Source organism: Esox lucius, chromosome 12 (assembly GCF_011004845.1).
Source record: "Esox lucius isolate fEsoLuc1 chromosome 12, fEsoLuc1.pri, whole genome shotgun sequence".
Taxonomy (NCBI): Eukaryota; Metazoa; Chordata; class Actinopteri; order Esociformes; family Esocidae; genus Esox; species Esox lucius.
The window spans coordinates 9,128,024-9,377,310 of record NC_047580.1 but is presented as its reverse complement, the minus strand read 5'-3'; the positions used below and the strand labels follow the sequence as shown (position 1 = coordinate 9,377,310).

The following is a 249,287-nucleotide window of genomic DNA, read 5'->3' as shown; positions in this document are numbered from 1 at the left end:
CTTGTAGTTAGAAGGAAATAGGAATAGGAAAACAGCACTGTGTCATTGCTACATGCAGAATGACACTCATTTGCAGTGTTTGCGTATGGAGTCAGATTTAATTTCCTAGAATAGGTTTCAAGTTACAATGCAAACAATTTAAGAGAGATACACAATAAAGGGAGATCTGCGTTCCAGGAAATAGCCATTTTAATTTCCTAAAACAGTTGCCTGGGATTAAGAAATCTTATCTTAATTGTTTAATCAACAAATATTTTGGACTGAGCTTTCTCTGCTTGTTTGCTTAAGCCAACTTCATTGAGTTGTTTTGATATTTAATGAGCTGCATTATTGAGGGTCGTGTCGCCATGGCTGCTTGTTCTGGAAACTACTGTCATGGTGTCGTCACAATATTTACTCTATGCCATTGTGTGTGTAAGTCGCTCACCCACTTGAACGTTACCAAAGCGTGACATGACTCAAACGGGAACTAACAATTTTGTGATTCATGTATATATTGTATAAACACATTTTTAATATGAAAATAATTCAGTTCAGGCATTGTAATACAGTTGTGTTCAAAGGTTTGCATACCCTTGGAGAATTGATAATATGTGTACCATTTGTAAAGAAAACATGAGTTTGCAGGCAAAACACATGTATTTTATTTCTAATGAGATTCACATTCAACTGCAGGTCAAACAGAGTGGCACAATCATAAAACAAAACATGGCAACAAAGACAACAATGAACTGACCCCTGTTCAAAAGTCTGCATACCCTTAGTTCTTAATACTGTGTATTGCCCCCTTTAGCATCAATTACAGCGTGCAGTCTTTTGTTATAGTTGTCTATGAGGCCCCGAATTCTTGCAGGTGGTATAGCTGCCCAATTGTCTTGGCAAAATGACTCCAGGTCATGCAAAGTCTTTGGTCGTCTTGCATGGACCGCACGTTTGAGATCTCCCCACAGTGGCTCGATGATATTAAGGTCATGAGACAGTGATGGCTCCAGGAGACAGTGCAGGAGACACTCCAGAACCTTCACTTTTTTCTGCTGTAACCACTGGAGGGTCAACTTGGGTCATTGTTGTCCTGGAAAGTCATGCAGAAGAATGCAAATTGTCTGCCAGTATTTTCTGATAACATTCATCTTGACATACATTTTTACAAGATTCCCCAGGCCTTTAGAGCTCACACACCCCAAAACATCCGTGAGCCACCACCATGATTAACAGTGGGGATAGTATTCTGTTCACTATAGGTCTTGTTGACCCCTCTCCAAACATCTTGTTTATGGTTGTGACCATAAAGCTCTATTTTGGTCTCGTCACTCCAAATTACAGTGTGCCAGAAGCTGTGAGGTGTGTCAAGGTGTTGGGCATATTGTAACTAGGATTTTTTGTGGCATTGGCAAAGTAAAGGCTTCTTTCTGGTAACTTGACCATGCAGCTGATTTTTGTTCAAGTGTCATTGTATTGTGCTCCTTGAAACAACCACACTGTCTTTATCCAGAGCAGCCTGTATTTCTCCTGAGGTTACCTGTGGGTTTTTCTTTCTATCCCAAACAATTCATCTGGCAGTTTTGACTGTAATCTTTCTTGGTCTATCTGACCTTGGCTTGGTATCAAGAGACCCCCTGAATTTTTCACTTCTTAATAAGTGATTGAACAGTACTGACAGGCATTTGCAAGGCTTTGGATATCTTTTTATATCCTTTTTCATCTTCATAAAGTTCCATTACCTTGTTACGCAGGTCTTTTGACAGTATCTCTGTATCTAGCCTGCTCAGTGCATCCACATGAGAAGTAATTGACTATACACTAATTGCAATTTAAAAAGCCACAGGTGTCGGAAATGTACCTTTAATTGCCATTTTCACTTGTGTGTGTCACCTTGTGTGTCAGTAACAAGGCCAAAAATTAGAGGGTATGATAACTTGTGATTAGGGCCATTTGGGTGATTTCTGTTATCATTATGATTTAAAACGGAGCCAAACAACTATGTGATAATAAATGGCTTCATATGATCACTATCCTTAAATAATAGACAGTTATTTTGCATGATCAGTCATATTTTCGAAATCAATGCCAAAAATTCACAATTTCTGGAAGGCTAATTTAAAGACTTGGGGTCGCATTGTTTTAACAGGTGAGGAAGGACCCAAAAGCGAAATGTAATAATGCAATGTCTTTAATAATGAAAGAGTAACAGTCCAGGTGAACAGAAATCCTCTTCTATAAATAACAAACAGAAATTGCCGTAGATACGGGCGTTATTCCAGATACAGAGGTTTTCCAGAGACAGGAGCAGGGTACAGCAAAAGGTCCAGGTGTAGCGACGTATAGTCTCGGGTCTCACAGGATACAGCAGAACCAAACAGGACTAAGGCAGGAAGGGAAACAAACAGGTGAAAGGGAGCGCCTCTTGTATAGAAAACTCACGGAATAATCTGGCAAAGAGGCAGGGAAAAGGAGAGCTAGAAGTAGCAAACACAATCAGGGGGGGAGAGAGAACAGGTGTGGGAGAATTAGCGCGATCGCTGGTTGCAAACAAGAAACAGCTGAGGGTGAATGAAGGTGCATGTGGTGTGTGTGCGTCATGGGGAGTGTGCATGTGTGCGCGTGTGTAAGAGCGAGTGTGGCCAGAAGAGGGAGAAAGGATGCCAGAACCATGACACGCATAGAAATTTTCTTATTTTTGAAAGAAAAGCACATTTTCTTTGCTTTTCACAGCCCCATACGCAATAAACTGCGATGCACAGTGTGTTCTGACTCCTTTCTATCAGTACCAGCATTAACTTTTTCAGCAATTTGAGCTATAGTACCTAGTCTGTTGGATCAGAACCACACGGCCCAGCCTTCACTACCCAAGTGCATCAATGAGCCTTGGCCGACCATGTCCCTGTTGCCGTTTCATCACTTTTCCTTCCTTGGACCACTTTTGATAGGTACTGACCAATGCAGACTGGGAACACCCCACAAGGGATGCAGTTTCAGAGATACTCTGACTCTCAGATCCTTACGCTTGCCCATTTTTCATGCTTCTAACACTTCAACTTTGAGGACAGAATTTTCACTTGCTGCCTAATATATCCCACCCACTGACAGGTGCCATGATAACGAGAGTTAAGTGTTATTCACTTTTCACCTGTCAGTGGTTATTTGTTATGTTATGGCTGATCAGTGTATATATTTCTTATTATTTTTCATCTGGTAAGGTTGTGTAATAACCAACAAATTAGTACCAAATATAGCTTTTAATGAAACTTCAGTAGTAATTCCATTAAAAACTATATGGTGGTAGTAGATTTTGGTCCAACAAATCATCCCTCATCACTGTACTATCCCAGTTTTGACATCTTGAAAACATGTATATGCATCACGCTTACTTCTCAGCTACGGATGTATTGGCCTAATAATGGTAACAAACCAGTACTACTACCAGGTCAGCATGTCAGAGATAAGTAATAGCATTTCATGTGTCACTAACAAAGTGTCTGTGTATTAATGTACAACACTCCCCAATGAGGTTTGAGGCATTCATCTGAGCATGTATTCAAAACAGATGTCTCATGCAAGAGGCAGGTACACAGATTTAGGCACAGGCATTGTTTTCCCAGAGTGATTGGTTGAGGGGGCCTTGACAGACTGTAATTATAATAATGATACAATATAATTTGTACATGCCAAAATAACCACAGATTAGCTCAAAAATAGATAGTTTTAATTTTGATTACACTGAGACACAACCACTTTTGTTATTTTACCTGTGGCAATACTCAGGAACATTTTAATTTTAAAACAAAATATTCTAGATAATTTATTTGATCCAATCATAATTCAACTAATGTTTCATTACTTTAAATATTATTATTTATTTTTTTACAATGATAACAATGTGCCATCAGTATTATCTGTAACACAATTAATAAAAACACAAATTATTGAGTAATGTTTAGGTACTGTATATTAGGATTTTCTGAAATGGAGCCTACAAATGCTCAAATTGAAATCAATCAATCCTTTAAAAAGATTTTGACTTGTTTCCTGAATGAACATATTTAGAGCTATAGCACGTTGGTCATTATGAAAACATTTGACCGCCTTGTCATTTGACCGCCAATCTTAAAACCTAATACACTTTGCCAGCAGTCAAAATAACTTGGAACCAAACTGTTGAGTTGGTGGAACACAGTTTAGATGAATCATAAACATTTCCTGGGAACCGCATCTCCACGGTCTCAGGTGGGAAGACAACCCAGTGACCCACTGTTCCAAAACCTCTCCTCACGCAGGCGGAGGGCAGGTACAGGTCAACCATGACAAAAATATCCCACTCCCTGAACAGTTCCTGTGGTCCATGCTCCGGCCGTCTGTACGACAGACTAACAAGTCTATGCTTGTCACTCCGAACTGTCAACAGTTTAATGAACAGCTGCACCATACTGCACCCAAACACTGTTGTCCCAATAGTGCTAAACACAGGTCCGGTAAATAACTGGGTGATGTAAAAGTACTTACATGCAAATACGGGGGATTCTGAATCTGACTCGTCATATTGTTTACGATAATTACTCTTCATTGAAGTCGTCAAACTGATCAATGGAATCATAAGATTAAAAACACACTAAATATACTTAAGTATTCAGATGCGTATTTCAATACTTCGTAGAAGGCTTTGGTAGCGTTCACAGCTTTGAGTGTTCTTGGATATGCCTCTACCAGTTTGGCACACATGGATTTTAGCAGTTTCTTCCTATCTTCCGCTCAAGCTCTGTCAGATTTGATGGGGAGTGTCGGTGCACTGCAATCCTCAGGTCTCCCAACAGATGTTCAATAGGGTTCAAGACCAGGCCTTGACAGGGCCAGCACCCTGACTAAGAACTTAGCATGTAGTGTGGGCCCATACATGAACAGGTGTGTGCCTTTCTAAATCATGTTCAATCTGTTAAATCTGACACAGGTGAACTCCAATGAATTTATAGTGACATCACAAGGATGATTAAAGCACTCATCTGTTTGTAGTGACAAAGCAAAGGGTCTAAATACTTACGGCTTTAATGGGTGCAGTCGGTGCGTTGGATTGAAAGCTAATGAGCTTCTAATGAGCATGAGTTAGCTTTTCATTTATAAATAATTGGCACACATTTCAAAAAACATGTTTTCGCTTTGTTATTATGGTTTATCGTGTGAATACTTTCTGAAGGCACTGTAATATAAAATATAAATAAAAACAACGTTCTACCCAATTCATCTATTGGTACAATAAGGCTTGAAATAACAAACACCTTACTAAAAGAGTTTCCAGTAAATATGATTACACTTCTGTGACCAAGAATGAGTTTTTGTTCAAATTCTATAAATCAGGGAGAAAGATGACTCATCAGACCATATTACTTCAGTTCATTGCTCAGGGCTCCAGGTTTTGTGCTCCTTATATAAAGTTGTGTGTCAAGTGACCTTGTCTGACCCTATCTCAATAAAACTAGAAATGATGGCAGAGCTGCCATTCAGTAACTGTATCCTATACCAATGCACAAACACATATTACAAATCCTGGAGCCCTGAGCTACTGAAAAAGTAATATGGTCTGACGAGCCATTTTCCCTTATTAAGCATACCCAGATGGGTTTGTTTAGAGAAAATAGTTTGGATGGCCATGTTGTGGGAGTCACTGGTTCTGATGGTTACACTGCATGGTTTTGTAACAGCCAAGGAATGAGGCCATTTTACAGGTCCAGGTGCACTGTATGGTATAAACCCTGTTACCTCATGATGCTCTAATATTCCAGGATGATAGCCCCCATGCACACTGCCCCCATACCAACTGCTAAACAAAAAAACAAACATCTCAGGCTAGCAAAGTACAATTAATCACACAACCAATTTAGCAAATCTATGATTACACTGTTGATTGTCATAATAAAACCCAGTCTCAGACACTCATGTGGATTTGCAAGTTACAAAGCCTTTATTGTAAAGGTAATAATTTTAAAATAAAACACCAACGCGACAGACACGTAAGTTAGTCTTTTGGGGCATTTTTAAATAGCTATGCGTACTTGAGAAATTGTGAAGTTCCACTATTTCTTCTTTCCAGGCTTCTGAACTTTGTTGTCTAGCCCCTGAATGTACTTACGGGGAATTTGGTACATATCTGCAAAGTAAAGTGGAAAAAAGCATTAGTAATGATGCACAAAACACCAGTGCCTGCATAGTGAACATCCGTGACAGCCTCCTAACAAGGTCTCCAGTTGATTTGTTTGCCGACCTAGCAGCAGCTTGCCGACTTGCTGGACCTGATTCCCCTGTATCTGGACCGAGACCCGGTCCTTAGAGCCAGGCACGGGGTTCAGGGCTGAGCTGGCCTGGACTCTGTGTTGGAGGGCCACCGACACTGCCACGGGGTCCAAACCATACACCTCAAGGTTCTTTATGATGGTCACCTATGGGGGACAAGGGGGTGGAAAGACACGTTATTCAAACATTAAGACAGGGACGTCTTAATTTTTATTTTTATTTTAACGTTTTAATGACTGGACCTTCTTGTTGGAGCCTCTGGATGCCACTGTGATGTCGATGGGCTCGAGGGGGCCCTTCCTTACTACGGGGGGCAGGCCAGGGAACACTAGCTGGTGGCAGTGTTGCATTTTGTCCAGCGTCCTGTGGACACAAGATGGCGCTGTTTAGTCATTGTGTCCAAGGCTAGTGAGGCAGGGGGACTTTAGTCAAGTGTTGCATTACCCTGAGCCATTTACCTGCTGAAGAGGTCGTCCCACTTGAGTGCTTCCACATCCTGGTATTCAGACTTTTCCAGAAGGCAGTCGCATAGGATTGGGTTAATGATAACATAACTGGGGAGATTGAAACAGGCTGTGTTATATAGGATTGCCAGGATCCACGCTGACGCTGAATATTAATAATGTCTCCAATCATGAATGAAAGTAAAAGGTTCTGAAGCAATCACTGTACTTTTTATTTGTGTCATCCACCAGCTCGTTCCGCTTCACATAGTCTGTGATGATTGTTCTCACCTCCGCTGGTTGAAGAACCGTTCCTTTCCTATGAGAGAACCGTTTTGACAGTTCAACTCAACAATGCATTAGGACCACAACACAAAATGACACACACGTACAAAGACTGACCTAATATTGGCATCTTGAAACAGTGGCTCCAGACGAGAGGACACGCTGTAGAGGGAGGTGATCTCCGGGGGGCGGTAGGGCCTCTCTCCACCCCCCCCCACCTCGACAGGGGCCTCCTCTATCCCAGGGTCCTCAGGGGAGCAGAAGGAGCGCAGTCTAGACGCAGCAGAATAGGCAGAAGTAATACTCATCACTGTTGCGGGTCTTACGACCCCAGATAAATGCTGCTGCTAGAAGATGTTTTTACCCACTCTCGGTTCTTCCAGTCCACCTCCACGATGCTCTCAACCCCTTTACTCAGCTCCTTGACCTTCACCAGCCGGTGCTCTTGCTGCATGCTCTGGAGGAATTTGGATAACTGCGGCCAGACGAAAGACTAGATTACAATTTTCCATTCTAAATGATGAATGGGCAAGTTGCAATTTGTGGGTTCTGTCATCCACTTTCCAAGATTACATTTATTTTAAAGAAACATCCTAGCATAACATTGTCATTATGTTATATAGAGCTGATTCTATTAAAAACTAACAAACGAGTTACCTTTTTATAGCTGGATTTCTTGATATCAAGCTGCTTTCCATTTGGACTGTAAAACAACAGTTCTTATGAAGGTTCAGTCAATGGCTACACATCAACAACATTTTAACTTCAGGTTATCTACAAACAAATCAACATGTTGCATTTCTGCACCAATGCTTGCAGAAAAACATGATAATTGTTTTTATATGCAACACTAATAGTAGTTTTACCAGCAGGAGAACATGTGGATGCGCAGGAAGGTGCTGGTCAGCAGAGGGAGCTCAGACTTCTTCACTTTGCTTTTGAGAGCATGAAGGAAACACTGCAGCAAAAGGGCATCCATCTGCTCTGTAAAGACAGGACAGAGAGACAGGACAGAGAGAGATGGGACAGAGACAGGACAGAGAGAGACAGGACAGAGAGAGAGACGGGACAGAGAGAGAGACGGGACAGAGAGACAGGACAGTCAGTTCTGTTGTGTATTTGAAATGTGCATGAAATAAAATTCTTCATTTTGCTTGTCAATTCGTTACTTGAATTGTAATATTATATTGTTATAGCTGTATCTTGAAACTGTCTCAGTCTCTTACATGAACTGAGGAAATGTTGCCCAAATTTTGTTCTTTACAGTACTGCTTTAACTGTGCCCAGTTTGAGGGCTTTCTTCCATGCACGGCCTGCTTCAGGTCCCCCCACCAGAATTCAGGATTGAGATCTGGGCTTTATCTCAGCCATTCCATAACCCTTTATTTGTTTATTATTTTTGAGCCATTCATGTGTAGCTCTGCTTATGTTTTTTGGAGAATAGATTGTCCTGTTGCAAGATCCATGTCCAGTACAACTTGGCCTCACATTCTCCTTGTGAATTCTCTTGTATAAAATGGAATTTATGGTTGACTCAATGACGGCAACAAAGCAGCCCCAAGCAAAAATGCCATCACCACTTTGCTTTACGATATTAGGTTCTTCTGTTCAAAGACAGTGTTTTGTTTTCACCAAATTCTTAGAGAATTCTATAACCATCTTTCGATCAGCTCATGGACTTAATTTGGTGGACGACCTGTCCTAAATAGGTTGCTAGTTGTCTGGAATTGTATCGATTTGTAAATGTTCAGTCGGACAATTGAACGATGCACTTCGAACAGCTTGGAAATGGCTTTGGAACCCCTCCCTGATTCATGGAAATCAATAATCATTTTTCTCAGGGCCTCTGATAGGCCATATGATCTTGGCATAATATGTTATCAGACACCCAGATTAATACCACACCAGAACAACTTTCGAATCCTTATGTAAGGATGGACCTTTCCGAGTCACTTCCTAATGATTCTATAATAATATGCACCGGTTTTGGCACACCAGATTTGATGGGATGGTAAAGGTAGGGGTGAAATATTTTTTTCTGCATTGAAATTCTGAATATTTTAATTGATATAGGTTTAAAAAAAATATATATATATATATATTTGCGTGAGTTTAATATTGTAAACTTTACCAATGAATGTGCTCGGAAATTTGCTCCAATATCCATATATCTCTGTACGCCACCACAATGGATTTGAAATGAAACAACCGAGATCCAACTGAAGCGCAGACTTTCAGCTTCAATTCAAAAGGTTAAACAAAAATATTGTATGAAATGTTTAGGAATTGCAACCATTTTCATACACAGTCCTCTTATTTCAGGGGCTCATATGTAATTGGACAAATTAACACAATCATAAATAAAATGTTAATTTTTAATACTTTGTCGAGAATCCTTTGCAGACAAAGTCTGCATGAAGTCTGGAATTCTTTGTGATGCTTTGCCAGGCCTTTACTGCATCAGTCTTTAGTTGTTGTTTGTTCATGGGCCTTTCTGCCTTAATTTTTGTCTTCAACAAATGAAATACTTGCTTGATCGGGTTGAGATCAGATGATTGACTCAGCCATTGCAGAATATTCCACTTCTTTGCCTTAAAAAACTCCTGGGTTGCTTATGCAGGATGTTTTGGGTCATTGTCCATCTGTAAAGTGAAGCGCTGTCCAATCAACTTTGCTGAATTTGGCTGAATCTGAGCAGACAATATATCCCTATACCTTTCAGAATTAATCCGGCTGCTTCTGTCTTCTGTCACATCAGTGAACCAGTGACATTGGAAGACATGCATGACCATGCATCACACTGCCTCCACCATGTTTTACAGATGATGTGGTATGCTTAGGATCACGAGCCATTCCAAGCCTTCTCCATATTTTTTTCTTAGTTTCATCTGCTCAAAGAATGCTGTTGATTTGGCCACCCCTAATCAAACTGTTCATTTGGCCACCCCTAATCAAACTGTTCATTTGGCCACCCCTAATCAAACTGTTCATTTGGCCACCCCTAATCAAACTGTTCATTTGGCCACCCCTAATCAAACTGTTTATTTTGGCCACCCCTAATCAAACTGTTCATTTGGCCACCCCTAATCAAACTGTTCATTTGGCCACCCCTAATCAAACTGTTCATTTGGCCACCCCTAACCAAACTGTTCATTTGGCCACCCCTAATCAAACTGTTTATTTTGGCCACCCCTAATGTTCCTGCTATCTCTCTGATGGATTTTTTTTTGCAGCCTAAGGAGGTCCTGTTTCACTTGCATTGAGAACTCCATTCACAGCATGTAGTAGGTTTACAGCAACAGCTTCCAAATGCGAATGCCACACCTGGAATCAACTCCAGACCTTTTACCTGCTTAATTGATGAAGAGATAATGAAGGAATAGCCCTCACCTCTCCATGAAACAGCTTTTGAGTAAACTAACCAATTACTTTTGGTCCCTTGAAAAAGAGGGGGCTACATATTAAAGAGCTTTAATTCCTAAACCCTTCCTCCAATTTGGAAGTGAATTAAACCTGAGAGACTGCACTATAAGCCCATATTCATTATTTAACTGTTACTGAAATATATTTTGGCAAACAGACAAAATAACAAAACGTGTCAGTGTCAAATAATTTTCCGGACCTAACTGTATAACCTTTCCAGGGGGTTTACTTACGTATTCACATTACTGTAACACGCCCCGTTTTAGCAGTACTAGTTACCTTGTGGGCTTCTTGGGTCCTCCGGATCTTTGTCTGCTTCCTCTATCCCCTTCTCCCCCTCTTCCTCCCTGTCAGCCAAACTGATCTCCTGGAGGCCAGGACAAGGCGAGTCCAGAATATCATCAGCATTGGAGCTGGAATAAGGTTCCTCTGCATCCGCCTCTGTTGCCTCCTGACCGTCCTCTTCTTCTAGAAACCCTCCCTCCACGCCCTCAGTGTCCACATCAGGAATGCAGGGAGGACCAGACTTGTCTCCAAACGCCCTGCGGAGAGAAACGCCGAAGCACCAATATAGTAATTGACGGTCGGACCAGTGTACATTGCGGTTTGAGGTTGACTGGATGACCGTTCACTCACCACAGGCTGTCCAGGTAGGAGTGAAGAATGGACACCCCTCTGCCCTTCATGGCCAGGCTCCGCATCTCAGCAGTGGTCATGGTGGCAGTGCCAACTGCCACTGGAGCCCTGGAAGCAAAGGGCCAGGACGTTGATCCAGGACGATGTGCGTGAGAATTTAAAATCATGCCACTGTCAAAGCTTCTAGGCCAAAGTGCTTATGAAGGGCGCTGTGCATAATGGTTGATATAATGGTTGACAGATGTTGTTAAGGGTGACGACATTGTGATGTGGCAAGAGGATGTTCAGGTTATTCAAACAGGACTGGCTAAGCACAGTTAAGAGTGCTAATCATTCATTGGGTACACCTATCTAGTATTGGGTAGGACCCCTTCTGCTGCCAGAAACGGCTTTGGAAGCAGAAATGGAGCTTGGCTTGCCGAAAAAAAAAAAAAAAAAACTCTATATAAAAATAAATCTGTGTGCTTGTTTGACTGGCACACTGTCTATTTGTTTTCCACCCTGTCAGCAGAAATGACAGGGGCCGGTGTGATGCTGAGGTCACTGTTATTGACAGTTAACTAGCGTCTTACTTTGTTTCTGACAGAAATTGTTATTGAAATCACTGAAGCAAAAACATGTGTTCGTATTGAAAGCAAAAACACGTGTTCATTTGACCGGCTAACAGTCTCTCACTCTCAAACCCACATAAGCCAGACGCTAAATCCAGCCTCTGTTTTCAATTCCAGATATTTCGTGCTACCCACTCAGCAAAAGAAAGTTTCAGATTTTTGTTAATTCATCTTTTTTTTTTTAAGATTCAGGCTCAAGCCGGGACTGGGTTTGGGCTTGGGCTTCCAGGAATAGGGCTTGTGTCAAACCCCACTTGAATTTTCAGGCCTGATGAGAACTCTACGGCTGCTGTAGCCTATCCACTTCAAGAATCAATGTGTGGTGTTGTAAAGAGTGGTTATTTAAGTATTTGCAGCCTTTCTGTCAGCTTTTGTAGGAGTCTGGCCCTTCTCCTCTGATTGTCACATTTACAATGTATTTGGAATGGTTTTTATTTATCGAGAGACCGTAGTGTATGAAAATCCCAGAAGAGCTGTTTCTGAGATGCTGGAACCACCATGTCACCAACAATCAATATATATATTTTGATTAGTATGAAATGTAACTCGGCAATGCGTCGTGCCTCAAAACAGCACTTAACCTTGGTATATTGTCCGTGGAGTATACCACGTCCCTCAGGCCTCTACATATATAATGCAGTATATTGTCTGAACCTAGAAAATGGTGTTAGTCATTGACTCTGTTCAGTAACAGTCAATTTGTGAATGCAACTAGCGTCAGTTTAATCGACTGCATTCTGATATATTGTTTCAACTAGGAGCTTACTTGTTGCCAACAACTTTCACAGCACAGCAGTCCCCCTTCTTCACCTCCGGGAGACCTCCTGAAGGCACCACCACTCCAGGCAGCATAAGATCTGAAGAGGAGAGACGGACAGTTGCACAATCCATGTGAATGACTCATTCATTATTGACACATTAATACAGTTTATTTACATAGTATAACTTATACTACCTGCCCCTCCAGCCAACTTTTGTATCACTGGAGGCCACGTTGTGAATGCTGGCAAGACATGGGGGTAACGCCAAAGTGTATACACTAAAAGACAAGATGGCATACATTTGAGTCACATGTATGACATCTGAATTTGGTCAGCGGATTTGTGCCACTTGACCGTAACTCTACCTGTGGGATATATGCGTTTCTCAAGTTCAAAGAACACTGGGTTCTTATGAAGAACATATAGAGTGACTGCATCTCCCTTGTGGGCATAAATCTTCACTACATTCAACTCCTCTTTGTTTGGTACCAAGTCAGACAGTTCCTCCGCAGACAGAGAGGGAAAGGAGGTGGATATGTCCACTTTCAGCTTTCTCCTGAAGTGGGTAGAGTGGTGATATTAGATATTTTTAATCCATGTTAAATACTTTTCAGGAAATGTGTATTATATATGACGGAATAACAAAATTACAAACATGCAACTGAATTTTTGTGAGTGACATGTAAATAGAACAGGTCCTATAGCCCAACTCAAAAGATATACGGCAAGTCATACCATTCAGACTCCTGTCGTTTAAACGTATATATTTAGAAGTGCATGACTCACAAAAAATCGCAGTCTTGAACTGCATAGAGTGTCGGTACTTCTACCTAGCTATGAGACCTTTAATATCGTTAACGTTAGCTGACAACTGGAGAAAGTCTCTTCTCACCTGTCGGATCCTTTTATCACTGTGTTGGACTTGACACGGAACGCTTTCTCAAACATATTGAAAACGGCACCGTTAATTCAAGTCCTACTTCTCAGATTTATTACTTTATATTTACTAAAATTTAACACACATTTCGTAAGTTATTTTGAAAAAGAATCAACATTGAAAATAGACATTAGCGCGGCCATTTTGGTGAAGCACAAATTACTTCCGACAAAATTCTACTATTGCAGCACATTGGTTCCTATGAGATACCCCACCAGCTAGCACACGTATGACAAGACCATAGATACCACATCACTAGATTGGTTGATGTCAAATTAAGAACTCCTATATATGAGAATAGAGCAATTTAGCAGACACCTGGTCTAAACAAGCTAATATTGAAACACTTAATAGAAGCGGGTGGAAGTGGCATTTTAGGTTTATAACAACTATCATGCATAGCAGAATGCATACAATGACTGAATATTAACATATAAATCAATTTAAAATTGTTTAAAATTAATAATTTATTGATTTGATCAATCTGATAAATTTTGTAGAAAATCATGTATTAATTTAAAGGGGCATTGTGTAGAATCCTGCCACTAAACAATAGTAGATCTTCCTGGTCAAGGATGGTTTAGAGTGGAAAGGATAGTACTTCCTTAAAATACTGTGCAGATGTATATTTATCTATTTCCAAAAACATTTGACTGTGATTGTACATTATATATGTGTACTGTGTATATAGGCTACATACAAATATAACCTAATTTCGTTCTTACATTTTTTTTTGTTATTTATTTGCCAAATGGAGCTAGCTAACAGAATTTGGTACATTTAAAATGGTGATAAAAAATAGGAGTAGCTATTTTGTGTTGAAACTTCTTTGTGTATGAAAGCACCCAACATCATAATCATGTTATTTGACAAAAATTTTGTTATTGCACACCTGTGGCAACAATGATATATAATTTACTGTAGCAAGCTAGCTGAAGAAATGTATCTAAAAAAAGAAACAGAATTCTGATAAATGTACATACCCAGCTATAGTGGTTAACTTCCTTGTTCAGAGATTAAAAAACAAGCTATATAAATGTAAGCATGTTATCGTGTTGCTTTTCTATAATATTACACATGAAAAGTTATTCCAACCTAGTATTGTTTGTCCTTTTTGTTGAGCAAGTTGCTGCTGCACAAAACACCACCATGAATTGATGTGATTTCTACAAGGTTCTCGGTTTATGCACTTTAACTTCTTGTTTCCTTTCAAATCCAATTGGCTGGAGTACAGAGCCAAAACAAAAAACCTGTGTCCCTTGTCCAAATACTTTTGGACTGCACTGTATAGTAATAAAGTGGTAACTATTCAATGTTTAGGATTTGTATATACCTTTGAGGAATTCATACACCTTTGCAGACTAACTGAAGTAACAAAACTGTGTTCGACCTTTGTGTCAAAACAAGACAGCAAAGCAGATGAAAAGGAATGATGTATTCATACAGCTAAACCACAGTAAAACTCCAATGTTCCTCCTGGAAGCCACTGTTTCATTGAAGTTTCCTTTAAGAACCCCTCAACTTGCTGATTGTGCAAATAGGAACCAATAGGAACCCTTGACTAGCAAAAGGAAACACTGACTTGCAACGGTTCCTTGAGGAACAGTCGCTGAAATTGGGAAAATGTTTCATAAGTATTGGGACAAAAACATGTTTAGGAGGAAAGAAAATTAACCAAATCTTTCTTTTTAAATAATTAAAATACATAAAGAAAAAAGATAACTGACTGGTTTAGTAACTTACTGGGTCGGTGATCTGTGTCAATGGTACATTCTGTTATTTACAACTACAGTAATTACTACTTCACATTGGTTTATTATCGATTCATGTAGCTTATGCTCAAATCCTAAAGAGCTGGGAAAATTAGATGTCCGTAAATGTTAAGGTCATCAAATCATGTGACATTCCAATACAAAAGCAATATGAACAGAATCCGGCTTCAGCAATAATGATCCAACTATTCACACCTTGAATCCCACATCAATTATTGATGCTAGATTGTTATATTACAGTTGTCATGCCCTGATGTGTTTCACCTGTTGTCTTGTCCCCGCCCCACACCAGGTGTTCCCGGTTCCCTATTAGCCCTGTGTACTTGGACCCTGTTCTCTGTTTGGCAGTTCCCAGATCGTCTTCTCTTGTACAGATGTTTCCAGCGGTCTATGTGTTATATTACCCATTCTACCTGTCATTCTCTTCCCTGGTTGCGATACTTTCCTGTTTTCCGCATTTTGAGCCTGCCTGCCCTCCCCTGTACCTTCGACCATCTGACTGCCCGACAACGAACACTGCCTGTCCCCCACTGCGAGCCTGCCCGCTCCCTGGTTGTTCAATAAATACTGGGGACCGCCCTACTCTGCCTTTGTGTCCGCATTTGGGTCCCCGCTTGCTCACCATTTTGTCAACAGTAGTTTCCATACAATGTTCAGATCTAAAGAGTTGGCATGCAAACCCCTTTTGGGAGCAGACAAAGTCACAGCCAATCCATTAGTTATTATTCCACATTTTTGTTAATATCTGAAGTACACTATAAGAAATAGTCATAGTAATTCAATAATGCAAGTTAGTTTATGTGAGTAAAAAACATGAACATATCTTTATTAAAATAGAATAAGGGTGTTTAGTTAGAGCGCAGGCAGCCATAGATAGTGAATTCCAAACCCTCTGGAAGAAACTCTTCACTCCTTTCTTCACTAGATTTCTATAACTGTCTGTAAGGAAAGAAAGGCAACACAAGCAGAGGAGTTAGCCCTTTAGTTTTCTAAAACACACAGAAGTCACAACTTAGATGAAATGTTCCTTCAGTGTTTTGAGGGAGGGACTATGGATAATGTCAAATTGGTTGACCGATGATTCTTGCATCTGAGATCCATTTATTTTGTTACACTGACTGGCCAGATGGCAGTCCTACTGTACATAACTGATTGAAAATGCTAACCTTGCTATATCAAACCTCAATTTGCTCAAGAACCAATACATTTGGCCGTGAGAGATTTATCAACAATTAGAATATGGTTTAAAACAAAACACTACTCTTCTAATTAATGTGGCTACTAGTAGGCCTTTGCTATTTTAGTGCAATAGTGAACCAATTCATCCATGTCCAGAATTCTGCCCACTGTAAAATTTATTGTGTTTTGCCTTTGCTTTGGTGCAAAGTGGATGTGGTTTTGATGCTCAAAAAGTGAAGCAAAAATGGAACAGAAACAAAACAAACGATAGCATTTCAATAGTTTATCTTTGTTTTCTTTTAAGGCTTTTAGTAAACACACCAACATGGTCAAACGAATATGTGAGGTGCGGTAGGTGAACAACAGAATAAAAACACAAATAAACAGTGATGGGGAACAGGTGCGTCCTCGGGATGTGCTGCTGCCACCACTCTCCGGACGGTGGTTAGTACACTGGCGAGGTGGAGCGCCGGAGAGGAAGGAGAGGAATCACCAGGCTCCTCCACGGGGATGAGTTGACTGTGATTAGACAGAATACTGCTACAGAATCAGATCTTTGTACAATAATAAAAACAATCTATCTGCTTAATCCAAAGAAATTGAAAATAATACTCAGTAAAACAACTAAACATTCAATAAAGTGAGAACATATACTTTAAGATTCCTGCTGTTTTCTATCCTGCCTCTTGTTTCTTACCCTGTCAGCTAAGAAGGAATCTCAGGGCTCCGTGATGTCCATAGGAAACCTTACCGAAAAACTAAGCCAATAATTCTCAATGATTATTCTAGGGTATTGGTACAATTAAATACGTTCAGCAAACTGCGGTTCTTTTACTGATGATAAAGTTTGCACCCTACTGCTGTCAATGAGAATGCAACATAGAAATAGTCAGACAGCCATGACACTTCTCTTACCTCTCATTGAGAACATCGGTCACCATGGTCAAAGGAAAGGAAAGGCATCTCTGAATTGTCCTACTGATTCCATAGGACAAGGTGCCAGCAGAAATCCAAGGACCCAACAGAAGCAACAGAAAGCTTCTTTCCTGAAATATATACAATTTGGTGTCAAATGCTTAATGTATCTCCAGAATTTGGAGATCAGTTAACTATGCAAAGGATTCTGGATTGACTTGTGTGCAAACTGACAAATATCCCCATTCTCCTAGAGCTGTCGGCTTGTATTCGATCCAAACACATGCAAAGTTAACACATCTCAATCAACTGATCAATGCATCATCAATTTCAGGACATTTCCCCATAAATACCTGCTGGTCTCAACAGAGCTGTAAAGGGATGAGAGCTGTAAAGGGATGAGAGTTGTAAAGGGATGAGGATCCGAGCAGTGGATCCATAGGAGAAAACATTGGCTTCAGCATCACAGGTTGGCAAATCCTATTCTATGTTTGATAAAGGCAAGCCGTTGTACCTATGTGTAGGTATGGCAACACAGTAAACATTTGTGTATATAGTCTCTTCAGGAAAAAGGTGCAAAATGATTTCAACGGGAAACAGGTGGACAGGAATTATTTATTTATTTTTTAAGCTCAATAATAATTTGCAATCAGTAGTCAGCTGGGACATATGTAGGCAGACTTGTGATTAATCAACAGTAACATTCATGTTTTTGTCACGGCAACCACGTCTGTCAAGGGAGGGCAGGTGGATTTCGAGAAAGGCGCAAACAAGTTCCACGCAACACTGTCTTTGCTCTCTCAATGTTTATTCACTAGTGCAACGTCTTATCTGCTCCCTCGACCAGTCCTCTGTGAGCTTAACTTGAGTTTCTGTCTCCTCCTCCCCCCAATGCTAGAAGCAAAATAAAACGCGCTACTATGCCCCTGAGTGCAGGAAATGTTACCTCCCTAACCAATGTGCCAACAGTTTCTAACGTTGTGTATTACGATTCAATTTATTGCATTGTGATGTGCCAAACATAATGCTCACCATATGTCTGCTGCAGAGGGACAAGATGAACTAAATGTTTTGCACCGTGGATTCACTGACGTGAGATTGGTTGCCAAACCTTTTTACTTTTGATCACATGGTCAATATTCAAGTTCAAAGGTTTATTTGTCATTTGCATTAACAAGTTATGGCAATGAAATGCTTGGTTTTCCTAATCTTGAATTCTGAGGTGTACCAGGTGATTCTTGAACAGAACGTTAGGCCTTGAATCAAGGAGCTGAGGCTGGGATGGAAATCGGTCTTCCAACAAGACAACGACCCAAAGCATTCAAACAAATCCACCAAAGAATGTCTCTGGAGACATGTTGGATAGACCAAGTCAAGGTCTTGACCTTAATCCAATCGAGATGCTGTGGCAGGACCTGAAGTGGGCAGTACATGCCAAACACCCCTCAAATTTCCAAGGAATCCCCACAAAAGATGTCAGAGACTGATTAGTGGCTATTGGAAATGTTTATTCCAAGTCATTACTGCTAAAGTAGGTGCCACGAGCCATTGAATAAAGGGGTGAACATACAGCTCCAGAAAAATAAAAGAGACCACTTAAACTTTTTCTTACCTTTCCAAAAAAGTTGAAAAAGCAAGTTTTGAGTGAGGAACAGAAGTGTTCAATATGTAGTGGTCTCTTAATTTTAAACCTTCTGTTCCTGCGTAACAAGATGTTACGCAGTAATTATCTGCTCCCCATGGCTCAGTATCTAGCCTGCTCAGTGCATCCATGTGACTGCAATTTAAAAAGCCATATACAGTGGATTTAAAAAGTCTACAATCATGTCAGAATGTTTTCCACCTTTAATGTGACCTATAACATGAACAAATCATTTGAAAAACAAACTGAAATCTTTGAGGGGAAAAATAAAAAACTCACAATAACCTGGTTGCATAAGTGTGCACACCCATAAACTAATACTTTGTTGAAGCACCTTTTGATATTACAGCACTCAGTCATTTTTAGTTGGAGTCTATTAGCATGGCACATCTTGACGTGGCAATAGTTGGCCACTCTTCTTTGCAAAAGCACTCCAAATCTGTCAGATTGCGAGGACATCTCTTGAGCACAGGCCTCTTCAGATCACCCCACATATTTTCAATTGGATTAAGGTCTGGGCTCTGGCTGGGCCATTCCAAAACATTAATTTTCTTCTGGTGAAGCCATGTTTTTGTGGATTTGGATTTGTGCATTGGGTCGTTGTTGTGCTGAAAGCTGAACTTTTCCTTCATCTTCAGCTTTCTAATGGACACCTGAAGGTTTTGTGCCAAAATTGCCTGGTTTTTGGAATTGTTCATAAATCCTTACACCCTGACTAAGGCCCTGGTTCCAGCTGAAGAAAAATAGCCCCAAAGCATGATGCTGCCACCACCATCCTTCACTGTGGGTGTGGTGTTCTTTGGGTGATGTGCAGTGTTGTTTTTGTGCCAAACATACCTTTTGGAATTATGGCCAAAAAGTTCCACCTTTCATCAGATCATAACACATTTTCACACATGCTTTTGGGAGACTTGATGTTTGTTTTTGCAAACTTCAGCCTGGCTTGGATGTTTTTCTTTGTAAGAAAAGGCTTCTGTCTTGCCACCCTACCCCATTGCCCATGCATATGAAGAATACAGGAGATTGTTGTCAAATGTAGCACACAGCCTGTACTTGCCAGAAATTCATGCAGTTCCTTTAATGCTGCTGTAGGCCTCTTGGAAGCCTCCCTGACCACTTTTCCTCTCGTCTTTTCATCAATTTTGGAGGGACGTCCAGTTCTTGGTAATGTCTCTGTTGTGCCATATTTTTTCCAGTTGATGATGACTGTCTTCACTGTATTCCATGGTATATCTAATGCTTTGGAAATTATTTTGTACCCTTCTCATGACTGATATCTTTCAACAATGAGATCCCTCTGATGCTTTGGAAGCTCTCTGCGGACCATGGCTTTTGCTCTGAGATGCAACTAAGAAAATGTCAGGAAAACCTACAAGAACAGCTGCTCTTCATTTGTGATTAATCAGAGTCACTTTAGATGATGGCAGGTGTGTAATGACTTCTATTTAACATGAGTTTGAATGTGATTGTTTAATTTTGAATACAGCCACATCCCCAGTTATAAGAAGGTGTGCACACTAATGCAACCAGGTTATTGTAAGGTTTTTATTTAACATTTTTCCCCCTCAAAGATTTCAGTTTGTTTTTCAATTGATCTGTTCAAATTATAGGTCACATAAAAAGTGGAAAAAAGTTCTGGCATGATTTATCTTTGTCTCATTCTTTTACATCACAAAAACCTGGCATTTTAACAGGGGTGTGTAGACTTTTTATATCCACTGAATATATTATACACAGCAATCAACCATAACATTATGACCACAGAAAGATAAAGAGAATAATAATAATCTCATTATCATGACACCTGTCAGTGGGTGGAATGTATTTGGCAGCGAGTGATCACTCTGTCCTCAAAGTTGATTTGTTTGCAGCAGGAAAAATGGTCAAGCATAAGGATCTGAATAAAAGAACCAAATTGTGATGGCAATATGACAGGGTCAGAGCATCTCCAAAAATGCAACCCTTGTGGGGTGTTCCCGGTCTGCAGTGTGGTCTAAGAAAGGAAAAGCAGTGAACCGGCGACAGGGTCATTGATGCACGTGGGGAGCGAAGGCTGGCCCGTGTGGTCCGATCCAAAAGAAGAGCTACTATAGCTCAAATTGCTGAAAAGGTTCATGCTGGTACTGATAGAAAAGTGTCAGAACCCACAATGCATCGCAGTTTGTTGTGTATGGGGCTGCGTAACATCAGACCAGTCAGGGTGCCCGTGCTGACCGCTGTCGAAAGCGCCAACAATGGGCATGTGAGCATCAGGACTGGATCGCAGAGAAATGGAAGAAGGTGGCCTTGTATGATGAATTACATTTTCTTTAACATCATGTGGATGACCCGGTGTGTGTGCGTGACTTACTTGGAGAACACATGGCACCAAGATGCACCAAGGAATGGAGGCAAGCCGGAAGAAGAAGTATGATTCTTTAAGCAATATTCTGCTGGGAAATCTTGGGTCCTGCCATTCATGTGGATGTTCCTTTGACACGTATCACCCACTTGAGCATTGTTGCAGACCATGTGCACCCTTTCATGGCAACGGTATTCCCTGTTGGCATTGGACTCTTTCAACAGGATAATGTGCCCTTCCACAAAACAAAAATGGTTCAGGAATGGTTTGAGGAACACAACAACGAGTTCAAGGTGTTGACTTGGCTTCCAAATTCCCCAGATCTTAATCCAATCCCCCATCTGTGGGATGTGCTGGACAAACAGGTCCAATCCATGGAGGCCCCACCTCACAATTTACAGGACTTAAAGGATCAGCTGCTAACGTCTTGATGCCAGATACCACAGCACACTTTCAGAGGTCTAGTGGAGTCCATGCCTCAATGGGTCAGGGCTGTTAGTGCGGCAAAAGGGGGACCTACTATTAGGCAGGTGGTCACACCGATGGCTGATCGGTATATATGTGTGTGTGTGTTATGTGTAGATGTATATACTATTTTGGACATTTGAAAGATTTGAGAAGGCCTGAAGAGAGTTTTGGAAAACCGTGACCTAGTTTATCCTTTCTTGATGTTATCATGCATGATTAAACAACGATAATGTATTCATTTCACAAAAGAAAATAAGTTCTAGTAGTGAAACCTTTCTCCAAAAGATGCGAAGATTTTACTTAATGTGAGATTTTACTTTTTCTTCAACATTCATGTAGGTCTGTTTCATTCAGTTTTCTGCTGTTAAACCATTTTGCAACCGCTTATGATGCCATGTGTGTCACGTCCCGGCTGTGCCCCTAGCCATCTCTGCGCTGGGCTCGGGGCATAGCCAGGACAGGACAGGAGGTGGCCTTTAGCCACCTCTACTCCTTTTTTTGGTTTCCCCAATTGGAGGCAGGTGTTAGTTATTGCCTCCAATTGGGGACCCTATTTAAGTTTAGTTTGTAGGCCCCAAGGCGTGGTTCATTTTGGTTTTGTTTATCCTGTGTAAGGAATACCCACGTCACTGGTTGCTGCCTTTTGTTTTGTTGGAGTCCTTCTTTCTTTTTTCATTAAACATGGATTACCTTACCTACCTCTACTTTGCGCCTGTGTCCTTTTCATCCCACGACCGTGACAATGTGTTTATAATACTGACGAAGATGGGAGGGAAATGCAGTGCACTGCAATGCATTTGCCATTTGTACTCACAACCCTGATTTCAATTAAATACTTAAAAAGGCTGATAATGTGAAATGTGCCCTTGTTTAAATCCCTTGGACCCGAAATGGGAGACAATGAGTTGTGCTACTATTGTGAAGGATAAATGAACATAGTGACAATATATTGGCCTGAAAATATACATAAGAATATTGTTCAGTAAATGAAGCCTCATTAATACCATTTGAGAGTTATATTATGGCACAGTAGCAAAGGGAGATTATGTTAGTTGAATATCCTCCCCATAAAAACATTTCACAAGTCAAAGAGCACAATGTTAAAGCACATTGCTTGAATGGAATAAATATGCATTCTTCTGTTCAAACACAGTCCCTACTTAAAGAGTTTCTTTTTGTCCTATCATTTGTTCTATCATGGTGCCAGCAACCCATCAAGGAGGTAAAGGGTTAGAGGCAGACCACATGCCGTACAAAGAGCATTGTTATGGGTCTTTTATCATAACATTAATGGTGGCCATTTCTCTCCGGACATTTGGTTGAGACTTCACTGAAAGTGTGAATCAGGGAAACATGAAGAGGTGACGTGTAAAAGGGTGGAGGCCGGTATTGAACCATGGTCTACGTTGGTGAGCCACATGTCCATGGAAGTGGGATAATCATTTTACTGGTCTAGCATGTAGTGAACTGTCAACTGATGTTTTACATTTGTATTGTAAGTACAGCAGTGGCTTGACAATAACTAGGTAGAATCAATAGCTGCTGTTGGCTTTTGTCATGTATGCTTCCAATTCATTGACAGGAATTTGCATGTGGGGCGGGGTGTTCAAAACACCACTTTGGTTCTGGACTTTCTCTTTTGTAACGAGCAGAGAATGCAGATAAGTTGGGATCATTTGGATAATTCCGGTAATTCTATTCTGTTTTTCAGGTAATGCAGAACAGAGGAGCCTATTATTCTTGACAGTGTAGGTAATCGTGGACATCAGACTGAATGGGTGCCTTCCGAGACGTTTTTCCACCCTCTAAAGACTATAATTTGCATTAAGGCTTCAAAGCGTGTGTTTGTGCCTGGAGGCATTCAGACACAGAACAGAGCATGTTCTGAAATGAAGGTCTGAGTTGATTGCAGGATACACTGCACCCCTAAAGCCTTCACGTCGAAACATCAATACATCTTGCCCTTGTTGCTGAGTTATAGGTGAGATAATGATAAGGCACAACATATGTTGTTATAGACCAGATGGCAGGGCCGCCAACACACTTGAGATCCATATTGACATGTCTGAGGGTGGTATGTTGTCTTACATGGTAGTGTAAAGTCTGTGCGTTGTAAAGACAGAGTGGCTGGTCTGCTTCTGGAGAGGGGGAGGCAGGGAGAAGGCTATCTATACAATGTTAAACCCCATCACCAACTCAGTCAGAAGAAGTGTTTGCACCTAATCAGCAAGCTGGTAGGTCACTGCTGTTTTATTTCCATTCATTTGTAAAATTATATATTTAACTTTATGGGATGTTTGTTGAATGTGTTTAGAGTATTCAACCCTGATGAAAGACTGAAAATGTAGCTAATGGGCAATTCAAATTTTTATTTTACAGTCTGTGTTATTCACTTGTTTCCCTACAGATACTCTATAGATCATTTATAGGCTCAGTATAAACATTTTAAATACAATTTATTTCAATTATATTGTATTCAGTGTTAAAAAAAAAAAAAGATCCAATTACAATTTCTGTTCTGATCTCTGCTGCCTTTCCACTCCATGTAGTAAAAATGCGGATGGTGGTGCTCTTGATCGTGGCAGGCCTGGTGGATCTGAGCTTCCCCCAGCGTCTCAGTGCTGTCCAGTGGCTCAACTATCTGCGAAACCGCCACCGACCGTTGATGTGGGCTGAACGGCTGGACGATGAATGCCCCCTGGAATGTGACTGTCCGGCCAGCTTCCCAGTAGCCATGTATTGCCACAGTCGCAACCTACAGCATATCCCATATGTCCCCTCCCGCATCAAGTACGTCTACCTGCAGCGTAACCAGATCACAGGCATCCAGGACGGAGTGTTTGACAATGCAACCAGCTTGATTTGGATCATGCTGCACCAGAATCAGCTCAGCTCTGACAGGTTGGGCAAAAATGTCTTCAGCAAGCTCAAAAATCTGGACCGCCTCTACTTGGATAACAACGAGCTGACCCGCGTGCCCCCGAACCTCCCAAAGTCCATCAAGGACTTGCGCCTGGGTCACAACAAGATTGCCAAGATCCAGTCCAGCGCGTTTGAGGGGATGTATGACCTTGCAACCCTCCATCTCCAAGCCAACCACATTGAAGATGTAGGGGGAGCTTTCAAGGGACTGAAGTCTCTGAATGTACTGGACCTGAGGAAAAACAAATTGAAGAAAATTCCGTATAACCTCCCAGAGATTTTGCATCAGCTCTACTTAGAGTTTAACCACATTGAAAGCATCCCCGCAGACTTCCTAACTATGTATCCCAATCTGCAGTTTGTCAGGCTGGCTCATAACAAACTAACCAATGAAGGGATACCTCCTAACACGTTCAATGTGAGCGGTCTAGTGGAGCTGGACCTTTCCCACAACAAACTTAAGAAAATCCCAACTGTTAGCAAGAGCCTGGAGAACCTCTACCTGCAGGCCAACCAGATTAATGGTATGGAAGTATCTCAACAGTTTCCTGATTCTGCTATTCTGTGCGTCGCATTCCCTTGTTTTTATAAAGCCATCTGCGCTATGGGTCTGTGTGCAGTCTGTTGATCTGACCCTGCTTTTATATCTGTAATGTTAAAACCTAAATATGGTAATTGAAAACAAAGATGGCCGTGATTGAATGGCTTAAAGGATTAAACATCCGACAAACAGCTGTACCGAATTAGCCAAAATAACAACCCAAAGTTTAACTTTTTAACCAAAGGGTGGCTATTGCATATTGTTTACAACTGTCGGATTTGAATTTGTTTGTCGGTTGAGAGAGAAAAAGAAACGACAACAAAACTAAACAGCATTCCCAACCATTGCTCCGAGGGAGGGATTAAAGAAGAAATAAACTGTGTATTTCTCTCTTCTCTCCCCCATCCACCCCTCCCTTTTCATGTCAGAGTTCTCCCTGAGCAGTTTCTGTGATGTGGTGGACATGATGAATTACTCCCAGCTCAAAGTGCTGCGCATGGAAGGGAACAAGATCAGTGCCAAAGATGTTCCTGCCAAGGCTGTGTACTGCCTGCGCCTTGCTGTGTCCATCCATCTGTAGCATTACCTATCCTCTACCAGTAGTGGATGCAATCCAATTCCAGAAGTATCTAGCTCTCTTAGCCACACCACCCTCATGTACTCAACGCATTGTATTGGCCAATACTGCTATTTTCAGTACCATATGCTTCTATTTAAAATGTATATTTTCATGCATGAGGTTAAATAGATTTCCCATTTAAATGTTTGTGTCATGGTATAAAAGGACAAATTGCAAAATGTTGTAGCCATTCTGTATTACATACTCACTTGCCCTGTTTCTTATATTAATATTTTTTTTCAACCACTAATGCAGTCAGATGCATGAACTGTAAAATTCACTAATGATAAGCGCTAGAGATTTCAGCCAACAATCGGGACCGGACGATTATAGGCAAACATTTAATTTCCCAACGGTTTTCTTGGTATATCGATCTGTCAAGTTACAACACTATTCTTAAGGTTAAGAGGCTCCTGGTGCTATTGTATCCATGTGCGACTTGAGAAACACAAAGCACACTGTCCTCGTAGTCTGAGCCAGCTGGTGAATCCTGCACCCTCTATGCACACCCGCTGAGCAAGCAACTTCAGAGCGTGGTCCCCAGTAGGGGAGAGGGAGAGAGTGGGCAGCAACAATATGGAGAGGTTTCCGGGTTGTGGCCAGGGCAATCTAGCAGGGCCAGGGAGCCTAGGGCAGTGTGGAGCTGTGGACGGGAATTATAACTTAAACAGACACTGTCTCATAGTGATCTCACTTAACCAATAAACAAGTTTAATAGCCTACTAACGTATTCCTCTGGCTGGGATTACGGACCTGTGATTACTTTATTCTTTCAATTGATTAATAAAACCTGACTATTCCTCTCCATAGTGATTTCGATGTGTTTGAGTGGTTTATGTGAGTGGGCGGTGTCAGACCTCTGGACGGCCGCCCCCATGCCCTGACATGGAGGTTAATGAACTATTAATAAAATGTTATAATATTGCTTATTAATCCAATAACATCATTATGGAGGGGAACATTGATTTTACTGATCAATCAAAATAACAGCTATAATCATTCCAGGTACGCAATACCAGACAGGAAAATGCTTTGGTTTTAAACTAGAATACATCCATCCTCATTGCAATCATTGTAGATTGCGATCTTCTGATTATTAATCAGTCGAAGGAAATAAGCCATTACAGGTCCACCTGTAAATTGAACTTGTACTGGTTGTTAATAAACTCATAACCTTGCGATCAACAAAATCACTATGAGGCTGTGTGTTATGAGTCAACTGTAGATACACGTCTCCCCACAGGTTCCACACTATGGAACCCGTATGGAACGCCAAAAGGTTAATAAATATCAGCATTAGCCGTCGTCCTAAGGTTGAACCTATGGACGACAGCCCAGTACTTAATTAGTTAATCAAGATGACCCAAAACACATCGGGGTGCACGAGAGGCATGGATCAGGTTGGCAAATCTACACAAATAAAGCAAATCGGTACGCGCAAATAGCGGACAACAAAAAGCTAAAACTTTGAGGCTACACGAGGCTGCAGGAACAGGCGCCTTTATGAACTTTTTCTAGCAACTGCTGGTATTCCACATAAATAAATGCTATTGATGTTAGCCTCCTTGTTAGCTACTATAAATAATTTCACAGTATACAAATCGTTTCACAGTATACACATTTAGTTTGCGTTTTATGGTGTGAAGCGATGGGAGTTGGTTGCCAAAATGAGTGGCTGGTAGATTTTCAATCTACCTGACACACCTGCTGGTGAACCAAAAAGCTAACTTGATGCCCTGCCTAGACCAATTAAGTGGTTTCAAGCTGCTAACTATGTCAGGGCACCTAAAATTCTGCAGAAACACTTCTACTTTCAACACATTATTTACACCTTACTCACCATATTTTATAGTGATTTCATTTACATTTGCTGAAATAAGAAACATCATGTGAAACACATGTTTTAAATTTTATTTATGCCAGGGTACACAGGTACAGAAATAACAATACACTGGCATTGGCACATTGTGGGATGTGAATATTTTCTGTTGGTGTCAGCAAAGAATTGTCTTATCGAGTGCATCCGTAATTAAAGCTATTGTAATTAACTATGCACGCAGATGCTCTCAAGGTTCTTTGATAACTTTATGTTGTTTTGCTTGGATCAGCCTTTAATGATTTGCTTCCCTCATCTGGAGTGAAGTGGTACTGCAATTTATTGTATCCCTTATGCAGCACACAGTGATAATGGATAGTTTAAATCCCTCAAACTTACTTCTGGACCTTGAGTCCAGTTCCACAGTTTTTCCATTTCAACCCTATAATCAGGGGCTTATTTATATACGGGACACCAGGCGGGTGGAAGATATGACGAGGTGAAACAGAAACCATCAGCCTTTGGATCTTGTAGGGTAAGATAAATGCCCCTGTTCTAGATGTACAGTGGATATAAAAAGTCTACACGCCCCTTTGAAAATGGCAGGTTTTTGTGATGTAAAAAAATGAGATAGAGATAAATCATGTCAGAATTTGTATACTTTTAATTTGACCCATTATGTGAAAAATTCAATTGAAAAACAAACTGAAATCTTTGAGGGGGGAAAAATGTAAAATAAAATGCTTACAATAACCTGGTTGCATAAGTGTGCACTCCCTCTTATAACTGGGGGTGTGGCTGTGTTCAGAATTTACCAATTACATTAAAACTCATGTTAAATATAAGTTATTACACACCTGCCATCATTTAAAGTGACTCTGATTAATCACAAATAAAGTTTAGCTGTTCTAGTAGAATTTTCCTGACATTTTCTTAGATGCATCTCAGAGCAAAAGCCATGGTCTGCTGAGGGCTTCCACAGCATCAGAGGGATCTCATTGTTGAAAGATATCAATGAGGAGAAGTCATCTTCAACTGGCATCCATTAGAAAGCTGAAGATGAAGTTCACCTTTCAGCACAACAACGACCCAAAACACACATCCAAATCCACAAATGTATGGCTTCACCAGAAGAAGATTAACGTTTTGGAAGTGCCCAGCCAAAGCCCAGACCTGAATCCAATTGAACGTCTGAGGGGTGATCTGAAAAGGGCTGTGCAAAGGCGATGTCCTAATAATCTGACAGATTTGGAGCACTTCTGCAAAGAAGAGTGGGCAAATATTGCCACGTCAAGATGTGCCATGCTAATAGACTCCTACCCAAAAAGACTGAGTGCTGTAATAAAATCTAAAGGTGCTTCAACAAAGTATTAGTTTAAGGGTGTGTACACTTATGCAACCAGGTTATTGTGATTTTACTTTCCTTAAAGATTTCAGTTTGTTTTTCAATTGAATTGTTCACGTTATGGGTCACATTAAATGTGGAAAAAGTTCTGACATGATTTATCTTTGTCTCATTCTTTTACATCACATGAACATGGCATTTTAACAGGGGTGTGTAGACTTTTTATATCCACTGTATGTCTAAGTACTTAATTAGTGAGTCCATGTTTGTAAATGAAAGACATCACACACATTTTAAAGCCTGACAGACCAGGGTAATGCCACTAAACAGGGTTTAGTATTTAGAAATTAAAAAATCTTTCAGTTTCTTTTCATGTTAATTTGTCATGTTCAATTCCAGTTGACCATTTGCAGAACACCTATTGCCACTCTGCCTTCATCTTCTGCAACTCTACAGACAATGCTGCTCTTATTCTGGGGCAGAACTGCACACATTTGAACAAAATCATATTGGCACATATGTCAAAGGCTCCATCCTGAACAGCTGCTTTTAATCCCTCACAGAATGCAGTTCTGTTGAATCACAGGAATGCTTTCTCTTTTCCCGTAACAGATTGGGAATAACAAGATTGCTTACATTATTTTCACACAGCTCCGACATTGACATTCAAAGTAATATTATAATCATTTTGAGTCATTTTACAGTGGTTAGTAAATACATTTACATACTTTTTTATGCCGGCCCCATTGGAATAGAACCCACAGTCATTACATTGCATGTGAGCTACACAGGACCCTGTTACAGAAAGGAAGTGTATGTGTGGACATCTGTCTAATGCAGTCAAGCTTGTTTTATTGGGGCATTTAAGAAATGAGTGAATGGATGAGAAACAGCCTTTAAAAAACACTGGGGACACATGGTACTGAAGTTGCGAAACAGCACAGGCAGTAGATGGATGCATCGCCAGCCCGCCTTCCTTCTGTCTGCATGTGTTTGGCTAGTGAAAAATACACAGATGGCTTCAGTCTTGTGTGTGTGCCTGTTGGTGCGTGGATGCCTAGTAGGTGTAACACACGCACCAGCCAATATTTGTGCCAGGAGTGTATTCATTTAGACCAGTTGAAATGTAACATAATGCGAGAGAGAAAGTGATTAGTGGCCATGAAATTTCTATAAAAGTTTTGATGAACTCATTGATTGGCTGTTTTGAAGCAACGTTGCTGCATTTTGGATCAAGTCATCGATCTGGAAACAATCTTATGGTACAAACTAGAAAGTAATAATCTCTCTTATTTCTGTATTACTAACAGTGATATTGCAAGTGACAAATGTTGTAAACAGTCTAATGAAATGATTGTGGTTGATTTGAAACAACAAATAACATTGTTTTATTCAGGAAACAAACTCCAAAGACATCAGAATACACTGTTTTTAAGTCTAATTATAAATATACCTTATATATGTATATACACAATATACAACATAGTATATCAGCTCCATTCAATTCCTGCTGGCCAGAAATTTGACTGGTAATGTCCATTTGGATCCATTGTAGTTTGTCAATTTGATCAGGTCATGAGATGGGTTTCAGGTAAATCTTCATCAGTGGATTGGTTTTTCAAGCTTCACCAATGTGTCTTTAATGGACTTTACGCAGAGAGGATGATTGTTTATTCTTCAAGTCGATTCATGGGCAGACTGACAGATGATTGGCTGAATATAATACTCACTTCATTGCCCCTGCATCTCTAAGTCCTGAATCTCTGTATGCAAACTATAAGTAAAACTTTGAATTAGAAGTGATGTGATTGTTGTCGATATCATTCAGCAATGTTGCGATTACACAAGACACATTGTGATACTTTACCCTGGGATTTGGTTTACTTGAAGTGAAGTGTGATGATACTCACAGTGGGACATCTGTGGTGGAACAACACCAGACAAACAAATGTGTCAATTACATTTAAAAGGTTTATTTTTCTTTATTTTTACTGTAATGCAGAATGTAAAGAGAGCAGGTGTGTTTAGTGCTGTTGATTAATTTCAACATATTGGTGTGTTTTTACCTTGTGTGTGATGAGGCAATAGAGAGTGATTATAAACAGCAGTCCTCCACAGACTGACAGCACTATCATCGTGAAACCAAACGTCAAGTCTCTATCTAGAGCCACATCCAGTCCAGTCTGAGAAACTTTCTCCGACTCCCAAGAGCTACTGACTAAGGACAGGAAAACAAACCAGGTTATAAATGGACAGGTGAGGCTACAATCCTCTTATAGCTTGGCTAGTTGAAACAACGCCAGAGGACATTGGGTCTGATTATGGAAGCTACCTCCCTAAAATAGCCATACTAGATTATCCTATTTTACAATTACAGTCTGTGAAAACGATCTCATGCCAGGGAACACCTTCGGTCATTGAGAAGGTGTCCTACCTGTAGTGAGAGAGAGTTCTGTAGGCCGGGCAGTGTCTGTGTACTCCTGCTCACAGCTCCAGTCTACCGGTGAGTCACTGCTGGTCACCAGCTCCCAGTACTCAGACAGGACACCGTGAACCCTCCACAGGGCCTCCGACGGGGTACTGTGGACGGACATCCCGAAGCTCACTGGGTCGTCCTGGTTAACAGAGTCAGAGAGGGCCGGGTCGTTTGAACTGAATTCATATTCTATCACTACAAATATACAAGTTTTTTACAGGTTAGTGTTGAGGTCTTAACTTTTTAATTAATTGACTTAAAAACACTCAAATATCTTCATCATCATCAAAAACATAATAATTACAAAATCACCTCCAGCTCCTCGTTAATCTGTGGTACACATTGCTGGGAGTAGATGTTGTGGATGAGACCGGTCAGAGATAGGACATAGCTGTGGTTTTCTGAGCCCCGGGTGTATCTGAAGTGGCTGGTCAGAAGCTCCAGGATACAGGGCAGGGCAGCTTTCACATAGCAGCATTTACTCTGACAGGGAATGGAAGAAGAGCCACTCAAACTCCTGTTAGTTGTAATAAAATGTACGTTAGATATTGTTGATTTGCTCAGGTCTAGCCATCAGTTATTATGAGAATGCTTTTTTTTTTTTAATGAAATATGTTGGCTGGTGGACTGTCTATACTTTCTACCCCTGTCCTTAAATATTTTCTAAAACCAGAAAAAACTGTAATATCTTGTGTAAAAGATAAATGCAAGTAGTTAACTAAGCACAACATCATGTTCTCCTTTAACTGTGATGTATTATGGTGTTACTGCATAAAAAATCCCTTACCAAATTTCTCCGCTCAATAAATGTGTAGGTTATTGAGCATCCATTTTGCAACTGGTTATCTATCTATGTAAAACAAAAATAAATGCAGAAATCTGTCAAAAGTCATTTACAACATACCTGTACATAGGAATGAAATATTAAAGTAGCCTATTGATGAATTAACTCGTGATCTTCTATGAGGCGTGGTGGTTAGGCTTAGAGTAACATGGACAAACATGCCCCCCCAAGATCAATGTCTAATTGCAGACACGAAAAAGCAACATTTGAAAAAATTATATGTATTTCGAAGTCTTTTATTTTTAGTTAATTTACTGGGGTAAGTTGCCCCATCCCCTGGCATGGGGTAATGTGTCCCTCTATACTTTCCCATGAAAGATGTTTCACTGAAGTTTCCTCCCTTTCTTTTTGTACAGTTCTCAAGTTGTGCTTCATAATGTCGTAAAACCAGTCTATCCCTGCCAACCAGGTTTCTTTATTGAACATGTTTGGGTTAAACAACAAATTACTGGTAATAGCATGTCAGTTCAATTAAAACACACTATATATATATAAAAAAAATATATATATATTCAATGAAGGAATGCGGTTGGTAAGCATAGACAGATTTTATAGTTTTAGGAACACAATCAAAAATTATTTGTCCAAACATCACAAGCAACCAGGCTAGCTCAACATGGAATTCTATATATTTTGTCTGTTTACGAGGATGTACTTCAGAAATTATATCGTCCCAACCAGAGAGTTAAAAATTTAATAAATAGCTTATAGTATTACAAACTAATTAAAACCATTTGGCTGTGTGTCTGAAGACTGCTGAAATTTAAACCCCTGACTCATTTAAATTATAATGAGTTTTATATCCAGTTTTATTTCCATTATGACTGTATATAATGGACTGTAAAGCAAAATAAACATTTTAATTAATTTGCAGTTCAGCTAAAAACTAAAGAGGAACATTCTTGTGAAACCCTATGGCATAAACTTCCACTCAGATAAATAGTGGGGCAATTTACCCCCAAGGGAAGGGTCACTTTACCCCGCTAACTGAGCAAAATACCACTTTTCTAAAACAACAACAACATTTGATCAAATAACAAAACTGTCAACTGTAGCCATTTAATTTCCTTATAATTTGTTACTCCTAATTGTACCCATATCTGCATACAGTGGGGAGAACAAGTATTTGATACACTGCCAATTTTGCAGGTTTTCCTACTTACAAAGCATGTAGAGGTCCGTAATTTTTATCATAGGTACACTTCAACTGTGAGAGACGTAATCTAAAACAAAAATCCAGAAAATCTAATTTTATGATTTTTAAATAATGAATTAGCATTTTATTGCATGACATAAGTATTTGATCACCTACCAAGCAGTAAGAATTCTCGCTCTCACAGACCTGTTAGTTTTTCTTTAAGAAGCTCTCCTGTTCTCCACTCATTACCTGTATTAACGGCACCTGTTTGAACTCATTACCTGTATAAAAGACACCTGTCCACACACTCAATCAAACAGACTCCAACCTGTTAGTAACATACTACGCCATCATGGATTAAAATCCTGCAGCACACGCAAGTTCCCCCTGCGCAAGCCAGCGCATGTCCAGGCCCGTCTGAAGTTTGCCAATGACCATCTGGATGATCCAGAGGAGGAATAGGAGAAGGTCATGTGGTCTGATGAGACAAAAATAGAGCTTTCTGGTCTAAACTCCACTCGCCGTGTTTGGAGGAAGAAGAAGGATGAGTACAACCCCAAGAACACCATCCCAACCGTGAAGCATGGAGGTGGAAACATCATTCTTTGGGGATGCTTTTCTGCAAAGGGGACAGGACGACTGCACCTTATTGAGGGGATGATGGATGGGGCCATGTATCGCGAGATCTTGGCCAACAACCTCCTTCCCTCAGTAAGAGCATTGAAGGTGGGTCGTGGCTGGGTCTTCCAGCATGACAACGACCCGAAACACCCAGCCAGGGCAACTAAAGAGTGGCTCCGTAAGAAGCATCTCAAAGTCCTGGAGTGGCCTAGCCAGTCTCCAGACCTGAACCCAATAGAAAATCTTTGGAGGGAGCTGAAAGTCCGTATTGCCCAGCGACAGTCCCGAAACCTGAAGGATCTGGAGAAGGTCTGTATGGAGGAGTGGGCCAAAATCCCTGCTGCAGTGTGTGCAAACCTGGTCAAGAACTACAGGTAACGTATAATCTCTGTAATTGCAAACAAAGATTTCTGTACCAAATATTAAGTTCTGCTTTTCTGATGTATCAAATACTTATGTCATGAAATAAAATGCTAATTAACCTTTTCACGCGTGAGTTTCAAATATTCCTTACCAACCCCCCAGCGTGAGTTTTTTTGCACGTGACTTCAGTACTCTGCAGCATTTGAACTCACGCCAGCATTTGAAATCACCTTGCTAGGTAAGGAACACTACATGCATTGCATTGCAAGCTTCTCTCGTTGACTCGAATTCTAAGAGCTGCAAAAGTTGGTTGATTTATTACTGTAGCTAGCTAGAAAACGTCAGCTAACCGCTAGCAAACGTCAGCTGCCCGCTAGCTAACAAATCGTAACCAGTTATTCAGTGCAGTGAAAATGAATAAACTATATAAAATGCATACAACGGGGAACGTAACTTCTAAAAAGTTTTTGCAATGGTTTTGATCGGTAGTAGTCGCTAATATAATTCGTTTTTGTGCATTAGTGTTGGCTGTATGTTGGTACGTAAGTAACACTTCTTGTCCCGATTTGAATGCTTTCTACCTGGTTAATATCATAGTATGGTCTTGAAACAATTACAATCAGGAAATAAAGTTATAAACACTGTTTGAGCTAAATGTGAGTAAATAATAGCGCGGTTTTACCAGCCATTGTTACGTTACTTGTAGCTAGGTATGCTAATGGTGCGTTCTAAACATGACGTTCTAATCACCCCAGTGTGATTGTACGCTCCAGGGACCACTCTAGATTGATCACACCAGTGTGATTGTACGCGCCAAAGGGTTAATTACTTAAAAATCATACAATGTGATTTTCTGGATTTTTGATTCCGTCAGTCACAGTTGAAGAGTACCTATGATTATTAAATTACAGACTTCTACATGCTTTGTAAGTGGGAAAACCTGCAAAATTGGCAGTGTATCAAATACAAAACCGTCCAAATCTATAATTTATTTCAGTGTCCAATGAAAGCCTCCAAATCAAATCCAAGGAGTATCTTGTCATTCTAACTATTCAACAAAATATGTTTTATATTATAAATATTAGGAACATTCCTAAAATGATATTGGTCAAGTTCAGGTACATGAAATAGGATCTCAACAGGCAAATCCTATACAACGCTATTATGTCCACCCTGTTATGGACCTTAATGTAACATTATTTTAAGATAATGATAAATAGGAGAAGGATTTCATCTAAGTTGTCTTATATACATAATGTACCCCTTTGTACTCATTAAACGTTAACAAAAATAATCTGTAGGTTGGCTAATATTACAATGTTATGATAAAAAATACCAAAAAAGCATACAGAGTAGACTGTAACAGGGTGTACATTGTGTTAAAATCATCAATACCCTGAGTGAGATTATTTCTGTTGGTTTGGTTCAGCTGCATTACTCACCAGGCGTCTTAAGGTCAGTAGGTGATTCCTGGTGATTGAGTGTCTGCATGGACCAGGCTCTCCCATGGCCAAGGGAAGACACAGTAAAACCATCATGTATAGGCACTGAAAGGAAAGGAAACCAAAGTTCAATGTTGCCCTGGGAAAGTTGTGAAATCAGTGATGAAATGTATATACGTGTAGCTTCATAACCATAAAATAAAAATGTAAAAACTTTGGTGTCATCTTCAATTGCTACTTAAGTTTTTTACTAAATTTAATTGGTACATTAGTTTTCTTTTCTGCAAATTTAACACTTCATTTAATTAATAACAAAAGTCACATAAATTAGCAGTCCTAGTCATCATCACAAATGTGTGTTTCCATTGTTCTTGATTGCTCCTCTAATGTTGCTGAGGCAGTGGGATGTTGATTACACAATGGCTTCCCATCCGACCAACTCATTGAATGCCCTACTCCACTGACATTTGCAGTTACATACTGTCGCACTAATTGTGTTCAGTCACAATTAGTCCGAGGAGGTTGTTTAATGTTATTTCACTCAATACTTTGAAGTTTCTTTTGGCAGTGATTACGGATTGGGTACATGCTGCAGACATTTTGGTACTCTTGGTACATTTTTGACATGGGTTGTCAATGAATAAGCAGGTGTGTTCCTGGCAAATCATGTCCAATCAATTAAATTTACCGCAGGTGGACAACTTGTAGAAACTTCTCAAAGATCACGGTAAACCGAATGTCGTAGAGACACACAACCAAGTTCCAGATATACCCCTTCTCATGCTGACCAAAAAAAGTCTCTTGGGTCTTTCAAATTCTCCCCTTGAATTTTCCTCCATTTTAACTTTTCTGAAAAACTTGTTAACAACATCTCCTACGAGACCGCTCTATGGATTAGCATGCCGTTTGGTGTGAATGACCTTTGAACCATTGTCTTTAAAATGTACATAAGGAAAATTTATATCACAAATAGTACGGCCGAAATCAGCGAATGAAATTGAGCTGGGCGGGTCTATGACTTTAGAACTCCATTAATCCCAAATGTAACATCAAACAGCCATGAAACTAAATATACTCATTAATGTGTCTGCTAGGAATGAAGAGGAAAAGTCATATACATAAATACCGCTGGGGGGCGCTATAAACATCACAATGTTTCTCACGATTTTGCTGTTGATTACAAACACATTTAAACAACATCTCCTCCGAAACCGCTGAATAGATTTGGATGACAATTGGTGTGAAGGACCACTGGACCATTGTCATTAAAATTTATGAAAGAAAAGTTGATATCTCAAACAATATGGCCTCCATTTTGACCTCTGTGAAAAAACATGTTAACGACATCTCCTCCGAGACCGCTGAACGGATTTGAATGCTGTTTGGTGTGAAGGACCTTTGAACCATTATCGTTAAAAGTTGTATAGGGAAAGTTGATATCTCAAACAATATGTCTGAAATCAGTGACTGAAATTGATGTGGGCGGGTCTATGACTATATAAGGCCATAAATCCACATGGGAATATACGACAGCTACCAAAAATCTGCCACATTTTTAAGAGACATATAACTTTCTGGAGATGTTAATCACTAAATGAGGTAATCAAGCCAAACATTCTTCAGCTTAGCAAGCTAAACATTTTCCCATTCAAAGTCAATGGTATTAGGAATTCAACCATATCATTTTGGCCACTGCGTGTGCATGTGACACTAGAGGAAGAGGATTTTTACTGTCACTCAGGTGGCTAGCAAGCTCAAGGCAAGGTGGCTAATGCAGGGTGATTAACCCTAGGTGGCTAACGTGATGTGGCTAACGCAGGGTGGTGAACGCAGGGTGGCTAACGCAGGGTGGCTAACACTAGGTTGCTAACGATAGGTGGCAAATGCAAGTTGGCTAAAGCAAGGGGGGTAACGCTAGGGGGCTAACACAAGATGGTTAATATACGCACTCCTCCCTCCACACTATCACACACACATTATTTTCTCTCTTCACACACAATACACACTCTCCTTCTCCCACTCCTCAACAAGACACATTCTTTGCTCCACACACATATTCCTACCCTACTCTATTCCCTTCCTCCAAATACACAGTCTCTCGTTTCTCTTTACAAACTCTCTTATATCTCCACATAAATCACAAACACATTCTCCTATCACTCAGCATAAAGACATTCCTATTCTCACCCAAGAAACCCGACTCCTCCCCCACAAACACTATGTCCCATATCTCTACACATAACACATACACACATTCTTCACTCTATACACACATGGTGACAACAAACCATGCGAATCCGGCCAAGAAGAGCAAATGTCTCTTACTGAGTAAGTGAGGGAGTGATAGGCCTTCCCTTGTTAAATAGCATAGTGGTTAGAGATGCAGACTGCCAAGCAGCTGATCGCTGTAGGTGAGTGTATATCCCCTCTGTAATACCATGATTCTCATATATTTAGGAGAATAGTTGTTTTATGTGACCATTATACACTCACCTGAAAGGATTATTAGGAACACCTGTTCAATTTCTCATTAATGCAATTATCTTATCAACCAATCACATGGCAGTTGCTTCAATGCATTAGGGGTGTGGTCCTGGTCAAGACAATCTCCTGAACTCCAAACTGAATGTCAGAATGGGAAAGAAAGGTGATTTAAGCAATTTTGAGCGTGGCATGGTTGTTGGTGCCAGACGGGCCGGTCTGAGTATTTCACAATCTGCTCAGTTACTGGGATTTTCACGCACAACCATTTCTAGGGTTTACAAAGAATGGTGTGAAAAGGGAAAAACATCCAGTATGCGGCAGTCCTGTGGGCGAAAATGCCTTGTTGATGCTAGAGGTCAGAGGAGAATGGGCCAACTGATTCAAGCTGATAGAAGAGCAACTTTGACTGAAATAACCAGTCGTTACAACCGAGGTATGCAGCAAAGCATTTGTGAAGCCACAACACGCACAACCTTGAGGCGGATGGGCTACAACAGCAGAAGACCCCACCGGGTACCACTCATCTCCACTACAAATAGGGAAAAGAGGCTACAATTTGCATGAGCTCACCAAAATTGGACAGTTGAAGACTGGAAGAATGTTGCCTGGTCTGATGAGTCTCGATATCTGTTGAGACATTCAGATGGTAGAGTCAGAATTTGGCGTAAACAGAATGAGAACATGGATCCATCATGCCTTGTTACCACTGTGCAGGCTGGTGGTGGAGGTGTAATGGTGTGGGGGATGTTTTCTTGGCACACTTTAGGCCCCTTAGTGCCAATTGGGCATCGTTTAAATGCCACGGCCTACCTGAGCATTGTTTCTGACCATGTCCATCCCTTTATGACCACCATGTACCCATCCTCTGATGGCTACTTTCAGCAGGATAATGCACCATGTCACAAAGCTCATATCATTTCAAAATTGGTTTCTTGAACATGACAATGAGTTCACTGTACTGAAATGGCCCCCACAGTCACCAGATCTCAACCCAATAGAGCATCTTTGGGATGTGGTGGAACGGGAGCTTCATGCCCTGGATGTGCATCCCACAAATCTCCATCAACTGCAAGATGCTATCCTATCAATATGGGCCAACAATTCTAAAGGATGCTTTCAGCACCTTGTTGAATCAATGCCATGTAAAATTAAGGCAGTTCTGAAGGCGAAAGGGGGTCAAACACAGTATTAGCATGGTGTTCTTAATAATCCTTTAGGTGAGTGTATACTGTTATTGTTTCTCTTTGATAGAAAACCAGGGATTGAAACCTGCCAGCGACAACAATATTTATCCCTACTAATCGGCTGAACTAGGATTGCCTGGTTCCTTTTCTGGTTTTCCATGTCTTTTTGTTTTGTTTTGATTTCCTCTCCTTCGATTGGACATCCTGACTACTAGCGGCATTGGGGATTTTTAAATAGCAAAACATTTCTCTAGTGAGAGCATGCAGTGAGATGCTTCCTGTACCCCGCTTGGCCCCCTGAAATGCTGCTTGCAGCTTTAATTTGACTTTGGTCTTATCCGACCGGAGATCTTTTCCTCATGCTCCCACATTTCTTCAGTCGGCATGTCATATGCATTTTACTCAGTAGAGGCTCCCGTCTAGTCACTTTTACCCCGTGTTTTTAGCTAGGTTTTACATTTTGAATATACAGCTCCGGAAAAAATGTAATGCACCTTTTTCTCTCCTTTCCAAAAAAGTTGAAAAGGAAAGTTTTGAGTGAGGAACAGAAGCATTCAATTTGCAGTGGCCTCTTAATTTTAACCCTTCTGCTCGTCACTCAAAACCTTCCTTTTCAACTTTTTTGGAAAGGAAAGAAAAAGGTGCAGTGGTCTCTTAATTTTTTCCAGATATGTATGTTTTCAAAGTATAACTTTAATGCTTTAAAGTGACATAACCATGAGCAATGATGTCTAAAGCTTTGTTTGACCAAGAGCCTTTTCCAACCTAGCGCTAGCTCAACTGCTGTACTCAGTTTTGGTGGGTTAAATAACTGTCTGGTATGGGTGTTCATCTGGTAGTGTAGAATTACAGGCAGATTTTTAAGTCTTGTCAAAGTTCACACACCATCAGAGGTCAATGCCTACAAAGCAAACATACTGCACAATCGTCGCATGGTCACTTTTCAGTCCACGTCCAAACAGTATCCATATGAAAGAAGACCATGTGGGCATGACGCGGCCTCACCGTCCAGCCTTTCTTGCATGTGAGGACGACACAAGTTCCACCATGAGCGCAAACAACCTAGGGTGCTTGGTGTTCAACGGGTGCAAGGATGACAACAAACCAGCGCTATCCATAGATGACAAGGTTTTCCTAGCAATCATGGATACAGAGGTCTACCAAAATAAAGGAAACAGCTGGGTGTCACCGTTACCCTTCCGTTGTCCTAGACGAGGCCTCCCGAGCAACAAGGAGCAAGCTTTAAAATGTCTCTTTACTACTAAGAACTGAAATGAAAGATCATTATGTCAAGTTCATGCAGAACACTGGTCCCTGCCAACATTTGGCGTGTACCACCCGGAAAAAGCCAGATCAGATGTGGGTCGTGTTCGATTCAAGTGCTGAATGCAATGGAATATCCCTTAATGATGTGCACCTCAGCGGACCAGACTTGCTTTGAGAACATCATCCCTGGCATGGGCACTCAAATGGACCCGGATGTTGCCCTTAATGACCAGGGCAGACGTTTGCAAAGCCCTGAAAAGGATTAACACCCGCAAGGCTCCTGGACCAGACAACATCTCAGGCCGTGTTCTCAAGGTCTGTGCAGACCAACTGGCTGATGTCTTTACTGATATCTTCAACCTATTATTACGTCAGTCAGTGGTCCCCACCTGCTTCAAAAAGTCCATCATTGTTTCTGGGCCAAAAAAGCTAAAAGTCCTCTGCATGTATGACTCCATGCCTGCAACACTTGACCCACGGCAGTTTGCCTTTAGACATAACAGATCTACAGACCCTCCACTCAGCCTTCAACACCATTGTGCCCCACAAGCTAGCGGTGAAGCTCAGGGATCTGGGTCTCGACCCCTCTATATGCAGATGGATCCTGAACTTCCTGACGGGCAGACCACAGGTGGTTTAGCTAGTTAGCTAAATAAGAAATGCTTGATGATGGCTCCAAATACTAACATAACTTAATGTAATTTTTTATAGTGCACATTTTTATTCTGACTGCAATAAATTGACTACAGTTAAATGTGTCATTACATGTAGTCCAACTGGAAGTATCATATACCCAGTGTTTAAATTGGTCCGGAGCCAATGTGCACATAATGGTCAAAATGAGATCCAGGGGGAGCTGAGCTCCTGTTCTTCCACTGGCAAACAGTTTAACACTTTAGATACAACTGATAAGTAGAAAGTAGGGCTCCCCAACTACCCAAACTCCAATTGAAACCTTGCATATACCTGACAGATGGTTGGGGTGGAAGAGCATCCAATGGAAAAATTGTCAGGGAGTCTGCTTTCATTTCACCAATGTACCAATACCTCAGGGACCAGTTATGTCATGATTTTACTGATTTACACATTCCTCATTTCAAAAGCTACAGCCAAGAATATACTGCATAATTGAAGCCAGATAACGACTGCAATAAATACTGCATCTCATAGTGTTGTAAGACTTGTTTCATGATCGAGGCAAGAATATTCAACATCTTGAAGGGGAAGTTCCATGACTTTGATGGGCCACTTCCTCTTCAGCTTTGGAAGTCTATACAGGATTAAATGGAAAACCATTAAGTGTGAAGTTCAACAATATCAGGTTAGGGATATATAGCATCCAGCCTCTAAATTCCAGAGTTCAGCTAACGTTTTAGCATTGTGTCTGTGCGGCACACTAACGTGTCGCACAGACAAAGAAAGGATATGGGTTTTCAACAGTTTTATAAGTATTATTATTAGAATAAAATGGCAAAATGTAAAAAACTTTTACTCAATGTAGCCATAGTCCTTTTCGGTTTTCACACGCTGGATAGCTGAGTTACCAGAACACAAAGGACGAATGCTAACAACATGCTAACAACATGGAGCACAATAGGATTCCAAATATATGTCATGGTGCGGTGAGCAGCAGCGCCACCGTGCCATATTTCCACAAGTTCCCATATTCTCACGAACACATCCCGGACTGTCACATGTTTCCCATCTTCCACACCAGGTCCCAATCTAGCTCGTTTGTATGTGTATATATGTTTCCCCTCTGCTCCCCACATTGTGGATCATTGTTGCTGTTGCTGTCATTGTTGCTGTTTGTGCATTTAATCGGTGAGTGTTGTTGAATGTACTGTTTGAATGTTAATTGTTAAGACGCATGTTGCGCACTTTTATTTCATTCAGTCATTAGTATTTTTTTTCCGTTCGTGTTTGGTTTGTTTGTTGTTTTAATAAAACCCACGAACGAGAGTACTGCCTGCGCCTGGTTCCCTCCAACACTACACCTTGACAAGTTGTTACAGAATGATCCACCAAACCTGGAACCAGCAGGCAGTCCCTCCAGAGAGGGTATATACCTGGAGGGGCGATTGGGGGTCTGACTCCCTCTCCTCAGATGACGACGAGGCGGTCTATGAGAGAGTGGAGGAGGATCCCCTTGGGGAGCAGTGTTGGGGGTTGCCCCAAGACGGGTTCGGGGTGCCGCTGTGGGGCATGGACCAGTATGGAGTGGTCAAGCCCCTCACCAAAGAGCAAGGGGAGCTGGTGAAGGGTCTCCTGCAGGACATGCAGGAGGCAGGAAGGACAGGACGCAGGCGAGGCCGGAGGAAGAAGAGGGCGAGGTGCCCAACGCTTGGTCCGAGGTCCCCCCAGGAAAATTTTAGGGGGGGGCTGAGTGGGTGCCCGGGGGAAGTCCCGACGGCGCCCCCTCTATGTCCGGTGCCTCCTCGACCCCGTGCAGGCTGGCCAGGCTGTAGGCTGGCAATTAGGCGCACACCGCTTCCTGCTCCGCGGCCTTCCGCCGCCCCTGTCCCTGCGCCACGGCGCCGATTGCCCACTGCTGCTTTGGAGCAGCAGCCAGCGCCTCCTACCTGCCAGCAGCGGCAGTCAGCGCCCCCTGCTGCATTGGAGCAGCAGCCAGCGCCTCCTACCTGCCAGCAGCGGCAGTCAGCGCCCCCTGCTGCATTGGAGCAGCAGCCAGCGCCTCCTACCTGCCAGCAGCGGCATTCAGCGCCCCCTGCTGCATTGGAGCAGCAGCCAGCGCCTCCTACCTGCCAGCAGCGGCAGTCAGCGCCCCCTGCTGCATTGGAGCAGCAGCCAGCGCCTCCTTCCTGCCAGTGGCAGCAGCCTGCACCGCCTGAGGCCGAGGAGGAGTGGCCTGCACCGCCTGAGGCCGAGGAGGAGTGGCCTGCACCGCCTGAGGCCGAGGAGGAGTGGCCTGCACCGCCTGAGGCCGAGGAGGAGTGGCCTGCACCGCCTGAGGCCGAGGAGGAGTGGCCTGCACCGCCTGAGGCCGAGGAGGAGTGGCCTGCACCGCCTGAGGCCGAGGAGGAGTGGCCTGCACCGCCTGAGCTTGCCGGGGTTTGGCTGCCACCGCCCTCTCCTGTCCCGGCCGCCCCGGCGCCTCCTTCGGCTCTTCCGGCTACCGACCCTCCTTCGGCTCTTCCGGCTACCGACCCTCCTTCGGCTCTTCCGGCTACCGACCCTCCTTCGGCTCTTCCGGCTACCGACCCTCCTTCGGCTCTTCCGGCTACCGACCCTCCTTCGGCTCTTCCGGCTACCGACCCTCCTTCGGCTCTTCCGGCTACCGACCCTCCTTCGGCTCTTCCGGCTACCGACCCTCCTTCGGCTCTTCCGGCTACCGACCCTCCTTCGGCTCTTCCGGCTACCGACCCTCCGCCGGCCTCCGACCCTCCGCCGGCTCTCCCGGCCTCCGACCCTCCGCCGGCTCTCCCGGCCTCCGACCCTCCGCCGGCTCTCCCGGCCTCCGACCCTCCGCCGGCTCTCCCGGCCTCCGACCCTCCGCCGGCTCTCCCGGCCTCCGACCCTCCGCCGGCCGCCGACCCTCCGTCGGCTCTCCCGGCCTCTGACCCTCCGCCGACCCTCCGTCGGCTCTCCCGGCCTCTGACCCTCCGCCGGCCGCCGACCCTCCGTCGGCTCTCCCGGCCTCTGACCCTCCGCCGGCCACCGACCCTCCGTCGGCTCTCCCGGCTCCTGACCCTCCGCCGGCTCCTGATCTTCGGCCGGTTCTGCCTCCCCGGCCTGTCCCGACGGCTCCGCCACCCTGGTTAGTCTCGGCTGTTCCGCCCCCTCGGCGGGTTTGTGCCGATGGGGGTACTGTGCTGCCCCGCCCCCCCTCCCTTGGGCTGGGGTTCGTCTTGGCCCGTCCGGTGGCCGGGCCTTTGGGGGGGGGGGTACTGTCATGGTGCGGTGAGCAGCAGCGCCACCGTGCCATATTTCCACAAGTTCCCATATTCTCACGAACACATCCCGGACTGTCACATGTTTCCCATCTTCCACACCAGGTCCCAATCTAGCTCGTTTGTATGTGTATATATGTTTCCCCTCTGCTCCCCACATTGTGGATCATTGTTGCTGTTTGTGCATTTAATCGGTGAGTGTTGTTGAATGTACTGTTTGAATGTTAATTGTTAAGACGCATGTTGCGCACTTTTATTTCATTCAGTCATTAGTATTGTTTTTCCGTTCGTGTTTGGTTTGTTTGTTGTTTTAATAAAACCCACGAACGAGAGTACTGCCTGCGCCTGGTTCCCTCCAACACTACACCTTGACAAGTTGTTACAAAATAGCTGGTTAGCAACATCAAATAACCTATTTATCATTAAATAATGTAATACAAATGTGATCATTATAGATATTGTCTGCTTTGTCACAGGTTCTAGAGGCATCTCATGTGATGACCAACGGACACTGGATGCATCTGAGCTCAACTGGTGTCATTGCAAAGGGTCCGAGTGCATGCAATATTTCAGATTTTCAATTTCAAAAAATGTGTTTTTGCTTTGTCATTACGGGTATTTCTGTAGATTAATGGCAAAAATACATTTAATTAATTATTATAAATGAAGTTTATAATAACAAATCAAAATGTGGAGAAAGTAAAAGGGTCTGAATACTTTCCAAAGGTACTGTAACGGTTTCTCGTTTGGTTCCATTATCGCTACCAACTCGCCGGTTGCAACTGTTCCACCTCCCTCCCGGAACCGACATCCGACGCCTCTGGACTAATAGGAGCCATGGAGTGAACACAACCCTACACATTCCTGTCTTGTCATTACACACACCTGCCAGCCATCTGTATAATCACCCAGGGTATTTAATGTTTGTCGTGTCTGTCTTCACTTGTTGGCTATTCAACCTGCCACTGTCTCATGTGCGTGTTACATGTATGGTTTGCACTATTCTGTTCCATCAGAAGCCCTATAAGATATTTAGTAGGTTTAAGTTCCGTTCTCATAGATATATATAAACAGTTATGTCTGGAAATATTTGCGATTGATGCGATTGAAGTGCAGACTTCAATCTGACTTCAGCTTTAATTTAAACTGTTGAACAAAAATATCGTATGAAACGTTTAGGAATTTCAACCATTATCAAACACAGTCCCCTTATTTCAGGGGCTCCAATGTAATTGGACAAATGAACACAATCATAAAAAAAAAAGTGTTGCAAGATTCCTGGGTTGCTTTTGCAGTATGTTTTGGATCATTGTCCATCTGTAAAGTGAAGTGCCGTCCATTCAGCCTCTCTGTATTTGGCTGAATCTGAGCAGACAATATATCTCTATACACTTCAGAATTCATCTTCATGCTTCTGTTTTATCATCAAAAAACACAAGTAAACCAGTGCCATTGGAGGTCACGCATGCCCATGCCATCACAATGCCTCCACCGTGTTTTACAGATGATTATTCTTCGGATCATGAGCCGTTCCAAGCCTTCTCCATACGTTTTTCTTCCCATCATTCTGGTACAGGTTGATCTTAGTTTCGTCTGTCCAAAGAATGCTTTTCCAAAACTGGGCTGGCTTTTCTACTCTTGAGGCTTATGAATGGTTTGCACCTTGTGGTGAACCCTCTGTATTTGCTCTCATGAAGTCTTCTCTTCATGGTAGACTTGGATATGGATATGCTTACCTCTTGGAGAGTGTTCTTCACGTAGCTGTATGTTGAGAAGAGGTTTTTCTTTACTATGGAAAGGATCCTAAAATTATTACTGTTGTCTTCCGTGGACGTCCAGGCCTTTTTGTGTTGTTCTTTTTTTTCTCAGAATGTACCAAACTGTTGATTTAGCCACTCTAATGTTCCAGCTATCTCTCTGATGGATGATTTTTTTCAGCCTAAGCATGGCCTGTTTCACATGCATTCGAAGGAACCTTTGACTGCATGTTGCGGGTTCACAGAAACAGCTTACATTTGTGAATGCCACACTTGGAATCAACATCAGACCTTTTACCTGCTTAATTGATGAAGAAATAACAAAGGATTACCACACACCTGTCCATGCAACTTTTGAGTCGCTTGGAAAAGAGGGGGCACCATATTAAAGAGCTGTAATTCCTAAACCCTTCCTCCAGTCTGGATGTGAATACCTTCAAATAAGAGACTGCACTTTAAGCTCATTCATTATTTAACTGTAACTTGAATATATTTTGGTAAACGTGCAAAATAACAAAACCTGTGTAATTGTCCAATTATTTCTGGACCTAACTGTATATTGCTTTGGAAATCACAATTATATTTGTATATATATATATATTTTTGTTAAAGTTAATTTATTCACTTCATTAAAGAGTATTATTCTAAACTCATAAAATACTCTAAAATGCTGTAGGTATTTGTATTTGCTTCAGTTTATTTTAACACACAACAAACAATAAAACAAAAGCAGATCTGTTGAGTCACTAATCTGGTCCCTCTGGAGACTTCCCTCATGCGCTCCATCTCGCTGGTGTACTAACCACCGTTCTGAACGGACCCCACTCCCACGCACATTACCAATCACTGAGGACACTATTTAAGTTGCTCACGCACTGTGGATTATTGTTTGTGTTACGCTGCATGTTTTGTGTGTTTGTTCACTTTTGCTTAGGTATAAAAATGTAATCCTTTTGCTAATCATCTTCATGTTTTGCTCTTTTCGCTTTTGCGCTCGCTCCCCCTCGCAGGTTACACCTCAAAACCTAATTTGAGGATTTTACCTGTTTATAATTTTTATTGAATTTTGTGCATATGTTGCGTTGTCAACTGTAAGAATGTTTTCTCTCCCTATTCCGTTCTCTACCTGCAGTTGCGAAACAATGCCTGAATAAGCGCCTGAACAAAAGCCATTAACATTATCACACTTCATCATAGTCCAAAAGTGTTTATTTAACCATACCTTGTTTTTTATCCTGAATGATATTCAATCTGGGAGTAAGGCCCCGTCTCATCACAGCAACTCCCAGTGGAAAAATGGATGTCAAGATACTGTCTTCCCGAAGTACACTGAATGACATTCTGGTCCCTATCACACGGCTCCTTCAAGCAGAAAGTTTAAACCAGAATCCTTAAGCACCGGAGGAAATGCACTCACCAACCTTCTTGATTGAAGTCACAGCGAAGGCCCCACAAGGACTCATGGCAAAAATATTTACGACTAACTCCCCAAATCCTTGGTGGCAAGTTACGCAGGGTGACTCCTAGAGCAAGGCACTGGCCTTACTCTTCTTGTCTCATTCTATGATCCAGAGTTTTCGTGGGAGTCTGTTTGGCTATGCGAAAACCCATTTAATGGCATTGACATTACTTTGGTGCCATCGTGTGGAGTGAGACTGTCAAGGGATTTATTTTCCTCAAATGGATCTTTAGCCATTTTTTATGAAGAATTTTTGATTTTCATAATACATTCCTACTAAAAACATTAATATTGAATTGTGTAGTCTAATTCAGCCTGCTACCCTGCTTCTTTTGTAATTGTTAACTGCTTTCCCATTCAGCCAAGAACCAGATATTTGTATATTTTACCAATTTCCCAGGGCTCATATCACAACTAGGTGGCATAGTGCCGCAACATTGTGCCCTCAGCTGCTGAAACAATGATGCAGCTAATTCAGTGTTTTTAATGTAACATTTAGGGAGCCACTCCAAAGTGCAGATTTGCTCTCTGTCCATTCGAATTCCATGTTTCTAATGTTACTTATATATCATCCACTAGATGACAAGCTTGGCACCTTGCCTATATCCTGTCAATGGACAGGACAACTTTAACCTCCCTCCGTCTGCCTTCCATTCATTCCATGCGATCCATTTCTGTCCAATCCTTTCCTCTTCAGATCTCACCAACTGACTATCCCTAAGCATTTACCAGACAGGCAATAATTAGACCTAATCTTTACTAGGTGGTGTCTGAGGAATAATCTCACTGTAACTCTTGCTTATTCTCTTCAAGGCGATCAGCCACGTCTCCGTTCTCTTTCTCCGACTGTTCTCTCTTAGCATCCTTCCCATCTGCTGCATCATTTCCTTTTTCTCTCCTAATTTGCCTCTTTGACATTATTTTCCTCTCCCTCCACATCCTATGAGTCTCTCTGTCCCCTTTTCCTTTCCGGCCAGTCTCCTATTCCCCTGATACATGATGACGGGACACTGTACGAAATTAACATTCAGTCAACCTTTTCAGTTAGGCTATCAATGCTACCCGCCAACTTATCAACAGTGGAGCAACTTGTGTTGTGTCAATGCCCAGGTTCTTCCATGTCAACTTACAGAATACTGTAAGTTGCTCTGGATAAGAGTACCTGCTAAATGACTGTAATGGAAATGAAAATTGGTCTTAATATGAAATCCCCATGCACCAGTCTTAATATGAAATCCCCATGCACCAGGTAAAACAATGGGACGTTGCCCTGTGTAGGGTTTCATCCACGTGCCATTTAATTGAGCAAAGTGCCTGAGGTTTGCTGTCTGTCAGTAATGACTTATGGTTGCACAAGCTGTGCTGATGTTGCAGTTCCTTGTCCACACAAGCACAAATGTGTTTCAAATGTAGCACACGATTAATATGTTAACCCACGTAAAGGGATTGTTCACCCAAATAACAGAATGGTACATTTGTGTCCTAACCCTGTAAGCATGCTGTAAACAAGGGGTGATAGGAATCCATGATTTCGTTTAGTTTCCAAATGCAGTCCAGGGACATATATTAGCTTTTTCACACACCATATCACAATTGTCCAAAACTATCTGAAATTGATTTTAAGTCTCTACAAAGACTATAATGAATGATGTGAACATTATGTCTTAAAAATGCATATTTTGGGAGTATTACACATACCTAAATGGGATTTGTTTAATAAATGGCACATAATCATGATAAAGGTATCATATTAAAACAATCTCTATTGGACTTAGGGGACAAAAATGCTAAAATATGTTTCCAGACTAGCATAGGATTTATGCCACAGATATGCATTGTAGTGTTATATAATTCACTTAAATTTAACAAAAACATCTGTTATACAAAACAGAATTCTTGTTTTATAGAGCATTATAATTTTTTTTTTACCATGATCTTTATAAAAACATACCATTGAGGTGTACATTTGTATTAGGACTGTTTATGTGTATAAATAAACAGATTTATATTTTCCATGTGGCTACAATAAATCAGTGTTTTAGAGCCAGGGAGTGTAAGCAATTCACTGGGGACATTGACCATGGGGCAGTGTTTCTCAAACCTCACCTCGGGCCTCCCCAGATGTTTCACATTTTTGTTTTAGGGTTTAAGAGTACATATTTCTAGACCAGGGTCTTGCATGCTGGGCACCCTGGGTATTTGTAGACAGGGATCCAGCATACTGGGCACCCTGGGTATTTGTAGACAGGGATCCTGCATACTGGGCACCCTGGGTATTTGTAGACAGGGATCCTGCATACTGGGCACCCTGGGTATTTGTAGACAGGGATCCTGCATACTGGGCACCCTTGGTATTTGTAGACAGGGATCCTGCATACTGGGCACCCTGGGTATTTGTAGACAGGGATCCTGCATACTGGGCACCCTTGGTATTTGTAGACAGGGATCCTGCATACTGGGCACCCTGGGTATTTGTAGATATCGGTCCTTCATACTGGGCACCCTGGGTATTTGTAGACAGGGATCCTGCATACTGGGCACCCTGGGTATTTGTAGACAGGGATCCTGCATACTGGGCACCCTGGGTATTTGTAGACAGGGATCCTGCATACTGGGCACTCTGGGTATTTGTAGACAGGGATCCTGCATACTGGGCACCCTGGGTATTTGTAGATATCGGTCCTTCATGTTGAGCCCCCTAGATATTTGTAAAAAGGGGTCCTGCATGCTGGGTCCCCTACATATTTGCATAGATGGCCCTACATGCTGGGCCCCTTGGATATTTGTAGGATCCACAGTGTAACAAACCACGTAAGGGTTCTGCATGCTTTTACAGACCAGTCTTTTCTACAATTGTTCACATTACGCATTGTGGATGTACTAAAGTAGCTGATCACTGGTCTAATGCACATTTTAGCCTGGGGACAAGAAACATCTTTCACAGGGGCCCATGGTGGTGTATTTACTCTACTGTGTGAAATCCTATCTACCCTTTAAAATCGAAACCACATTTTGAGTTTGTTACCCCGTGGGTCCTTCAGTGGGACTGACTAGTTTTACTATACTGTTATAAAATCCATTGAACCAGAAAATGTTTTTTTCCTTTTTGTTTATACATCTTCGCACCTCCTGGTTTTGATAAAACTTCTATTCAGTTTTGGGATTTCCCATTTTCTTTAGATGGACCGTGTAGTTAATGGCAATTTTGTAATAATTCAAAATATCCATTTATGTTCCATAGTCACATTACAGTATATAAAATCTTTGCTGTTTTAGTCTTTTATCCTCACAACCTACATTTATACATTTCAAAACTGAAAATGTACAGTCTGATACATCAAACTACTAAATCCAAAAATAAAATATCCCACTCTCAAATTAGGGGTAAGGATCATTGAGCTATCTTATTCTCATTGCGTCATACCAGAGTCAAACCACAGAAAAAATTATCTGTATACAAATAATTACAAATAAATATTTTCATCACAAAAGCAAAGTAACTCAGTCTCTTACCTTGGTTTTGCACAGAATGTCGGCTGGCACAAGAAGGTTCATCTGGCTCACCTATGGCAATAGAGAAGACCAGACTCCTCACTCAGAAGCATTGGAGCTGATAGATGACAGGTTTCTCCACTTCTTGCACCATAAATCCCTCCAGGAAACCTATGGAGATGAGGCTTGCAAGAAAGAGAAGCTACAAGTAATCTGGCGTGGACGCAGCCGAAGTTCCTCCAGCATAGATTGATTTGGTTATACTCCCCTCCTATAGGTCTGGAGCTCACAGCGTGACTGCCTGCATCTCAGATACTATTTTAAAATATCCCCCCTTCTGCTCTCTCTCATATTGTCCACAAGAACCTACTTCCCTTTTTCCAGCTTGTTTCCCAATAATCACTGCAAGGTCACGAGATTTGTCAAGTTTTATAGGTAACTAGAAAAGCTTTATGTGGTTTTGGTTACATAAGTAAAATACTTTTTCCAAACTACAAGCTGCCTTATTCATACACAGATAGAGTAAGGTGACAGATTCTCCATACATTATGCTGCATCTTTTATTGTATAATGTGTGGACAAAGGACATTTTTTTTGGCCTATCAGATTTCACTATCCTGTTGTTGCCCCAGTATGGACGTTAACATGCCGGAGAAATGTGAGACAGACAAAATGAGGTAAACCCTGGTGATAACTCCTTTACTGAAGCAGTCTTTCGTAATTATATTTATTACCATTATTTTCCATTAAATCATTGCCGTTTATTTTTTGTTTTATTCTTGAGGCACCTTTTGTTCTAAAGAAATGGGAGTGAATGGGCACTTTTTCGTGTATGGTCTTCATTTGTGCTAGTGGTATACATTATCCCTATCAATATCCCACATCTAGATCCCCTTCACAGAGAAGCAAGCACAGGGCAGCATATCGTTTCAATGTTTTTTATCCCAGCTCCTGAGCCAAGTTATTTGGCGATTCTTGTCCTTTATTTCCTTTGCATTTCCTGCCAAGTAAGGCACGGCTCACTAAATCTGCCCGCAGTTACTTGCTATCAATGCTTTTCAGGGATGTTACATACAATTCATATAAATTAGAATTGTTTGAAGAATTTATATGTCCATTTTATTATGTTTTATTTTCCCAACAATATGAACACATCTTCGGTCTAGAGTAATGGTTTCCAAACTTTTTTAAACCATTGGCACCCCATATTGGTTTTTTTCAAGACACCCCGTCTCTTAAAAACTAAATAAAATGTTTAAACCACCTGTTTAATATTGATATGGACCAATACCGTAAGTACATGTTTTGTTCATGATGTGTTTAGGAAGAAGACAAATGTTTACTTTGAAAAAAAGTCTTATTTAATACATTGTCATAACAAATAGTCAATTAATTGTTATAAAGAGCAGAGATTCTGCATGTCACCTCTGGTCTGTCGTTATGGCACTGTTCTAGAGAACTGGACCACTGTTGCACATGTGCAGTTGCAGCATGGGTTCAAGTTTACCCCATTGCTCTTTCAATGAGGGGTCTCTTCTCTGTCTTTCATAACAGTCTCTGTAAATATCTAAAAAACAGTCAATGTGTAAAGTAAAAAAGAATACCAAATATTGTAATGCTTATTGGTTTACTCATCCTTCCCATCACTAATATATGGTATATTATCATATCTGTCCAAGGTATTTGAGTCACAAAATCAATGCACTATAGTTAATTTTTCCAATTTACAAAAGCAGCATTCACTTCCAACATGAATGACATATTTAGTGTTAAGACAATTACAGAGGTAACATCTAAAGCACATTGTAAAACAAAGTGCTTTGATACTCCAAAACAAGTTGCAACTGAGCTGCCACCAACTTCAAGAACACAAAACCTTAACTTTGTGTTGAAAATACATCCTCCTGATATGCTGTAACAGCAATTTACTAGTAATGAGGAGCAATCCCGGAGAAGGTTACACTCACTATGTTTGTGGTTTGAGTTCTATTTAGCGCTAAATTTGATTACTTCTTCAGTGTTTTTATGTTCTAAACGTATCTATGTACTGGTATGTTTTTCTAGTGGTGGATGGTTTTATACCTTTCCCTATAGAGGCAATTTTCTAAAATATTTTCTCGATCAGTTTGTTTGTTTTCGGGTTTTGTTTTTGTTTTTCCTGCACTGCCTAGTTCGAGATGAGTCAGGGTGGCCACGGGGATTGGCTGGACCCTCAGGTCATGCGCCCGGAGCTAGAGGATAGACTCCGCGCCATGGAGGGACAGATCGCCGGATTGGTAACAGCGTTTGGGGAGATGATGTCTCACATGGCAGCACGGTCGGGAGGGGAGAGCCCTAATAAGCCAGCCGGTGTTGCTGCGCCTCCCGTTGTCTAGCCCATGTGAGAAAACAGAGAGCCTTGCTTGAAAAATATGATGGTAATCCGGTATGTTGTCGTGGTTTCCTTCTCCAAGGTGAATTGTATTTTGGAGATGTCCTCTAATATGTGCTGGTCAACGCCCCTGCTGTGTTACAGTCCTTCCTCAACGAGGTGGAGAGGTATGTGGTAGTTTACATCAATGACATCCTGGTGTACTCTGTGATGGCAATTTCATTGATCAGAACTTTTAAAGGAGGAAGTACAGAGACAAAATTCTCTTGGCACAATTAAGTTTTATTTGCAAATAGAGAGACGCGTCAAACGCTTACAAACATAATCACCCGAGGAGTTTCTAACTTAATACATGAACAGTTCGTATTTATAGTGGAAAAGGGGTGTGGCAAGATGCTGTCCTAACTCAACAGAACACGTTCCCTTTGTTCCATTACTACCTAGTCTTCACACAAGGGGCAAGCTGTTCTCCCCCACATGGGTTACCTATTGAACTCTAAAGAGCTATTATAGCATCTGGACAGACAATAGATGCCCTGATGAGTTATACAGATGTGCAGATACAGAGTAACCATTTAATCTGCTGATGCCAGTCAATGATGCCCCCTAGGCAAATACCAGATCCCCCCACATTCCTTTTCTAATTTGAACAAGGGGACCCAGTCCTTTAATCAGTGAGAATACATTGGTTAGCGTCTGTGCTGTCCTACACTGTCTACTCGACCACCAGCTGTATGTGAAAGGTGAAAAGTGCTCATTCCACCTGCCCACAGTGTCCTTCCTGGGTTACTGCATTGCTCCGGACGGCGGCCAGATGGAGGAGCAGAAGGTGGAGGCGCTGAGGTCATGGCCAGTCCCGAAGATCATCAAGGAATTACAGGCCTTCATTGGATTTGCCAACTTCAACCATGGGATTCTGCACCATCGCTGAACAACTCATGTTGTTGCTCCTCCCAGACTCCACCCCTGTGCGTACTTCTCCAGGAAACTGAATGCTGTGGAGCGGCTCCTGAACTCCCACCAGGCCAGCTGGACCCTGTACTTCGAGCGCCAGATGGTCAGCCACCTGGAAGCGCCACCTACGTGCCACCCAGGCAATAACTACGTGCCCTGGAGAGTGCGGAGTCGGTTGGTGACCTGGGTACACACTACACCAGCAACCGGGCACCCAGGCATCATCCGGACCCTGGAGGTGCTCTGGGAGAAGTACTGGTGGCCTGGCATGGGAAGGACTATGCGGCACTACATACACTCCTGCAGTGTGCGCACAGTCAAAGGCGCTGCGAATGTCTCCAGCAGGCAAGATCCACCCCCTACCACAGGTCTCATCCCCTCCCAGGTGGTCCTCGGTTTCCAGCCCCCATTGTGCCCCAGAGTGGGGGGTTCCAGTGACATCCAGGCCGTGGAGGAGTGGTTCCGGCAGCGGAATGACGCTCCTGATATCCGTCTGGGGTCAAGACATGGTTGTCCACGAAGGATATCCTGCTCTGTCTGCCCTGTTGTATGCTGGGTCCCCAGTACGTGGGGACTTTCAAGGTCCTCCGGAAGGTGATCAATGTCACATATGAACTCTAGCTTACACCACCAAACACAAACCTCTCTCCCAGCAGGAATATGGTCCTGCAGTGACGCCTCCAGTGCCGGAGATCACAAGGTCCAGTGTACAAGGTCGAGGCGATTCTGGACTCCCGGCTACGGCGGGGTCGGATCCAGTACCTGGTGGACTGGGCGGGATACAGTCCTGCAAAACGGATCTAGGTCTGGGCGGGGGGGGGTGCTGTGATGGCTGCTCCGCGTGGTGCTGCTTGCTCTTTATGTGGAGCATTTCCTTGTTGCTATCAAAATGAGAAAGACTAGCAGTGACTCACCATTTTGTTATTTTTCATTTTTGCCTTCCTTTGCCTTTCCTTTTTACCTATCCTTACAATTTTACCTCAGATAGTGTTTTCACAAAGACTAACAGAGAAGGACCATTTTTGATGAGTACATTTATTATGTTTTCAAGCATTCCCTGCATGTATTATAATAAAAGAACATTGGATTTAAATACATTTTTACATTGGGTTGAAATGCAAACAACTTTTAAACATTCTCAGTTAAATTGCATCTATCGTCATGGTTTCAGAACACAATGATGGTGTTGTGAGTATTTCATTTCAATTTGAATGGTATAGTAGCAATATAACATCTGATCAAAACCAGATCTTCAACAGGTTTCCATTTAGTGTACTTTGTTTACTTGTCTATGCCTGATTTATCTTCTTTCATGTCATTGGGTATGTTTTTATGTTGCTTCCTTTTGTTCTCCAGTTTCACTGTGCCTCAGACAAGTTAAAAATGTTGGGAATTTTGAAAAAAACTAACTCCCAAGAATTCAGCGACCTATTCTTCCAAAAAATAAGAGCTTTCCAGTGAGCCTGAAGGTTATTGCCTTTCACGAAACCTTTTTGGCTGGCACCATCAGGCAGAGTAGAACTCATGCATCTTTAACACATGCAACTGAGCTGCTGCGTCTGCCAATGGAACTATTCATCATCCAAACTTTAGACTTTTGAGCCCTTAATTCTCCTTGGGTTTAAACATCTCATCTAGCTCTATGTCATAACCCATCATATCTTCTGGGAGATCTATGGATTCCACTTTAACTGAAACGTGGCTGACCATCTAATAAAGGGAGAAATGGATGAATACACAAAGGTACTGTAGGAAATGCTGAAGTATTTGACATATTACATATGAAATGACAATATTTATGCACTCTGCTTTGACGCTAGTTGTTACATGGAATATTGTTTGTGTTCTTTTATACCTTTGTTATAACGCCATTGTATTGTATTAATTGTAAAAACATCACATTCATGGCAATACCTTGGCCAATTTGACATTCATCTTCAGCATAGGATTATGTTCAGCATTACTTGTGGTTCCATTCTAAAGGAACCACAAGTAATGTGAAATGAAATGAAGATGTTTTGCCGATAATAACATACTGGGGTTAAAGGCAGCAGTGCTAGCTTCACCTTAACCTAAAAACAAATTTTTCTAGATAATATCAAACAATTCATGGATGTCATAGCACAAAAGCAAGGAAACTGTTGTTTGTCTTCCATTTGTACAATGTATCACTGGATGGACCTCTAACAATAAGTCCACAATCTTTTTGTGAGTTGTGACAAATATGACTACATGTATTGTATTATTATCATCTCTGCATGTCTGCTAGTTATAACTCAGGTTAAATATACAGGAAGGACAGTCTGTCTTCTGGCAATTCTGTTTGCTGAGCAGGTTTTACTTTCAAAGTTATTCTCTGGTGACAGGTTGCTGTGATTAAGCTCCACTTTTCTTATCTGAGTTATCCTGACCTCTGACATTTGTGGTTGAGATGTAAAATACCATGGAATGGCTTTACAGTTGCTTGAGGAAAGCACAGGATCTCCATTCTATCTGGTTTCATTTAGAAAATGGCACTTTATTATAATTTGCCTAAATGATTGTTTAATAACCCCCCATGAATGGTATTCAGGGGTGGCTTTGGTAATCGGAAAAGACCCATGCTTATACATGTGGAGCAGGAAAGGAAGCACAAGATTGAGAGAGATAATAAGAGCTAAAAGATGGTGAGAATATTTGGAGGTATGGGAAAGCATTCAGACACCATGCTGTGAAAGGCATCTCCACTGCAGAGTGAACAGTAGGAAGGAGAATAAATCAGTCAACCATTTTTCCACATGCACCCCGCATCATACAATATGTGCATTATGTCATGGCATTAGTTACCACATTAGGTCAACACATTGTGCAAGACAAAAGGCCACCAGAACTAAGGACAAAGACCGGGTCTGATATTAATGAATCACTAGGTCAACTTCAGAGGATGAATGTTTCTTACCAAATTCTGGATGAACGTTTCTTTGAAATTCTGAATTGCTTATTCATGAACAAACAGTAGATCTAGTCTGGGATTTTAGTCAACAACATACAAATTGATCCAAAATAAATGGAATTCGCTTTTTGTTGAATATAACATTTCTGAAGGGACAACATAGTTCACCATTCTGCTTGTTTTGCCTTGTGACCAGTGCTTGGATGTCCTAAAGCACCAATGTAAGATGCTTGTGATTACAGGGTCGGTGAACAAGGAACATTGTTTTCTGCTAGTTTTTCCTCTGATTGAAAACACAAACATCCTGAGAACATAGTGTAAACAAAAATATTGTTCTGCGGACTAAAACAAGAATTTAGACAGTTCTTTTAAACAAGATTTATTCTTGTTGCGTCATGGAAGTGCATACAATATGTTGGACAAAGCGGGATTATGCAAGGATTGTTCAAATATGGAATTTGGGCTGCAACCAATATTGTATCTGCAAGCCATATGATCTATAGCACAAAATAAGTGTGTTTTCATTAGCATGCCAATATTCATCAACTAAAAACAATGTACTGTATGTTGACTGGGTGGTACGAGGTAAACAAAGCAAATGGCACAGATTGGAAAAGAACATATGATTCCACATGGTAGAATTGTAAGGATACGGGGGCAGAGGACATTGATAATATGTATAAGAAGAAAACTGATCTGAATGATTGAGTAAGGGAAGAATGTTGAGGCCAATAGTAAGAGACAGTTAGAAAGACAGAGGGAGAACGTGTGAGAGAGAGAACTAGCATAAGCTCAGTGGCTCAATGGAGCCTCCCGTCAGACCGCTATGGCGAACCCTATGCGGTTGTTGCGACGATCAAACTCTGTGTAGTAGCGGGCGATGAAGTTGGCGCCTAAGATCCAGATAGGGCCAGTAGGGGGCGGCACATCCAAACCCCTAAAGGTCACGCTACAGATGTCCTCTCCAAACTGAGATTCCTGCAGATAATAGACAACAATGCCCAAATATATGTATGTATGTACATACTTTAACTACATACAAATAAACGAGACGTAGATGACGGCATTCGTTCTGTACCTATATATCCCATCCATTTCCATACTACCTACCCATAAGATGTAGTCCTCCACAGTGAGCACGTACCCATGACCTCCCAGATGAAAGGTGACACTGGGTAGGGACTTCACTTGGTCACAGTTCACTGTGAACTGTTAAGGAAACCATGAACAAAACTTTGTCCACATCTCAAAACAAGGTACAATGCTAGTTAATATACAATATAATAGATAAAGGTCAAGTGTCTCTGTAATGTAAATACCCCTCCCTCTGCCAGCTCTGTGGCTCCAATGGTCTTCATCAGCATGGACACGGAGGAGGCGGGGCCTGTGATGTAGGAGGAGCCTGTGTCAATCACTGCTGTACAGCCTGCCATACAGAAGAGCATCTCTTCTCCCACAGATATCCTGGAAGAGAGAATCAGAGGGAGGAACGGTGAGAGGAAGAATGAGTAAGAGAAGAAAGTCCACACAAACAAAGTTTCTTAAAACAGGCAAATGCAAATGCTCTTGTCTGTCGGACAGACAAGACAGACAGAGACATACATTATGACAGAGATGCTATTTCGGAAATATCCTGTTCTTGTTCGGATATTGCCATTGAGGGCTTCTGATACTTTTAAGTAGTCACCTGGGTTCCAACACAATTGACTGTGTCTGAGTCATTTCCTACCAGGTTATCAGGAGGGATGAAGATAACAGACCAAAATGAAGAACACCTTCAAAATGAGGATAGGTACAATGCAGGCTCAGATGCCCAAGTCACAGCTTTGTTGATTACACCTCTTTCTATCTCTATGGCACATAAACAACGGTCTCATCTCACCCCTTCATGTTGACTTCCCATTTCCCTGCTTGACTGGTGTCTATGTAGTTGAAGTTCCCGGTGAAGTAGTTGGGGTCGGTCCCTCCTAGCACTAACTCTCCACCGGGTTTGTGCATTGGATCTCTGAGAGAGAAAAAAAAGTCCTGAATATTTACAATTTGTTTTGTAAATGTACAGCACCCCACAATTCAGCGTCGCACCAACGCCCCAAAAGGAGACAGCTAGTACCACAGAGAAGGTTCCGGGAGCTACCAGCTGGGTCAGCCCCACCCCAACACACCTGCCTCCAAATTGGATCTCGTCAGAGCGTATATTTCAGGGCTCCCAGGGAGCAGCTTGGGGTGGAGACCAGAGGTAAAGAGAGGAGAAGGTCACGACCACCGCCAGAACCCATTCCTCGCAAATCCCCACACGGGATAAAAAAACCACACCATCCGTGACCGTTCCCTGTGTCTCCCCGTTACGGTGTGTATGTGGGGGAATAAACTGTGTGTGAACAGTAACTGTGATACCTACTTGCTGTAATAGACAGAGAAAACCTGCTTCTTGAGGATTTGCTGAGACATGATGCGGTCGAACACAGGGGTGATGCCGTCGATGGCCGTGTTGGGGTAGCCCATACCCAGGACCCCGTCAAACTTGGCGAAGATGAAAGGAATGGCGGGCAGGGCTGTGGCCTCTGCAAACATTTGGACCACCGGAATGCCACCCACCTAAGGAGGCCAATAGTAAGACGTTGCTCCATAATACCTAGATGAGTGTTTCCCAAACATGCAAACATGCAAACATATTTGTTTTTGTTTTTTGTCATAACTCCAGTAAGGAAAAGTAAACATTTGTTGTGGAATACATCATTTTTTTGTTGTTCTATAGGGTCGTGGAAACCTTTTGATATCAAAATGGGGTTACAGAATGAAAGGTTTGGATCCTTTGAAAGGGTTGATAGAAAACAGATTGAACGGGGAACAAAGAAAGGATGTTTCCATCCAGCTACGTTACGATACACTCACCACAACAACATCCTCGCTAAGGAATCCCCGGACATTTCCAGAGGCGTACTGGATAGAGAAACCTGTCCCATTCTTGATGTGTGTTAGGGAATTGGTGGCGTCGTATCTGTTGTGTGTAACTGAACAATCAAAGGGTTGTTAACCATCCATGAACACCATCCTCTCTGGCAAAGACACAATGGATTGTATGTACTTACAGCAGGCAGTATAAAGGGGTGAACAATGGGACGAGGGTACCCATAGGTTTGCTGAGCCTGTATCAAACACCACGTTGAACGTCTGGGCCGGAGAACCAATGCTGATCTCCCCATAGTACTGGGTCTGAGGAACAGAGGAAGAGGAAGACATTGTTTATCGTTTACGCCACTGAGTTGGGCAAAGGCTTTGTGCTCTTTTGTGTATCTACTATTTCCAGTCAATCCTATCTGTATGTGGTTAGCGTGGTTATTGTGGGTAGGTGGCCTCTCACATCCAAGTAGTTGGTAAGAGGGGTGGTCCCGTTGCTCGGGGAAGGGTCATCTTTGCTTTTCTGGGCCACTTCAGCAAAGAACTGGGTTGGAGACACCCCCATCCCATGCAGAGTCTCTCTTATGGAGGGCATCCTCTTCAGAGCGATTCTGGTCAGAGATAACAGTGAGAAAGAACATCAAACGGTACTCATAGACTAGTAGAGAGCAGTGGTTGGTTGGGGATCGGGGTTTAACATAATCTATGTTTCTACAGATCTGCCAAAATGACACATTCCCAGTTGATTAACTTAGGCAACACAGTCTTGTTTTAATTGATACAAAACCTCCACACATCCATACCCGATCATTTGTTGTCAGTCTTAGATTTTTTTTACATATTGTATTGAAGGATCAGAACAGGTTTCAGAATGGATTCCATGCAGTGAGACATACTGTTAGAAAAACATTACCTTTGTAAGGCATGACTGGCGGTCAACGTCAGCGACAGGGCAATCACACACACCAAGCATTTCATCAGCAAGGCCATGGAGACTCAGAGAAATTAGAGTGTACTTAAGTTATCCAAATCAAGTTAACCAAGCAATGTTATCCTGGTCCTATTCCTCAGCTGCTTGTCTTTTGAAAGACTGGCCCCTCTCTCTCTGTCTCCATGTCCTTCTACTCTTTTTATACCCTCTCTCCTTCAGTCCTTCAATGACCTCTGGCCTAGGGGCCAGTGGTTCCAGCTCAAAGCTGTTCTAGAAGTATCCACAAAAAAAAAACTTGTGCCTCCCTTTTTACTCCCTCACCCAGTCCTCCCATCATAAATTGATCCCAGAGAGATGTTTGAATTGTGACCCCTGGGAACTGATTGGAAACAGAAAGCGTGGAAGCAAGGCTCTTGAGAATGGGATGTCTAAAAAGAGGCTGGGCAGATGAGTTGCATCCTTGGGGAGAAAGAGAAGAAGCTACCGGGGGAATGGGGGGGGGGGGGGGGCGCTTATGTAACCAGTATGAAATGGCTCGTTAGCTAGTTGAATTTTTATCACTGGTATAACCCTCTCCAAAGCTGTGGCTTGAGCTTTTGTGGAAAGATGGGGTAACTGTGCACAGGGTTCCTGGTTCAATCCCAGGTTGGGGCTAGAAGGGGGAGTTGCAATGTGGTGGCACCGAAAAGCTGTATCCAGGAATAGGGAAGGAAACAAGCTCTGTGACATTTTGGTCATTTGTCTACATTAAAATTGGATTGTTTTGACAACTTTTCAAGGGATTTATTAAACTTGTGACATACAGTACATCTGCATTTTCGATGAGCCGCACTTTCTCATGTAAAGTTACGTTTATATTTGGTGTGACAAATTAGAAATCTATGCTATAGCCATGAAAATTGAAAGCAATGATTTCCAGATAAAACTGTAAAACATCCCAAGCTGAAGCCTAGGTGCTACCTTAAAGTACCTTTTATTGCCTTTCTGCTGTAAACTGCAACTGCCCACACGGAAGTATTATATATTGACATATATTTCAAAAACATATATGTTTTATATGTGCCTATATTTTAAACATGTACTAATATATGTATTACTAATGTATGGCCATATATTTCATACATATATTCACATATTCAATTTAGGCTATTTTCAAATATGTTTTAATATGTCTTAAATACAGTGGGGAGAACAAGTATTTGATACACTGCCGATTTTGCAGGTTTTCCCACTTACAAAGCATGTAGAACTCTGTAATTTTTTTTCTTCAACTGTGAGTGACAGAATTAAAAAAAAAATAATCCTGAAAATCACATTGTATGATTTTTAAGTAATTAATTAGACAGTGTAATGTGTTACTAATGGTTTTCTTTGAGACTGTGTTCCCAGCTGTCTTCAGGTCATTGACCAGGTCCTGCCGTGTAGTTCTGGGCTGATCCCTCACCTTCCTCATGATCATTGATGCCCCACGAGGTGAGATCTTGCATGGAGCCCCAGACCGAGGGACATTGACTGTCATCTTGAACTTCTTCCATTTTCTAATAATTGTTGCCTTCTCACCAAGCTGCTTGCCTATTGTCCTTTAGCCCATCCCAGCCTTGTGCAGGTCTACAATTGTATCCCTGATGTCCTTACACAGCTATCTGGTCATGGCCATTGTGGAGAGGTTGGAGTCTGTTTGATAGAGTGTGTGGACAGGTGTCTTTTATACAGGTAACGAGTTCAAACAGGTGCAGTTAATACAGGTAATGAGTGGAGAACAGGAGGGCTTCTTAAAGAAAAACTAACAGGTCTGTGAGAGCCGGAATTCTTACTGGTTGGTAGGTTATCAAATACTTATGTCATGCAATAAAAAACAAATTAATTATTTAAAAATCATACAATGTGATTTTCTGGATTTTTGTTTTGGATTCCGTCTCTCACAGTTGAAGTGTACCTATGATATGACCTCTACATGCTTTGTAAGTAGGAAAACCTGCAAAATCGGCAGTCTATCAAATACTTGTTCTCCCCACTGTACATGTCAAAATTATAGTTGGTAATATGAATTTAGCATTTACATCTAACTGATACATTTCCATATTTGTATTGTTTCCAGTCATGTGCTTATTATGTTAGGCAGTCGGTTTTTTGAAGTAATTTTACAGAGTGGGATGGCATTCATGATGCTGTGTTAAAATGTATCCTTATTGTTCTTACGAATAATCTGAAGAATTGAGCAATTGCTAGTGAGACTGAAGATGAACGTGTCCATGCCAGAAACAGTCGCAATACAACTTTATACAGTTCAATATAACCGTATACGAACTTGGGACCTATAGTTCACGTCCGCTTCCCTAACCACTACGCTATTTAACATGGGGTAGTCAGTCAGTCACTCACTCAGTAAGAGACATTCACTCTTCTTAGCTTTTTTGGAAAGGAGAGAAAAAGTTGCAGTGGTCTCTTGTTTTTTTCTGGAGCTGTATGTGCATATGTTTGCCATGAGTTTTCCGTGTGTGTGTGTTCTCCTTTATCTTGACTGGAGTAACTTGCCAGCACCTATCCAGCCCTTATCTGCAAAGCTGACAACACTTTCTCCAAACCCACCTGTCTGTAAACATACTCCTGAAGGCTGCTCTTCATTCAAACTACTGCACTGCTTGTTGAGCAGGTTATTGATTTATAGGCACTAAGTATGTACAACAATCCTTGGAGACTATCAACTACTAAGTGAACACCTGCCTCAAAATGATCCAAATCAATAGCCGGATAGGAATACTCAGCAGGACATTACGTTTATCCCACACTTTCTATGTGTGTGTTGTGCTTTTTATCGCAGGCTAGCAACTTTTAGCAGGGCAATCTAATGTCTTTCTGTTCTATAGGCTTAAAATGGCCTGTAAGTGTTTAGGTCTGCATTTGTTTTTACTCAATGGTAGGCAAATGGCCAATTTACCTAGTGTTGATTTTTCAATGAAACATTACTGTATCACCACTCAATCACCACTCAGAGGTGTATATGTGGAGAGTAAAATAATCCTATTAAAAAAGGAAGAAATCCAGAATCCTCATGACAAAGTTCTAAAGCTTTTTAGTGAATGTTACTGGAATTTTGCCTGAGCTACCTTGTCAAGAGGACTTGACATAATGTTAGTTACAGTTAGTGTTATACCTTTTAATATAGCTAGGTGGAACAACCACTCAACTCAGTGGTAGTATGTTCATTCTACTCAATGAATAGCTTAACACTATTACCGTAAACGAAATCCCCTTCCTGGTGTGAGAAATAGTACTTGAGTTCCAAGTACTATTCCATACCACTAAGCGCAGTGGCAGTTCTAAAAACAGTGTTCATTTAACACAATCTGCATTGGTTTGACTGAGATAGGAATGTTGGGATTTCAATCAACATCTAATGGGACCCGATGTGTCTCTCCTGGGCCTGTCTTGAATCCAAATCAGCAATGCTGGAAACAGAAAGCATGGACATGTCTTATCTTTCCAGGAAGTCATGAGATAAAAAAGCATTTCATTCTGAAGAGAAATCTTTGCGAATAATGGGTGAGTCATATGTTTCTCCATGTGCACATATAAACCGAATAAAATAGAAGATACTAGTTTCATAGGTAAGTACAGCGATGAGTCATTTTGATGGGTAAAATATAACATGGGGGCAGTGGTGGCTCATTAGTCTGTAATGCATACACAGATGTGTGCCTTTCCATCATGTCCAATCAAATTAAATTTACCAAAAGTAGACACCAATCAAGTTGTAGAAACAAATCTTAAGGACGATCAATGGAATCTGCTTGCACCTGAGCTATGGATGTCATAACAAAGAGTGAATAATTACGTGTCTATGTGATTTTTCAGTTTTTTGTTTTTTAAGTATGGAAGAAATTCTGAAAACCTGTTTTTCCTTTGTCACTATGGGGTATTGTGTGTAGATTGATGAGGATATTTTAGAATGAGGCTGTAATGTAACAAAATCTAGAAAGAATTAAAGGGTCTGAATACTTCAGGAATGCACTGTAGCCTCCTGCTTCTTTGGTCGGTTCGGCCACATGGCTTCTAACTTGAATAGAGGTGGTAAAAGTTAGTCAGAGTTTATCATGCTTGTGGCAAAGCAGAATTTTATATATTTGCCTGTTGATAGTGTTGTGTCGAATTTCTCTGTATCCACAGGGAGAAAGAGTTTACAGTGTAAGGTGATTGAACATGATTCCTATTATATAACTCTGCAATGTTTTATTATAAGTTCATTATACACTCACCTAAAGGATTATTAGGAACACCATACTAATACTGTGTTTGACCCACTTTCACCTTCAGAACTGCCTTAATTCTACGTGGCATTGATTCAACAAGGTGCTGAAAGCATTCTTTAGAAATGTTGGCCCATATGGATAGGATAGCATCTTGCAGTTGATGGAGATTTGTGGGATGCACATCCAGGGCACGAAGCTCTCGTTCCACCACATCCCAAAGATGCTCTATTGGGTTGAGATCTGGTGACTGTGGGGGCCATTTCAGTACAGTGAACTCATTGTCATGTTCAAGAAACCAATTTGAAATGATTCAAGCTTTGTGACATGGTGCATTATCCTGCTGGAAGTAGCCATCAGAGGATGGGTACATGGTGGTCATAAAGGGATGGACATGGTCAGAAACAATGCTCAGGTAGGCCGTGGCATTTAAACAATGCCCAATTGGCACTAAGGGGCCTAAAGTGTGCCAAGAAAACATCCCCCACACCATTACACCACCACCACCAGCCTGCACAGTGGTAACAAGGCATGATGGATCCATGTTCTCATTCTGTTTACGCCAAATTCTGACTCTACCATCTGAATGTCTCAGCAGAAATTGAGACTCATCAGACCAGGCAACATTCTTCCAGTCTTCAACTGTCCAATTTTGGTGAGCTCGTGCAAATTGTGGCCACTTTTTCCTATTTGTAGTGGAGATGAGTGGTACCCGGTGGGGTCTTCTGCTGTTGTAGCCCATCTGCCTCAAGGTTGTGCGGGTTGTAGCTTCACAAATGCTTTGCTGCATACCTCGGTTGTAACGACTGGTTATTTCAGTCAAAGTTGCTCTTCTATCAGCTTGAATCAGTCGGCCCATTCTCCTCTGACCTCTAGCATCAACAAGGCATTTTTGCCCACAGGACTGCCGCATACTGGATGTTTTTCCCTTTTCACACCATTCTTTGTAAACCCTAGAAATGGTTGTGCGTGAAAATCCCAGTAACTGAGCAGATTGTGAAATACTCAGACTGGCCTGTCTGGAACCAACAACCATGCCACGCTCAAAATTGCTTAAATCACCTTTCTTTCCCATTCTGACATTCAGTTTGGAGTTCAGGAGATTGTCTTGACCAGGACCACACCCCTAAATCCATTGAAGCAACTGCCATGTGATTGGTTGATTAGATAATTGCATTAATGAGAAATTGAACAAGTGTTCCTAATAATCCTTTAGGTGAGTGTATATCTCATCTCTCATCTCATCTTCATCCACTTATCTGGTATTGAATCACGGGGGCAGCAGCTCCAGCAGGGGACCCCAAACTTCCCTTTCCTGAGTTACATTTGCCCGCTCTGACTGGGTCATCCCGAGGCGTTCTCAGACCAGTGTATATATAATCTCTCCACTTAGTCCTGGGCCTACCCCGAGGTCTCCTCCCAGCTGGACATGCCTGGAACACCTCCCTAGGGAGACATCCTGGGGGCATCCTTACCAGATGCCCGAACCACCTCAACTGGCTCCTTTCGATACAAAGGAGCAGCGGCTCTACTCCGAGTTCCTCACGGATGGCTGAGCTTCTCACCCTATCTCTAAGGGAGAAGCCAGCCACCCTTCTGAAAAAACCCATTTCAGCCGCTTGTAATCGCAATCTAGTTCTTTCGGTCATGACCCAGCCATCATGACCATAGGTGAGGGTAGGAAAGAAAATGTACCGGTATATCGAGAGCTTTGCCTTCCGGCTCAGCTCTCTTTTCGTCACAACGGTGCGGTAAAGTGAAGCTATGTGTATATATGTTTTAACTTATAATAAAACATCAGCAATGTTTTATTATAAATTAATTAGCAAAACTGTTCAATTCATACACACCATTATGTAGAGGCCTCAGGGATCTTGAGTGAAGGTAACAGAGAGATGGCAACTGCGGCTTTGAGCCCTGTAAGGTTTTACAGAAACTGATAAGAGTAATTAATTTGCAGATGGCTCGTGATCTAAACAACATTAATGCGGCAAACCAATACCAAATGAAGTAGATGATATATGTATACCATACAAGGAGATTTAAATTCCACAGGTAAATGCTTGCAGCTGTTGTTATAAAATTATACTAGTTAGGCAGTTAGTTGCCAGTAAGAACCTCACAAAATCAAGGGGTTACCTTATAAATTCCACCTCTTAAGGGGTTCTTGGAAACCCATTTTGATGACATTTTTCTGTGCCAAGCAACATAAGATACAGCAAACAAATTTGAGGATCTTAGAAGAAGCCTTATGGAATCTCACATTTTTAGATGAAAACAAAACAAAACAACATACCCATGGCATTACTCGATTTAAATGAAGTGTAATAACATATTGAGGAACACCATTATTGTAACGTTAGTAATGGATTATTAAAGGATCTTTGACCTTTAGATGAGAGAATGATTTGCCTTAATTCCCGAAAATCAAAATTTCACTGGTATAAATAAGATTGGTTACGTTACTCCTACTGGTCGCACAACATTATTTTAAGGGGAAGAAAATTAAAATGCTACCATATACATTGATTTAGAATGACAAAGATCACTCTCATTTCAAATAAATAAAAAAGTTAATCTATAAAGTTAGGGATTTTTGGAGTTGGGTTCATTAGTTGGGTTAATTCTTCAAACTGGCGTGCCTTAATGCCACAGCAATCCAAAAATGACCCCTTTTAGGGTTTCATGTTGTATACCGTAGTCTATGGCCAGCTGCCGTCTTTTTTACTGTTAGTTACATACCAGCCAGATTGAGTTCCCACAGTATTTGATCTGTGAGGCTAGGGTCATATTTGTGTACTGTAGTGACAACCCAGCTCACCAGGAGATATGGGCATCCATGTCAGATGTAGACTTGCACAGCCCTAGTGGAGGTTATGGGTTAGCCCTTCATCTATTCCCTGTGGGCACAACTGCAAGGAACCAGTTAGCCACGGTTTGGAGGACCTGGGAGTGAGAACAACTTTCTAGCTATGTAGCTAGCTTTTCAGCCAGAAAGTTCTCTGGGTTTCACATTCAGGAATGTTTTGGAAATCATACAGTACGTCACCTGGAGGTGTAATGTTAGTTAACACCATAAAGGTGGATAGAGGACCTTGGGTGTAAACACATTTTAGCATAAACATCCACACTGAGGGCTTTCACCATTTTAAAGTAGCCAACTAGATAGAACTTGTAATTGGTCAACCTTCATCGGGACAGCAGAAACTGGAAACATCCGGATGCTTATGGTTTCTGTTGACCCACTTAGGGATTACTTTTTCCTATATTTGGTAATGGTAATGTCATTTAATAGTTTGCCTCTTGGTATATATTCTATGGAACAGTACAGCTTCACTGTTTTTGCTCCACTCATTCTTTACTGAACCTGTGGAGACTAGGGGAACACTGTACAGGACTACATCGAGTTTACACCATAAGTCATGATGACACATTTTGGCAAGCCACTCTGGGTCACTCTCAGGATCATCCAACCTCTAACCTTCAGGGCAAAATGAATGCCCAACAGTCTGTTTCCCATACTGCACAGCAAAGCCCATGCGTCACTTCTGCCTGGCCTCCCGTCCTCTCCTCCAAACATGTCCTCCGCTGGTGGGCATGGGAAACCTATCAACTACTTCTTTGATAGCCAGAAACTAACATTTGTGCTGACTTTCATATAATACTTCTCCCAGACTAAGATTAACTGTACATTTTATAAAGGACGTAGGTCTTGGGATCTGTATGTCTAATTAGCTTACACCAAATGTATGTTAGGATGATTTCTTGCCCTTGACATGAAATGAAAATTATTTTGAAAACAACAATAGCAGGGATTTCAATCTTCACAAAACAAAGGTATTCAATAACATTATCTGGATAGCTGAAACAACGGGACATTGATGTATGCTGAAACTGCTGATAGAGGCATTTCAGTGATTGAACCCAGAACAGGCAATTTTACATGAAACTGACTGCTCAACTAAGAAAAGGAGTCCTATACTCATAGTGAAGTTGGTTGGGAGGATTTTGTTTTTGGTAAACCATTAAATAAACAAAGGCTACAAGAAAAATAGCTTCCTGATTTGGCAACTCAATCTCACTATGTATACCGTTACATGTCTGGGGAGGCTCACAGTGACAGTGCAACAGTAAACATTAACCTTCGCAAGGTCTGTGATTCATCAAGCTGTTCCTCAGTGCCGACCTGCTCTCTGTCTTGCATAGCACCGGAGTCACTGGGATTCTAATAAATCAGTGAAATCACATTTCTGCACTGCCGACTCAACCAGGTCCGGTTTTACAAAGCATCTGCAGTAGATAGAAAAAGTCTACACACCCCTGTTAAAATGCCAGGTTTTTGTGATGTGAAAGAATGAGACAAAGATAAATCATCTCAATCGTCTGAACTTGTTCCACCTTTAATGTGACCTATAACATGAACAATTCAGTTGAAAAACAAACTGAAATAATAATAAAAAAAAGAAATCACAATAACCTGGTTGCATAAGTGTGCACACACTTAAACTAATTTTGGCACAAAACCTTCAGGTGTCCATTAAAAAGCTGAAGATGAAGAGAAAGATCAACTTTCAGCACGACAACGACCCAAAGCACACATCCAAATCCACAAAAGCATGGCTTCGCTAGAAGAAGATTAACATTTTTGAATGGCCCAGCCAGAGCCCAGACCTGATTCCAACTGAACATATTTGTGTTGATCTGAAGAGGGCTGTGCACAGGAGATTTGGAGCGCTTTTGCAAAGAAAAGTGGGCAAATATTGCTGCGTCAAGATTTGTCATGTTAATAGACTCCAACCCAAAAAGACTGAGTGCTGTAATAAAATCAAAAGGTGCTTCAACAAAGTATTAGTTTAATGGTGTGCACACTTATGCATTTTAACAAGGGTGTGTAGACTTTTTAAATCCTCTGTATCTGTATTTCACCTGTCGGATAGGATTAAATGGGCAGCATTGGAATAAGCAAAGTCCCAATACAAGTACATTTTTGTTTGTTCATTGAATATTTTGTTTAATCTAATTCTATGCATTCTATTTGTTCAAGGGAAATCCTGACAACCTGACTATGGGGTACAAGAGTGAATATAGAAATACTACGAAGAATAATACTGAATGTTATGTATTGTAATAATAATACAGAATGTTATGTACTGTAATAATAATACTGAATGTTATGTACTGTAATAATAATATTGAATGTTATGTACTGTAATAATAATACTGAATTTTATGTACTGCAATAATAATAATAATGAATGTTATGTACTGTTATAATAATACTGATTGTTATGTACTGTAATAATAATACTGAATGTTATGTACTGTAATTATAATATTGAATGTTATGTACTGTAATAATAATACTGAATGTTATGTACTGCAATAATAATACTGAATGTTACATACAGTTATAAGAGCGACAAAAAGTACCAAAACATGCAATTACAGCGAAGTCCAGTACATCGGAGTAATAGATGTATGCAATATCTTTGTTCACCATCAGAGTGAAGCATTGCTCCAATATCTCATTTGAAGAAATAAAATAATCTTGATTGTTCAGAGTTGACTAAATGTATGTGTCCATGTGTTTTTGTGTAACCTGTACAAAATGATTGCCCCTTTCCATAACCTGCTCTCTATCCCAAACCTAAGAGTGCGAAATGGGTGTCACAGACGGACAATGACTGAACACTAATCTATTTACAACCACGTGAACACCCAAGGACTCCATGCAGCAGGTGCCAAACCTGTGGTTTAGGCTGCACATCACTGTGTCGATCAGAAATTAAAATACAGTGAGATACAAACATTCGGGCATTAGATTAAGCATTTTGTACCATTGCCTATAAAGTGTTAATTTAATGTCCATAATACCTTTTGTAGTGTCTTCATTCATAACCTTCTATAAAAAGTGGGACAACACATAATCGAAACAAGAAACCAGGCAAGCCCAGTTCAATAAAATGAGATGATCGTTGGCACCCTCCCTGGATTTGAACCCCGATCCCCCATGTAAGAGGCTCTGTCTTTAAGGACAGTGATACAGTATCTATCAATATACAGTGAAGGAAAAAAGTATTTGATCCCCTGCTGATTTTGTACGTTTGATCAGTCAAAAAAAAATCTTAGTTTTATTAAATTGGTCGTTTTATTTGAACAGTAAGAGACAGAATAACAACAACAAAAATCCAGAAAAACGCATGTCAAAATTTTTCTTTCATTTATTTGCATTAAATGAGTAAAGTAAGTATTTGATCCCCTCTCAATCAGAAAGATTTCTGGCTCTCAGGTATCTTTTATACAGGTAACGAGCTGAGATTAGGAGCACACTCTTAAAGGGAGTGCTCCTAATCTCTGCTTGTTACCTGTATAAAAGACACATGTCCACAGAAGCAATCAATTAATCAGATCAAACTTTCCACCATGGCCAAGACCAAAGAGCTGGAAGAAACACAAAAGAACTGTCAATCTCCCTTGGTCTGGTGCTCCATGCAAGATCTCACCTCATGGAGTTGCAATGATCATGAGAACGGTGAGGAATCAGCCCAGAACTACACAGGAGGATCTTGTCAATGATCTCAAGGCAGCTGGGACCATAGTCACCAAGAAAACAATTGGTAACACACTACGCTGTGAAGGACTGAAATCCTGCAGCACCCGCAACGTCCCCCTGCTCAAGAAAACGCATGTACAGGCCCATCTGAAGTTTGCTAATGAACATCTGAATGATTCAGAGGAGAACTGGGTGAAAGTGTTGTGGTCAGATGAGACCAAAATCGAGCTCTTTGGCATCAACTCAACTCACCGTGTTTGGAGGAGGAGAAATGCTGACTATGACCCAAAGAACACCATCCCCACCATCAAGCATAGAGGTGGAAACATTATGCTTTGGGGGTGTTTTTCTGCTAAGGGGACAGGACATCTTCACCTCATCAAAGGGACGATGGACGGGACCATATAATGTCAAATCTTGGGTGAGAACCTCCTTCCCTCAGCCAGGGCATTGAAAATGGGTCGTGGATGGGTATTCCAGCATGACAATGACCCAAAACACACAGCCAAGGCAACAAAGGAGTGGCTCAAGAAGAAGCACATTAAGGTCCTGGAGTGGCCTAGCCAGTCTCCAGACCTTAATCCCATAGAAAATCTGTGGAGGGAGCTGAAGGTTTGAGTTGCCAAACATCAGCCTCGAAAGCTTAATGACTTGGAAAAGATCTGCAAAGAGTAGTGTGAAAAAATCCCTCCTGAGATGTGTGCAAACCTAGTGGCCAATAACAGGAAACATCTGACCTCTGTGATTGCCAACAAGGGTTTTGCCACCAAGTACTTAGTCATGTTTTGCAGAGGGGTCGAATACTTATTTCACTCAATAAATGCAAATCAATAAAAATAAAAAAAATTACATGGGTTTTTCTGGATTTTTGTTGTTGTTATTCTGTGTCTTACTGTTCAAATACAACTATCAATTTAATAAAACTACAAAATGTTTTGGACTGATCATTTCTTTGTCAGTGGGCAAATATACAAAATCAGCAGGGGATCAAATACTTTTTTCCCTCACTGTAGGGGAAAGTACATTTATTTTTCATCAAGTGAAAAGACGACAATCGTGTAGCCAGCGAAATGTTTGTCTATCCTGAACAAATTCTAATATCCACTAGAACTGTTTTATTTTATGCTTCCTATAACATTGATACAGAAGTTTATAGCCAGTGAAGTTTTTATCTGTCCTCAACAAATCCTCAGGCATAATCTGTTTGAGACGGGAGAAAAACATGGAACATGTTGCTTTGTAGTCTCCGTCTCTAACCACTATGCTAGTCAGTCAGTGAGAGACATTCGTTCTTCTAGGCCTGTTCCGCTTACGCGGTCTGGCAAAAAGGGTGTTTTACTATAGCGCAGGAGTGGATGTTAATCAAGCAGCTTTCTCAGCAGCGACCAGCCATTAAAGAAACAAGTGTTTAATAATAAGAAACCAGGCAAGCCTAGTTCAGCCGGCCCGCAATAGTAAGACTTGCCATCTCGACTTTCGAACCCGGGTCACCCACATGAAAGACTGAGTTGTCAACCACTACACCACAGAGCAGTATATTGGCCCATGTCTCTGTCATGAAAACAAATCCTCTTTTACCACTGGTCGTTTTAAGAATTAATTGGCCATTCGTGAATGACATTGATAAACTGACTAACGTTTCTTACTTAGTTTACCTCCACCACAAATAGAGGCTATGCATTGGGTTTGCCACTGGCCGTTTTAACAGCGTATTAGCCAGTAATAACCCAGCCAACACACCCATGGGGCCCAAACGGGCTGCAAATGGGCTGATATCCGGGGCCCACCTGGGCTACCCAACTGGGACCCAGCTAATTTTGGCCGCAGTTTCCATGGAGGCCCCACATGTGTTAGCCCAGATGGGTTGATGATGGGCTCCATATCGGGCCCATATGGGTAGCCTAGGTAGTCCCCATATAGGGACTACAGGAGTCTGCCCACATGGGTTGATGATGGGACCCAGATAGGTCTTATCTAGGGCTCTTATGGGCCACAACGGGTGTATATATGGGCTACCATATTTGTCTTTTTGGGTTACCTTATTTTACAGTAAACCCCTAAATACAAACATTATATGTAAGCAATGAACAGAAACCATTACTTCAAGCTTTACTTTATTAACAGAATATTTATTAACATATGTGTATTAACAGACAAGTATCAAAAGTGAAGGCTTTTGACAAACTTTATATTTCACAAACAAAACAAAAGTGCAGTTTTACAGTCCTCTGTCAGAAAACTCTATATTTCACATACAAAAACAAAAGTGCAGAATCTCAGTCCTCTGTTGTCGCTTTCCCTTCGAAAAGAGAAAATAAATAAATCAACCATTTTTCTACTTTTGCAATTCCTTTTCACAGTTCAAACAGATGTGTCAGGTTAGACTTTTGGTGCTCCAAATCAAGTTTATGTAGATAAGGGGTTTTCAAACCTGTCCCGGAACACCCCCTGCACTGCACATTTTGGAGGCACAAAATTTACATTTTGACCAACTTTTACCACTTTTCACGAGTTCACACTTACATACAATTAGAGGGGTTAAGGTTTAATGCATATTTGCGGAGGGAGGACTCCAAGCTCTGAATTCAGCCCGAACCCAGAGTACTCCCCCCCGCATGTAAGTGGTTAGGACTAGAAGTGTGGAGAATAGGTGGTGGGGGGAAGCTGCAAACTGTCAATGGATCGAGGTAAGACTGCTGAGTCTATATGGGCCATTCTACAGAATTGGTGCAAAGTCAGAGTTGGAAACATCTTGAATTTTTTTCCCCCACAATTTTTTCATATATGCAAATTGTATAATATCCAAGATATGCTTTTCTAGTAATTGTGCAGTTAATTCTCATTTTGCATTTTCAGATAATGCTGGAATATTTTCCTTCTCCCCAAATTTGTCACTACCGAAACACAATATTAAATAATTTATTAAGAAAGCTTATTATGACCTATTACGATTTTGTTTACATCTACCTTATAAATATATATTTTTTCTATTTTTTAAAAATATTTTTACAGGATAAATAAATGAAGATTATAATTTGTATAATATTTTTAGTGTAATTTATGAGAATTGTTGTATTTTGAACCCAATCTTTCTTTGTAGAAGGCATAAAGTTTATCGTACTGATTTCAAAGTTAAGCATTCATTAGTTTGAATATGCATTGAACCAAACACTATCATAACATCTTAGTTGATAATTCAATATACTTTATTTTTGACAAAACATCCCATGTTACGGTAGTGACTGCATGTTTTGGTAGTGACCACAATACTTAGTTTGCCATGGCTGAATCAGACTGTCCACATTTTATGTTAATATAAATAAATAACTATGATGCACAAATGCAGTCAGTACATATAGCAGACACACATCTGACAGTAAATGTCTTATAAGAACACCTAGAGCTATTCTATACTTTGAGTCTTGAGGTGCAAGTGCGAAGAGATATGGCTCATAGATTTTTCTTCCTAAAAAAAATTTCAGAACCACTGTTTTATTTTCACATTTTCAACATTTTTTGTTTATGAGTCATTCAGATAAATCTCCAGAACCACTGAACTGTGTGTGTGTGTGTGTGTGATTTTGGTTGGGTGACAGTTGTAGGTTAGCCTACAAAAGTTTAAAGTTTGACAAAAGCACAATGTTGTGTTTTACACAAATATAAGTAGGCTAAACACTTTTTAACTGCAGTTTTAATGATAATGACTTTTACCCATCTTGCTCTCCACCACGTGCCCTCGCTGTACGGTTTCCTCCCCTGTCCCTGGCACCAATTAGCCACTTTGACACTGCCTTTTCAGCATCTTTTCTAGTAATCTGGTTTGTAAGGGCACTTTTTTTCAAGCTTCCTGTAAAATAGATAAAGAGTGAGATAAATTCCTCATTTGAGCCCTTGCAACAATGCAGAAATCTCCACCATGTAATTTTTCAGGTAATACAATAATGGTATCGGATATAATATTCTGTCAAACACGACATTTTTGGTGCAAAGGTTTATTAAACAAACAAACAAGGGACTGGTTCTGTACCTGTACCTGAAAACTACAGTTAATTTAATTTAAATGTGTAACTTTTGTTCTATTGTATTTACCTTTGCTTGTAACTAGTGTATTTTTACTTATATTATTTGTAGTACCTCACTTGTATTTAATAATGATTTAACTTTATTATTTATTATAAACCATGAGTTGTGTGATTGCTACACCACTAATTAACAGTTACTTATCACTGAATTGGCAGTATACCTGGTCCATATTGTCATAATTAAGGGTATTCTCTATCCAGGTATGGACAATTAATTGCATGCAATCAAATTGATTTATGAAGAACTCAACTCTACAAAATAACCTTTGTTTGCACATTAATATGTTAAACAGCGAGTAAACATACCATATACAACCTCAAAAAGTTTGAGCCCCGAAACTCTCGCTTTCCATGGCAGCCAACAAAATTGTACTCTCTTGATAGGGAGTGGTCTAAAAGGAAGGCCATCATTCTTCTGGTGGCTTCATCCAATGTTCTTCCTCCAATTTCTGCCACCACGCCAACCTAAAGAAAAATAAGATTATCATAATGGGAATTAATTCTGATTATCATCGGAAGTAGTAATCTACTATTTGTATAGTGTATCGAGTCCCTAAATACAACTCTATTTTTCATAATTCCCAGGGAACACTCCCATAATACATGCAGTTGCCTCTCTAACAGATGTTTTATACTTGTACTTAAGTTATTAGCAAAAAAGCTACAGTACTGTGCAAACGTCTTACACCACCATTATTTTTGTTTTAGAAATTATATAATGACCATATGCTAATTGTGGGAAGTATTTAGTGTGATCTCCCCTTACACTTGAGCAATTGTTGGGATCATGAATGAGGAAAAGTACAGACAGGTTTTAATTTATAATGCCATTCCTTCTGGAAAGTGCCATATTGGGAATGTTTTTATTTTTTTTAGCATGATAACGATTCCAAGTACACTGCTAATACAGTATAATCATATTTGAAGAGAAAAACAGCTTTCCTGAATTTATAGAGGCAGTATGGGGTCACCTAGACAGAACATTTTTTGAATACGGCCTAAATCTAAAGATGAACTCTGGGAAGTGCAGAAAGCAGCCGAGGTAAAATATGCCAGACAATTACTTCAAAAAACTTAAGGGCAGTCCCCCCAAAAGAGGTGTGAGATGTGCTCAGTGCAAAGAGAGATTACACAAAATACTGACTTTTGCCTGAAGAAGCCTTTTTGTTATTATTTTGTGTACATATTTCCTGTACTTTCTGTACATATTTCCTGTACTTTCTGCATCTTAATAAAGAAACCGAAAATAAATGTGGGTGGTAATTAATACTTTGCTAAAACAACTAAGCTTGTGGTGGCCTAAGACTTTTGTATAGTATTGTATGTGCAAAAACATTAACGATCAGCCCAGTAAATCTGCTAAATGGTCATATTAGAACATACCACTTGTTTGTGGAAGGTGGGGTCTGCCAATTTCTGCTCCATTGCAGCAACCTCCAAGAGCGTCCTCAGGGGGAAAACAATATCTTCTGGAAGTGCTGTAACTGAAAACAGTAGTCATCACTAACTAAGCATTATCTATCAATGACTTCATTATGTGTGTGGACCCTCAAATAAAATGCTGACTAGTTCCTTTGAAACACTGATGAACAATATGGTGGCATAACTGTAAACAAAGAATCATAATCATGCATAATTAATCATATTTCATGATGATGTAATGATCTTAGTTAATGTTTTAATTAAGGTGTTGTTCATCCATGAAGTTGTAAATGAAAAACGTTGAACTCGTGTTAGGCTAGTTCCTGATGATTCATGAGATATTAATGCATAATGCATGCATGAATTTATACATGAATTCATGATAATTCATGTACCCTGACCGTTAAGTGTTATAATAATATTTTTAGTAAAACTTTAGAATACTCTTCCATCATCAATGAATAACTACACAGGAACAAATAAGTAACACACTATTAACATTCTACTAATATTAACTAACAAGGAACTCTGATTAATGAAATAGTAATAGCACTCAGTTGAATGTGGTAGTTCTATAACTAATCAATGACTGCTATGTTTTTCATACCTCCCAGATAACTACTAAGAGAACTACTATATGAGTTCATAATGCATAAATTAGGAAGGAATTGGAACAGTATTCTAAAGTGTAACGTTAATTCGGTATATTTTGTGCCATTTGTTAATTGAATTAGCACTAACTTTAAATAAAAAAAGGAAAAAATAGCACAGGCCGCGGAGATGGTGTTAAAGCTTCTTGAATCTCGAATGTTCTGTGATGAAATAGACGTTTGTTAAAGATTTATAAAAAGAATTACATTTGAGAAGGGGATTTTTTCATTAAATGCGCACACTTTTAAAATAACAGCTAGCTGCTGAAATGGTCGCTGTATGGCTTTGTTCTGTGATCACAAAATAATCGGGAGCAGACACGATTAAACAGGCTTGTCTTGTAATTGCATTCGAAAAATTAATAAGGAAGTGCTTTCATTTTGGCTGTTTGATGTGCACATCGATCTTATACAAATTCAAAAATGGCGCCAGAAATAAGGGAAAATATGGCGCGATTTGGGGGAATTCGAAATTCTAAAGTGACAAGAAGCTTTTGGTCAACATCGTGTTTTGAAAACAATGTATTTTAATTAACATTTATATTGTGAAATGTAATTTTCTTACCTTGACTTAGCCTTGACTACGAAGACAGCGAGAATCTTCCAAATCTCCTCCCGAAAATTACAGCAGAGTGTGAGTGAGACTGAGAGAGTGAATGGTGTCGCGGCCTCGCGAGCGCGAAAAGGGCGAGGGGGATGGGAAGTGTTGAATGAAATCTCGCGAGATCTATCATGCAAAGTTTTTTTGTGTGTGTGTCACCGTTGTACAGTGTCTGTACCTTTAGGTGTCTTTTTGTAACTGTTTAAATTATATTGTGAGTAAAAGTGTGCATACTTTTGACTGCACCACTGTGACAGTATCTGCAGGGTCTTGATCCTTTTAATTGGCCGAAAATTTGTTAAAATTGCAATTGTGTTGGCATTTGTATAGATACAAGCAATTTCAAAGGTGCATATGTGTGTACTATCTGTAAAAAAAAATTGGGTTTGACTGTTTGCACTTCCTGAATTAGTAAACTGTAAAACTGAATTAGTCCCCAAGTGTAGCCCATTTTCAACCCATGCACTCATTTCCCATTAGTGAACCACCTAGGCCCCACAAAGGGAGCCCAACTGGGTTTGCCCATGTTGGACTTACTCAGTTGACCCAAGTGGGCCCCAGATAAGAAGCCCATTTTGAGCCCATGCCCACTCTGTACCCCTGTTGCCCATTTGTAACCCATGTGAGCCCCACATAAACGTGTTGGCTGGGAAGCTTTACCTGTATCTAATAACTTACTGGAATATTCATAACAATTGAGCAATTGCTACCGAGTCTACCGAGAAGCTATATCATTCCATGACATAAGAACGTATTTTTTTCTTTCATGGTAAAACAACATATTTTTTCTTTCATTTTTGAATGACATTTATAAAATAACTATCAATAACAAAAATGTTCATCTAGTGAAAAGAAGAGAGAATCGTGGAATCTACCAGAACTAATTAATAAATGTTGTTGCTCTGAATAGAATCAAACTTAAGTCTTCCACATGAAAGGCACAGTGTACAACCACTACGCCACAGCATTACACGTTTCTGTAGTCGCTAGACTCCATTGAGGATTGTGTTAAACTGACTAACGTTTCTTATTAAGTTTACCTCCACCATAGCGTCAATGAACTGTATTGCTTTTGCCACTGGCAGTTTTAACAGCTTACTAGCCAGTAATAGGCTTACAAGTATCTACTAACTTCCTAGGAATAATCATAAGAATTGAGCAATTGCTAGCGAGACTGAAGATGAACTATTCCATGCTAGAAACAGTCGCAATATAACCGTATACTGTTTCAGTTAAGGCTTACTATAATGTAACTAAGTTGTTAAGTTGTTTGTCTATCATGACCCAAAATGTATGTACGGATGCGTACTTCAAAATCCAACAGAAACAGTCTCAATATAAGTGTTAACTAGTTTATTTCAGGCTTACTATAATGTAGATACAAACGGTTTTAGCCAGCAAAGTTTTTGTCTATACGGAATAACTCTGTGTATCATCGCTTCGCCGCTTCTCTAACCACTACGCTATCTTACATGGTCACTCAGTCACTCACTCACTCAGTAAGAGACATTCGCTCTTCTTGGCCAGTTCCGCTTACGTGGTCCGGCAAAAAGGCGATAAACGTGCCGAGACACCATGGCAACAAATCTTGTCTTTCACCAAGTTAGTGAAATGACAAAGTGTCCAGGTCTGTAACCACCTTTGTTCATCTCATGAATATTCATCCCTTCGGTGTTGTGTGTAATACATCCATGGCCAAATTCAATTTGCGTATAGAAGCTGATCATTGCTTGGGTTTATACATCTTGTTGACAAGCCACTTTATTTTCTATTCATTTATATGGTCCCCTAGGTGAATAGCATGCATACATCTACTGTATATCCTCATTGAGTGTGTGTTTTCATTAGTCTAAAAGAGTGGCCTGTTGGGGGTGATTATGTGGAATAAACAGGAAGGAGGCCGCTGAGTGTCAACCTGTCTGAATGGGGCTAGTCAATTTACATTGACAGAGAAGTAAATCGGAGTCTTAACAGGACCAGCAGTTTAGAAGGAAACATTCCCTGTAGTACACAAGAGTGTGTGTGTGTGTTATTTCCTGCCCTGTATGGTACTACACACAAAATTACAGCATCACCATTGGATATACAAAAAGTCTCACGGCAGTAGACTTTAGAAGTAATGATTGAATTAGCATTGGCAGTTCAGACAGCAAAAGTACCCGTGGTAATTGGTCAGCAAGGTATTAGATGATGCTGGTACAGAATACATATTAAGAACACCCTGGCAATCCAGACTTTCCCCCTCCCTCAGTCAAGTATAGCCCTCCTTCAAACTTCTCACTCCTCCCCTAGTCCAGCATCACCCCGTTCTGCTTTCTTTTTTAGAAAAATATCGACTTTCATTTATTATGTTATTGGTAGCTAATTGTCTATAAAGACCATAGCCAGGTAACGTTAATTATTATGTTTTTCTGAATATTGCTATTAATTATATTATGGTGTTGATATGGTTATTAGAAAAATTGTATACACAATCATGTGATGGAAGTGAGTTTCCCCAGAGAAGCAGAACCTGACGCCAAGTTGTGTAATTTCTATATAGGTTATTATGTGATCCCTGTTTTATATATGCTGACTGTTAACACTGACCAAAAACATAAAGCAAAACCATGGATCTGATGTGAATTTATCTGAAGGTAGTAGTTGTATGAGAGTCAGTGCCGCCCCCTGTGGGTGGAGAACTGCAACTGAATTGTTTTGAGAGGGACAGTGACACTAAAGCCACACTATACATTGAGACAGGAAGCTGTCATCTGTCTCTTGTAGCCTGCAACCTCACCCCACTTAATTGAGTTGGGAAAAGCGTGGCACCTGTAATCCCAGGGTTGTAGGTTTGTTTCCCACTGGGGGACCATTGCAAAACAATATGGAAATGTATGCACTTGCTACTGTAAGTCACTACGGATAAGTGTCTGTTAGAGAATTTGATTTTGCAGAGAGAAAGAGAAAATCGTCATCCATCTATGTACACTCAACAAAATAAATGCAACACTTTTGTTTTTGCCCTCATTTATCATGAGCTGAACTTAAAGATCTAATACTTTTTCTATGTACACAACATATCTCTCAAATATTGTTCACAAATCTGTTTAAATCTGTGTTAGTGAGCACTTTTCCTTTGCCAAGATAATCCATCCACCTCACAGGTGTGGCATATCAAGATGCTGATTAGACAGCATGATTATTGCACAGGTGTGCCTTAGGCTAGCACAGGTGTGCCTTAGATCTTTCACTTCATGATAAAAGGGGGCAAAAACAAGTGTTGCATATATAATTTTGTTCAGTATATTAAGCCATTCTCCAACTCCAAGATAACATTGGCATACGTGTTTTATATGTTCCTTCTCAAACTAAATGCGTTCAAATAAGTAATGTAGACATTTCTTATTTTTTATTCTTAAAAAAGGCATGCTACATCTGTCTGTAATCTCCATGTCACATGAAAAGTTTGCCTTCAAGATATCCCAGGATATGTAAAGAATGAACTGTGCTCTAATTGCATTTCTTTGTCACTTCGTGGACAATAACCAGCATCCACATCCTACATCCTTTTCTCACATCCACCAAACATCCCCCCTCCCTCCCTCCCTCCCTAGACAACATTGAATATTATATATATATATATATATATATATATATATATATATATATATATATATAGATATATATATAGATATATATATAGATATATATAGATATATATAGATATATATAGATAGATATTGAAGAAAACATGAGTGAGCATGCAAAACACATGTATTTTATTTCTTATAGGATTCACATTCAACTGTAGGTCATAATAGATTGGCACAACCATAAAAAAAAAACATGGCAACAAAGCAAAGAATTAACTGATCCCTGTTCAAAAGTCTGCATACACTTTGTTCTTATTACTGTGTATTGCCCCCATTAGCATCAATGACACAGTGCAGTCTTTTGTAATAGTTGTCTATGAGGCCCTGAATTCTTGCAGGGGATATAGCTGCCCATTTGACTTGGCAAAATGCCTCAAGGTCATGCAAAGTCTTTGGTTGTATGAACCGCATGTTTGAGATCTCCCCAGACTGGTTCGATAATATTAAGGTCAGGAGACTGATGGCCACTCCAGAACCTTAACCTTATTCTGCTGTAACCACTGGAGGGGTCAACTTGGCCTTGTGCTTACAGTCATTATCATGCTAGAAAGTCCAAGAGCGTCCCATGCGCAGCTATTTTGCAGAAGAATACAAATTGTCTGCATTCATCTTGCCATCAATTTTCACAAGATTCCCTGTGCTTTTAGAGCTCACACACCCACAAAACATCAGTGAGCCACCTCCATCGACAACTCCACAACTTTTACTAGTTATACTTCAAAATGCCAGATAGCTGCAGTTCCATTGGATGCGAGAACCGCATATATATTGTATCATGTCTACAGTGGGGAGAACAAGTATTTGATACACTGCCGATTTTGTAGGTTTTCCCACTTACAAAGAATGTAGAGAAGTCTGTAATTTTTATCATAGGTACACTTCAACTGTGAGTGACAGAATCTAAAACAAAAATCCAGAAATTCACATTGTTAAATTTTTAAGTAATTGATTTGCATTTTATTGCATGACATAAATATTTGATACATCAGAAAAGCAGAACTTAATATTTGGTACAGAAACCTTTGTTTGCAATTACAGAGATCATATGTTTCCTGTAGATTTTTTTTTTTTATTACAGACCTCTACATGCTTTGTAAGTAGGTGAACCTGCAAAATCGGCAGTGTATCAAATACTTGTTCTCCCCACTGCATCTTTTTATATCCTTTTCCATCAGTGCATCCACGTGTGAGCTAACAAACTCATTGACTATTTAATTGCAATTTAAAAAGCCACAGGTGTGTGTGTGTGTGTGGAGGGGGGGTGGTGTATTGTGATCCTAGCAACACCTCTGTCACTATCCTTAAATAAAATACTTAATTTTTTTGTATGATCAGTCGTATTTTCAAAATCACTACCATAATTTCACAATTTCAGCCAGGGTATGCAAACTTACGAACGCAACTGTATATAAAGCAGGTGTTCATTAGTTAAATGTATCATCAGCTTTACTCCACAGATTGGCCTTTCTAGCTTGATAGCTAGAGATTCAGAGAGTTGTGTACTGATTCATGGAATTAAAAAATGACTGACTCCAGGACAATAAAATTTTTTATTGTATTGTATTTATTATATTAGTTATATGTGAATTTAAGCCAGAAAAGAGGACATCACTGTCTATAATCTGTTGCCCTAACAATGCCTTGTGTAGCAGAGGAAGAACAATGACACATATTTTCTTTTCATCTTAAGCAAGGGTGCTGATTATTGTGGAAGGCATTTTAAATAACAGGTAGCCTAGTGGTTACAGCATCTGACCAGTAACTGGAGCATGAAAACAAGGTGAAACACCTGTTGTTCTGCCCCTGAGCAAGGCTGTTAACCATCATTTGTCTACAGGTTGTCCCTATAAATCTCTGTCTACTTTTCTTTTATTTAGCTGATGCGATTAACCAGCACATGTACAGCAGACGCTAAGTTTGTACTCAGACGCTCAAGCGTTTTGCTCTTCTCTCAGTCGAGTCCCCATATAGTGATTGTCAGTAAGATGAATGCAAAGTGATCACACTGACTACAATCACTCCAGTGTGCCCACACCTTCACAACTGCATTCATGTTAAGATAGGTAGGTAGGACAACAGGAGTCCCTGAAGTCCCCGGTCTAAATCAGTCCTTTACTAGATGTCTAGAAAGAAAACCAGCTGTGCATTAAGTCCCAAGGCCTGGAGTTGAGAACCACTGGTTTAAGAAATCTACATCACTTATTCTGTGTAATAAAAGTACACAGCAATACATATTGTCTCCTCTTCACATGTTTGGAGGAATTGCTTTAGACACATAATGTGGAACTGTCAATTTCCTGCCTTACGCAAATACAATTATCTGCTTGTTGTTTCGGTTTCCTACAACCAGAAATGCCATAGTGCCCCAGACTGACAATGGTTGTCAATTGGCGGGCACAAAAATGTGAAAGAGCTTCGAGGGCAAATACGCCCCTCATCTTAAAATGAAACCAACAGGGTTTCATAGAAGAGATTAAAATATGAATTGTGAGCACTCAGGTTCATTATCATATCATTAATTCACATTAGCACAAATTAGCATATATTAATATTCTAATCAATACTGGGTTGGTTTGACCTTTGATCCCAGCTGGGCTCTGGGGTTGGGGGGGGATCCAAAGATGGAGAAAACACATACGCACATGCCCACACTGTGCAAATGTTTTGGGAAATCACAATTTTCAATCTGAACACTGATCTGAACACAAATTTGCATGTGCGCACCCTTTAACACCTATTTATGCGTTGAGTCATTATCCAAATTATTGTTCATTCAGGGGGAACAATAAGCAACAAATGTTAGGAAAGGCATACAGCACGCCATGATTGAGGCCATTGAGGTCAGCAAGGGAATAATAACAATGTGATCACAGTGTCCTTGCAGGTAGGAGATGTTTGTAGATTTCAGTCAGGAAATTTCGGTGTTCAGCCCTGTCAACCAATCAGTGATTGAAGTATAAGCAATGTGTGTGGGTATTAAAACCAGTTGACATCAAAGACCCATTTGCCCCCCAAGAGAATGCTATGAAAGAAAACTCATAATTTGTAGTCAGATTTTAGAAGACCTTGCCTAAGTGTTAGACTGACTTCAGGCTTAACAAATTGCTAAAGGTCTGAGCATTCTTTGTCGTTATGAAGGCTTGCTTCCTAATCGCAACGCTGTGTGAATAAGTTATGACACCATTTTGTGGTGAATTGGGTTATTCCAGTCTTCTTTTTGAGGGTGTGTGCAGAAAATTTGTATTTGAAGCAACTCAAAGTCTAATTATCTAAATCTATGCTGTTTTGTGTGTGATTGGTCAACTTTGTATGCGTGACATGAATTTCTTCCTTTTGGTAAAAAACAAAATCGAAATTGTGTATTCATTGATTGCACTTGATTCAAGCTGCTTATGGAATGCCGTTTGGATATTTGCTTTCCAAAATTATCAAGAAATATGTAAAATTAAATAAGTTATTTTACATATCAAATTAGATAAATACTTTGTTGCCTTTTTGATTTTCTTTGCAATTATTTTGATTCATGTGACTATATAAGGTGGCTCTAATAAAACAGTTGAACCTAAAAATAAATGTATGGATAGATACTCTCTATAAATTCTATAGATGCACCACTCTGAGCATCTTCTCAAGCTGCATCGATCGCAAGGCCCTCCAGAGGGTGGTGAAGTCTGCGGAGCGCCTCATCAACTGCCATCTCTCCTCCGTGCAAGGCATCTACCATACACAATGCCTTTGGAAAGCACAGAACATAAAAGACTTCAGCAACCCAGGCTATGATCTGTTCACACTGCTGTCTGGTTGACGCTACTGGAACATGGGAGCACGCACTTCCGGACTCACAAACTCACTCAGGCCATAAGTCTCCTCAACCAGCAACACTGATCTACGATCACACTGATCAGACATGAACATTCCAAATGCTCTGATATCATTCCATGTACATATTAATATACTTTTGTATGTACCACTCATAGGCCTATTAAACTCATATTGTATTCATAATATCCAATACTTCTACTCTAATAATCCAACTCTCTTTAAAATTGCGACTAGTTTACATTGTTATGTATATTATTGCTATATTATTGCTTTACATATTTCTTAATTCCTACTATAAGATGTTGTGTGCTATGTCACAAGAATGTCACTGTTCAGAATGAAGCTTTGTTATTGGATGCATTTGATAAATCAACTCTTATATTACACCCACACACACATTATTCTATAGAGGAACATTCAAAATGAGACTTTTTTTTTCAATTAATACTCACGCATTGTCTCGGTCTTCAATTTTCTGCCATGCAAGCTCACCTTCTTTTCCTGCTGCTACAGTATTGCTTTTTTTTACAGTATTGCTGTACAGTATAGGCTACTCATATTCTGCATATGTATTCATTAATATGACTAACTCCACTGGGTAGAAGTACAGGGTTCAAGACCTTTTTCTCCTGTTTCCATGGGGAATCATGTTATCTGCGTTCCACTGATTAGGACTTTTTATCTCCACATGCACGTGTTTTACTCAGGGTTAACTCTGGGTTGTTAACATGTTCAAGACTAATCCAATGATATATGAGAGTATCCATCACGCATCATTTGGAGGTGGGACATCCTTTAATGAAGAGCAACCTTGTGAGGACATGGGGTGATCAACAGGAAAGATCAATTGAACGTTTAGCATGTTTAAATTAATATAATATGTAAATAAAAAATGCATCAGTGTGTATGAATGTCTAGAGAAGCATGTTCAATAAGTTTTGGCAAGATTTCGTTTTTATACATTCAGAAATTCAGTTTTTCTTTGTGTTGCCTCATGGCAACGTTATGCAGCAAGGGCTACTTTTCATGCGGCGAAGCATGCTCCATGTAGAACATGTAATTCTATGTAATATTACAGCCTTGTTCATTGTCATAATTTCAATGGATCTTCACAGAAAATAGACATTAAATTATTCTATGGAGGAAGGAAGGATTCTAATCAGGCTGTTAGGGCCATCCCTTCATTTTATATCTACGTTCATGGAGTCTGAGCTGGTTTTATTTTGGTTGTTTTTGTATGAAATGCAGAGTCCTCTACATGAATATGAACAAGAACATGAAGCTGTATGTCGTCATACCTCACATTGCACAGGGCCTGTGCAAGAGCAGCAAGGACTTGGAGCGGAAGAGAAACCATCCAAGTGGTGGGCTCTCCCAAGACTATGCGGAGAAGAAGAAAAGGCAGGGACTCACTGCATCAATCCCAATCTCAGATTTGAGATTAGATTAGATTAGATTTGATTCAACTTTATTATCATTAAACACACAAGTAATGTACAACAAAATGCAGTTTGCAACTAACCAGAAGTGCAAATAGAAGAGGGCAGAAAATGTACAAGTATTAAGTAAATGTAGGTTAGAAGTGGAATGTATACGCAATAAAGGCAAATGCAGCACAGATGGCAAATCTAAATGTGCAATGAAGGCAAATAGGAGGGCATAAACATTTACAAGTATTAAGTATAGTGTGATACAAGTGGGATAAATAGTTATGCGGGTACAAATGGCAATTCTGAAAGGCATTCTAGATGTGGAATGAAGGCAAATGTGCAGATGTCCACTTGGACGGCACATCACAATGGCCGTCCAAGTGGACAAGGTGCAGAGTTCCTGGGTGCACAGGCACACCAAAGGTTTTGTGCAAGAAATGTAATGCACATCTTTGTTTCATCAAACAAAGCAACTGCTCTTTAAAGTTTCACATGGAACGAGTTGGCATGCTGAAGTAGACTAGAATTTTCCCAATCTAAAACCTAAATTTGTGCAGTAGAGTGTTAGAATAGGCCTACTGCTGGAACCGCTACAGCACTACCCACAAATCATGCATTATGAAGCTGCTTGCGAAACCGTATTTTGTTGGGTAAAACATAAATTTTCACGTTCTAACGTTTGAAGAGCTGACTAATAGAAATATTAATTAAAACCATCAATTATCCACGTTCTTGTTCATCTATCTGCAAGTTAATGTTGACCAAATTTCTGTCATTTAAAAACAGAAATAAGTAAAAGATGAAATAAAAATCTGAGTATGGATGAACTCAATTGTAATATATTAATTAAAAGAAACAGACCCAACCAGATTTGGATCAATTCAATAACGATATTCCCCTATTGCTGATAATATAGAAATAGAAAATAATTATAATGCTAATAATAATAAGTTTTATTATAGGTACTCTTCAACTGTGAGTGAGTAATCTAAGACAAAAGTCCAGAAAATCAAATTGTATGATCTTTAAGTAAATAATATGCATTTTATTGCATGACATAAGTATTTGATACATCAGAAAAGCAGAACTTAATATTTGGTACAGAAACCTTTGTTTGCAATTACAGAGATCATACGTTTCCTGTAGTTCTTGATCAGGTTTGCACACACTGCAGCAGGGATTTTGGCCCACTCCTCCATACAGACCTTCTCCAGATCCTTCAGGTTTCGGGGCTGTCGCTGGGCAATACAGACTTTCAGTTCCCTCCAAAGATTTTCTATTGGGTTCAGGTCTGGAGACTGGCTAGGCCACTCCAGGACTTTGAGATGCTTCTTTTACGGAGCCACTCTTTAGTTGCCCTGGCTGGGTGTTTCGGGTCGTTGTCATGCTGGAAGACCCAGCCACGACCCACCTTCAATGCTCTTACTGAGGGAAGGAGGTTGTTGGCCAAGATCTCGCAATACATGCCCCAATCCATCCTCCCCTCAATACGGTGAGAAAATAAAGATGTTTCTGCCTCCTTGCTTCACTGTTGGGATTGTGTTCTTGGGGTTGTGCTCATCCTTCTTCTTCCTCCAAACACGGCGAGTGGAGTTTAGACCAAAAAGCTCTATTTTTGTCTCATCAGACCACATGACCTTCTCCTATTCCTCCTCTGGATCATCCAGATGGTCACTGGCAAACTTCAGACGAGCCTGGACATGCGCTGGTTTGAGCAGGGGGACCTTGCGTGCACTGCAGGATTTTAATCCATGACGGCACTATGTGTTACTAATTGTTGTGGAAATTTCTTTATACAATGTATTTTCACTGAGTAAAGGACTGAGTCCCATTGTTTAGATAGGTAGAGGAATGTGGGGGATCTGGTATTTGCATAGGGGACATCTATTGTCTGTCCAGATGTAGATCAATGGGTTTTAGGACAGGATAGGAGAAGATACAACAGGGGGCAGTAAGGTCAGTTGGCCCCTTTGGGTAAACACTACAGTAAACTTTATGGCAGGAAGGATAAGGTGGGGGAAGATAGCATTTGACTTGTGTGATAGAACAAAGGGAAAGGTGTTTGATTGACATAAGACAGATGGCAGCATCTTACCACACCCCTTTTCCTATGTAATAAATACTGTCGAAATGATGTTTTTATTTAGAAACTATTCACTGTTACTTTGTAACCTGTATACTTTCTCCTTGCAAGCAAGATTAAAACCGTTTATTGCGCAATTGATTTCTCCTGTCTTACCTACCATTTTCATACAACTATTTGGATTTTAGAAATTGCCATCACATTTTGGGGGCTCGTCCGGGATCCTAATCCTGATCGGTTCGAGTCCTTTTCCTAACAGGTTAACCGTGCACGGCCAGAGAAAGCTCTGGAATTCTAGTATCGTCCAGAAAAGGCTTATCCTTTGACAGGCTGAGAAAGAGTGCCTGACGGGAGCTGTGACTCGTGCTTGATCAGTACAGGTTTCCTGCGGAAATTGAATTTGGAGGTAAGAACGCAATTTGGTTTAAAAACTTAAAGTTGGACTTTATAGTTTAAAATCTGCAGTAAAAGGTTGGACCTTTTAAAATCTCATTTGTGGGCTGACGAGCTTGACTTCGCTTTCTGGTTGGTTGAGATAAACTAGATTTACTGGGTAAATCTGGAACATGGGGAAGTGCGACAGTAAATCTTTGGCGGTCTCTCGTGTTTACGCTGGACCGGCAAAAATTATCACTGACGTTTATGGTGTTTGGACATGTGAACAATGTTTCTTTGAGTGTTTTTAGGTTTTTCCGGCGACTGGCGTTTTCATTCGGTGATGGATGCGTGGCCTGTCGGGCTGATTGGAGGTAGATGGAAAGTTTGTGTGGAGTATATTGATCTGTGTTGTAGTTTTTTTGCTCAGGTTAGATGGCTCATTCTCCTCTGATCGCCCGTCACCCCACCCCGCGGAGTTCAGCTGGACCGATAGGTGGGTCTCCTTGGAGGCCCGATCGGGACACTGCATCGTTGGGTCATAACGTGACCAAGCTCTGTGGACCTTTTCGTTGTGAACATGGAAATGCTGTGGGCCGCTGGAGGCCGTTTTCTGCTCCGCTTTGGAAGTGTTGAGCATGTCTACGAGTTTCAAGAAAAGTTCCAAAAGTGGGGAGTTGTACACACCAGGTGTACACACCCGTAATCTCTTTGGCCTTGCCGCGAGTGATTCAATGGGAACACGCAGGAACGCTGAACCGCCTGAGGGAGGGGTGTGGACGGTCAGACAGGGGACCAGAGGGAGCATCAACCGGTGAGATTGTTCCTTAATACAGTTTTCATATGCTTTAGTAAACAATGTGGTTGGTTTTTGTAAGTCAGATTTGATGATGGTTTTGTGGAAGTTGATAGATGGATTTGAGAAAGTATGGTGACTAGAAGTTTTTTTTGGAGTATTGCAGTCAGGGCGGCTGTAGTTAGAAACATGTCGTTTTTGTTCCGTGTCCTGACACCCATTCCCGTGCAGCAGTTGGACTGCGTGATGGAGTATAGCGTGCTCCTGAATATGTTGAAGTGTGGTGTTTTGGTTAATAGCGACTGTAGTTAGGCCTGACAACCATTCCTATGCTGCTAACCTATTGCGTTGCGATTAGTGCTGGATTATAAGCGGTTGGACTGCTTGAACATCTGCAATTTAGGTTGGACTTAAATATGCAATTGAGATTGGATCTCATATTTTCAGTGCCTGTAGAAGGCTCCTGTAAATTGCCGCAATTGTTAGTCAGCTTATGGTTTGGATCAGTAGTTATGCTACAGAAGTTGTATATGCACTTGTATGTGGTTATGGCCCGAGTCACGGGCATTTATCATTGTCTGGATGTGGTCGGCCTAGTAAATGCACTTGTCCATTTTGGTATTCCCTGTGCACGAGGGATCCGATTGGCTGCATTGAGTATTCCTTGATAGAATATTTGATCTTGTTTACCGAGGTTGGTGTTAACTTGGAAGTTTTGTAATCGCAATGTTTCGTCTTGTTTGGAGTGCGTTTGGGCGAACGCTTACATTGCGTTGTTAACATGGTTATTATGCGAGGCCTACTCTTTTGGCTTTTGCCTTTGTGTTGAAATTGAATTTGCCTGATGGCTGGCACACGTGGGAGTGTTTAAGAGAATATTGTCCGAAATAGCCAAAGCCAGTTTATTCCCCGTTTAAATAAACCCGTAAAATTAGACGTCCTATTTTAAATGCTAAATTGAGTTTGGTTAAATAATGGAGTTCTCTTAAGTGTTTTCTAACGATAACTGGGATAATACTTGCGTTTTTAAAACCAGCGCCTGCTACTCGTTCATGGAATTTAAATTCTGGAATGGTACATTAGTGAACAAATAGGGTATTGATGTAAAGGTGTTTAAGGCTACATTGAGTTTCCTTTGGATTTCTTATTGTATCTTGATTATAGTGACGTCATAAATCTGTTTTCTGCCTGGATTGCCATTCTTAAGAGTTTCTTAATTTCCACCATTATGTTGACTTGTTGTATAGATAATGATAAGCACATTTTTACAAACTGCGAAAATATTAGATAGGTTGGACACTAAATCTAGAATCTTCAGTTAACGAACGATGTAGGCTAAATTGAGAGCATGGTCTGGGGACCATAAACGAACATTTGGCCTTGTTAATGGCTCACCATATATGTGTGGAGCTCAGAGCTTCAGGAAGGGTGGGCAGGTCCACTGGGATGGCTTCCGCCACCCTTAACATTATATCAAGGTAGCATATTACTAAGGGTTGAATTCGAGTGTTCAGCCTGTTCTCACCCGTGGTAATTTTACCAACACAAGCATGTTCAGTTTGGGATGATAAAACATTAAGTGAAAGCTGAATAAGTTTTCCTTTTGGTTGCTTTAATGTTTATATTTATGATTTCAAATCAAATTGTAGTAAGGGTGGAGACCTTGAGTCATCCAACATTGTTAATTGCTGAGAACAAATTTGATGTCTTTGCATAACTTATACATGGAAGTAGCGATTTTGGCTGACCGCCACTATTTTGAATGACATAGACTTACATCTAAAATTGAGTAAAATTCCCTAGACTTTAGGAGGTAAATTGAGTCATGATGTTTGTTGGTCTCAACTTAGTTTGGCCATTGCCTGTGGAAATGCAAATTTTGATATGCTACTTTGGGAGTTCCTTCGCACTAGCGACCGTGTGTGTGGTACAGTTTTTATTTCCTTTGAGGATGTTTTTCTTATTTTCGGTTGTTTTGGTTGGATATTCAGTTTGCGACGTTTACTGGATGTATGTTAGATTCCTCCTAACTATCGATTTTCTTTTTAATTTCGGTCCTGTAATGGTTCTGCTTTCAAGCTTGAAGTCATTTTCTGTCTTGAAAGCAGGGGGGGATTGTATGAAATGATTATCTATAGTATAAATGAAAAAGAGTTGAACTTCAAAGCAAATTAAATAGGTACTTAAAGAAGTTACGTGAATAATCTAGTTTGTCTAATTGGGTTTTTGAAAAGTATGTTTTATGTGAAATCTAACATGGTTATGGTTGAGTAGAATACATCTTACCATTTTGAAATGGTTTAGCTAAGCAATAACTAATTTGATGGGTGTGTTACTTTTCAGTTAGTTTAATATTTGATTAGAAGTAATCATATTAATCTTATGCACTATGGAATAAGTGGGTAGAAACGTGCAGGGAGCACATTTAGTTATTTCTTACATGTTTACAAAATGTTGCCATGTTTTAAAATTGATATTGAGAAAATAATTCTGCATCAATTTATATTTCTGGTAAACAAGTTGAGAAGTCTTATATAGTCTAAAATTGCATAAAGAGAGGTACAGACCCACTGTACCACTCCACTCACTGACAAAAAAAGAAACCAGATTGAGATGGATTTTAACTTGTTTGGACTCTTTAGAAGAGAAACAGACATTATCAAAACTGGGAATTCTAATTCTAATTAAAGTTCCGTCCTAGTAAGCAATCATTGGAAAGTTAATGGTTAACAGAGGTTTCTTTGAGGTGAATGAAGAGAAAAAAGGTTGCTTTACTATTGTCAATGCCTGGGTTGCTTCTCAAGATAACACCAGTGTACCTTATTGATAAGGCCAGGGTTTGTTCTTGGGTCAGTAGACCACCCCCCACTCCAGGGAGAGCCCTGTGTTGGTAAAGGAGTAAAAAGGGGGGGGTCATGATTTATGACAGGATTTCATAGTGTCTTTGATGTGCTAGGATAATAAGAAGAGACTTGGAGAATTCACACTGAGTTTCATCTTGTAGAGAAATTAGGCTAAATAACAGTTATGTTAGCTGACCTTCAAGATGGTGTGAAATGTTTGATTTGAAATAAGGTATTTGATCCTTTATGTGAAACAATGGTGAATTTGATTGTAGTTCCGATACAACACAATCAGATGTAAATTATATAGGTGAACTGAGAATTGTTAATGAAATGCTCTTAGAGAGTGGTACTTCAATGCAAGCAAACTATATTAACTGATGAGTTTTTGGAACAGTAATGAGAAATGTGAAATTGTGTTCTTCTGTTCTTTGTGTTGGTTGTTACACCAACTATAGAAAAGAGTGGAATTGTTATTTTGCTACACTAGCAGAACAGAAGCACCAGAGATGTTAATGTTTTAACGATACTGTTATTGATTTCAACTGTTCTAATCTATTTGGAGAAAAGAAGTAGAGAGATATTGGAAATATAGGGTTTGATTGTTTGATAGTGTGTGGTTCTAATGTATCAGCGAGATGCAACAAGCTAACGTGATGGACATATGTGATGATGTACTGTGCAGTTGGAACTAATCTTCTCAAGGATAATTCACACATTCAGATACAGAACACTTGAAAGTGATTCGGCAACAGAGGACTTGCTGGAGCCCAGAGAGAGACTGAGCTTGGCTTAAAAGGACAACTGTGAGGTGGCTGAGGTGAGATGGATCTCACAGACACACAGACAGACTGTCCTACTACTCTGGCTCGCTGCACGTCTAGGTGCCGCACGTCTACAGGATGCTGAGTTCCTGTGAGCTGGACTGACTCGAGTCCTGCTGATTCTGCAATGTGATGGAGAAGGCAACCTCCGACCGAGAGGATGGAGGCGTAGGAAAGATCTACTGCACAACATCATGCTACGCTGATTGGGTCCATACCAGGTACATCTCATCTGCTGTCCAGGTAGCTGAGAGAGGAACCTGGGATCGACGACACGCTACACGAGGATTGCAGTGTTGAAAGGTTAGACGCAGTGAGTTGAATATACATCTGACTTTTTCGTTCTGTTACATCGGCCTGTCAAAGAAATGGTTCATAACTGACTGTCTGACGTTTGGAGGAGCAGAACAAGTTTTCTCTTAACCATTTTTCTCACTACCTCTTCTTCAGAAATGTTTTAATTTGGAATAAAAAACTTCGATCAGTTTGCACAAGGCTAAATCAAGCTGAAAGGCAATATAATTGCTTCTTCCAAGCAATATTTCCTTATGTATTAGGTTTAGTCAAACATCCCACAGTGCATGCTCGTTTTTCTTAACATCTTGCAGAGAACACCAGGTTGTAACACTATTTTTCAGCAAGAAATGGAATCAAGGAGTGTAACGTTTCCCCCAGGAACTGCTCCCTCTCCTGGTGCGAGAGGGCTCCAGCGTTCCACATCACCGACCTTCCAGCCACCACCGTTCCATCACCCATTCTTTATTTTCCTTTTACACACAAACACATCTTGGGCAAGTTGGTCATTATCATCCACACTAGATCATCATTTACTAATCATCATGTGAATAAGGGTGTCTCTTCCTCCCCAGTCTTTGTGTGTTACTGTTTGTTTGCTGTATTGAGAGCTGCTGCTCCATCTTTACTGGCTATGTGCCACTTTATTATTTCCCAGAAACTAAAGTTAGTTTGCTAGTTGTTCTGTGCACCTGCAGTCTACAAATAAATGACCATTGCTGATATGCTACATCTGCTCAGACACAACTTAGCTTGTTAGCTTGCTGTCTTGACCAAAGACTTTGGAGAAACCTTCCTAAAATATATCTGCGCTTACACAAATGGAATAAATAAGAACATTGAATGATTTCTATGTTGTATAATTGTTTCTCCGTCATCATCAATCTAGCAACTTACACATAGATTTCCTTGACTATCTAGCCAACTAGATAATTGAGGTGATACAATGTATTTGTCAAGAAAAAAGGTTGCCAACTCAGCCTTGCTGTTCACACAAACTTCAGCTCTCATCATCAAATGAAAAATGTACCATGTTTGTCTTATTCTCACGTTGCTTTCGTATATTTTAATTTCTGGAGTGTTCAGTGTAGGATACATGAACCCAAACAAAGCTTGTCATTGGCCTTCACCTCACATACCTTCAAGGAATTATATGCCTACAGGCGTCCCAGCCTTCTATGTTTTACTTGCAACCATGGCACTGGGTTAGTGTCAGTCCTGACACTCTGCCAGAGACTGTTTTTTTACTTCAACGGATGGTATGAAAGTGTTATTATTCGATAAAAGCTGGATAGGGAACCTTTAAAGTGTAATGTGAAGCAATTACGTTTTTATTTTTTTATGTCATATTACTCTTGTGGTAAAATTGTGTTATCTGTTTCATTCTGACCCTCTTAAATACTTTACTGTGTGTGCATCTACAGTAACAGGTTGACACCAGGAGCAGTGGTTGATAGGCTGCAGGCGATGTCCAGTGGTCTGGGGGTAACAAAATGCCATGAAGTAACCATGGCCCCATTTCGGGAACCTCTCCCTTGTGCTGTCACAGCCAATCAGAGAGCAGCAGCTCCCCACTGCCTTTGTGACCAGGTGCTGCCAGTCTTGGACTAGGGATTGCCCAGGGAGGACGTGAATGGGTGATATAATTTTAGTTTTCTGTTTTCTGTTTGACTTTGTCTGCTCCCAAAAGGGGTTTTCATGCCAACTCTTTAGGTCTAAACATTGTATGGGAACTACTGTAATAGAACAATCTAGCATCAATAATTGATGTGGGATTCAAGGTTTGAATAGTTGAATCATTATTCCTGAAGCCGGATTCTGTTGATATTGCTCTTTTTATTTCACATCTATTTTTCACAGCTTTTTAGGATTTTAAGATAAGCAATATGAATTAATAATACACCAATGTGAAATAGTAACTACTGTAGTTGTAAATGACAGAACGTGCTAAATAAATGCCTGTGTTAATATGCTACCTTTGACACAGATCACAAACTCCAGTAGGTCACTAAACCAGTCAAAGTAGGTAATGTTGTTTTGGTTTACATTCTTTAATTGTTTTCTATGGTCAGTAAACCACTTATGTTGTTAAGTTCTCTACAATATTATGCGTTAAGCAGCCTTTATTTATTTATCTAAGACTCTGCTTTTTAAGTTTGGACAGAATGCAATGTTAAATATTTTTCTATATGTTTTTGATTGTTTAAAAAAACATTTAGTTAATCTCCTTTCCTCCTAAACCTGTTTTTGTCATAATTCTTATAAAAGGTGTTCCCAATTTCAGCGACTGTACACTCCGAGAAATTAGTTGTGACTGACAGAATCCTCAAGGAACCGTTGCAAGTCAGTGTTTCCTATGGCTAGTTAATGGTTCCTATTCTTACTCGCACAATCAGTAAGTTGTGGTGTTCTTAAAGGAAACTTTTGTGAAACAGTGGCTTCCAGGAGGAACATCAGAGTTTAACTGTTTTGGTCACCTGTATGAATAAATGTAATTCCTTTTCATCTGTTTTGCTGTATTGTTTTGACACTTTAAGGTCGAACACACCATTTTGTTGCTTCAATGAGGCTACAAAGGTGTATGAATTACTCAAAGGCATATACAAATCCTAAACATTGAATAGTTACCACTTAATTACTACACAGTGCAGTCCAAAAGTATTTGGACAAGTGGCACAAGTTTTTGGTTTTGGCTCTGTACTCCAGCCAATTGGATTTCAAAGGAAAGAAGAAGTTTAAGTGCATATTGTTTGTATTCAATTTATGTATTTGATGCGTTATATACTGGTATTTAATTTTGAAACACAAAGAAGCAAATGCATTTCATTGCTGATAGCTTTAATATTTGTTTTTGATTGTTGGTTTGGCTACTACAGTTCATAAATAACCCTGTTTGACCACACTGGCTACTACCAGCTTTTCTTCTTTGGAAGTGGGTTTGCATCTCACCTCATCGCCCTCTACTGTCAACTGGTAATATTGCTGCCCCCCCCCCCCCCTTTCTTTTTTAGTTAATCAATTGAACGCAGTTTGAAGAAGTGTGAACTCAAACAAAAGGCCTTTGGCCTCCGGGGTTCAGACTGACTGGGAAAGCAGGCAAGCATGAAAAAACCTGAGGTGTGGTATTTATGGACTAAGCCATTAACCGCTGTGTAAATGCGTGGGACATTTTTGTCATTATTCAGAGTTGAGGATGGGAGTGTCACAGGAGGATGTCCCTTGGGCAGAGCTAGAGTGTGTCACAGGAGGTGTCCCACAGGTGCCTGCAAAAGGTAACCAAAACTGTCCCAGTCGTTATTGTTTGTTTCTTATGATTTTGTTTAAATGCAAAGAATGTTCATATATATATTCTTCACCCAAGAAATGACTGTAAAATCATCCATGAACTCTCCAAGAGACTTCCCTGCATTCTCTGCAGCTGGCCCAGTAGAACTCTCGCTCCACCAACCTTATTAAGCACATGGTGAATGGAACACCCAGGTTCCTTACTTCTAGTGCTGAGATGTACTCCCCCCCCTTTGAATAATTTAATCTGACTCAATGTCTCCTTCTCTTGTGTGCTGCATGGTTTGGGAGGCATGAAGGGGACGGCTGAATGCATAGGGACAGGCCTAGTTTTCTACGCCCGCAGCCAAGCGAGCAAGCAGCTTATATAATGGAGAGGGAACATCCACCACATGACAACCCCTGTCGCTTTGTCATCATGTGCTCTCGCTCATTTTTTCTCTTTTTACTGCTCATGTTTTTTCTCTCTAACGCACATACTCTCTCACTCTCTCTCCCTGTCTCGCTCACTCTCAATTCCATCAGTAGGCAGAAATGTTCAAATGAACGTTCTCTCAATTCCAACACTCTTCACCCTTACTCTCTCCCCATCAGCTGATACAACTTTATTAAACTGGAGAAAAGTCTATTTGTCATTCTCAATAAAGAATAGAAAGGAAAGTGAGAAAAGCATTGGGGAGTTTGTGTCTTTCCTACCATACTACTTTTTTACGTACTATGAACCCAATCCTCTTTATCAGAGGATCGGGCCCTAGGAGCAAAATGCAACCACAGCATTGTGAAACTACCTGCCCGTTTTACAGCTTTCATTAACAGAATGGGTTTAGAACCTTTAGCTCATTCCTTTGAGACGTTTGCAAACTGAAAATTCAGCTGGTGCCTGGTGCATTATTGAAGAGGTAGCTAAACCCTAAAGCCATTTGATTTCCCACAGGTGTAGAAGACTTATGTTCCTAATTATTTCACACAACACCAATAACATGTCCCTCTATAACAGAATAAAAAATGAATTTCCGAAGTACTTACCATTTTCATAAACAGCGACCGCATTGTGCTGAAATCATATCAATAATGATCACGTAATGTTAGACTTAGACTTTGGAGTTAGTTGTGTATGGCTATTTGCCATGGTTATAGCGGGTAACAATAGAATACATTTAGTCTAACTAAATGGAATGACCGATGTGCAAACATAAATGACTGACAATAATAAACAGTTATTTTTAAATAATGTTTTTAGGAATTTTTCATTCTTTTTTGGACAGACACAATTAGTTTTGAGACACAATTTGCTCAAAGGACTGGGCCAGATTCAAACCCATACTGCAGCAGTACATGTCCACTGGAGGCATTGGCTTATAGCGCTGGACAACCCCGGTCTACAACAATGACAAATCCTACTCCAGATTGACTACTGAATGGGAAAAAGTGGCCGTAGGTGAAAATGATAAGGAATGACACAAATAACTTGACAGGCACACATGACCGAGTGATGATGGAATCAAATGAAACACCTTCACCCAGGCTTGTGTTGTCTTCCTGGGACTGGGGTTGCCAGGATCAGGCACCACTCCGCATTCCTGTACTCTGTGGTACCACAGATCGATGGTGCGGTACTTCCTGGTTAATATTAAATCACTCTGCATTGATTGGTGGGCTAGCATTCCCAGGGTCGGCCACCAAATTACTGCCAGTCATGAAGCCAAGTAGTAAGCATCACACTGTTTTTTTCTACTAATGTTTTTATTGTACAGTCCGATCAGTTTTCATTGTAAAGTTGTATGTTTGGCATTTTTAAACAGAATGTGTGTAAACCAATTATTTGTTGATTTATTCCTCGTCAAATTAAATCGACCCTCGCTGTTTAATCTGGTTCCAGGTAAATTAAACATAAATTGTCTTGTGAAATTCCACGAACATAAATTCCACTAAGTGACGATAAATCAATTCAGACGTCATTAAGTCAATAGTCCATGTTGACGTAGTGCGGCACATTAAACAATCAGGACAAAAAGCTGGTAGACGGAGCGGTTACAGCAGGCGCTGCACATCCCTGCCCTGGGTGGGTGACGAGGAGACGCCAGCCGCAGTCAGCTAGTGGCTTCTGACTCCTGGAGAATGTCATACAGCATGTGAATGGCATTGGCAGAGCCCATCCTACTAGAGAAGGAGATGACGGGGTGCTGCAGAGAAATAAAGGGGATCTATTCCCTCTCCTTTTAAGTCAGTATGCATATAGGAATGTTGGTACGTACATCGGAGATTGCTAATATTTTATAATCCCCAACCAAACATGTTCACCCGACCAACCCCTTCTCTCTGCCCCGGAGGCATCTTACTCTGACAAATGAAGAGCACATTTCCCCCTTTTCTAGTAAGTTAAAGGGATGAGAAGATATGAACCCAAGCTAAAGCCCTTGAAAACATGGCGGAGGCTGTAAAACTGAGTGATTAAAACAGAGGTGACGATGTCAAGTCACCATGCATACGTACTTGTGGGCACTCGATGGGAAGATAAAAAGGGATGCTTTCCCATGCAATATGATCCAGGCCACTGCTCTCACTGGCCACGGTATGGTGCAGTAAATGACTATTATCAGTACAGGGAGAAATGGAAGTGAAGGTTTTCCCACAGTGAGCATTGTGTATCCCACTTGATCCCAGCAACAGATGCTGTATCCTAATTGGAGTCACAACAGCAGGGAAATGTTCTTTCACCAACGGGGAATGGGAATAGCTATGAGGATTAAAATATTTTTGTTGTTGTTGTTGCGTGGGCTGTTCCATTTTTCGCTAGGGCAAATCAAGTCTGACATTTTAAAGTGGAAATGACAAGCCTTTTAAAACCTCAAATGCACTTCAAGTTTGCATTTACTGCTGTTCATAAAGGTTGCTGAGAAAACTCCTACTTCATCCTTGTTTTGAACTGCTATGAAGTAGTCCAAACTGGTCAGTGATGTGAAACGGTCAAAAATAGAAGTTTAGAACTCTGGAGGATTTATGAATAGACACAGCGGGAGTACCCTAGGCCCACTTTAACATTACATGAGCTGGCAGGCTTTCATTTAAAGAATTCCTACATTTTAGTTCCACAGAGCATTAGACTCATGTATAGATACGCTGTGCCAACCGGGCCTAACACTGTACGTTAATGGCCATGCCTCTTCGGCACTGTGATATTATTTATGAATAAAGAGTAATGGTCCAGAGAGGGATTTAAAGCACTGTGGAAGGCTGTAATCCAGTTTACAATGCAAAAATGCCTGTGAATAATTGGAGGGCGGAGAATAAGGACATTGTAATGGATGTAGGGGAGAGTGGGGTAAATTCACACAAAACCACACATTCCTATGATATTGTGTACATAGATAATTATTGCTAATATTTGGCAACACTTTACTTTGTGATCTTTTTCTGCATTTCATAGTTATATGAAGTTAACAACCAGCATGGGAAATTCTGTTTCCAGCAGATGGACAACCTATGGTGTTCAGGTTACCATGCAGCATCACACGGTTGCTAAGATAATGTTATCTCTCCCCACTTACAGCTTATGTGTTACAAAACTGAAGCGCTTTACAGGAGGTTTCCCATCTCCCCAAAAGTATCTCTGTTTGAAAGCAGAAAAAAACACTAACTGCTTTGTGTCATGGTAGTTGGAGGAAGAAAATACAATAATCTGATAAGTGTGTGCTTTGAGGAAAGGATAATTAAATATATACTTTGTCACGCCTATATGGATGGATGGATGTTTTCTGGATAAGAATGCACTTACACTCGATTGGCTCATTTGGTGATCTGAAGTGCATGTAATCATTTAAAAAGTGTGTTAAAGACAGAAAGGACTGGACTGCTGCTGAGTTATGTTCTCGATGAAAGTACATTTTGCATTTCCTTTGGAAATCAAGGTCCCAGAGTCTGGAGGAAGAGAGGAGAGGCACAGAATCCACGTTGCTTGAAGTCTAGTGTAAAGTTTCCACAGTCAATGATGGTTTGGGGTGCCATGTCATCTGCTGGTGTTGGTCCACTGTGTTTTCTGAGGACCAAGGTCAATGCAGCCGTCTACCAGGAAGTTTTAAGGCACTTCATGCTTCCTGCTGCTGACCAACTTTATGGAGATGCAGATTTCATTTTCCAACAGGACTTGGCACCTGCACACAGTGCCAAAGCTACCAGTACCTGGTTTAAGGACCATGGTATCCCTGTTCTTAATTGGCCAGCAAACTCGCCAGACCTTAACCCTATAGAAAATCTATGGGGTACTGTGAAGAGGAATATGCGATACGCCAGACCCAACAATGCAGAAGAGCTGAATGCCACTATCAGAGCAACATGGGCTCTCATAACACCTGAGCAGTGCCACAGACTGATCGACTCCATGCCATGCTGCATTGCTGCAGTAATTCAGGCAAAAGGAGCCCCAACTAAGTATTGAGTGCTGTACATGCTCATACTTTTCATGTTCATACTTTTCAGTTGGCCAACATTTCTAAAAATACCCTTTTTGTATTGGTCTTAAGTAATATTCTAATTTTTAGAGATACTGAATTTGGGATTTTCATTTGTTGTCAGTTATAATCATCACAATTAAAAGAAATAAACATTTGAAATATATCAGTCTGTGTGTAATGAATGAATATAATATTCAAGTTTCACTTTTTGAATGGAATTACTAAAATAAATCAACTTTTTATGATATTCTAATTTTATGACCTGTATAACTTACAATAGTGACATGCCTATTAGCCAAGTGAAATTGAAACAAAGTGTGCACTTTGAAAACATATGTTCTCTTAGCATTTGTATCTAAACCCCATTCCAGCTGCCTTAATGTCAGCTTAAAAACAAGCAGACATCTTATTTTTTGGAATTGGGTCAAAAGACCTGGTTCTATTTCAAAAAGACCCAGATTTAAACCCTGGAAGCCAAGGCCTAACTATGCCACTGGCAGTGACGTCCTGCCATTTCATTTGTTTCAGCATTTCTATTGCCAAATACTCTAATATGTACATAATACATATTCATACAAACTTGATTAATTGCTATAACTCAGCACAACCGCTAATACTGCAAAATCTTGTTTAAATGCCCAAAAATGAGCATCTATGCATGAAGTTAGTGCCACTGAATTAGCCTATCAGAGGATAAAGACCACCCACTGGCTATGAATTACATATCCCTTGTGATCATGACATACGCAATTAAATGTAATTAAATGATGAAATATGCCATTAAATGAAATATGCAATGAAATTATTGAATACGACATGAAATAATGATGTACATCTTGTGATGAAAAACACACATTAGCAAATTGCAAGAACAATATGTTAATATGAAATAACATACTATTATTTTTAAAAATATTTTTCATATACAGTAATATATGTATTTTTTATTTCATTATTTGATTTTGACTCTATTGGTCCTCCATATGCTGAAACTAAAAATGGCTCATATTACCCCACTCTTCCCTGGTGAGAATATTTCTTCTCGAGTGCGCTCCAATGTGGGAGAATGGCAGGACGCATGCGTTGTCTTTACTATCAAACATAACCCGGTCCCAGGCGGACGAACTGTCATGTTACCTGCCTGAAGTCGCAGCGGGCCATGTGAACCGCTCTCACAACTCACAGGACAGGGAAAACAAACTGTTTGGCAGTTTTTATTTTTTGTTTAATTTAAAAAAATGTGAGTTAAGGGTCAAAGTACTGTGGCAGTAGAACATTAGACCTGCGGGGCTTTTTGCGTTAGTTGAAAGTAAACCAGTCAATCGAAGTTCGGATCAGACCGATTTGTATAATCAGAAAGAGTGGAAGAACACGAGAAGCCAAGAACAACATCCGATTATTTGACAGTAACACGGGATGTGTAGCCAGGACAGCTGCGCGAAACATTTGCCTCGTCCTGAAAAAAGAGCTGCTATGATCCAATCTGCGGTCACGTTCAAGCAACCGAAACTTTTCTCTTTTTTGAAAGCTACTGTGTGGTATGTGTCACCTGGTATTTGAATCATCCGGTGGGACTAACGGTTTACGTCTGGATCCTAGTCAACATGTCAAAAGTAATCCAGAAGAAAAACCACTGGATCACCAAAGTTACGGAGTGCACAGTGATTCGGGACCATCGCGGGGAGCTGAATCTGGAGCTACGCGGTGGCGCGGAGAACGGAGAGTTTCCCCACATCGGGGAAGTCAGAGAGGATGTGTTGGTTTCTGAAGATGGACAACTGACGGAGGGGGAGTTACTACTGGAAGTAGAGGGTCTGTCGGTGTCTGGATTGCCCCTGTATGACATCCTAACTGTGATGAAGTGTTGCAATGGTCCCGTCAGGTTGAAAACCGTTCGTCAAGGTAAATGTTAAATTCAAAAGTAATTCTAAAACACAGTTAACTTATTATTGAAGTTTGAGTATATGCGCTAAACTACAACTATTTGACCAATTATTCAAGAAGACAGTCCTTTAGAACCTGTCCTACTGTGTGTGTGAGAGGGAGGGAGAGAGGGAGAGAGACACACACACATTCTACTGCATAGTCAAATGAAATAGAGAGCCCAGGGGAATGTTTTTATTTTATTTTTATGACTGGCAAGTAATGTGAGTGACTGTTATAACCATAGGGACAGCAGAACAGGCAGCCATGTAAAGTAGGTCAGTGGAATGTGACACTCTGGTTAGCTTGTTTTCAGAAGCATAGGATCATTGTTGACAAGAAGCCACTGTGACAGTCATCCAGCTTGTGTTTGTCTGTTTGTGGCCTGGCAAGGAGAGCTAAAGTCACCCAGAGTCAAAGATTAGGCCCCAGTGGCTTGAAAAGCTAGTGTAGCCCAGTCATTTACTGTACTGACTCTCTGTGTTCACTGAAGATCCCACTGCGCTTATCGCACGAGTAGGGCTGTTAACCTGGATAAAAATCCACTGTGGCCCTCACAACATCACAGCCTCCTAATCTCCCCAAGCTTACATTTACCGCCTCCCCCAAACCGCTTTCTCTGAGTTTCATAACCCCAAGCTTCCCTTCATCAAAATGTTTCTTACACCACACAGTTCACTCTCTGGTTGATTCTCAGGCCAATTTCAACACGCCTCACTTCCAGGCGATGGATGAGAGAGCACTGTCGTGTAGGAGAAACGTGTGTTGCTCTGACAAAGTCTGGTTGATGCAGACAGATGTGGTGCATATCGGGAGAGACTCCACCCGTAGACAGACAGAGCGACTGGGTTATTTCCAGAAGCTCCCTGGGACTTTGATAGGGCCCGTCCCACTGCCCATGCTTTGCCTTACATCTGTCAGGGAGACGGAGAAAGTGAGAGGGACATTTTAATTGTTCTGCTTTTTTGCATTTCGCTTTTCATCGCACAACTTAATGTTGTTGTTCTTCTGGTGGTTTTTGACAGTCCCGTTGACGTCAGGATGTGTCTGGCTACGTTGCCGTTCTTGGTAGCGGGATGCATGGCTGTAGGGCGCTCTGTGCGGAGCCATGGTCTCTGACCAGATTAGTGTTAAGTACTGCAGAAAGTTGTTTGAGACTTAGATGTGGCATGTTTTACCAAACCCAGATTCACCTGCATCATTATTCTGCCTGTCATCAGTCTGGTCATGCTGCTACACGGGCAGGCACATGCGCACACACACACACACACACACACACATAAACACTGTGCCCTTATTTGACTTTCTGCCACGAGCGCTTCTGTGGGAAAATCATTAACTGTTTTAACATGTGAGTTTCGCTGTTAACTGACTCTCTGGCACACTGGATGTGTAGTGCATTGTTCTGATGTCCATGGTGAAGGTCGGGCCTTGTCATTAAGCATTGACCTTTTCCCCACTAGGGTAGGACTCATATCCTCATCCTGTTTGTAGAACAGCGGTCTGTTTAGCCTACACTATTTTACGTAAAAACTGAGACTATTACCATAACTAAAAGCACCAATTCACATTCAAAAGAACATTGCGGTTGAATAAGCCTGCATGTTTATTGATGCTCTTCAAGACATTCATTAATGTATGTTTACATGTCTGAGCATTTAATCATCAAACCCAGAGACCATACAGAATCAACAAAGCGCTGAGCTGATTAAGGAGATCTCCAAGCCCTCTCCATGCCATAGTGAGAGGCCTCACGCATGAGTCAGCCAATTGCTCCTGACTCTAATGTCGGGGGAGCATATTCCGTCACAGGACCCGGTGAACTGATGAGACCTCATCGGGCCTTAACCTGTTGGTTGCCCAGGCAGAACCAAGGCAGGCAGGGTCCGTGGGGAGCGGTCCAGGGGGGGAGAAGTGGGGGGGAGATTGGATCCCTCAAACAGGTGGCTGTGTATTCCGTTGCAGCCCCCCCCCCCCTCCGGACCAGTCAAGCAGGGTCTGGGGAACATCTAGCAGTCTTCCCTGTGTGGTGCATTGTGGGTCCACAGGTGGGAGCCTACAGCTAAAGGTGGGCTTACCTTCACTCAGGAATTCAGTGGCACGCCCCCCGTCCATTATCCTAGAATTCATTATTCTATTTTCGGATATTCGATTCCTGCGCTTAAGGGGGTGAATTGCAGGGAGATTACTGATGTATTGACTCCGTTACAGGTGTGTGTGTGTGTGTGTGCACCTCTTGAGTTTGTAACATATCTGTTTGCTCATTGTGCTTTGCCTGATTCAAATTACACTACAGGAGAGCAGGAATGAAAAGCTGTGGAGAAAGAAGTGCACTCATTGGTGTATCCATCAGTATTAAGCCCCATCGTGGGAAATGATTGCAACATTCATCATAATCTCGGCTAGGTCATTAAAGTTCGGCAAACAGTCATTATGCAACAGAGGTGCCTATTAAAGGGAATGGAACATTTGAGAAACGATACATTCTATAAACTGTATAAACTGCGGTCAATGTACTCATTCCATTGACTGATTCCCACTAAGACAAGGATTAGTGCTAAATACCAGTTTAGGGAAACAGACTGTGCATACTGCAGCGTCTTCTGTTTCTCCCTTCTGTGTATTTCCTTTTTCTCCACTGTGAACTCAACTGCTGTGATCTAACACGTGGCCCCTTTCAAAGAAACTTCAGAGATACTTTGAAAAGTTACAACTTCATTATTTTAAGCTAATTTTCACTAATAATACAAGCAAGGTGTTTCAGCTGTCACCTTGTACTTGTACTGGCTATGCTATTCAGCTGCTCTCCTTACTGCAGGACAGCAGTGCTCTCTCTGCAGCTGAGTGCCAACATACTGTGGCCTTGCGTTGGTGTATTCCCTGCTTTCAGTGCCAACTCTCCCCAACAAGCAGTTCACTGGATCACGGAAAAATCCAGATGGTTACTAATGTCACCCAAATATTACAAGTTATTTCTTATGCACTCCAGGCTGCTATCCTACTCAAATATAATCAAGTTGGATGGAACAAATGGGCCCTGATAGCTACCGCCAGTGATACACAGCTTCCCCGGTGAAGCAGGCCTGTTGTGTCCAGTGAGAAGCATTGCAGTACACTGACTGTTTCACTGGTGGTCCACGCCTGCTTGTTGTTGGAATTGTAAATGTCACGGCAAGAAGGAAGGAGGTTGTTGGCCAAGATCTCGCAATACATGGCCTGATCCATCCTCCCCTCAATACGATGCGGTCGTCCTGTCCCCTTCACAGAAAAACATCCCCAAAGAATGATGTTTCCACGTCCATGCTTCACGGTTGGGATGGTGTTCTTGGGGTTGTACTCATCCTTCTTCTTCCTCCAAACACGGCAAGTGGAGTTTAGACCAAAAAGCTACATTTTTGTCTCATCAGACCTCATGACCTTCTCCCATTCCTCCTCTGGATCATCCAGTTGGTCATTGGCAAACTTCAGATGGGCCTGGACATGCGCTGGCTTGAGCAGGGGGACCTTGCGTGCGCTACAGGTTTTTACTCCATGACAGCGTAGTGTGTTACTAATGGTTTTCTTTGAGACTGTGGTCCCAGCTCTCTTCAGGTCATTGACCAGGTCCTGCCGTTTAGTTCTGGGCTGATCCCTAACCTTCCTCATGATCATTGATGCCCCACAAGGTGAGATCTTGCATGGAGCCCCAGGCCGAGGGAGATTAACCGTCATCTTGAACTTCTTCCATTTTCTAATATTTGCGCTAACAGTTGTTGCCTTCTCACCAAGCTGCTTGCCTATTGTCCTGTAGCCCATCCCAGCCTTGTGCAGGTCTACAATTTTATCCCTGATGTCCTTACACAGCTCTCTGGGTTTGGCCATTGTGGAGAGGTTAGAGTCTGTTTGATTGAATGTGTGGACAGGTCTCTTTTATACAGGTAACGAGTTCAAATAGGTGCAGTTAATACAGGTAATGAGTGGAGAACAGGAGGGCTTCTTAAAGAAAAACTAACAGGACTGTGCGAGCCGGAATTCTTACTGGTTGGTAGGTGATCAAATACTTATGTCATGCAATAGAATGCTAAATACTTATTTAAAAATCATACAATGTGATTTTCTGGATTTTTGTTTTTAGATTCTCACAGTTGAAGTGTACCTATGATAAAAATGACAGACCTCTACATGCTTTGTAAGTAGGAAAACCTGCAAAATCGGCAGTGTATCAAAGACACTGTATGTCTGATCGAAATATATAGATAGTTACTAACGTTGTTATCTGTCCACTCCAAAAAATGTGATCTTGGTGGACCCTTTAAAGGTTCTTCACATTCCAACTGTGGGGGAACTCCCCCTTAAAGGGTTCTTGAAAGCACTTATTAAAACAATGTGGGAACTCCCTTTTCAAGGGTTCTTCAAAGCACTTAAAGGGGTTTTCCAATAGTTTCAATGTGAAGTATCTCTAAAAAGATCCTACAGAAACTTTTCTTGTAGAGTTTAGGACAGTCAGTGGTTTCTGAGTCATGGTGAATATCTTCATCAAGTTGTTGCAATATCTCAGTCTGTGAATTGAAATGAGTTTTAGCAGTGTCCAACAGGTGTTGTCCGACTCATTCCAGGCATCCCATGTTCCCCACCTACCATTGACCTGAAAGGGCCCTCCTTTGCTCCTCCCCCTTAAACACCCTGTCTCCTCATGAGCCTCGGGGTCGTCTGTGACATCTGCTCCTCGTGGGTGGTTCCTCATTCATCAGCCAGGTATCCCTGTTCACTCTCCCAGGCGAGCTGGCTGTCAAGGGGGCTTGGTCAGCCCCAGCTGCCCTAGCTTGATCCCTTCTCCACAGACGGCCAGGGGGATCAGGGCCGCCTGCTTGGGTGGGAGGAATGCGACATTCCGGGTGAGCGGGACTCGCGGGCTCCTGGCACGCACCACTGAATCATCTCATCAGCCCGCCCACCCGCCTGCCTGTGTTTCCCGACAACTGCCACTTTATTCATGCCGCTTCAATTGTAGCGTTCATGCAGCAGTGCACAGCCACATGCGCGCAATCCTGTACTGTCCAGGGCTGGAAGCCACAAGTTGAAATGCTGTACTTCACACAGTGTGTCTGTCCCGGTCAGTGGGTGTTCACTTCGTGGGGTTTTCTCAATGGTGCTGATAGCCCCGCTTAACAGTTCTAACTGGAATCTTACCACAGCTGCACATGTTGCGTTTACATATTTCAGTGGTTACAGTTATTGAAGACTAGATGACAGTTTGGGCACGTGGGGACTGTGAATATTTGAAACCTCTTCAATAACATTTCACACTGTACTGTGATAGATTAACACTAGACATGGTCCCCAGCCAGAGATTTGCTGTGATGTACCGGTCTGGGAATGCATGTGAAGTCCTAATCATATTTGCTTAACTATGAAGACTTTGTCGGTTTTGATTAAGTACAACCAAGTGTATGTCCCTCAGAGGGTATTCAAAGGCTTGTGCCCTAAAAACCATAGCAATCCTCTCTCTCTCTTTCTTGCTCTGTCTCTCTGTCTGTCTCTCTCGATTTTACTTTTAAGTTCTCTTTCCTTTCTTTTCTCAATTTTTTCTTTCTCTCTGTTTGTGTTCACATGCATGTGTGTGTGGGAGTTTGTCTAATATCTCTGCATATGTGTCTGTTGGTTTCTGTGTAAATAGACAAGTACAGACTGAACAGATGTTGAGTATCTGCTCAGCCCAAGGGAAACTGATTTTAAACTTCTGCTGATCGGTCTTCGTAAGGGCAATGAAAGGGTCTGGGTGGCAGAAGAAAAAGACAAACAACTTGTGTTATGCTAGGAAGCTCACTCAGCGGGCTGTGTGATACAGATTTGGGTACAGTAAAAGAGTGAAATGATTGTTGGTAAAAAATTGACTGTACAAAACACAGTCAAATTAAGAATATAGAGCATCTTCTGTAATGTAATGTAATTAGCAGAAAGAAAAAGGAAAACAGTACTGATTTCAAATGCTAGTAGTAAAACATGTTTTTTTGGTAGGTTCAAAATTCTGTGGATAATGGAAAAACATGCACTTAGGTAACAGCATTGATGATCTTGACCATGTCTGATTATACAAAAAAAATCTGTCGAAGTCTGTCTTTCTGCCTCAGAATCCAAATACGCAGCTCCTCTGCCTCAGTAAAATGTATGCATAAGCCGGGACTGAAGAGAAATGTAAGCTATTATCCCCTTCTCAAACATTCCAAAGCTCCTCAATCGAAGGACAAGTTCCATGTGCTCTGACTAATAAAACAGATCTCTGACGCCCATCTGTATTCCATGCTGAGCTGTGGTGTTGTCCTCGGTGGGTTGTGTCTAGGAGATGGATAGAGAAGTCTGTGTTGTCTTCTGTACTGCGCAGACAGGTGTTAACCCGTAGGGTGGCTGCCTCAGTTGACCTGCCCCTGTCTGTCTACTCACACACACACACGCGTGCACACACACACAGATTAGACATGTGGCATTGTGTATCGGCAGGCTGGATCCTATTGTCACTTGACTCATGCAGTGACAACTGTTTGCATCTTAGGATCTCTTCTCATGCACGGACCACAGCTGCTTTACCCAATGTATTTTAAGAGTAATGACCGCTTCAGTTATTAGTCATTTGCCTGACCAAACCACACCTCAAGAGATTACACTGATGTAAGCTTACATAGTGGGTACTCAAATGTACCCAGCATAAATGTCTGGGCCGTACATAAGTGGTGAAATCTCTTCAGCTGCTGCAGTATGCAGGTCACAGATATGGTATACAGTATGCTCCAGGCCGGCACAATGAGCTAATGAAATGTCAGTAAAACGTTGTAATTGGTCATAATTTTGTTCACTGGGCAGAATGATCTACTTGCTTAGGGCTGTTGCTGTATACATGTCATTCAATGTGATCACAAATCCCCCCCCCCCCCCCCCCCCCCCAAATAGTGAAAATCTCAACTACAGTGTTTTTCTAAAGTTTTCAATATTAAAGAAATGGAGAGAATATGGCTGTTAATCTATCTGGAGCAGGCCATCCTTATAAACTGAGTACAAGGCAAGAATGGCACTAGAAAACTGCACAAGAGGCAACTATGTGACAGCCTTTCACGGCTGAGCTGGGAGACATGGTCCAGACTGCCATAATTGGCCCGGTGCTTTACAAAAGTTACCTATTGCACTTCTATGCGAGTGGCAAAAAGAAAGGAAAGCCATTGTTGAAAAAACATCTTGGCTATTTTGCCAGAAGGCATGTGGGAGACTGAAACCAAGTGGAAAAAAACTCTGTTCTCTGATGAGACCAAAACAGCCTTTTGGCTTTACTATAATAAAATTACAGACCTCTACATGCTTTGTAAGTAGGAAAACCTGCACAATCGGCAGTGTATCAATTGCAATGTATCAAATACACTGTATTGAGGGGAGAGTGGGTGGGGCCATGTATCGCTAAATCTTTGCCAACAACGTCCTTCCCTCAGTAAGAGCATTGAAGATGGGTCGTGGCTGGGTCTTCCAGCATGAGAATGACCCGAAACACACTGCCAGGGCAACTAAGGAGTGGCTCCGTAAGAAGCATCTCAAGGTCCTGGAGTGGCCTAGCCAGTCTCCAGATCTGAACCCAATAGAAATTCATTGGAGGGAGCTGAAAATCCGTATTGCCCAGGGACAGCCCTGAAACCTGAAGGATCTGTATAGAGGAGTGGGCCAAAATCCCAGCTGCAGTATGTGCAAACCTGGTCAAGAACTACAGGAAACGTATGTTTTCTGTAATTGCAAACAAAGTTTTCTGTACCAAATAGTACTGCTTTTCTGATGTATCAAATACTTATGTCATGCAATAAAATGAAAATTAATTACTTAAAAATTATGCAATGTCATTTTCTGGATTTTTGTTTTAGATTCTGTCACTCACAGTTGAAGAGTACCTATTATAAAAATGACAGACTTCTACATGCTTTGTAAGTAGGGAAAACCTGCAAAATCGGCAGCGTATCAAATACTTGTTCTCCCCACTGTAAGCTACGTACAACAATATGACACAAGGAGTACTAATCCTAGTCTTGCTAGGCTACTGTAAAGTGGTTTTCTGTCAATGATATACTGTGACAAAGCACGATAATACTGATAAAAGCATGTAACTACACATGGAAGTTGACTCTGAGAGCCAGACAGAAGGATCAACGTCCTGACATCCGCTATTTACTATGGGATAAATGAACAACAGTCCCCCATCATCGCTGTGTACTTTAGCCTGAGGTAAACAGGACTACTGTGAAATTACATTAAAAGTGAAACACCAGTGACTTTCTAGTGAGTTTCCAAAGCCACAGTTTAAGTTATACAGAAATGAAAGAATAAGAACCATAACTATGAAACTAAATTAATTTAAATTGAAGCTGTGTGAGGCTACATGGACATGGGTGGCGACCATTAGATTTGGTTCAGTTGTCAAGGTGAGCTTTAGCTTGCAGCCAAAACAGCATGGCTTGTTCTTCTCCCCACTGTATGTTTGTTGCAAGCCTCAGTCTGCACATCATCCTGAGAGATCTTTCACTAACGGGAAGCTTGGTCGTGGCAGCATCATGCTATGGGGATGCTTCTCTTCGTCTGGGCCTGGAAAGCTTGTAAATATATAGGGCAAAATAGAGGCAGCACGGTAACAGAGAAATCCTGTAAGAAAACATGCCAGAGAACTTAGACTTGGGGGAATATTCATATTCCAGGAGGAGGACAATAACCAAAACGTACAGCAAAAACTGCTGTGTTCAGATGTGCAAAGCTGATAGAAACCTGTCCAAATAGACTCATTGCTGTGATTGCTGTACAGTACATACAGGAAGACAAGGACCCCAAACATATTGCCATATCAACATGCAAGTGTTTCAGGGCCAGGAACTAAGAAGTTCTTGACTGACCCTTTGATTTAGAAGAAATAGCTGCCTTGGTCACATCCCAATGAATTCTCAGCCCAATCTCCTTGTTTTCTGTACTGCCTCTAGTCCTGTTCATAAGACTTCTTCAGGCTGATTGGAGCTCTAGCCAGCCAATACTGGGAAGTGGTGTATGTGCATCAGCTGCTCGAAACATTTTAATTTAATTTGTTCCTGTTTTCAGTCTGCAAGGTGATATTTTACGGTGTAGGAGGAGCAGATCGCAAGTGCCACCCAAAGTAAGAGAATTCTCAGAATTGATGTCCCTCTTAGGGCATTGAACTGTGCTAGTTGCCAGGGGAATACATGATAATGCAAATTCTGCTACACTACAGCGTTCGGCTAGCGCAATGCAAATAGTGCCCTTTAGTTTGGAACCATGTGATTGGCTATCATAAGCTGCATTTCTGTCTTTGTGTTGGTTGAACGTTTCATTAGTGAACAATGCATTCTTGTTTGTCTATTTGTTTGTTTTTTCAAACCAGTGAACCATCATAATTCCTTTAATCTCTAGTGTAAGGATGAATGCCTTGCCATGTTGGGAAATGGGGACGTTGGTAAATGCTGGCAGAGAAGACAAATCTAATTATTGTTTGTTTATCCCACTGCAGATCAGTGCCAGACAGAATTACTCTACTGAATGTGAGCCGTGATATCAAGTCCATATGTGATTATTTTTTGGTATTTCAATCAGTATTAGACTAATCTAACATAACATTTGCTTCAGTGTTTTAAAACAAAGAGAACACCACAACTTCAGAAAAGTTTAAATGTTCCACTGTAGAAATAGTGCCCTCCTTAATTATTGGGATTTTTCTTGGGCTCTGTACTCTAAACCTTGTAATCCAAAATGAAACAATTTCTCTGAGATCAAAATTACATCACATTTTATGCATTCTCTCCCTATTTCAGGGGCCATCTATAGTTGTTGTGTTCTTTATATCTAATCTTTAGATAATCCCAGGGATGGTAATTGGATTTATTCAAGATCTTAAATTTTTTTGGCCCTGAAAAACTTGCTTGTTGCTATGGCAGTATGTTTGGGCTCCTTATCTTGATATATGATGATGCGCCAACTGATGACTTATGAGGCATTTGCTTGTACTTGAACAGACAAAATGTTTCTGTACACTTAAGAATTTATTCTGTGATTGCCAGAATCAGCTGTTACATTATTAATGAAGACAAGTGAGCCAGTTCCAGTGGAAGCCATACATTCCAAAGCCATCAACACTCATACATCCATATTTTACAGATGAGGTGGCTTGCTGTGGCTCTTGGACAGTTCCTTGTTTTTCACCACACTTTCCTCTACACTTGTACATGCACATTTTTGTCTCATCCATCCCCCTTTTTCCTGAAAGTCTTTGGTGGATGGTATTGGCAGACGCATCAATCATGGTGAGCAATGTAAAGGTCTTCCATTTGTGACTGCTGAGGTTACCTGTGCTTTCTTTTTAATGTCTTATGCCTGCACACAATCTGATGGAACACACGTGACTACGCAATAAACACCTGCCAATCGTCCCGGTACTTTTGGTGCAATAAGTGCTGAAGTAAGTGGACTCTAGTATGCTTAAAACGTGTTATCATTCCTAAATGGTAAAACTGATATGTACAGAAATTCTGTCAATATAAGCTGAGAAAGTATATCTCAATCTCATAGTAGCATAGAGCCTACAACAAAGTCACTGTTCCGATAATTACTTAGGGTGCTGTAAATCGAAGGTACATTATGTTGAAATAACTAGTGAAAGAGAGACATTCTAGAACCTATATGCATATGATGACATGTAGGCTGAATCTTTATAAATTGCAATAAAATGCCTTATTTGCAAGACTGAATATGCACAGCTGGTTAGGGTCTCTTGCCTGACAGATATACTTTCATCCACGTTATGGCTTTATTAAACTCTCATGACTATTAGCATTATTTTCACAGGCTATCCAGAGTCTGGATTACACTGTATTAACAGACCCCTCATACTTATTTAAAACAATTTCAACTTTATACTTTCAATATGTGTCGTAGACCCATTGAAATGTAAATCTATTCCATTGTTTCCTGGATGATTCTCTCCATCCATTTGTAATATTGAGGAATATTTCAGTGCCCCATGCAGTTATACTCCTCAGGAAGCAAGAACGCTTCTCAAGGGCAGACAGGGAAGCTCTACTGAGGGCAATTCAGGGAAAGGCTAAAGGCCTTGTTGTTGTTCTGAGTTTTTGTTCTGTGCTGGAGGCTGCTGTTGCACAGGTAGGCAGTTAGATTCAGCCGCAGGCCAACATTGTCAGAGCAGATGGTTTAGGGGCCATAACATAATAAAATGTAATTTGTAAAATGCAAATTGATCACTAAGTCCATAGAGATAGTTTTTGTGAAAATAACAATACTTGCATATCTTGACACTTGACTAAATAATGTGTTCCATTATATTAGTGTGAATTCGTTAGTAACAGAATCACAATATTAAACTCACAGCTTGTCATTTTACAGTATCTTCCGGCCCGAAAACCACACCAAAAAAGATTTCAAAATAATATAGAAAAACACTGTTGCGAGCCCCTTCCGTAAGGTGATACAATGGCTCATTGTATTCTGACAGGAGATATGCATTCCCAAGCCAAGTCTTCTTTTCCGCCATCCGTCATATCCGCAGCGAGCAATAGAATAACCTTTGTAGCTTGCTCTCACCACTAGCTCGTACACGGTCTACTAGGTGGTTAAGTCCCTGGGGCTGTTACTTAGATAAGACTGTCTTCTTCCGTTGTGCACCAGAGGCATGGAATATCCTACAATGTATGCTTCAACTAGATGCGTTAGTGCCCCTAAATGAGTTTCCAACTCTGTTGTGCGTGACTGTTCCGGGGTCTAAATGTTTCCCGTAGGCTGCATCGTGCTGCATTTGTGTTGATAGTATTGTATGTTTTCTTGATTTCTGCTGTATCTGAACTGGCTTTATTTCCTGGTTAAATACAGATACAAAATAATACTGAAGTATGTTTCAGTCCGAGGAGTTGAGGCGAGAAGGCCATTTAAGGGTATGGAGACCGTGATGGCAGAGAGCCAGGCTTCATGAGAGCATGTGTCTGTTCTACCTGACAGACAGGTGGGCTGTTGCCTCAGGGACTGTCTTTGGATTAGAGCCATGGGGCCCAGACTCTCTGGAATGCTCTGGTCAATCTATCTGCTGCTGAGGACATGGTCTCCATGCACAATAACACTATTGTTATGCCTGTCTTGTTTTGCCCTCTTGTTGCTGCATAAAATAAGGAGACATTCAGAAGTACCACAGTTCTCCCGATCCCAGCCAGCACTAGAATAGCTCCATCACATGTCTATGTGCAGTGGTCATGATTTGAGTCAGGTGCTTTGAAAACAAGTGCTTTTGAATCTGAGGTTCTTTTAAGACATAAGCAGTCCTGTGTAGCTCAGCTGCTTGAGCATTTCGCTTACAATACAAGGGTTGTGGGTTGAATACCCAGAGGGGGCTTATGTGGAAAATATATGTATTAAAATGAGTGCACTCTGAGGTGCTCTGGGTGAGAGTGTTTGTTAAATGACTTCAATGTAAACGTGCAGGACATACATTTCCAAGTACACTCACATAACATACGTGACTAAGACACTCCTGTATGGTGGACCCCTCTGTCATGGCGATGCATTGACATTCATGCTGCGCCACGCATAAATTCACACATCTGGAAAGGATTATCTATACTATCAAAGGTTTTGCTGTGCCCACATGAATCACAGCTCAGAGCTGGTTCTGTTTCTAAAGTTTGTTGTAATTTTCAGTCCTGCAATTAAAACTTTTTTAGATGCTGATAGTATTTGATGTAAAAAATGGCTTTCATTTAGCCAGCCATACTCTGTCATCAGGCCTGGTACGGCGGGAACAGGCATTCAGACTGGTGTCTATATTTAAAGGGATACCAGTACTTGATATTTGTAAGAGGACCATCAGTCACATGATCTTCAGACTGAAATCACATAAGTCCTAAAAAGTCAGAACTTGCAAGGAAATCATCATTTATAGGACAAACCTTTTTTGGTTCCTGCAAGATATGATTTACTTCATTTAGAATTAATGTTCTTAATGGAACCTTTTGGAGCAATTAGGAATATATACATTATTTATTATAAATATTATTATTTCCTTGTCCCCTGCCTATCCACAGTTCTACGAGGAAAGCCAAAGTACCCTTTTGGGTTATTTTTATATACATTTTCTGTGAGTGTACAAATCAACATTATGTAAGCTGATTAAAAGCTCAGTTTTTATTGTGCGTGACTGGTCTGGAGTGTACTGTTGGGTAATTGGGTGTAGGCCATGTGTAAGGGTGTAACCCAGCTGGTTGACTTCCCTGTATGTTCTGAGAGCCCGATTGGAATGTCCCAGTCTGGGATCGAGCAGCACCTCCAGCATTCTGTCTGATCACATATTGATCTCCTATAGATCTGTCGCTTGAGGAGGGTGTCTGTCCTCCGGAACCTCACTATTTAGACCAACCTCAGTTCACCCACCTCAGTCGGCATTACAGTACATGCTGTGGATTGACCTCTGCCCTCCAACTTACACTTTGTCTCTACGATATGTGCTTTCCAGTGTTTTCTATTTGTGTGGTAGTAATTGCATTCAGATGTACACCAATCAGCCAAAACGTTATGACCACCTGCCTTATATTGTGTAGGTTGCCCTTTTGCCGCCAAAACACCCCTGACCCATTAATGCATGAACTCCACTAGACCTCTGAAGGTGTGCTGTGATATCTGGCACGTTAGCAGCAGATCCTTTAAGTCCTGTAAGTTGCCAGGTGGGGCCTCTGTGAATCCGACCTGTTTGTCCAGCACATCCCACTGATGCTCGATTGGATTGAGATCTGGGGAATTTGGAGGCCAAGTCAACACCTTGAACTTTTAGTGTTCCTCAAACCATTCCTGAACCCTTTTTGCTTTGTGGCAGAATTGAAAGTGGCCTGGTCTGATGAATTACGCAGGAAACGTGATTCATCAGACCAGGCCACCTTCTTCCACCCTGACTGGTCTGCGGCTACGCAGCCCAATTCACAACAAACTGTGATGCACTGTATGTTCTGACACCTTTCTTTTTTCAGCAATTTGAGCTGCAGTAACTCACCTGTTGGATCGGACCACAGGGCCAGCCTTCGCTCCTCACGTTTATCAATGAGCCTTGGCCGCCCATGACCCTGTCGCCGGTTCACCTCTTTTCCTTCCTTGGACCACTTTTGATAGGTACTGACCACTGCAGTTTGGGAACAGCTGACAAGGGCTGCAGTTTTGGAGATGCTCTGACCCAGTCATCTAGCCATCACAATTGGGCCCTTGTCAAAGTTGCTCAGATCCTTACGCTTGCTCATTTTTCCTGCTTCTAACACATCAACTTTGAGGACAGAATGTTCACTTGCTGCCTAAAATATCTCACTCACTGACAGGTGCCATGATGACAAGATTATCAGTGTTATTCACTTCACCTGTCAGTGGTCATAATGTTATGGCTGATCGGTGTAAAGGATGTAATAAAAAGGTTTGTAATACCGTTAGCCCGGCCTAACTCTCCTAGTATGACCTGTAATGATTGGTTAATATTTAGTTATCCTAAACCAGTTGCAAATGATTGTTCTGTTTGCAATCTGTGCTTGGTGTCGAACATGCCTCATCTTCAAAGGGACACTTCACCCTGGGGGTCTTAAGATGGTGTGTTTCAAGACTGAGAGATGTTGAGGGCAGTAAAATTTGTTTCACAAATTATTGGCCTGAAGGAGTGCGGAATGGCTTTTGTGTGCCAAACAATGCACACTAGTATGTCACAGTGTGGATTGGAAAAATAAATGTTGTAAAATGTTGTTAGGTTTGTTTTAATTTCGTGAAGGTTCCATGTTATTCAGAAAGTGCTACTATCTGAATATCAAGTCAATTTCTGTTTAATTGTAGTTTTCCTTGATTGACACAGCCAATGGATGTCTTAAACAGTGTTCCTATCAGCAGATATGTTAATAAATGTACAATATGTCATACTTTTCTCATTTGAAAGACTACAACTGTGGAGATGATACCTGCTTTGGCCCAGTCCCTCCCTCATCCTGGTTGACTGACTGGGTACTGCTAGCTTGCTAACTAACTTTACATTGCACATTATATCAACTAACTTTACATTATATAACACCATGCAATAGCTTCTCATCATGAAGCTTACGTTTTTGGAAGTAATCTTACATGGTGATATTGAACCACACATTTAAAGTTGAAATGGGGAATATCTTAGGCAGTTAAAACAATTTTGTAAAAATACAATTATTAAAAGAAAATCAGCAAAGGTCTACTAGTATTTTTCCTTGTGTTTATGCTATAGTTGTACAGTAAAATATTACAAATGGCTCCTTTAATTCTACTGATTTGTCTTGCCTCTTGCTATGCTAAATGTGTTTACTTGTAATTAGTTTTAAAAGTAACTATTGTTTTATGTGTCTTTTTCATCTTCTTTTCATTTTATCCCCGGTTGCCATTTGGTTTGGGAGGTAGTATTGAGAAGCTACGTTTACTATGAAATATGGAACTTTATGTATTTATGTAGTCCAAAACGCAGGAAGTAGATTCTACCATGAAATTTAAATTAACTCGTTCTAGATTGTATTGAGGCTGTCTTGTGTTTTTATGTATTTTAGTGTATTTGTGGATAACATTAATAATTAGTACATAACTAATTAAGTAGTTGTGCTATGGTGATGTACCCCTTTTAAGCTAAAAGTGTAGCCTAGTAAACAGATGAGTGAAATGGAAATGTTGCCAAGTGTTCCCATGTCAACACAGCCTTGCTTAGGTCATTGTGTGCCAAAGGAGAGCCTAGAGGTCCGACGTGGCTTTCCCAAGGTCCAGGACATGTTAGACACAGACAGCTGCAGGCAGACACGTTTCTGTCTCCCCTCAAAGTATATCTGTCTGCTTTGGCAGTCAAGCCTGATTTAAATCAAAGCGGGTCTTCAGGACGGCCTCCCATTTGCAAGCAGGAGATCTGATATACTCATCAGTGCCTGTCGGTGGCTTTGAACACTGTTCCGCTCACTCTACCTCTGTTTAGTCAAAGTATTATGGGATTGACGGCTGCTGGGGTGTAGACAGTTATTGCAGTGATTGATCACTGTCTTCCGGTGTTTTGAGAGGCCTCTGACTACTGTGCAGCCATCGATCATGTGACTGGACAGCAGAGTTTAGCCGTGGGAATACTGTTTTGGGACTTCATAGTCAGTATAATTATATTGGCACCATGTTATTATTTATTGCTGGACCTAGTTTAATGAATCCTGTGGCAAGACCGATGCTTTAAGATCCTGTTTACTAGCATTTTCCCGGTTTGCTCACAGCGTCTAGAATCCTTTTGTAAGGCTTGCACATGATGGTTGTTGACACGCCAGATGCACATGTGTGGATATGAAGGTGTGTACTGGGATAGAGATGCATCCATTATTGTTGCATGTGGACTTCCACTTGTGTTCGAAAGACATGGTTGGGTGTATGAAAACTCTGTTGTGCGCTTTAAACACATACGATTGATGTGCTGTTTGTTACCAGCTGTTAGCTGGCGGGAACTAATCTGCATACATCTGCCCCCCAACAGCTGTGGAAACAGTTGAGTGACACTACATGTCTTATCAATCTCTTCAGCCTCTACATCTATTCTGTATTTATCTATCCATCTCTCTTTCCATCGAAAGCATCTATTTTGACCTCTTTCATCTCTTTATCTTACTGGCTGCGTTTCATTCCTGCTTTTACGTGATCATTATGCAGCAATTATTGAACATCAATCAGAAGACAGGGAGATGAAATTAAATGTCATGTGTAAATTGCATTCCATGTACCAAGAGCCAGCTTTTTCCATGCCTTACAGGTTGAGATTTTTTTGGGTGGCTGCTCATGGTAAATTGATTCTAAAATATCAACTTGTCAAAGTTATGTAATTCATATTTTCACAAACAAAATCTTTAGTTTGATCTCAGTTTACAGAGAGCTTGAGAGCCTTTCAGAAAGTAATCCTACGCTGCTCGTTTTATGTTATTTCTGAGAGCGGTAAGTGAGCTTCAGAGGCAAATCTGACAACTAATGAGTTAACTGGCTTGTGTCCAAAACCATATTTTCAACCAGACAATCTATTGTATTTCTACCGTGAAAATGTCTGTACCCTAATCTTAAATTGTTGGGAGTGGGATAGCTGCTGTGTCTGTAGTTTTCAAGCTTTTTTCAGACAACATTTTCAAAATTATTACTCAGTGCGAAGTTAATTACATAAAACAAAACTGGCACTCTCAAAATGTACAGTTCTTCTATTATTAGTACTGTCACTAGTAGTGTTAGTGTTAGTAGTGTTTATCCAAAACATGATATTTGGGCAGCTCCACAAACCTTTTCTGTAAGTGAAGTAATAAATATACACCTAACCTTCCCTTCAAGGACCTAATGAGGTGTAGGGCCACTCTTTGCCATCTCCAGTCCTTCTTAAATGCTGTAATGCAAGTCTTGAACTGTGTGGGATATTGCTCCATTCTTTAAAAAAAGCCTCCAGTTCTTTGAGGGATGAAGGAGGGGGACATCTCCAGAATGTCCCATAAATGTTCAATGATGTTCAAATCTGATGATTTAGTAGGCATTGGAAGACATTTGGTGTCAAATTTGTGTTCATAAAAATCTTTAAATAATTTTGCAGTGTGTATGGTGGAATTATCCACCTGGAATATTGGAGCAGCATGAGGGAACCGTGTTTGCACTAAAGAGAGCACCTGGTCCTGTAAATTGCCTAATTTGTTGGCCATTACACGGCCATGAAGAGCAATCATCATACTGAATGACTCCCACAACATGACTGCCGATACCATTACGGATCCCCCACCATGTTTAACAGTTAGCAGCAGACTCTGCTCTGTATACACAGACAGAAACACACACACACACAAACGAACACACCGATCAGCCATAACATTATGACCACTGACAGGTGAAGTGAATAACACTGATTATCTCGTTATCATGGTACCTGTCAGTGGGTGGGAGCATTCTGTCCTCAAAGTTGATTTGTTAGAATCAGTTAATGGGCTGACCCAAACGACTGGATCAGAGCATCTCCAAAACTACAGCCCTTGTGGGGTGTTCCCGGTCTGCAGTGGTCAGTACCTATCAAAAGTGGTCCAAGGAAGGAAAAGCGATGAACCAGTGACAGGGTCATGGGCGGCCAAGGCTCATTGATGCACTTGGGGAGTGAAGGCTGGTCTGATGAATCACCTTTCTTTTTACATCACATGGATGGCCCGGTGCGTGTGCGTCGCTTACTTGGAGAACACATGGCACCAGGATGCACTGTGGGAAGAAGGCAAGCCGGCGGAGGCAGTGTGATGCTTTGGGCAATGTTCTGCTGGGAAACCTTGGGTTCTGCCATTTAGGTGTATGTTTGTTTGACATGTACCACCTACCTGAACATTGTTGCTGACCATGTGCACCCTGGTCTCAGGTTCAGGAATGGTTTGGGGAACAGACAAGATGTTCAAGGTGTTGACTTTACCTTCAAATTCCCCAGATTTCAATCCAATCTGGGGGATGTGCTGGACAAACAGGTCCGATCTGGAGGCCCCACCTAAGTCAGCTTACAGGACTTAAAGGATCTGCTGCTAACGTCTTGATGCCAGATACCACAGGAGACCTTCAGAGGTCTAATGGAGTCCATGCCTGGACGAGTCAGGGCTGTGTTGGCAGCAAAAAGGGGGACCTAAGCAATATTAGGCAGGTGGTCATAATGTTATGCCTGATTGGTCTATGGATGTGTGTGTGTGTGTGTGTGTATGTGTATATGTGTGTGTATGTATATACACTCACCTAAAGGATTATTAGGAACACCGTACTAATACTGTGTTTGACCCCCTTTCGCCTTCAGAACTGCCTTAATTCTACGTGGCATTGATTCAACAAGGTCCTGAAAGCATTCTTTAGAAATGTTGGCTCATATTGATAGGATAGCATCTTGCAGTTGATGGAGATTTGTGGGATGCACATCCAGGGCACGAAGCTCCCGTTCCACCACATCCCAAAGATGCTCTATTGGGTTGAGATCTGGTGACTGTGGGGGCCATTTCAGTACAGTGAACTCATTGTCATGTTCAAGAAACCAATTTGAAATGATTGAGCTTTGTGACATGGTGCATTATCCTGCTGGAAGTAGCCATCAGAGGATGGGTACATGGTGGCCATAAAGGGATGGACATGGTCAGAAACAATGCTCAGGTAGGCCATGGCATTTAAACGATGCCCAATTGGCACTAAGGTGCCTAAAGTGTGCCAAGAAAACATCCCCCACACCATTACACCTCCACCACCAGCCTGCACAGTGGTAACAAGGCATGATGGATCCATGTTCTCATTCTGTTTACGCCAAATTCTGACTCTACCATCTGAATGTCTCAACAGAAATTGAGACTCATAAGACCAGTCAACATTCTTCCAGTATTCAACTGTCCAATTTTGGTGAGCTCATGCAAATTGTAGCCTCTTTTTCCTATTTGTAGTGGAGTTGAGTGGTTCCCGGTTGGGTCTTCTGCTGTTGTAGCCCATCCGCCTCAAGGTTGTGCATGTTGTGGCTTCACAAATGCTTTGCTGCATACCTCGGTTGTAACGAGTGGTTATTTCAGTCAAAGTTGCTCTTCTATCAGCTTGAATCAGTCTGCCTATTCTCCTCTGACCTCTAGCATCAACAAGGCATTTTCGCCCACAGGACTGCCGCATACTGGATGTTTTTCCCTTTTCACACCATTCTTTGTAAACCCCTAGAAATGGTTTTGCGTGGAAATCCCAGTAACTGAGCAGATTGTGAAATACTCTGACCGGCCCGTCTGGCACCAACAACCATGCCACGCTCAAAATTGCTTAAATCACCTTTCTTTCCCGTTCTGACATTCAGTTTGGAGTTCAGGAGATTGTCTTGACCAGGACCACACTCCTAAATGCATTGAAGCAACTGCCATGTGATTGGTTGATTGGATAATTGCAGTAATGGGAAATTTAACAGGTGTTCCTAATAATCCTTTAGGTGAGTGTGTGTGTGTGTGTGTGTATGTGTATATATATACACACACACACACACACACACACACACACACACACAGTATATGAAGTCAACAATAACTTTGTAAATATTGCAGGCTGCAATTATATTAATCATCACCAGCCCAATGTAAATTAATCAACCATATTTCAACCTAATAGGCTGTAATTGGAAGTAGTTTATTTTTTATCATCGGTAGTTGCGTTCAGAAAGTGTAGAACTTGCGATCCTGACCGTACGTTCTCTATGTGAACAATATTGTTCAGCGATAACTTCTTAAACCTGTTTGTTTTCAGTATAAATCTCCTGTAATGATACGCTCTTACTACATCTGTGGTGTAGTTTCATTGTGAGGGTTGCAGTACATAGTTATTCCTTTCTTGTTGCGGGCAATTTGCACACTTTTAGTGACTCAAGATTAGCAGGTCTAATTTTCTGATTTGTTCAACTGAATCAGTCATTTAAATGACTGGCAATGGATCTGCAGACCCGTTCCAGCGGTTTCATGCTGAGCGGGTTCTGGCCGGGTCTCGCGCCCCGTTTCCCACGGCTATGCCTGAACGTTTTAGTGGTTCATTCAGTTTCAAGACAAATGAACAGATGAGTTGAAATATTTCTTTTTTTTTATTCAACGACTCAAAAAGATCGGAGTCAGTAGAACGAGTCAAACTTCCCATCACTATTCGTCACCAAAATAAGAAATGACATACTGTAGGCCTACGTTTTGTTGGGATTTTCTTTATAGAAGCGTTTACTCATTGATGACTACTTTTTTGAATCGTTTTACTGTATTGCTGCATTTTCTGTAACCACATGAAACCATAAAGTCCAGGGAATGTATGAACTAATGAATGATGCTTGTGTTGACCATAGAGAAGGGTACTTGGATGAAGTTTCACTGTTTAATTCCGCTCTCTCTCTCCATTGATCTCTCCCTCTCAGAGACAAAGTAGCCCACACTATCAGATGACAGAATTAAACTATCACTTAAATGTATCGAATGGAAATGAAACACTCCAGGTAGAGGTACTGATAGAGGTATGTTTCTAGAAGATTAAAGTTCAAACTGGTATGTTGCAATTAAAATTCCACACACTGTGTATTCTGCATCAAGGCAAAGTCCTTCTCCTAGTAGTGAAAAGTGTGTGTGTGTGTGTGTGTATGTGTGGGTGGGGGCGCATAGCTGCAAACAACAGACATATATTTCAGTGCCTCCTGTAATTATAGGGACAGTAAGATTGTTTTTCTTCTTCTGGCTTTATGTTCCAAACTGGATATGAAATGTATAGGTGAAAGTATGGCATTTCAGCTTTTTTTGGGCGGATTTGTGTACATATTGATTTCACAATTTAGAAATGACAACACTTGCCTTGCAGTTAGCTGTGTCCTGAGCTGAGACCAGGGTTTGAATCCTACTTTGAGTCTGGGTCTTGGGCCTAGTAGTCAGTTGGGCATGAACACTATTGGGTGTTTGTACGATTACGATTTTGCTGCTTCTCGCAATAACTGCCGATATAATTTCTTTGAATTGGTGGATTGAAAAACTGACCAGATGGTGCTTCAGATGATTTACAGGCAATCTTAGTCTAAATTATGATTTAATAACTAGCACACTACTTCAGCCTATTCTTACATTATCTTTCTTGATCTCTCTGATGATTTAATCAAAATTATAGCTTCACAGGGACAATTTGATTCCTGCTCTTTGTTTATAATACAGTCCGAGTTATATTGTGATTGTGTAACTATCTTTACAATCAAGTTGGATTTATTCCTTTTTTTTCCCCAGAGAAGCTGACATCTCACTATGCAAATGCTTTGTTTCATATGAACTTTTGCTCAACTCTGAGAAGAAAGGAAAACAATCTTCCTTCTTTTGTGGTATTGGATTAGATATTGTTCTCAACTGACATCCTCACATTAAGTTATTTAAAGGAACTAATATTTTTAATCAGTGAATAGAGACACTAAAAATTGCATTATCAAATCTAACTCTAACCTTGTTCTTTAAACAGTTGTTTTGAACATGTAAAGATTTTTTTTTTTTATTCAAAGGCTTTATCAGTGCCTAGAAGCACAGTGAAGTCTATTATTAAGAAGTAGAAAGTATTTGGTACAACATAGACCCTCCCTGGGTCAGGATGTTGCTCCAAACTGGATGAAAGAGCCAGGAGGAAACTGGTCAGAGAGGCTACCAAGGCCTACAGCAACTCTGAAGCAGTTGCAGGAATTCATGACAAAGAGTGGTCATTGTGTGCATGTGACAACAATATCACAAATTCTCCACAAATGTGGCTTGTATGGGAGGTTTGCAAGAAAAAAGCCACTCCTCAAGAAAGGCCACATACAGTCACGACTGAGCTTTGCCAAAACGCACTTTGAAGATTCTAAGGCCACGTGGAAAAAGGTGTTATGGTCAGATGAGACTAAAATTGAATTATTTGGCCTCAACGTCAAACGATATGTCTGGCGAAAATCCAATACAGCTCACCATCCAAATAACACCATTCCTATAGTTAAGCATGGAGGTAGTAATATCATGTTATGGGGTTGTTTCTCTGCAGCAGGGATTGGAGCACTTGTCAGGATAGAAGGAAAAATGGATGGGGCAAAATACTGTTAAATTCTTGAGGAAAATCTGCTGTTCTCTGCCAGAAAGTTGTCAATGGGAAGAAGATTTACCTTCCAACATGACAATGCACACAGCAAAACTGACCACACAGTGGTTGAAGGAGAAAAAGGTGAATGTCCTTGTATGGCCTAGTCAGAGCCCGGACTTAAACCCCATTGAAAATCTGTGGAATGACTTGAAGACAACAGTTCACAAGTGGTCACCATCAAATTTAACTGAACTTGAGCAGTTCTGCAAAGAAGAGTGGTCAATTATTGCCACGTCTAGATGCAAAGTTAGTAGAGACATATCCCAACAGACTAAAGGCTGTAACTAAAGGTGGTTCAACAAAATACTGACACAAGGGGGTGATCCTTTTTCCAACTCAGTGATTTTTTTTTTTCTGACATGTTGGTGTTATATCTTTCACTTGGATGTTGTAAGTTGCACTGAGTAAATACAGCTGAATTAAACAAAAACTGTGTTTGTCTTCATTTCAGGTTGCAAAGCAACACAATTTGACTATTTTAAAGGGGTGTGATTCTTTTCTATACCCACTGTAATTAGAGTTATTAGCATCAGACAAATTCATGAATGGAAAGCGTACGTACCCCTATCGCAAAGCTGCATTGCGAGCGGAAAACTATTCTAAAACACTCCAAATTAAGAAAAGTGGTGTTGTTTACCTCAAAGAACATGATGATGTTGTATTCCTATAATGCCTCCCCAGAGTGAGGAACAACTGCAACAAAATATTTATTTTTATTTCTCGAAGATTACTTCCTATAAGTTATCATTAATTATCTATGAATATAGCATCTTCCTATATTGCATATCATTTGTGTTAGTATTTTATTTCATGTTCATTAGTCCCTGCCTTGCTGCTTCAGACTGCGTTCTCCCGATTTGAGACATCAATACTTACAAACAAAGGAAATCCACAAGTTTATTTATTAAATGCCCCGAATAACACAGCGTCATCTGTGCAATGAAATTCTTGTGACATGACACTTGACATCTACGTTGTAAGAATTAGGAAATGTATAAACCAAAAATATAGCAATAATAGACAAGTGTAAACTAGCAGCAATTTTTAAAAGCTAGACTAAGCAACCTATCTTCACATAGCTTGTTGAGGTTAAAGTTCATGCTAACCTTGATGACATCACTGCCGAAGAACAGAAGCTGTGTATGGTGGCCAATTCTGCTGGCTGTTTCGTCAGTGTATAGTTTAAAAGATCCATGCTACCGCGACAGATCACTGAATGTAGTTTGAAGTGATCTGCAATGCAGCTTTGTGATAGCGGTAGGAAACCATTCTATTCGTGAATTTGGACAATGCTAATAACGCTAATTACAGACTGGAACAAAGCTGAATAATGGATTGTTTGAAGAAAATGACTCTATGGGCCTTCTGGAATCTTTTTTGATAACTTTGAGAAAATATGAATTTTGGATTTGAACTGTCCCTTTAAGGGAGGTGAAAGGAGGTGATGGGTGATCTTGACTTTAGCTGTTCCAGAAGACAACAGTATCCTGCACCGCTGAGGGAGGTAGAGTTAGTGATGACAATAGTAGTTAGAGATGCATTCTGCATAGTGTTCAACAATGAATGCTCTCTACAATAGGGACAACCTGTCATGTGAAATCCAACTCCCTCCCTCATTTGGAGCACAGACGCTGGTTTCTTATCACCCTCACTTGTACTCCTGATCACTGTCCCTATTTAAGTTCCTTCTACCCTTTTGTGTCCTGTTTGGTCATTGTTTGGTTCCATAATTTTGTAACGTTGTTCTGGTTTTTGTGTGTTAGTTTCAGATTTCTTGCGTCTCAGTTATTATAACAATTCCTCCGTTCTCCCTGTGCCTCTGTCCTGCCTCTCTGTTGCAACATTACATGACCACATGACACACACACACACACAACCATAAACGGGGCGACAGTGAACATGTGGTCCCGCATGAATGAGGCACCCCTGGGCCAATCAGTGTAATATACCCATCCATTCCCCAGATCAAATGTGTTCCAAATAATTATCTTGCAGTTTTTATGCAAATTGGCTACTGTAAATGCGGGATCAATAGCCAATGTATTTTATTAAATGCATTATATAGATGATTGTGTAATACACACGAAAAACTGAAGCTGTTGTTGAAAGAAATTATGAAGAAAGTTGTGTAAAATACTTAAAAACTAGATATGTATATCACATGAATAATTTAAGAAAATCGAAATGAACTGCCTTTTGCGTTCACTCGAAAATCGTGTCCTGTACCCCAAAGAAATGCCTTTCATGTGTGCATGTCACAATTGTTTAATACGGAATTAGTGTAGATGTCACAAAATCCTGTGATGCTGTGTTGCAGCTTTGCACCTCAATGTCTTTGCTGGCAACCTTTACCAGCCCAGCTAGCCTTTTTTTCAATGCTAACATTGATTGCCATAAAAGTCCACCACCATCGTTGAAAATAAAATAGGTGACATTTCTCAGGTGTTGAATTTGCTGTTGTCCCTGGTTGCTGCTGTCCCATCTCGCCAAATGGTAAGGTGTTGAACAGCACCGTTTGGGGTTAGTTGAAAAGACTGACCAGCTCCATTTCCTTTACATTTCTACTTCCCCTTTTCTGTCCACTCTCCTCCCTTCCTCTGCCTCTCTCTATATCTGGGTCTGAGACGGGCCAAGCGGCGGACTTCATTAGAGCACAAACAGTGAGGAAGAGTCCACTCGGCACATTCCTCCAGCCGTGAGACAAGTACACTGTGATCTACACCCTCAGCCAGACGCCAGCATTGCTCCCCAGGCCTAAATCACAGCACACACACACACCTTTCTGAGCTCACCTACAGCAGACAGACCCGTATGGAAGGAGAGAGAAAAAGAGATTGCTTTGGCAACACTTGAAAATGTTACGGTCATGCCAATAAAGATTTGGGAAATTGAAAATTGAGAGAGGGGGATCAGGAAGGGAAGGTAATGAGTGTAGTGAATGGGAGGACGCTGTGCGGAAGAAGGCTTATGGGAAAAAAGCATGAGCAATGGAAGAATTGCTTATCATGCTGATAGATCACAACACTGGGAGTTATTACTGCATATGCGTGGCATGGACTCATTCTGTGTCTGGGTGAGATATGCACTGTGATTCACAATCACACAATTTAACGTGTATGTGTTTAGAGTATCCTCTGAGAGTTGCATGCGATGCAGGTAATATTTCAGAATGCAGATAATATTGGACAGTATTTTAATGGAACAGATTCAGACTGCTACACTGTTTTTTCAGTGGGTTTGTTTTGTACTGTGGAATTGATACCCTTATTCGATTTCCTGGGACTTCTGCAGAAGCTCTGGTGGTGCTTTGTAGATACTGTCTTTCCCAGTGAATGTTTTGTCCACAACTAGCTAGGTGTGTGTGTGTATGTTTGTTCAGAACCAGATGTCTGTGTATGTGTGTTCCTTTTGCAAGTGGTGCTTCAGCTGGTATTTGAACCCTGCTGCCCTCCGTTTCACCCAGCCCGTCCCTCCAAACACACCGTCTAAGGATGTGTTGGGCAGATTCTGTCAGGTTGTGTGTGTATGTCATTTGGGTAAAGATCAGTAGCCGTTTGGTGCCAGAATGCTCTCTGTATGTTAGTTATCATGTCTCTCAAGCGATTGTCTTTCATCTGCCCTGTAAAAACTTAAAGAATTACCATTTTCTTTTGCTGTCGGTTTGGAGGTCAATGAGTTAATGCATCTGTATATGTGGGTCATACTGTTATACAGGGGCCACTGGACATTAGGGGCTGGTGGGGCACAGCCCCACCTGTTGTCAACAGAAAGAACTGCATCAAAATAATTTTTATTTCTCGAAGATTACTTCCTATAATATATTATCTATGAATATAGCATCTGCCTAAATTGCATATCTTTTGTGTTAGGATTTTATTTCATGTTTATTGGTCCCTGCCTTGCTGCTTCAGACTGCGTTCTGCCGATTCAAGTTCGCAGTAGTAGGCCATAGGCTAAGCGTGAATGTGGGGCTAGCTCCTCTTTCACAATGCAATGTACATTGTAGGTGTGAACATATTAATACGCATGCTCAGAATGTTTGTGTGATCAATGTAGATCACACGAATTTGATGCCAAATGGGGCTGACAGCCAGTAGCCCCACTACAGCGTAATTTCGTATTTCAGACCTGATTGGCTGTCTGTCTGTCTGGCACCAACATTAGTCGGCAAGAAGAGCGAGGAGGGTAGATTGTCTTAGCTTGCTTGTTTGCTTCACAAACGTCAGGTTACTTGAGAAAATGAATAAAGTGGATTTCATACTCGAACACCGGATTGAAACCCTTAATTTGGAGGAGAAACTTGAAGTAAAGCCACTTGGTGCCCATCAGCCAACGGATATTGTCATCACTCAACCTGCTGGTAAAAGTAACCGCAGGTTTAATGTGGAGTGTTTTTTTAAGAAAAAGTGGCTGCGCTGCTCCTGTGTATGGAGGACATACGCACACAACCAGGATGGGATGAGGCCACCATAAGTTAGGTATACAGCCTGTCAAAAAAACTCTGGGACTGAGCCTTCAGCTGCTGGAATAAAATTTTTCTTCTCTTATGCCAGAAGTTGATGTTTTATACAAACCTTTGCAAAAACGGAGCATCGATGCATCTGGGATTAGCGGTGCGCTCACCCATTTCAAGGAGAATGTCCAGAATATGCCGAAGCAAACTGATGAATGGGCTGCCTCTGTTCACGATGGAACAGACGAGCCAGGCCGATGAGTAACCAACACAGCGCCGGTGATGAAGGAGGCATGCGACACAGGTGGAACAGAGGTTTTTACAAAGTGACCACCTGATCGCTGCCAAGCTGGTTGACAGCTCGCTCTTCTCACAATTTGTCCTCTCATTCCCTACATCTGAGCTTGACTGTGCGGTGAAACTATGGCCTCTAGGAAACAAGGAAAAGTTGAACACTGAGCTGACCACTCTGTACCGCCACACTGAGCTTCACACTGGTAAGACGGGCCTGTCTCTGTTAAGATCCATCCATAATGAAATCAAGACCGTCATTCTGCTGAAAATTATCATAACAAAACCTATGATGACATCCGAGTCAGAGAGGAACTTTTCCACCTTGAAGAGGGTAAAAACCTTCACTTGCAATACCATGGGACAGCTGCGACTCAATGCATTGGCCATGTTGTCCATTCAGCAGCTACAGGACTTCATTCCCAAAGTCTCTGAAAATTTTGCCCAGAGGAAGAAACACTGTGCCACCTTTCTCAAGTTAGCCCTCAGCCTTGGTGAGTGAAAGCATATTTTGTCATCCTGGCTTTGTGGTGCTGGTCCGTGCATTGGTCATATTTTTGTGCTGGATCGATTGATATAGATGGTGACGAGTGTCAGTGTGTCCATGCTTATCTATTAAGGTTGTAGAATGGATCTGTATCCCTAAAAAGTTGTCTTTCCACTTCATTGTGACCTTCAGTGGTGTTGAGCTCATTGCTGTTTGCGTATGGTCCTGTAGGCACATTGGTTCTGAGCTTGGTTGCATTCCTAATTTAGGTTTGTAAATGTGACAGTGGTCATTTTACATATGTGTGAGAGAGAAGGAGAGCAATTACACAAGAAGGTCTCTCTCTCTCTCCAGTATGTGTACTATAACACCTGGTAGAAGCAAGCCACTCTGTCATTAAAAGTGTTTTGTGGAGACATGCTGTTTTATAAACACATCAGTAGCAAGAGGGAGTTTTGTAGCTTTACTGGTATGTATCCTATATTTTGAAATGATTTGTGCCCCACCAATGTTTTACAAATAAAAACGCCACTGCTGTTATAGAATGCTAATGCTCTGTTAACATGGGTCAAACTGGGGTGTAAGGGTTCGCTAAAGTCACGGTTCGGTACGCACCGGAAATGATAAGTCACAGTTCAGTACGATTTCGGTATAGTGGAAAAAGACGTGCAAAACATAACATTTCTTTCAATTTATTAAGTTATAAATGTTACATATTGCCACTGCAGTTAAAGCTGCATTAGGTAGGATTTCTGTAAAAATAACAATTACAGCATTTTGCATATACTTACCAGTGAGAAAGCAGTTCTGCACCAATGTCCGAACCGAATGTCCTGAACAGGAAGGTAAGGTACGGGTACGTGTACTGTTACACCCATAATGTACAATGGGGAGAACAAGTATTTGATAGACTGCCGTTTTTGCAGGTTTTCATACTTACAAAGCATGTAGAGGTGTGTAATTTTTATCATAGGTACAGTTCAACTGTGAGAGACAGAAGCTTACGTGGGTCATAATGTTATAGTATGCTAATACATCTGTAAACGTGGGTCATACTGTTATAGTATGCTAATGCATTTGTATAGAATTTTATTTGACTCTGCTTCTGATGTTGCATTTCTCTCCACCAATCAGCCCCCAATAGCCCTTACCCAGCAGGCATAGACTTCATTAGCCACAAGAGTCACAGAGGAAGTCATCAAAATTGAGGGTTGGAGGTTGCATTTATAACAGTGGGAAGCAGGAATTTACCATTGGTTGATACAGTTGTACTCATTAGTTTGCATAACCTGGCAGAAATTTGGAATATTTGGCATTGATTTTGAAACTATGACTGATCATGCAACATTTTTTTTTATTTAAGGAAAGTGATCATATGAAGCCATTTATAATCACATACAGTGGGGCAAAAAAGTATTTAGTCTGCCACCAATTGTGCAAGTTCTCCCACTTAAAAAGATGAGAGAGGCCTGTAATTTTCATCATAGGTACACTTCAACTATGAGAGAAAAAATGAGAAGAAGAAAATCAGAAAATTACATTGTAGGATTTTATATGAATTTATTGGTAGAATATGGTGGAAAATAAGTATTTGGTCAATAACAAAAGTTCATCTCAATACTTTGTTTTTTACCCTTTGTAGGCAATGACAGAGGTCAAACGTTGTCTGTAAGTCTTCAAAAGGTTTTTACACACTGTTGCTGGTATTTTGGCCCATTCCTCCATGCAGATCTCCTCTAGAGCAGTGATGTTTTGGGGCAGTTGCTGGGAAACACGGACTTTCAACTCCCTCCAAAGATTTTCTATGGTCTTGAGATCTGGTGACTGGCTAGGCCACTCCAGGACCTTGAAATGCTTCTTACGAAGCCACTCCTTTGTTGCCCGGGCGGTGTGTTTGGGATCATTGTCATGCTGAAAGACCCAGCCACGTTTCATCTTCAATGCCCTTGCCGATGGAAGGAGGTTTTCACTCAAAATCTCATGATTCAAGGCCCCATTCATTCTTTCCTTTACATGGATCAGTCGTCCTGGTCCCTTTGCAGAAAAACAGCCCCAAAGCATGATGTTTCCACCCCCATGCATCACAGTAGGTATGGTGTTCTTTGGATGCAACTCGGCATTCTTTCTCCTCCAAACACAACGAGTTGAGTTTTTACCAAAAAGTTCTATTTTGGTTTCATCTGACCATATAACATTCTCCCAATCTTCTTCTGGACCATCCAAATTCTCTCTAGCAAACCTCAGATGGGCGGCAAACCTCAGTCCCTGGCGGCATAGTGTGTTACTGATGGTAGCCTTTGTTACTTTGGTCCCAGCTCTCTGCAGGTCATTCACTAGGTCCCCCCGTGAGGTTCTGGGATTTTTGCTCACCGTTCTTGTGATCATTTTGACCCCACGGGGTGAGATCTTGTGTGGAGCCCCTGATCGAGGGAGATTATCAGTGGTCTTCCATTTTCTTATAATTGCTCCCACAGTTGATTTCTTCACCCCAAGCTGCTTACCTATTGCAGATTCAGTCTTCCCAGCCTGGTGCAGGTCTATAATTTGTTTCTGGTGTCCTTTGACAGCTCTTTGGTCTTGGCCATAGTGGAGTTTGGAGTGTGATTGTTTGAAGTTGTGGACAGGTGTCTTTTATACTGATAACAACTTCAAACAGGTGGCATTAATACAGGTAACGAGTGGAGGACAGAGGAGCCTCTTAAAGAAGAAGTTACAGCTCTGTGAGAGCCAGAAATCTTTCTTGTTTGTAGGTGACCTTATTTTTCCGAGGAATTGACCAATAAATTCATAAAAAATCCTACAATGTGATTTTCTGAGGAAAGACCTTGACACGCCACACAGCCTCTGTAATTTGAAGTTACGAGACCAAAATAGAGCTTTATGGTAACAGCCTATGTTTGGGGTGGGGTCAACAAGGCCTATAGTGGACAGAATACCATCCCTGCTGTGAAGCATGGTGGTGGCTCACTGATGTTTTGGGGTGTGTGAGCTCTAAAGGCATGGGGAATTTTGTGAAAACTGATGGCAAGATGAATGCAGCATGTAATCAGAAAATACTGGCAGACAATTTGTATTCTTCTGCAAGAAAGCTGCGCATGGGACACTCTTGGACTTTTCAGCATGATAATGCAGTAAGCACAAGGCCAAGTTGACCCCTCCAGTGGTTACAGCAGAATAAGGTGAAGGTTCTGGAGTGGCCATCAGTCTCCTGACCTTAATATTATAGAGCCACTCTGGGGAGATCTCAAATGTGCGTTTCTTGCAAGATTTCCAAAGACTTTGCATGACCTGGAGGCATTTTGCCAAGACCAATGGGCAGCTATACCACCTGCAAGAATTCAGGGGCCTCATAGACAACTATTACAAAAGACTGCACTGTGTCATTGATGCTAAAGGGGGCAGTACACAGTATTAAGAACTAGAGGTATGCAGACTTTTGAACAGTGGTCAGTACATCTTTTCGTTTTGTTTTATGATTGTGCCATTCTGTTATAACCTGCAGTTGAATATGAATCCCATATGAAATAAAAGACATATGTTTTGCCTGCTCACTCATGTTTTCTTTACAAATGGTACATATATTATCAATACTCCAAGTGTGTGCAAACATTTGAGCACAACTGTATACCACTAGATGGATAAAACCTGATTTGGAGATGGCTGTAATAGCACTAGTATTGCATATAATGCTTTATTATAAGAAGCTATATTTGTCCATCTTTGTGTTTATCTCCTGTCAAGGTCATTCCTACATCTGGCATCAGCAAGTGAGAGAAGAGAGAAATGTGCAGAATAGACACTTTTGTTTACCAGCCATATATGGTAAACAGATTACGTTCACACAGCAGCTCAGCCCAAGCACCTTACCCTCCTTTGTCTAGGATAAACAGGATATTAGCCTGAGAATAAGCAAGTGTTCAGCACCCACCTTTAATTGCCCATGTCTATCTGGCAATACTCTTGAGCAGGATAACCTCATGAAGCTGGTTGAGAGAACGCCAAGAGTGTGCAAAACTGTCATCAGATGAGGCTACTTCAAAGAATCCAAAATGTGAAATGTATTTTGATTTGTTTAACACTTTTTTGATTCCAACATGATTCCATGTGTGTTATTTCATAGTTTTCATGACTTTATTGTTATTCTTCAGTGTGGAAAATGATAAAAAATAAACAAATACCCTTAAATGAGTACATGTGTCCAGAATTCTGAGTGGTACTGTAGTTAAATAATGCACCTAACCCATCACTGTATAGCTGGTATCTTAGTGACCATTGGCCCACTATTTCGCAGATCAACTGGACCTAAAACACCCTTCTTGATTTCGGAAGGAAAGACATGTCAGGATATTTTGTAACAGGGAATCTATCCTTCCTCACTGCCTGTCTTGAGGCATTCACTGAGCTGTGTTTTGTTTGGTTAAGGAAACCATGTGTTTGACCAATGAAATGTTTTGTTGAGTGATTACTGTGAGGAAGTAGGCATGCTTATAAATAGACAGTGGGGATAGCAGAGTCCAATGTCAGGTTAGGTTAGGGATTTTACCACCTCAAAATATGTAAAGATATCAAATCTCAGATTGGTTTTATACTTTGAAACACAAATAGAAATCCTGATTATTCAACAAAATATGTCATGTTGCTTAATGGCTGGAAGATGTTTTCTTCAAATCTGATTTTGGGTATTATATTATTTTTAATTTCCAATTAATTTGAATTTTTGTGCATTCACTTAGCTTCCTTTGATCAAAATCCAAATGCAACTTACTAAAATGGCATGAGTAAATGAAAATTCCAAGACATGATAAGTGTGTCTTTCTCTAGAGTTGTTATTAGCCTTCATTTCATATTATTGTCCCTTTAAGTGTTTCTGTCATGCCAATGTGCTCTTTTCTCTTGCGTTGCAGCTCTGAATTCATCCCTCTTGTTACCAACTCATAGCAGATGTTGCCTACTCAGTCTTATAAAGCCTGTGGTAATTTTTTTTTTGGCGCCAGACAAGAACACTATGTCTACAAGACACCAAAAGACACTGCTCAGAATGTTAACCGGAAGTGCCTTTGGATGCTTTTAAAAGTCTGTCTAATGGGCTTGTCTGAACTTTTGTAACCCAATGTCCTGGTATATAGTAGTGTGGATTTCAATGGGAGCTCATTAAGACAGATCCTACAGGACAAAGCATCTAGATATTATATAATATCACATTTAATGCATCAAGCTCTTGGTAAATCACTCTAGGCAGCCAGCACTGTGAACAGAAAGATGGAGCACACTGAACCTTTATGCTGCTGTGACATGAATGGAGAAAGCAGAGGGGCTATATAGAATCAATATACTATCAAATGTCTGAAAACAAACCAAAATGATAATACATGTGCCATAAGTTGATTTATTTTCCAATTCATTTTTTGTTACGCTTTAACTATGCACAGATGTTTTAAGATATTTTTTTTTACTTCAATAACCAATATTGATGGTGGGCTATTTTGTTGAGGGAGGGAAAGAACAACGTGTATTCAATGTGGCCCTCTGTACTTTTTTTAAGAGCCCCCTAGGAAATGAAGTGTTTGACAGCACTGGTCTATACAGATCCATAGTTTTTGGCTCACCTCTCCCCTTCTCTAACATCACCTTGACTCACTGGCTCCCCCTTCCTTACTCTCCCTGTCCTCCTTTCACGTCTTTCATTATGTTCTCCTCTCACACCAAGACTGAACACCGCCTCCACATATTTCTATTACCTTCAACTCTTCTCTCGACCTCTGAGTTCTTTCTCCTCCCTCTAGCTCTTTCATCATCACCCTTTTGCCTTTCTGCCACCTCATCCCCTACCGCCCCTCCACTTTTCAACACCCCCCCCCCTGACTCCTTCATCTCTATGTGATATCTGTTTCTCAGCCTGTCCTGCACTCTAGTTCATGTGTCAGAGCTAGAGGTGAAACAGTTTGTTCTCCTAGTGGAGGATGCTGCTAACACTTATTTTTGGGGTAAACAGTCAACATGTTCCAACCAATCGGTAATGTGAATGGATAGTGTGGGACTCCAGAGGCTGGGATGTACATCCTGCCAAAGAGAACAGTCCTTTTAAGGAATTAGTGATGGGCATTTTAAGTCTTTTTGGTGAGCCGTCTCTTTCGACCATGTTCACCAAAAAAGACTAATTTGGCTCCTGAACGGCTCCACTTAAAATGCTTAAAAAATAAGAAACAAACAATAAAAAAGCACAAATATCCAATGTAAAGTCAAACAAGTGTGCTAGAAATATTTTTTTACGTCAAATACACGTTGAAATAGGTTGCATCTTACCTATCCTAATAATTAGATAGCCTTCTGTTTTCTTTCCAGTATTTGATTCTGCAGTGTGTATATAAATTTGAGGACTTTTTAAGGAATACTTTATCTTATCTGCAAATAATCATTGAATGAGCTTAAAAAAATTTAAATTAAGAAGCCAAATGACTCCTTTCGCCAATGTGATTCGGTTCCCGTCGTTCAACCAAAAAGAGCTGTTCATTCGCAAACTGCCAGTCATTGAGGAGAATGCCATTGGCTCTGAATGGAGGCTGCCGCACATACAGGATCCAGAGTGCATGACCACAGTAGCCTATACGCTGTGGGACATTCAATTCTTATTTGGAGCGGTCCATTGAAGGCTCATATGAGCCGTGTCATCGCTTTAATGAAGAGTTCTTGTGCTTAAAGTCATTACGCCCAGCTCTCTTCAGTTCACAGAGCACTATGCCGATCAGGCCTGGCACTTCACATGGTTTGTGTCAGCAGATGAATGTATTTTTAATGACACAATTAACATTTGGTGGCTGGGGCATCAAATACAATCAGCTTCCCACCTCAGCCAAAGCATCCAAAGCAACCCGAAACGCCTCAATTAGGCGCGACGAGATTTGTGAAGGGGTCCGTATTACCTTGTAAGGCAACAGTTGTGACTCCGTTGAATCACATAATGCCTTATCTCAGGACACTCCGTCATTTTACAGTATTTACTACCACGTTCAGTATTCCAGAGAGCCTCAACGCCACGGTTCTTTCAGAACCCCTGTTTTCTGCAGCAGCCCATCTGTCTAGTTGTCACCCATGGGGACCGATGAGCTTATGTCGCTAGGTTTTATGTTTTCATCCCAGTCAGCCAGAAACACATAGCCCCACCTTCTTCATATACTGGAGAGAGACAGCCCTGGTTTCCTGCGGTAGGCTTAACTGCACTGCAGGGAGAAGTAAACGCTTACACTGAGCCACTGGGACACTTAGCAACACACTCATTGGTGTTGCTAATGCTCGACTGTTCAAGGATCAAGTTTGTGTGTCAGAACGAATGACTTATCTCACTAAATTATTCATGACATGCCCTAGCTGCTCAACTTGATGTAGCTGATATTAGTGCCATGCTTTACATCTAACATTTCCTTCAAAGGACCATTTCTGTTGTTCACTGTAAAACATTTTTTTTGAGAGATCACTGGTCCTATCTGTAAAAAAAACAAATAGGACCACATTTACTGTATATTGTAGCTCTTGATCCAAACCCTGCTGTGAGCAGTTTGATTGAAGCACTTCTTATTTTACTACTTAATTTGCATTTTTTATGTTTTAGGACATGGGTGGCTTGAGTTGAACTGAGAACTCCTCATTTTATTAAAATGCCCCCTTCCCTCCCCGACTGTAGTGCCTGTTTTAACTGATGTAATAATGTTTTAAGGCCGGTCAGGTTTGATCTCCAGAATGAAGCTTCTCCGTAGAATGAAGCCATTGTGACTACATAGCAATAATCACATATTCAAGGCCTTCTCAGAGCAGACAGTTTTCTCACTCTAAATCAAAGGCTGTCTGTGTATCAGTCTACTGTCTGAAGGTTGATATGGTCATTGGTATTATACTGCCAGTCTCAATGGCCTTTGCCTTGGCTGACTGGAGGTTGACTGGTATGAAGGATGAGAGTCTCAGACATTGTTTATCATACTAGTCTCACAATTCTTTTGCTCAGTTTGTCTCACAGATGCAGACTGCTTTTGACCATCTGTCAGATTGTCCATCCGTCCGTCTTGTATTTCGCAAAGTACATAGCTCGAAAACCTATAAAGGTATTTCATTGGATATGGGTTTCAGCTAGGTTGACTAGGCAGAGCTTAATGAGAGGCGGATGCTGTGGAAGCACAATCTGGCTCTTCTCAGTTTTCTTCTTTTTTTTTTTTTGGAACCCCATGAAGTGAATGCCCTAACAAGTTTTAATGTATGTAAAAAAACAATATGGAAGAGGTGCCATTGATATTTCTGCATGCATATATGCAGTTTGGCCCCATGTAATCATTAGACTTGATTATGTGCATGGGCTTACAGTAGCTAGTCCAGTTTAGAATTTTCCACGGTTCAATCACAGGGCATAGCTTGTACAGTGGAGAATACAGAGCAAATCTGTCAGTGAACAGCATACTACCAAAATACGCCTTTCGCAATGTTTTATATACAATTGTAGGAAAGGGCAGGTTGAAAGGTTGGATTTTTTTCCTTGAAAATAGAAGTCTCTACTCTTTCCGTAGACTAGAGAAATATTTAAGCAACTTTCAACTAGGCCTTTTGAGAGAGAATTTGGTGATTCTAGGTACGCTAGAAAGTGATTTGAGAGAAAGGCTTCTTTAAGAAGCTTCTTCATGACTGAAACAACAAACATCTGTTACATTGGGTGAGTCTAAATCATTGAAACTGGATGCTGTTTCAGACACCCTGTGGAATCCATGCCCTGTAGAATTCAGTCTGTTCTGAATTCAAATAGGTCTGTCTAGATGGCACTGCCTAATAAACAGTCCACTAAATGTATATTAACATGTCCAGTGCAGGACAGTGCTTTAAAGGAATTAGGGTGCCTTGCACAGCTGACAAACAACAATTTATTTTCACCTTGTCGGCTCAGCGATTCAATCTAGCAATATTTTGGTTGCAGTACTCCTTGTTGCTAGGCGACCTGTTGTTCCACGCTTTTACATAACATGTTGGCTCTATTGAATGATTTAGGAAATTTTGTTTTATGAAATACTGAACAACCTTTGCTTGAGGTTATAAAACTTTGACAACCAAAAAAGCATAGTTTAGTGTAATTCTAGTGTGTTATTTCCAAATATACCATTGGGTTCTACGCTCTAAACTGTCCAATTGTCTGAAAGTGAAATACAGTGGGGAGAAAGATATATTTTGATACACTGCCGATTTTGCAGGTTTTCCTACTTACAAAGCATGTAGAGGTCTGTAATTATTATCATAGGTACACTTCAACTGTGAGAGATGGAATCTAAAACAAAAATCCAGAAAATCACATTGTATGATTTTTAAATAATAAATTATCATTTTATTGCATGACATATTCATTTGATCACCTACCAACTAGTAAGAATGCCGGCTCTCACAGACCTGTTAGTTTTTCTTTAAGAAGCCCTCCTGTTCTCCACTCATTACCTGTATTAACTGCACCTATTTGTACTCGTTACCTGTATAAAAGACACCTGTCCACACACTCAATCAAACAGACTCCAACCTCTCCACAATGGCCAAGACCAGAGAGCTTTGTAAGGACATCAGGGATAAAATTGTAGACCAGGCTGGGATGGGCAACAGGACAATAGGCAAGCAGCTTGGTGAGAAGGCAACAACTGTTGGTGCAATTATTAGAAAATTGAAGAAGTTCAAGATGACGGTCAATCTCACTCGGTCTGGGGCTCCATGCAAGATCTCACCTCGTGGGGCATCAATGATCATGAGGAAGGTGAGGGATCAGCCCAGAACTACACAGCAGGACCTGGTCAATGACCTGAAGAGAGCTGGGACCACAGTCTCAAAGAAAACCATTAGTAACACACTACGCCGTCATGGATTAAAATCCTGCAGTGCACGCAAGGTCCCCCTGCTCAAGCCAGCGCATGTCTGAAGTTTGCCAATGACCATCTGGATGATCCAGAGGAGGAATGGGAGAAGGTCATGTGGTCTGATGAGACAAAAATTTAGCTTTTTGGTCTAAACTCCACTCGTCGTGTTTGGAGGAAGAAGAAGGATGAGTACAACCCCAAGAACACCATCCCAACCGTGAAGCATGGAGGTGGAAACATCATTCTTTGGGGATGCTTTTCTGCAAAGGGGACAGGAGGACTGCATCGTATTGAGGGGAGGATGGATCAGGCCATGTATTGCGAGATCTTGGCCAACAACCTCCTTCCCTCAGTAAGAGCATTGAAGATGGGTCATGGCTGGGTCTTCCAGCATGACAACGATCTGAAACACACAGCCAGGGCAACTAAGGAGTGGCTCCGTAAGAAGCATCTCAAGGTCCTGGAGTGGCCTAGCCATTCTCCAGACCTGAACTCAATAGAAAATCATTGGAGGGAGCTGAAAGTCCGTATTGCCCAGCGACAGCCCCGAAACCTGAAGGATCTGGAGAAGGTCTGTATGGAGGAGTGGGCCAAATCCCTGCTGCAGTGTTTGCAAACCTGGTCAAGAACTACAGGAAACGTATGGTCTCTGTAATTGCAAACAAAGGTTTCTGTAACAAATATTACGTTTAGCTTTTCTTATGTATCAAATACTTATGTCTTACAATAAAATGCTAATTAATTACTTAAATCATACATTGTGATTTTCTGGATATTTTTTTTGATTCCGTCACTCACAGTTGAAGAGTACCTATGATAAAAATTACAGACTGCACAAGTTGTTTTAATGGTGTTATTAATACATATTTTAAAAAAAATTGGCCACACAAGATCAGGTACATGAGGTACACATCATGGCCCAGAGTGGGGCAGCTTTACATGCATGGTTACTTCTGCTATTAAGGAACCCCACACTGTTTTCCATGCTGACAACAACTGAACTGACATCAGACATTTGTTGCATCCAATGTTATTTTAAGTAATGACAACATCAGACATAAGACATTTGTTGCATCCAGTGTTCATTTTAAGTAATGACGACATCTGACATAAGACATTTGTTGCATACAGTGTACATTTTAAGTATTGACGACATCTGACATTAGACATTTGTTGGCAACCATTTTCGATTTATTCCTATTCTTAGTCATTTGATGAAAATGTGTTCATTGTGTTAGTTTTAGTCTATGAATACTCACAACTGGAACCTTCAGCTCCCTCCACAGATTTTCTATGGGATTAAGGTCTGGAGACTGGCTAGGCCACTCCAGGACCTTAATGTGCTTCTTCTTGAGCCACTTCTTTGTTGTCTTGGCCATGCGATTTGAGTCATTGTCATTCTGGAATACCCATCCACAACCCATTTTCAATGCCCTGGCTGAAGGAAAGGAGGTTCTCACCCAAGATTTGGCCCCGTCCATTCGTCCCTTTGATGCGGTGAAGTTGAAGTTGTCCTGTCCCCTTTGGGAGTGTGCAGAAAAACACTCTCAAAGCATAATGTTTCCACCTCCATGTTTGACAGTGGGGATTGTGGTCTTGGGGTCATAGGCAGCCTTCCTCCTCCTCCAAACATGGTGAGTTAAGTAGATGCCAAAGAGCTTGATTTTGGTCTCATCTGAACACTTTCACCTAGTAGTGTGTTACCAGTTGTTTTCTTGGTGACTATGGTCCCAGCTGCCTTGAAATCATTGACAAGATCCTCCTGTGTAGTTCTGGGTTGATTCTTCACCGTTCTCATGATCATTGCAACTCCACGAGTTGAGATCTTGCATGGAGCCCCAGACTGAAGGAGATTAACAGTTCTTTTGTGTTTCTTCCATTTGCGAATAATCACACCAACTGTTGTCACCTTCTCACCAAGCTGCTTGGCAATGGTCTTGTAGCCCATTCCAGCCTTTTGTAGGTCTACAATCTTGTCCCTGACATCCTTGGACAGCTCTTTGGTCTTGGCCATGGTGGAGAGTTTGGAATCTGATTGATTGATTGCTTCTGTGGACAGGTGTCTTATATACAGTTAACAAACTGAGATTAGGAGCACTCCCTTTAAGAGTGTGCTCTTAATCTCAGCTTGTTACCTGTATAAAAGACACCTGGGAGACGGAAATCTTTCGGATTGAGAGGGGATGAAATACTCATTTCACTCATTTAATGCAAATCAATTTATACATTTTTTGACATGCATTAATCTGGATTTTATTGCTGCTATTCTGTCTCTCACTGTTCAAATAAACCTACCATTAAAATGATAGACTGATCATTTGTTTGTCAGTGGGAAAATGTACAAAATCAGCAGGGGATCAATAATTTTTTACCCTCACTGTATTTTTTGTTCCATCCTATAGTAATATCACATAAAATGCCTTTCTTCTGTTCTTCTCAGGTCCCCGGACCCCCCAAGCTTTATATTTGATATTTTCTTTCTTCTAACTTAAACCATTTCAACTAGGCTAATGCAAGTATTGGAAATTAGAGCAAGTGAACAAGTTATGTAGAATGCTTTGACAAATGGCTGTTGCAACTCTCAAATATATAGAGTAGTCAGTCGAGACATGATAAAACATTCCTTGATGGCCTTTAGAGCTTAATCAAACCAAATACAAATCATCCCACGTGAGATGCTGTGCAGTAATCTTAGGCATCTAACTGGCCACGATTTGGTGGATTGAGTTACCACTTGAGATGTATTTGCAAGTTTTTCCTCTGTGATTACAGTGTTCGGTCCTTCTCATGTTGTAACCTACATTGTTAGGTAGAGTGGGTCCATATATCAATTATTTTGTTCCTCCCAGTACAACAAAGAATATGCATTGAAGTTGAAGACATCATTTAGGATCTCTTTCATGGTTTATTATTTGGGAATATCTGTGTATTTTTAGGGATTGTACATAGATGCATTATGCAGATGCATTATGACGCAAGATGCACATGCCTTTACATAATATACAGGAAAAAAGTATCTTCATGGCAATTTTAATTCACTTTGCCCATTACTTATATTAGCCTCGTGATTTTGGTCAACAAAAATAGAATCAGACCAGACTAGTGATCTGCTCAAGGTTTGTTTTGAGACATGGTACAGTAGCTGATGGGTTGCTGGTAGCTGGTTGGACCAGCTCTGACCATATACTAGCTTTAACTGGTTTGATCATCTAACATTTCCATCTGTTTTGTCCATCTACCAGTTCTATCTGTTTTAATCTCCTATCAGTTCTGTTTTGTTTGACCATCTACAGTATCAGTTCTGTCTGTTTAAGTCATCTTCCAGTTCTAGCTGTTTGACCATCTACCAGCTATCAGTTTTGACCATTTACCAGGTTAGTGCAGGGTTTATTTTCTGTCTGGTGGTGTACCTCAGTTTTATCTGTACCTCAGCCACATCTGCACCCCATCTAAATCTTTCCCCATTTTTCTTTCATTATCTCTGTTCATGAAATAGCACTTTTGTTAACTTGCCTGCACATGACAAGAGAGACAAGATCAGATGGTCATTTTCAGATGGTGTATTTTTTTGTTTTGAGATTAATTAGTTGTCAACCAAAGATGACTTGTTTTGGCTACATGATTAAATTAATAGAAAGATTGAGATTATATTAACCATCTACACTCAACTGGAATACTGTACCAGCTTGACCAAGCTGTTCAACCAACTTTACCAGCTCATTACTATATTGACCATACACTGACAAACTTGTACCAGCTCAACTGGAGTCTCCAGAAAGGCAGTAAACATTTGTATTTTCACCCCTGTACATTCAAAATGGTAACAAAACATTATGATAATGAGTTACACCAACATTTATACATGTTGTGTACTCAATGATAATAGATATGATGTAGCAAAATAATAAATATTTTATTTCAGCTGTATGAAACATTTCTCAAATAACAATAATAACTATAACAATAATTTCATTTCAAGCGTCGATTCTTAGAAGGATTCATATTGAATTAAGGGGAGCAGCCTTCTCTGTGAATTTTAGCACATATTGATAGTTTAACAATTGATCTGTTCTAGTAGCCATCACTGGTTGAAGTATGCATTGCGGATAGTGTACTTTTTTGAGAACTATAATTAGTGAACTAGCCCACTCCATCCTGAAGTGTACCTTGCTGCCATTTCTTAAATAGCCAGCAACAACTGACTTTTTTTCAACTGAGGAAATGAATGCAACATATTTATTCCATGGTAGTCCTGTGGGGCTTGTTGTCGGCTGGGATTCTCTCCCAACAAACAGAGATGGATAGCCCTGCAGTTTAAAAGTGCTATGCTGGTACTGGTGGGAGTTCCGTGCATGTTAATTAACATACAGCTAAACAGTGTAAAAGTCTGCAAATTTAGCAAGTAATTTTTCAGCTCTTTCACTGGTATTTTATTGTTACAGGTTAGAAAAGGGAGATAGTCAAGAGTTTCTGGGGGCGTAAAAGGGCCATTGCCATTTCATTACATCTCTCTCTATTCAAAACCCCTTTGATCTTTAATCAATTTACTTTGTCTGACCATCTCTAGTCTCCTGTCTATGTCTTATTAAGGCAGGATCTTATTATGTCCCTTTATGTTCCATATCTGCTATGAGTTGATAAGAAGTTCCACTCAGGTTTTATTTTGGGGCTCATGCCAGACAACAGGTTTTCAGTGGAAATGGAATGGGACAGCTTGTTTACTTAACAAGGTACTTCTAACTATGCACAGATTGAGACTCTTCCAGTCAGGCCACACCCCATCTCAGTCAGGCCACACCCCATCTCAAGTCCTCTTCTACATTTATTAGATTGATCGAATATTGCTGGAGGATCTACTTTCAGACATTTCGTTCAATGGCTGTATTCAATGTTTATCTTTTTATTAGTTGCATACTCTACACATTATAGCCGATGTCTTAAGGCTGTAGCAAAATACTTTGTTTTGGCCCCCAAGCCATGCCGTTTACTAAATTAAGTACTTTAACATACATTTTTTTATTTGCAAGTAAAATTGTAACAGAATTTAAACATTTTACAAATGCAATGAAATTGACAATGTGATTGAGAGTCTGCATATTCTATTCCAGGTAGCACTGTGAAAAGAAAGATCTATATAAATCTACATATATACCTCAGGCACTAAATATAGGCACTTCATACATAGCTTCATTTAAATGAGAGGTGTATATTAATCTACACCTCAATATTATTTAGTCTCTTGGCAGATGGTTCCATATCAAACAAGAAAATAGAAACAGGACATACTTTCTTGTCACAACAGGCAAAGAGAGGTAGACACATTAACAGTTGACCAGTAACCAAAAGGTTACTAAAAAAACCTGTTGTTCTGTCCCTGAGCAAGCCATTTGCCCCTAACTGCTCCTGTGTTTCATTTTGGATAAAAGCATCTGCTAAATTACTACATGTAAATGTTAAACAAAAGAAAACATCAACCAAGAGTGTCCTACTGTATGTGTTTTGGGTGAAATGTAGAACACTGTGGGGAATAGAGTTTCATTTGAGATCTGTTCTCTCGGTCTTATCACCTCAGGTCATCGGCTCCAGTAGAAATGGGAAAGACTAATGACAGCCGGTCCGTTGTAAGATCCAGGCAGACAGGCATGACATTTAGGAGGCAGCAAAGTTATAATTGATGGCTGAGGGAACAGCTTGCCCAGTCTGGCTAAGCTACCGTATAGCCTTGCTTATGATCAGTTTGTGCTTGATCCTGCTTCTCTATCATCGCTGTTTGACAGGCTGAAGCCAAACACGCATCAAGACAACAACTGGCAAAATAAGTTGTTTTAAGCACCCTGATCCGGAATCAGAATAGCAGTACAGTGGTCTTTAGACCTCTCTTCAGGGACTGCCACCTGTTCCTAGCATTATAGCACACTTTAGTGGACTCGACAACCTAACATGAAACTCTTGAGTAGTTGGACCAGGTTAGCTAGTTAAAAGGCTCAAATGCATTTGGGAAATGGTCTCAGGGTCCGTCAGGAGAGGTTTACGAACCACTGCAGTAGGTTGAAAAGATAAGAAACATCTGTATTGTCTAGCTAGTGCAGTGATCTGCAGGGGACCGGAGCAATTCTCTAGAAATTAGCAATCCCTGATGTATAAGTGTCTCTTGACAACCTGTGCTCCTCAGCCCTGTTTGGGTTTTAAAGCTCATGTGTGTCTTAGCGTAAATCTAGAATAAGAATAACATGTTTGTTTTACTCCGTAGAATTTCCCCAGGGCCCTCAATATGTAGCCCCATCTGGAATGTGTTGGATTTGGAATTCTTGTGCTTGACAGGAATAGTGGTCCCTGTTTAGTCTGCTAGCTTGGTTGGTGTATTTTGGGCCGAGTGGACAGGAGGTTTTAAGTGGGGATCTGCTCTGTTTATTTGGGACAGTTCCGACATTAGCATACCCGTTCCAACGCTTACCTCTCTCCTCTCTCATCTCTCTCATTTTCCCACATCCATTCCACTCCCTCTTCTTTCTCTCTTCCATCTTCCCGCCAGTCATTTCATTTATTTTATTTTCCTTCCCTTTTCCTCTAGCTTCTGTTAATCTTCCCCATCTCTTCTCCCTCCTCCCTGTGCTGTCAGTGAGACAGAGCGGTGGGAGTTGTAGGCCCGTGTTCTGCTGGCTATATTTAGCAGTTAGCAGATGTGTTTGAGCGTAACACTGAGTTTCCCCATGTGCGTGTGTGCGTGTGTGTGTTTGTGATTCCTCTTACTCACTCTCCCATCACGCTTTGCCCTCTCTGACTCAGCAGCTTGACGCTGCCCATTGTGCCCAGTTTGGCTAGAGTGCCCTATTCACCAAACGTTCAGAATAGGCACTGAACTTCCTAGTGTTTATTTATTTATTGATTTATTTAATCGTTAGTTTAACAGGTAAGGATTTAACTCCATTGCAGTAGATAGGAAGGTAGGCGGTGCATAGTGATTTGGAGTTTGAAGTCCGAAGGACATGTGTGCTTGCTGGATGCCAGGCTCCTTGGTACCCCAGGTCCGGAAGGTAAGAGCAGAGAGAAAAGAAGGCTTCCCTGGTTGTGTCTATGGGTGTACTGGGATCATTTCAACACGTTGAAAGCACTTGGGAGCACCTTCGCTCAGATTTCTTTTCCTAACCTAACACATGATTGCAGGGCAGTTAGAGGTGACGTTTAGCTGCAGTTAACGACATTACAATGAAAGCGTGTGTGCACGTGTTTGCCTGCGTTTCACGCTGGAGACTGAACTCTCATAGTTAGAGGAGAGTCCTCCACAGAATGACAGGACAGCTAAAGACACACAGGAAACATCTGAAACAATCGATTTGAGTGTTTGGGAACCAGCATTTCCAGTTCCTTCTCTGTCTCCATTAGTTGGAATTGGCAAGAGGAAATCCAGTGTTATTAGGCCTGTGAAGGAAATGTCCTGTGTTTGTGTTCAGTGAGCTTAGTGTTATCAGCATGGGGCTGTTTGGAGAGGCACAAACATAGTCTCAAAATCTTATATAAGACATGGCTCCTTGGCATAGTGAGAAGTTGGCTAGACAGAGTCTCATGGCAGGCAGTTTAAATCCAACCGGCCTCTAGAAGAACAGACTGAGGGCTGTTGACTGGAGATGAGCCTCCTTAATGGAGAAACAGTGATAACAGACCTACACCCATCGATCAACAGCCACAGCGGTAAATCTGCCGTCGGGGGGGGAGGGGGGATGGGGGGGGCGTTGCTCCGTTACAGAGCCCTGGCCTAATCCGGTAGACGGCTAACAGCCACCTCCGGTCCCAGGGGCGGCTCGTCAACGGAACTCTGGCGGTCAACTTCTCCGGTGTCTCCAGTGCGGGTGTCTGCGCGTGGTGGCTGGTTGAGTGACCGGGGGAGTGGTGTCGGTCCTGCCACCTCCAGGTGTGTTCACTCCGCCCGTTCTTTGCCTCCGGTGGCAACTCTTACCGGCGCTTCTGCAGCCTCCGATGCTTGGGACTCAGATGCATCCGCCAGTGCGAATGTTTGGGGGATAACCCTTATAAAAAATAAAAACGAGCAGGACAGGTTGAAATAGACAAGTCACAGTGGAACAGTGGAAGTGGTTTCTGGTACTTCAGTCTTTTATATGAGAACCCGGTGAAAAAGCACAGGTTAAAAGGTAAATGAACTCCATGTTAGTTCTGAAAGTGAACAAAAATGCACAAATGGCATCCGGGAGGCTCCGCGACTTGACTCGACGGTCTTCCTTAAATCATTTCTCACAGTAGTTTAACCTCTGATTAAATAGTCCCTGTGTTTTATAGATGGATGATGTAGTGACCTTGCTGTACACTCTGTGCGTGTTTGCTCATGTGTGAGTGCTGCTATCTCTTTCATGACACAAATCTCAGACACGATGACCTCCTACTGCCCGGCCTGGTGGGACTGCCTTGCCCCGCGCCATAAAGCCTGGGTCGTTACTGTAGGTAGTGCTCGATAAACAACAAAGAATGCCTACCATCACTTAGCTTAGTGTGTGTGTGTGTGTGTGTGTGTGTCCGTGTGAGTGTTTCAGGTATATTGCCATCTCCCATGTCTCTCTCTCTCTCTCTCTCTCTCTCTCTCTCTCTCTCTGTCTCTGTCTCTCGGGTGCTGTGCTGAGTGTTAATGGCTGTCTGGCTGTTGTTTAACACAGAATTTTGTGCCAAAGTCTTGCTCCTAAAGGAGGAGACACAGCAGGCACATCCATCAAACTAACTACCTAACTAATTACAGTAACTAACTACACTACTAACTACAGAAACTAACTGCAGTAACTAACTACAGCTTTTATTTTATTTCACCTTTATTTAAGCAGCTAAACCATTTCAGAACCAGTTGTCATATGCTGTGACAACATGGCCAAAGACATTGCGGGACAACAATAAAATAAACCTGTTTATTATCAAAATGATCTGAAAAAATAAATTACGCTTAGCTGATGCATATTTACTCCTGGGTAATGTGCTTAGCAGGTGCAATGATCAAATAGCTGCTCAGATCATTCGTTTTTGAAGGAGTAATGAGTGATTCTAGGGGTTGTGACCCCATGTTGGGTCACCTGATATGAAAATAGTGTCAATTGAGAATGTTTTACAATTGACTCTCATAGCCTCAAATAAAAACATAACGATTATATAATTTTTCTTCACGTCTCTGGGTCGCGAGAATCTTTAGATTTTGAAATTGGGTCATCGGCCATAAATGTTTGTGAACCCCTGTACTGTACTAGTTTAAAAATTTGATTAAGCAGCAGCTACTTCTCCTTGGGGTCACAAAACATAACACAAGACTGATATATGAATTATGCATTTGAGCCAGCTTTAGCTTTACTCGTTTCTTCTTGGCCACACCTTACCACACTACTGGACTGTAGTCGTGACGGGGGACAACAGTGCCTGAATAACTAATATAACTGACCTTTGAATGTTTCTGCTTTAGAATACTGCTCCCAGTCTTTAAAACACATTTCAAAATTATCGTTTTCAATACTAGAATTACCTTAGGTTCTTCTGAAGCTCCTTACGAATATGGTAGATTTTCCATATTTTCCATACCAGCTGACACAATTTCAAACACCAATTCTTCTTTTTCATTATTAGAAACTTAATACAACAATATGATGTTTCTTGATTAAATTTCACTTCTGAGTTTTTCCACTTCATCTGTGAAATATTAATTGAAATAATTGACCATCTCTTAAGGTTTTGTCATAAATGACCCATCTACTTAAATAAGTGATGGAAATTAATGGATTTTTACCCATAATAAAATTAATGGTGTTCTGAAGTGTTATGTTTTTCATGACATTGATCTTGGCTTGGCAATATCACTTATTTTTCTCTTAGCTCTACTTATGATGTGGAACACTACTGTCTGAAGTACTTACAGGAAGGGAAAAGATGAGAACAGAATTATTTAGAATTGTTAAATTCACTGTCAGACCTGTTTGGCCCTGGTTGTCTCTGTTGGGCCTGGTTTATCTCAGGTGTAATTAATTACGCAGCCAGTCCTGCGTTTGCCAGCAGCAGTCGAGCGTTCCCAGGCTAGTCCCCTTTATGCTGACTCATACTGAAGTTCTAATTCTGTCTATGTCTGTCGGTCCACCTGTCTGTTGACGTGTGGTCCCAAATATAACTCGCTTTGTTCTGAAAATGATTGGTCTCTTTGATCCTTTCTTTAATTAGACACAGCAGCATCAGTGAGATACTCTTTTCATATTCCTTGAAATGTAACCTTCATGGTGTCCATATATCAAATGTACACCCTCAGTGTTTCAGGTTTGACTACAAATTAGTCCTAAAATTCATTGAATTTCTGATCCATGAGTAAAATGCTGACTATTAAAGTCATAATAGTCATAAAAGCCATTTGTCTCTGAGATGAACATTCAATGACATTCCATTTGAGATGATAATTTGTATGTATTTTTTTCTTGTCATCAAGCCATTGTACAGAATGGCAGAAGAATGTTCAATTACAAAAAACAATGTTCCTCGTCAATGACCACGGTTGGCCAGTTGGGGGCAGCAGTACATGATTACCACACAGAGCGTGTCTCATTCGCTGGCTGGCTGGGCCCTGGGTTGCCGTGGTAACAGCAGACTTGGCGGTGGCGGCTGGAGACACAGAGGGCAGTGTGGAGCTAGAAGACAAGAGCAGAATCCCAATCAGCAGCTGAACACTGTCTTACACACACACATACACAATATGAGATGGGATCTATAAGAATCGAACAGAGGCTTTACGAGAAGACTAACACGCTTTCCTGAATCTGTTCTCACGTTTAATTTCCCCTAGCATGATTGACATGTGATGAATTACAGCGTGGACAGCTGTTGCCTAGAACAGGGCTGCCAGTTGCTCTTTTCAATCCTTTTTTGCAGGTAGTACTGACATATATGTCCTATTTCCTCTTCCTGACGGAATATTGAGACCTGCTGGTTTAAAGTGTATTTCTTTACCTTTGCTCATTTTACCTTAATGCTTGTGTGTGTGTGTGTGTGTGTCAGCCCACATCTTACTAGATGGTAGAAGCCACAGTGCCGTGCGGTCTGCCCCTCCCCCGCCCCTTAAGTAAGACAGTGGATGCATAATTCCATGGCAGTGTTATGTAATGTCGACCGAAGACATGGAATAGCATGTGCATAATCCAGTCTGATTTGGGTTAAATCCACCGCTGTGTGAGAGAGTGTCTGTGGAGGAATCACGCCCCCACGCCTCGCTCCTGCCCCCCACGCCTCGCTCCTACCCCCCACGCCTCTCTCTCTCTCTCTCACTCTCTCACCTCTGCTGGCCCTGTTCGGATGGTTCGGATTTACTGACCTCCCTTCGCACCGTCGGGCTGGCAGGGAAAACCTCCGTCCTCACGAGGGATCTCTCGGATTTCACTCAGATCTCCTGGAGGCCCTATGGGAGTGGTTGTGCTGTTGTGAGGACGAGTGTTTCACTTTTTAAACCTCACACCGGCTTTAAAATGACCCAGTTTATCGCACGGCGCCACGCTGCTTTTCAGTCGTTCTCATTCCGGGATGAAATATTTCAAGGCTTTTGGGTGTATTTCCTTTCCGTTGGCTGTTGCACCCTGGCACAACCTTTCAATGCGTATGACCACTTTGTCTCCATATTAAAAACATATTGCATCACTGTGAAAACAGACTGTGTGTGTGTGGAGATGACTCTGTGACCTTTGTGTGTTCCTATCTGGGGCAGAGTGTACTTGGAGAGATGTGCCACTCGATAAGAGTTGAGCTCATTGTCCGGGACAATCAGAGAGTATCTGGATATCTCCTGTTTGTGTTTGTATATGATGGTGTGGTGTTCAATTTAGACATGAGAATGCTAGCAGTGGTTATACTTGTCTCCCACTTGGGCATATTTAACTGCATCTTTGTAGAGAAACTGCTATTCAAGAACAAAGGCAATACACACACACACACACATGCGCACACACACACTGTTTGTAATAGTCCCTGCATCACATGGCTGTAAATCCATGGAAATTGAAAATATTTCCTGACTTATTCATCAATGCTTGACACCTGGACCACACCCTCCCCAACCAAAGTACGGTTATAATGGTGGTCTACACCCAGAGGAAAAGAGAAGGAAAATTAGGAAATGAATCCAGTCATTGAATGTAGAGTACTTGCATGACACAAATAAGACTTTTTTGATTTCACGTTGTATCCATTGAATACAATTGATTAACCCATTACCATGTATCACAGGAGTCAACAGAGTGTGTGTGTGTGTGTGTTCCTTGTAGTTCTATGTTTCTACAGTCCGAGTGCAGGCTGTTTGCCTAGGGACCATAACGATGGTTGTCAGCACTGGCTGGTTGCTAGGTAACAATTACCTGACTGTGCTTGGCTTGCACAGAATTACACAGAGGGCTGTGTGTGTGCCTGTGTAGGGGAACGGAAAAATACAGCAGAGAAGGCTAAGCTGCTGGCCAGCATTTCCACATCTGAATTAAAAGAACCCTCATATTCCTACCATGACAACTTGCAGCGGTCATATTTCTACAAGTGTAACCCTGTTCTTCCAGAGAACAGAGCAGTATGTACTGTGGCATGGAAAGGGTCACCTAATTTGACCATGTTCCCAATGATCCAGTGTTTTGTGAGGACTGTTTTGATTGGTGTCAGTGGTTGTGTTAGGGTATTGGCTGAACTGTGATGAACAGGCAGGTCAGGGTGGACGTGGAAAGAGGCACGTGGGTGTGGCCTGTGGTTAAGCTGTATGTGCGTGTGAGTGCATGGGAAGCTACAGGACTGTGTGACAGATGTCTATGTGCCTGGCTGGCTGTACCTCAGGGCCAATGAGGATTTTGTTTGCGAAAAATATTGTTTCCAACTAATCAGGCGGTAAGATTATAAGCAATTAGTTGATTGTTTATAATCGGAATGGTGATGTTGGGTAACATATTTACTGACTTTCAGTATCTTCAAATGGCTTTTCGCGTTTTTGTAAATATTTGTTGGAAATATAATAATTTATATTAAAAGAATATCTGTATTTTTACATTTAAACAGTAGATTTAAAAAAATGTTATACATATTGCGTAGTGTCATTTCAAAATAGAGCCAATATCTAACAGCTTCCATTACGGTCAAAGTTTGGTGTGGTGCGATGCTGGCCAAAGCCCCCAAGATGGCTGGCCAGACATGGATGATGTATTTGTAGATCATTAAACGGCCCTAAACGAGACCCTGGTGTGAGGGAGAGCTCTGGCCATCTGGCCCTATTGTGGCTCCTCTCCTTCTGGGAGGCTAAGGGCTTCATTCAAACACAGCAGAGAGGAAAAGCGTCAGGAACTATGATTGGACATACGCTGAGTGAACCTGCTAGCTTCTAGCCAATCAAGGAACTGTTGTTCTCAATTACCTTAGACCACCTCTCTTGTCGTCTCCTGCCCTGTGCCTGTTTGCGCCACTCTCTTCTATTCCTTTCTTTCTCTCTCACTGTTTGTTTTTCACCCTCTCCCTTTCTGTGTTTCTTTCTCAGGCTCTTTCTTCCTCTACTTACACTATCTCTCTCCCTCACTATTTCTCACTATCTTTCTCTTTTCTTACTGCCACCTATTCAGTCAGTCCTCTTCTGTGGGTAAAATCTCACAGTGGTTTTAGTCAGCTCTGCGGCAGCTGAAATTGACGCACTGAGGTTTGGGACTCTGACACTTGGAACGCTGGTCTGTTATACCTCACGCAGAACCACTGAAACCCCTAAACCCCCTACAGCAGCCAATCAACCAGCTCTCATTTGGTGCCACAGTGATGACCTCACTGTAATGAATACACTGCCACTACTTAAACGACGTGTGTGGCCGGACAACATAGCCAGGGTGTTGGCTAAAGCACAAGACCAGGCTTGTCAAGTGTTCAGACACAGTGTTTTATGAAAAGAGGCCTAACCATTGTCGTTTCTCCCGCGCAGGAAACAAGCTGAACAGGGACCTGAAGCACTACCTGAGCCTGAGGTTTCAGAAGTCCTCTCCTGACCATGAGCTCCAGCAGACCATCAGGGCAAACCTCTACCGACACGCCGTGCCGTGTGAGTACGCCTTCATCAGCCTCCTAAAGCTCACCGTCCTCCTTTCCAACATCTGCGCTGTTCGTCGTCCTCCTCCTTGCCTTTCATCAACACGTTACCTCTTCCTCCTCAGAATGTTCTTCTATGTTCTCTCTCTCTCTTTCTTCTGTCATTGTCATAAATGCAGTCCATCTTCTACAATTTATTTCAAATCACTCGATTTCTCAGAGGAATGTCATTACGCTTTGTTGGTTTATTAATAGTACAGAGCAACTGAACACACCACTCGTATCCGCCCTGTCTCTCTTCCTATCTCTGTCTCCCTCTACATATCTCCTCCACCTATACGCACATAAAGGACGTCCAGATTTGATATAATAAAGTGTATTTATTGTTGTTTTTAAGTTCACGGAGCCACATGTCCTCCCAGCTGTTCCGCAGAGATACAGTGCAGTCTGTGTGAAACGGTTGGCCAAAGACCCCGTGGCATGCCAGAGAGGTCAACTGGGTTCTATGAGGTCAGCTTCCTGGCTGTTTGGCGCTGTCTGCTCTGCCATTATACACTGCCACAGTAGAACCGATCACACACCAGCTGTGATATACTGGAATAGCGGCATTCTATGTACGAGCTGGTCTGGCTGTGTGTAGCCGGTCCACTGGTCCGTGCTTCATAGGTCCCAACGCTTTTCGTTGATCACCCTGTATCTGAGGACCTGGCAGGGGGTCACGAATACGCCTTGTGCATTTGGGCGTGTGTGTGTGTTCTCCATCTGTTTTTGTGGTCTCTCAGGAAACCCTGTTTTCCTGATCACGTGTCAGCGCGCAGAGATTGTGATTCCATCGTCGGACAGAGGGACGGCATTTTCGAGCACCTCTGTATGCATGTCTGCCTTGGCCCTGCTGTGTTTGTGTGTGTGTTGGTGTGTGTGTGTGTGTGTGTGTGTGTGTTTGTGTGTGTGTGTGTGTGTATATGTGTTTGTGTGTGTGTGTGTATATGTGTTTGTGTGTGTGTGTGTGTGTGTGTGTGTGTGTGTGTGTGTGTGTGTGTATGTGTATGAATGTTTGTGTGTGTGTGTGTGTGTATGTGTTTGTGCGTGTATGTGTGTGTGTGTGTGTGCGCGCAGCTGAATTTATGTTATCTAAAAACATTGGTTTCCCCTCTTATATCGTTTCCATTTTTCTCTTTTTCCCATTCAATCCCTGTCTGTCTCTCCATCTCTGTATCTCTCTCTCTCTGCCTGGGTCATGTGACTGGTAAATCCTCAGAGAGCTGCTCTCCCAGTGGCCTGACTGGGATTATGATGTTGGGATGTATTGAAAATAGATTTTCTGCCTGATCATGTGATGAACATGTTGGGCTTGTAGTGAAGGTTCCAACAGGGTAAAGACCCAGGGCTCCACGGACAGAAAGAATATTGTGGTTTCACACACATACTGTCCTCCTTACTCAGGCAATGAGAAGAGGAAGGACAGTTAAAATAAAGGGGAGACCAGCACATAGTCAGACATTTGCCCCGGGATATAGTCATGTGATTCATGAATAGAGATCACCCTGTGTTTAATCATTGATAGGGAATAGTCTGTCTCATTTGGTTGAATCCAAAATGAAAATGGTCTGAAAATAAAACGTTCCTTCTTATTTAGACTTTAGACTATTTAGAAGAATAGTATGTTATACTGTAACAATACTAATGTCTTTGAAATGTCCCAGTATTTGGTTATCAAGACGTCTGTACACATTACAGTATAAAGAACCAAGATGGATGCCAAAACAAGCACAGTGAGTTTGGAATGTGGAAAATGAACAGACAAATGCCTGGGTTTTTCAGCAATCTGATGATTCTTGGAATCGGGGAAGGAATAAGCGCTGAATCCTCAAACTAATTTTAACCCTAGTTATTTCTGTCTGTCCATTCAGCTTGTCCTCTAAGACTCCCTCTTCATCTTTCTTCCAGTTCGACGGCGCTGGTTTCAATTCCGTTCCAGTGGTTCCATGGCATGACAAGTCAAATATTCAACTGCCAAAGCGGTGTACTAAAGCCGACTCCTTAGTCCTCTCCTTCCCTTTGTCTCCCTCCTACACCTCCCCCTCTCCCGGCACGTGTTCTTGTCCCCCTGCCCCCCTGCCCCCCTGCCTCCCCCTTCTGCCCGGACTCCAACAGGTGCCTGTTCCCCCGCCAGCGGCTCAAGTGTTGTTTTGTGTTTCTAGGAAGGGGACACTCGCTGTGCGAACTCCCCAACTCTTCCTGGACCCCCCCCCCCCCCCCCCCCCCCCCCGCGCGTCTCCTTCACCCTTCACCTCCCGGCCCTCCCTCTACAGATGGCCATTGTTACCATGTGCCGCAAATGTCACAATTGACCGAGAAGTCACTCTCCCTCTCCCCGTCTTGGGATTCGCTTCCCTCTCACGTCTGCAGCTGCTGTTCGGCTCTGCTCCGACGGGAGGGTTATCTCAGAATTATCCCAGCGCTGGCTGGAGCTACCCTGAACACCGACCAGCCAACTGGCCCTCCCCCTACCTGATCTTTCTCTCTTTTTTCTCTCTCTCTCTCTTTATCTCTCTCCTCTCTTTCAATTCAAATCCTCCACTGTGTCCCTGTGGTTTGACAGTGGCTCCTGCCTCTTTCTCTCTCTCTCTCTCTCTCTCTCTCTCTCCGTCGCACGCTCCTGCAGTCGCCGTTCCCTGCCACCACGCTTCCCAGCTCACACACTCTCTCTCTCTCTCTCTCTCTCCCTCCCTCTTGCTCTCACCCTCACTCTCTCGTTTTCTCGCTTTTCCACTCCACCGCCGAGCTCGGGAAAATCATTGTCGGAGACAAATTTCACTGTTTGCCGCTCACACAAAGAAGGGATTACGTCTCTATTCACTGGCTCCTGCTCTCCACATCCAGGCAAGTGGCAGCTCTCCCTATTTCTCTCCTCCGCCTCCTCTCCTTCATTCTTGCCATCCATTCGGTGAAGCCCGCGGTGAATGCGCGGGGAGTGCAGGGTGGAAGACGCATGCAGGAATGTGATTGTGGCTGACGCCGTGTATATAGGCTAAGGGTAATCGGGGGAGGTGGGGTCGGTGGTTGGGGGGGGGGGTGAAGGGAGGGAGGGGGAGGCACAGTGGGCCGGGGGGGCGTTCAACCCCAGGGGGACAGATGGCCGGTAGGGATGGAGGCCCCCCCCCCCCCCCCCACCACCACCTCTCCGTTCGTTTTTTCCCTCTTTTTTTGGGTTCACCCCTGAGGCTTTGTGTATGGACCCCTAGTACACAGACCTCCTTTTCAAGGAGCCGGGGGGGGGGGGGGGGGTGCGTGAAGGAGGGTCAGGGTTGCTGTGGAGGCAGAGCAGGTTTTTGAGATGGGTGGGTGGGAGGATGGATGGGTGGGTCGGGTTTGGGGTGGGGGGGGGCACGTCGTCAGCCCAGAATGCACGGAGGTCAGGTCCGGATGCTGCGTGCGCGAACAAAAGGGCTTTTCTGAGGGGGAACGGCAGGGGGAAGCGTGGCACTCGCCATTGTGTGTGTGTGTGTCGCTGCATTGCAGGGTGCTGCCGGAGAGCCTCATGCTAATGACGGCCATTCAGCCTTGTAACGGATGGCTGGGCCCCCAGCTTCTGCTACCCTGCTTTTCATAGTCGCTCGCTTAATATTTACCTCATGTAGCAACAGACTAGCGCCTGTGCTAACAAACGCGCTGCTCACTGCGAGACGAAGTAGCTGCGACTGAGTGATAACCTCGAAGCCATTGGCTTTAAGGAAACTGTGCGAATGCTATACTTTTGTATATTAATGACCCGGTGAAAGGTGTTTTTGTGTGTGTGGTTATTGGTGTGTACACCAGTTGTGTGTGTGTGTGTGTCATGCCTGTGTAGGCACGCATACAACATGTTTACCGTGTGCCTCTATAATTCATCCTATGTACTTTGAAACCTCATTCAACCCCAATTATGTGAACACACACACTACACACACTACACACACTACGCACACTACTCACAATAGCACTGATGTCGCTGACAGGCCAAACGTACTAAACAAGCTCGTTGTGGTTTTAGTGCCAGCGGGGTTGGCAGCCCGACAGTAGGAGTGGGTGGTAGAGGGCACGAGGGTTGGCATCTTTTGTTTTTACTATACTACTTTTTTCTTTATACCTTTATGCGCGGCTCCTCCCAAACAACCTCAGATAGGAAGAATATCCTTACTCTGGTGTCTTCTGGGTCATACCACTGTAGTGGTCCAGATTGTTTTGACTCAAAACAAAACCACTAAAACCTCTTGAAGCCATCTAGAAGGGCTTGGCTGGGCTTGGCTGGTTTCATTGGTTTTGTTTGGAGACACCTGTGTTTACCTACTGCAAAGATCTGTTTGAAGTCTGCCATCATTAGTGAACCATTCATTATTTTACACCATACATCACCATATTTCCGGTTTATAACAGTTTTAAAGAATCATTCAGATTTGCTATTGTCTTCATGACTTCCTGGTTTATTAGTGGCTAAGAGGTGGACTAGTTCGGTTCACCACAACCCTGCACTCGTCTCAGGCCTATTTACAAGCCCCAACTGTGTGCGTGTGTGTGTACTATTATGTTCTACTCTCTGCTCTAAAAAAAAAAAGCATCGCATCATGACAGTTTTCCAAGAAATCTAGAGCTTTGGTCTAAACAGTGGGCAGTGTGGTGGTTACATTCATGTTTTTTTGAGGCGGAGTGGCAATATTCATGACGATTCTTTGTTTCATTCCGATTTGCTTAAGATATTTGGACTCCCTTGAATGTGACTGTGTGATACTGTTGGACTGGTATGAAAACTGCGTTGTGAGTGTGCACGTGCGTGTGCACGTGCGTGTCCAGCCGTGTTTGTCTCTGTGCATGCATGTTGGTCTTATTGAGTTAGGTCAGCTACCTCCCGGCGAAGCGTGCGATAGGCTACATCCTGATTGATGGAAGACAGGAAGTGGTCATCTATAATTCCTCGCTAAACAATCAGAGGATCACAGGGTGAGAGATGATTCATCCTGAGCAGCTAAAAATAGCAGCCGCTCTTTCCTTCCCCCTGCTTTGGGACGTCTTGCGTTTTGTCGTCTTTGTCAGGCTGCCATTCTTCTGTTCCTCTCACCTTCACTACTATGGAATCACATTGCTCTGGGTGTCATTATGTGTTTATCCATGGACTCTAGGGGTATGTAGATAGTTTTTTTTTTTCCTTTGTGTTTTAGATACATTAACATGTTGACGGTACCCTTCCCATCCGCATGACCACTGCCTCGCTCTTGTGGTCGTGACAAATATCTTGACAAAAGACCGCTTTATGAATACTGACTAAGGTGTCTTCTCTAAACTGCTTATATGGTCAATTGTTTGGGCTCTAAAGGAGATCACTTCTCATAATCATGTTTTAACCGTTTTGTTACTGATTCTGAAGCTAAATCAGTTGCTTGTTTCTTCAGTGGTATTTTTGGTGTGGTCTTCTGTGGCGATGAGGGGATTTGAAGGTAAACAGAGGCAGGGCAGAATTCCTGTCCCCTGAGGGCTGGTCACACAGGTCTGATATGGTTAGCTGGCTGTATCCCTGCAAGTGTGGGCCTGTCCTTCCCAGCTTCTCTCCCAGGTTCTCTCCGGGTCTGCACCTCTAAACCCTAATCCTGCTCTGGTCCTGTCCTGGGGTTTTACCGAAATAGCAGCAGTGTGTCGTCAGTGATTATGTTCAAGTGTATTTTGGTGTTACTTTCGCTTGATCCATGTTTCGCTATGACAATGAGCATCCTGGAGAGCAGGATGAACAAACCATTCATCATCAAGACAGTTCCCGAAACGTGCGGGGTCTTAACACGTTTTCAGTTAGCCCGGCTTGAGTGGGTCTGCCAGAGACGTGGCCCAGTGAGAAACAGGTGCCGACCAGCTTAAATGGAAAGCAGAAAGTCTTAGCCTTTTGGACCTAACATAGTGGGCAAGTAGAAATATGGCCTATGTATCCCAGTATCTAGCACCGGTTTAATAGACCTTCCACTCCATAGCTGTGACACCTTTAACTCAACCTCACGCTCTCACATTCATCCAGCCATGTCTCCAACACTTTTACCATTCAGCCCATGGCAGCTGCCCTGCCCCCGACTCTTAACCTAACCCCCGACCCCTAACCTACCCCCAACCTCACACCAGTCATTACAATATCCCTTACCTCCTGTCCAGGCCAGGCACTTGCTTTTGAAGTGTTGATTGCCTCTCTGTCACAAGATCTGCATGTGGCTGATGAGTCTGCCTTGTTTTGTTGGGAGGGAGCATTTGTCACTCGACGTGATGTGCGCGCATGCGTTTGGGTGCATGCGTGTGTGTGAGTGTGGTGTACGGTGTAAAAGAATGAAAGATAAGAGACAGAGGGAAAGAGGGGAATAGAGATGTTTGAATGCTTGGTTTTTGAGGAAAAGGGAGGGATTAGTAGAGAGAGAGAGAGAGAGAGAGAGTATCTGAGTGGCTGTGGGCGGGTCGCTGTGAGTCTGCAGCCATTGGCCTCAGACAGGAGCCTGTGTGTGAACAGCTCACATTGGCTTAGCCTCTGAGCTGGGCTGGACCGTTCATTTGCTCTGCCTGTGGAGCTTTGAAGAGAAAAAAGGCAGCTGCCTATAGCCGCCTGCCTGAGTGCGCCTGCATGAGCTAGCCAGGGAGCTAGCTAGCACTGTGCTCACAGGCAAATGACTGTATGATCCATGGATTGTTTTGGGTGTAAAGACACAGATTTCTGCCCGTTTGGATGTATGCAGCTGGGAATATTCCGCTTGAAACAAAGAGAGGGAGGGTGGCTGCAACATCACTGAGGTAAATCTGTGACATTTACCTTTCCTCCTGCGTGCAGTGATGCCTTAGCTTCCGGGATTAGGTGGTGGGGGTGGGGGATGATGGATGGATGGAGCGAGCGAGGGTGACGGAAAGAGGGAGAGAGAGAATTGGATTTAATTGAGAGTGAGGGAGAGAATATCTTTGTGCATGTTTTAAATTAAATTGTGAATCAGTGGTTGTGCAGTGCTGTGGCATTATTTGAGAGCAGTGTGTTGTGCCCTGTGTGTAATGGGCAGATTGTCTTTCTGTCTGTTTTCTCTGTGTGTGTGTGATAACAGATCACCTCATCGGTGTGAGTGTGTTTGGCTGTACGCTGGGACAGTGTTTGGATAGCAGAGTGGTTGATTCAAACGCTGATCTGTTGACACACTTGCCTATTGTTGAAGGACGTTATCCCTTATGGCTGCCCAGAGGCTCATGGAAATACTGCTATAATGCCTCTCTTTCTCTGCCCCCCCCCTCCCCCCATCGGTTTCTGTCTCTCTCACTCCATCTCTGTCTGTGCCTGTTTAACCCCCTTCCCTCGGTCTGTCCCCCAGCTTACTCTTTGAATGGAAGGTTTAAAGCTAATGCCCCCCCCCACCCCCCCACTTCCATCTTACACGCCAACATACCTTTTAGTATGGACAGGAGAAATCAAACACCATTCAAAACATTTTCCTTTGCGAGGTTCCCGGATGATTAAGCTTAAGATAGTATTTTTCAACCCCCCCCCATTTTGAAAAGAGTGAGGGGGAACAGCGGAAGAGTAGCGGCTGGGCTGTGTTGTGGCGCGGAGCCGAGAGAATGGCCTGTTGTGTGGAGCGGCAGCTGTTTTGTATGGCTCTTTTTCGCTCTCTTCTCTGCTGCCTTCTATTGAAGGTGCCTCCATCTAGCCTGCATCCAGACCAGCACAGTCGGGGGTCTGCGCCTCCCCTCCAAATAAAACAGCCCCCTCGATAAACATAGTGGCCTCATCCTCAAGCTGCCAACAGAGAACAGAATTTTACTAGATAGCTAGAGAGAAATTATTCTAGGTGTTATGGCGTCATCGCAGCTGATAAGATCGAAACACAGCCCTTCTGAGGGACACTGGCGTTTGTTTGTCGATTAGCCTTTTTCAACAATCGTGTTTGTAGCATGGCGCTTCTTTTTCTCTCCTGAAATGTATTTTAAGCAGGTTTTAACCTTACAGTGACAGCACCACCACAATGGCCCTATCTGGTCTCTGGCTGAGCCTCCCCGTTGCCTTCTATAGGATCCGTTTGTGTGATTGTTTGTGGTTGCCTGCTATTTGCCCCATCATTCATCTGTATGCCACCGCTACATTGACTACCTCTTGGTTCTCCTTTGTAAAATCATTGTAGCCCAGCCATCATTTTAATGGGTAACGGAAGTGCTGACAGAACGCTGGCTTGGAATTGAGGGCACAATAGTCTTACGAGGCCATGCCTCTAAAACCCGTCACGCCTCATTGCAATCACGGAAACGTTTGTATTTCACACATATTTTGAATGGCCTCGTAAGACTTATTCTATCGCAAAACTTTCTGTTGGATGTTACATTTCCAGAAACCTACACCCCTCTAATTAACTTGAGGTGTGGTAAGTGTTGTATTCACCAGTTCTTCCTACGTCCGGTTAATATTTAAGTCAAAGACTGACAGGAACGACGGACTGCTTTAGAACACACATCACTCATCCTTACAGGTCCTGTGACGTCCTCTAAAACTAGTGTGAAGTGCAGTCACACTATTGACCACTGACCTTGCCAAAGATTATGTTTGTCCTTGACTGAAGTGTATTGTTTACAACAAACACAGCACATGGTGTTGCAATTAAGACAATCAAGTGACCACCTTTTGGAACTTGTCCAAGGCGTTTGATTGGGTGGACATCTTTCAAGATGTCACGTATTTACACAGGCAAACTTTTGTTCTCAACACATTTGCTTATTGTTAGTTTTCCAGGCCTAGTGTAGCATGGTTATGACAATGATTCCACCAAAAATCACAGAAAGTTGAGAAAAGCCAACAATTAAATAAATGTAATTTCCAAACAAAACCATCTTTCTTATTATCATTATGCTCTATGTTTTGGATTGGATTGTTTTTTTTTAATTGTTTTTTTTACCAGTGTATTTAGAGAACTGCATTAATTCTGGCAGACAATCCGAGTCTAAGTCGCTTCAGATAAGTGTGTCTGCTAAATGATTAAAATGTCTCGAAGTAGGCTTTTCAATCAGTCATACTTCACGTATTTTACAACCGGCTCACAAGGCTTGTTTTCTTCTGATACTTATGAGTCTTAGATCAAAGTGTTTTGAGGTGTCTTTGACTGTTCTACAGTCTCATAAAGATAAGGCAGTGGTTGCCTGGTTACTCACACTCCTCTCTCAGGACCAAACGTTACACCACACCCCGGGGATTAGTTTCTTCTCCGCAAGGGGTCTGGATCTGAATTTCTCCAAGACAATTTCTTCACAGCTTCAAGGAAGTAAAAAAACTTTACAGCTATAATGTTATGATTGGTCCCAGTAACAGATGTGTTCTGTCTGTTTGGTCCCAGAAACTGATGAGTATCGTCTGATTGGTCCCACTAACCAGAGTCACAACAGACGTGTGTAAAGCAACATTTCTAAAATTAGTAATTGGCCTTAATACTCTAAGATATCCAATCACTGAAAGTCTCAGATTGAAGGTCTCAGACTGAAGCATGTTGCAAACGATAGTGCCACTGTTAAATGTCAATGGATCTTTGATGTCATGGAGCGTTTTTTGGCTCTCACTCAATCTTATTGAAAACTTGTGTTTTGAAGTTGGGGGGCAGTCTATAATCGCAGACCAAAGTATCTCAAAGGCCTGAAAAGACTGTGTGTGGAAGAATGGTCTGTCCATGCCTGCTCCAATCTCATTAAAAATGAAAGAAAAGGCTCAGTGCCATTGTTCTTGTAAGAGGAGGGTGCACTAAATACTGAAAACAATAATTTTGACACGATCATTTCAGAAATGTGTAATGTCAGTGGATTCCCTTGAATGATTAAGGAAGTACAATATATTCCTGATTTTGGAAAATGACAATATAGCTCATCATCTGTGTTTTTACTTGTTCATCTTTATCAATCATCTTTTACAAAACACCATATTTAATAAGTCTACTTTGTTGCGTTATACATTTCCACCAAGGTATATAACACACACACATTGATATTGCGTTTGTCCCCTGCTTTGCATGACCATGTATTTGTTTTCGTAGTGTCTGTATTTCAAACCACATAAAGGCCTACTGTGTGTAGTACATTAGAGGGTATATTGGAATGTAACGATAGCATCATTGATGTGGATGGATAAGGTAATGTAGCCTGCTCTGTGTTTGTGGTTGACATGGTCCTATCTCCTTACAGTGTATTAGCAGAGCACTTGTTGTATATACCAGGCTTTTAAGTGCTGTCTCAATCAATTGTGCTTGGTAATTGGCTTAGAGGCCCTTGAGAGAGAGAGATGGGGGTCCTGTGTGATTTTTCGTTGTGACTGCTTTGTCTTTTCCTGACCACTCGAACTGAAATTTTCCGCTGCTAAGTTTGCGGTGACTTCAAAATGAGGGGCGTTGTATAAGTTATTATCGATTGGATAATTTGAAATCCAATTGGTGTATCAAACCCCCCCCAAAAAAACGTGAGATCTAGATTGGCCAGAGCAAAGAGTTTGGGTAGCCAAGCAAGGTCAGTCATTCTATCTAACTGTCCATCTGTCAGTTGTCCTTCCGTTCCTCCGTCCGTCTGTTTGAGAGGGGCTGTGTGTCGTTAGTCACGACATGGAACACACATCAAGCGGGCTTGTCCTACAAAACACACACTCGTCATTGGGAGCCTTTCCGTATGTGGCTAGGAGCATTCCAATGTCAGAATGGAGCATGGTTGTCAGGGTAGGGTGTGTACATTACCAGCTAGGTGTCTTCGCTGTCCTTAAATTCCTACAGACTTCATAATGGAATGCGTGTACGATCAGCGTTTCCCTGCAGTCTGTTATTGTTCAGGTGAACGTGTTCAAGTCATGTATGAACAACGCTTAACAGGTTGTGGCTTCAGCGTAGAACGAAACATGCTAGTCGTCGCACCGTTTCACCAGCTGGTTCGAATGCCCGGAAAAATCTGTCATGGTGGCCTTGAGCCAGGCATTTAACCGTAATTGCTCTCGCGGGCTTCTCCGGGTAGGAGCGTCTTCTAAATGACTAAAATGGAAGTGGAAGCATCTATTGTACAGGCCCAGCTGTTTGTTTCGTGCCCTTTGTTTTTGAAGCTTGGTTACTGCGTTCACCTTAATGCTCTGACGTTCTGCCGCAGTGATGCTCAGCCTTGACAAAGGCGACATCCACTGAGGTTATCTTTATGTCAGTTGTACTGAGCCTGGGAACCCTATCTGGAACACGACATGTACAACCCCCACCACGCACACACCGGAGCTGCAAGGGTTAGAGTGGCAGATGTTTAGTCGGGCGAGCGTGTCTGTGTCCCGTGTCAGACAATGAGTGGAAGCCGCACAGACCGTCAACAGCAGGAAGGCGATTCAAGGTATCAGATGTCACCAGACTGCTATTGTTAACACAATGGGAAGAGTATATTTTTCCACCTGCCTTTGTCCGTGATTGTGTGTATGTGTGTGAGTGAGAGGGAACAAGCGTGCGTGTGTGTAGTGTGTAGATCGTTCTAGATGTTGCAACTGCCTTACAATTTGTTGCAACTGCCATACAATATATATTTCTTTTTTTACATGTCCGTCTGTGTGTGACTTGGTGATACTGTTGAAGTGTACAATCAAAGACAATTGACTGAGTTAATATTGAAAATATGCAGGCTAATATACATTTGGATGGATTATAGTCTAACTCCAAAGAGCAATATCCAGTTATTGATCTATTAAAATCCGTAAATAGCTCCGGAGCCTTCAACAAATACCAGGTCACCTGAAAGACATTGGAAAATGTAGATAAACCCAGATGACTTGCCCAATAGGTCACAGCAGGCATAGAGAAGGTACATCACTGTGGGAATGGTCATTAAGAAGATTCAACATACTTTGGGATAATGGTGGATTAGCTTGTTTTACATACATCCCTGATTGGTTGAGAGCCACACAAAGTCTTCCTATTTTCCGGGGATTGAAATGTGCATATAATGGAGAGCGACAGTCAGAGGAGGGATGGTTTAGGGGATTTTAGACACCTCATAACAAGCATCTCCTTACTGCCAGGAGAGGGTAAATTATTGGTGAGCTTTAATGACTTGGTGCCTGGGCTGCATAGAACGGTTACAGTCCATGTTGCTAAAGTCCCAATCTCGCTCTGCGAGGCGGCCCGGGGCCACTTTTAGATAACACAAACACTCACAGGTCACACGCTGATGAAATATTTAGTCCGCCTGTGCGGATAACCTCCTTATCTGTGTAGAACTAGGGGCATCCTGCGATATGTCATCCACAGAGTACGGTACTCCGGTAGTGACTGAGTGTCTGAGACCAAAAAAGGTTTGTCAACAAACCTGACCGGTCAGTGCGCCGCACCGTGGCTCAGTTTCACCTGTGCGGTCAAAGGAAAGCTGTTGTCCAGGACGAAAACGTCTACAGGACAGTCCTATTGGAACAAGAGTGGAGCGTTTTTTGCAGGTCATTTCATTTGGGTCGTTAAGTCTCGCCTGAATGCTGTCGTCTCTGTGACTAGTAATTAAAGGAACGTTGGGGATGTGGAGAGCAGCCCCGTCTGGTTGCCCATTTACGTCTCCCAGCTGGCACTGAATCGTAACACACTGTGCACCAATGAGGTCGGAGTCCTGCCTGGTCACTTCCTGCAGTAGTAAGCTGCTGCCACAGGTTCGCTTGGATGGATTCAGTGCGGGTTGTTGCAGGGTCTAATCACCCTCTCAGAGTTGCTAAATATGGCTGTTACAAGATCACAAGTCCCCACCAATCTATGAATAACCTAGAGACTTCAGTTCCTGCTGCTGTATTTGCTTTGCTCTTAACTTAGTAACTAAAGTCTCATCACAAAAGGGCTCCTGAAATAGAATACCACGTCTTTTTTTTGATTTGTTGGTCCGTTAGTGAAACGATGCTATTTTGGAATGTAGCCTATACAAAAAAGAGATTTCACAATTATCGCTCCACTTCACAGCCAAAGTGGGGTTCTGTGGATTGTCAATGATTCAGTAGCCAGATGGCTTGGAAATCTGCTTTTTCTAATGCCAGACAATATATGGAGGCTGATTTTTATGTTTACTACATTCTATTACAGAAATAACAACAACAAATTCCAAATGCCATCCCTGGAATGTATCAATGTGATTATACTGAAAATGGAACGAGTGCTATTGGATGATTATTGAGTGTTACCTTCTAGTAAGAAGTGTTAAATCATTTCTTGCATTATACAGGTACTGCATAATGTGGGCATTTCCAACACAAGCTATAACTAGCCATTTGGTGTTTTTATAGTATGTGGATGGACCTGAGTTACCAGGTGGCTTAGTTTGGGAGCTACTCTTCAGGAGTGCTGTGATCTACTCTTGACTGTTTCACTCCGGAGAGAGTCCACCTCTTTTTCTCGATTTCTTAACTCGTTTGCGTTTCTTTATTTCAGCTCTGGTGACACCAGTCCGACAGCTGGACTGGTGTCACCTTTCCACTTCCAGACAATTGAGTCCATACTTCCGTTGGGTTACTGGATGAATTGTATCCCCTTCTCTGCAAGTGGGTAATGAGATGCGTAAAAACAGAGGGCGGGCTAATCGTGCATTGATATTCAGATCTGTCAATGTAATAGTCTATTTAGAGCACCAGTAGAGATGCCCTTTTATGGACAGTCATCCATGTTTCCAATAATTTGCCCAAATTGATACAATAACGATACAGAGAACAGGACGTTCCTGACATTAATGTGCACCAAAGTTTTTTGTACCAACCGTTACATTTCTGCAGTTATCAATTGCTCCATAACAATCCCATTTATATTTACAAACCTACAATCATTTCAAACTGGAGGTTTCTCAGCTTTAGGCTGAATGACCATTTTAATGAATGATATTAGTGAAATGTTTGTGATAAGTGGTATGGTATAAGTGGTATGTTCACTATTTTCACAGCTTTATTTTTTAAATTTGTTTTACACTTAGCATTGTGTAAACAGTCATACAGGACGAATTGGAGAATCTGTTGCCCAGCTTGGAAGTAAAAAATTGCAACCCCGGTTATTGGCTGTATGCCGTACCTGTGTCTCGACCCACAAAACACTTTAGTGTCTGGTACCTGTAGGTTCAGCGTCCGGTACTTGTAGGTTCAGCGTCCGGTACTTGTATGTTCAGTTCCATAGACCGGAGGAGTGTTGTTCCCATTCTCTGAGATGAGTGTCTTCTCATCTCATCAGCGTGGCATTGAGGCGGGGCCGCTTTCTTCCACGCCGCTGCTGTGTCTGATCAACACCACAGGACGCCATGCAGTCATCGAGAACTCCATAACGCTCACACTGTGCTCTGTGAGTCCAAAAGCTGCCAGTTGCCTAAACCACGGCACAAACTGGCTATTAGGCTGTACTCTATGATCACATAAATCATTCAGATAGGACTGCGACCAAATTTAGTCTAAATCGCTTTTGTAGACATTATGAGTCGCAACCTTTACTTACCCGGGGCCCAGTTTTAATAAGTTATCTATCCTGATTTTAACAATGAGCTTGGATTAAATGGATAGAAATATAACACGTAGAATGGGAGTATCCATTCAAGTCAGTCTTTCATGCTTTCTCTTTATTCTTCGATGGAAAAAAAGCTTCAGAATAGAGTGACAATGTCATTGACAATCGGTGATGACCAATCACTGACATCAGCAGCTGGATGTAACTGTTTATTGGATTAGGAGTCGGCACCAGTCCTTAGAGCAGCCGGCTTTCGAGAGGCTGGATGTGGGTCAGACCAGACAGTCCACAGACCTCTTCAGGGACACGTCCCCTGGTCTGTGGAGCCCGCTACCAGCTATTTATAGCTCACACACTGAATAAGCCATGTGTCCTACTGTATATGGGTTCTGTTTGTGTCCTACTGTATATGGGTTATGTTTGTGTCCTAGTGTAAATGGGTTATGTTTGTGTCCTACTGTACATGGATTGTTTGTTTTCTACTGTACATGAGTTATGTTTGTGTCCTACTGTACATGAGTTATGTTTGTGTCCTACTTTAAATGGGTTATGTTTGTGTCTTACTGTATATGGGTTATGATTGGGTCCTACTGTACATGTGTTATGTTTGTGTCCTACTTTAAATGGGTTATGTTTGTGTCTTACTGTATATGGGTTATGATTGGGTCCTACTGTACATGGGTTATGTTTGTGTCCTACTGTAAATGGGTTATGTTTGTGTCCTACTGTATATGGGTTATGATTGGGTCCTACTGTACATGTGTTATGTTTCTCCCACTGTACATGGGTTATGTTTGTGTCCTACTGTAAATGGGCTAGGTTTTTGTTCTACTGTAAATTAGTTAGGTTGTGTCCTACTGTAATTGGGTTAGGTTAGTGTTCTACTGTATATTTGTTGTGATTGTGTCCTACTGTATATATGTTAGGGTTGTGTCCTACTGTAAATGGATAGTTTGTGTCCTGCTGTAAATGTGTTATGTTTGTGTCCTACTGTATATGGGTAGAGTTACGTCCTACTTTATATGGTTTATGTTTGTGCCCCACGGTAAATGGGTTAGGTTTGTGTGCTTCAGTATATTTTTTTATGTTTGTGTCCTACTGTAAATGGGTCAGGTTTGTGTCCTACTGTAAAGGGTCAGGTTTGTGTCCTACTGTAAGTGGGTTATGTTTGTGTCCTACTGAATAGGTACAGTATGCACCTGCATGTTTCAAATGTGTGGTGTTTAGCAGTAACATACAATAACAAGGTCGGACGGCAGCAGTTACAATTAGTGTGTCAGAATGGGTGTGTCCTTGACTGACTGAGTGTAAACAGCGTATTTAGACTTGTATAAACTGTACCTGACAGGTGTTGGACTAGCCATTGTTTTGCCTTGAGGACTAGCTAAAGTGTAATGTTATATGTACACAGGGAGTGAGAGAGAGAGGGATGTTGATGATGCTGCAGTTCTGTGACAGTGTGGGGAAACAATGTTGATGACGCAACAGACTCACAGAAAGGCTTGACTAAGCCCCCTCATCCTTTTAGCGGGGCTACGATCGCTATCTTACACCACACGTACGCACAGACATGGGAGCAAGTCACAATGAAAACTATAGAAAACACAGATGGTCCCAACAGAAGGATGCCCTATACTCTACTGTCATATACAGGCCAGAGATTCAGTGTTTGTATTGGACTGTGTCTGTGTGTGTGTGTGTGTGTGTGTGTGTGTGTGTGTGTGTGTGAGAGATGTCTGATGAGGTGCTTGTCTGTCAGTTAGACAGTGAAAGGTGTGGTGGGGAGAGGTAGGAAGTGTTTGAAACTGGAGAGAGGTTGAAACATCCATTTGGTGATTGTTTTTTCTGTCGCCTGGGATTTTAGTTGTCATCTCTCTCTGTCAATTCAATATAAGGGCAATTTTTTGCATGTTAAACGTGTTTGCATTACCAAAGCGACTTGTCTAGACTGAATTGAAATAAACAATCAGACAAACTATGCCCATGTCTTCCTATCTCTCTGCTTTCTCTGTCTCTCTCTTTCTGTCTTCATTTCCCATTGTCAGCTCTCCCTCTCTATTTTCCCACTACCACATTGGACCATTTGGCAACCTCAGTTGCTGATTGATGTTGAGGCTGCGAAGGAGGATTGATGTTCATTGGGCGATCACTGTTCCATTTCCTAACCTTCCCTAGTAGCAGGAGAACGTCAGCAGTGTGCCAAGCACCTCGTCACATCTAGTGGAATATGCTGCTACAGCTAGTGTCACATCAGAGACAGACAGCTAGTACCACGTCAGAGACAGACAACTAGTACCACGTCAGAGACAGACAGCTAGTACCACGTCAGAGACAGACAGCTAGTGTCACATCAGAGACAGACAGTTAGTACCACATCAGAGACAGACAGCTAGTGTCACATCAGAGACAGACAGCTAATGTCACATCAGAGACAGACAGCTAGTACCACGTCAGAGACAGACAGCTAGTACCACATCAGAGACAGACAGCTAGTATCACGTCAGAGACAGACAGCTAGTACCACGTCAGAGACAGACAGCTAGTGTCACGTCAGAGACAGACAGCTAGTGTCACTTCAGAGACAGACAGTTAGTACCACGTCAGAGACAGACAGTTAGTACCATGTCAGAGACAAACAGCTAGTACCAGGTCAGAGACAGACATCTAGTGTCACATCAGAGACAGACAGCTAGTACCACGTCAGAGACAGACATCTAGTGTCACATCAGAGACAGACAGCTAGTACCACATCAGAGACAGACATCTAGTGTCACATCAGAGACAGACATCTAGTGTCACATCAGAGACAGACATCTAGTGTCACATCAGAGACAGACAGCTAGTACCACGTCAGAGACAGACAGCTAGTTTCACGTCAGAGACAGACAGCAAGTACCACGCCAGAGACAGACATCTAGTGTCACATCAGAGACAGACAGCTTGTGTCACATCAGAGACAGACAGCTTGTGTCACGTCAGAGACAGACAGCTTGTGTCACGTCAGAGACAGACAGCTAGTGTCACATCAGAGACAGACATCTAGTGTCACATCAGAGATAGACAGCTTGTGTCACATCAGAGACAGCTAGTGCCACATCAGAGACAGACGGCCAGTGTCACATCAGAGACAGACAGCTAGTACTATGTGAGATACAGACAGACAGCTAGTGCCACATCAGAGACAGCTAGTACCACGTCAGAGACAGACGGCTAATGATACATCAGAGACAAACAGCTAGTGCCACATCAGAGACAGACAGCCAATGTCACATCAGAGACAGACAGCTAGTACCACATGTGAGACTGACAGAAACAGACAGGCAGCTAGTACCATGTCAGAGACCAAGACGGACAGACAGAATGCTAGTACCACATCAGAGACAGAAAGAGACAGACACACAGCTAGTACCATGTCAGAGACAGACAGCTAGTACCATGTCAGAGACAGAGTCAAGCCGAGAGAGACACAATGATTAAAAGACCGATAGACAGTCTGTGAGACAAAATGAGACAGAGGAAGAGATGGGCTGAAATCCAGAGATTGGCTAGAATGAGCGAGAAGAAAAGAACAGGAGAAGATAGCAAAATAGAGGAGGAGAGAGTGGAAAAATAGTAGAAGAGATGGAGAGATAGAAAGGAGAGATCTAAATAAAGAACATTCATCTCATCTCAGCCGTTGTGTACAACAAAGACTGTTATTGACAGAAGATGGAATAAAAAAGCAGGTTGTTGGAAGTTCACTCCTCCCTCCCCACCTAAAATACCCACCCTATGGGGCCATTTACACTATGAGAGAGAGAGAGAGAGTTAATCGAGACACACATTTCTCTTATGGTGCCTTATCCTTTCCATTGAATTTCAATTTACATTGGCATGTACCACCACCTAAGGAGACCGGGTTGAGGGCTAGTATCAAGGGATGTGTGCTCAGCAACTTGTCCAGCCCCTTGTCAGTTTCCACTACCCTGAGATATTTTCATAGGTTAAATTAGGTAGCCTTTGTGAAATGTATGTGGTTATACAAAGCCAAATGAAGTGTGGGCTAAATGCAATAAGTTGGCTAAATGCTATTTCTATCTCCATCTCAGTTGACCTAAATAATTAGGCAAGATTAAATGTAGCCCATTGGAACGTGTGAACACAATTAGACAATGTAATATATTTGCGGGGTTTGAATCTGAGATCTGGGTGCCAAATGAACCATTTCTTGTAAGTGAATGGAGCCACAGAACACGGCTCACCAAAACTTGAGATTTGTTTTCAGAGAGTATGGCAACATTAACTTGTTCTTTTAATATATAAATGTAATATAATTTTCAGTTCATTGGCACATTACTCAGCTAGCGATATCGGCAAGCACAATAAAAGAATCTAGAGCCTCGAGCATTCTTAGATACATTTTGGAAAATGGGTAAATAGGCCCTTAGTGGGAAGTCGTTGTGGGAAAAAACCCCACAGGAGTTCACAAAAACCACTGATGTCAGGTTAAGGCACCAATAGGAACAGGTTAAAGGTGTACCAGTGAGTTAGTGACCTTAACATCCTAGAGTTGTGCTCAAGTTTGCATACCCTGGCAGAAATTGTGAAATTTTGGCATTGATTTAGAAAATATGACTGATCATGCAAGAAAACTGTCTTTTAATTAAAGATAATGATCATATGAAGCCATTTATTATCACATAGTTATTTGGATCCAAAGTTTACATATCATTGAATGTTTGGCCTAGCCATTGGCCACAAGGTGACACACACAGGTGAAAATTGTGAATTTCCCACACCTGTGGCTTTTTCAATTGCAATTAGTGTCTGTGTATAAATAGTCAGTGTGTTTGTTAGCTCTCACATGGATGCACTGAGCACACTAGATACTGAGCCATCGGGAGCAGAAAAGAACTGTCAAAGGTCCTGTGTAACAAGGTAATGGAACTTTACAAAGATGAATAAGGATATACAAAGATATCAAAAGCCTTGCAAATGCCCGTCAGTACTGTTCAATCACTTATTAAGAAGTGGAAAATTCAGGGATCTTTTGATACCAAGCCAAGGTCACTTAGACCAAGAAAGATTTCAGCCAAAACTGCCAGAATAATTATTCGGGATACAAAGAAAAACCCACAGGTAACCTCCGGAGAAATACAGGCTGCTCTGGAAAAAGACGGTTTGGTTGTTTCAAGGAGCACAATACGACGATACTTGAAAGAAAATTGCTGCATGGTCGAAAAGAAGCCTTTACTGCATTCCGAAAAGAAGCCTTTACTGCATTCCAAAAAGAAGGCTTTACTGCGCCAATGCCACAAAAAAGTCTGGATACAAAATGCCCCGACAACACCTTGACATGCATCACAGTTTTTGGCACACTGTAATTGACAAGACCAAAATATAGCTTTATGGTCACAACCATAAGCACTATGTTTGGTGAGGGGTCAACAAGGCCTATAGTGAACAGAATACCATCCCCACTGTGAAGGAAGGTGGTGGCTCACTGATGTTTTGGGGGTGTGTGAGCTCTAAAGGCATGGGGAATCTTGTGAAAATTGATGGCAATATGAATGCAGAATGTAATACTGGCAGACAATTAGCATTCTTCTGCAAGAAAGCTGTGCATGGGACGCTCTTGGACTTTCCAGCACGACAATGACCCTAAGCACAAGGCCAAGTTGACCCTCCAGTGGTTACAGCAGAAAAAGGTGAAGGTTCTGGAGTGGCCATCACAGTCTCCTGACCTTACTAATCATCAAGCCACCATGGGGAGATCCCAAACATGCGTTCATGCAAGACAACCAAAGACTTTGCATGACCTGCAGGCATTTTGCCAAGATGAATGAGCAGCTATACCATCTTCAAGAATTCGGGGCCTCATAGACAACTATTACTAAGGACTGCACACTGTCATTGATGCTAAAGGGGCAATACACAGTATTAAGGACTAAGGGTATGCAGACTTGTGAACAGGGGTCAGGTCATTTTTTTCTTTGTTGCCATGTTTTGTTTTATGATTGTGTCATTCTGTTATGACCTACAGTTGAATGTGATCCCATAAGAAATAAAAGACGTGTTTTGCCTGCTCTTTGCCTGTTTTCTTTATAAATGGTACATATACTACTAACACTCCAAGGCTAGGCAAACTTTTGAGCACAACTGCACATATCCTCCATACAGTTGTAAAATGGAGAACGTGTCCGTTGTCTTCTGGAACTGGCTTGGCTTCAGATGAACAAGCGACCGTAGAAGATAAAGCCAGACCCAGATCCTGATAACAGACGAAGCAAAGGCACAGTCTTATTTTCGGTAATCATTACGGACTTAAAGTAGTGCCTTTCTAATGCTTTCCACACAGGATATACTCATTTGAACAGTTCTTCTCTCAGCCTGTGCATTTCACGTGCTTGGGTTATGACTAGAGTAGCGACTTCGGTCTCTGACAGGTCATGTATAATTGGTTAAGTGTGATGAGGCTGGTCCCCGGGGGGAGAGGTTCAGCCTCCGTGTGTTTGGATGCTGCTGTGAACAGGACAAGGTAGTCCTCGTGTCAACACACGGTCAGCCAGGCACTGCTGATTACTTTACAACACTGCGGTTGACGATGTGTTGGGTGTCACTGGTTAGACTAAACCCAGTCTGCATGTCCCTGTATATGGCACTTTGCAGGCTACATGTGTTCAAAGTCATTCTGTTCAGTTGTATTTCATTGACTTCTGGCAACAATATTCATGTATATTCTCTACTTGCACACGCTCGCGCAAACACACGCTCCTGTTAAAATCCCACCAACTTTTTATTTTGTTGCACACTGGTAATGCAACATGTACTGTTCCTCTTTGGTTGTCCTTAGCAACGGATTTGAGACCGGATCATCTATGGTAGACTGTGTCTGTTCACTGTTCTGTTGCAGTTTCTTTGTACTATTTATTCATTTCTCCCTCACACTGCAGGCATCAGTCAGAATTACACTTACTCTTGCCATGCAAACAATTAAAGGGGTCAAAGCCCTCCTGAAGCGAAGTTGTAAGGACTTGTTGCATTGAATCTGTCATATAGTGTCCAAGGCCTCCCATTCAGTGCTCAAATTGCCAAGTATTTTATTTGTGTTCAGTTTTTCCCTTTGTGCAAGAAACTGCAGCTGAGTGGCTGTGAAAGTTCATCAGTGCTAGGGTTGACCCTGAGTTAGACCCAGTCATTGTCCTCTGAGCTACTAGACAATAGAGGAGATAACACAGGCATGGTAATGAGGCCAAGCTGGTCCTTGTCTGTCTACCTCCCTTTCTGTCTGTCTGCCTTTCTGTCTGTCTGTATGCCTGCCTGAGGAATCCATTATGTCTTCACAAGTTCTGTGGTTTGATTTACAAAAGAAACTTAAATTTGGATGAGCGGATCATGGATTGTAAGATGACAGTGATGGCAGCATTTTTAGCATTTCTAAAAATAAGGATGCTATTTGACTGACTTTAAAATAGAGGCAACTATATCTTAATATTTCTTCAACTTGTTATTTAGCATCCCCCTTTAGCTGCCGACAGACTGGGAGTTTTAAGTAAAATAGAACTTGGTGAATTTCTCTCGACTCCATTGACCCAACAGGTGGTAGATCTGCATTGTAAAAATGACACAATATGAGGTCACAGCCAGATATATGTTTTTGACTTGTGTTGTTCTATCCACTTCTTCTGTCCGATAAAATCATTTGACACATAAATATATCATGATCCTTGTTATAGAAGCTGATCTCCACCGGAATGGAGTTGCTTCTCTAACAACACACCTGCATTATTCACCCCTTCACATCCGCTCAGTGTGGATTAACCAGAAAGTGAACAGATCTACGCCCTTCGCAGCAGAAACGTCCATTCCCTTAAAACACCCTCGGTCATAAAGACGCCGACAGCCAAGGGAACTGACAGACTTAGTATGGCAAACAGTAAATGACTAAAAATCCCAGAAGCCTTTACTTTCCCACTATATGCAGTGCATACAGAGCACAAGCAATGCAGTAGAACCCCAATACACTGGTCAGGTAATTCATCACTGTGTGTTGTCTGGCTCTTTGAAAGGGAGGTGGCCTAAATATGAAACAGTTGCTGCGGTAATCCATTGTCTCCATCGTCAGAAAAAGAGAAAAGCCACTGAATCTTAAGTCCCTGCGCCAATGTGAACAGCCGCCGTCGTTTTGAAATGTTTAGACGCGGGTTGTTCCTTTGAGAAATTGAAACGCTTCCATTCAGACACCCGGAGCCTGAACGTTGTGTAAATATGTCTCCGAGAAACAGCATCTGGACTACAGCTCTTGAGCGTTTACCAAGCTTTACCAAGCAGCCAAGTGTGTGTGTGTGTGTGTGTGTTTGTATGTGTGTGTGACCCGACTGTCCTAATCACAGATGGGTAACTGCTTCCATCAGCCATCTGCCAGGTGTCACAGGCTGTCATCTGTCTCTGAAAACAGAGGAACACAGTGACCTCCGACCCCATTGTTTTCTCTAAACACCTCACAACTCTAAACTAAGGGTAAATGTGTGTGTGTGTTTTTGTGATGTCTATGGGAGCATGTGCGCGTGTGTCTGCACATTCCCTGCCGTTGTAATGACCCTGGGGCTCTTTTCTACAAAACAACTCTTTTAGAGAGAGAATGAGAGAGAGCACTCCAGTTCACTAATCATTAACTGAGAAAGTGGCTCTGGTTAGCTTGCACATCACAACCATTTACATTTTATCATTAGCCAACCTTTTAACTAAAAACCTGGCCAGATGGTTGATATTGAGAATGGAAAGTCATCTCATTTGTTGTAGGTTATTTCTTTCACGTGTAATAATGGTTAGAATGGTGGGTTCTAGGTATTGGCCTTGATACCACAGCTTTTATACTACAGATATGGGCCTTTTGGTGAATCTTTTAGCCTGTGAAGCCGGAAACTACTACAGAGGGGCTTTTTGTTTCAATTGTGTTCTATCTGGAGCATAAAATCCAATAAACATGTTCACAAGCAGGATTATGCAGAGTGTTTTCTGAGCCTTACAGTATGATGACAGTGCCAGAAAAGAAATGCATCACCTAGCCGCTAGCGCCGGTTCCTCCATACTGATACAGATGACCCTTCATTTATCACCATGTAAAGGCTTCTTTTTTTTTTGTGGCCATCACCAGGGTGAGATGGGAGAGTGTGAGACTTTCTTTATTTGCCGTCTCCTCATATCACGTCCACAGCAGTCAGTTTTACTGTCACATCAAAAGGGAGCCGGGACCAAAAATTGCACCCTGTCACTTTCAGCTCGCACTTTTCCTGCTTGTTGGGACCTGTTTCTACGACCGGTCCTCCATCAGGCCTTTGATGAGCTGACAAAGCTGTGTATGAATACCAATTATCTCCGCCTCTTCTTCAGTGTTTGTTTCCACCCACAGTCAGCGACCAAACGTTCGTGTTGGCATTTTGACGCATGCAAGTGCCACAGAACTAAGCACCTACAGAAACACACCCCTGGTTCCGCGTATGTTGGTGCTATTGCGGGTAATAACCTTGGTTTCTTCTTTCCCCAGGTACAACACGCCCCCCTCGAGACGGAGAGGTCTCTGGGGTTGATTACAACTTCCTGTCCGTAGAGGAGTTCCTGGACCTTGAACAGAGCGGAACTCTACTAGAAATAGGAACATATGAAGGTGAGAATGATAACGGTGATGACTGTTGTTGATGGTTATGTTTCTTTTGGTCAGGATCAGTGGATGTGACAGTGCTGATAATCTCTTGTGGAATGACTATGTCAACAAAAATGGAAATGTTAAAGGGGAGGGCACATTTAGCCCTTCGAGAGCACTTCGATCCGGTTCCAATTCTTGTTTACGGTTCTTTTAACACGTAAAGCCCCAGAATTGAATTGAGTGTCTGGGATTACAGTGATTGTAGCAATGGTAGACTGTATTGGTGGAGAAGTTCATCTTCCATTAGGTCACCAGGTTCTGCTCATTTTGAATAGTACAGTTCACCACTGTGATGTTGTGTGGGTGTGAATTTCTCTGAGTGTGTGTCATACAGTGTTTATCTGCTTGGCACCTGCGTCCTTGTGTGTTTGGCACCTTTCTAACTTTCCCACAGACAACGTTAAATACCTGTCCACATGAGCTTGTTGCCTTCCAAATAAAGGTAGAATGCTGAGCTACATAGTGCGGATGTGTCAATGCCGATTTTGAATTGAAATGGGACTGCCATTTTCATTGCTAAAACGGACACTTCTGAACAACTGTGGATCTACTTTTTAAATGGGAAGGCAGGTAGCCTAGCGGTTAGACTTGTGCATCTGACTAGTGACCGAAAGGTTGCTAGATTAAATTCACGAGCTGGCAATGCAAGTCGTTCTGGCTCTGAGCAAGTCAGTCAATCCAAATTGCTCCCTAGGTTGTTGCTGTAAATTAGTGTATCGTCAACCCACTTAACTGATTAAATAAGTGTTCCAGAGATGTTTTCTCCATTTCATCATCTGTATTTTTTTTTTTTTTTTTGGGGCAGCCAGGCGGCCTAGTGATCAGTGCATCAGACTAGTGTCCAAAAGGTCCCTGGTTCTAAGCCCACTTACTCCCAAGTTAATGCTATGTCATCCTGTCACTGAGCAATACAGTTGAGCCTAATTGCTCCTCCTCCCCCATAACATTCCCCCCAGGTTGTTACTGTAAATAAGAATCGGTTCTTATTCATCTTGCCTAGTTAAATATCAGAAAAAATTTGATGACATCCCTTAGGTTGTATTGTGGGTGGTATTTACTTTTCAGCGTGTAGTAAACACTAACAAATCCAGCACTGACCAATGAGAAGCCAATAATTTGAATGTATACTTGAAAAAGGCAATGTTTTTTTTCCACCCATTCTAAGGTGCTCCATTATATTGTCTGTATAGGCTCCCTGATCCTGAACAATACAGCTCTGCCTTCTCAGTCAATGACATCTCTGTTCTCTCAGTCAATGACACCTCTGTCCTCTCAGTCCATAACACCTCTGTTCTCTCAGTCCATAACATCTCTGACCTATCAGTCCATAACAGCTCTGACCTATCAGTCCGTTACAGCTCTGACCTATCAGTCCATAACACATCTGTTCTCACAGTCCATAACAGTTCTGTCCTCTCAGTCCATAACATCTCTGATCTATCAGTCCATGACAGCTCTGTCCTCTCAGTCCATAACATCTCTGATCTATCAGTCCATAACAGTTCTGTCCTCTCAGTCCATAACATCTCTGATCTATCAGTCCATGACAGCTCTGTCCTCTCAGTCCATAACATCTCTGATCTATCAGTCCATAACAGTTCTGTCCTTTCAGTCCATGACAACTCTGGCTGCCTGATTTCCGGCAGATGCTTTTTCCACCATTTCAGGATGCATTGTGCTCTGCCATTGTGTCCCCCCCCCGTGTTAGATTTGGTGTTGTTATAGTTCCCTTTCCCATTATCTCTCAGTGTTCTATTCCTTGTTCCTGTCTTTTTCTCCCTTCAATCAAATATTTGTATCTTTTTATTTGTAAATGGCAAAATACAGGAATTTTTATATAGTGAAAAACAAGAGTAATGGATGACAATTGTTTAACTATATACTGTGAGTACCAGTATGGAGTGCTAGGGTACGAAGTGGTTGAGGTTTATTTACATTTGGGGCTGTGGGGGTTGGGTGACTAGGCAACAGGATGGATAATAAACAGTAGCAGCAGGGTGTGTGTATGTATGTGTGTGCGCGCATGCATGCATGTCTTTGCAATGTCAATTTTTATTATTGCTGTAATATAATGCTAAACTGTAAAAGAGACCTTCTGTAGATCTCAGCTTTTTTTAAATAAAAAAATCTACTTGTTTCCATGTTATGTGCAACTGAGTGTGTGTGTAATGATCAGTGTGTGCCTAAAGTCAATACTAATGGGTTGGTTAAAAAATGGTACCATGCTAATAGTCCAGGTTGCCATTGAGTAGTAATTTTGCAGTTCTGTTTAACAGTTCTGCGGTTTCGGGGTCAAAGCTGTAGATCTCTTGCTCTGTCTCTGTCCCCCCTCTTAATTTCTGTTCCTGTAATGAATTCAGCTGCAGCAGTCTCTCTTAGGCTAGTACTAAGTCATGCCACCCTATACTGCCACCTACTGGACACATCTCTCAGGGGGCATTGCATCTCTCCGGAGAAGTGTAAACTTTTAACGGTGCTGCTGTGTTTGAAATATCCAATGTGCTGTGACTCTAACTCTTACCCCTATGGGATAAATTCTGATGGTGGCAGTATAGAGTAACCTGAGAATCGACTATGCAGAGACGCTGGTTGACCGATTCTATTGGTCCCGTTCGGTCTCTCCATTTCCCTGTCCTCTTTCTCAGAACTTGGGAGATGTTAACGTCCCTCTTGTTTCCTAGGTAACTATTATGGGACCCCCAAGCCCCCGAGGCAACCCGTGGTTGGCACAGTGACTCTGGGTGATGGTGTGCTCCTCCACGGCCTGCCAGGGTCCCAGCAGTCAACTCCCAAACGCACCAAGTCTTACAATGACATGCAAAATGCCCGAGTAGTGCCTGCTGATGACGACGATGACGACCAGGCCACGGAAATGAACAACAGTTTTACAGGTGAGTCGTCGCACGCGAGATTTGACGTGTGCCCATCCGTGTGCATGTTCGTGCTTTCCTACGCTCTGTTAGGCAGTGCGTCGCCTGGTATCTGGCCGTTACCTAAGAGTTATAACACTGACATCAGCATGTGAGGAGGAATGGGGGAGAAACTGTAAATGCAGTTAATAAAACATTCATGTCCTGTCCCTGTGTCTCTCTTTCTCCCTCACTAATTACTGTATTTGTGTAAAACACTAATCTAGGGGTTCCTGAAGGGCGGATATTTCCCACTTATTGAGAAGGTCTTTCTAATGCTTTGTGTCAGTGTTCGGTGTTGTTTTTAGGCATTGTTTCTGATATCTGTTTAAACCATGGAATAGGACCTGTTTAGAGTGGAATAGAGTCTGTTTAGAACCTGTGTGAATGTATTAGCCCAGACAGGAAGCAAGCTGACCACGAGTTAGCGCATTTTTCTCTCCGTCTCTCCCTGTCGGTTTCTCTCGCTCTTTGAAGTCTGTTCCGTCCTGGAGAGTGTGTGGGACATTCAGTCAGTTCCTAGATTTAGTTTTCTTTTCCCTGGGCGGGCGGGCAGTGTGGATCTATGCCCTCTCTGTGTGTCGGTGCCAGCCTGGCAGAATGTTGAATTAGTGTTTGATCGCCCCTGAAAGGCTAACGGAAGTGAGAGAGGGAGGGTTCCGAGACATTGAGGCTGAATACATTTGCATTATAGTCACTTGCCCCCTTCCTTTTAGACTAGAAGGTGGACAGTTAATAGAGACAGAAGAGGAGAGAAAGAGTTAGGTGGGGAGGTAAAGAGAAAGAACGATGTCAAGCGTGAATGGTTGTAATGGTTGCGTGAACGCATGAACACGATTCACACATTGCGGTACTGTTCCACCTGCATGTTGCCACATTCCAGTCGTTGCATGATCAACATAAACCCTCTCGTCTCTGTTTTGTTTCGTGTTCTTTACCCAGGATCCTTAGTGCGTAGTCTCTTCCCCTCTCCCTTGTTGTGCGCAGGTAACCCTAGTGACCAGGACGAGAGCTGCGGCGGCGTTCTACGGCCGTACCCCGCGCGCGAGAACGCTCCGTCCTATGGTCTGAACAACGTGGCCGCCTCCACCTCAGACAGTGGGCAGCAGACGCACGCCCAACCCCAGGCGTCCCCTGAAGACCCCCTGGGACCCCTGCCAGACAACTGGGAGATGGCCTACACGGAGAACGGAGAAGTCTACTTTATAGAGTGGGTATTCAGGTCATCCTATGCCCTCGATGGTGCTAACCTGACCGGAGAACAGGGAGAAGTTAACTTTACTTTGTCGTATGACCCACAATAGACTGCGTCACAGTATACACATACACCCAATACATTAAGCACCCTTAGCTTCATCTAAGAAAGGAGACATATGCTTGTTTGATGGCACCCCGATTTACAGTTACCTATAGACTGTATATATACCATAAAAGTATTTGGACATTGACACATTATTTTTTGGGGAGGGGGTGTCTGCATTCTAGCACTTATGTTGTACAATGACTCCGGGTTTATGTACAGATTGTCAGGTTTAGTTTGAGAGTCTTTTCATCCATATTTGATAAACCATTTCAAAATGCTATTTGAAAGCATTTTTGAAAGTTTTCTGTGACCAGTAGACATCCCCAGATGCAGGGTATCTTCCTTGGTGATGTCTGTGACCAGTAGACATCCCCAGATGCAGGGTATCTTCCTTGGTGATGTCTGTGACCAGTAGACATCCCCAGATGCAGGGTATCTTCCTTGGTGATGTCTGTGACCAGTAGACAGTCCCAATACCTTTGAAATTCAGTGTATAGTTTATTCCAAAAAAGTTTAATGTAAAAGGGCTGTGAATTTCTTTTGTTGTTAATCAGCTTGATTTTACACTCCAAAGATCATATGAATCAAAGATAAGTATAGGAAAAATTAAAATAATTAGGAAATAATCCTTTTATTTTAAGACGTGCTTGCCACAATTATTGGCACCCTAGAAAATCATGAACCAAATCGAATAGATTTTTCTGATTAAGATTTTAATATTTAAAGTATCTTTGCTTGATGTCCTATGGTCTGATGAGACTAAAATTGAGCTTATTGGCAACAGTAACCAGAAGTGGTTTTGGTGTAAAATGAGCAAATGATCATGCAGAAAATAACCTAATCCCTACTGTGAAGCATGAAGGCAGATATGTGAGGTTGTGGTGCTGTTTTACTTCCAAAGGCCCTGGGAACCCTGTCAGGATACATTATATCATGGACTCCAGATTTTAGGCCAAAACCTGTCCGCTTCTGCCAACAGGCTAAAATTGGGTCATTGTTGGATCTTCCAGCAGGACAACAATGAAAAGCATACCTCCAAATCCACACCAATGTCTCACTGTCCATCGAATCAAGCCTTTTCAATGGCCATCAAATCCTATTAAAAACCTGTGGAGTGAACCTACAAGGAGAGTCCACATGGACCAAGCCCTCTGAATGATCTGGAGAGTTTCTGTATGGGCGAATGGTCTGCAATCCCTTCCTGTGTGTTCTCCCACCTCATCAGACATTAGAGGAGACGACTCTGTGGAGTTGTCTTGGTAGAGGGAGGGTTCTCAAGCTATTAAATGCAGGCGTGCCAATAATAATTTTTCAATTCAATAATTATTTCAAATATAACTGAGGTTCTAGCGCTTGGCAACACACCACTTGATCACAAATGACTATTACCAAAACAGACGGATGCTTTGTTTTTATTCTGCTGGCTCGTGCTATAGCAACCCCTTAATAATCTACGGTAAGATTGAAGCGTCTGTTTTGGTAATGTGCTTATTATGCACTATGCTGAAACAGGCACCAAACATCTCATGGACGTAGCAAAGCGTGTGGAATCTTGGACGCATTGCTTTGTGTGCGTGAGAGTGTGCATGTGTGGCTACAGTTATCAGTTCAAACCTAAAGAACATTACTCAGTCAAAGTATGCCTGCCTTGATCTTGGAATCATGAAAAGCTGTCAATTACAGTAAACATTTGTTCTCCGATACTGTCGAAAAAATATACAGATTATCAATTTTTCTTTCTCTACAGCTACAGATGAATTGCATAATCTGCTGCGTTTCCATATGTGTTGACAAACAGGCGGGAAAAACAATTCTATACTATCAAGTTACTGTCCGTTTCCCATCAGCCTACCCTCCCCCAGACAGGCCAGCTCGTGATCAGTGCTCGCCAGGCCGTTAATCCCCCATAGCCTGATCTTAGATCACAGGCACATCAGATTACCTGACCCTCTCCATAATGTCCGGTCCAGCCCTCTGACCAGAACACAGGGCCTGGCCCGCCTGCTGACTGGCTGACTGGGACAGGATGAAGAAATGGCTGGCTGCATTCAACACCTGCATGTTGGGTCTGCTTTTATTATCCGACGAGTAAATTCACAAGGATTGCAAGGAGATTGTGGCGGCGATAGGGGATACAGCTGCCTGTTCTAGATAATAGGACTGCGAAGTCTCCTCCCACTCCTCTTCTGGGTTCCTCAGTAGTGGACACGTCTGTCTGCCATGACAACGTCTGTGTGCTGATTATATTATTGGGCTGCCATTCAGTGTATTCTGTCCAAACTCCTTACAGCTCTGTGTTGTTCCCTCAGCCACAATACGAAGACCACGTCATGGATCGACCCTCGCTGTCTGGAGAAACCTCTGAAACCCCTGGAAGAATGCGAGGATGATGGTAAGCCGGGCTTCCGTATGTTTGTACGTGTCTCTCACTGATTTCAGTGTTGTGCTGTTTAGCACCTTTTCTTGCACCTTGTGGATGGTAGCAGTAGGTGGTGCCACATAGCTGTTACAAATAGAAATATTATGAAATCTGTTCCAACACACACAGGCTCGGATATTATTACCACAGTGCTCTGATAACTCGGTCAGTACGGACAGTGATTTTTTTTTTATGGTCGGCATTCCTTAAAAGGAATCAGGTTATACGTCCTGTAGAGGTATGTTCATTACTCGACTGTGTAGATTGTAGTCAAACACATGTCATTGTCACATTCATGACGTTTAGGATCATGCATGTAAGAGAAGGATGCCTGTGTGTGAATCTTCAGGAGACAGCAATTGGTACTAAGCGTGATCTCGGCAAACCTCAGAAATGGCACCACCGTGTGGCCGGTATTTGTCGTATTTACATTTAGAAAGATGTGTTTTATGCATTATTATCTTAGAGCGAGGTCATAGCCGGGTGACATTATTGTTAACCACCCTGGAGAAATTAGGATTAGGTGATGTCAAATGCCATCTTGTCACTGGACCAATGCTCTTAAACCCTAGGCCACGGTTCACTGGTCTGTTTCAGATTTTATGGATTCATTAAATAGTGGATTGCTGACTTCATTATCTCTACATTTCAACTTCTTTGTCTTTCTGTGTAATTTGACACTTTACTCCCTCTCATGATTTCCTTTGTCATTCCATCAACCAATCAACCTCCTTTTCTTGTTCTGTCTGTTTCATCCTGCTCTCCTCTCCCTTGGAGAAGAAGGGGTACATACTGAGGACCCAGACAATGATCTAGGTATGTCCCTTTATTTTCTTTCTCTACCTCTCTATCTCTCTCTCTGTACCTCTCAATCTGTCTTTCTGTGTCTCTCTATTGTCTCTCACTGTCTTTCTTAGTTTCTGTCATTTGCTAGAGGCTGTATATTAATGACTGTTGTGGTGATTCTCATTCAGTCCCTTGTATACTGTTCATCAATCATATTGGATTAGAAAATATTTTTTAAGAAATCTCAACCTAAAATGGCTAAAGAATATGTTTATGTCTCTGTCATCTGTGTTGTTTGTTTCTTACTAGTGCGTGAGTGACAGAAGTGATTTCCGTTTCGTGTTTGTGAACACATTAGGAATGTGTTTGGTTTGACGTATCAGGTTGATCTATGCACTAAGAGTTGCTCCATTGACTGGAAAATAGCCCTGCAGATTCACAGGCCACTTTGTAGACTATTTGGCGAGAGACAGAAACGATCCTGAAAGAGAATGAAATCTCTTGACTCTTTCAGGGCTCTGAGTGTTGGGCCTGAGAGTCCCTATTATTTCTGGCAGGTCAGAAGCATGCCGTCTTGGATTATTGATTGTGAAACATAGCTACGCTCCGAAAGTGTTTGTGGGAGTTAGCAGCGGCCCGAGCAAAGACGCAGCTAATGGCTTTGTGTGAAATCAAATACAGTGAGCAGGAAAATTAGATGCAAACCCTTTAATGGAAGTGTGTCAGCTTAATTGTCTCTGTCAGACAATTGTTTTCACACAGGGATATAGCTGTGTGTGTGTGTGTTTGGGGAGGGCAGGGCAGGAGGTAATGTGGGGAGAAGTGGGTATGATTCATGGGGCCCACTGATCGTAATATCGATGTCATCTATAAGTGAGGGGGCCCACGCATATATCTGTTCAGGGGGCCCAGGATTCCTGGCAACGGCCCGGTGTGCGTGTTCTTAAGCTGGAGGAAGCAGCAGTTGGACTGTACATACCTTAACGTGTTAACATCGGAATTAAAAACTTTGTCATAAACTGAACTAGATGAGTTAGGTTAGGTGTCCAGTGTTACGAAGTATATTACCTATGACTGCTTGTACAGTACTGGCACACTGGTGAACTTTCGGGAGCTGTCCAACTGTGTAAATCGATCAACCGTTTGTTGCCATTGACTAAATGTGTAGAAAACAACCTGGTTCTGCTCTGAAGACAGAGAAATATAGAAATTGACTCACCTGAAGCTGTTGTGAGTAGACTGAGTGTATGAATAGGAAAGCTAGTATGAAGCAGCAGTCAAGCTCGGCAGCCTGTAATTTAGCTCAGAAACTCCCCTGACAGCTGACATTGTGTACAGCCTGTGTCTGTCTTGCTCAGTGAGGTAGAAGGAGTAGTTTGTCTCTATATTAAAATGGCTGCACCAACCCATTGACAGTGGGAAAGAAAATATCACAAAAAAGACTGAGAATTATAATGTTGGGTCCGGTGAACAAATCTTGAGTTCAGTGTTTGTTCACACACCTGAAAGACCCACGCTGCGTGAAGCTTTGAGGTAAGTTCTGAATGGGAGCTCTAATGTAAATAGTCACTGACCACGGGGCTGATTTGAGAATCATCACACGCCACGCCACTCTGTCTCAAGATGCCACAGCAGTGTCTGTAGTGAATGTGCAATAACAGTGATCCAACATTGCTATTCCTGTTCTGTTTCAGAGCTGCCCGCAGGATGGGAAAAGATTGATGATCCTGTCTATGGAGTTTACTACGTAGAGTAAGTTCAACACATTCTGGATACTTTGCGGGTCAATATCTCCCTCTCAATTTCTGCTCACAATAATGAATAAGACTGGATCCATTTGATTATTCTTAGTGCATTCCCATGTATTTTAATGTCAATGACGCCATTTCAGCTGAGCTACGGTTTTCGCTGCGATTTCACTACACTGTGTGTCGTACATTCTGGCCCGCCCAGACCTTTTTCTACGTTCAGTGTGTTCCTAAACACTTCGATAAGTAGATTCAGCTGAAAGCGGACTGCATTTTGTGCGGCCGCACTGCGCCCTGTGTGGACCCGGGCAGTTGCCACACAGCTTGAGGGATTTTTGAGGCTGTGAGCTGGAGGATGTCCACCGTTGAATCTCCCACTCTCATCCGTTTTCTCGTCCTGGTTCTCTCCCTGTCTCTTTCTCTGTCTCACCCTTTTACCTCCAATTGTTTCCCCTCTATGCCTCCCTGCAGTCACATCAACAGGAAGACCCAGTACGAGAATCCCATAGTGGAGGCTAAGCGCAGGAAGCAGCTGGAACAGCAGCAGCAGCCGCAGCCTCCAGAAGGTGAGCGGTACATTCGAGGTTCGTTTCCTGCCCTGGCACGGCACCATTTCTTTCTTTCTTCATGTCCGTCTCGTCACGTCTCGTGTCGTTTCTCTTGCCTTGCAGGGTAGGTGTCGGTTCCATTTAAATGTGGTTAATCCAGGAAAGTAATTTAACTACCAGTTCAGGAATTAGAAAAATATATAACGAAGGGCACGACAGCTCCTAAGAATTGCTGATTAATTCTCCTGGATAAGAAGTGGAACCGACCCAGTCCCTATTGTTCTTTACCGTTCAGTGTGTCTTTGGGTTCTTATTTGTTTGATTAAAGATCATTCAAGCATCATTTTTATATTCCTTTCTTAAGACTTCAGCTACTGTAGCATTTGCTTATTTGTGCAAACGGCTGCTGTTATCATGCTTGCTAAGTGTTTGAACCAAAGTGTGTATGATGAAATGGCATGTAACAAACAGGTAACGCGAAAACACATTATTAATTAAATGTCTCTCTCGTTTTATAATTCACTGTGTTGGAATGACTTTTGCCAGATATTATGAAGACACTTTTTGATCTGGAGGCGTATGGGGTGTGTTATGTATAATTTAGAGCAAGTTAGATTGAGCTAATTCATGCAAGTACCTGTGTTGTATGAGTGTGTATTTGTGTGTGCCTGTGTTTTTGTGTGTGTGTGTGTGTGTGTGTGTGATTTCACAGTTACTCTGTGTGTCTCTCTGTATAGAATGGCTAGAGGAGCACTCGTCAGCTGGCGTTGCCCTGGCCAACTACCCTAGCAACCACCTGGAGACCTACCGCGACCCCCAGGTCCCACCCCCACTGCCCCCTGCCCCGGGAGGGACCAAACGTGAGTCAGACAACACACACAGAACCACTGCTAATACCAGGGTCTTATTAACTACAGTACGCGGCAACAGACAGGTAATGGTCCTTCTGATGAGAGGATTTATGTGCACAAGTCCTTGAAGAAACAATTACCATGTGAAGTCATTAACCTGTCTGTCAGCCCGCATGTTGTTACACTGATGTTCTGTGTAGGTTAATGAAGACACCAAGCTTGGATTACTAGGAAGTGGGAATGAATCATACTGGCACCCACTCACTATTATCAATGATGAAACAATTTTATTTTTTTGGCAATTTCAATACCGTATATGGGTTGATAGGCAGAACAACATGCATGTCACCTCTAGGTAGTTAGAAAAATAATGTGAAATGATAGATTATGTAACAGACACACAGGTAAAGTTATTTTCTCCCGGTGTTCTCCAGGAGGGAAGCCATTCTTCACGCGGAACCCAGCGGAGCTGAAGGGAACTTTTATTAACACCAAACTGAAAAAGAGCCGCCGCGGTTTTGGCTTCACCGTAGTCGGGGGCGACGAGCCAGATGAGTTCCTACAGATCAAGAGCCTGGTGTTGGACGGACCTGCTGCTGTGGACGGGAAGATGGAGACAGGTGCAGTACACCATCTCGGCCCACAGGTGGCACCTTCCCACCAGATTCAGAGAGATTTTGTCTCCATTTATTTGGAGGTTAAGCGATGGTGTATAGATTTTACATATAAAGGCCATGCTTCACAATACACTTAAATAGTACTACTTAATATGGTGCCACTAACTGTGTTTCTATTGTCCCAGCATTTTTGGCACTGTTGCTAACGTAATACCTGGAAAGCTACAACGCCCCTACCACAATCTGCACTGTTCAGCCAATCCTTTAAATGTGAAGGAAAAGAGTGGAAGCCACAGGCTCTCTCCATACATTTTCCTATGAAAACCGGAACATCCACTTGTGGGTATGCAACTCACCCTCTCCGTCTTCCTGTCTCCCCACTCTAGGTGATGTGATAGTCAGTGTGAATGACACCATCGTGCTGGGCTACACCCACGCCCAGGTTGTGAAGATCTTCCAGTCCATTCCCATCGGCTCCATGGTGGACCTGGCTCTCTGCCGCGGCTACCCGCTGCCCTTTGACCCTGATGATCCCAACACCAGCCTGGTGACCTCCGTTGCCATTGTGGACAAGGACCCCATCATCGTCAATGGCCAGGAGAGCTACGACTCTCCGTCCAGCCACGGAAGCCAGCCGGGCCTTCCCGTCAACGGGATGAGGGAGCCGCGCGCCCAGAGCCCGTCTGCCGAGGTGGCATCCAACGGCTCTCACGGCTACTCGTCCAGCGACGTAGTAACCCTGGCGTCGTCCATAGCCGGGCAGCCCGAGCTGATCACGGTGCACATGGAGAAGGGCGACAAGGGATTCGGCTTCACCATTGCCGACAGCCTTACGGGCGGAGGTCAGCGGGTGAAGCAGATCGTGGACTACCCCCGCTGCCGGGGCCTGAAGGAGTCCGACATCCTGATGGAGGTGAACAAGAGGAACGTCCAGAACATGAGCCACAACCAGGTGGTGGACCTGCTCAGTAAGTGTCCCAGAGGGAGCGAGGTCACCATGCTGGTTCAGAGAGGTGCGTAGTCTTGGTTACCGTCGGGGGGGGTGGGGGTCCAAGAGTGTCTGGTCATGCCGCTGTGTCAACCGCTCAGAGTGGAGGGAGAGAGGGAAGAATGGAGGTGTGTCGCAAACGAATCAGCGATTGGATCATCTGTGACCAATCACAGCATCAAAATTGATTATAAGTGTTTGGAATCCGCCTCTTATCGCTTCTGCTCTGGCCAAAACCGTTGTTTCCTGGAATCAGTCTGACGGGCCTGGGCGCATTCGCATTTGGCAAAGGATCATATGCTTTATAAAGCCAGGCATCAGGCTGCCCAGTGAGATGGTTACTAACTCACCACGAATACCTGCCCGGGAGGGATAGCGCTAGTAGGAAGATGAATGAAGGAGGGGTGGACGTGTTGATTAGAGAAAGAGAGATGAAGAGAATGGGTGGTGGTGGTGGGGGGGGGGCAGGTTGGTGTAAGGTCAGGGGCTGTCTCATCCGTCATAAATATGGATGGGCACTGACTCCAGAGACCCGCCAAGTCTCTGTGGGTTCTGGTGGCTCACTTTGTGACATTCTCCGTCTGTCTCTCTCAATCTTTCTTACTGTCTCTCTTCTTCTATTTCTCTTTTTCTTTGTGTGGAGCTCTCTCTTCTTTCTTCCTATTCTCCCACTGTGTTTTCAGAGAGATCTCACTGTATCACTGTCACACTCTCTCTCTCTCTCTCTCTCTCAACCCTGCTCTCTGTCTCTGGCTCCGTGTCTGGTCTGCTTAGATGATAATTGGCTATGTTAATGATAAGAGGGCTCATCCAAACACCTTACACTGATGAAAGGATCATGTTTCCCCAATTACCTTGGGGGGGAGGGAGAGAGCAAGTGGAACAAAGTGGAGAAGAAAGAGAAAGAGAGAAGCAGGGTGAAAGGAGAGGAAGGGGGGGAGAACAGAGAGAGAGAGGTGCAGAGCAGGGAGGACATCCATTGATTCTGATTAGAGGGGTAAGTGAGAGGGAGGCTCAGCTAGTCAAGGCCACCAGCAGCCAGAGAGCTGCTAAAGCAGGCAGTCTGTTTTCACACATCATTAATGTCTATTATTGACCTTCTTCTGTCGCTACAATCGAGACCATCTTCTACAATCACCAGAGATGAAACATAATGGGCTTGATGGAGGACTGAAGTCAAACTCGTCGGCGCATGTGTTCAGTAAAACCTTCCTCAGCACAAAGTTCTTACCGTTTCAGAGGTGTCCGCAAAGGGTTACAGTTAAAGTTTTGCGTGGGCAGAGAAATTGACGTTAATAGCGACCATCATTATCAGTCCAGTAATGCAGTAACCAGGAACTTACTTGGGTTCAGCCCCAACACTTGAGTGGAATTGCTAACTCTGCCTCCTTCCCCAGACCCCCGTTAGCTGAGCAGCATCAGTTATGATCTCTAATGAGCTGACCTTGTGTGCCCGGGCTGAAATTACAGCGCTGTGTTTTGTTAAATGTCAGCATCATTAATGACCGTTACAAGACTGGTACACAGGACGACACAGCCAGTCTTCTGCTGCACAGCCCTCCGCAGGGAGGAAGACAGGGAGGGCCAGGCTACAGGGGCAGACACTGCAGACCTCCCTTACCGTAAAGGCCAGGTGGCCACTACACGACTTACCCAGCTGAGGACCGCAGGGTCATTCGGAGCCTGGTGATTCAGAGCCTGGTGATTCGGGGCCTGGTGATTCGGGGCCTGGTGATTCGGGGCCTGGTGATTCGGAGCCTGGTGATTCAGAGCCTGGTGATTCGGGGCCTGGTGATTCGGGGCCTGGTGATTCGGGGCCTGGTGATTCGGAGCCTGGTGATTCAGAGCCTGGTGATTCGGGGCCTGGTGATTCGGAGCCTGGTGATTCGGAGCCTGGTGACTAGAGGTGTTTCAGACATAGTTTTGACTGACTGGAGGTGTTTCAGACAGTTCTGACTGACAGGAGTTGTTTCAGACATGATTATGCACCACAGCAGTATTTTGTCACGCCTGGGAAGTTCAACCAATGATGTCGTCAATTTAACAAGCCTGCTCTCTGATCTGAAAAATCATAGGGTCATGTTTTGTAGCAATTATTGTGACCATTGTGTTTTGTCGATTGCTTGTTCACACAAGTGGCGGGTACTTGTCTCAACAATGTTCTGTCAGCCACAACGTTGCAGGATAGCCAGGTTGACACATTTTCTCTGGCGTTTGTGAAGAATACATCATGACTCGAATGCTACTTTTTCCACTCTCAAAGGTGGGCTTTTCAAAAAGAGGGCGATACCGGTTTTTACAGATTCTATGCTGGTAGATAGCCTTATTTTAACTTCAAAAATATTTTTGTATTTGTGAAACTGATATTTGTTGCATATGGAAAAGGCTAATAATAAACAGCACAGTTAAATTGATGTTTAAGTATAAAAGGAGTATGAATTGCTTTGGACAAAAGCTAAAAATTGGCATATCATTATTAGGAGGAGGAAGGTTAGGAGACTCAACGATGATAGAGGAGGTTGATTTAGAAAAGAGAGGGTTGATGAAGAGGACAAAAGGGGCAGACTTCCTCTGTAAGTCATCAATCAGTCTTTTCTGAGTGAGAGGGAGGGAGGGGAAGAGAAACTCCAAGGTCACAGGACACACTCAGAAGGTGTGCATCATGACATCATGTCACCAGCTTCCCACCCTGCAGTAAGCAAACTACATGTACATATATCAAGCTTCCAATAGTGAGCTGTCTCGTTTAAGTTTTGACTCCTTATTTCAATACCGAATGTCAGAACGAAAAATGACTGCTGAGATTGGTCTGTCCTGTCAGATAGAGCTGTCAGGGTTATTAGCCAAAGGTCAATTCACTGTCCCCCGTTCACATTGTCAGAGACACTGGTCATGATGATACACCATTTCAACAATGTATTCTTATCACGCGAGGGCGCCTGTAGTTTTCTGCCGCTCGTTTGTGTGGAAGGAAAAAAACACACACAGACATGTCAAGAATTCATTAGCCACTGTACAGAACACAATATTGCCCAGCTGTACAATGTTGTGTTTTCTGCTATGTGCCACAATAGCAGAACAATCAATCTGCATTGAATTGAATAACGCCTAGGTTTTTAGGACATCCTGAAGAATGTGTCCTAGTTTTGAATAGGAAACAGGTATAGTAGTATGAAGATAGGGGGGAGGGGGGACATTTCAGCTCAACATACGGTACATTTGTGGCCTGAAAAAAACAGAACAAAGATTTCCTTTGTATCTGTGATTCCTGATGCTTTTTCAGTGGGAGTTGCACATTAATGGTCGGCACGTCCATCTCCATGCATTGTCAGTCCATTTTCATGGACAGAAAGTTCTGATGTGGTGAACTTTAGATGGGCCGGTGGTTACATCAGCCAATTAGACAAGCTCCATATGCAGAAAATAAAATAAATTATTTCTAAATTGGTTGCCGTTCTCCACAGATCAATCCAGCCAAAGCCTCTTCCCCACTTACCACTCCCCGTTCCAACTCACACCCTTCCACACACAATATAACATGACCGGTCCCCTTCTCACGCCGAGAGGTGAGTTGTTAATGTCTTCCATCTTGCCTTGCCTTTTGTTGCCATGGCGATGCTCCTCGGTAGGAACTGTCCCCTGGGTGACGATAGGATCACAGGATGACTCTGACGGACTGAGCGAGGGTGGGAGGCAGGAGACAGAAGGAGGTAAATAGAAAGAGATGGAGAGGCAGATAGGTAAAGAGTTTGGGTTAGCTAAAAGGATTTTTTTTCATGTGTTCCTGTTGCACTGTGATTTATGGGCAGTTGAAAAGGGGCCATTCATTATCTTAGTGTGGGCACTGCTGAAAACACAACCAAGGCCACACATACACACACAGCCTGAACAGAGGTTAGAAACAGCTAGCTATTCAATCACTGCTGGTGTACCTCTATAGGGGAATACATGTCATGTACACCCACACAAACACCCACTTCCTATTTACATTTCTGCATTGCTAAAACTAATGCTGATATACACAGTTCATGTTATTTTGAAATCCTACATCTGTGTTTTACCTGAACAGAGGGAGAGAGTTTCTGCTCAAGCACGCACACATACACACTTATTTTCACACTCTCTCGCTCTTTCTCTCAAGCACACATACACACACTGTGACAGATGGCCAGATAAAATATTGTATATAACCACCCCACCCACTCACATCTCAGTCCCAAACACACACATGCAGACATACATGTTAACACACAAGCCCAAACCCATCAGCATATTCATATCTCAATATGTCCAAATGCCTGAACTGTCACACGTATGGCTGTATGACAAACACACTCACTATGATCTCACTAGTAGTAACCGGCACTTGGTTTTGTTCTTTTCTCTTTTCAGACTTTTCTCATCGCTTCTTTACTGAGGGAGAAAGTTTCATTACTAGTGTACGTTCCACCTACCTATATTCAGATGAATGCACTAGCTGTAAGTCGCTCAGGATGAGTTTCTGCTAAAGGACTCAATGTCCCATCAGTCAGCTGAGTGGCTCTGACAGTAAGACCAAGTTGTCCCTCTTTCTAGCCAAGTGTTAAGTTGGACTCTGTTGTACGCAGACCTCAGTCCATTACAAGTCATCTCTCTGGCCACTCTCTGTTCTTTCACTCCAGAACAATTTATTTCCTCACTCATTAGTATCACAATGACCAAGCCCTCTTAACCATTCAGGCTGCATGCAAGTATTCATAAGACTAAGCTTGACTAGATCCGTATCGTATCCTTAGTGATCAATGCAGGGTGCCTTTTAATGCCACGACAGGCCAAAGGATTCATTGTTCCGTTTAGGAGTATTGAGCGGAGGCTTGTTATCATTCGGCCATTCGGGCTCAGGCAGGCGGAAGGAAGCAGGAGCGTGAACTCAATGCATGACTCAGACCTGGCGTGTGTGTTGGTTGGGGCTGGGGAGTTAGTGTGTATTGGGTAGATGTGGGGGAAACTTTAATATGTATGTACATACTGTGCAGGCACGGTCAGGCATGCGCATACAGTCAGTTGCTAATGAAAGTCTACAAATCCCCTGCGGTATTCACAATTTGCTGCCATCCAATTAAACATAAACGTGTTTTTTTTTGTCCTACAGTTCTACACAATCTTCTCCGAATTATCTAAGTGAGAAAAAGTTAATAATAGAAAATGTTCCAAATGACTAAGAGTTGCAAAATGATGAGGTATTGATTATATATGTCTTAACACCCCAGAGTTATTACTTGCTGGAAACATTAATGCCAGCCATTACAGCTGTGAATCATTTTGAATAATATTCCATTCATTTTCAGCTAGGGAAAAATATATATCCATTGTTTTGGAAGAATTACCTGGTTGGTTGCGAATCATTGATGGACCAAAATATTCAAACCATGTCTGTAATTTAAGACAGGAAGGAGGTTGGACAATCCAGCACTCAACACCTCTTAGAAAGCAATTCTCATGGGTCTTTAGAATTATTTTGCAATTGTTCCACAGAAAAATACAGATGTATCCCAGTGTAATGTTTTGATAAGACTAGGGCTGTTTATTTATCTTTTTTTACATGGACTTTTCTCCTTTTATTCTGTATTTTAATGCTAACAAACTGCCCAGTCCTTGCTGGAAGAGAAATCTGCATTGAACGTCTGAAAGTGTAAACCCTGGGATTGAGATAAATTGTTCAGTGAAACAATTGTGTTGTTATATCAGAAACACACCAAAATACCTTCCCAAGAACTGGTGAATTTTCCTGAGTGTTCCAATCTCAGTCCTGATGGAGTCAATGTTTGAATATTATTGTCCATCAACTGCTCTTCATCAGCTTTACTGGCCTGTAGCATTGTGACGAAAACTATGGAACTATGATTCCATAGTACAATACATTTTATAAAGCACTTTTTACACACATATCCACAGAACAAGGAATAAGATGCTAAAAGGCCTGGGAAACAAGGGTGCAAAAGGTCAGATCCTTGTGAGAAAATGTAAATGCCAATTGGCTTTTCATATGGAAGTGTTGAGGCTAAGACCAAAATAGCAACAGGAACAGGTGGGATATGGCCAGCAACAGCAGGAGTCATGGGACAGAATTAAGATCAGCAGGTGGACATTTGGACATGGACTACCAAGTGGGCTGTGAGCAGCATCAGCAAGAGAGATTCCAGGCAGAATCAGCAGCACAACCAGGTGGACTTTGGACAGTCATCTGGCCAAGTGAAGGGTGGTCCTCAGGCTCAAGTCCTTCTGATGTTGTTTTTGCCTTTTTTTTCATTTAGATAAACAAGACTTAATAGCATATTATTGTCTGAGATAAAATAAAATAAAAATAAGTAGAGTAAATGGGTAAACGGATGAAAATAGCAATTGTCACATCTCCCCTACTGAGGCAACGTGGCACATTTTTCTATCAGATACTCCGCACCAAGGTCCGAAATTAACACCCGCCAAGTGCGGGTAGATTTTGTTTGGCGAGTAAATCCCAGAAGGCTATCCGCCGCACTCTCGGGTAAATGTTTGCACACAATGTTTCCCTCTTCTTGTAATTAGAGCAGCGGATACTGGCGCTGCTAAGTTGTGATGCCCGCAGAAACACAGAATGTTTTTATGACATACGATTCATATATATATATATATATATATATATTATTATTTATTTGCAGAGCAAAAAAACGTTCTGAGTAACAAGCTAGCGAGTGACGTCAGACAAAAGTAACTGACTGTGTCTGTGTATGCGCACGTTCGTGTTGAACTGTCAGTAAGTGGTTGTCGCATAGATATAAAGAAGGACATCGTCTGGTCTGAGCGACAAACCAAGGAAAGAAGCTAGCTAGCTAACTGCCACAACTCGATAGATACGATGGGTTAGCGTTATGTAGGTCATAGAGATTCGGCAGCAACTTTAAGACTTCCGGTTTCCGTATTTTGCCTTCAATATTAAGGTCTGCGATGTGTATTGTGTAAAGTTTGAGTAAAGGAAAAAGTACCTGGGTTAAAATAGTAATTAAACTAATTACTATTTAAATAATACATTATGTAGAATATTATAAGGTGGAGCACATTGAGAAATGGTTAGAAAGAAATCAGATTTTTGATGCTATTGTTAATTAGCTTTAGGAGAGGGTTTGTGTTATAAAGCTGGGAGGCGATTCATGAACAGTTTTAGGGAATGGTTAATGAAGGGGGAGTACTTAGGTTATTAGGGAATTATGTTATCTAAGTATTGTCAAATAATGTTAAGAAAGTTGACAAGGAAGAGATACTGGTGTACAGGGATGACATTGCTATAATACATAAAAAACGTGTTTATGGCATCACATAGACAAAGAACACTGTGAGAATTGAAGTTTTGGAGATAAAGGTGTTTCAAGAGGCTGGCTACAGTATGATGCTGAGGCTGTGGTGATGAGTTGTTCTGTGTTCTGCCAGTAAGCAGAAACAACTAATTTGTCATCGGTTATGAAAAGTTTGTATACAACATAATACATTATTATCTCAAAGAAATGTACTGAAATTGATGTATACGTGATGAAAAGGCAATTTATTATTTTGTCAGATTTTTTTTTTGCTTGGCTGTTGGATTGTTTTCATCTACCAGTCCCCTTGGCAAGTGAGTCAAAAAGTTAGTTTCGGACACTGTTCACCACAGTTTCCCCACAGCCATCTCACACTGGCACTGAAACATGTCTATCACCAGCACTTCAACAGAATGTGCCATGTTAGTTACCAGGTAAACAACATTATCAGTGAGTTTATGTGCCTTCCAGGGCAGTAGTCTGGTGAGAGTGAATCCAAAATGTTATTTACATTTTATGTTAATGTTATTTAAATGAAATTGCATTCCTGACAGTAAAGATAGTGGGCCTGAGAGGGGCGGATCAGAAGACACTGGGACCCTATCGAACGATATCTCTGGACAGGGTGAATAAACCATAAAACTGCCCAACCCACTTTGCAAAAGCTGCAGACCTACAAAGGGACATCAGCAGATCATCAACTACCCTGAGACATGGCCAAGTATTGAATAAAAGCTGTGCAAAGTTCACATGACAACTTCCCTTTCAAGGAATACATTTTAAGGCAATGAAATGTGAATACTCCGAAGAGTGTGTAGACTTTCACTAGGCACTGAATCTCAGTTGGAGCACATTGTATATGTCCGTGTTTGTACATACGGTCAGTACTGAAGGGCTATTCAGTAGGGGCTACATCCTTCTGAGCGACGTGGACAATCAGTAGGGTTACATGGACTAGGGGTCCATGTAGGTGGAGCCCTCGAGTGGATGTTTAGGCAGATGGACGGCGATGAGTGATGTTGAGCGTGATGTTGAGTAGGATAGATGGGCAATGAGCGATGTTGAGTTGGATGTTGAGTAGGATAGATGGGCAATGAGTGATGTTGAGTTGGACAGATGGGCAATGAGTGATGTTGAGCGGGATGTTGAGCAGGACGTACGGACAATGAGTGATGTTGAGCAGGACGTACGGACAATGAGTGATGTTGAGCAGGACGTACGGACAATGAGTGATGTTGAGCGGGATGTTGAGCAGGACGTACGGACAATGAGTGATGTTGAGCAGGACGTACGGACAATGAGTGATGTTGAGCAGGACGTACGGACAATGAGTGATGTTGAGCAGGACGTACGGACAATGAGTGATGTTGAGCAGGACGTACGGACAATGAGTGATGTTGAGCGGGATGTTGAGCAGGACGTACGGACAATGAGTGATGTTGAGCAGGACGTACGGACAATGAGTGATGTTGAGCAGGACGTACGGACAATGAGTGATGTTGAGCAGGACAGACAGGCAATGAGTGATGTTGAGCAGGACGTACGGACAATGAGTGATGTTGAGCAGGACGTACGGACAATGAGTGATGTTGAGCAGGACGTACGGACAATGAGTGATGTTGAGCGGGATGTTGAGCAGGACGTACGGACAATGAGTGATGTTGAGCAGGACGTACGGACAATGAGTGATGTTGAGCAGGACAGACAGGCAATGAGTGATGTTGAGTTGGACAGATGGGCAATGAGTGATGTTGAGCAGGACAGACAGGCAATGAGTGATGTTGATTTGGACAGATGGGCAATGAGTGATGTTGAGCAGGACGTACGGACAATGAGTGATGTTGAGCAGGACAGACAGGCAATGAGTGACATTGTGAGGGATGTTGAGCTTGACGGGCGGGCGATGAGGATGGAGGGCACAGTCCAGACGGACAGGAAAGTTGCCTTGACATAAGCCTCCAGCTCTAGCTGGATGAACATTGAAGCAACCAGGATGTCTTGCAGCGAGCATATTTTGAATGTAATAATAATGGAGTTGACTATGAAGCGATCATCAATCAAATTATGATTAAAATCCAATGACAATATGAATTATTTCTATGATGTGTATGCTAGAATTCTGGCTTGGCTGCACTGTTTTCTACGATTATAGGGAAGTGTTTTTATGTTTTGTTTTAGGGTGAAAATGACACTGAAGTCTTAAAACTGTATTTATGATGGTGTTTTTTAATACATTTCACTTTGTGAAAGTTTCTCTTGAAACTTTACCGAAAAAACACATCAATTGACAGATGAACTGTTTGTGAAGTCTCCTTTTATTTAATTATCTTGTTACTTTACCGAAAAAAACACATCAATTGACAGATGAACTGTTTGTGAAGTCTCCTTTTATTTAATTCTTTCCCACTTTTGTCATGTCAAAATTATTAATAATAGGCTAATAGTAATTTCTAAATATCAGGTTTCAAACGAGTCTCACAAATATGTTTTTGATTTATTTAGATTTTTTTAATAGAAATTCGAAATCCCACCAAAACATTAACGGCAGTGTCCGTACAAAGAAATAGAAAATAATTATGAACAAAGAAATGTAAATACAATTGCACTGTGCCTTATTTTAATTTAAAAATATGAATACTAAACTCCTGCAAAACAATGACAGCATTGTAAGTTATACGAATGAATAGGGAAAAAAATTAAAACAAGTAAATGTAAAACATACTGTGCTTGGCTTTATTTATTTGATCTTAAAATAAAAATACAAAACCTCACCAAAGCAATAACATTTTAAATAACTAAAGTGTTGAATGTTAACAACATTGGCCAAAAAATATGCTACCAAGACCACTATACGAATTTAAAAGCGAATCGCAGATGTCGATGTTACAAATGCTGCCTTGTGTACACAGTTTGCTAGATGCAATATGCACAGTTAAGGCTGTCTGGTTTCATGCAGAGATCATCCTCAGATGAAAATGTTTGCTCTATTTAAAATATGAAATGTTTTAAAGAGGACATAGTCCACTACTGTTAACAGTTTCTGTAGAATTTGTATAGTTGTTGTTCCTGCTAGTATTCTAATACTACCATTAAAATATATGATGTTTCCTTTACAGCCTTGTCAATTTATGAATTTGAAATAACTGATAGCCTACTGTATGCTGGATGCATATTCTCATAGGCCTACAATTTAAGTTTTGAAGTAGACTACATTTAAATGTAGACTGCGGTAACACTCGGCTCGCCCGTAGTCATTTGAAAAAAACACAGACAATTATATTTTAGGTAGGAAGACAACTACGACCATCAGCGACACATAGCCGTTTGGAACCTTATGAAATTGTCATCTTGATAGTGTGCTTTGTGTGCAGTCTTGGATTGAGACAGAAGCTGAAAACGGAATGGTTATCAAGGTGTCGTAATCAATTGATAATAAATTCTTTTAAATTTTTTATTGTATTTTAACATAAAAAATAAAATATATAAAAACGAATATGTGACAAATCTTAGGACAAAAAATAGGAAATGCTGACTTTTGGAGTGAGCCAATGCTTGCCTTCCTGATGGTATCCTACGCCGGCAATACAATATCACTCATTGCCCGTCCGTCCTGCTAAACATCCCCCTAGCGAGGACGTCCTGGTGACCGTACTGGACGTCCACGTCGCAGTCTGAGGGATGTAGCTGCCTTCATCCCCTCCATCCTGCTAAACATCCCCTCAAGGGCTCCCCCTAGTGAGGACGTCCATGTGACTGTGCTGGACGTCCACGTTGCTCTGATGGATGTAGCTGCCTTTCGGGCTATTGCAAAAACAAGGCCATCCGGATAGCTTCTGTCCTGTTTAGCAGTGTGTGTGTGTCTGTGGGTGAAACTGTCTGCATGTCTGTCAGGGAATGTGTGAATGTCCATGTGTGTGTTCAGGAATCTGTACTTCCCTCCTCCAAAGCATGGCAATGAATCTCCTCTGGTTCCTTGTGGATTCACAGTCTCCACATAATCTGGGCATGTGTTTATATTTAACACACAGCCGCAGCATGTACAGAACTGAGATACGTGTACCTCCATATCAAAGTAGTTTGAAGGCAAACATGCATTAGCACAGTATGAAATGTCAATCTGCTGCTGACATAAGCTGGCTGGCTGCTGAGCCCGGGTCCATTACGCAGTAGTAGTGGGCATTCAATCGGCATTGAGAAATTACCTCCATTATTGTTTTTGATTTATTGTTTTTGATTTCGATGCGTACATCCACCTTAGTGCCAGCCGTGCCGCAAATCTGTGTGCTTTAGTCACCTGTTTATCAGAAAATCTATATGTTTTAGAGGCGTTATAGATGGTCAGAACAACGTTTGGGAATCACTGGCCTAGCTGCCTGTTTTGACCTGTTGTTGAACGCTATATGCATCCTGACGCACATCATCCACCTTGTTATCTGTGCACTAACTACGCCATTTCTCCCACTCCGTGTCATTACCGGCAATTCCTCGAAGCAAAAAAGGAGAGGGGGTGTGAGAGAGGGGGTGGGAAAACGGGAGGGGGAGGCAGAAAGAGAGACGTGTGGAGAAAGTGTGCAAGGATAAATTATGAAGCGCGTAGAGAGGGGCTTTGCTGCAGCAACAGAAAGTTTTAACATTTAATGATTTTTCACCATAGAAGCAAGGTGATTGAAAGAACGAGAAATGGAAAGCAAGAACACAACAAGAACAGGATACGGATGCTCATGTCACGTGCGGAACGTTGCCAGAATGTTCTGTCCATATCTGCAGTGCGCTTCCCCGAACGTTCCGTTCGTGTTTGTCGTGGCTTTCTTCCTGCTCAGTCACAGGGCAGTGACAGCCTGAGGGTGTCGGCCACACATGGACCTTAAATCAGTTTGAGATTAAAGAGCAGGGTGCTCATCATCTAAGGTTTATGGCATGCAGGGAGGGAGCCGGAGCCCAGGTACTGTTGATGAAGATGCCTCAGGGATCAAAAGCCCACCAGGAATTATTAGTAATACCTCCTCCAGCTGCAGTCAGATTCCTTATTTCACCACCACGTTAAGCAGCACTGTGTAGTTTGACAATAACCAAGTGTCAGGCTCCTTCACCAGTCTAACCTGATTAGCCTACAATCTGGAGTGTCCCTTTCTGTTAATATGCAGGTTTATATCCACATACACAAGACATTGTCTGTTTAAGTGATATATATATATAGAAGGGGGTGTGGGAGAATGGTAGAGTTCTAATCAGTGTCTCTGTTGCTTTGCTAGTGCTTGTTGTCATGGATTCAAAAGTGGTTGCATGAAACGGGTGGGTGATTTACTATGTATTACAGTAAGTCAGTAAGTCAATCTCGATTGTCTTTTAAATAACTCCAATTTGAAGATTTTGAGATTTGGCAACGCAGGGTTAGAATTCACAGTGAAACAATGTATGGATATCAATCAAATCCAATGTGTTTTTCAAAGCCTTGTCACAAGGTGCTAATACAGATACCCATCAATATGTTTGCACGTTCAGATGATCAGCGTGTTATTAAATAAAGGTTTGTCACATCCAGAGTCTTTAGGCAAAATCCATATCAGCTGCACAACCAGGTAGACAAGGACAGATATGAGCAGGTAGACAAGAACAGATATGAGCAGGTAGACAAGAACAGGGTTGACCAGGTAGACAAGGACAGGGTTGACCAGGTAGACAAGGACAGGGTTGACCAGGTAGACAAGAACAGGGTTGACCAGGTAGACAAGGACAGGGTTGACCAGGTAGACAAGGACAGGGTTGACCAGGTAGACAAGGACAGGGTTGACCAGGTAGACAAGAACAGGGTTGACCAGGTGGGCTCTGGGCAGTGACAGGGATCATCAGACAGACGCTAGATTTGCTAAACAAAACCAGGTGGACCTTGGACTGGGACAGCTAGGAGTCGTCAGGTTCTCCTGAAGTTTCAAGTCAACACCAGAGATATTAGAGGGAGCGTTCCTTAGATCCAAAAGGATACCTCAGCATAATATAAATTGGACCCTAGTAAGGTGGGGGGGGGGTTAGGTTCCAGACACACTGACCAGGCAGGAAATTCAGATATAATATTTGGTAGAAATAACATGTAGATTATTGTTTTCATTATCCCAATATTTCCTGTATGTCTCATATTTCGGAGAATCCCCAGAGAACTGAATTTCTGGGTGAATATTTCATTAGCTGTTAAATTCATCTCCTGAATGATTGTGTGTGTGTGTGTGTGTGTGTGTGTGTGCGCGTGCATGCGTACGCGTGCGTGTGCACTCGCTCTAGAGCTAAAGAGGTGGGGGGATGGGGTAGCTGTCAGTAAGCGAGCCGAACTGTGCAATGAGGAGGAGAGGTAGGGCACAGGGAAAGAGGGGGTAGACAGAGGGAGAGGGAGGGAGAACGACCTGTTCTGGTTCTCAGTGTGCAACGCATCGAGCGCAGGGAGCTACCGCCAGCTGTGGGTGAACCGCCAGAGACGTTCAGAAGATGCTCTCGGTGAGAGAGATGATACTGGCCTCTCATATCATGCTCCATCTCCAGGGCTCCTTCTTGGCTGGTTACAGTTGAGGTCCAACCCGCAGAGCGATCTGTCTCGTGGCCCCGTCGGGGTCCAAATGATCGGCCGCTCTGTTGCGCTCACTCGGCGGTTTGGTCGCACGGCGCCTTGGTGTTCACTCCCTCTCTCTCTCAGGATTGGTGGACGGGAAAAAATGTTTACAGCTGCATCATCAGTCAGGGGGCCTTGATAACGCAGATGGATCAGTGCCTGCTGTCCTAATAGCAGGCGAGAGAGGGAGAGATAGAGGGAGAGAGAGAGGGTGAGCACAGCAGAGCCGAGTCCAGTGTGAGGAGGCGATCGCTCCGGCAAACCCGCGACAGATCAGCGGCGCTCTAAGGAAAAGTGGAAGTGAGAGGGAGAGCCGGTTTAGCTCAGCCCTGCAGCGGCACCCGTCGTCCAGCCCTCCCTTCGCCCTTGGAAGCGGTCGTTACGGTTGGCGGGGGGGGAACGCCAGTCATTGATGCTTTCTCTGTCTCTCTGCCGCTGCTTTGCAGGAGTGGTGCCGGCCAAGAGGAGCCCTAAGCTGGTGGTGAGTACAACAGAACTGCCCTCCCTTTCATCCCCTCCTGTCATCATGCCCCGCTTTCTACCGGATGGATGTGGCGGGGGGGTCAAATATTCTAATCTACTATTCAGCTCTGCATCCAGCCTTCCATGTACCGTCTATGTATCCCCTCTGTGTTTGACTGACTCCCTACATCATTCACTTGGACCCCCTCTCCTCCCTTTCTCGCTGTGCCCCCCACCCCCCACCCCATGCTGTCAAACTGTGAGTGATTACGAGTGGCCCCGGGCTTCCTGACTGAGCGGTCCTAATGGTGACCAGCTGGTCAGGTCACGGATGAGGGGGAAGGAGGGACGAGGACATAGAGAAAGGGATGACAAGGATGTACAAAAGAGGCGAGAGGCTGTAGTTGAATCGGCTAACACCAGGAAAGGGGAAATACAAATCGTTATTGATAGAGGTGGATACTGAAAAGGACGAAGGAGACCAAAAGATAAGCTGAAGCCATTCTTTGGGAATAAGTCAGAAGGTTGAACCCAGAGCAGGAGAGGAAGGAGAGGAGCAGAGACAGACTGGCTATCTACCTCAGCTGGAGCAGTGGGATGGTCTCTCCAGGGACAGTCACTTTATTTAGAGGTTTAAAGAGCAGACGCCTCCCTGTCTTTACAACTCATCTTAAGGTGATGAGAAATCAATACTTGCTCGGTTGAGACACCCAGTTGTAATTGGAACTCAGCCCATAGCATCCCCTGGTGTCTCGTCTAGGGCAAAGATCTTGTAAAAAAACAACTACTGGTTAAAGTCAGGATTTGGGGAGGTGGAAAATCTGTACTCATACTCATGTCTGTAGAAGTTATTTCAAAATCATCTATGTGACGCAGAGGCTAGTCGAGTCCACTCTCTCCAATAGCGACTCATTGAGGTGGCAAATGTGTATCCTACCTTGGAAAAGTAAAAATTCCACCAAACCCCTTTTCAAAGCTATTGTTAAGTCAAAACAGGAAACGATATGCAGCTTACAATTTCATGCAAAAAATTTATTTTGTCATCACTATTATACTACAAAGTAAAAACAATAACCTAGTTTGAAGAAGATTGATGATCTGCGTAAATGCAGGCTATTGTTTGGGTGCTTAAATGCATGATAAAAAAAATAGAAATTTGACTGTGTGTAACACGCCACACTAGTTGTAACACTCAACACCATTGTCAGTCGTTGATTACATTTGGTTGTGTTAATCATGGACCAGTGCCAACTCCCAACTTCTACTCAGAGCCATTCACATGTATCAAAGACATAGAAATGACATAGTAATCCCATTACACTAATTTAAATGTGAGTGGGACCCTTGCATGTCCGTGGAGATCAATGAGCATAATGTTTAGTCTTTGCTAAAATGATTGGACTGCTGAACAATGATTGAACAAAGGAGAATTACTCATGACTTCCAACCAGTCATTTAGTCTGTGACATTTTTCACTGATCAATGTGCATTTGATCAAGTGATTGCTCAAAGGTGGCAATATATATTTCTATACTACAGGTATAAAATGCATCAATTCAGGGTTCCTGTTAACTGGAAGAAAGGATACTTCAAATTAGAGATTAGTGAGAAATGGCATTGGTTATAACTGGGCCGTAGCCTACTGAGGTTATGTATAATATAAAGCAACCAGAACTAAATCCAAGAGATTTAAAAAATATATTTGAATTCATAACTTAATTCATAACTTAATAACATTGACGAAATATCACAATGTCTCCTACTTTATTTTGAGGAAATAGTACAGTACTAAATTGTGGGCCACCTGTTGCCAACACCTTCTCTAAGAGCTCTTCTGTTCAGAGGACACTGCCATATGCAGGAGCAACCCAACTGTATCTGCATATTTGCCACTTCCCCTTCATCGAATCAAAGGGTTTTTTCTTTTCAGTTCTACTAACAAGCTTACTTTGAAATGAGAACATGTTTCCTCTACATCTGATTAACCGTAGCAAAAGGTATTCAACTATGAAATGTCTTAATTGTGCCAATACAACTTGATGATAGTTTCCTTGACTTGACCTCGACGTGTATGTCCCATGGGTTTCACAGTCTATTTGGATGTGATTAGCTCACTAAAAATGTACCCCAGTCTTAGGTTTCATTAAACAGTATTCACTGATTTATACTGGACTGCATACATGAATCTGAAATCAAAGACAGTATCTTAATATTGAATGGGCGGACATAAACGTAGCGTGTAGAATACACTCGGTGGGTTTTCTCTGTGTGGGCGTCATGAAAACCGTCTCTTCACCACACCAACTCAATTCGCTCGTTTCTATGACGATAACCTTGGAATATTCTTCCCTTCATCTCCTCTCTCTCTTCTACTACCTTCACTTCATACTCATCTTTCTATTTCCTCTCTGTACTACCTTCCCTTTATACTCATCTCTCTTCTGGTTTTTCTTCTTTCAGTCTTACTGGTCTCTTTTTCTCCCCCTCTTTCCCCTCCCCCCCACCACGGCTTCTCCTCCACCATGTCTTATTATGTCGCCCCCCCGCCCCCTTTCTGTCCATTCAGCAGCAGCTGGAGAGGAAGGACAGTCAGAGCAGCTCCCAGCACAGTGTGAGCAGCCATCGCAGTGCCCACACCGACTCCCCCAGTCACCCCACTTCCAACATGCCCAGCGAGGCAGTGGCCCCCCTTCCAGCCGCTCCGACCCAGCCGCTGCCCTGTTTGCCTCCGCTGCCCACCCAGGACCCTGGAGATGGCACCATGACTCTCCAGAAGAAGCCGGACCCCTTCAAAATCTGGGCCCAATCCAGGAGCATGTATGAGAGCAGACGTGAGTCGACTCGAGATGAAATAGTTCAACGCGGCATATTGGAACAACTGATGAAAGGGAGAAAGTTTTGTAATTGCCCAGTTCGGAATTGACTCGAGAAGTGTATGAGTTTGTTCAAGTGTGTGGGTGTTGCACTGAATCCCGGAGGCGAAGCATTGTTAAGTACTTTGTAGGAACATCACAGCGAATCTATGAGGGTATGAGTCAAACCTGACTGTGACAAAAGGTGTTTCGGAGAGTATATATATATATATATATATATATATATATATATATATATATATATATATATATATATATATAATGTATTAGTCTCCTTGAAATGCTGCTTTGTGACAGTATTGAGATCTCCCAGAGTATGATGCTCCAGCATTTCCAAACACTGTGTGTGTGTAGGTGGGTGTGTGTAGGTGTGTGTGTGTGTGTGTGTGTCGTCAGATCACACACCATGCTGACAGCTCAGAACGAAGCATGGTTTGTGTAGTGTTGACCTGAGCCCACCACTTATCTATTTTTGTGCTGCTCGGGCAAGAGTACAGAAGTGCAAGGGAGTTGACTGTGATAGCTGGAGAAGAAGAACCATTTGAGAAAAAGGAAAAAGTGAACATTTCCATAGATGTCTGCAGAAAACAAAGCCTTTTGACCAAAATATCCATAAACAAAAAGGAGACTGTGGTTTAAAAACTTTTCCTTAAGCACCTGGAGAATTGGAAGGTGCTGTACACTGTTTTTCAACCGTTAAAGCTAATCAGGTAGCTGCCCCCATCTTTGCAATCACATCTCAGATCTTCCATTATTCATGAATTGCGTAGAGGAAGCGTCCCCCCCGCCCCGTCCCCCCACTCAGTACTCATACCCACTACAGAAGTCTCTGGAGGGAAATTGTTTGTTCTGTAAACAATGGGCCATTCATCTCGGGGGCAATACAATGACTGCTAAAAAAACCAACATGTATTCAGTAAATAAGGGGTCTGGTCATTTACATCTTTATGTACCGCAAACAAACGTTCATGTTGTGGCTTGTAATGGAAGGGACGCAGCGTTGTACGCCTGATGTCAACAGTAACTTGTTTACATTTCCAGTGCATTTAAAATGTACCTGTCAGAAACATACACACATTATGTGTGCCTGAAAGGCAGCTTGTGTGTGTGTGTGTGTGTGTGTGTGTCAGTGAGTAATGCTGGGGGGCTGTTAGCATGCAGTTACACTTGTAAAGCAGAGCCAGTAGAATCTAGGTCTGCTGTTGATTAAATATTTACTGGGCCCGGTGAGGGCGGCTTTAAGCTCAGCCTGATTGGTAGATCTGTTTGATGACCCTTTAAGGAGACGAAGCCCTCCGCCGCCGAGCTCCTCTTAGTCTTTCAGCTGACTACATTATCAGTATGGATTGGAGCTGGAATGAGGCAGATGAAAGCACAAGACATACGGAGGGAGATACTGAGCGCTTACAGCTGGTTCGTCTGTGTGTGTCTCTGTGTAGCAGAGTATAGACTGGTAGGGACAGTATCTTGGCGCCCCGTGGGTTTGGTGTTGACAGCCGGGAGTGGGACAGATATGGACTCTGGGCATGAAATATGAGACCATGCTGTGAACCTCCTGCAGAGGACATTTCATCTGATGTGTCTGTGTGTGTCCACGATCCACTTGTGAGTAACAGCGATAGTAAAACATGTGACATTTGACCTGTTTGGGACATCCCACCGATGCCGGGGTCATGGGTCACCGGATGGTTAATGAATGATCCAGTACACAAGCAAACCCAGGGCTGAGGGATAATGGAGCGGACGGCGGACTTCCTCCCACTTCCTTTGGGCAGACAGATGAGGGGTCAGGAGAAATGTCCTGTGTTCTGATTGGCCCTTTGGCGCAAAGACGGACACTAAATGATGTGTTTTTCAAGAGCGTGCCATGGCCCCAGAGGCCTATAGACGTGTTTGTGTGTTTGTGTGTGTGGGTGCGCACACTGTGTACATTTGAATGTTCCAAAGAGAGAAACAGGAAAACAAAAAGACATATCGTGCGTGAAAAGGTCACATTCCGACAGACAACACATGCATCTTAGGCTTGGTCCTCATGTCCAGCACCTGAGAGCACAAAACCATAGTCCCCAGTGATGGACAGAGTGGGCTTCATGCCAGATGGTTTAATTACGGGATCTTTCTGAACGGAATTAAATACTGAACTTTATTTGAGGTCACTTCCTGAGTCTCAAGTCAACTACCTGTGTCACTTCTACTAAAGGCTGGCTGTTTATGTTCCGTTCAGTGCCAGATTGCCAGGAGCAGGAGATCTTCCTCTGGCGGAAGGACACAGGTTTTGGGTTCCGCATCCTAGGAGGAAATGAGCCAGGAGAACCCGTGAGTATCCCTCTACCATGACTCTTGTCTGTCATCAGTTTTGTCACTGTTGGACCCGCAAATTCATTTCTAAGGGAGTCTATCTTACTTAATTACTGCATTTGAGGCATACCATCCCCTTATTAAAGACTGAAGAGAAAAAATTACATAAGACTGGAAGTATAAAACAAACCTCAAACATGGTTAATAATATCCTGTTACATCACAAGTCAACAGTGAGCAGTGTTAGAGGATTAAACAGCACTGTTTCTTATGAAAAGGCTAGCGAGCTACTTTGTTGAACCCACCATGGTCAATTACAGCTTCAATCACTGTTTTCTGTCAGAGTCTCGCCTTAGGGCTGTCTTTTGTAATCTTCAACACACTCGCGCACACTTCCACAACACTCTTACCATGATGGCTAACCAACTGCCATTAACTGTCAGTTTTGAAGTCTTCCTTCTTCTTCGCTGGTTCTGTCCAACTATCTAACTGTCTGTATTGTCTTATAAGTCTGACTTAACTGTCTGTGTGAGCTGACGTGTGCTCTCTCTGTTTGATGAGAGCCTGAAAGTTGCTCTTGGGAGGTTAATTTAGACAGCTTGTTCGTAAAGTATGGTCCTTACCCAAAAAAGGACCTTGCCTTTTGTTTATGTGGAGATTGTCAAAGAAACAGAGCGATGCTGCAAGGCAGCATTTTTATACCTCAGAGGCCAATGGTTATTAGTGCCAAGGATGCTCTACTATACAGCACAGTGCTGGTCCAAAAGTCCAAAAACATTCATACAGAAATGTTTATCTTTCCAGGAAAGTCAAGTGGGATTTTTGAGATTCAGGAAGAATTGTTGGTTAGGAGTGTTTTGGAGCATTTTCTGTTGTTAATTTAGTCTTTTTTTCCTAGGTTCCTGATTTGTTTGTGTCTCAAAAAATATGTATATGAAAAAACTCCTACAAACAATGTGTCAATCAATCTTTTGTGGTTTAGTGGAAAAAATATTCTTGGTTACCAATGTTTGTAGGGCACATTTGACTGCAGACTTTTGCTAAATGAATCCCTGCTGGATTGATTATGATGATATCATTCTACCAGGTAGGAATAGGATGCTTTGTACTTCACATTCAATTGAGGAGGTTTTTGGGAAAGTTTTCCTATCTCCCAGAAGACAGTTATGACATTAGCATAATTGCTAATGGCCACACAATGTGGTAGCAACAGACATACAAACAGCGGCATTCACACATTGCCTCTTTGGAAGGTAGAAGGAAAATATGAATCTCTAATGCTTTTTTTATGTGCTAGGATTCAACATTTAGTTAATTCACTACAGGTTTTTTTTCCATTTGCCTGACCAATTTTCCTGAGCCCATTTGACAAACGATAACGTCTGCCCGGGAAAAGTTGTGATTCAGGACACAGGTTGTGCTGTTTCACAAGAACATACACATCTTTTAAAGCTATCAAAATACAATATCTAGTATAATCAGATAGATTCATTTAACGACAAACCCTGTATCCATTTCCTATAGACACACACTCACACGTCCAATATTCTAATTGTCCTTCAAAACGTAGGGCTTCTGCTTGCAATGGTTTCATACATCTACATAGGGCACATACTGAAGTTTACAATGGATGCCTGCGTACCTGTATGTGGATCTGTACCAATAGAGAGGTACAGTGCTGACACATGTCACTTGTCTGGTAGATCTACATTGGCCACATAGTGAAGTACGGTGCAGCGGATGAGGACGGGCGCCTGCGTTCGGGGGACGAGCTCATCTGTGTGGACGGCACGGCGGTGGTGGGCAAGTCTCACCAGCTGGTGGTGCAACTGATGCAGCAGGCCGCCAAGCAGGGCCACGTCAACCTCACCGTCCGACGCAAGAGCTCCGGCTACGGGGGTGAGGACGAGCGGCACAGGGACGGCATATGCGTGCACACCCAACCCACACACTTAACAACTAAGGCTGCCTACGCTACACACATATAAGCACGGCTCGTAGCTGACACCTGATGACTGGTGGCTGAATTTAATGAGGCTCTAACGTTCCTTTAATTTCCCGCTAAGCATAAATACTGTATGGATGGTTTTAGTAGGATAATAATATGAGCAATTTGATTGATCTAGCAATTTGATTGGGTTTCAGTACATCCCACAACATATACTTGAAATAAAAATATATATATATTACAGTAAAATAGCCCTTTATTGATATGGCGCATTGAAACCTATCACACATATGACATATATTACACATTGTGTGCATCATACAGCAAAAACAATAAAACCGAGTCAGTTTTAGTTTGACTACTTCTGAAAGGAGTGGGTGGACTGAATTCCTTAGACTGAATTCCAGTATCATGCTGGTTAAACTTAAAGTCATAGCCAAAACCGAAGACTAAATTCCCAAAACTCTTGTCTCCATCTCAAACATTTGCGATTCCACAAACAATTTAGTGATGTTTCTTTTTGCTGGTTACCTTGATGTCCTGAGAGACACTGCATTTCCCTGATATTTTATATGGGTTTGGCATATCAGGACATCTTGAAGGACAATCTCCAAACAAAATAACTAATAGGAAGTCAGTGGCTGAACACACAGACATATTTAATATAACGTGAAGACACCATACCACGTGTCGTGGGCAATCTGTAGCCATTGCCAAATGTGAGGAAAATTACTTGGTGCCATTTCTAGGCTGTTTAGAGATTTGCTGAGCATATTGTATTGTCTGTCCTCCTCTCTCCCTCAGTGTCAAAAGGAGAGGCCGACGTGCCTCCGTCCCCCGCCTCATCCCACCACAGCAGCACGCAGGCCCCCTCCCTGACGGAGGGCAAGCGGACACCCCAGGGCAGCCAGAACTCCCTGAACACGGTCAGCTCCGGTAGCGGTTCCACCAGTGGCATCGGCAGCGGTGGTGGAGGAGGGGGCTCGGGCAGTGCCGTGGTCCCCGCGGCTCTGCAGCCGTACGACGTGGAGATTCAACGAGGAGAGAATGAAGGCTTCGGATTTGTCATTGTGTCCTCTGTCTCCAGGCCTGACGCTGGGACTACTTTTGGTGAGTGGGATGGGCTACATCAGGCCGGGGTTATGGCAACCTGGGCTTGGACACTCCCAGAGAGGGCTATGATGGGGGGGGAAACTTTCTGTCTGACAACCAGTATTGATTTATAACCTGGTTAAATCTAGCCAGTAATCTGGGTGAAGCTTGATTCTGCTACTTGCTTTTGCCGTGGTCATTTTTCCTCTACAGTATTTACAGTCATTTCAGGGATGCAATCAATTTAAGGGTTAACTTATGCTAATGTACAGAATCTGTATCTTCATTTGTGGTTGAAGGAATTTCTGTCCGTTGCACCAAATGCCAAATTGTTGTGTTTTCTAGGTATTCTTGTAATTTCCACTTTAAATTTTACATCTTGTCTTAATGGGTGCCTATAATCATAACCCACAAAATAATTCAAAATGTGATTTTGTTGATGCAAGGTAATTTTTTTCTGTTCATATTGGGATAGAGTGTGTGTAAACAGTTGCTTTGGCAGTTTTCAAGTATTGGAGAAGCACTTATACCTGATAATAACTACAAGTTTGCAGTGTGAGACAGGGAAATAGTGATGCCCTATTGTCCTGCCAAGCAGCTCTCCAATAAACATACACCCCTAACCTGCGAGAAGCTCTCCAATAAACATAGAGCCCTAACCTGCGAGAAGCTCTCCAATAAACATAGAGCCCTAACCTGTGAGCAGCTCTCCAATAAACATACAGCCCTAACCTGTGAGCAGCTCTCCAATAAACATAGAGCCCTCACCTGCGAGCAGCTCTCCAATAAACATACAGCCCTAACCTGCGAGCAGCTCTCCAATAAACATACAGCCCTAACCTGCGAGCAGCTCTCCAATAAACATACAACCTTAACCTGCGAGCAGACTGCCACTCAGCAACTGGATTTATGTCATTTATTGCGGGTGGAATTACAATATTTCGACAGTCACTCCAACTTTATGGATAGCTGGGGAGCTATCCGTCGTGCATGGGCTTCATGACACAGCCCTGAGGTCACAAACTCCACAATCATGCGCTTAGGGAAACAGAGATCTCTTTATGTACACAGACGCATTCACCACCGAGGTTAGGACTGGCTGATGCTTTATCAAGAACACCGTAATCACAGATTCCGAGGCAGACTCGTGGCGTGGCGGGCCCTGGCTGATTCACTCAGCATGTAATTGAAGTTCCACTGAGCACCATCTATAGCAGTCCATACCGTTTATGTATGAAGGAAAAATAGTGAAATGGGTCCCATTAAGGTCACTCAGCCGTCGAAGAGGGATTCGAAACTCTGAGCAAATTTGGTATCAATCTCCCGCTGAGGAGTTTGCGATAGCAATGTCGCTCCAAGGTCTCCTTCCAAACCCTACCTGATGACCAGAGGTCACAGCACGGGCCACCCTACCAGACCAGGCTACCATCATGTTTTCTCAGCTACTGTGGGAGCGCAAAGAGCCCTGGCTATATTTATCCTCAGGGCTGTAGCTGAAGCCCCATAAAAATGAAAGTGTTGGTAAGATATGTTTATGTATAATTTATACAAGCTCAAGATATCCCACTGGGACTTGATGGTGGGTTTTTTTTCCAGGCAGGCGGCCGTAAATGTGTTCGTCTGCACTGTCTGCAGCTGGGTTTTCCGACCCCCTGGTCTCCTATATTCTCCATGTATAATTTGATAGCTTCTTCTGGTCTCTGGTTCTCCATTGCTATGCCTACCGCATTAGCCCCCTCACCCCTGTAGGGATGGGATGAATGAATACGCTGACATGGAGGTTTCTCTCCCCACATCTCCCACCTCCGCCAGGGAAGGTCCAACAGAGTGGCTGTCAGAGGATGAAGCTTGATCCCAAAATGACGTACGCTATCGGTGCAGTCTTTAGCCCGGGGTACTGTAAGGAATGTATGCTTCATCCATCTACTGTGCAGCAGGCAATGCAAACCCATTCTCAAACCCCCTTTTTCCATCCAGCCCAGGAGACTCTTCCTGTCTGCTGGTGTTGTGCTGGGCAGATTCAGTATTGAAACCTGGGTATTTGTCACACCTGATAATGTCCTATACCTCATAATGTAGTTAGTGCCAGGACACAAGTGCAGTTCTTAATCAAGATGGAGGGAGGTGATGTGATAAATATGGATTTGGGAAGGACGGAGGATGAGGAAGAGGGGAGAATGTGACAGAGGGGCAGGGGACAGGGAGAGCGAGCCCCCCCGGGGATATTCAGAGCTGATCTGTAAACAACATGTGCTGTCACTCGGCACGTAGAGCCTTGTATCCTCTTCCTCTGTGGCCTGCACTATGCGGAACTGCCCGCTGCAATGCCAGCACATCTCCGTCTGCAACCTCGCTCCTTTACAGGTCCTCTCAACGTCGCGGAGAAGCCTGACATCCCTGAGTGTCACTCTTCAGGAATCCCTGTCATTTTCAGAGGTTTCCCCATGGGCCAGAATTGAAATTACATCCAGCATCCAAACCACTTTGCCGTGTCCTCCCCATCAATCCCTGGCTCCGAGGGGGAGGGGAGCACAGTCGTAAGGCCGTGTCAAGGCCGTAGTTAGCCTGAGGTGCAAGGGTCACAAAAAGCCCTGACTAGTTCCCTGTTCTATGCGTCCCATTGATTAGCGTGTCAGGGTTTGGGGACAGCAAAGACAGTGAAAAGTCCCCCGGCCCATGAATTCCACACAAGTCTGTCCGCCAATAGGGCTGTAGGCTGTTTTCACGTGCGTCCTGTGATCCGGATCATGTTTCCAGCGCATCAGTTACTGGGTTCTTTGGGTGAATGGCCTGTGGTGGTTTGGTTGATTAACCCTTTGCCTTGTTTTCTCTCGTTTTTTTTCTCCTTGTCTCTTCCTCTCCCATCCACTCTAATCACCGTAATCAAATGACGTGATCGATGACCAAATCACATGAACCACGAACGCACACACTACACGTTGAAAGCTGGAAATGCATGTGTGGCCATGCCCCACAAAATAGGTCGCATCATAGAGGGGAGCCCCGCAGATCGCTGTGGGAAGCTGAAGGTGGGTGACCGAATCCTGTCCGTCAACGCCTGCTCCATCACCAACAAGTCCCACTCAGACATTGTTAACCTGATAAAGGAGGCCGGGAACACAGTCTCTCTGAGGATCATTCCAGGTGACGGTAAGTGTTCTCTGCTCCAGCCTGTTTTATAATACAGTAAGGAGATTATTTATTAATGGGGGGGGGGGGGGGTGTATCACTGATCGGGGGGGTACTTTTCCTCTGGTCTTAATATCAAATCCCATTCAGTGCATAGAACCCTGCACAATTGAAACCAAGTGTGCACCATGGAAATGAAGCCCTTGTTGCCTCTCATTGCGCACGTCTTTTAATAGCATCCCGGCTGCTTTAGCGACACCTCCATGTGGTTATGCAAACTCACCAGACCGACAAAATGAAGCTCAGAAGGTCAATTAGTTGAGTTTCCCACCCATGTAAGCTGTTGTCATACCTATCCTTGGCTTCTACCCAGAGCTTGTGAATATCCCTGACATTGAAAACATAGAGATGAATTTGTCTGTTTGTCACTTAACGTTAGAGGTGTGTTGATTCTAGTACAGTCGGAGACTGCCGGACAGGGATAAAGTCACTTTGATTTAATGAGGTCTACCAAGTTGGTAAGAGATGCCTTATTTTGAGACGAAGGGATTACTGACGGCGTAAAATGTGGTTCCTATGTTGTCACCTCTTTCTGTCAGGTTTAATCTTCTCAGTCCAGGTGGAACGAGGTAGTGGAAAATGCATGCATAACACTGGTTATGGCAGGAACAGTCTTTGACAGGTAACTGGCTCCCTCCCACTGAGTAGACGCGTTGTGTGTCGTTGGCTGAGCTCAGAAAAAGCGGACTAATAGAAGGTGCCTGCGCGCGCTAGCTTTACTGTCCCACCTCTAAATGGCCCCTTCAAAGCGACAGGAAAAATGCTGCTTCATTAAGATGGCAGAGGAGAGCCTCAAACACACTCCGACACAAAAGAGCATAGAATGCGAAAACAGATTAAGCGTCGAACCACACACGTTAACATAGAAGCTATACAGCCACAACCTTTCTAAAAGAAGAATGTGTCATTTTGTTTGGCGAAATGTTTTGTTGGGTCTTTGAGGTCGTGCTCCTTTGTGACCATGTGGGAAGGGAGGCAGGGCTGCCAGGAAAGAAACAGCGATAAATGAGTCAGGCCCGCATTCTAACTTCAGGCAGAACCCCATTTCCCATATAACCAACGTCTGTGATGAATAATGTGGGCTGTCGTGCTCTTGCTCGTGGTGCAACATAATTATATTTGCGTCGAATGGTGGGACAATTGCTCTGTTTTCTAATGTGTATGTGCTTTTCCCTCTGGAATGACAAAAACCAGAATGTTAAAAGGGGAGTGACTTGTTTTGATGTTCCTGTTTAGAGTGGAGCTGTTGTGAGTAAAATGGTTGAAGACAACAGTGTAGGTATTAAGTATTAGGTTGAACAGAGCAGCCTTCCGGGTAAACCACATATTTTACAAAGAGCAAAACTCCTGTAGAGATGCATCGTCCACCAGTTATGGGTGAGAATGTGTTGCTTCTTTAACTGAGGTTTTTAGAGCATCTATCAGAATGGTGTCCCATAATGATGACCACTACCCATAATCATCTGCTTGTGTTTTCAGAGTCTTCCAACGCATCTCTGTTGACAAACGCTGAGAAGATTGCCACAATCACCACCACACACACACCACAAACTGCCACTGAGCCTCGGTGAGTGGCCATAATGACCTTCATTATTCAGTTTTTGGAAGATAATGTATGATTAGTTAAGTAATATCAAAGATTACTCCTATATTATGAAACTGTTGTCATTTCATTCCCGGTCATTTATTTCCCAGGAACAACTCAAAGTCGAAACAAGCTCCTCCGCCCCCCCCTCCGACACAAGCTCAGCCCTCACATGTAAGAACACAAACAATTTCCATCTGTTTTCAATGAATCACCAAAGCAGGGAGACGTCAGTGACTTTTCACGAGTGTGCACACAGTGCAGCGTCATCATGAGATAGGTTGCCTTTCAAATCATCAAAACAGTTGATCGATGAATCTAGCCATCAGTCGATAACAGAATGCTGACAGGGGAAAAGAACCACAGCCAAAGTTTTGATGAGTGCAGTGAGCTTGCATGCACCCAGCCCTTGCCTTGCCCTTGCACTTAGCTCTGCACCCATCTCACAAGAGAAGGGAGCATTAATTATTCATCTGCACAGGGTATTGTACCTCCATCTTTTGCTGAACGTGACTCCATTTGTCCTCACCTCAAGAAACCCTTCCTGTTTGAATTGCGGGTGTTTTGAACTTCCTCTCTGTATATTTATTTTTATTTCTGTCTCTCTGTCAGGATGCAGAGTTCTACTCTGTGGACCTGGAGCGGGACAGCAAAGGGTTTGGGTTCAGCCTGAGAGGCGGGCGGGAGTACAACATGGACCTTTACGTGTTGAGGCTGGCCGAGGAGGGGGCAGCTGTCAGGAATGGCAACATGAGGGTACGCTCCGCGACGAAGTAACATCAAGAAGTAGACTGTCTGTCACCATCGGACCGGAACACTTCTGCCGATGAGGAAGATGATCAAATGCCCGCTTGTCTCATTAAAACTGTCTCCCCGTATGAACGAACACAGGTGGGTGATGAGATCCTGGAGATCAACGGTGAGAGCACAAAGAACATGAAGCATGCACGCGCCATCGAGCTGATCAAGAACGGTGGCCGGAAGGCACATCTGGTCCTCAAGAGGGGAGATGGATCAGTGCCTGAATATGGTGGGTGAAAAATGTGCTGTGATCCATGTTTCTTCCGTGCTGTGACTAACTGCTGACTCCGGCTAGTAACCAACACTGAAGGACCCCACCGGATGGACACCTGCAAGCTGTTGCTGCTGTCCGTTAACAGTGTGGAGGCCTGATGTCTTCTATTTCCTGATCAAGTGCTTTAGATTTGACGATATCGTCACGCAGTCTTCGCTCAACCGAATATTCTTGCCGTGACAGACTTGTACAATGTTTAAGGCCAGTGGAACACTTGATTTCCATGTTTGCTAGACAATAGATCCACACTACACGGTCAAAATGACCGAAATTAAGATAATGCGCCTTTTGTGTGGAAACGTGGTGAGAGAGGACCGGTGAGATGACCGGCCAGTGAATTGGTCAATACAACACTCAGAGTTTCAAACCCCATCTGCCAACATCTCACTGATAGTTGCCCCATTCATATAGACCACTCTTGTGCGGTCCTACCATATTACTTGACAAATTGGTCTCAAAGTCTTTCCTTTCACCATTTGGACTGAAAACAATCGTGGTAATGCACTGAATTCTTACCACGGAAATGATTTGATATTCAGATAAAAACAGCAGCATTTTAACAGTTTTTCAGTGATTGATTGGCCGTACTGAGTCCCTCCTGTTGTATAAATCAAATGACATGTTCTGTGTGTTCTGGATTACTCTAATAGGAGATTTTTCCGTTCTGCCATGAAAGGTCACTATGTGAAGAATTCCCCTCAGCCACCAGTTTGCTGGGTTGTCCTTTTCTGAGCAATCTAGGAAAACATAAAAACTGAACCAACTACGTTTGTCTCTCTTTTGTCTGTTTTCTCTATTTTGTTTTTGTTTTTCTTTCCTCTCCCCTTTTCTGTGGGCTCTTCATCCCCACCTCCAGCGATGATGGCTCCTCATCTCGCTGTTGGTACTATGAGAAATGACAAGATGGGAGAGCCCTGTTTCTACCTAATGGGCCAAAATCAGACCACGGTTTGTAGCCAAGTCGGTTCCAACCCAACCTCCTAACCCTTCACCCCTGCACCCAGACCATCCCTCAACCACATACCCCATCTCCTCCCTGAGTTTCTGTTTGGTGCTGTGTGGCCTGACTCCTAAACCTGTATTGTGCTTTCATGATCCATATGAACCCATTTACCCAGAATGCACTGCTTCTCCTCCACCCACCTCTGGATGGAGTCATGTCACTGCTCAACACCCAATGCAACCATATCAACCCTAATTGGGAAATGTAATGGGCAGGATGCTTTTTTTTCTCTTGGTTTTTTCACAGTGAGGCTATGTTGTTCTGGTGTGGTTCCCATTCCCAGTGATGATATTTAACTTGGTTGTCATTTTGCTTTCAATAATGTTATTGGTGCTTGTTGTGTCGTTGATAACCCCAGCCCTCCACTTGCAATGTTATGCGTCTGTTGTGTTGCTGCCTCCTACATGTGCCAACCCATTGCTACAGTCCAAATTTTTTTTATTAGGTTCAGTGATCAAAGTAAGTCATTTTTGTCCAAATTTGAATATTTAATATTGCCCTCAAGTTTTTATGACCAATATTTATGGAACTGCATGGCAGTGCATGGTTTCCATAAACATGTCTGTATGATTCAAACACCCACATAGAAATGGCTAGCAAAACGTATGATTAAAGGAACTGTCCGAGCTACCATGGAGACATTAGTATTGTGTTTTAAACTTCGTCCAGTCTCTCATCCCTTTCCTTTTTTCTCCCCCAGACGCCAGCCATGACAGGCACTCTCCCACACCCGGGTCACAAAACTCTACGGAAGTGAGAACCCTGCCGCCGAACAGCCGATATCACACCTCATTGGAGTCCACTTATCCACCAGACCTTCACAAACCATCAAGCCATGAGGTTGCTGCGCGAGACAGAGACAGGGACAGAATGGAGCCCCAGGGCCGGCACTTTAACCCCCACCGCCATCACACCTGGAACAACCACCACAGTCACATCACCCCCGGACAACGATCCCCAGACAACAGCACCAAAGGCAATGATAAAAAGAGCCGGGGCCGCAAAGTCAAGAAGTCGGAATCGGAGAGCGGCATCTCGAAACTCTTAAAGACTCTGAGGAAGGAAGGCTCTGGGAAGAAGGCGGCGAAGGAGCGGGAGCTCTTCGCCAGTAGCGGCACTCTGGATCGGGGGCACGTTCGACCGCGCCGTCGATCCCTTGACCGCTCTCCCGTTGCTAAACACAACGCCTCCCCTGACCGACGCCGGGCCAAGTCCGTGGACCGCCGGGGGGAGCGGGCACACCGCGACCGCACACCCGAGAGGGAGTGCGACGACGGTGGGTTCCTCTGCCATTTGGCTACTCCCGAACGACCTCCCTATGACCACAGACTCCTGGCGGAAGCCAGGACACCGGGGCGAGCCTACGTGGGGATCACCACCCCTGAGCGCCCCAACAACGGGGCCTCCTTGTCGCTCTCGAGGGGCCGCACGCCCGACAGAGGCAGCTTGAAGAACGGCGCCCTCCTGAGTGACTTATCGGCTGAGAGGAGGGAGGAGAGATTCGGGATGAACGGAACGCCAGAGAGGCGCTACAGGTCAGATAGGGACTCATCTCCGGACAGCAGCTACAGCAGGGAGGAGCTGAACTACACAGCGCCACCCGCCCCGAGACTGAAGGAGTACTACAGCAGCACGCTAAAGAACAACGCCACCGCTCAAAACAACGCCGGCTACAAGAGCGCTGTGCCGCACCGCAGCAACGAAGGACAACAGCAAAACAACGTGGTAGCCCGCGCCCCATACCAGTTCCCCGAGCCCAAAAGAAGGCTTTACAAAGAGAGCCCCAAGGACCTCAGCATCTGAGGGAACGGTGCTCGGCCCCTTGCCTCTCAGACCTTGACATGCGGAGACCGCAGTACATACACTGGACTGCTAAAATGAACCTGTGTGATTTACCCGATCGCCTGGTTTATTTGACTATGTGTGATCCCGGATACAGAGTACAGTCTTTGTTTTAGTTCATAGTACTGTATGTTTTGTTTCTGTTGTCATTATTTTCAGCATAAATGAGGTTGTTTATACTGTAGTGAAGGTATGTGTAATGTGCCTATCATATCACAAATGGTCATTTTGCTTTTTTTACAGGCATCTCTGACTCCACGTGTTTCCTCTGAACATGCTTGTATCTGTGGTAACTGGTACTTTATGATTGGCCTGTTTTTATGTTTTTAGATGTTGTTTTTCATCCAGAAATTGCTTTATAAAGCAAACTATAGCACAAGACGTTGGTAGTACAGACATGGACCTCTGCAGTGAACCTACCTAAGGGAATATCATAGAAAACAAAGGCAAACTTACATTTTATAAACAATGGTCATTTTAGAATTAAAATAATTTATTTGAATTGTCCTTTTTTGCATTTGTCTTGCTATTTATTTTCAATTGGCAGATACCATGACAAAGCTTGCTAAAAGCTTTAAGGACCCCCCAACCTGAAAAGGAGAATAATTTATACCACAGCTAATACATTTTTACAGCTAATACATCTTTAATAAAGTTTACAAAGCAGCTCCCATCTAAGCAGCTCACAACCCCATTCCCCCATATCTGACCACCTACTGAGAAAAACACTAGGTATTGTTGATATGCCACTCACGAAGCAGACAAGTCTAAAACCCACCACGATCTGAGGCTGTTCTGATCTACTGTTTTTCAGTTTCTTTGGTAATGAGGCAAAACATCTCCTCAGTCAGAGGCATATGAGTAGACTACCTTCTGGAGATAAATGTAAAAAGGTTCTGAATTCTTGAGGAAAATCGAAGCAACATGTTACCATGCTATAGCCTGTAGCTTAAAGCCTGCTCCCTTGTTAGGAGCAACATGGAAATTATGGCACAGATCAAGTCAAGATAATTTTTTTAAGTAACTGCAGTCCTAGAATGATTTATGTTAAATACAGTTATGGATGTGAAGACAGCTAGACTACTGCACCTGTTCCAATAGGAAACAATTGGTCCAATACAGGCAATATGGGAGTGGTGATGATGTAATTAAGTTAGAGGAAGTTGTTGCAACAGTAACCGCTGGAAAGTTCCGGTACAGAAGCGGGGCCTATCTGCCATGCTGAGCCATGCTGAGCCATGCTGTCATGCCACTGGAGACTGACTGCTGCTTTAACCGTGTGTTTTTTCTGTGTATTCTCTGTTTTATGTTTCACAAAACAACTAAAAAGATACAGGAATAACCACATCAAATGCATTGTTTTTTCACTGTTGTTGCCGTGGTACTGTAAAAGAAAATGAATTGACGAAGAATAAAAAAATAAACATTTTTAAAGTAGTTAACCTGCCGACCACCACCTGTACAGAATTTGACTATGTAACTAATAGGAACCTGTTGACGAATAAAATGTTGCCTTTTTCTTGTACAAAAGAGAAATTTATGAGAAACCTCTGCAGTGAGGAATGTGATATTGTGTTTATATTTCTGAAATGGACCTGATGATTCATGGGAAATATGTTAATGTACTCTGAATCAGGTATGTAAAGACATTCAAAAACGGATGACTGTGTTTGGTCAATCGGAAGCTGTTTGTTGGTTTGAATATCTCTTGATGGTTAGCCTGCCTTTGTATTATAAAGCACTTGTATGCAGTCTGTGTTCTTTAATGCATTATTTCTTGCAATGTGCTCCAGACAACAATGCTATCTCTGTGTTGATAAAAACAGTACATGTATATGGGCCAATCTTTTTTTATAAAACACTATGCATATATAAATACTACATTGTTCATAGGTTTATTTGACCCATGAAGCTATACATAACATTAGTCTAAGTACGAGTAGATGTGGACTTATCCAGTAAAGCTTCTTTCCCTGAGATGGATCACAGTGTATATGTAGCTATCAATAAGAAGTCTGTGAATGCTATTTTTATTATCAAATAAAGTTTTCCATACAAATACAAAAGGAATTTTCTCTACAGTGGCTCGCAGTTATATTCTCAGGAGATTCCTTATGACATGATTGACATTGTTGATTCTCTTTGTGAGTGCAGAAGCCACAGGTACAAGTGCAGCATTCTCAGATGAAGTTATTATTCAAGCATCAATACACCTCAAAATAAGTAAACATTTAGCTATGGTAACAGTATAAAGTAAAATGATCCAACCTTCCTTTATCAGTGTGTGTGAAGAAATAGGAAAATCTCTGCACTCTTCCAGCCAGATTCCAACATGTAATTGTTGCAGAGCTTTCGGTCACTGAATCTTCACCAGAGCATGTGTACACAAACAATAGTGGGACAGATCAGGCTACACACAAAGCAAGGACACAATTAAAGATGCCTAAAGGATTTAAAATTCAGTGTCTACCGGACATCAGATTTGTCTGACAATCATTAAGGTATCGGTAGAGCAGAGCTAGCAGTGCACGTATTCACACCAATATCTGTTACCCAAGTAGATTAATTTGAACAAGTTAATGGTGAAGTAGCTTCAGCTACAATGTTAACATCTTGGTGATTAACAATCTTGGCGATTGTTTAACATAAGCTTTTTCATTATTTTCTTTTACCTCATTTCAAATGATGAGCAACAGTTTTATTAGAACTTGAGAAGTCTTCCTTCTGTATAAAAGCAATGTCCTAAACATATTCTAACATTCTACACAAATTATAATAAGAAACGTTTCACCACTCAATGTGGAAGTTTATTTTGGATCGCCACACAAAAGCAGAGGCTGCAGCTGTGATGATTGCATAACAGTCTGCTATTTAGGAGTCTGTCTACCATTACAGCACTACTTGTCTCTGGTCAAAATAGGTGGCTGACTATTATGGAAAATAAATTGGGTGTCTAGAGCTTTCCCTCAGACTATATTGGGGTTTTTACTTAGCATGGAAATTAATTTTAAATAAACATGCTGAACAAGTGATCCATACCTGAGCTCAAAAAGCTTCAGGATATCTGGGAGCACACACAGCACCAAGCCTTCACAGCATCTGACTCACTCTTCTGAATAATGAATGTGTTTTTTCTTCCATCTAGATGAAAAGAGTGGGTTGGATGAGAATTAAAGTGGTGTCTTTTTCTTACTCATCAAGCATTCCTTCTCCAATGCCCCTCCAGGTATGATGTTTGAGGCCCCCCATGTGACTATGACATCATTTTCAAAATCCCAGGAGATGGGTGCTAGCAAGTTGACCTTGATGGGCAGTTGTCATGGAAACACAAAAAATGAGTATGTGCATGTTGTTTTCACTGAAGCCAAGATGACGGACACCCAAGGCAGAAATACTTGCTTCTTAGAGAAAAGGTAAAATCTCATTGAGTCAGCAAAATGCCAATGCCATCTACTACATATGTTTCTACATTTCTGTCTAATCTTGGTCAGTGCAATCAGTCAGAATTACTAAATGGTTGTAATTGGATAATTCTATACAGTATGAATTGGAAATCACGCAGCCTACCGGTTTTCAACAGAGCCCTAATCTGGTCTGTCGCCATTGATTGATTAGTTATTGTTTCCCTTAACCCCTCTGGAGCTGGATTGGAGGAGATCGCTTGGTACATCTGTATTCATCCAGAGGTCTGTGGTATGATGGTTGCTATGGTTACGCTATGAAGGTCATTATGAGAAAGTTTGAGGTGTTTGTTTTGCTCCAACCTGACAAATATTTAGCAAAACCAAGCACTAAACAGAAGGAATCTCATGGCACTCTGTCATTTCCATCATGTAGCACAGACGACCTTGCCTTACAGCGCACTATTCACATTGACGGGAAAAGGCGTGGAGGATTATTCATACTTCAACACGGATAATACTGTTTAGGTAAAACTAGAGCAGAACACAATACACACCCCTTGTTATGTTCTGTTTTCATTCAAAGTGTGTGTAACATTTGAATGTGGAACACAAATGTATGTTGATGAGGCAAATTGTTCTTGATATCATTAGGTTTTTGGCCTTAGCCACCCAGTGTGTTATCATAGCAGCTCAGTAGCTATAGCCATGTCAGTATCTAAAGGTACTGTACCCCCTGAGTCATACACTGAAATGCTTATTAAAGCCATTATCCATAATAAGTAGCATTACAGTTTAAGTACCAGAGATTGCCTTGAGATTATTCTCCCCTTCTTAGCAGGTTTCGAAGCTATGATAGCATTTGACTGTATACACACAAGTTGCTTACATTTCTCTTATATATTGCATTCAAGAGTTCTTTGTACTGGTTGTAAAATGTCTGTTAGTATCAAAAGACTCTAAATATATATCAAATGATCACTCTAACACAGGACATGTAAATGACTGAATTTTAGATGTGCGTTTGAGGTCTAATTTTCACTTTACAAAAATGTACCATCCCCTAAATAAACATCCATTAATTACTGTATAATGCACTAATTCTGAACAGGTGTTTCAGATTGATTCACAAAGGATTCAAACATTTTCCTGTATACCAACCTTTTCACTTTCATAATAAGTAAAACATTAGTAGCAGTTGTCTTTGCAAAGTGCGATTTATTACATTGCTTTGATTACATGCCTCTACATTCACAAATAAGCCAGTAACATATAGAATCCAACCGTAAAAGATTTAAGATATTTTTCTTTCCAGTCTTAAGAAAGACAAAACATCTTGCACATCAACAGGGGTGGAACTGGGAGGGAACATTGACAAAACTGAATCAGAATAGATTAAAATCGGTTAGTTCCCAGAGTGATTCTTCCCTCAATTGCAAATCGTTACGTTAGACTCTCTGTACATATACAGAAACAACTTTGTAGTGGGCTGCCCATCTACAACTGTCTTTAGGTTGAAACAACTGGTTTGTAAAAATTATTTTCAAAAAGTTATTTCTGTAGACGTGAGCCTTTGTCATTTCCGGGAGCAGAAGTCTTCTTCGTGGACGCTGGAACGCAGGGCCTTCGGTGGCATCCTGTTTATGCGGGGGCCACGGAGCTGGAGGACACAGAGGACGCCTCGGTCTTTGAGGCGGTGGTGGAGGCTCCTTCCTCCTCCTCGAAGGGATTCTTCCCGCAGCACAGAGTGGTGATCATGCAGTGGCGGAACTGCTTGTTCATCAGAATGTAGATCAGAGGGTTGTACAGGGCAGAGCTCTTGGCAAAGAATGCCGGGATGGTCATGAAGACGGGGCCAAACTCTGACCCCTGGTTGCAGAATATAAACCAGGCAGTGCCAGCGTAGGGCAGCCAACAAACTAGGTAAGACACAACCATAGCGACAACCATGCGGGTCACTTCCCTCTCAGCCCTCTGGGTGGTCTCGGACTCCTGTTGGGCGGCGGCGGCAGCTTTGACCGCGCAGAGCAGGTTGCCGTAGCAGAAGAAGATGACAATGAAGGGAATGCTGAAGTGGACGATAAACATGTAGATGACAAAGGACTCATTGTTGAACCCTTCTGCGCGGGTGTAGTAGTCGATTCCGCATGAGCACTGCATGCCCTCAGGGATGTAGCGGGACCAGCCGAGCAGAGGGGGCGCGGCACAAGAATTTGCCATGACCCAGGTGAAGGCCACACCCATGATGGCATGTGTCTCGGTGAAGCGGAAGTTGCTGATAGGCTTGCAGACGACCAACCACCTCTCAATAGCCAGGACAACCAGGGACCAAAGGCCCAACTCACCCCCGAGAGTCGCAAAGTAGCCCTCGAGGTTGCAGCCCACTCTTCCGAAGACGAAATATCCATTCATTGAAGTGTAAACAGTTGTGGTGAAGCCACCGATTACCATGAAGAGATCGGCCACAGCCAGGTTGAGCAGGATGTAGTTCAGGGCGGTTCTCAGCTTTTTGTGCTCGATGGTGACGTAGAGTGTGAGGAAATTGATGGGGAAGCAGGTGATGATGAGAAAGAACATGTAGGAGCCCATGACCGCGTACGCCGCCGGGTTGACAAGGTAGTACTGCGGGTATTCATAAGGGCTCCTCACAATGCCGGTGGCATTGGACATAGGGACATAGAAAAATGGCCCCTCTGTTCCGTTCATGGTTGTGGTTTTGCAGCGGCGGTCAGCCCTTCAGATGGTGTTGTTTGGTTCGGCTGTTCAGGGAAAGGGATCCTTTCTACAAATTCACCAGCAGGTCCATGTCTTGCTTTTATAGGCTAATCTTAAGGCATTAATCTGTCAGCACAATGTGATTTAGGCCACTGTTAATATCTAATCCAGCTATGACTGCAGACATAACTGGCCAGTCATCAGGTTATTAAGGTTACACCTGCTCATACCTATCAGAAGCATATCTGATGACAGCATAATCTGAAGTTGGCTGTGATTCTAACACCTATAGTCCTCATTCACATTAGACATTGGACACAGTGTGTCTTCTCCAGATGTATTCTTAGAGATAAGCATAGAAGGAAAAAAAAAAACATGGATGACTTGGGAAAACTGACGGTTTGTCTGTGGCAAAAAAGAAATGGTTGTAAATCAAAGGCACGGAAGAAAAGGACATACCGTGTTGTGATTAAAATAGTTTTTCATTGATGATCACAGTAATTTACTCTTCCTCTATTTCTTAACACAAAAGGCTTGCATTTTCCATGTACTTATTCAATGCCTATTCAGTCATGGTGCTAAAATGTATTTTGTCTTAACATCTGGTTTTAAAGAAAGAATTATAAAATGTGTGTTACCTTTTATTTGACCAGATAAGATGACTGAGAACACATCCTCCACATGGGGAATATTTCCATTTTGCAGAACCTTGCGTTTGCTTGTGTGTGTGTGTGTGTGTAATTATATATATATGTACTGTATGTGCATACAATTCTGTGTGGGTTTGATGGTACACAATTTGCTTATTATACACTGCTCAAAAAAATTAAGGGAACACATAATCATCACAGTATAACACCAAGTAAATTAAACTTCAGGGATATCAAACTGTCCAGTTAGGAAACAAGCGATTGTGAATCAATGTCACCTGTTTTGGTGCAAATAAAAGTGACAGCAGGTGCACTGGAGAGGCAACAGCAAGACAATCTCCAAAAAGGGAATGGTTTTGCAGGTGGTGGCCACAGACAATTGCTCTCTTTCCTTCCTGACAGATTTTTCTCTAGTTTTGCGTTTTGCTACTGGTAGGATGAGGCGGTACCTGCAGCCCATTCAGGTTGCACAGGCAGTCCAGCTCCTCCAGGATGGCACATGCCTATGTGCCTTCGCAAGAAGGTTTGCTGTGTCTCCCAGTACAGTCTAAGGAACATGGAGGAGATACCAGGAGACGGGCCGTTACACGAGGAGAGTTGGACAGGGCGTCGAAGGGCATCAACACAGCAGCAGGACCGGTATCTGTTCCTTTGTGTGAGGAGGAACAGTAGGAGCACTGCCAGAGCCCTACAAAATGACCTCCAGTGGGCTACTGGTGTGCATGTTTCTGACGATACTGTCAGAAACAGACACCATGAGGGTAGCATGAGGGCCCAACGTCCTCTAGTGGGACCTGTGCTCACAGCCCAGCACTGTGCAGCTCGACTGGCATTCGCCAGAGAACACCAGAATTGGCAGGTCTGCCATTGGCGCCCTGTTCTCTTCACAGATGAGAGCAGGTTCACACTGAGTACATGACAGACGTGAAAGAGTCTGGAGACGCCGTGGTGAACGTTGTGCTGCCTGCAACATCATCCAGCATGACTGGTTTGGCGGTGTGTCAGTGATGGTCTGGGGAGGCATGTCCTTGGAGGGTTGCACAGACCTCCACGTGCTAGCCAACGATACCCTGACGGCTGTTACGTACTGAGATGAAATCTTCAGACCCATCATCAGACACTTCTCTGGTGGGCCCTCACTTTCCAATCCAATTGAGAATCTCTGGGGTGTTATGTATTGGTGCATCCGACACCACCCAGTAGCGCCACAGACTGTCCAGGAGCCCACAGACTGTCCAGGAGTGCATACAGGTACGTGGGTCCCATACATACTACCGAGACACAATACGAGTTGTCGTGTCGAAATTTACGCAAGTTGGAACTTTATTTACTTAGATTTTCGGTGTGAGTTTGAATCCAGCCCTCAATCAGTTGGTGATTTTGGTTTCCAACGACTGTTGTTACGTTACTTTGTTCAAAACAAACTACACCATGTACAGTAAAGATTTAGATCTTTAATACACTTCCTTCATCGAGACGCGATGTGTGACTTAAGTGTTCCCTTCATTTTATTTGAGCAGTGTATATCAAGATATTTTTTCACAAACTTCATATTCCTTCCTCATACAGATATGTCAATTAAAAAATAAAATGTCTAAATGTCATCTTAAAAACAGAAATAAATGCTATTTCAATGGATGCTACACGCAGAATGTCACATTTACCCTCAAACTATGATAAAGACCTTCTCTCAACAATTATGTTCCGCTTTATTTGCTTTGTCACATTAGGTATATTGTTTTATTATCAATTCAAGCCAAACTAGGTCAAGTAAAGGGAAACTACAGTACTTGTACTTCAGAAGAATAGAAAGACCGGACCATCTTAATGGCTTAAGAGTGCAGCTCAGCACTTTCTATTGGGCATCGTATTAAAGGGATTTAGAGCTTACTGACATGTTCCTTTAAGAGGCCAGTAATGATGTTATAGTCTCTGAGTCTCTGGTTACCATAAGACACAACACTGTAGACGATGACATGTTTACTGCTCTTTTTACTCCTCAAATAGCTCTAAAATGTTTGAAGAATTCATCCAAAGGGATCTGAGATTTGTTGGGAATCAGCTACTGTGGCAGGGAAGCTAAAGATAGTGGTCTGAATTGGATAAATACAGTAATACTCTTTCATCCTGTCACTTAAGAAAACCCCAAGTGTTAAGAAACTTGTATATATTAATTTCCTTATTCCTCTTGCATGTGCCCTGTATATAATGTATTATTCATTTAGTTCCAGTTAATGATGCCATGACGTAAAAACAAAATGGAAAACATACTGTGGATAATAACACGGGTGGTTTGGGCCTACAGAAGATTTAAACAAGGTCATGTCTTACAAGCTTTCTACCTGAAAGGGATATAGCCCTACCCATCTAAGCAGTCAATCACACCCAGGGACAAAGTGGAGAAGAGCAATTTAATCAAACGCTCAAGAATGGCAAAGGACCTCATCAGACGTTGCACCGGGAAGCGTGTTCACCAACAGCTCCAAACACTTTGGCACTGCTGTGCCGTGGAGCACTCTACCACAGGATTCTAGGACTCCTACTGGGAAATGAGGTTCAGCTACTCCGGCTCCTCTGTGAACCCTGCAGCCTTAACAAGCACTTCATAAGCCGTAGCAGTCTTCCATGGCTCAGCCTGAAGTCACAGGTCTCCAAACCGCTGTCTTCATTCTTGAGCCCTAGCCACACTTAAGCTTGTGTTTGGGGGAGGGGACGAGATATCCATACATAGGTCAGAGAAACATTACCGACACTGAGGTATGCTAATGATGCCAACATACATAATTGTTTGGACACCGTTATGATTAAATGAATCCGGCTAAATACTGAGATTGATATTCATCAAACACAACAGGTATGCGTGGTTACTTTTGATAATTCTCTAGTCTAAAAAAAAGCACCAAGAATTGAATGTCTTGTGTAGTTAAAGTATGCCCTCCAGTGGCGAGTAACCAACATGACTAGATTACAGTCTGGCCAGCATGAATAGAAAGCATAGGGGGCACTACGTATATGTAGATAGAATACTGCCAAAATGTTTGTTTCATGCCTGCAACATCATCCAGCATGACCGGTTTGGCGGTGGGCCAGTGATAGTCTCGGGAGGAATTTCCTTGGAGGGTCGCACAGACCCTTCCTGGTGCTGGACAATGCCCGGCCTCATATGGCCAGAGTGTGTAGGCTGCTCCTAAAAGACGAAGGTATTGATGCCATTGACTGGCGCTCACGTTCTCCAGACCTGAATCCAATTGAGAACCTCTGGGACATTATGTTTCGGTGGATATGACGCCGCCAAGTAGCGCCACAGACTATTCAGGAGCTTACTGATGCCCTGATCCAGGTCTGGGAGGAGATCCCCCAGGACACCATCCACCGTCTCATCAGGACCATGGCCAGACGTTGTCGGGAGTGCATACAGGCACATGGGGGCCAGACACACTACTGAGTCACATTATGAGTTGCCATGAAAAAATCCATGCAATTTGTAACAGCCTGTGATTTCAAATGTTTACTCTGATTTTCGATGTGAGTTTGAATCCAGCCCTCAATCAAAGGAAAAAAACCCTGGTGGAACATCTCACAACTAATTAGGTGAAATGGCAACAGGTCAGAAACATTGGGTGTAAAAAGAACATCCCAGAGAGGATGAGTCTTTCAGAACATGGGGAGGGATTCATCAATCTTTGAAAGCGTGCGCAGACAAAGTGCAACAATTTAAGAATCTGTGGTACATAACATCATTAAAAGATTCAGAGAATCCAGAGAAATCAAAGGACAAGGCAGAAAACCAATACTGGATGGCCGTGGTCTTCATGGATTCCGCGAAGAGGGCAGAAAATGTACAATGAAACATTTAAGTGTAATGCAACAAATCTGGTTGCATTCATACAAATGCTATTTCAGAAATATGAGTCAGGTAGTGATTGTTTGTGGATAGTGACTTACATTTGTCAAACTATGCATTCCTGAGTTTAAAGCTGTGTATATACAAATCACAGTTTACATGTGTGGATTGTATGCTGTGCATTAATGAATCATGGCTCAGATAGTTGAATGCTGTGAATACAAACATTTTGGCAGTATTCTTCATAGCACTTTTTCCAATATTAGATTTGTGCAAAACTTTAAATGATATTGACAAATATGGCATTGAGTTCTTCAGGATTCTCTATCCAGAAGAATAGCTGACCATAGCAACATGGAATTAATTCCATTATCAATAATGCACTACACTACCCAATGTATGGGCAGATCATCTAGGTAGGATTATTCAGGAGACAAATTGAATGGGTTGTAGCCTGGTCCCAGATCTGTAGGCACTAATGTATTGTTATGCCATACATTTAAATGTTTGACATTAAGATGCTAGGCCATGTAGTCTGTGGTTGGTCTATTTGCCATAAACCTAAAATACAAAGTTTTTCACTGAAAATTTAGCAGTCTAATCTGGGTAACTGCTGGGCTGGCTTTGTAAACAGTTTTCTGTTCTAATTTAATTCAGTCTGTGTCAGGGGCGTTTCACTACTAAACCTACACAAGGCAGATGAGTGTGGGCAATGAGGTCCTGAAGGCATACTAAGCTCCGGGCATAGACGATTGAACTGGAGCAAAGCTCAGCAGCTAGGGAGAGTGAGGCCAAGGAGGTTAGTGTCTGTCACACCAACAATAGTTTTGCAATACATGGTATGATCATGCAGGCAGAGGTGCAGCGAAGGTGATTGGGAAGACATTTTGACATTTAATATGTTCAATAATTAAATTTCAAGTCACACTGAGTATACATTCTTGATAATTTGCTAATTTGTTTCCTAATATTTTTATACTGGGGGAAAAAGTATGGGTTTAAGGGCTAAATCTCTGTATTTTGATCCTAGTTGTTAAGCCCTAATCACCATATTTCCATCACCACACCGAAATAAACAAAAGTCACATTTTTGTTTTAATTTAGATTGGGGAGGGCTGAAATGTCTGTATAAAAGCCTTTTTACAGTGAGACAGTGTTATTTATGTCACATCCTGGCTATGCTCCTAGCCATCTCTGCACTGGACTAGGGTCATAGTCAGGACAGGACAGAAGGTGATGCCTTTAGCCACCTCTGATCCTTTTGGTCTTCCCAATTGGAGGCAGGTGTAGATCGTTGCCTCCAATTGGGGACCTAATTTATGTTCTCTGTGTGGCCACACCTGGTGTGGTTCGATGGTTACTTTCGTAACCCCAGTTCTATGAGTGGAGCGTTGCCCATAGGGCAACTATGCAAATAGCACCTCTCTAGGCCATCTGCCCCATGGCTATAAAAGAGGTGCTCACACCCCAGTCTGCCTCCCGACATACCTTTCTTCACGAGAAAAGCAGTCAGTGACCGGTCAGGGTATGAACCCTATGGGTGACGCTCCACTCATAGAACTGGAGTTACTAAAGTTACCATCGTTCTATATCGTGAAGCTTTGCCCATAGGGGCTTCGCTCCTATTGGTATAGGAGCCCAAGATGTACTCCCTGCCTGACACCCACTTCACCTAAGAGATAAGTGCCAAACAGGACGGCCCAGGCTTGAAAACCACAACACTGAACCACTTCCATCCTGCACACACTAACCACATACAGTTGCGCGCTGAACATAGCCCCCAAACGAATGTACACACAGCCCCAACCCATCCGGTACCTCCTCAATCAGCCTCAACTCTGCGCACAAGGAGACGCTCCAGCACACAAAATGCGAGCGTCACACAAAAAAGCGCACAGGTACCCCGGAGCAGCGGACGGGCCCACGTCAACGGCGCCGACCCAGCAGCTCAACGGACCCAACTCACACCCCAGACTCAGCTACACTGAGCACAGAGTAAGCCAACATGCCTGTGGCCATGTCACGCAAGTAAAATCGAACAAACGGCGACGGGGTCCCCCAAGACGCGGCAGCACAACTACCCTCCGTTGCGGTTAAACAGCCCCTAAAAAGTATGCCTAGTGGGCCCCGAACCCACTAGGCATAGGAACACCACGTGACTTGTTGGCAAGATCAATCGTCTCACACATCCAGTGAGACAGACGCTGTTTCGACAACAGCTGGCCCACCTTGGGGCCACCGTGACACATAAAGAGCTGGGGCGCGGTCCGCACCGCGGCTGTGCGCTGCACATACTGTGTCAAAGCACGGACCGGACACAAACGATGCAACCTCTCCTCCCTCGCACCCAAATGGGGAGAGAACGCCCACAACACCATCCTAATGGAACGAAAAGACGCCTTGATCACCTTGGGCAGAAAAGCCGGGTTAGGGAGCAACACGGCTCTGCTGCCATCACCATTAATGGCCTACAGCGGCTGTCTGAAATGAAGGCTCACTCACAGGTAAATAAGGTGAACACACAGCTTTATTTAACAAACAAGAGGAGCTCCCCACCAAACTCACACAGGGTGGGGAAGCGTCCGAGGGACACTCCCCCCCAAAGAGTCAGGCACGTCGTTTCTTAAACGGAGGGGCCTTACGACCCTCGTCGTTCTGTCGGCGTGGAGGAAGAGAAGGGGACGACCTCTGGGGACGAGGTTCTCTCACCTCCCGTTGCGCAGGACGCACCGCGTCCTGTTCAGCTGCCCCCGCTGCCTGAGCACGGCGATGTTGTACCCTGCGGCATAGGCGACCCCCTGGCCTCCGCGAAGCCTCGATGCTGCCGACGAAGAAGGGACGGGCAAGAGGGGCCCCAAGCGGAGACGCTCCTCTCTGTCCCTCTTTTGGCGCACCGTTGCCCCGAACAGGGCGTCCTCCTGAAGTGGAGCGTTTAGAAAAGGAACCTTCTCCGGCTCCTTCAGAGAGGTCAAGGCCAACCATAGGTGCCGGACCTGCACCACCGACGTTGCCATCCCCCTACCAGCCGAATTGACCTGAGTCAGCTTCAGAATGGCCGCCGAGGCACGCGCCACCTCGCTGACCTCAGCTGGGGACAAAGAGGTGCGGCCCTCCGTCAGCTTAGCCACAGCCGCAGCTAGGAGGCCCACATTATTGCAGGCCGCAAGAGACTGCACCGAGAGAGCGTATTGCTTCTCCGCCAGGCTGGCGGAGAGACAGTCTCTCACTGAAGGCAGGGTGGGGCGCTTTTCAGACCAGGTGCTCAGGCCCGGAACCAGGGAGGACGCCAGAGAGGTTTCCAGAGGCGGAATGCCCTTACTCAGCGCCTCCAAACTCCCTTCCACAGCAGTGAAGGCGAGGTGTGATTTCACGGTCCCCCTGGTCATGAAAGGCGCACTCCACGCCTCCTCTGCGTACTTACGCAGAGAGGGGACCTCTGGCCGCGTCCATCGGGCAGCCTCAAACAGGTCACCCCCCTCCTCTGGCGCAGGCACCGGCATGGGGATGCGCAGGCGCCGTGCAGTGGCAGAGATGGCAGCGAAAAAGTCCTCTTTCACTGCCGGGGGGTAGGAGTAGGAAGAGGAAGAGCTAGAACGCCTAGCGGGAGGGAGCAGTTCCAGAGGTGGGCGGAGCCGTCACCGGGCCGGTCTTCTCAGCCGGCGCCCCCGACTCCTTAAAGTGGGACCTCCTCGGTGAAATATGCTGCTCCATCCTCACCGGTAAGGGGAGGACGGCGCAGGCGGTGCATATGGGCTCCTCTGTAGCACCCTCATGAGCGTGCTGCGGCCCCAAACACGCACAACACAGTGTGCGTGTCCACGGCCGGGTCCAGCTCATCACAACGGCAGGCTGACAATGAAGCCAGCGGCCGGGGTGCCACCGTCGAAGAAGCCGCTCCAGCGGCGGAAGAAGGTGAAGTCATCCTTGACTCTCATTGAAAATCACCAAATTGCATAAAATAAACTTTCTCGTGAACACAGACGGGGGGCAGATTGGGGTGTGAGCACCTCTTTTATAGCCATGGGGCAGATGGCCTAGAGAGGTGCTATTTGCATATTTAAATTTTCAGTGACTGCCTATTGGCAGAGAGGGTAAACCAATAGGAGCGAACCCCCTATGGGCAAAGCTTTACGATATAGAACATTTTGGTTTTGTACTGTATGCCCTATGTCACCGGTTGCGGCTATTGTTTTGTTTTCTTGTTTTGATTAAAACCATGGATTATTTTGCCTCTGTGCCTGTGTCACAATTCACAATTTAGCTGAATGAGATTTGTTGTTGAGGTAAAGACTGGGGTTTGTTTTTCCAATCATTTATATTGTATGATTTTTAAAGTTGGTCAGATTCTCTACTAGGCTTTTGGAAGAAATACAGCTCCGGAAAAAGTTAAGAGACCACTGCACCCTTTTCTTTCCTTTCCAAAAATTTTGAAAAGCAAAGTTGAGTGGGGAACAGAAGGTCCAATTTGCAGTGGTCTCTTAATTGGAAGTCAAAACCTTTTTTGGAAATGAAAGAAAAAGGTGCAGCAGTCTCTTAATCTTTTCCGGAGTTTGAAATAGCATTTTGAAATGTGTTACTTTCTTAAAAATGTCTTACTACTATCTTTACAGCTATCCCTGAGAAGAAATTGTAGATAGGAGAGAGAATGTATGTTTACTGGCCTATATACAGTGGGGAGAACAAGTATTTGATACACTGCCAATTTTGCAGGTTTTCCTACTTACAAAGCATGTAGAGGTCTCTCATTTTTATCACTTCAACTGTGAGAGATGGAATCTAAAACAAAATGTAATAGTTAATTTGCATTTTATTGCATGATATAAGAATTTAATCACCTAACAACCAGTAAGAATTCCGGCTCTCGTAGAGTTTTTCTTTAAGAAGCCCTTCTGTTCTCCACTCTGCACTTGTATTAACTGCACCTGTTTGAACTTTTTACCTTTATAAAAGACACCTGTCCAATCAATCAATCAATCAAATGTATTTATAAAGCCTTTTTACAACAGCAGTTGTCACAAAGTGCTTTACAGAGACACCTGGCCTTAAACCCCAAGGAGCCAACAACACAGTAGTGTTGGATTTCAGTGTATTTGGCAGGAAAACCATACAGTGTACCCACTGTATTTGGCAGGAAACCATTCCCAGATTCCACTCCTCTCTGTTCTAATAAAGCATGGTGAGTAACTGTTACACAGACAAGTGACCGGTCCAGAGTTACGTTTAGATTGGCGCTTCCAGCATACTTAATATGTATTAAGTGAGTCACTTATTGATATCTATACTTTCCTCATTCTTCCTAGATTTTCCAAAACACTATCCTGCCACTCCAAAAGTAAACACAGTGATTGTAATGGGAATCCTGTACAATGTTGAAAAATTGTTAATACCTGGAAGACTAGTACTCCAGCTCTGCCACAACAAATTTAGCCACTGGCGCAATTATTCCATATGCTATTATTATCCATCTTGTTATCTTTCTGAAGGAACATCTGTTCCTATTTCCTGTGGGATGAGACTAGATGAAGCAGGAATAGAGAACTGATGCTCAGTAAAAGAAAGAGTCAAATAGTTTGTGTAGAAGCTGCTTGTGTAGAAATCACTATTTTTGTAGTATCATAGAGATATGCACTGTCTCTGTAAAGGAATCCAGCATTAATTTAAAGATTTACTAAGTCACTAACATGTGTTTCAAATAAAAAATTTATCAAGTCAATTACCAAGATAGTTTTAAGAAAGACTTCACTCAGTTTGTGAACTGCCCAGATTTATTTCAAGATGAATAACATTCAGAGGCAAAAACTAGAAAACATATTTTTGGGAGGTTAATAATGTAACCTGATAAGTGAGAGTTGCTCCCCTATGGCAATTTAATAAGATGGGTGCATTCTCGTTCAATTGAGTCCAGTAGTCAAAGGGTCAGTTCAAGTGCTTTTATATGTACATTTAATACACCACTCAAAAAAAGTAAGGAAACACGTAATCATCACAGTATAACACAAAAGTCAAGTAAACTTCAGGGATATCAATCTGTCCAGTTAGGAAGCATAAGCGACTGTCAATCAATGTCACCTGTTTTGATGCAAATGAAAGTGACAACTCCCAAAAAGGGAATGGTTTTGCAGGTGGTGGCCACAGACAGTTGCTCTCTCCTCATCCTTCCTGACTGATTCTTCTCTAGTTTTGCATTTTTCTAGTGTCCTTGTCACTACTGGTAGCATGAGGCGGTACCTGCAGCCCATGGAAGTACTTTGCGTTTGAGGTGGATGGTCTGTGAGTAATAAATTCGCAAAAACCAGTATGCAAAAAGTGCCTTCGAACATTCGAGACTAAAGGAAACACTTCCAACTTGTTAAGCACCTCAAAGATAAAACATCCAGATTTATTTAAATAATTCAAGGTGCATGAGTTTCAATTAATGTTACATTAACAACGTATCCAAATTGTTATCCTTCTTATATTCTTATCCTGAAATACACGTTACCATTTTTTGTTTCAGACAGCTGGCATTGCTGTGTAGCCTATCTAACTATGTTCCATATGACGTTTGCAATGGCTAAACGCTAAAGGCTACCATGTTAAGGCTAACGTCATGTAACCATAGCTCGTAGTAGTAGGCTAACATCCTTACCATTCAGTCTGTCATCAAAATATCATGTTTGCGTTTTAAATAAAAAATTCCGGACTAATGGTCTGTCACCATGTCAGTAAATTTAAACTACTGTTTGCACTCTGAGTAGAGGTGTGTGCATGTGTGTGTTTGTGTGTGTGTGTGTGTGTGTGGATCTGCTTCTTACAGTTATTCAGCTGATAACTGACTAATTTCTTTCACAGTATCAACCAGAGGCTACATGCCACTGTTGCTGTTTTTTTTATGTTCAAATGTTTCTATTAAAGGAATGCATATGTTGAAGAACATGGGATTGATTTTTTTGTTTTTTACCATGGTATCGAATTGGGTATTGAGAATCGTGGAATTTCACTGATTGGTATCTAAACATCCCTAGTCTGGGGAGGCATATCCTTGGAGGGTTGCACAGACCTCCACGTGCTAGCCAACGATACCCTGACGGCTGTTAGGTACCGGGATGAAATCCTCAGTGTGACTGGCCCTCACATTCCCCAGACCTGAATCCAATTGAGAATCTCTGGGACATTATGTATCGTGCATCTGACGCCGCCACAGCCAGTCCAGGAGCTCACTGATGCCCTGATCCAGATCTGGGAGTAGATCCCCCAGGTCACCATCCGGCATCTCATCAGGAGCATGCCCAGACATTGTCTGCATACAGGCACGTGGGGGCCATACACACTACTGAGTCACGTTGTGAGTTGCCATGATGAAATGTATGCAAGTTGGAACAGCCTGTGATTCATTTTTTACTCTGATTTTCGGTGTGAGTTTGAATCCAGCCCTCAATCTTTTGATGATTTTGGTTTCCATTGACTGTTGTTACATCATTTTGTGCTCAACGAATTACAAAATATACAGTAACGATTACGATCTTTAATATATTTTGTTCATCGAGACCCAATGTGTGATTTAAGTATTCCCTTTTTTTTTTTTCTAGGAAATTGTGGGTTACTCTGTGTAAATATTTTGTTTTCATTTCAGGCTATAAGGCAACAAAAGGTAAACATTTTGAAAGGCAATAATGATTTTCAATACCCACTTCATACCTCTTAGTTGTTTGCCAAGAGTTCGAATTACCACTCTTCAACAGCTATTTTGTTGATCACTATTTCACCCAGATTCACTTTTAGATGACTGCAGCTTCTCCAACTTATATTATCTTGTTGTGTGCTCATAAGAGCAGCTGCCATAGAGATCTACATGTGTTGACACTTTCATGAAGCACAGCTAGTTGTTGGCATGAGTTGGCATAAGCTCAGCGATGCATAAACTGTCTCAAATTGCATGCTATACAGCATGCCAGATTAGTATGCAAGATGATTAGGATGTCCCAAACCACAGTACGCTGAAAATAGTATGACAACATTTCCCGGATAGTCTATTTCTGGTGGATATTCGAAGTATGTGTTTGTGCATGCTTTTTGGGGTAATATACACCACAACACCTTGCGCACTTGATCTTATCACTATCACTTGACAAAAAAGTAAGTTATCGTCACCTATATTGATAGTTGCATCAATGCCATTCACGTATGAAATAAAAACTAACAGTGTTGTGCCATGAAATGAAATAGCTTTGGCAGTGTAAAGTTCATTTTCAGTCTCGCTAGCACATGCTCAATCCTTATGACTGTTCCCAGTAATTATATTCTAGTATTATTGGCTTGTAAGCTGTTAAAACAGCCAGTGGCAATAGCCATACTGTTCATAGATGCTATTTGTGGTGGAAGTAAACTTAATAAAAAACATTAGTCAGTTTAACACAATACCTAATGGTGTCTAGTTCAATATCATCACCAGAACATCTTCAATTAATCATATCGCTCCTGTTCTTCAGCAGTTACATTGGATCCCTGTAAAGTACTGCATTGATTTTAAGATTCCGCTCCTCCCCTTCAAGACCATTCACAACCTCGCTCCTCTGTACCTCACTGACCTCCTTCATATCAACATACCCACCCATACTCTCAGGTCTTCTTCTATTCACCTCACTGTACCTCCTGCCCGTTTGACCACTGTGGGGTTTAGAGCCGTCAGCCGCTCTGCCCCTCGCCTCTGGAATTCTCTTCCAGCAGGCATCTGTAACATCAACTTGCTTTCCATTTTCAAAACCTGTCTGAAAACTCATCTTTTCACACTGGCATAACCAACATAATCACTTTTCATCTGCTTATAGCAATGTTCATCATCACGATTCATCTACTTTTACCATTATTCTGTTTGTTTTTATCTTTATTGTGATTTGTGTCTTGTATGGTGACCTTGAGTGCTTAGAAAGGCGCCTAAAAATAAATATATTATTATTTTTATTAATATAAAATTTGGTGTGATGTTAATGCACGACAACTGATCTACTGTGTCAGCAGCAAATGTAATAGGTACGTTTCCTGACTTCCAAGGAGACCTGGCGAGATTGCAAGTGTGGTGTCATTAAACAACCTTTTACACAATTGAGAAAATTCTTGAGATGTGGAGTTTGATGTCTTTTCCATCCATCCATCCATCATCTTCCGCTTATCCGGGGCCGGGTCGTGGGGGCAGCAGTCTAAGCAGGGATGCCCAGACTTCCCTCTCCCCAGACACTTCCTCTAGCTCTTCCGGGGGGACACCGAGGCGTTCCCAGGCCAGCCGGGAGACATAGTCCCTCCAGCGTGTCCTAGGTCTACCCCGGGGTCTCCTCCCGGCGGGACGGGCCCGGAACACCTTCCCAGGAAGGCGTTCCGGAGGCATCCGAAACAGATGCCCAAGCCACCTCAGCTGACCCCACTCGATGTGGAGGAGCAGCGGCTCTACTCTGAGCTCCTCCCGGGTGACCGAGCTTCTCACCCTATCTCTAAGGGATCGCCCGGCCACCCTGCAGATAAAGATAATTTCGGCCGCCTGTATCCGGGATCTTGTCCTTTCGGTCATGACCCAAAGCTCATGACCATAGGTGAGAGTAGGAACGTAGATTGACTGGTAAATCGAGAGCTTCGCCTTGCGGCTCAGCTCTTTCTTCACCACGACAGACCGATACATCGACTGCATTACTGCAGAAGCTGCACCGATCCATCTGTCAATCACCCATTCCATCCTTCCCTCACTCGTGAACAAGACCCCTAGATACTTAAACTGATGTCTTTTCTGATCTGCAAATGGAATTTTACCAAATAAATGTGCGGCCTTCCACTGAATATCCAAATCTGATGGTTTAGAGTCTCAATGTAAGACTTGAATCCTCTGTAACTATGCAACTTTTATAAACAAACTGGAGTACATTATGCAATAGAAGCTGCAAGATGATTTGTTTGGGCCTCCTCCATGCATTTGCTAAGAATGGAGATTAGTGTCACTGGACTTAAATTGCTATATGGAGTAGCTTCAGTCTTCTTTGTTATAGGTATAATATTAATATTACAAATTCTCTGAATTGAGTATAATGCAGCTAGTTGACAGGAACAGGGGGGATACAGTCCATCATAGCCTCGGCATGGTTTGTTTCAGGCACCTGAGGCTAGTTCCATCTTATATAACAACTGTTGAGCTCAAGATCATTTGGGACATTGTTACTCAATTTTATTAACACCCAGTTTTATGAAATTGACGAAATTGCATCCAAATCTTTAATATGATATGGTCCAAAAGTGGTGGGGCAAAATTTGGGACATATCGGGGGCCTTTCTTGGGGACCAGACCATTTTTCCTTAACGTGTGAGGTAAACTTCTGTGTCCTACTTACATGCTTAGTTGACAAAATATAATTGGAAACATTCACATACATTTGAGTAACTCAGAGGACACTTATCCAGATGGACAAGGCATGTAACAATTATAGATAAGCATAAAATGTATAATCAATTATTAAATTGATAAATTCAAAGAGGTGTTTCTAAAATGATATTGCCATTCCCTACAGATCAGATTCTGTTGAACCACTATGTATTGCACCCTGCTTACTATCCTATTAGTTTCTATCGCTAGGTGTCACCATTAAGACATTTCTCAATGGCTGTCTACAAGAGACAGTTTTATTGGCGCTAGAATTCATTAGTTACTTGTGCTAGTGCATTAGTAGTCATCCATCTGTTATGGTTTGAAAAAAGTATTTATATTTCCGTGTAGATGACTGGAATTCTTAGCTAGCTAGGGTTTGGAAGGTTTTAAAAATGTCAACATAACAACCCCACAGCATCAGTCTCCATTTAACAAACTGACTTAGTGTCCCTTGCCTTGGCTAGTAGAAGCAGATCGTTTAATCTGTACTCCTCTTTTTCCCATGGCAAACAAATGTAATCAGTGAGCTTAAAATAATACTACGTACTTAGCTAGTTAATGATGCAATGTAAGCTAGCTCTCTAGTTAACACGTAGTTGCTACAAATGCAGGCTACTAAATGTAACAATAGCAGTTTCGTCAGTTATAGGTTATATGATCAGTTATGATCATTCTATTGTGATGGGGACAAGTTAAGGAAGTTTGGCATACCTTGTTTTTTTACTGATAAAATCTCCACAGACTTTGCGTTTTTACGCAAAGGGAGCGTGAGCAAAGAAAAGTAATTAGTAACCATCTGCAATGACTCAATTCTAATGATTACTAGCAATGAGTGGTTGAGAGGCATGGTCAGTGCTCTGCCTCTGGGGCCAAGTTGGCTATGGCTAGGAGATCACTGAGACAGGAGCATTCATCTGTTGCAGTCAGCATTTTCAGGTAGTGTTATATTCAGAGTAAACAGGCTGAAATTTGGAGTATATTGTTCAATTTGAAAAGTACTGGGGCAAATGACAGCTCGCCACAAATTTGCCGGCAGTTCTGGTTATACTCAAATTGGGTTGTACAATTGGGTTGGAACAAGCATCGCCTCTAGGTGGTGTAAAGTATTTTTTTGTTGCAACATGTACAGAGGGATCTGAAAGCAGGAATATTTGCCAGAAATTTCCAAACTGCTGAAAGTCCCCTAAAAGAGAGCCACATTTGGTTTCAAGTAGTTAATAAAGGACATATTTCCAATTAATGGGGAGATCTTTCTCTAAAGAAAAAAAATAAAAATATTCAGAGCCTTAATAAAATGTTCTCTGAACAGACATCTTTTATTGAATTCATCCCAGGATGACCCCGTTGGGAGAGCTCTTTAAAAATTGTCTTGAAAAACGGCTTAGACTAAACCCAAGATAATATCTGCTCCAGCAGCATCGCGAGTCATCAGTCAAGAATATAAAAGAAACTGCCTTCTTCCTGAATTAATGATTAAGTGGCGTCACTCAAGGATTAAGTGCTCTAACTCTGACTGGGTCAATGTGGTAGCATAATGGTGAATTGAATGGAAATAACAGCAGGCCTGTTATATAAGGAGATTCACATACATTGGGGAAAATCACCTTAACCTGTGTGATGAACAGGAGGCTAGAAAGTGAGTGAGAAAGGGCAGACAGGAAGAGGCAATTTTGCAACAGCACAATATCAACACAGATCCATGTGTATTTTGCCACTGTGCATAAGGTAATACTGATGTGAGGTCAGTACAATTGAAATACTTTTTCAGACAGACTGCGGGCCGGACCTAATCATTGGTCAATATGAACATTGTTTCCCTTCAGTACAGAACTTCTATGCCTGATAGACAGTTTGCCTCATTTGCATATTTTGATGACTGCACTCCTAAGGACAGATCAGTGGGCAAGGTGTGATGCTTTCTCAGCCAGCCCACAGGAGCTCTGTCGCTGAGTGGACGCTAACAAGTAAAGAACACTGAAAACAAGGACACTGATGGAACATAATCTGGCACATTATAGAACATAGTTGCCACATAACTGCAGTTTCCAACATTTCTAAAATGACTTACTGTATATGCACACTGGTATCAGTATTGTCAGAGAGTGAAAGTAGATGATAAAACAGAGGTTTCAGGAAATGTTGAAATGCATACTGTACACATTGCTTTGTATTTTTTTTATAAAGTCACAAAGGCAAAACAAAAACATATGCAGTATCTCACAAAAGTGAGTATACCGCTCGCATCTTTGCAAATATTAGATTTTATCTTTTCATGTGACAACACTGAAGAAATGATACTTTGCTACAACACTGAAGAAATGACACTTTCCTACAATGTAAAGTAGTCAGTGTACAGCTTGTATAACAGTGTAAATTTGCTGTCCCCTCAAAATAACTCAACACACAGCCATTAATGTCTAAACCGCTGGCAACAAAAGTGAGTACACCCCTAAGTGAAAATGTCCAAATTGGGTCCAATTAGCCATTTTCCCTCCCCGGTGTCATGTGACTCATTAGTGGGTCCCCTCATCCTGGTCACTGAAAGTTCAACATGGCACCCCATGGCAAAGAACTCCCTGAGGATCTGAAAAAAAGAATTGTTGCTTTACATAAAGATGGCCTAAGCTATAAGAAGTCCCTGAAACTGAGTTGCAGCACGGTGGCCAAGACCATACAATGGTTTAACAGGACAGGTTCCACTCAGAACAGGCCTCGCCATGGTCAAACAAAGAAGTCGAGTGCACATGCTCAGCATCATATCCTGAGGTTGTCTTTGGGAAATAGACATATGAGTGCTGCCAGCATTGCTGCAAAGGTTGAAGGGGTGGTGGTCAACCTGCATCAAATTGGTCTGCATGGCTGCCGTCCCAGAAGGAAGCCTCTTCTAAAGATGATGCACAAGAAAGCCTGCAAAAAGTTTGCTGAAGATAAGCAGACTAAGGACATGGATTTCTGGAACCATGTCCTGTGGTCTGATGAGACCAAGGTAAACTTATTTGGTTCAGATGGTGTGGAGTACAAAGACAAGTGTGTCTTGCCTACAGTCAAGCGTGGTGATGGGAGTGTCATGGTCTGGGGTTGCATGAGTGCCAACATGTACTGTGACATACTGAAGCAGAACATGATCCCCTCCCTTCAGAGACTGGGCCGCAGGGCAGTATTCTAGCATGATAACGACCCCAAACACACCTTCAAGACGACCACTGCCTTGCTAAAGAAGCTGATGGTAAAGGTGATGGACTGGCCAAGCATGTCACCAGACCTAAACCCTGTTGAGCATCTGTGGGGTATCCTCAAATGGAAGGTGGAGGAGCTCAAGGTCTCTAACATCCACCAGCTCTGTGTCCGTCATTCCAGTGGCAACATGTGAAGCTCTGGTGTACTCCATGCCCAAGAGGGTTAAGGCAGTGCTTGAAATAAGGGTGGTAACACAAAATATTGACACTTGGGCCCAATTTGGACATTTTCACTTAGGAGTGTACTCATTTTGTTGCCAACGGTTTAGACATTAATGGCTGTGTGTTGTGTTATTTTGAGGGGACAGCAAATGTACACTGTTATACAAGCTGTACACTCACTACTTTACATTCTGGCAAAGTGTCATTTCTTTAGTGTTGTCACATGAAAAGATATAATCAAATATTTGCAAAAATGTGAGGGGTGTACTCACTTTTGTGAGATACTGTACATATATACATAGAAATCTATACTTTTTTTTTTTTTAAACTCTACCCCTTTGCTAATTCAGGCTCCAACCCATTTAGTCTCAGACAACAGATAAATAATCAAAAACACTAACAGAACTCTGTTGAGCAAATCAAATCTTGAGTGAAATAAAAATGACTATATTAACATGAAGAAATCAATTTGACCCCACCTGTCCTCTCCAGACTTCAGCATTTGGGAGTTTTCTAAGGCAGCTACAGGCAGTGACTGGATTCAAGAGAGGATTTCACTGAACCAACATCAAAGTAGAATAAATGTTTCTTACAATGTTGGTGTCTTGAGATCCTCATCTCCTGTGAAAACACAAAGATCGCTGCCAGCAGAGAGCACCATAGGGCTGCAATATAAATAGCTCACTTCCCCTCATATATAGCCA

The 249,287-nt window shown here is 42.4% G+C and overlaps 6 protein-coding genes and 1 long non-coding RNA gene across 27 annotated transcripts; 2 read left to right on the top strand and 5 right to left on the bottom strand.

Annotated features, from left to right (window-relative positions):
- Positions 1 to 5,927: 5,927 nt before the first annotated feature.
- On the bottom strand, positions 5,928 to 13,566 carry eif2d (eukaryotic translation initiation factor 2D). Its single transcript, XM_010865781.4, has 15 exons — positions 13,331 to 13,566; positions 12,804 to 12,994; positions 12,633 to 12,716; positions 12,444 to 12,534; positions 11,067 to 11,174; positions 10,710 to 10,972; positions 7,874 to 7,991; positions 7,665 to 7,710; positions 7,376 to 7,482; positions 7,125 to 7,280; positions 6,952 to 7,041; positions 6,738 to 6,833; positions 6,522 to 6,642; positions 6,251 to 6,425; positions 5,928 to 6,136 (listed from the first exon to the last, which is right to left on the bottom strand). Exons 1-15 carry the CDS (start codon positions 13,384 to 13,386, stop codon positions 6,063 to 6,065), a joined length of 1,776 nt encoding a protein of 591 aa, XP_010864083.1. The 5' UTR covers positions 13,387 to 13,566; the 3' UTR covers positions 5,928 to 6,062.
- Positions 13,567 to 23,837: 10,271 nt separating this feature from the next.
- Positions 23,838 to 26,587, top strand: LOC105007025 (fibromodulin). Its single transcript, XM_010865780.3, has 3 exons — positions 23,838 to 23,926; positions 24,242 to 25,138; positions 25,584 to 26,587. Exons 2-3 carry the CDS (start codon positions 24,247 to 24,249, stop codon positions 25,733 to 25,735), a joined length of 1,044 nt encoding a protein of 347 aa, XP_010864082.1. The 5' UTR covers positions 23,838 to 23,926; positions 24,242 to 24,246; the 3' UTR covers positions 25,736 to 26,587.
- Positions 26,588 to 29,126: 2,539 nt separating this feature from the next.
- csf1b (colony stimulating factor 1b (macrophage)) lies at positions 29,127 to 51,887 on the bottom strand. 7 transcript variants are annotated; one of them, XM_020051472.2, is made up of 9 exons: positions 51,394 to 51,887; positions 35,820 to 35,924; positions 32,199 to 32,261; positions 31,724 to 31,894; positions 31,370 to 31,550; positions 31,002 to 31,153; positions 30,803 to 30,855; positions 30,666 to 30,709; positions 29,127 to 30,582 (listed from the first exon to the last, which is right to left on the bottom strand). In XM_020051472.2, the coding sequence occupies exons 1-8, from the start codon at positions 51,433 to 51,435 to the stop codon at positions 30,667 to 30,669; spliced, it is 810 nt and encodes a 269-aa protein (XP_019907031.2). In that variant the 5' UTR covers positions 51,436 to 51,887; the 3' UTR covers positions 29,127 to 30,582; position 30,666. The 7 variants fall into 7 exon arrangements, with proteins under 7 accessions (XP_019907031.2, XP_034151630.1, XP_010864076.2 ...); XM_034295739.1 differs by having other exon boundaries at positions 30,846 to 30,855; XM_010865774.3 differs by having other exon boundaries at positions 29,127 to 30,709.
- Positions 51,888 to 57,708: 5,821 nt separating this feature from the next.
- ren (renin) lies at positions 57,709 to 61,614 on the bottom strand. Its single transcript, XM_010865773.4, has 9 exons — positions 61,441 to 61,614; positions 60,991 to 61,138; positions 60,719 to 60,842; positions 60,522 to 60,640; positions 60,028 to 60,224; positions 59,512 to 59,634; positions 58,949 to 59,093; positions 58,740 to 58,838; positions 57,709 to 58,607 (listed from the first exon to the last, which is right to left on the bottom strand). Exons 1-9 carry the CDS (start codon positions 61,515 to 61,517, stop codon positions 58,446 to 58,448), a joined length of 1,194 nt encoding a protein of 397 aa, XP_010864075.2. The 5' UTR covers positions 61,518 to 61,614; the 3' UTR covers positions 57,709 to 58,445.
- Positions 61,615 to 76,669: 15,055 nt separating this feature from the next.
- On the bottom strand, positions 76,670 to 79,118 carry LOC114838750. The gene is made up of 3 exons (XR_004576636.1): positions 78,978 to 79,118; positions 77,724 to 77,824; positions 76,670 to 76,805 (listed from the first exon to the last, which is right to left on the bottom strand). It is a non-coding gene; the product is annotated as an uncharacterized LOC114838750 (long non-coding RNA).
- A 24,844-nt stretch (positions 79,119 to 103,962) lies between these two features.
- On the top strand, positions 103,963 to 226,257 carry LOC105028999 (membrane-associated guanylate kinase, WW and PDZ domain-containing protein 1). Of its 15 annotated transcripts, none has more exons than XM_029124344.2 (24): positions 103,963 to 104,753; positions 156,488 to 156,604; positions 180,589 to 180,708; positions 183,429 to 183,638; positions 184,599 to 184,866; positions 187,269 to 187,351; positions 188,159 to 188,194; positions 189,859 to 189,916; positions 190,384 to 190,496; positions 191,198 to 191,320; positions 191,746 to 191,931; positions 192,315 to 192,941; positions 207,271 to 207,305; positions 209,853 to 210,117; positions 212,384 to 212,475; positions 214,161 to 214,356; positions 215,210 to 215,515; positions 218,480 to 218,647; positions 220,166 to 220,253; positions 220,382 to 220,445; positions 220,884 to 221,027; positions 221,163 to 221,301; positions 222,203 to 222,294; positions 223,050 to 223,222. In XM_029124344.2, the coding sequence occupies exons 1-24, from the start codon at positions 104,456 to 104,458 to the stop codon at positions 223,104 to 223,106; spliced, it is 3,885 nt and encodes a 1,294-aa protein (XP_028980177.2). In that variant the 5' UTR covers positions 103,963 to 104,455; the 3' UTR covers positions 223,107 to 223,222. The 15 variants fall into 15 exon arrangements, with proteins under 15 accessions (XP_028980177.2, XP_012987864.2, XP_019907318.2 ...); XM_013132410.3 differs by having other exon boundaries at positions 218,444 to 218,647; XM_020051759.2 differs by having other exon boundaries at positions 188,156 to 188,194; positions 218,444 to 218,647.
- Positions 226,258 to 228,790: 2,533 nt separating this feature from the next.
- On the bottom strand, positions 228,791 to 230,388 carry LOC105028998 (rhodopsin). Its single transcript, XM_010902101.4, has one exon. It carries the CDS (start codon positions 230,296 to 230,298, stop codon positions 229,234 to 229,236), a length of 1,065 nt encoding a protein of 354 aa, XP_010900403.2. The 5' UTR covers positions 230,299 to 230,388; the 3' UTR covers positions 228,791 to 229,233.
- Between the last annotated feature and the right edge of the window lie 18,899 nt (positions 230,389 to 249,287).

Bases quoted from the DNA above. Each gene is read 5' to 3' on its own strand.
- eif2d (XM_010865781.4), bottom strand. From the start codon at position 13,386: ATGTTTGAGAAAGCGTTCCGTGTCAAGTCCAACACAGTGATAAAAGGA. The intron at 7,281-7,375 runs GTGGGTAAAAAC...TGCTGCGTCTAG, and splicing joins GTGGACTGGAAGAACCGAGA to ACTGCGCTCCTTCTGCTCCC. The intron at 6,834-6,951 runs GTACAGTGATTG...CAATCTCCCCAG, and splicing joins GTGGATGACACAAATAAAAA to TTATGTTATCATTAACCCAA.
- LOC105007025 (XM_010865780.3), top strand. From the start codon at position 24,247: ATGCGGATGGTGGTGCTCTTGATCGTGGCAGGCCTGGTGGATCTGAGC. The intron at 25,139-25,583 runs GTATGGAAGTAT...TTTTCATGTCAG, and splicing joins GCAGGCCAACCAGATTAATG to AGTTCTCCCTGAGCAGTTTC.
- csf1b (XM_010865774.3), bottom strand. From the start codon at position 51,435: ATGAACCTTCTTGTGCCAGCCGACATTCTGTGCAAAACCAAG. The intron at 35,925-51,393 runs GTAAGAGACTGA...CTTTCCTTTCAG, and splicing joins ACATTCTGTGCAAAACCAAG to TGCCTATACATGATGGTTTT. The intron at 31,895-32,198 runs GTAAGGGATTTT...ATTCCCTGTCAG, and splicing joins TTATTGAGCGGAGAAATTTG to AGTAAATGCTGCTATGTGAA.
- ren (XM_010865773.4), bottom strand. From the start codon at position 61,517: ATGGCCTTGCTGATGAAATGCTTGGTGTGTGTGATTGCCCTGTCGCTG. The intron at 61,139-61,440 runs GTAATGTTTTTC...ATCTCTGACCAG, and splicing joins GCCAGTCATGCCTTACAAAG to AATCGCTCTGAAGAGGATGC. The intron at 58,839-58,948 runs GTATTTACATTA...TTTCCTTAACAG, and splicing joins CAGAGCTGGCAGAGGGAGGG to TTCACAGTGAACTGTGACCA.
- LOC105028999 (XM_020051753.2), top strand. From the start codon at position 104,456: ATGTCAAAAGTAATCCAGAAGAAAAACCACTGGATCACCAAAGTTACG. The intron at 188,195-189,858 runs GTATGTCCCTTT...GTTCTGTTTCAG, and splicing joins GGACCCAGACAATGATCTAG to AGCTGCCCGCAGGATGGGAA. The intron at 189,917-190,383 runs GTAAGTTCAACA...GCCTCCCTGCAG, and splicing joins TATGGAGTTTACTACGTAGA to TCACATCAACAGGAAGACCC.
- LOC105028998 (XM_010902101.4), bottom strand. From the start codon at position 230,298: ATGAACGGAACAGAGGGGCCATTTTTCTATGTCCCTATGTCCAATGCC.